The sequence below is a fragment of the Pyrus communis genome, chromosome 5 (genome assembly GCF_963583255.1).
Source record: "Pyrus communis chromosome 5, drPyrComm1.1, whole genome shotgun sequence".
Lineage (NCBI taxonomy): Eukaryota > Viridiplantae > Streptophyta > Magnoliopsida > Rosales > Rosaceae > Pyrus > Pyrus communis.
Window position 1 is genome coordinate 358,637 of NC_084807.1, and position 255,871 is coordinate 614,507.

General features: G+C 36.8%; 32 protein-coding genes, 2 long non-coding RNA genes and 2 pseudogenes across 52 annotated transcripts; 16 read left to right on the plus strand and 20 right to left on the minus strand.

Annotated features, from left to right (window-relative positions):
• Nucleotides 1-7,217: 7,217 nt before the first annotated feature.
• LOC137733487 (uncharacterized mitochondrial protein AtMg00810-like) lies at nucleotides 7,218-8,474 on the minus strand. Its single transcript, XM_068472636.1, has one exon. The coding sequence runs from the start codon at nucleotides 8,472-8,474 to the stop codon at nucleotides 7,218-7,220; it is 1,257 nt and encodes a 418-aa protein (XP_068328737.1).
• A 5,798-nt stretch (nucleotides 8,475-14,272) lies between these two features.
• LOC137733459 (uncharacterized) lies at nucleotides 14,273-14,921 on the minus strand. The gene has a single exon (XM_068472611.1). The coding sequence runs from the start codon at nucleotides 14,833-14,835 to the stop codon at nucleotides 14,635-14,637; it is 201 nt and encodes a 66-aa protein (XP_068328712.1). The 5' UTR covers nucleotides 14,836-14,921; the 3' UTR covers nucleotides 14,273-14,634.
• A 4,527-nt stretch (nucleotides 14,922-19,448) lies between these two features.
• LOC137733305 (thioredoxin-like protein Clot) lies at nucleotides 19,449-21,568 on the plus strand. The gene is made up of 2 exons (XM_068472467.1): nucleotides 19,449-19,727; nucleotides 21,182-21,568. Exons 1-2 carry the CDS (start codon nucleotides 19,583-19,585, stop codon nucleotides 21,433-21,435), a joined length of 399 nt encoding a protein of 132 aa, XP_068328568.1. The 5' UTR covers nucleotides 19,449-19,582; the 3' UTR covers nucleotides 21,436-21,568.
• Nucleotides 21,569-21,708: 140 nt separating this feature from the next.
• On the minus strand, nucleotides 21,709-23,507 carry LOC137733306 (uncharacterized). Its single transcript, XR_011068449.1, has 4 exons — nucleotides 23,480-23,507; nucleotides 22,579-22,688; nucleotides 22,325-22,487; nucleotides 21,709-22,196 (listed from the first exon to the last, which is right to left on the minus strand). It is a non-coding gene; the product is annotated as an uncharacterized lncRNA (long non-coding RNA).
• A 266-nt stretch (nucleotides 23,508-23,773) lies between these two features.
• LOC137733304 (uncharacterized) lies at nucleotides 23,774-35,768 on the plus strand. Of its 13 annotated transcripts, none has more exons than XR_011068444.1 (10): nucleotides 23,780-23,896; nucleotides 24,060-24,115; nucleotides 25,409-25,524; nucleotides 25,925-26,037; nucleotides 26,796-26,921; nucleotides 27,075-27,806; nucleotides 29,161-29,301; nucleotides 33,103-33,152; nucleotides 34,075-34,157; nucleotides 35,449-35,768. XR_011068444.1 is itself a non-coding variant. In XM_068472464.1 (9 exons), exons 6-9 carry the CDS (start codon nucleotides 27,647-27,649, stop codon nucleotides 34,137-34,139), a joined length of 417 nt encoding a protein of 138 aa, XP_068328565.1. In that variant the 5' UTR covers nucleotides 23,780-23,896; nucleotides 24,060-24,115; nucleotides 25,409-25,524; nucleotides 25,925-26,037; nucleotides 26,796-27,112; nucleotides 27,548-27,646; the 3' UTR covers nucleotides 34,140-35,768. The 13 variants fall into 13 exon arrangements, 7 of the variants coding, with proteins under 7 accessions (XP_068328561.1, XP_068328566.1, XP_068328563.1 ...); XR_011068445.1 differs by having other exon boundaries at nucleotides 35,458-35,768; XR_011068448.1 differs by having other exon boundaries at nucleotides 33,103-33,149; nucleotides 34,071-34,157; nucleotides 35,458-35,768.
• Nucleotides 35,769-35,770: 2 nt separating this feature from the next.
• On the minus strand, nucleotides 35,771-40,814 carry LOC137733488 (sister chromatid cohesion 1 protein 3-like; annotated as a pseudogene).
• Nucleotides 40,815-41,559: 745 nt separating this feature from the next.
• Nucleotides 41,560-44,770, minus strand: LOC137734597 (small ribosomal subunit protein cS22-like). The gene is made up of 4 exons (XM_068473833.1): nucleotides 44,363-44,770; nucleotides 43,028-43,129; nucleotides 42,562-42,861; nucleotides 41,560-41,832 (listed from the first exon to the last, which is right to left on the minus strand). Exons 1-4 carry the CDS (start codon nucleotides 44,675-44,677, stop codon nucleotides 41,794-41,796), a joined length of 756 nt encoding a protein of 251 aa, XP_068329934.1. The 5' UTR covers nucleotides 44,678-44,770; the 3' UTR covers nucleotides 41,560-41,793.
• A 500-nt stretch (nucleotides 44,771-45,270) lies between these two features.
• On the plus strand, nucleotides 45,271-47,511 carry LOC137733515 (large ribosomal subunit protein eL6z-like). Its single transcript, XM_068472661.1, has 4 exons — nucleotides 45,271-45,622; nucleotides 46,358-46,464; nucleotides 46,884-47,065; nucleotides 47,177-47,511. Exons 1-4 carry the CDS (start codon nucleotides 45,366-45,368, stop codon nucleotides 47,330-47,332), a joined length of 702 nt encoding a protein of 233 aa, XP_068328762.1. The 5' UTR covers nucleotides 45,271-45,365; the 3' UTR covers nucleotides 47,333-47,511.
• A 428-nt stretch (nucleotides 47,512-47,939) lies between these two features.
• LOC137735696 (FT-interacting protein 1-like) lies at nucleotides 47,940-51,152 on the minus strand. The gene has a single exon (XM_068475142.1). It carries the CDS (start codon nucleotides 51,150-51,152, stop codon nucleotides 48,066-48,068), a length of 3,087 nt encoding a protein of 1,028 aa, XP_068331243.1. The 3' UTR covers nucleotides 47,940-48,065.
• Nucleotides 51,153-52,993: 1,841 nt separating this feature from the next.
• Nucleotides 52,994-62,871, plus strand: LOC137733489 (chaperone protein dnaJ GFA2, mitochondrial-like; annotated as a pseudogene).
• A 1,496-nt stretch (nucleotides 62,872-64,367) lies between these two features.
• On the minus strand, nucleotides 64,368-77,883 carry LOC137733651 (clustered mitochondria protein-like). The gene is made up of 29 exons (XM_068472791.1): nucleotides 77,735-77,883; nucleotides 77,040-77,261; nucleotides 76,268-76,329; nucleotides 75,854-76,043; nucleotides 75,639-75,779; nucleotides 75,370-75,526; nucleotides 75,066-75,259; nucleotides 74,765-74,866; nucleotides 73,742-73,877; nucleotides 73,476-73,604; nucleotides 72,455-72,845; nucleotides 71,821-71,925; nucleotides 71,590-71,708; nucleotides 71,287-71,395; nucleotides 71,113-71,202; nucleotides 70,665-70,805; nucleotides 70,421-70,591; nucleotides 70,150-70,236; nucleotides 68,929-69,063; nucleotides 68,462-68,617; nucleotides 67,966-68,034; nucleotides 67,716-67,874; nucleotides 67,200-67,256; nucleotides 67,075-67,115; nucleotides 66,849-66,968; nucleotides 66,035-66,344; nucleotides 65,789-65,896; nucleotides 65,590-65,661; nucleotides 64,368-65,195 (listed from the first exon to the last, which is right to left on the minus strand). Exons 2-29 carry the CDS (start codon nucleotides 77,245-77,247, stop codon nucleotides 64,749-64,751), a joined length of 4,206 nt encoding a protein of 1,401 aa, XP_068328892.1. The 5' UTR covers nucleotides 77,248-77,261; nucleotides 77,735-77,883; the 3' UTR covers nucleotides 64,368-64,748.
• Nucleotides 77,884-80,450: 2,567 nt separating this feature from the next.
• On the plus strand, nucleotides 80,451-83,552 carry LOC137734974 (uncharacterized). Its single transcript, XM_068474321.1, has 7 exons — nucleotides 80,451-80,798; nucleotides 81,088-81,261; nucleotides 81,381-81,473; nucleotides 81,579-81,647; nucleotides 82,192-82,398; nucleotides 82,980-83,105; nucleotides 83,222-83,552. The coding sequence occupies exons 1-7, from the start codon at nucleotides 80,568-80,570 to the stop codon at nucleotides 83,369-83,371; spliced, it is 1,050 nt and encodes a 349-aa protein (XP_068330422.1). The 5' UTR covers nucleotides 80,451-80,567; the 3' UTR covers nucleotides 83,372-83,552.
• A 142-nt stretch (nucleotides 83,553-83,694) lies between these two features.
• Nucleotides 83,695-84,454, plus strand: LOC137734975 (protein LIM1). Its single transcript, XM_068474322.1, has one exon. It carries the CDS (start codon nucleotides 84,075-84,077, stop codon nucleotides 84,396-84,398), a length of 324 nt encoding a protein of 107 aa, XP_068330423.1. The 5' UTR covers nucleotides 83,695-84,074; the 3' UTR covers nucleotides 84,399-84,454.
• A 628-nt stretch (nucleotides 84,455-85,082) lies between these two features.
• LOC137735203 (UPF0235 protein At5g63440) lies at nucleotides 85,083-87,623 on the minus strand. Of its 2 annotated transcripts, none has more exons than XM_068474606.1 (7): nucleotides 87,405-87,623; nucleotides 87,042-87,156; nucleotides 86,720-86,873; nucleotides 86,307-86,403; nucleotides 85,939-86,027; nucleotides 85,772-85,840; nucleotides 85,083-85,333 (listed from the first exon to the last, which is right to left on the minus strand). In XM_068474606.1, the coding sequence occupies exons 1-7, from the start codon at nucleotides 87,517-87,519 to the stop codon at nucleotides 85,274-85,276; spliced, it is 699 nt and encodes a 232-aa protein (XP_068330707.1). In that variant the 5' UTR covers nucleotides 87,520-87,623; the 3' UTR covers nucleotides 85,083-85,273. The 2 variants fall into 2 exon arrangements, with proteins under 2 accessions (XP_068330707.1, XP_068330708.1); XM_068474607.1 differs by having other exon boundaries at nucleotides 87,042-87,148; nucleotides 87,405-87,526.
• A 55-nt stretch (nucleotides 87,624-87,678) lies between these two features.
• LOC137735205 (elongation factor 1-delta-like) lies at nucleotides 87,679-89,546 on the plus strand. Its single transcript, XM_068474608.1, has 6 exons — nucleotides 87,679-87,807; nucleotides 88,084-88,310; nucleotides 88,431-88,524; nucleotides 88,702-88,936; nucleotides 89,120-89,281; nucleotides 89,371-89,546. Coding segments are annotated over exons 2-6 (696 nt in total). The 5' UTR covers nucleotides 87,679-87,807; nucleotides 88,084-88,107; the 3' UTR covers nucleotides 89,373-89,546.
• A 4,491-nt stretch (nucleotides 89,547-94,037) lies between these two features.
• On the plus strand, nucleotides 94,038-97,390 carry LOC137735423 (cytochrome P450 705A12-like). Its single transcript, XM_068474844.1, has 2 exons — nucleotides 94,038-95,083; nucleotides 96,591-97,390. Exons 1-2 carry the CDS (start codon nucleotides 94,160-94,162, stop codon nucleotides 97,263-97,265), a joined length of 1,599 nt encoding a protein of 532 aa, XP_068330945.1. The 5' UTR covers nucleotides 94,038-94,159; the 3' UTR covers nucleotides 97,266-97,390.
• A 2,342-nt stretch (nucleotides 97,391-99,732) lies between these two features.
• On the minus strand, nucleotides 99,733-102,697 carry LOC137734615 (ras-related protein RABA4c-like). Its single transcript, XM_068473858.1, has 3 exons — nucleotides 102,131-102,697; nucleotides 100,190-100,684; nucleotides 99,733-100,095 (listed from the first exon to the last, which is right to left on the minus strand). The coding sequence occupies exons 1-2, from the start codon at nucleotides 102,355-102,357 to the stop codon at nucleotides 100,243-100,245; spliced, it is 669 nt and encodes a 222-aa protein (XP_068329959.1). The 5' UTR covers nucleotides 102,358-102,697; the 3' UTR covers nucleotides 99,733-100,095; nucleotides 100,190-100,242.
• Nucleotides 102,698-103,674: 977 nt separating this feature from the next.
• On the minus strand, nucleotides 103,675-106,673 carry LOC137734614 (transcription factor bHLH130-like). Of its 2 annotated transcripts, none has more exons than XM_068473856.1 (8): nucleotides 106,540-106,673; nucleotides 106,301-106,387; nucleotides 105,456-106,187; nucleotides 104,716-105,059; nucleotides 104,447-104,614; nucleotides 104,255-104,320; nucleotides 104,108-104,176; nucleotides 103,675-104,008 (listed from the first exon to the last, which is right to left on the minus strand). In XM_068473856.1, the coding sequence occupies exons 3-8, from the start codon at nucleotides 106,039-106,041 to the stop codon at nucleotides 103,958-103,960; spliced, it is 1,284 nt and encodes a 427-aa protein (XP_068329957.1). In that variant the 5' UTR covers nucleotides 106,042-106,187; nucleotides 106,301-106,387; nucleotides 106,540-106,673; the 3' UTR covers nucleotides 103,675-103,957. The 2 variants fall into 2 exon arrangements, with proteins under 2 accessions (XP_068329957.1, XP_068329958.1); XM_068473857.1 differs by having other exon boundaries at nucleotides 106,301-106,403; nucleotides 106,540-106,666.
• A 15,123-nt stretch (nucleotides 106,674-121,796) lies between these two features.
• On the minus strand, nucleotides 121,797-127,169 carry LOC137734909 (SURP and G-patch domain-containing protein 1-like protein). 3 transcript variants are annotated; one of them, XM_068474228.1, is made up of 9 exons: nucleotides 127,010-127,169; nucleotides 125,464-125,905; nucleotides 124,370-124,496; nucleotides 124,055-124,161; nucleotides 123,230-123,346; nucleotides 122,753-122,887; nucleotides 122,417-122,599; nucleotides 122,097-122,275; nucleotides 121,797-122,009 (listed from the first exon to the last, which is right to left on the minus strand). In XM_068474228.1, exons 2-9 carry the CDS (start codon nucleotides 125,861-125,863, stop codon nucleotides 121,983-121,985), a joined length of 1,275 nt encoding a protein of 424 aa, XP_068330329.1. In that variant the 5' UTR covers nucleotides 125,864-125,905; nucleotides 127,010-127,169; the 3' UTR covers nucleotides 121,797-121,982. The 3 variants fall into 3 exon arrangements, with proteins under 3 accessions (XP_068330329.1, XP_068330331.1, XP_068330330.1); XM_068474230.1 differs by having other exon boundaries at nucleotides 125,464-125,888; nucleotides 127,010-127,167; XM_068474229.1 differs by having other exon boundaries at nucleotides 125,464-125,921; nucleotides 127,010-127,160.
• A 726-nt stretch (nucleotides 127,170-127,895) lies between these two features.
• Nucleotides 127,896-131,527, plus strand: LOC137734912 (uncharacterized). Its single transcript, XM_068474232.1, has 7 exons — nucleotides 127,896-128,151; nucleotides 128,243-128,364; nucleotides 129,215-129,283; nucleotides 129,387-129,445; nucleotides 129,928-129,988; nucleotides 130,089-130,142; nucleotides 131,112-131,527. The coding sequence occupies exons 1-7, from the start codon at nucleotides 127,959-127,961 to the stop codon at nucleotides 131,388-131,390; spliced, it is 837 nt and encodes a 278-aa protein (XP_068330333.1). The 5' UTR covers nucleotides 127,896-127,958; the 3' UTR covers nucleotides 131,391-131,527.
• Nucleotides 131,528-137,791: 6,264 nt separating this feature from the next.
• On the plus strand, nucleotides 137,792-139,131 carry LOC137734911 (DNA damage-repair/toleration protein DRT100-like). The gene has a single exon (XM_068474231.1). The coding sequence runs from the start codon at nucleotides 137,918-137,920 to the stop codon at nucleotides 139,022-139,024; it is 1,107 nt and encodes a 368-aa protein (XP_068330332.1). The 5' UTR covers nucleotides 137,792-137,917; the 3' UTR covers nucleotides 139,025-139,131.
• A 3,932-nt stretch (nucleotides 139,132-143,063) lies between these two features.
• LOC137734908 (protein gamma response 1-like) lies at nucleotides 143,064-146,044 on the minus strand. The gene is made up of 4 exons (XM_068474227.1): nucleotides 145,895-146,044; nucleotides 145,719-145,814; nucleotides 144,338-145,462; nucleotides 143,064-143,894 (listed from the first exon to the last, which is right to left on the minus strand). Exons 3-4 carry the CDS (start codon nucleotides 145,458-145,460, stop codon nucleotides 143,173-143,175), a joined length of 1,845 nt encoding a protein of 614 aa, XP_068330328.1. The 5' UTR covers nucleotides 145,461-145,462; nucleotides 145,719-145,814; nucleotides 145,895-146,044; the 3' UTR covers nucleotides 143,064-143,172.
• Nucleotides 146,045-147,247: 1,203 nt separating this feature from the next.
• On the minus strand, nucleotides 147,248-148,711 carry LOC137735032 (large ribosomal subunit protein eL31z-like). Its single transcript, XM_068474391.1, has 2 exons — nucleotides 148,546-148,711; nucleotides 147,248-147,663 (listed from the first exon to the last, which is right to left on the minus strand). Exons 1-2 carry the CDS (start codon nucleotides 148,632-148,634, stop codon nucleotides 147,381-147,383), a joined length of 372 nt encoding a protein of 123 aa, XP_068330492.1. The 5' UTR covers nucleotides 148,635-148,711; the 3' UTR covers nucleotides 147,248-147,380.
• Nucleotides 148,712-151,292: 2,581 nt separating this feature from the next.
• LOC137733490 (uncharacterized mitochondrial protein AtMg00310-like) lies at nucleotides 151,293-152,088 on the minus strand. Its single transcript, XM_068472638.1, has 2 exons — nucleotides 151,806-152,088; nucleotides 151,293-151,705 (listed from the first exon to the last, which is right to left on the minus strand). The coding sequence occupies exons 1-2, from the start codon at nucleotides 152,086-152,088 to the stop codon at nucleotides 151,293-151,295; spliced, it is 696 nt and encodes a 231-aa protein (XP_068328739.1).
• A 327-nt stretch (nucleotides 152,089-152,415) lies between these two features.
• On the plus strand, nucleotides 152,416-155,758 carry LOC137733711 (sm-like protein LSM7). The gene is made up of 6 exons (XM_068472869.1): nucleotides 152,416-152,535; nucleotides 152,793-152,858; nucleotides 152,946-153,027; nucleotides 153,460-153,531; nucleotides 153,654-153,706; nucleotides 155,483-155,758. Exons 2-6 carry the CDS (start codon nucleotides 152,856-152,858, stop codon nucleotides 155,570-155,572), a joined length of 300 nt encoding a protein of 99 aa, XP_068328970.1. The 5' UTR covers nucleotides 152,416-152,535; nucleotides 152,793-152,855; the 3' UTR covers nucleotides 155,573-155,758.
• A 2,214-nt stretch (nucleotides 155,759-157,972) lies between these two features.
• On the minus strand, nucleotides 157,973-158,840 carry LOC137733710 (zinc finger A20 and AN1 domain-containing stress-associated protein 5-like). Its single transcript, XM_068472868.1, has one exon. It carries the CDS (start codon nucleotides 158,686-158,688, stop codon nucleotides 158,191-158,193), a length of 498 nt encoding a protein of 165 aa, XP_068328969.1. The 5' UTR covers nucleotides 158,689-158,840; the 3' UTR covers nucleotides 157,973-158,190.
• A 16,000-nt stretch (nucleotides 158,841-174,840) lies between these two features.
• LOC137735586 (UDP-glucose flavonoid 3-O-glucosyltransferase 7-like) lies at nucleotides 174,841-176,791 on the plus strand. Its single transcript, XM_068475018.1, has one exon. The coding sequence runs from the start codon at nucleotides 174,927-174,929 to the stop codon at nucleotides 176,352-176,354; it is 1,428 nt and encodes a 475-aa protein (XP_068331119.1). The 5' UTR covers nucleotides 174,841-174,926; the 3' UTR covers nucleotides 176,355-176,791.
• Nucleotides 176,792-182,759: 5,968 nt separating this feature from the next.
• On the plus strand, nucleotides 182,760-184,415 carry LOC137733261 (UDP-glucose flavonoid 3-O-glucosyltransferase 7-like). Its single transcript, XM_068472409.1, has one exon. It carries the CDS (start codon nucleotides 182,843-182,845, stop codon nucleotides 184,274-184,276), a length of 1,434 nt encoding a protein of 477 aa, XP_068328510.1. The 5' UTR covers nucleotides 182,760-182,842; the 3' UTR covers nucleotides 184,277-184,415.
• Nucleotides 184,416-185,768: 1,353 nt separating this feature from the next.
• Nucleotides 185,769-187,424, plus strand: LOC137733262 (UDP-glucose flavonoid 3-O-glucosyltransferase 7-like). The gene has a single exon (XM_068472410.1). It carries the CDS (start codon nucleotides 185,860-185,862, stop codon nucleotides 187,285-187,287), a length of 1,428 nt encoding a protein of 475 aa, XP_068328511.1. The 5' UTR covers nucleotides 185,769-185,859; the 3' UTR covers nucleotides 187,288-187,424.
• Nucleotides 187,425-188,146: 722 nt separating this feature from the next.
• On the minus strand, nucleotides 188,147-192,175 carry LOC137733263 (zinc finger A20 and AN1 domain-containing stress-associated protein 8-like). The gene is made up of 2 exons (XM_068472411.1): nucleotides 192,033-192,175; nucleotides 188,147-188,955 (listed from the first exon to the last, which is right to left on the minus strand). The coding sequence occupies exon 2, from the start codon at nucleotides 188,939-188,941 to the stop codon at nucleotides 188,426-188,428; it is 516 nt and encodes a 171-aa protein (XP_068328512.1). The 5' UTR covers nucleotides 188,942-188,955; nucleotides 192,033-192,175; the 3' UTR covers nucleotides 188,147-188,425.
• A 1,774-nt stretch (nucleotides 192,176-193,949) lies between these two features.
• LOC137733854 (protein gar2-like) lies at nucleotides 193,950-199,878 on the plus strand. Its single transcript, XM_068473049.1, has 9 exons — nucleotides 193,950-194,458; nucleotides 195,998-196,098; nucleotides 196,196-196,559; nucleotides 197,207-198,079; nucleotides 198,192-198,237; nucleotides 198,414-198,478; nucleotides 198,568-198,674; nucleotides 198,793-198,880; nucleotides 199,158-199,878. Exons 1-9 carry the CDS (start codon nucleotides 194,324-194,326, stop codon nucleotides 199,455-199,457), a joined length of 2,079 nt encoding a protein of 692 aa, XP_068329150.1. The 5' UTR covers nucleotides 193,950-194,323; the 3' UTR covers nucleotides 199,458-199,878.
• A 695-nt stretch (nucleotides 199,879-200,573) lies between these two features.
• On the minus strand, nucleotides 200,574-201,648 carry LOC137733855 (uncharacterized). Its single transcript, XM_068473051.1, has one exon. The coding sequence runs from the start codon at nucleotides 201,579-201,581 to the stop codon at nucleotides 200,658-200,660; it is 924 nt and encodes a 307-aa protein (XP_068329152.1). The 5' UTR covers nucleotides 201,582-201,648; the 3' UTR covers nucleotides 200,574-200,657.
• A 1,556-nt stretch (nucleotides 201,649-203,204) lies between these two features.
• LOC137733270 (arabinogalactan protein 23-like) lies at nucleotides 203,205-203,656 on the minus strand. Its single transcript, XM_068472414.1, has one exon. It carries the CDS (start codon nucleotides 203,593-203,595, stop codon nucleotides 203,395-203,397), a length of 201 nt encoding a protein of 66 aa, XP_068328515.1. The 5' UTR covers nucleotides 203,596-203,656; the 3' UTR covers nucleotides 203,205-203,394.
• Nucleotides 203,657-219,795: 16,139 nt separating this feature from the next.
• LOC137733169 (anthocyanin 5-aromatic acyltransferase-like) lies at nucleotides 219,796-221,405 on the plus strand. Its single transcript, XM_068472329.1, has one exon. It carries the CDS (start codon nucleotides 219,856-219,858, stop codon nucleotides 221,290-221,292), a length of 1,437 nt encoding a protein of 478 aa, XP_068328430.1. The 5' UTR covers nucleotides 219,796-219,855; the 3' UTR covers nucleotides 221,293-221,405.
• Nucleotides 221,406-236,419: 15,014 nt separating this feature from the next.
• Nucleotides 236,420-238,329, minus strand: LOC137733226 (uncharacterized). 3 transcript variants are annotated; one of them, XR_011068429.1, is made up of 6 exons: nucleotides 238,176-238,329; nucleotides 237,420-237,914; nucleotides 237,143-237,279; nucleotides 236,825-236,906; nucleotides 236,619-236,686; nucleotides 236,420-236,531 (listed from the first exon to the last, which is right to left on the minus strand). It is a non-coding gene; the product is annotated as an uncharacterized lncRNA (long non-coding RNA). The 3 variants fall into 3 exon arrangements; XR_011068428.1 differs by having other exon boundaries at nucleotides 236,790-236,906; XR_011068427.1 differs by having other exon boundaries at nucleotides 236,619-236,906.
• Nucleotides 238,330-238,550: 221 nt separating this feature from the next.
• On the minus strand, nucleotides 238,551-242,033 carry LOC137735540 (putative disease resistance protein RGA4). Its single transcript, XM_068474967.1, has 2 exons — nucleotides 238,827-242,033; nucleotides 238,551-238,634 (listed from the first exon to the last, which is right to left on the minus strand). Exon 1 carries the CDS (start codon nucleotides 241,996-241,998, stop codon nucleotides 238,828-238,830), a length of 3,171 nt encoding a protein of 1,056 aa, XP_068331068.1. The 5' UTR covers nucleotides 241,999-242,033; the 3' UTR covers nucleotides 238,551-238,634; nucleotide 238,827.
• Nucleotides 242,034-255,871: the final 13,838 nt, after the last annotated feature.

Consider the following 255,871-nt stretch of genomic DNA (forward strand, 5'->3'; position numbering starts at 1 on the left):
TTATATGCTTGGAAAGCTATGGATGTCTATTTCTGGACATTTCACGGATTGCTAATATCATTTTTCTGGAAGAAGTTATGGCCGTTTTAACACTAAAAGGTTCCTAAGAGGCTGAGCAGTTTGTAACTGACAAGAAAACATTGAAAGCAATAAATCCAATCAAACTAGCAGCCAAAACTGATGCAGCCAAGAACAAGCCAGCTGACACCTATTCAAATATCAGAGGAAATGGAATTAAAGATGAGGATTAAGAGGGAGTAATTGGCATAAAGGCTACCCAATGAGTTACAATTGGTTTACCATTTCCTCTCACTTATTGTCATCATTAAATGGCTATTAGTGGGTGAGTTAAGGAGAAGAAAATGATGCAGCAAGAATTGGTTTAAAAGTAGCGATGGGGAAGGAAGGAAAGAGGAAGCCTCAGTCGATTTCTTTCGGTTCTATTTTCTCAAACTCATGTCTATCTTTTTTTTAAAAACTTAAGGATTGTGTAACTAAATTTTTAGTAGTTAGGGGCTGTTTTGAAGCCCCGAATATGATTGCAAGTTTGTTATGACATTTCGTTTGAATTACTTTTATGAATGGATGAAAATTGGTTCACTACTTGTCTCATTGATGAATTCTTTATGTGTTTTCTACAGATGCATACTTAGTAAGCATATCTAGGATTCTAATGCTATGAATATGTGTGTGCCTGCTGAATGAGGACCTACATATGTTCTAGAGTAGTACTTGTTAATTGCAATTAACATGTGAACCAATTTCTAGGATAAGTAAGACAAAGTTAGTACTTACGATGCCTTGTGATGACTCAAACTCTTTTCGTTCTTAATGATTTCTACTTGTTAAATCTATGAACACGCCATTCTAGATTGCATGTTAGGGACTAAGTTAAGTTGAAAACGTCATTCTCTTAACATACTACATAAGAAAGAGTAATAGGTTGAGTTCTAATATTGAGCCAACTTGAGCATCTTCATCCAGAAATAAAAGGAATTTGAATGAAACATAACATATTTGCATGATTATTTGGTGGTGGATAGCACTTCCCCTAACTCGTTTTTCTTAATTTGTGAATTATTTAAAATCTGTTTCTGGTATGTTTTTGTTCAATTTAATTTAAATAGCAAATAAACTCCAAAAATCCCAAAAATTTGTGTGAGTGTAGCTCTGTGTGTCTAGTGTCTTCATATAAAATTTCATAGACTTTACATAAGTGTAAGTCGGTCTAATAATTATTTTACGGTGGCTGGTTAGTAGGGACAGCAGCCCAGTTTTTGTGACATTTTAAGTAATTAGATAAAACAATCTTTTGCGGAAAAGACCCTTATTTTCATATGCTACAATTGACAAATCTTAGTGTTAATAAGGAAAATCAATAGGACATTTGTATGCTACTTTGTGGTGTGCTTTTAATCCTATCACCTTTAATGCAATTGTGAATGAAATCAGTTTTGTCTCTAAGAGAAAAGAGAGAAAACCCTAGCCGAAAAACACCCTAGTGTGTCACCCATTCCATTGATCCAAGTGAGTGATCATGCTATCACATCGAATCTCTTACTCTATCATTTGTCGTTGGTGTATCACTGTGGATATTCCTAGAGGCTCAACACTTGGAGATCTTCTTGTGATCAATCATGAAGAAGAAGAACACAATCACAAGACGATCCTACAAGCGGTGCACATGTGGGTAAAGATTCATGTAAGTAATCCATTTGCCTTCTTTCTTTGTTACTTTATCAATTACAACTAGTTGGGATAACATATTTTTTGTTATTCATTGTTTTTCCGCTGCATATTTAATTATTCGAATTAAATTTATCCCAAATATATGCCTGAAAACCAACAGTTGGGACGTATTCTAGCCCTGTGAATACAAATTTCGAACAAGAGAAAGAGATATCCGGTCACACACATAAATTGTAATTCCAAATTCTCTTCCATTCATATCCGAGGAGTAGCATAATGTCGCTCATAGTCTAGATTTAAAAAAAAAAAATTCATTTATGTTGTTTAGGTAACATTTTTGTCTTTCAATTCTTTACTTTTTGTCTTTGTCTTTTAAATTCCATTTGGTTTCAAGGAACCTTTATTTCACACTCGTCTTTAATTTAATTTTTTTTTTCAAAACTAAATTAAATTTAATCTCGTTTATCTTCAATTTTATTTACGTTCTTGCTAGATCTTCACCATCACCATTTCACATCATTTAGTTGTTTATTAAAGCCTTGCCTTCAAGGTAGAGAAAAAAACTAGGTCGAGAAGAGGTTCCTTACTCAGTCGTTCAATCGTTTGATTAGAAGTCAAATTTAACATGCAAACACAATCACTTTCACATTCTTTCTACGTTGGTTAGTCTAGGTCACATGGTGACATGCTCACGCACAGATGTGGCAAATCAACCCATTAAGTTGTTAATGGGTACGGATTAAGACCCATTCAGTTTGATTTCACCTTACAACATAATCAGCACTACCAATTTTACTTCTATATTATGATGATATTAAATTAAATGGGTCTTAAGGGTACCGATTAACAATCAATGGATTGATTTATCACCTCTACTCATGCATCCAAACCCAAAAAGAGGGAAACAACCACACATTCTGTGGCGGTACATGATGCATATAACCAAAATCTAATCAGATGAACTCAATAATTGACAATGCATGGGCACATCACCTGTCACATCAAATAGTACACCAATATGGTAAAAATATGTGGTTTCATTAGCATTTTTTTATGAATAAGTTCATTAATCACTTGCCTACATTAAATGATACACTTAAATGATTCAAAAAAATGTGATCTCCCTAAAACTTTCCTCAGTTATATCTTATAAAAAGAAAAAAGTTTTTTTTTTTTGTTTTCTTCACTCGCAACAATGGAATCTGTCAAAATTTTATGTCACTAGTTAGGATGTGTGAAAGCGTCAATCAATACTTGCAAGAATGTGTAGAACGAGTAATAAATAACAATAGGCAAGAGATAAGAAAAACAAACTAAACAAGATCAGGATCACGAAGATTATAATGGTTAAAGTATACGTCTAGTTTAAAAGATTTATAATGGTTACAGTATTAGTCTAATTTAAAAACGATGAAGTAATCCACAATACACTTTTTGTAAAGAGGGCTCGAGCCACAATTAACGGAGTACAAGTTACATTTTCTACAAAAGATAGCTCGAGCAGTTGATGCACTTCCTTAAATAAGCACAGGATCAACTCAAATAGAAAACAGAAAAAACAAAGAAAATGGATATTAATTGTCAAAGCGTACTACGTATACACCGAACTAAGAAAAGCATAACTATATATTCATATTCCATCAGGCCATACATAACTTATTAACTTATTACTCATCGTCTAGTCCAGTGCTGGTATATATGGTATAACTTGGATCCTTTGATTCACATACCCTTGATGAGGTTTAGTAGTATTTCCATGTAGTAATTAGAAACATGCTTGCGAGACCAATATGTTGATGATTTTGACTTGCTTTTCTTGGATTCGCTTGAAGCAGGCAAGCTTGCGGTAGTCGGAGAGCGTCCTTTGTCATCGCAGACTTGTGACGATGTCATGAAGCAATAGAAAAAATCACCTTTGTTTCTTGGCTTGAGACTTCTTACATGCCTAGAATATATATATATATATATATATATATATATATATATATATTAACTGGGAAGGGCAAGGAATATTTCAAGACCGCAATGCATTCTATAGACTCCACAAAGTAATCTTTATGAAGAAAGTTCGTCACGCGGCTGCCTTGACTAGACAAGGGGCACGTTGAAATTTCATGCCAAGTAATTAACCTAGAAGCAAGCTGATCTAATGAAGAAGCAGCATATATATTTTTGAGGGTTTTTATTTTATTTGGAAGGGAGGCTGATGTAATGAACAGTTCCACGCGGTTCAAAGGTAATGAAGTGTTGAATCCGAATTTTGATTGATTCATCGGCATCATGACCAAAATATGTTGAAAATTCAAAGTCTATAATCCATGTAAAAATATGTATTTAATATCATTATTTGACGATCAAGATAGTGTTTATGTTAAATACATATAAATATTGTAGCCAAATCTATAACTTTCAATATATTGATACGAAAGAAATATGTTTCATCTCCTACCTTTTTTTTTGTACAATGATGTTATTATCAGTTTAATATATGATTTCCTACCAATATATCATCTTTTATGCTCATCCCTCATTCCAATCATTCCGTCAAGCTCTCTCTAAATTTCAATTTTTTTCTAAATTTTATTTTTACTCCTAGTGTGAAGGTCCTTGTTGCGATTTGCATGCGCACGTGTTTTTGGCTATCTTTATCAAATCATGATTCTTAATCAACATTATGTGGCTCTTATTCGCTATTATGAAATGTTGAATATGGAGACTGAATACTCCCCATATACTGGGCATGGAAGTTGTTAGTGTTATCTTTCATCTGTTGCCTTCTAAGCACTTTCATTAATTTGATTGGGAACCAAATTATAAACATGAAATCCAATAATTTAAATAGAAAAACAACAAAAGACGAAAAAATTAACTATCAATTTTTGGCTTCAAAGGACTTTGCTTTTTTAGATGGAGCAAAACAATTACAAGCGAGAGCGGTATGACTTATGGGGAAAATAAGAAACTATTACAGGAGCTCCCAATGACTTTGATTTGCTTTTTCTGGAATCCTTTGAAGAACTGGGCTCTTCAGCTGCCTCATCGGAGACCTGTGACGATGCCATGAAGCAGTTGAAAAAAAACTGAGAAAATAGCCATTTAATTTGCTAGTGATTTGTAAGGGTTCAGATATATGGATTGAGATGATTTAAAGCGGGTTGCTAACTTGGTGTGATATATGGTGTTGCATTATTGCCCAAAATTTATAGTGAGATGGAAATGGGAATTTGTCGATCGATTAACTTGGAGGCCACGGAAGATTCAAGATCTCACTATTATATATGCACAATTACTTAGTTTTATTTATATCAATATAACATACTCCAGGCAAACTAGTCTATATTATAATTAAAATAATAAGGTTGAAATTTCATGTCAATATATCATGATTCGTGAGCATGAAGTGTGCAGGTTACTTTAGCTTATTTTGCAAACCTTGACTAAATAATGAGACATCTGTTCTTTCTAAATTGATTAAGAGAGTTTATTAGAGAAGCAATGTGAAAATCCTAGACTAAGACCTAGCTAAATAGTCGCATTAATTATTCATATGACCCCCAAAAGTGATTATTTTCAGTGAACTTCTAAGAACCACAGTTTTTTGCTATCAAACTTGTAAGAAACCTGTGAATTTCCAAGAAGGCTCTCTATTTCAGTCACAGACGACATTTCACATTTTCATGGTTGTGGAGATTATGGGGACCATGCGCGCCATTCAAAATAAAAAAGACAATGCACTTCCAACAATCGACGACACAAAACGTTGAAGAATCAAATGCCATACCTTTCATCTGTTATAATATGTAAGTGCCAGCTGCAGATATGGTGACAGGAATATTAGGACAACAAAGTATTATTACCTTGGAGAGCAAGAAGAGAGGGACCACTTAATAAAGTCATATATATATATGTCATCATTTTGTATCTATTTTTAAATAGTGTGATTCCTAGCAGCCTCATGGTTTTCTTCTTAACCAGAGCAATTTTTATACTTAAAATTGGCCACTGACATTTTTGTTTTACTTAAGCTGTGATGTGTGAATATATTTTTTATGAATATAATTTAGAAATTGGACATATCAACTATATGTTGTCCATTCTTAGGTGCAATGATTCATCATTAACTTGTATTTTCGATATCTATAAAAAAATTTCCTTAACCAGAATGTAACAACTACAACAAAATAGTTGTTTAGCGAAGAATAAATAGTTGCCTTAAAATCTCCATAGTATGTCAATAACCTAAACCCAAGTGGCAAATATTCAGAAATATGTGTTACGAAGGGACACCTTAAATGTAAAAGCACCTTTTGTAGATGAAAATTAAACCTGAAAACCCTAATTCTGTTTGGTTGGTGAGAAAGTTCAGTTGAGAGAGTTATAAAAAAACTCTGATTTTTTATTAATGAATCATGATTACAATGAATTGTAGATATAACAAAGAGAAACAATCTTCTCATTTAACAAACATGTGTGTGTGTGTGTGTATAAACTAATTATTATAATTTTGTACGTTTTCACTTGCCAAAAGAAAGATTGTTCATACAGAATGAGAAATACTATTGATCTTGAATTTATCCCGCCATGAACCAAAACTTTTAAGTTACTTTGACCACAAGATCACAAGCGAGACAAATACGAATTTTGGGGGAAGTAAGAGACTAGTATGGGAGCTCCCGATGATGATGATTTTGATTTGCTTTTCTTGGATTCCGTTGAATAAGGCACTTTTATACTTGCAGTTGCAGAGCCTACTGCTTCATCGGAGACCTGCGACGATGGCATGAAGCAATTCAGGAAAGTTGAGAAAACTGTCATTGTGACTTTGCTTCGGATCTCTTGTAATTTCTTTTTTCGATCGATATACCTCTTGTATTTGTGTCTAGATTAATGAAGAGTTGTGGAAAAGAGCAAGGTGATACTGGCTCTGTATGTTTTCTTTAGGCTTCAATTAGCTGAGCAAACTGAGTGTATATATAGATAGTGAGATAGAAATGGGACAATATTATATCTGTTGATTAACTTGCAGGGCAAGGAAGATGTCAAGACCACATGCATTGTTTATTAATCTTTTTTATTGCTCTTTCCCCTTGGGTGAAATCACCACCCCACGCGGCTGCTTTGACCAGCCGTTAAACCAATTAACAAAAAGCACGTTGAAATTTCCTACCAATTGAGTTAACAATACACATAAAGCACCACGCATGGTATTTAAGGTTGTATTTTCTAAAATTTGACTAATCAATATATTACTTGAGAGGCACCTGTTGTTAAGATAGCTACAATAACAGTTTTTAAGAAGAGAGATAAAGGAGATGAGAGAAAGTTGTATCAGTAGAAATGTTTTTCTTCATTAGAAAACTATACGATTTACATTGTTCACTTATATAGAAGTTTTTTGTTCACTTATATAGAAGTTTTCAATGCCAAACTTGCAGAGCAAGTACTCCTCTTTAACTACCTCCTTATATTAACTAACTCCCTCTAACCAAAGCAACAGATTCTAACTAACCAACTATATGTATAACAACCTATTTAATCTTTTGACAAGTGGCTTTGTTTTGACCATTGATAACTTCCTCACTTGGATGACACTCTTGAACTTCATCCTTCTTACATCCCCCCTCAAGCTGATGCTCGAGAACACTAAGCATCAGATTGTTGCAATGTTGCTGAAATAATGGTGCAGACAAGCCCTTTGTTAGGATATCTGCTGATTGGTCTGTCGAAGACACATGTTGAACTTGAAGATCACCCCGAGTGACTCTCTCACAGACAAAATGATAGTCGATCTCAATGTGTTTGGATTTTGCATTGAACACATGATTTGTAAAGAGGGCAATAGTTGAGACATTGTCACAATATATCAGCGGAGAGGAATGTAAAGGTACATGCATATCACATAATAGTTGTCGAATCCAGGCAAGTTCTGCAGCCGTGATTGCCAACGCTCTATACTCAGCTTCTGTGGTTGATCGGGATACCGTGTGTTGCTTCTTTGATGCCCATGAGATAGGGTTAGATCCAAGAAATACAACAAATCCTGAAGTTAATCTTCGATCATTTGGATCTCCTGCCCAATCTGCATCACTATAAGATTGCAGATGCAATGGTCCTGGTTTAAAATGAATGCCATAAGTGGATGTCCCTTTGAGATAGCGAAGGATTCTCTTAACTGCAATAACATGAGAAATCATAGGATTGTGCATGAACTGACAAGCTTGATTGACTGAAAATGCTATGTTAGGTCTTGTAAAAGTAAGATACTGAAGAGCGCCAACAACACTTCTATATTGATCAGGACTGTGATACGGCTTCCCATCATCCTTGAGGAGTCTGTGATATGGGAGACATGGTGTAGCACACGGTTTAGAGTCCTGGAGGTCAACTTTATCAACTAACTCATTAATATACTTTGTTTGAGACACAAACAAGCCTTCTGAGGTGTAACTGATCTGTAATCCCAGGAAGTAGTGCAGGAGACCCAAATCCTTCATTTCGAATTCTGCAGTGAGAGCTGTGATCACTTGGTTAATCAATTGAGTGTTGCTACCTGTGAAAATGACATCATCAACATACAAAAACAATAACACCGTGCCCTTGGAAGATTGTTGAATAAACAGTGAGGGATTAGCCTGTGAAACTTGAAATCCCAAACTTGGTAAGAAGCTGGTGAACCTTTCATTCCAGGCTCGAGGAGCCTGTTTGAGACCATATAATGATTTGTGAAGTTTGCAAACATAGTTTGAAGGATGTGTGACACTCTTAAAACCCGGAGGCTGTGCCATATATACTTCCTCTTGAAGTATGCCATGTAAGAAGGCATTTTTGACATCTAGCTGCCTAAGAGACCACTTGAATTGAGCAGCTAAGGCAAAGATCAGCCTTATAGTTGTAGGTTTTACCACAGGATTGAAAGTCTCCAAATAATCAACACCCTCTTCTTGACTATACCCTTGTGCTACAAGTCATGCCTTGTACCTTGCCACAGACCCATCTGCATATTTTTTAATTTTGTAGATCCATTTACACCCAACTAAATTCTTATCAGGTGGTAATAAGACTAAAGACTAAGTCTGTTGAGAATGAAGAGCCGCTATTTCCTCTTGCATTGCAATCTGCCATTCAGAAACTTGGGAAGCAGTTTTGAATGTTTTGGGTTCAGAAGTAACCGTAGCTAACAAAGCTTTCTTTTTGAACACCCCATTCTTGGACCTTGTTTGCATGGGATGTACATTCATTGGTATGGACAGAACCACATTTAGTCTCTCAGGGTGGAAATCAGGATCCACAGGGATATGGTGCTGTGTACCGGAGCTAGGTGGAGGCAACTGATGTAGGGAAGATGCACATGGTATGTGTAATGCAGTTGTGTCATGTGCAGGTAAAGAATCAAACTTTCGAGCACTAGATGCACCTGTTTCCAAGGATTCTAAGGTTCGAGATGCAAAAAGAGATTCTGAGGCACTAGATGAATGCATAGGCAAGGACTCTGTGGTGGGAGATGATATGGAATGAAATGAGGGTGTTAATGCTTAATTTGTTAATGTGATGACTGGAGTTAACTGGGGTGGATGCATTGTAATATGTGATGATGCAGAAGATAATTTGGAAGTGTGTGACACTTGTGAATGTTGAGTATGGAAAACTAGCTTCATCAAATAAAACATGTCTGGACACTTGAATTTTACCAGTGGCAAAATCTAGACATAGGAACCCTCTGTATTGACTTGCATATCCCAAAAAGACACAAGTTGTTGTCTTAGGTTGAAGTTTAGAAGTATTATATGATTTTAGCAAAGGAAAACATGCACAACCAAAAACCTTGAGATGTTCAATCTCAAGAACAGTGTTATATAGCATTTGAAAAGGTGACTTCATGTTTAAAGAAGCACAAGACATCCTATTTATCAAGTAAGTAGCAGTAGCACAAGCATGAACCCAAAATTGGTTAAGTAGTTTGGTAGTTTGAAGAAGGGTTATTGTTGTTTCTACAATATGTCTGTGTTTTCTTTCTGCCAAACCATTATGTTCAGGTGTATATGGACATGATTTGTGATGTAAAATCCCGTGTTGTGCTAAAAATTGGTGAAACTTGGTACTTGTATACTCACCACCACCATCACTTTGAAAGATTTTAATTATAGCAGAAAACTGTGTACTCGAATAGGCATGAAAATGAACAAAAGTGGCAAATACTTCTGATTTATTTCTTAATGGAAAAATCCATGTGTAACGAGTACAATCATTTATGAAGGTTACATAATACTGAAATCCTTCATAGGATAGTAAAGGGGCAGGTCCCCATACATCACTGTGGATTTTTTCTAAAGGATGTACAGATTTGTTTACAAGAAATTGAAATGGTAATTTGGTGAACTTTCCCTCTAAACATGGTGTACATATGGATGAACATGTCTATAGTGATGTAGGTACTTGAGATTGATGTAGAATTGCAGAAGTAATTGCATTGGATGTGTGTCCTAGCCTTTTGTGCCATATGCTTGAGTGAACTGGTTTTGCAAGGAAACATGAATGAGATGTAGGTGGTGAAGCTTGCTTCTGTGAAATGGTGAATGGTATAGGATAGTAACCAGCTCTACACAGCCCCTTGAGTAGGATTTTCCCTGTGGATTTGTCCTGAACCCAAAAAGAAACATCATCATAAATGAATCTGCACCTATTGTCTTTGCATAGTTGATAAACGGATAACAGATGCTGAGAAAGCTTTGGAACATGTAATACATTCTTAAGAGTGAGGGAATGATGAGGAACAACCAATTTAGACGTGCTAATATTGGAAATATGCAAACCTGCACCACTTGCAGTGGTAATTGTATCAGTTCCTTGATATGAAGTGGAGAGGTCCAAATTTGCCAATTCAGATGTCATGTGTGATGTAGCACCAGTGTCTGCAAGCCAAAATTGTTCAGATGATGCTGAAGGTTGATGATTGGCATGCATAGCACTGAGATTAGTGGTTGGAGGTCTCCCTTGATACGCAAAATTACTTCTGTGGTAACATTGAAGGGCTGAGTGTCCATATTTCCAATAGATTTGACATTGAATAGGAGAGCTCGAGGCAGTGTTGGTATGTCTTTGAAAGCAATCTGCAACAACATGACCCTTTTTTGTTGCATATTTGACAAGTAGGAATCTCAGAAGGGTGATCTGGGCAGTGAAATTGATATGGCTTTGGAGTACCAAAAATGTCGGGATTACCGTTGGAAAATCTGGGACCTAAATTGTATTGAAATCTGCCTCTCCCTTTGCCCCTGAAATTGTTACCCTTACAATTGCTAAAGTTGTGGTAACTCCCATTGTTGTAAGATCTAGTATTATAATTGGAATTAGCCAAACTGGATCTTCCATTGTGCCTGAAAGATGGATCAGAGGAGGACCTTGGTTGAACTTGATCAAGAACAAGTGATTTCCCTTTGTCAGATTGAATTCCAGCAACCATGGCACTACCAAAGGACAATCCGGAAAAACTGTCAAAAGACTGATCAATGATAGCTTCTTCTGCCAGGAGTTAAGACCTGAAGTCTTTGAGAGATATCCCATTCTCCCTTCCTCTGATCACACATCAAAATGTGTTAAATTCTACAGGTAGTCATTTCAATGCAAAAATTATAATATCTTCATCATCAAAAATTACTCCAGCTGCAGCAAGATGATCTCTTGCATCCTTAATCTTTTGGAGATAAACAGAAATTGATTCTGACCCTTTCTTGATATTCTGAAGTTCTTTCTTCATCTGGAAGATAGTTGGTTTTGTCACAGCAGAGAATCGCTCAGTGAGATTCAACCACATCTCAGCAGAACTCTTGCACCCAATGACGCAGGAAATGGCAGTGGTTGATAATGTGGCAATGAGCAACTGCATCAGTGCACGATCGTGCATTTTCCATACCAAGTAGTCATCATTTTCAACCCTTTCAATGTCAGAATTATCGTTGAACCTTGGTGGGCACTTTCTTCAACTATCAAGAAATCCCATAATTCCATGACTTTCCAGAAGCAATCGGACCTGAAAGCTCCAAGTAAGATAGTTGGAATCATCAAGCTTTACCGTAACAGAAGTGGAGACGATGGAGAGAATACTGGTAATCGGCGACTAAACAATCTGTAACTGAGTTGCAGTGATCATTTTGCAGATTTCGTGAACAATTTTTGACTGAGACGTTTGATCGAACAGTTGGTGGGCAGACGAGAAGAAACCAACTTTCTGAGCGACTGGTATGTTTTCCGTCGCCAAAAATCACAGAGAGATGCAAACTAGAGGGTAAAGAAGAGAAAGAAATGCTTTAGAGGTTGAGCGGAAGCACCGGATCGGCCGGTGATGATACCATGTTAAGATAGCTACAACAACAATTTTTAAGAAGAGAGATAAAGGAGATGAGAGAAAGTTGTATCAGTAGAAATGTTTTTCTTCATTAGAAAACTATACGATTTACATTGTTCACTTATATAGAAGTTTTCAATGCCAAACTTGCAGAGCAAGTACTCCTCTTTAACTACCTCCTTATATCAACTAACTCTCTCTAACTAAAGCAACAGATTCTAACTAACCAACTATATGTATAACAACCTATTTAATCTTTTGACAAGTGGCTTTGTTTTGACCATTGATAACTTCCTCACTTGAATCACACTCTTGAACTTCATCCTTCTTACACCTGTCTCATATGATCTATTTTTATTAGACATTTATTTACAGAAGCAATGTGCAAATTGTCCACTAACACCTGCTAAAAAGGATTAGTAGGACCTAATTAATCATTAATTATCATTTTCTCCTGAGCATAATAAAGCTAGACTGAAGATCACCGTTGGTTCTCTCTCTCTCTCTCTCTCTCTCTCTCTCTTTGGGTCAATTGACCGTTTGGTTCTTTGAATTCATAGTTGAGTTGTTTTATGAACTTGGAAGAATTCGGTCAATTAAAAGAAAATTACATGTGAATTTCCGAAGTCACTCTCAGAGTCTGAGCTGATAAGTGATCTCATCTGGGTTCTGGAGAGGACCACACTGTTCAAACACAATGAGGTGCTTGAATCTAATTTCAATATATGTGACACGTGCAGACAGTCCTGGCCTTTTGATGATGCAATTGTAAATTTCTTAAGAAAGGTTTGCAGTTGCAGACCAATGCACTTAACAAATTGATAAAAAAACGAAGACTCGTTCAAACACCATTTTTAGCACGCACTTACTTCTCTTTATTCATGTTCATCAAATTGAACGAATTAAATAAAATTAATGGACAAAATTAAACAGGATTGTGTATGGAAAAAAAGAGTATATTTATCATTTTTCCTCTTTTTAATGGAACCGTTATTCTTCATTCTCTCATACTATCTGTACCTTTGAAGAAATAAAATTACACAAAAACATGAAATGCTTACCAAAAATCACGATGCTAATACTGAATACCACACTTGGGGTACGGTTCACCTCTAAAAGGCCAAGGTTTTACATACGTATCATCACGAACAACCAAGGGAAGGAAGGAAGTCATGTACAAATATGGGAGAATTGAGGTCAAATAAGATGCCTAACCAGATGGATATTGCTTGAATGGCGATGTACGTAACATCACTTGACCGTACGGAAAAATTCATTCGGTTTGAACTCAATTATATGAATCAAATAAATTGGCAGTTTATCATGAGTTATTTGTTCAATTTATTCAACACATATGAATAAATAAATTTAATGATTTTTTCTAGAGATTATTTTTAGATGATAATAAAAAGAATGAACAGTTCTTGTTATGACATTATATCGCAAAACAATGTCATGTCGTCATTGAAAGTAAATAAAAGTAATGTGCTCCACTTGCATTACATGCCCACTTTCTCAGGAATTATTGAGCTTGTATGTACAAAAAATTGTCACGTCGTTATTGAAAGTAAATAAAAGTAATGTGCTCTACTTGCATTACATGCCCACTTTATCAGGAATTATTGAGCTTGATATGTACAAAATAGAAAACCAATTGATGTTATGAGGAATAACTAAATTATTTATAAGCACATCAAGTTTTCTTCTTTCCTTGACGTGAGATTCATACTCTTAATATACCTCCTCACATGTGGTGAATTTTCAAGCATAGCACGTGAACAAGATAAATGGGGTGATGTGGAGCACGTGTAGCTGATTGGCTTCACACATTGGACAACCTACTTTGATACCATGAAGATAGTTGAGTTTCCACCATAAAACCAATGGCAATGAGAGTTGCTGAGAAAACTCTCTCAAAATGGGACCCTCTATTGACTCTTTATCACCTCACAATTTAAAATTCATTCATGTGCCAACATTATAAAAATTGTGCGGAAAACATGAGGTGATTGAGAGTCTATGGAGAGTCATACTTTTGAGAGATTCTCCTTAGCATTTCGCATTGACAATGTGGAGAGCTAGAAGCCCAATTTGCTATAAGCTCATGCAAAGTCCCTTTTTCCGATGCGAGCTTCATACTCCCAACAAAAACAATCCGTGAGGACCGTGAGGAAGAATTGAACTTGAAGTTCTCTTATTATTTCTTAAAGAAACTGAAAACACTAATTAACATAAACATCAAATCCATAATTACAAAAAGAAAGATATCTAAACATGAAATCATGAAACTACTCCCAGGTACAGGATTCGACATTTCAGCAAGCCAAAATACTCATTCCGATACTGCTTTTCCCATTTGTGTTTGAATGATCACAAATTCCTCCTTGACTTCAACGTTCCACACGCTGCCCAGCAAACTGGCACCAGGGCACTTCCCTTGAGTTAGTGATGCCGTCGCGAAGTGAACTCGATTGTTCAATTCAACATGATGATATGATCATGAAAGTAGGTATACCGTATATACGCATGAGGCCAAAATGTACACTTCTTCGATCAGATTCATTATTAGTTGAAGTTCTTGCAGTAAACAAAGAATTACAACTTTACAAGCAAGACAGATTCGAATTTTGGGGGAAGTAAGAAACGACTATGGGAGCTCCCGATAATGACGATTGTGATTTTCTTTTTTCAGAGTCCTTTGAAGAAGGCTCTTTTCCGCTACTGTTAGACCCTTTTGCATCATCAGAGACCTTCGACGGTGAAGAGGGAAAGAAGCAATTGAGAAAATCTGAAAACATGGCCATTCTTATACCACTGTGATCAGTTTAGACTTGGCTGAGTGAGGCTGCTTAGCAAAGTCGAAATGGATGGGAAATGAATAACAAAAAGTGAGAGAGATATGAGTTGTTTTTAGGTCGTTGATTTGCTAGTATGGTTGCTCAGTATTTATAGTCGGATGTAAATTTGACCGTTTGCTTTATTAAATTGCGCGGCAAGGATAATGTTGAAGTTCAAACGACTTTCTTCATTAACTTGAAAAGCAAGCAAAATTTTGAAGGTTCTGTCAACTTTGTTGTTACACGACTTACGAGGTTGAAGTTCAAACGACTTTCTTCATTAACTTGAAAAGCAAGCAAAATTTTGAAGGTTCTGTCAACTTTGTTGTTACACGACTTACGAGGTACTAGGAACGAGCGCGGCTGCTTTGACCAGGCAAATACTCCATATAGACTGAGCGTGTTGAAACGTGTCAAATCGATATAAAAAACTATACTTGTGCCATCATCCATAGACGTCCTATACACATGATTTTAAGTGGGAGAGAAATCAGCCATGTCCTAGAAGAGGGAGGATCTTGTGAGGGTTTTTTTGTGAGGATCTGAAAGATTAATCAATCGTATTTATTCATCGTACATCATACAGTTATAAATTATTTTAAAATTTTAATTTAAAATTGAATATAAATAGTACCTAACGAAAATTGGTCGCACGATGTCCGATGAACGAACTTGATTGATTGATCTCCTGATCCCCACAAAGAGAATCCGAAGAGAATCCTTGTCCCTAGAAGAGGATCATCTTCAAATCCATTTTGTGGGAATCCTAGGGATCCCCACATTCTAGCCGTTCATTGTACATCGTGCGGTCAGTTTTCGTTAGGTACTATTTATGTTTAATTTTAAATAAAAAAAAGTCAAATAATTTCTAACTGCATGATGCATGATGAATGACAAAGATGTAAGGATCCCTAAGATCCCCATAGAATGAATCTGGATAAGATCCAAATCCGTCCTATAATTGTAAATTCTTATTATTTAATTGACAATTTTCTCAACCAAAAGCCTAAATTAGCAGAGGATTGGAGTTGGTTTAATTGCACCTTCACCTATTTTGCATAGCGAAAGGCAACGGGAACTTGTTCAATTGATGTTAATTACTTAATTGTAGTAGCAATTTTTTTTTTCTCTTTTCTCACCCATAACGTGAGATTGACAAGACAATTACGGTTCACAAAAGATATGAAAAATAAATATTTTTTTTCTTTCTCCTCGCTAACGAAGTGAAATAGCCAAGGCAATTACTATCCATAGAAATATAAAAAATAAAATTTTGTATGAAGTTTTGGTATGGGGAGTGAATAAGAATATGGTTGGGATTTTTCTAAAAAGAAATTGAATTTTTCAGTTTGTTTTTAATTTATTTTTATTTTAAAAACAACGGTAATTGTTGGATATATAATCGGTGTGACAAATTGACGAGATGATATCATGTGGTACGAGGCCTGCCAACTGAGGCCAATTCTGACACGTGCAACACATACGCATGACCAAAAAAGAAAGGATTGTGATATCCACATATCGTATTTTACTTCTCACACACCTCTTGATAATTTCTGACCGTTGATATTCTTTAATTCATCCGATCCGACGGTCGAAAATAAAAAAAATGTGTGAGAAGTAAAATGGGATGTGTGAATATCACATTCCAAAAAAAAAATAATGTGGCTAATGTCATGATTACGTTACACTATCTTCGGGGTGAAGCTCGAGCAAGTTCAGTCTAGTCCATTACCTTGGGTTTGTGGGTTTCACCTTCTGCCAGGGCTCCCACTGATTCCGTCAATTTACAGTAGTAAAGTAATTTTATGGTTTTTTTTATTTTTTTTATTTTTTTTATTGATAATTCTTGAATCTTATAAACTAAAGCTGCATCTTAAAACGATATGCTACCTGAAAATTGTATCATGGGGCATAAAAAAACAAAATAATACACTACCAACTTTAGCTGCATCTTAAAAAGAAATAACGAAATTTGACTAGTGTAGTTCGACAATATATAGTAATAAAGTAAATAATTCACTATAAATAGGATCTTGTTACATGCACGCCGGTTTACACATTCTTCCACTCCTTTCCATAAGTTCTTAAAACAACAAATTCACTATTAACATCATTGTTTGAACAGTACACAATCGCATTTACACATTTTGAATTTTTGTGATAAAAAAAGTGTGCATATTCAAAAACAATTTATCAAAGGGTGATGCTAGAGAGACTATATGCTTATTCAGAAATAATTTATCAAAGAGTGATAATAGAAAAATCATCTACTAAAAAATATTTTGTAAACCACATGGTGTGAAGATTGATAGTTGGATTTCTTCTTTAAATCGTTAAAGAAAGAACACAACCATCAACCTCACATCATGTATCGTCTAAAAACATGGTCTCCATGTCGAAGATATTGCCTGGAATTCAATCTTGAGAAGAAACCTTTTAGGATAATGTCTAAATGTATAGTTATGTCTAATACAACAAATGAGCAAAGTAACTCATTAGGACTATCTCAATTAAATGATATACATACAAATAATGAATCCATGGATAATGGACTGATGGAAGAAGTAATCTAAAGAAGTTAGACTACAGATACCTTCTTTACATAACCATAATGTCCAAAAAGGTTCCTGATCATAGCATTGTGAGATGGACGCTAACAATCCGAATAAACTAGTACGTCCTATGTCTTTTCAATTTGAAGGATGACAACTCTCAAACTGTTTGTGTAGGGACACTAAGACAAGTATGTAAATACTCATTAAGGGAATGAGTTCACTGAACACAATCAAACAAAAGTACTTAAATAGAGGTCTACTCACATGTCAAGCAAGTAACTTTACTGGTTGGGATAGTGTAAGTAGTCCTTCCACATCTTGGACGTGTTCTATACATTGTTGGGGTCATTAATTTATTCTTAGAGACATGTGAATATTCAACAAGGAATCTCTAATCCTCAGTATAAGAGGATGAATACTCTACGATATGATTTGGGAATCTTCGGCAGAAGTATCGAGCATAAGGGAAGAAGGCATTCCTATACTTCTAAAATGAATCATATGAGTTAGTATCGAGCGTAATAAAGTAACCATACCCTGGCAATGTGGTTGAGAGTATTGAATTAGAGAAGAATTGAATCACATTGTAATTCCAACTGAATAGGTTTTCCGACCAATTCTTCATTAGCTTAGGGAGCCATGACATATGGCTAGATGTCACTCATGGTTTTTGGGTCCCTCTTGATGGTTAACTAAGTAATCATCAAATTAGTGAGAGAAAAGTTTTAATTTAATTAGTGATTGTGTAAGTGTTGATCAATTGGATTGATACCAATCACCTCATTGTCTCACTAATTAGAACTTAAAACGATTGTACACCGATACACTCATGTGGTAAGATAACTATAGGATGATATAATTAATTAATTAGAAAGTCTTAATTAATCAAGGAAGCGATGAAATTTTGCTTTTGGGCCTAAAAGTAGTTCGGGTTCTTTAATTTCGGGTCCATTAGGCCCAAAACCGTTAGGTTTTTAACATAAGAATAAGATGACTTAAAATGATAAAATCTCAACCCAAACATATCACTTGAGGGCCGGCTAGTGGGAGTGGAGTTGAAGGAGAAAAATCAATTTGACTGGCTCACTTCTCTTTCCCTTTAAAAGGGGTGTTAAGGAAAAGTTACCAAGGTTTTGAGTGTGGTGAGGAAAAGTTACCAACGTTTTGAGTGTGGTAACTTCACAACAAAAGAAAAGAAAAAAAACTCTCTCTTTGGTTATTCCTTCATCCATCTTCCCACACTAGTGGTGTAGATCTGTGGAGGCTATCTCCTTCGGTAGCTTGAAGATAATCAAAGGGATCCAAATCATTCAAGGTGGATGAAGCAAGGAGGGAGGCTAGGAGAAAGGACCTTGAAGAATGAGAGGTCTTGGAGGTTGTCTATCATTTGACTCAAGTCTAATCCAAAAGGTATGACATACAAATCTCTCTCTTTGTTATCAATATGACCCTTTGATGCATCAAGTGTGATTTTTGAAAGGTATTTGCATGACTATAGCTTTGATTTTATGCTTCCATTGCTTATGTATATAAATTTTGAATTGTACATGCATGCTAGTCATTAGAAATCTCACCTATATATCTAGTTTTCCCTTCACTCCCTAGCATCTCCCTTTATAAAAATTGCAACCCAAAAAGTAAGTGTAGTAAAAAGCAACCAAAAGTTTGAAATTCCCAACTTGAATTTAATTTCCATGGATATATTCTAGTCGAGTGTCTTCTAGCATCACTGAATTGTATAAAAATATATGAACGAAATGAGTAAAAATATTATGACCGATTATCTATTTGCTACAATTGATTGATTGACAAAACGATTTTAATTTTCAATATATATATATTTTTTATAAAGATGATCATAATAGATTGATTTATAATATATATGACTCCAATTATAAAACACGAAATCCTGTAAACAAATTATCAAGTAATTTGAAGAGGAACTCCGTAACTTAAAAAACAAGTGTTTTTCTTCGGACTAAACTATTGAGTGATGTATTTGTCCAATATACAGGGTAGGGGAGGTAGCGAGTGGAGTTTGCCACTCTCTCGACCTTGAGCTCTATATTTTCGTATAAAATAAAATTCAGAACACGAGCGTTATCGTCTTCTTCGTTCCCAAACTTTGCCCCTTTGGATTTAGGAAAAGTGGAAAGATGCCTCTCAAGCTATCCGACGCCACCATCTCCACCTTCGACAGTGCGTTTGAGAAATTCAAAGCAGAAGCTCCAAACAACAAAGCCAATTTCATCCTCTTCTTGGCTGACAAGGACCCTTCTACCTCTCTCAGCTGGTGCCCTGGTTTGTATTTCTTTCTTTCATTTACTTCAAAAACTAAGAATTTATTTTTATGTATATTATTCAAGAAAATTTCAGCAACCCATTACATAATTCTTGTGAAATTGTTCGATTCTGTTGCAAATTCTTTATCTTTGTTTTTGTTTTTTTGTATTTTTTTTCTGATCGAATAATAATGTATTGTTTTTACTGTAGTCTATTTGGTTTAGGAATACTTATCGGAACATTAAATTGAGGAAAGCTTTAAAATTTATTCAAGTTGTGTACTGCCCACATATTGGGAGTGGGTGCCCCACTTACTCGAGGGCTTAAGGCGTGCTCGATTTAACCTCAATAAGAGGTGATGATGAATCCCCCACCCACTTGACAGTCTTAAACTAATGCTCCATCATACAACTGATCTTTTTAATGCCGTGCTTAGTTACAAACTCACGCTTATAGGCTTGGCCGAAATTCAGCAAAACTTATTAACAGGCTGAGGAAACTTTATACATAATTTTGCATCACTAAGAAATTACATTTTGAAGAATTCCAATCCTACCAACACGGAAGGATAAGTTTCTTCATGACTAATTCATCTTCTACCTTCAACTTGGACAAGATTCGGAAGTTCACATCCATTTCTTACTTCAACATACATTGAATGTTTCCAATCCTAGGCACCGAACAAGGCTTGAGTGTAGGATGCATTGTAGCATAGGCTGCTCACTTTGTATGACACTAGAAAATCCAAATTCTACAAAATGCTTCTCTTGATTCAAAATCTTAAAATTCTTGCTAGAAAGTTTTTAAGTTGAAATTTTCCCTTTAGATATATTTTGTCTCACCACGGATTTGGAATGTATATTCGAAAAGAAAGAAGTTGCTATCATTCATTGAGGTCTTCTCTGTTAATTTTGGAGTGGCTTGTTTTGTGAGGATGGGCATCTGAGTGAAAATAGGCGCTCAGTACTTGAAAAGCGAAGGAAAAAAAAAAAAAAATGGTAGAAAGCAAGTTTTGTTTCTGTCTCATCATTCTAAATAGTTTGTGTATTGAAGGGGGTTCAATGTGAAAATGGATTCCTGGAGCAAGTGAGGGAAAGATGCTATTATCAAGAGAATGTCGTTTCTTAATAGAAAATTGTATGATGGGGCACCTTGACATGAAAATGCTCCTGGTGAGAGTTGCAAATCTTGAATCAGCAGAACCACAAAAATGAATCATGGTCCTGATCCTATTGAAACTCAAGGTGGTGATGCATCTTAAGACATTTCAAATCAGAAACATTGATTTGCTATGTCGTTGAGTAAACACAGTTTTTACCAGGAGCTCCTGTAAAGGAACTAGTTTCATGCTTCTCCTACTATGACTGCATTGAGAACTACTTGGCCGGAGTCCTCCAATTTATGGTTAATTTTTTGTTAACGTAAATGGAATGTGCAATTATACATGACACGAAGTCCCTTTTCTATGTCAGATTGTGTGAGAGCTGAACCTGTAATCTACAAAAAGCTAGAAGCTACACCAGATGATGTTGCACTTTTGAGAGCTTATGTCGGAGATAGGCCAACATGGAGGAATGCACATCACCCATGGAGAGTAGACTCAAGGTTTAAGCTGACCGGAGTTCCAACACTAATCCGCTGGGAAAATGATGCGATCAAGGGTCGGCTCGAAGACCATGAAGCCCATGTTGAAAACAAAATCAATGCGCTTCTTGCGGGAAATTAAGTTTGTATCATTTGAATATCTAAGATGGTTGAATTTCTTGGATGCTTTATGACTTGTTAGACTAATGGCCGTACTTGCGTTCTGCATACTATAATAATAGTAACAAGAAATAATGTCACGACTTAACGGCTAATTGTTTTTGTTTCCTCTCTGAACTTGTTACTTGCTAGTGACTGTAGTCTAGCTGAATGCAACTTGAGTTTCAAGTTGTAGTTACCGGCTAGTTACATTCTAAAAACGTACCTGTAAATTTAACAAACAGTAATTGTGAAGGATTCGATCGTTTTCACTTTGAATCACGTTGAGTGTTTGGAAGAAATAAGTTCATGGTAGGACTTGGGAGGCATCATGCCCACTGCCAATCGGTCGAATATTGCCAGAGTGTCACCATCAAGCAGTCGACAGGCCAACGACCCGTCGCCCATCTCCACCCCCGATCACCCATCATATCGGGAAAGTCGATGTTCAGGGTTTGGTTGATAACAAGCGGGCCTGAAGCTAACCGTATGAAACCGATGAAAGCATGAACCATTTGAAAATAAGGATTGTATTAGCAATTTATACATAGTTTACTTAAAGCTCAAGCTATGAGCGGAGCAATTTAATTTACACCACAACCTCCTCTACTATTTATACACATGTGGATGGACTGTACTAACACTTCTCTGCTTCTCTGTGAGGTCAAAAATTATTAACAACATTGCAACGTTTATACAAACTCAACACTGCCTTTCCTTCCTTGTTCTTTCACCTGGCAATGCCTGCAACTCAAAGAAAATAAAGAACCGCATGGTTAGTGCAAGCGAGGGCAGACACACACAAGTAAAAACTGAACTGGAAAGACAAAAAGAAAGATGACCAATGAGAATATGAACTACTCTCTACTCACACTGTTTTACTCAGCTTCTGAAAAACAGTTCAATCCCGTGTTTCCAAATTTTCTCCAGAGCATTTTTCAATGCTAATTTACTTCAAGACAGTGTAGCCACCTTTGTAGGGAAAACACCGTGATTAGACAAAACTTGCCAATCATGCCGAGTCTTACAGAGTTGCTAAAATTCAGAAAGTCCAAGCACTAAAAACATATCAAAGTGCGTATGACACCACAGAGAATATTGCAAAGATAAGTTTGCACTAAATTACCTCATATGCTCTTAAATTTGAGCCTTTGATAGGGTTCGGGTCAATGTCAAATTAATGTCACCATAAGGTACTTCTTGTTTTACATCAACAAGACCGTAAGTCTTCAAAACCTGAAATTGACAATGAACAATCACATTAGTAGTTACATACCAAAAAATGCTCAATTCGTACTTCAACAGGCAGTATAAGTTTTCTTCACCCAAAAAAAAGGGCACCATATGTTTTGCTTGTTCAAGTAGTATGAAAGGAAACAAATGGCAAACCAATTTAACAAAGAAATCACTCAAGTCCAATACATTTGACTTGATGTCAAACTAGTGGTGCTAAGAGAGTGATTTTTCTGGCTTATTGTTTGTGGAATGACATTTGCTGGAACAAATATCAGGGTGAAATTAACAAAGAAAAAAATTCTTTTTTAGATCAAAGAAAAACAGATTTTGGATAATTAAACCGTTTTCCAAGAACTAGGTTATCATGAACATCAATTATCCCTAGCTGTGCATTGAAAACTATACAAACATTTTGCTCCCTTGGAAAGAGACTCTAAGAAAAGACTTGGACTACTTGGATCTAACAGAAGTCATGACACAAAACCGTGCGCAATGGCATTCTAGGATTCATATAGCCGACCCCACTTAGTTGTTGTTCCTACATCATCTAAGATAATACAAATAAGAGCGAAGGAACTTCCTAGCTCCGTGCAACTAGCTGATTAGGCTTCCTCTAAAAACAAGAAAACCCGCTCTATAACTACCCAAGAATCCTGTTTTCTTACATATCTATGATGTATATATAAGATCCATGCTACATCAAATACTTGGCGAACTTCAAAATTTACTATCAATAAAAGCACACGCATCCAAAACAAGGCAGCCAAACAGAAATGGGTCAAAAGAATTACCAGTGTTTCATAGAACATTCGAGCACATTCTATATATACTAAAAGCCGGTGGATTGGCACTGTTCATTAACAGTGCCCATCCGGTTTTAACCCTCATTTTATTCATGGTTTTTGTACTTTGGTGGGATTGTGCAGTAAATGGTCTATTTTGCCCCCTCTTTCATTTTTGTTTGCAGCTGTTGCTCCCGTTTGAAAGGTGCTTTTTGGGTTTTTGGTTGAGCTTTGGCCACGTTGCGTTTTATAGGAAAGATGCCAGAAGCATCTTCTACTTTTTCTTTTCCTCTTCGTTTTTCTCTCAGTCGTTCTGTTTCTCTTTAGTTTTCCCGTCTGTCTTTTGATTTCGGTTCCGATCGGATCTTCTCGAAGGTGTTTGGCGTTTTTTCCCCTGTTTTGCACAAACGAATTGCTCCCGTTCAGGTATGTTGATTCATGTGTTGGTTTATTTTTTGTTTGGTTAGGAAGAAAATTTTATGATTGATTGTTGTGAATATGGGCTATTCGGCTTTTTAGCCCAGCGTTTTCTTTGTTTTTTCGTGCTCTACGTCTGGTTGTTATCTCTGATTTTGCATTTCGGTTGCAGGAAACATTTTTCTTCAAGTTTTAGGGTTTTATTCTTCCTAGCTTTTTCTGGGTCAGGTATATAATTTATCTCTTTGGTGTTATTTTTTTTTTGTTTGTGCTTTGATTTTTCCCTCAAACTTAAAAAAAAAAAAAAGAAAAAAAAAAGAGGAATACTGATGATTAATTTTTGGGTTTTGCTTTGTATGTTTCGGTTTTGTACTGTGAGTGAGGAATTTTTTATTTTGGTGTTTTAATTAAGGGCTAAACATTTCCAGCTATACAAATGGATGATCATGATTAATTTTTGGGTTTAATTTAGCTGTTGATTATTGTGGATGAGTTGCGAAACTTCTTTTCGATTATGTGATATGTGCCTGTTATGTTTTTTTTTAATTATTTTTGCGTTTTAACTAAAATTGAAAGATTGCCGACGAATGGATATGGCTACGGTTATATAATTTATCTTTAACCTTTTTTTCATTTTTTTTGTGTTTTAATTAAAATTTAAAAATTGTTGAGGAAGGATATGGCTGCGGTTTAAGGTTTAGACTAATTAATTTTATTGTTGTTCAGGTTTTTTTTGGGGAAATTTTTGGGTTTGGTTGTTCTAATTATCTGTGGTTTGATTTTTGTCCGGAATTTAAAAGAAGAAAAATGGCCATGATTAACTTTTGGGTTTTCTTTGTCTGTTCTGCATTTTAAAGTTTGAATTATGGATTTTTTTTGTATGTCAATCTTTAAATGATCACTGTATGGATTTTTTTTGTGTTTCGGCATATGCCCTTATTGGAATTTTGTGATTTGAGAATTGTAGAAGTTAGTAGCAATTCAAAACCCGTTAAATGGCATGAGAATTAGAGTGATTTGAAATCGGCGAGCAAGTATATACTAAAGCTCAGCGGATTGGCACTGTTCGTTAACAGTGCCAATCCGGTTTTGCTCCTGATCTAACGCACAGTTTTCAGCCCTTTAAAAGATGCTACATGAATTGGCGATTTTGCCCCTTGGTAGAGTGAGTCTACATATGGGAAGGTGTTCGAACCCTCTCTCATTTTCTTCCGTTGCTTTTGGCTTTCGCCTGCTCTCTGTTTCTCTGCTTTTTTCCATGTTCGATCTTCGTGTTTCCTTGCTTCTCTGTTCATGTTGATCGTCTGCCGTCTGAAGAGGTGGGTTTTCTGGCTGATTGCGGTGTTTTAGGTGGTTTGTCTATTTTATTCTTTTTCTTTTTTCTTTGATTAGGAAGAAAATTTGTAGATCGATTGGTTGGTTGGTGTAATATTGAAGTTTTTTCGTATTGCATTGACTGTTTCGTTGATTTTTTACTGTATTCAATGCCGTTGTCTAATGTGAATCGGTTTTTTCTTGCAGGAAATATTGGTGTTTGAAGAAATTAAGGCTTAGCAAAGTGTGACTACCTATGCTTGAATTAATGTTGAAGTTTTGAGCTCAATTAGATTAACGTGCATAGAACATCCATAGAAGTGGTAAAAGTTCTTCCCTCAATCAGCTTAATAGTAGTTAACATGTATGCTTACTTTTCAATTATTAAGAAACTGTACCTTCCAGTTGTATGAATCTCTAATGCATCAACATCATTTCTTCTGAGAAGTTCAGAGGTTGCATAAGCATCTCTTATGTACGAGCACACTCTGCTATTATGAATTGGAGTGGTTCTTATTGTCTTTAAGTGATTCTTATCACAACAATTAGGGAAGAAATCCCTTTCTTTTAAATTGGATTATCCCAACCTGCATAAAATTGAGAGTCATGTTGATAAAATCTTTATCTTTATTATGCTGTTATTAAAAGTAGCCTTGAAATATTTTAAATTCGTTTTATATTTATTTGAGAAGTAATTATTTCTTTGTTTGCAATCATCTGCAGATTAATTTTGGTTGAAAAAAAAAAAAAATCTTTGCTGCATCTCAGTTCCTATTCTAATTTTAACTGCCAAGTTAGCTTTCAGCTGTCAAGTTTACAGACAATTGATTGTGTTTGTAAGTGCTTTTCACTTTGTTAATATTGTGTTCAAGATTATATTTCTTCCTTTTGTTTGACAATTGTCTGATTGTAGTTAATACTGTGGCTCTAAATTGTATATCAAATCATTCTTTTCAAATATTTCTTTACTTAAGTTATAATGTTGAGCTACTTTATGTTATAATTTTATAACTAGATAGTACATTATCATAAAAATAGAATGTTTTGTTTTTTTTTATCAATGTTATCTATGCAGTATAGTCTTTTTGTTTTTTTTTTTCCTTTACTCTGTATATTACCTTTTTATCTGAGAAGTTACTTTTAATTTTAGCTTATACATTTTAAACCCATCGGTTCCACGTTGTGTTAATCATGATTCTTGGAACCATAGATAGTTTTTATTTTTGTAGTTAACTGTGTTATCGTTTTTAGTAAAACTGTGAATATCATAGATAAATTATATGTAAAATGCTTTTTTATAGTCATATACTGTGTTATTAAAAAAGTTAGATGTTTGCAACAAACAATTTTCTATTGTGATAACAATTTTTGTTTTAGTTAACATATACATTTCTTTGAACATGTGTATTTGTTAATTCTGTGTCACCCATTGTTTAAAAAAGTTTTAGGGCTCCTATTTTCTCACGATATATTTGATAATCTAGCCATCAATTTATATAATTCATGTATTAGTAAAAATCAATTGGCTTTTTTTATTTTTTGTAATTTGTGTTTCATTGAGAATAAACATTGTTAATACTGTTGATCTTTGCAGTTTCCACTCAGCGTGGATAAGACAAGTAAGAAGTGATACTCCCATTGAAAACTTATCTGCAAAATAAATTTTGCTCTGTGGTTACATGGTGCATTAGTGCATAGTTTCACAACTGAACTATAAGAAGTAAGAATGTAGTTATCTTATTACTTTGTTAATTTTTAAATTTTTTTAAGTTCTATTTATTATTTGTTTTATATTTTGTGTCTTGCCATTTGTTGCTGAACTAAATTCTATTGTCCATTGTAATAATTGTTTGTTGTTTGCCTTTTTGAACAGATTGGCTAACGTATTTTCTAAAATTTCAATTGTTAAAGGTGAGCAATTTTAAATTTTAAATTATTTAGTTTTAAACTTTACTTTTTTTAATCTTCTTTTTTTTTTTATAACTTTTTTTTTCCAGTCGCATTTTAAAATTTGGGTGATCTATTCTTTTTAATCATTATAGTATATATTTGTTTAATCTTCACATTATGTGTTTGTTGATACTTCTTCTTTTCATTTTTTTGTCTTTTTTTCAGCGTAGTTTGCACTAATTTGTTTTCAAATTTGTATTACAATTTGATTCCATCATGTCAAAAAGACTTGCAAATGCTTTAACAATTAATGATACAGAACACGAGAAAGAGTTTGTCAATAATCAATCCTATGCTTTATCTGACTATGACAGACAATTTAAAAGAGTGTGTAGAATAAGTTGTATACAAAACCATGTCGATGTTTTCTTATCTAAGAGTAGTCCAATTATTCAGGAAAACTCAGCCATTGACTACCAAGATGGTACTAGCACATCTTCTGTTCAACAAGATGTTGAAAACATAAGTTCTTCCAATATCAATGAATCACATTGCATGACTGTTGTTGAAAAAAATGTTCTCTTAAGAGATAAAAAGGGAAAAAAGGTTGTCAATGTATTAGACCAATCTACAAAAAATACTCAACAAACCCTTGATGATCAGAATAATAATCTTATGAACAAGGGTCAAGCATTTTTTCAAAAGAATAGAAAAGGTTAGTTCTTAATTTATGCATCTATTAATTTGATATATCATGAATTTCAATTTTCTAATTGCCTAAATAATATTACGCTCATTTTGTTTTGTTTTTGTATCTTTTTTTGTAGGAGTTGTTAAAGAATATGTGGACTTAGGAGATAAAAGTTATAAGTGTGTTCATTGTGGTGCTTATTTTTGGCTAAAAGAGTCTCTTAAACCGAAGTGTAAAAACGATCTACCTGTTTTCACTCTTTGTTGCCAACAAGGAAAAATTAAGTTTCCAAATCCAAAACCAGCACCACCATTTTTAGATTATTTGCTTGATCCAACTAAAGGGCAAAAAAATTTATCATTTCGACAAAATATTAGAACTTATAACTCAATGTTTGCATTCACTTCAATGGGAGCCAAAGTTGATAACTCAATTAACAATGGATCAAGCCCTTATATTTTCAAAATCAGTGGTCAAGTTTGTCATTTAATGGGATCTCTTTTGCCTGTTGATAATGAGTCTCCAAAATTTGCTCAACTGTATGTCTATGATACACATAATGAGGTGGAAAATCGACTTAAAGTTTTTAATTCCAATGGAAACAATCAAAGCCTAGATCCAACAATTGTAGAAGGGTTAATCAAAATGTTTGATGCATCAAATGAATTGGTTAAACTTTTTCGAATGGCAAGAGATAAATTTGAAAACGATGCTCTTTCTTCATTAAAAATGACTTTGCTAGGCAGGCAATTAAATGATAGCAAACAATATGAGCAACCTACAACTGATGAAATAGGTGGTTTGATAGTTGGAGATATAGGATTGTATGATTCTAATCGAGATATTATTATAGAGTCTAAAAGTCACGAATTAAAACGTGTAACAAAGTTGAATCCTAAATTTATGTCTCTGCAATATCCAATTCTTTTTCCATATGGTGAAGATGGTTATAGACCAGATTTAAAATGGAATGAAAATTATAAAGGTAAAAAAACTAAAAGACAAAGAATACCAATGAGAGCTTTCATTGCTTATCAAATTCAAGAACGAGAACCACCATTAAGTACATTGTTAAGAGGAGGAAGACTTTTTCAACAATATTTGGTCGATTCTTTTGCAACACTTGAAGAAGATAGATTAGATTATATTAGACAAAATCAAAAAAATTTGAGAAGTGAAGTTTATAAAGGAATATATGATGCATTCTCAAAAGGTGATACTGATTCAAATAATTTGGGACAAAAAATTGTATTACCTGCTTCATATACTGGAAGTCCTAGATATGTGATAAATAATTATCAAGATGCTATGGCTATTTGTAGAGAATACGGACATCCTGATTTGTTTATAACATTTACATGTAATGTTAAATGGCCAGAAATCACAAGAGAGTTTGAGAATAAGCCAGGATTCAAACCTGAAGATAGACCTGATATAATTTCTAGAATCTTCAAAATGAAGCTTGATCATATGATTGATTTCATCAAGTCCGGGAAGCCTTTTGGAGAAATTCAAGCAAGTAAGTTACTAAAACTCATTCTAGCACTTATTTCAAGCTTTTTAGTTTTCTTATTTATTATAAAATTTACTTTTATTCTTTTCTTTGTTTTCATTTTTTCCTCATGAACAAATGTTTGCACAGTTGAGTTTCAAAAAAGAGGTTTACCTCATTCTCATATGTTAATATGGCTGAAACCAAATGTGAAATGTTTTTGCGCATCAGATATAGACTCAATTATTTCTGCTGAATTACCTGATAAAAATTTGCATCCACAACTTTATGAAACTGTTAATCAGTTTATGATTCATGGTCCATGTGGTTGTATTAATCCAAAATCACCTTGCATGCGAGAAAATAAATGTTCTAAAAACTTTCCTAAGCCATATAAAAGCGAAACAATTTTTGACACAAATGGTTTTGCTGTTTATAAACGTCGTGAAGATGAAGAAAAATTTGTGATTAAAAACGGCATAAAAGTTGATAATAGATTTGTTGTTCCTTACAATGCAGAGTTATTACTAAAATATAATGCACATATAAATGTTGAATCCTGTTGTCAATCAATGCTTATAAAATATTTATTCAAATATGTAAATAAAGGTTCAGATAGAGCACGTTTAGTTTTTCAAGAAAATTTGAATGATGAGATTTTAGCATACCTCAATTGTAGATATATATCACCTTATGAGGCTGTTTGGAGACTATTTCAATATTTCATACATCATAGAGAGCCTTCTGTAGAGCGATTACCAGTTCATTTACCATTAGAACAAAATGTTGTTTTTACAGCTGATCAATCACTACAGTCAATCATTAATCAAAAAGCTTTTGAAAACACAATGTTAACAAGCTGGTTTGAATTGAACAAAAATTTTCCTAACGCACGTGAACTAACTTATGCACAAATTCCCACAAAATTTTTGTATGATGTAAAGAAAAAAACTTGGAAGCCAAGAAAATATAAAGCATCAATTGGCAGAATAGCATATGTACATCCTGCATGAATTATATTATTTGAGAATGCTTTTGAATTTAAAAAAAGGCGCCATTAGTTTTGAGGATTTAAAAACAATTAATGGTGTTGTACATTCTTCCTACCATTCTGCATGCAAATCATTAGGACTATTAGGTGATGATAAAGAATGGATTGAGGCTTTATCAAGTGCTGCACATATTGCATCATCTGCTCAATTGAGACAATTGTTTGTCACAATAATTTTATTTTGTGATGTAGCAAATCCTCAAAATCTTTTTGATAGTCATTGGCAAAACATGTATGATGACATTTTATATAAATTGCGAAAAACTTTTGCAATTCCAGATATGATTGTGCCAGAACATGAATTAAAAAATTCAGTGCTATTTGAATTAGAATTACTTTTTAATAATGCATCTACTTCTTTGAAAAAATATCATCTTCCCATGCCTAATGCAGAAAAAATGTTAGAAATTCAAAATAGGCTTTTGAGAGAAGAATTAAATTATGATTGTGAAGAACTTTATAAGAAACATGCACTTTTGAAATCACAGCTTAACCAAGGTCAAAAACATGTTTATGATTGTGTTTTAAATGCTGTGAATGCAAAAAAAGGAGGTCTATTCTTTGTTTATTGTCATGGAGGCACTGGAAAAACATTTTTATGGGATACAATTACAAGTAAGCTTAGATCAGACGGTAAAATTGTTCTAGCTGTTGCATCATCAGGAATAGCATCATTATTATTACCAGGTGGTAGAACAGCCCATTCTAGATTTAAAATCCCTTTGATTATTACTGATTCTTCAATTTGTTCAATAAAGAAAAAAACTCATCTTGCAGGATTAATTGAAAAAACAGATTTAATTATATGGGATGAAGCACCTATGAATCATAAATATTGTTTTGAAGCATTGGATAAATCATTTTCGGATATTTTGTCAAATTCACAAGCTTTCGATAAAAATGTTCCATTTGGTGGAAAAACTCTTTTATTGGGTGGTGATTTTCGACAAATATTGCATGTTATTCCTCAAGGAACTAAAGAGTATATAATAAATGCTTCATTGAATAGTTCTTATTTATGGCCATATTTTAAAATTTTTCATTTGAAAGAAAATATGAGATTGTCAAAAAATGGATTGAGTATTGAAGAAAAAAATAAAATTAGTTCTTTTGCAAATTGGATTCTACAAATTGGTGATGGACAAATTAATGATGCAAACAATGTGAATAATTCAATTGATAGGGATTCATCTTTGATTCAAATACCACAAGATTTGATAATTGATTGTTCTACAAATGCTATCCATTCAATTTTTTTTGCAACATACCCGAGTTTTGAAACTTTTTTTGACAATTTTGCTTATTTAAGGGAAAGAGCTATTATAACACCTCGAAATACAACTGTTACAGATGTGAATAATTATATAATTAATTTATTACCTGGACAACAACAAACATTTTTGAGTTATGATTCTTTATGTTCTTCAAATGCAAATGTTGAAAATCTTGAAATAATGTACCCCACAGAATTTTTAAACAAGCTTGAATTCAATGGTTTACCTGCACATAATTTGGTATTAAAAATAGGAATGCCTATTATGCTACTACGAAACTTAAATCAGTCTTCAGGTTTGTGTAATGGAACTAGATTAGTTGTTACTCAATTATTTGATAGAATTATTGAAGCTAAAATTCTTACTGGTACTAATATTGGTCATAAAGTTTTTATACCAAGAATCACTCTTACAGCTACAGAAAATAAGTGGCCTTTCATCTTCAAAAGACGTCAATTTCCAATTAGAGCATGTTATGCAATGACAATCAATAAAAGTCAAGGACAATCTCTTAAACAAGTTGGTTTATATCTTCCAGAACCTGTTTTTACACATGGCCAATTATATGTAGCATTATCAAGAGTGACATCAAGAGAAGGTTTAAAAATTTTAATAGAAAATGTAGAGAGTAGTGTTAAAAACTGTACTTTGAATATTGTTTTTAAAGATGTGTTACAAAATTTACAAGAAAATTAACCCAGTTCAGAGACTCTGCATCTCTCACTTTCTCATCTCACAAATCACTTCTCTCTCTTCCATCCCTCCCAATGTCTTCGTCTCTCGGCTTTCTTGCTCAATCTCTGTCGACTGAAATTTCGAGGTGATTTTCCAACCCTAAATTAATATATTCCATACCTTGATTTCATCTTCATTTATTGGGAATTGATCTACATATGTGTAGTATAGATAAATTTTTTCTTTAACTAATGTTATAGAATCCATGTCCTATTTAGAAATACTGAGATGGAAAAGGTTAAGGAAAAATTGCGAGGTAGAAATTCCATTATGAGTTCTCCGGCCGATTTGAGGTGAGTAGTACAAACTTTTATGTTAAATTGATTTGTTTTGGTTTTTCGGGATGCTTAATTTCATCTGCAAACAAGGTTGACCATCCAAAAGTTTCAGTTTTGTACCCATTATTCAATACTAGCTCAATAATCATAATGTTTCCTCTGACTTTGTTTATAAATTCTGGTATATAATCATATTTTAGAGTTAGAGTTTTCTATTGGGGAAACTTTAGGAACCGATTGTCCTACATCGAAAAAATAGCAGCAGCTGATCCTATTTAAAATGAATCTAATTGAAGACATTAAGGATTGGGCACCTTCTACAAACTACAGTAGTATTACTCTTGATGAGGTCTATTTCATTTCCTCTATGCTGTCTCAATCTTCATAACTCACGTTTATGTGCATTTTTTGTCTGGTTCTTATTTAAAATGTATCTAATTGAATATTTATAACCAAAAGAATTAATTTTTCTAATTGCCCAACTTTACAGGTTTTGCATCATTGGAACATCAGGCCTATGTCATTGCTTTACCTAAGGTAGTTGAAATGTACTTACAATATCTTAGCTTTTAGTTTTTTTCGTCTTTGGCTGCTTAGAGATTATGTGTCATGAGCCTGGCCTTTAATAGTTTAGGAAAAATTTTGCATCTCTTTGAAAGCTACGAATTCAACTTTTGGGTTCCTTCAACTCAGAATTTATAGATGTAACATTTCAAGGCTCATGTTGGTATGAAATTGTAATTCCTCATCCGTCATTACATTCTTTTGACAGGGATTTCAGTTCATAAAACAATAAACTACATAAATTTGTAAAAGTCTACTTTTTTAGATGGTAAAATCTTAGATTGCCAATTGAGGATATAATTGCAATTTGAATTCAATCTGCTTTCCGTGCACATGTGATATGTATGTGTGCACTAAAATCTCCAAAATATAAAATTCCAATTTCATTCTCTCCCTTAACAACGTTATTACTGAAGAAATTAAAGAATATTTTCAGTTCAGAGTATGAGTGCTATATGTGTTTGTTTCATTCCTAAAAATTATGGGACATAATTATGCAAAACTTAATTGATGATCGTATGAAAGCTATAAAACATCTCTCTGTACAATTCTTTAAATCTGGTTCAGTTTTGTCTTAGGTATCCATACAATCATTATTTGTGAGATAATTAGTTCCATGGTTCAATTATGTTTTTTCCATGAGAATATTTCCATGTTGTAATAGAAGAATTGTCTAAAGTTCCTTAAACCTTTCATCTTTTATGTTTACCATAAAACAGATAACAATGCATGATAATGAATTACAAATTGTTTTTTATTTCTTACATTCAAATTTGGTTTTTATACTTTCTTCCTACGTATGACACCATTTTTCCATCGATGTCAACTAATTATTATATATTATAATTAATTGCCATAAAACTTTTTTTTTAACACTTTATTTTACAATTTTAGGAAGGAAAAAAAAAATTGCTAATTCAGCAACGAGCTTACAGTGCTGACAAATACATTTTCAAACAATGAAGAGGCAAACATTCAAAGGTATGTAAAATTAATTAATACTTTATTAATTTTGTTTTGTTAATGCCTTACGTTTAATTACAATTTTTACTAAGCTTTCTCTTCAGAGGAATTAGCTATTACTAATATATATACAAACCATCTTCTTTTCACATGATCTAAATACATGACAAATTACTTGCTTGCATATTGAAAGGCTAAATTGAACATCCAAAAGTATAAAAGTAGACATTTTCACTAGAGATATACCATGTCCACATATTTTAATCTAATATGTTCTTTCACAGATTTACAAAATATGGACAGGATTTATCTTTAATGGAAGGATGTCTGTTTATACTTCCAAATGTTAGCCTTAAACCTTTTGCTAGACAAACAAATAATTAACCATGTATTCACAATAAGTTAGAAGAAGAAAGTATCTATATAAATTGGTAATAGTTAATTCATCTGAAGAGAAAAGACGGAAATGATGATTCTTACTCCATATAATTAAACCTAAGTTTACCAATTTACGTAAATCTGATCCGTCTTTGATCGCCAACATTTAACTTTGTTTTAAAAATTATAATATTGCCAAATAAACTACTATTTAATCATAGCATGATTTGCAATACTTTTCTAAGTCTTATATAACACTATCACTAAATATATTTTATTGCAAAAGACATCAATTTTCATTTTTGTTGTACTAAATTGCAACAAACTTATATTTTCTGAAACATTATTCAAATTCTCATCCCAGGTATGCATCCAATTTCACTTACTCTTTATTTGTATAAATTAAAAAAATTACCAAATGCAATGGATAGTCGGGGGGCTAAGAATTCACAGTGTTAGTCTTTTTTTTTTCATCTAAGGTTGTCTTTCAATTTTTATTTTAGATTTTTCCTAATTTGGATAAAACCCTAATGATTTCGTTTTGCTGTCAGTATATACATGCTTATTTAGAATCAAATGACACAACTTTATATTTACAATTATATTTTGTTTCTAATAGCTTATATAAGTTTTTCTTCGTTTTCCTATAACATCGTATCGTAACATGGTCTAATCATATTCAATATAATTGAACAAACTGTTATCGACCGGTTAATGCCAATTTAAACACTTCTAATAAGTTACAGCTACATTTATTATCTCGAATTTCAACATCAAATGTAAATTTTTTTACTTCAAATATTTCGTTAATTATTAATAATCGTTTTGACGTGTTATATACTCACACTCATAAAAGCAGTTATCCTCTTATACATAATTCTTCACCACAAATTTATATCACTATTAAAACACTTCTAACCTTAATTTATAGTTACTGCAGTATGTTCTATGTGCACATCATTTTCTTCTTCAGTTTCTGCTGTTTTTTGTTCTCTGAGTTGTACATGTTACCGGTGTTCACAACTAAAATCAATTACACAGACTTGACTACAGGTATGCCGCAACTTACATCACTTTCTGCCAACACTCTACTTCTTTTTCTTATTATATTTTCTGTGTTTAAATAGCATGAACATACTAAAAACCTGTTAATTACAAACTATCCATTACAAGTTTGCATTGACTGTTTTCTTCTTTTATGTCCAATAGTTTTAAGACCCGCAGCAACGCGCGGGCACTATTACTAGTAGCTTTCTAGTTTTTCCTTCTAAAATTTTGTCCAAGCTGAGATCTCCAGTGACGTCGTCTGAGGTTGAGGTGATAGAAGATTCCCTCTTTAAAAATTGAGCCACAGCCCTGTAACCAAACGGGGAGAATAGTAAGAAAAATAGAGATAATGAGCCACCAAGTACAGAAATACCATGACTAACTAAACCCTTTGTAAATAAAACAAAGAAAGAAACAATTGAAAGAGAAGTACCTGGTTCTAACAGACAATGAATCAACTCCTTGTGTTCCTTGAGATCCTGGTACTCCTTGTGTCACTTGAGATCCTGGAACAAGCATAGATATGTCATCAAAACAGTGTATACAAAAGTAAATGAATATGAAGAATGTTTACTCAAATCACAGATCAAATAAGATTTCTGAGTTTACCAGCTGGTGAATTGCCATCTGCTTCCAGAAAAAAAAGACCCTACAATGAACAATTCAAGGGTTAGGAGTTAGGATTATTATAAAAACAAGAATATGATTACATACTTGAGACTCCAAATAAAAGGCTATGGGGAGAACAATGGGGACGCCCCCATCCCATGCCAAAATATAAAGTACATATTGTCTTCAAGTAAAAATATGGCCCTTGAAAATGAAGTGCGTGGTAATTAAAATAAATACTAGTCTTGCCCTTATTTGTAGTGCAGTTTTCTGTTGGTCAATATGCATTCGTGTTTTGTATTTCAAACTTTTTTATAAGAAACAGAAGCTTTTAATATTTATTAAAGTATTTGTATCTCGTTTTACCTTTGTTTCTAGCCTGGCAACATGTACCATGCTTTTACATCAATTTGTTTTACCTTAGCTTGACAATTAATTAAGAAATGTGGCTTACACATTGATCTTTTTGTAGCAAAAATCACATAAAGCTTATGCAAACCTAATCAGGATGTTTGGTTGATGATTTTCGCATGCATTTCAATATTCCGAGAAAATAACTAATATTTGAGAGATGCTAAATTGCTAATTGACCTTTTTATTTTCTGTTTTAATTATATGAGTGGAATACTTGTCTTGTAGATATAATAGTTGACTATAATTTTTGTAAAGTTTATTACTCAAGGCCTAAGTGAAAAACTTATAGAGCTCAGTCTAATGAGCTGTGCGCAATAAAGTGAGCTGTTTGTACAGGCCTTAGGTTCTCTATAAAGTTTCCTGAGCCTTAAGGCTTCCAACAAATGGGCACTAAACAGTAAAATAAAAAGCAAAAATGATATCAAAGCCAAATACAATTTACACAGAACACATACAAGACCAAATACTAAATAACTTACTGCTTCTGCAGAATCATTTAACTCAGGATTATTTGATAGACCTAGCCACTCCTCGAACATTGTCTTAGGTGTTTCATTTACAGACTCGTGAAATCTAGTCGATGCTGTCTGATCCGGTGTCAGCAGTATTTGAGTTCCCGTGCTTGTTTCCAATGGAGGAACTGAAGCTGACATTAAGTTTGGAGACGGAGCAGGAATAAAGTCACTTTGAGTGGCAGGAGATTGTGCACCCTCATACTCTGGTAAGTTGTTTCCACCATCAAGTTCTTCAACATGCTGAAAACGTTCAATTTGTGGTGGAGATTGTGCACCCTCATACTCTGGTAAGTTATTTCCACCATCATGTTCTTCAACATGATGAAAACGTTCAATTGTTGGGGGAGATGGTGCGCCATAAAACTCTGTGGAAGCTTCAGTGACAGGAAAAGATGGTGGAACACCGCGCTCTGGGGAGAATTCAGTTGTAGGAGGAGGTGTTGTTGGAGGAGGAGATGTTGTAGATCCAGAGACTGGAAGAACTCCCTCAAACAAATGGGACTGTTTGGATATGTAGTCTCTGTCGAAAATGTTATGCAGAGCCGAACACAATCCTACAGGCAGACACCAAGATCCTCATAAATGAACTCATTTAAATGGAAAACAAGCAGTGAGAGAAAATACATAAGGGAAAACAAGCACTGAGAGAAAATACATAAGGGAAAAGATCCCCTCACCAGTTAATGAAGGCTGGATTCCTTTCTTAAACTGTTATTCAACTTCCAAACAGCCAAAGTAGAGCAAGGAATATTCCTCCTTTTACGATTTAAATCACTAACATCTTGAAGTGTCTTATTCATAAACCTACAAAATGCACAACCGTACCTCAGTAATCAATACCATAAAAAACAATGACCCTACAGTAATTATATGTGCCACCATACTCATTGGATAACACAAGGGTCTCATTAAAATACTGCTTTCTCTTCCTTGCTCTTGCTCTTGGCTGCTCAAGATGTGGTGTTGATTGCATTTCTGCAACAGGAGAGAGAAACATTCAAGGGAAAAACAAGGTTGGGTCTTATTAATGCGTACATATTAACATATATGTTAAGAACGTTATAGACAATGAAACTCTACTCACGAAAGGAAACATCTTTGTCATTCATGTCAGTCAAAGAACCAACAGATCGTGGTCCTGAAATTGGCAGAGGCGATGGAGATGGTCCACCAGAAGGTGTATTTTCCTCTGTAATTGGAGAAAGTGTATCTTTCTCATTCATTTGTGGGTTAATGGATTTTTCTTGTTCAGTAATATCATTCCCGTTATTAAGAGAAACTGTAGGAACAATTTCCGGAGGAACAGCATCTCGCATAATTTCCATTGGTTGAACATGTTGAGGGGAACTGTCATCTAGAAGAGGAGCATCATCTTGCATAACTTCTGTTGGTTGAACATACTGAGGGGAACTGTCTTCGGGAAGAACATCTTGCATAACTCCCGTTTCTCTATAGTTACTTGGAACAGAATCTTGGAAGACAAAATCATTTGGAACATCTACTTCTGGAGCTTCTTTATTTGGAGGGGTGAAGCAATCACTTGGAACACCGTCGCCTGGAGTTGTAGAGTGGATGCTGTAACCATGGGAACATAACCAATAAATTTACGGCTTTGTCAAACAAATATTTGAACCATACATAAAAATTCAAATGCACTAGGAATCATACTCCTCATCCATGGGGGCAACATCTGAACCAAAAACTTCGTTCTGGATATCCTAAAATATAACACATGTTTCATTCAGTAACAATACAATTCCAGTACCTTACCATTCAAACATAAATGCAAAGAAGAGCAGAAACAATAAACTCTATATTTGGAAAAGAAAAGATGTCCAACCTCGTCAAAAATTATAGTGACATAACGGTCTGTTGCAATAGGAATTTGATCTGTGACACAATGTTCAAATATTTTAAGACTTTCATAGAATGAACATAATAAAGACAAATGATGAAGATGAGAATTCCAAACAGCAATTCACTTCTACAACCTCGTAGTGTAATGTCTTCCTGACTTGCCTGATGATTATCATAAGCCCTAAGTAAACAAGGTCATTTGGATCATACGTTCCTTTAGAAGCAGAACATAAAGATCAATGAAAAGGGGTTAACGAGAATATTACCCCTCACCGGACATGCCTCCATCCAAATCCAAAGCATCAAGATCAAATGTTTCAGGCAAAGTGATGGACTGAACCGGAGCTTGCCTTGCATTCTCAGGGAAATCCAAGTCTATGGAAGCAAAGGTCTTTCTTAGGATAGTCAAAACAACATTACAGTCCTGGTAAAGATAGTCGACCTGCTTCGAGTATATCCTAACAACACCAAATAGAAGGTGTCCTGACATTCTCAGTGCAATAGGAACGTCCGGAAACATGATACGATCTGATAAACACATACAAACATTGTAAAGCCAATTGCTTTTTTCACATTCAAGTTTTTATGAGAAATTGTACATAAATATATCCTCAAATTCAAACATATGACCAAATAAAATTGTGCAACTCAGCCGACAATAAACACAAAGCATTAACCCTAAACAAATTTTATCAAAATTAAATAAAAAGAACAAAACTTTGTCGAAAGAAGGCAATGATTTGACAACAAAGTTTCGAAATTTAACATAAATTTGATGGGAAAGCAGCATTCTACATTGCATGGACACGGACACGGACACGAGGATACGACACGATACGACACGGAGATACGTCAAATTTCTAAAAATCAAGACACGATACGGCATGGATACGGCAATTTATATAATAAATATATATTTAAAACATATATTTTAAATAACAATGAAAAAATTAATTACTCAAAATTTAATTTATAGTGTTCAAACTCTCAAAAAATAAAGGATGGTAGTGGTGTAAATTCAGTGGGCTATGTAGCTTTGGGCTTTAGTCTCATTTAAACCCTTTAAAGAAATAAAAATAAAAGAAATTGTGGTGTCATTTTTTACTACAGAAAACAGCATGTCGACCTAGCAGTCATCTTCTTCGTGAAGCCTCCTCCACCAGATCGGGTCGTCTTCGTGCGACGCCTTCCTCCGTCAAATTGCGTCATCTTCTTCACGAGGCGTCCTTCCACCAGATTGCGTCATCTCCGTCATGAGGTTTTCTTCCACGAAATTGTGTCAAAGGCCATGGTGCAGATATCTGTATCTAGACAGTCGGATACCCGTATCCATCTGTCAAATGTCGTATCTATTGATCCAGATACGTATCCAACGCGTATCCGACCGTATCAGAGGCGTATCGTGTTCATTTGTGTATCCGACACGCGATACGCGGGCGATGTGCCGTGTCTGTGCATCGTAGGCAGCATTGGATTTATAGTTTGAGACACCCAGAATAAGAGAAACCCCAAATTTAACGCAATCAAACGAAATGGAAGGGGATTGTACGGACCAACAGTGGAGGGGATGTCGGTGGAGGTGTAGTGGGACTTCTTTAGCCGGCTCTGGAGGTGGGCGGCGCACCAGACGGTTCCCAATGGTCCCTTCCAAGCCAAGAACGTCTGCGAATAAAACATCGTTCCGCCTTCGTCCTCTGAGTTGTTCTTCTACACTACTTCAATGCCGAAACTGATAATATATATACGTATACATACAGTGATTTGATTGTGTTTGTGTGTGTATACATATCAATTCTTAGAGAGAGGGAGAGAGAGCGGAGCAGACGGGGGGTTTAGGGTCATTGGCAGATTGAAGGCGAAGATGGGGCGCGGGAAACGAAAGGTGGCGCCTATTTAGAGAGGTAATAGCCCTTGAGGTTTACAAGAATTACGACTCTTGCCATTCACTTAAAAGCCATTGAGGTTTAGAATTACGACTCTTGCCATTCACTTGATGCTGTTAATTTGGGAGCGGGGTAGTCGTGACCACTCCTTTTCACCTTCTGTACATCCTTCTTAATTTGGACCCTTACTTTGTTTAATTCAAATATTTTAAAAAATACATAAATCATTTCATTTTTAATTAAATTCTAATAAGAAATCAAAACCAAATAAAAAAAAAAACATAACGCTATCAACACACCTCAATTATGCTATAAATCTAAAATTTAAATTTGACATCCTCCAAGGTCATTCCATGCCTTTAAGTATAGTTCGGCTTGTTGTTTTGTTGGAAACTTATTAATCACCCGATTGTAAAAATGTTGAAAAAAACATCTAGATCAGTCTTTTCGTATTTTACACGATATAGTTGATGCATAAACGGATGTGCTAACAACCATTCCACATTAAATGTCACAAATTCTTGATACATTCAATTTTACAAAGCATTCCATGTGCTACTAAGCAACATGGGTCAAAAGAAAAGCCATTCATTCGATTTTAATAATCACTGTTAAACTAGTTAAATCCAACCAAATCCAAAACGACGCTTGAACAAGATTACTTTAACTCCACGGATGCTCAAATGTAGTTCAAGTTCGAGGCAGTTTCAACCAAGCTACGCTGGAACAAAATCGGACGCCCTAATTATGCCATATCATACATTTTGATAACTTTCAATCCAGTCAGCTTATACCAGGAATGATAGAATACCTCAAGGTCATGACAATGTCATTAACATCAAAACCAAACGAAACTACAAAAATGACTTCGATTTTTGTTTCCCACATAAGTGGCCTATCCTAATTTCTGATACAATAGATACATGTGCAAACCCTCATCTGCCTGCTCTACTATGCCTTGTTTACACGAATTCTTTGCCCTTCGAACAACTGCAATGAACAATAAGTAATACAATAAATGATCTAATGTGATGAAAAAGGGGTAGCAACTGATCCGATTTGCTATGAAAATCAAACAGTTTCAATTATTTGCAATAAAGGAAGAATCGTTTCCAAGAAATTCATGAGGAAAGCATAATCCATCAAGATAAAAGAACAATATATTATCAGTACCAACTCAAACATTTATCGACAACGTACTTTATTATTGTTAGTAGTACTAACACATGACAATCAGCAGGATTAGAAACACAAAGAAGCATACAGCTTGGAGGATGAGATGGGATGTTCTGATTAGTGATAGATAATACAAGATTTGCAGAAAATTACGCAGACAAAAAAGGCAACTAGGGACAAAATACCACGCAGATTAAATAACAAAATTGGCCATTCTAGCTCATGGTTGGAGATTAAAAAGTTCACTGAACAATGGAATTAAGTCAGATTGATGGAGGTGATTCTAGATGCATAAGTATTAGGTATATGTAGTACAGCCATGATTTGCAATAACATTTTCGATAATGATTTATGTTGCCTGTCATATGTTATATTATCAAAAAGTGTACGAAAACTGCCCTAAGAACGTATAAGAATATGAACCATTGGCTAAAGTGTATCAACGATTCAACAGAACATCCATAAATATGTGTAAGTGAATATATGTATGCATGTTATAATTAGATTCCACTCTAAAACATGGTACAACAGCTAGAAACTTACAGTATTGTTGAAAGATGAGATTGCAGCTTCTACATCCTCCTCCGAGGAGAAAGAAACAAACCCAAATCCACTAGATTTTGAGGTCCCTGGAACCCGGGAAACCTTTGCACTAAGAACTTTTCCCTTGTCAGAGAAAAGGGTTTTGAGTGTATCCGTAGTTACTTCCTTTGCAAGATTTCCAACATAAACTTTGTGGGGGCTGTCAATGAATTGAGACTCTTCTGCCTGAACAAGTGATGAGTCCGCTTGTAGCAGGGGTTTTTCGGTTATGTTTACTTTGACTTCACGTCCTCCAATCTCCTGTATAACAAGAAGATGGAGTTAATTGATTTCCAACAATTAATAAAATCTTCCAGAAACTGAAAAAAGTGCCAATAGAGTGCAGAGGAAGAAAACATTTCAGTAGATGATTTTTTTTTAACAGTGTTTTTATCAATATAAACTTATGAACCTTGGTAACACTTACAGTTCCATTCAGTTTCTCAACCACAGCATTTGCATCTTCAACAGTCTTCATCGTAGCAAATGCAAACCGGCGACTTCTTCCAGAGTACTTATCATACATCACCTACGCCCAAAAGGAAGGAATGATAGTCATCTCTTTTCTTTCTTATAGTAAAGTGAACCCAAACAAAAAAGCATTTTGTATATTGAAGGAAATAAATCCCCACACATATCTCCATGCTCTTGCTAAGCCATACATATCTCCCAACTTGGATTTTGCAAAAGTAAACTTTTCTCATTAAAACCTTGCATTTATAAGCAGTAAACATGCTTCATCCAATATTTTCTGCTAAAAGATTGTTCTGTTACTTGCAAATCCTCACTTACCTCAAGTACACTATTCAACCATACTGGAGCATGAAAAATACTAAATTGGTTGACTATTGCTGACAAAGATGATAATAATCATAATACCACGTCAGGAAAACACCTCGAGCAACATTAATATGGTGTTTGGCATGCTGCTTAACAAAATAAACAAGATACCCAATACAGAAAAGGCTTATAAGATATTGTTACAAAGGATTTCTTTGTTGTCTTGCATTGATCTGAGTACATGTAAAATATTTGTTATTAGGAGGAATGGTCATGAACAGATGATTCAAGCAGACATTCGAGGTGAAATTAACAAAGGGTAGTTTGTTTGAGGTCAAAATGTTCAATATTAGGATTGGATCATTCAACATTTTGTGCTTTTAAGGAGAGGTCGAGGAGAGAAATTTTAGCTAGTGGTATTGACCTAAATTGGTTTCATAATATTCACATAAATTGAAGAAAACTTGGTTTTACAACATTCACTTAAATTTCTCTTGGTGACAGCGAGCCTTGGCGGAATAGAAAGGTTGCTCCTTTGTGACCGAAAAGTCACAGGTTCAAGTCGTGGAAGGAACCTCTTCTCAAAGTAAGGGTAAAGCTGCATTCCCCGACCATCGAAAAGTGGGGGAGCCTTGTTGGCTAAAGGTCACCTAAATTTCTCTTGGTTTTATAATATTCACCTAAGTTGAAGAAAAGAATTGTTTGATTGTTTCTATCTGAAAATTCTAGCACATGAAATGACCATTGACCTATGCTGAAATATGAAATGAGGCAAAACCAAATTTCATAAAATATAACTGAAGATTTGTGAGAAGCAAAATCAGATTCATAAACTGAAATTCCCTTTGCACCAATTAAATTATCCTAACCAACTACCAATCACTCTTGAGCTCTCAAATCTTCAACGGCCCAACAATTAAAGCAGTACAATGTATGAAAAAACAAGAGGGAGGCAAAAGAAATATGTAAATTTTCCAAATACCTCAGCCTTCTCGACAGCACCATGTTCCTCAACAATTTTGGTAAGCTCAGCATTATCCACAGTCCTGGGAATGTTACCAATGTAGACTCTCCTGGCCGCCTTCGAAACTGGGTCTGCCGCGACTTCCTCGGCAACAGCGAAGAGCCTCTGTGAGTGTCTGGGGGTCAGAGTCAGATAGGAGGAGGTGAGTTTGTGATAGCCCTGAAATTGGGTCGGTTTGAGGATTTGGAGGGGCAGTTTTGGTGAGGTTTTGATGGGATTTGTGGATTGGTGAAGGAGATTGGGTGGTGAGAATATGGATGAGATTGTAGCCATTTTTGGTTCAGGAATGCGGGTTAATGGGGTTTTAGGGAGGAGAGTGGGAGTGATAGGGTGGGAAAGGACTGGGGAGGAAGGCTTTCAATTTCTTTCATTATCTCATTATCTAGCTGAGATTTTGGTCTTGGTGTCTCTCACCCGCGGGTGAGATAACATATTATTGGACCTCTTTCTCATTTTTCATTTTGAACAATTTTTTCTTTTTCTTATTATAAACAAATACGAATTTAGGGGTAAAACATAACTTTAGGTTAAAAAAATGGGACAAAAAAAAGTTAAGTGTAATAAACTGTGAATTTCACGACGCTCTCAAATGAGAATCAATAAATAGAAAATATAACAGTTTAACTAACGAAAGTATTAAAACAACAGAAAAATTAAACTTTAAATATGAAAGTAATATAAAAAAAAATAGTAAGATGGAATTTTGTCGATGACAATAAAGTGGAAATTACCCTAATAAAATTAGGAAAGTAGATTGAACAAAATGGTTATTTTACGAAAATTGCAGTTTAAAGTGGATGGTGGCGAGTGGTCAATTTAGAGGTTAGGTCAAGGGTTTTAAGGGTTCGGCCCATATATATACCCCAACTTTCTTCCCCAGTGTGTTTTGTGGCCGCGCCTTTCGTAGACGGCGAGCAACTGATACAGAGAGAGAGCGTATCTTCACCACCGAGTGTTAGCGATGGCGCCTAAGCAGAGGACTCCAAAGGTCACCAGAAACCCAGATCTCATCAGAGGGATTGGGAAATACTCGAGGTCCAAGATGTACCACAAGCGAGGCCTTTGGGCTATCAAGGCCAAGAACGGCGGCACTTTTCCCTGCCACGACAAGAAGCCCGCCGCCGACGCCCCCGCTGTCAAGCCTCCCAAGTTTTACCCCGCCGACGACGTCAAGAAGCCTCTTGTCAACAAGCGCAAGCCCAAGCCCACAAAGCTCAGGTCTATCCCTGTTTCTCAATCTCTGTATCTATAGATACTGTGTATGTGTGTGTTTCTTTTTGGCTGTTGATTGATGAGAAAATATGTTGAATTGTTGTCTTAATGCGTGTGGATTCTGAGAAAATGTGTGCTCCTGTGTGATTATTGTGTGAATTCTGCGACTTTTTAACGTAGGTTTTTGAATGACTACCTTCTTATCGTATATGTAGTTTTAGGTTGTAGAATTTTATTTTTTTGCCCCAAAAATACCGTAAAATTCTCAAAATTGAGAAATAGGTGGGATTTTGTATGCACAGTTGGGCCATTTGGGTGGGTACACATGGGTATTATTGCTCTGCATTTAGATTGGCACCTGAACTGTGGAAAGTGTTGAGGTGTGATGTATGAATGTGCGAATGTGCGTGCATTCGTTTTAACGTCTTTTTAGTCGGTTTCCATTTATGATTTTTAACACCCATTTCAATCATGAGGATATAAATTTTGGGAGCTTCGAAAGAGAAGATATATAGAGTAGAATTACAACATGGAGAGTAGAAATTTTATCACATCTTCTTTTCGGGACCTAACACACAAAAATTGCGAGATGGAAATGTTTTTCTTTTTCTTTTGTAGTGTGTACTTTAAATTGGAATCGGTTTGTATAGGGCTCAGATAAGTTTTCTGTTGTAGTAACCTTTCTGTGCTTCTCTCGATCTTTAATAATATTTAGGTTTAATCTTTCTTTATATTGTGTAGGGCCAGCATTACACCTGGTACTGTGTTGATTCTTCTTGCCGGGAGGTTCAAGGGGAAGAGGGTTGTGTTTCTGAAGCAGCTTTCTTCTGGCTTGCTTTTGGTCACTGGTAAGTTCTCTTGTTCTTCGTAAATGTCGTCTGTTTCAGTTCGTTATTATCAATTTGGTTTGGTTGATTTATTAGTTCTTAATCCTTTGTCAATTGCGCCGCTGTTTGATATCATTTTTTTAGATGGTAACTTGGTTTAATCCATATTAGTACAAAATACAAATATATATTATAAAGGAAAAATGCTCATGAACATTTAGTTGTTGTAATTTGATGAAGCAGTGGCAAATGCACATGGAAACAGGTCATTGTTTACATTGTGTGGTTAAAGTGATTAATTTTTGTTAGTGTGTTTGAACGTAAGTTCAGGAGACCACTTGGCTTTGCATGTTGGTGATTGAGACTGGTAGTTTCTATTCCTTCTGTGCCTTGTATCACTGTATTGGAGTGTTTCTTACTGTTCTTTCTTGTCATTTCAGGACCATTCAAGATTAACGGAGTTCCTCTAAGACGTGTGAACCAATCTTACGTTATTGGAACTTCAACTAAGATTGACATCTCTGGGGTTAATGTTGATAAGTTTGATGACAAGTATTTTGCAAAGGAAGTCCAGGCGAAAAAGAAGAAGGGAGAAGGCGAATTCTTTGAAGCAGAGAAGGAGGTTGGTTTTCTATCCTTTATTGTATTGAGTGTATACTGTGGATGGTCATTCATTCGGCTGTCTTTTTTTGTTGTTGTCTTCTAACCTTTGATTTCTTTCTTCAAATTGTAGGATAAAAATGTACTGCCCCAGGAGAAAAAAGAAGACCAGAAGGCTGTTGATACACCCTTAATTAACTCCATAGAGAAAATTTCAGATTTGAAGACTTATTTGGCCGCGAGGTTTTCTCTCAAGCAAGGCATGAAGCCTCATGAGCTTGTTTTCTAGAGACGAAGCCGAAAAGTGTTAGATTTTGCTTTCCTATGCTACAAACATTCCATTTTTGTTTGAACTCGATCCTAGTAGTTGTACTCTTTTAAGTTTTATTTGTAATTGACATCTGATCAGATGTTTCATGCGTTGTGCGAAGTTTCTTTTTCCTTTAAATTGAATGAGGCTTGAACCTACGATCTCTACTCTCACATCCATGTCATGCGACATGAGCTAACGGTGGGCTCAAGGCGCATTGTGAAAGTTGGAATTGGATCCTGTCCGAGGCATTGCCCTGGGATCCTCTTAACCCCTCCTCTTAACCGGACGACACGGGCCGTTGGATTTTGATCCAACGCTACAAACAGGGGTTTCTTTAAAAGTTATAATAATTGTAGCTGTTGGATCAAAATTAAATGGTCCGTGTTGTCCGGTCAAGAGGATCCAATTCCGTGAAAGTTTATGCAATGTTTTCTTTCAGCTACGTGAAAAGGGTAGCGGTTCTCACACACCCCGCTCCACTCCTTGAGCGCCAAGGGCTAAGTAAATACGAGCGTGCAAGGAGAAAAGCAGTATTCGAACATCAATCTGTAAAAACACTTCTGTATATTTATATAGTGGACAGTATAGTAACCCAGTAGCCAACACAGAAAACAGCAGCACCAGCATAAAACTGGGCATTTATTCAAGCTCAAGGTTTAATGAAGGTAAGCTAGTTACAGTTTACATTAGGACTTGTCACAAAGTAGTTTCAGAGTAAGCTGTCGGTCCGAGCGGGAAGTCTCTTGAAGAAATTGCTGGGTGCAGAAGGCAGCTTGCTCCGGAATCTGGGGTGTCTCAAGTAATACAACCCTGTAACCAAAGAAACCACCCTGAATGGAGTCACGTAAAGCACCACAGCTGCACAAAGACAGAACAGTACGAAAATGCTAGTTGCTCTTGGGTCTCTCCAGCTGAGTAGCGACTGAAATCTCTCCCCTTGCGTTGCTATGTCACCGACAACTGTCTGTATCCTTCCTGCTACGCTTCTGATCCGGTCGTACCTCATTCGAACTATATCGTGGGGTCTAGAGCTTGGAAATGTGTCAAACTCTTCATCAAGCTCGTCTGGGTGAACTGTCTCTGCCCATGAAAGTTTGGTATCCATATGAGGAGGATCTCTAGGCCTGAACCTGTAGTTCCACATTCCGATGAGGAACATGTAGACAAAAAGAGTTGGAAGTATCAACTCTGGATACCAGACCAGTATCAGAAAGAGAATGTGAACAAGAACAGTGGTCATGGAGTTCTTCCAGTTGCATACATCAGTAAACCACCGGTTCATGGAAAATATACCAGAAAGCAATGACATAATTCGAAAGAAGTTGGCCTTGCTTCTCCTCATGCTCCACATGTGGGAATCAACATCTAGCATGTACTCCACCACTTCTTTTCTCAGAGGCGGTTCAGCTCTGCCAAGTCTCACTGCTACGATGTTCATTGCTTGGTATCGTAGATTATCGACTTGGTTCACTGTGAAAGGATGTAAGTAATGCATTTTTGGCAGCAGGGGTTGCCTGTAAACATATATCATGTTAGCTATGGAGAGGGTGGTAAATCGAACAGCTAGTTGAAGCTCGCCCATTTTCTTTACTCCATTAGGCTGCAGAACTAGGAGAGGATACGAATGCGTATACATCCGATGAGCTTCAAGTGTTGATAGTCGAATACGCACCTTCCCAATTCGCGAATCTCTTGCTCCGTTACCTGCAGTTGATGTTTGCTTCTCACCTCCACCTAGGTGGCAGTTGTCAAAAACTCCCAATGTGATCACTGTGCAGGGATCATACACTTCCCATGTGTATTGCTCATTCCATTTAGGACTCAATGTGTCGAGAATTGTTCTGGTGCGAACCCATTTCTGGCCGTACTTAGCCACACAATAAGGATCTGTGCTCCCTCGGCCGTTCTTCATCTTCATTGGAAGAAGGCCTTGTGCACTAAGAATACCAACTTCCAAAATCCCAACAGGCTGCTTCCATAGCTGCCTCGCCGTTGGCCTCTGATCGCTTATGTACATTGTTGACTCATCTAGCACGTGATATCCGCCTTCAAGACAAACTCTCAGGTGTATCCTGCTCGAAAACTTGAGCTCATTCCTCCTGTCAGGCTCCAACACACCAAATCCATACTTCTCGAGATTGAACCAGCGCGAATGAACTGGCCTGTGGTCAAGCCGCTTCTCAAACACGTCAATTGGCATGCTTATCTTCCCCAACACCTCGTCTTTCGAAGGGTGGACTCTATCTTCAACTGTAACAACCAGCTGCTCCTCAAAAGGCTCAGCTGCAACAAAGACTAAATCTTCATTCCACAGTGGATTCGCAGTCCGACTTGGGCATATCTTGGTTCTGAGCACTTGGTTTCCAACCTGAGCTTTGACAAAGACTTCTGGGAGGCGGCTTCTGTCATTAGGCAGCACATCCTGAGCTTCAATCACATTCACCCTCAGGTACCAAAGTTTTGGTGATACATATACCTTGGATCGAATATTAAACACACCCTCACCATAGACACCTGCAGCATCCGAATGCCATGCATCCGGAAAGGCTTCATCAGCCTGTGTTCCCATCCAGACTGCGAGCATGATCTCACCTCTAACCATCCCTTCCCCGCGGCGGTGCTCCAGCCTGTACCACTGAGGAGCAAGCGGGCTGTCAGGTGGAACTCTGGTCGGAACCTCATTCAAGTCAAAAACCACCCTTCCAAGATAATCATCTCTTCCAATCATCTCTTTATCTTTCACAAAAACTTCCACCACCGATGACTGGATTCGGTCTTTTGAGAAAGCAAACACCTGGTTCCACTCTGGGTTCATTTTCCTCTCGAAATGCTTTGTTCTTCCCTTGTAGTTCCCCAGCTTTACTTCCACGTAAGGATCACAGCTTCCGGTAATGGAGCTGGGAGGGAGGTCTTTGGCTTTAACAACTCGAACATACAGATAAAACATCTGCTCAACAAGGTCATAAGTGCTTGTAAATCTTTCACCACCACTCATCCATCCTCTTCCTCCATAGGCTCCACCATTTGGCCACCTTTCGCCAAGCTGCGGGCTGGTGTCCTTCAATTCATAGTCGCCTTGCTGGTTATGAATATGATGAGCTTCTGAGTGAGCTGGCTGCATGGTTAGTGGGAAACCTTGAGGTTGTGTTGCTACCGATATGCCTGGTTGAACTTGATGCTTGTGCATGTGGTGGGATGTTTCAGTTAATCTTACTTCAGCTGGTTTTTGTTTGAACTCTTTTTCTTTCGGAATAGCAGCCAATACTTTCCTATTGGATTGTGTGTTCTCTGTATTTGGAGAAGCAGAGGGACTAGAAGTTGGGTTTTCTGGTGGCTGGGGTTGAGACTTGGAAGGAGAGGCTTCTAGAGGTTGTGGTGGAGAATATGGAGGAGCTTTCGGTTCAGATTCTAGAGAAATATAGACTTTTAGGCCAATCTCTCCCTTGACAGCTGAGAAAAACCACTTGTTTTCAAGAGGGAATCTTTGGTAAGCTTCCTCACTTTTCTGGACAATGTTTGAGCAAGGAATTCTCACTCTTCCAAGGAAGTTTCGGCCAGGAATAGGCAATCTCCTCTCGTTGAACACAGAGACTTCAATGGTTTGATGATGGAAGTTTCTGGTTTGGTCAATATCAAAGAAAAGTTTCTGGTTCCAAATGGGATTGAGATTTTTCGGAATAGTTTTGGTTCGGCTAAGCTTGTTCACAAAATCGACTTCTACAAATGGACTAGCAGATCCTTCGCCGTCTTTGGGCATAAGACCATGAGCATCTACCACTTCTACTACCAGCTTCATTGTCTTTTTGCTTACTTGGCTGCTGTGAGAATCTAGAGGAAGTGACGCCCCACAAGCAATCTGAAACAAACAAAGCGGTGCTTATGTTTATTTGGTGACATAAAGAATGTTTTGACGAAGAAGCTGCCTCTCAGTTTTGTTAAAAATTTGAAAGAAGGTTGAAAAACGGAGGGAAGCTTCAAACTTTTATAAAGTGGGAAAGTGAACCTCTGTCATTCCAATATTTTCTCAAAATTATGATCTATTTGATTAATTTGATCCCAAATAATCTGTTTCATTTTTTTATACAAGCGATGTTCTACTTTAAACTAATCTAAACTGTGTGTGGAGGGGGATTCAAACTCGGGTTCATAGGGAAGAGCATATCCGCTCTAACCAATACGGCTATGTCCACATCTTGCCTTTTTATCTTTTGAGGAAAGGAATCCCCCATGAACATGATGAAGTTCATTAAAGCAAACTTTTGTTTTTATATGCAAAACAAATAAGATGTTCTGGAGGCCTCTGTAACAAACTCAAACGGCATATAAGGAATCAAATCCCAGAGATGCTTTTCTTCGTATGGCAACAAGTACATTGCTCAGGGGTATAACCGTCATTTCAGGTACAAATTTGTTTACTTGAATCTGTACTGTGTTTAATGGGAGACACCATGCTTCATTATTTTATATTTTTCGTATCAGAAGAGATGGTTCTAATCTAAGCTACACTGAGAGAAGGTGATACAGTGCAACCATGAGATTAATACGAAGGCTCTAACCACCGAGACAATCGAGCACATGCAAGAGACAATGAGACATGCCTTTCTTGGGTAGGCAGCAACCTGGATGTGTTGTGAATTGTAAAGTAAAGAAAAGTTGGGAAAAGAGAGGGACTTAGCTCATGAAAGGCATAGTTTCTGATTGGAAGCTGCAGGGAGAGGGAGGGGGCTTGTGACCAAAGATGCTTTTCTTTCTTTCTTTCTTTCTTTGTGCTTTTCTTTCTACTCTTTTCTTACCTTTTAACCTTATTTATTACTCTTTTCTAATACAATGTTGAAATTCTTGGACGCCATGTTCAAGCCAGCTCAATTCCGATCCGATTCTCGTTGAAGTAACGTGTCCGGTGGCGGCATTGCTGCACTTTCAAAATAGTTGCAAAGAAGGATCTCCTGGGATCCCAATATTCCGTTCCGTATATCAAAACAGACTTTAATTGCCACACTAGGAAAATGAGAAAACTAGCATACACAAGATGTGAATAATAATGTCTTTTTATTCAGCGCGAAGGAATCTGCAACCGTTAGCTTGTCACTGGAAAACATGATGAAACTCAAAATGCTCCAGTTGTAAAACAAGTCTAATGTTTTCATTCTGCTCCAGAAACCAAACTTGGAATACTCATTTCGAAACCTATGATTCATTTTTCTTCGAGTCCAGCCGGTATCCTTAGCCTTTTGCCTTTGGCATTTTGCTTCTTCTTTCTTCTTAATTTCCTCAAATTTTCTGTAATATTTTGAGATAATAACCAGTAGGCTCACCCCGAATCGCTAAATCAGCTACCCCAAACCCTCCGTGACACAAGGCTGCTGCTTTTGTAATGCCATTGGTGCCCCTTTTGTTATTGCAATGCTGTGACTTCTTCTCTCAGTGGGACAAGTGACAACTTTCTTGGCTTGGCTCGCAAGTCTCTTCTCTTTTCAACACTTCTATAATATGAGAACTCTATGCTATATTATTCTTATGGGCTATTAGTACGGAACTTAAATTGAGGAGGAATTAGAACCAGATTCTCGTGGAAGTTGTTAACTAAATTGTCTTGAATCAGAGTCATTTTTTAATATTTCTTGTCAAAATTATAAAATGTTCTGGTGTATAGCACGCGCCGGACAGTGGAGAGTCCGTTTTATTTTATTTGGTCAAGAAATCTGAAATATTATAGGCTCTAAAATTTAATTAATAATCAATGTTTGAATTGGTGCTTCCAGGTGTACTGGTGGGTGTTTGGAGGTCGGTATACGACATTCAGGACTGGGATTTGGCACAATTCCAGTGTTTTAGTCGGAAATTATACTAATACTAATAACGGTATGTCAAACACCAACCCACTTTCCCTTTTTTCGGGTTTTCGAGTTTGGGAGAAATGGGTTCCCCTTTAGGACTGCTGAATTTTCGTCTAGATTTAGTTTGTTATGTTTCTTTTAATATGTTCAAATGGGATTCGATTCTATTGAATGAGCATTAAGTTTCTCCCGGACTCTTTTTTGTTGCCTTTTCTTTCCCCCTCCCCCTCCCTTTTTTGGCAGTGTGTAAAAAGAGTTGGTTGCTGGGAACTCTCAATACCAGTTGGTTGGCATCCCGATCGATTAATGGAACTAGTATCAGACACACGAATATGCGTTCATTTTGGTTATTTGTGAAAGATATTATTTCTGAATCTCAACTCAATGAATGAGTGAGTCAATTATCATTGATATATATAGGATTATAAAGCAATCGTGTAGAAGGATACAAAGACATAATTACAATCAAGTTTACAAAAGAACTAGAAAACCCTAACCCTAAAGAACTAGGAAACCCTCGTAGATAAGGCTGCCGCTCCCGTGTCCTTGGTGAAGTCAGATTCCTGGTGGGAAGTGGATCGAAGATCCTTGGTGGACACGGATACTGGTTTATCACTCCCCCGCAATCTGACAGGGAGGGGACGAACTGGAAGTTTGGACAGCAGGAAAGAAAACCAAGCTGCAGACAGGCCTTTGGTAAGAAGATCAGCCAACTGGTCGACAGAGGAGACGTAACCAACAATGAGCTCATTGCGAGTGACTTTTTCATGAACATAATGATAGTCGACCTCAACATGCTGCATGCGTTGTTGATAGACTGGATTAGAAGCGACTGAAAGAGCACTAATATTGTCGCACCAAATACGTGGAGGAACCAGGGGAAGATGAAGCTCACGAAACAAAGAGCGATACCAAGAGAGAGCAGCGGCTGTGTAGGCAAGCTAACAATATTCAACTTCAGTACTGGAGCGCGAGACACCACGTTGTTTCTTGGAGCTCCAGGAGATGAGATTGTTGCCAAGGAAGATGCAATAACCACTAGTAGACCGGCGATCATCAGGATCACCAGCATAATCTGCATCAGCATAGGCAGTGAGGTGAAGAGAACTAGGGCGGTAAACAATGCCATGATTTGGAGTAGCTTTAAGATAACGAAGTATGCGTTTGACCACAACCCAATGGACCGTAGTAGGCTTATGCATAAACTGGCAAACCTGGTTAACAGCAAATGCAATATCAGGACGAGTGAAAAAAAGGTACTGTAAGGCCCCCACAACACTACGAAACTCGGTGATGTCAGACAATGGTTCGTCATCCGTCAGGCTGAGGCGGTGGCCACTAATAGATGGGGTCGAAATAGGCTTGCACTCCAGCATGGTGGTACATTTGAAAATGTTAGTGATGTACTTGGTTTGTGTAAGAAGGAGGCCGGTGGTAGTGCGATGTACTTCCATCCCTAAGAAATAATGGAGAGGGCTAAGATCCTTCATGGAAAATAGAGTGCTAAGCTGATGAATCAAACGGGCGATATAAGCCGAGCTATTTCCAGTAATAAGAATGTCATCCACATATATTAGCAAGTAAATAATAACGGAGCCATCAAAAAAAGTAAATAAGGAAGAATCGGCATGAGATGAGACAAAACCTAAATTTTCCAAGTGTTGAGAAAAATTGGAACCATGCACGGGGAGCTTGTTCAAGACCATATAAGGACCGCTACAATTTGCAGACATGGGAGGGACGTTGAGGATCAACGAATCCGGAGGCCTGGTGCATGTAGACCTCTTCTGTCAAAGAACCATGGAGAAAGGCATTTTGAACATCGAGTTGACGAAGAGGCCAGTTGTAGTGAATAGCAATGGAGAGAATTAATCGAATAGTCGCATGATTGACAATGGGACTGAAAGTCTCTTCGTAGTCCAAACCTTCTTGTTGATGAAACCCATTAGCCACTAATCGTGCTTTATAGCGTTCAATGGAACCATCAAATCGCCGCTTGATTTTGTAGACCCATTTGTTGGGAAGAATGTTCATAGTGTGGTGAAACGGAACTAAAGTCTAAGTGCCATTTTGTTGTAATGCAGTGAATTCATCGGCCATTGCTTTACGCCACTCGGGATGTTTATTTGCCTGACTATAACAGGTAGGCTCAACCAAGTCATTAGCAAAAGTAGTAACATAAGCATATTTGGGGTTAGGTTTGGGAACACCAAGTTGGCTTCGAGTGATCATGGAATGGGACAAATTACTTACCTCGGGAGTAGATGAAACTAGTGGTGTGGGTGTAGTTGGTGGTCGGGTTGCAATAGGGGCCGGATTAGTTAAGGGTGAAGGGTGGGACTGGGTGGGACGTGGGGTTCGGCGGGTATAGACTTGAAGAGGGCGCGGGGCAGGAGGCTATGCAGTAGTAATGGCTGGTGGGGACAGGGAATGGGGCTGCATGATGGCAGGGATGGCAGAGATTGGAGTAGTAGGAGGTGGGGATGGGCCAATGGGGATGACGGGATCCACAAACGAGGAAAGGGACGTTGGTGAAGTAACAATGGACTCTTTATAGGGAAAACTGTTCTCATCAAAGACAACATGGAGAGAAAGAAAGACACGTCCCGTAGAGGGATCCAAACAGTGATAACCATGATGATTTAAAGACTATCCCAAAAAAACACAACATTTTGAACGAAGTTGTAATTTATTAGTATTATACGGACGCAATAAAGGAAAATAGGCACAACCAAAAACTTTGAAAAAGGAATATTGACGAGGTTTATGAAACAATTTTTCAAATGGAGAAACATGTTGTAAAAGGCGAGTAGGCAAACGATTAATGATGTAATTAGCGGTGTGAAAAGATTCAGCCCAATAAGAGGTGGATAAACCGGATTGAGCTAAGAGAGTTAGACCCGTTTCAACTAAATGTCGATGTTTTCGTTCAGCCAAGCCTTTTTGTTCAGGATGGTGGGGGCATGTAAGACGATGGAAAACGCCATGTTCATTCAACAAATTCCGAAAACGATGATTAACAAATTCACCGCCACCATCGGATTGAAAAGCCTTAATTGTAACACCAAACATATTTTCAACCAAATTTTTAAAAGTAACAAAGGTGGAGAAAACATCAAATTTTAAACGGAGAGGGTAAAACCAAGTATAACGAGAGAAATCATCCACAAAAACCACATAATACTTAAAGCCAAAGACCGATAAAGTAGGTGAAGACCAGACATCAGAATGAATCAATTCTAAAGGAGAAGAAGATACAAATGGAGATAAAGAAAATGGTAATTTATGACTTTTACCTAAGGGATAAAATTGACAAAACTTACTAGAAAATGAGCCTTTAAGGGGCAACTTATTTGCAGAAACTAACTGTTGCAAAATAGAAAAAGAAGGATGACCTAACCTAGAATGCCACAAAGCATCCGTTACACGTTCACCTAAAAAAGCAAAAACACCATGGGGTTGAGGAAAAGAACGAAAGGGGTAAAGTCCATTGTTACTTGGGCCTTGTTAAAGGATCCTCCCCGTCCGTGAATCCTCCACACGATAAAAACGAGGATGTAAGATAAAGAAACAATCATTATCACTCATAAAACGATTTAAAAAAATAATGTTAGTGGAGACGTGAGGACAAAAAAGAGTGTTAGGTAAACAGAAGGAAGTAGTTTTAGTACGAAGAAATGAATCACCAATTTTGAAGATTTGCAAACCTGGACCACCATGCACACCATGAATTTGATCAGTTCCATGATACTCACGAGGATTGTGAAGTTGTCCCACATCATTGGTTATGTGAGAATTGGCGCCAGAGTCGAAAAGCCATTGTTACACAGGCGGGGCAGGAGAAGCAGTGGGCGATGCACGGGACAAAGGGGCAGCCGCATAAGCCTGAAGACGAGACGAATGAACCCTTCCTTCATATGACATGTTGAGATGATTGAAACAATCAATAGCGGAGTGACCATAACATTGACAAATCTGACACTGAAGACGGCCAGGCGAGGAGAAGGCTGGTGCATGAAAAGAACCACTAGAAGTAGGAGCAGGGCCGAGGATGTTGTTGGAAGAAGAAGGTGGGCCACGGGAAGAGGCTGCTAGTGAGGAAGAAGCATTAGTGTAGGGACGGGAAAAGCCATTGCCACGAGCGTAGCCACCACCGCGGCCACCAAACGAACCACCACGACCGCGAGATGCACCATGGCCACCATGCACAGCAGCAAACGCAGAAGTGCCAACATCGGAGGGAAGAGAGAAAGCCTGGTGACGTTGTTCTGCACTGAGGAGTAAAGCTTCCAGAGCAGTGTAGGTGATTGGAGTATCACGAGCTTGGGCGGAAGCAACGGTGGTCTCATATTAAGGACCAACCTTGCTCATAATTATGGCAACCAAATCTGACTCAGAAACTGGGGCTCCTGAGAGGGCAAGATTATCGGCAAGAACATTAACCTTGTCAAGATAGTTAGCAATAGAAAGATCACCACGGGAGGTATTCATTAATTCAATCCGCATCTAAATAATACGGTTCTGTGAGGTAGAGGCATAGCGTTCTTGAAGAGACAACCAAGCAGAGGCCGAATCAATCTTGTTGACAATAGTAGCAAGAACCTTGGGAGTAAGAGAACTAGTAATCCAGGAGAGAATCATCTGATCAGTTTGTATCCATTCACTATACAATGGATTGACCTTGTCTGTAAATTTGCCGTTGTCATCAAGAAGGAAAGACAAGCATTGACTGTCACCGGTAACAAAGGAGAGGAGGTTGCGGCTGCGCAGCAAGGGGAGGAACTGAGCACGCTAGAGGGGATAGTTGTTGCGGTCTAGTTTGATGGTGAGAAAGTTTGTAACAAAGGGAGCAGCAACAGTAAAAGAGGAGGAAGAGGACGCCATGACTGTAAAGAACCGGAAAAAAAAAAAGAAAAATTAAATTGTGAACCTTTGTCGTGAGACGTTGGCTCTTGATACCATGAAAGATATTATTTCTAAATCTCAACTCAGTGAATGAGTGAGTCAATTATCATTGATATATATAGGATTACAAAGCAATCGTGTAGAAGGATACAAAGACATAGTTACAATCAGGTTTACAAAAGAACTAGAAAACCCTAACCCTAAAGAACTAGGAAACCCTCGCAGATAAGGCTGCCGCTCCCGTGTCCTTTGTGAAGATAGATTCCTGGTGGGAAGTGGATCAAAGATCCTTGGTGGACACGGATACTGGTTTATCAATTTGTTCATGAGTTTGTAAATATGTTCTTGCTTATGCGATTCTGCGCATTTCAATTGTTCAGCATCATTTACTCATTTTGAAAGCTTGTCTGATTCTGATATGCCGTAAAACTCAGTGTTGTGTGCTTTTTTAGTTGAAAACCCACATTGTATGAGAAAACTTTTGTACCAATGTTATGTGAAAAAAATAAAAAAAACACTTGAGCTTAAAGACTTCATTACTTAGTTAATTTCTTGCAATATGGCATTATTTGTTCATTTTGACACTGCGTAGAAAAGGGAGTGTGCTGAATTTATATAACGGGGCTTGTACTCTTTTATGCATCAGCATCTATGTCCGCCGTAGATTACTATGAGACACTTGGTGTGAGCAAGAATGCGAGTACCTCGGAAATAAAGAAGGGTTGTGATATCCACACACCTCATTTCACTTCTCACACACCTTTTAATTTTCGACCGTCAGATCGGATGAAATGAAGAAGATCAACGGACAGAAATTATTAAGAGGTGTATAAGAAGTAAAATGGGGTGTGTGGATAGCACACCCCATAAAGAAAGCTTATTATGGGGTAGGTTTTTGCTTCACTTTAGGCCTACTATACGTATATATTCACTCAATTCTTGTAGAATTGATAAATGCCAACTTCACTGCACACACCGGACGTACATTTGAGATGTTGGAATATAATTAATTTATATTTTACTGCACACACTGTTAACAAACTATAGTTGTTTTCCAGAAATCTTAGAAAACTTATATCATCATACTACTGCTGTAGGAAGAATAAGAGGCTTACATGTTCATGATAACGCATAATGTTAATGTGTGTTTAGTTACATATTTAGAAGTTTAGTCATTTTTCAAGTTGTTCTCGCTATGTAGTGCAGTTTGAATGCATATTTGATTTCAAATTGTTTCTGTTCTGAATCGCAATTTTCTTTGATCCTTCATCTCCCTTAATTATTTTGCAGCTAGTAAAGAAGCTCCATCTCCAGACACAAATAAAGATGATCCTGAAACAGAATAGAAGTTTCAGGAAGTTCAAGGGGCCTATGAGGTTTAAGTTTATCTTCAGAATTTATTTACTAATTACTATTAATTTATGAATAGACTTTTAATTATTTTTGTAGGTTTTGAAAGATGAGGAAAAGCATCGAAGATATGATGACGTGTTACTTCTATTCCTTATGTTTACTCCCTCTATATTTAAAAAAATAAAAAATAAATTCCTGCTGAGTCTGAGTATTCCCTTATGAAATGCTTCTGGTTGAGTAGTTAATGCTTTGTTAGTTTTACTTGACAATGAACTGGATAGGGATAACACTTGTTTACATTCTTAAAAAATCCTTAAAATTCATTCCTGGGTACTATCAAACGATAGTAATCACACATAAATTCCAGAATTTTTTCTCCTCTACCCCCTGTAGATGCAACAAGCACAGAAGACTTCTTTTCAACTATTAACAAACCTAGAATACCTATTACAGGTTAGGAAATCGAAAATGGTTATAGTTCCAGATGTTCCACTTTGAGAAGAAACTAAGATGAACTGGTGGACTTTTATTGTTGCCAATGTCAAGGCAGTTACATACTATAATAGTCCATGTTTTGCTAGGAAACCTATCAACTTCATGACCATTTTAATTAATTGAATCTCGTTGTACTGTACTTCTGTTGTGTGGCCCCTTTCATAGTTATATTATGTGGATGTGTTCCTTATATTGCTAGCTTTTGTTTATCACTATGTCACTAAGCACTCTTACCTCTTTCAGACTGGCGATGAGAATGCAGACAATGGTTTTCCCAAAAATCCACTCGAAGATATATTTGATAAAAATGTAATGACTCTTACCTCTTTAATATGTTATGATGATAGAAGACATATTATATGTTCTACAATGCTTCCTCTACATTTCCAAATTGCTGACTTTTGCATTTTTTTTTTTTTGGGGGGGGGGGGGGGGGGGGGGGGATGCTTTGGGTTTGGAATTGTATGTTATTGGTGGTGCACTGTTTCCAATGGAGATTAGATCTTCAACATCTTCCGTCAGATTGGTGGTCAAGATATCAAGGTTTCATACCACTTCGTATTTATTGTTGATATATATTTGTGCTTTAGAATGTTGTTCATGACATGGGTTTCTGTTCTTATAAGTACGCAGGTTACTCTAGAACTATCCTTCATGGAAACCGTTCAGGGATGTGCTAAAACTGTGTCATTTCAAGCTGCAGTGGCTTGTGAAGCCCGCGTTATGCCTGATTTGTTCACTTCTAAATGTCTTTGTTTCTTTAGGAAGCTGTCTATTGTTGAAATTTTGTATTATGTAGTTACCTTTTGCCCATAAGTATCACAAGGAAACATTTCAGCTAACTTATTGTTCTTTGGATCGTTGCAGGTGGAAGTGGGGTTCCCCCTGGCACCAGACCTGAATCATGTAAGCGCTGTAAAGGGTTTGGAATGGTCAGTTTCTTGAAGAATGTAAACCTAATTTGTTTTTGTTCTTTAATCATAAAGGATATCGCATCATCTGCTCTTGTTAACTCTTGGTTTGCTGCATACCCAGACTTTCATGCAAACTGGCCCGTTTATGATGCAGACGACTTGTTCTCGGTGGGGGGGGGTTCATTTTTCAATATTTAGTCTTTGTTTGCTGCTTACTGTCCCAACTTTTTTACTTCATAATTGTTTTGTCGGTTTTGGGGGCCGGCTATTATTAGATATATGCTTATATTTTGTTTTTTCAAGAGAGAATTGCTTAGATTTGAAAGTACAAAAGATGAGATGATTATAACGCTTTGGGAAAGTAAATGTGTTGGGGGTGTGTGTGTGCGCGCTTGTTTTGTCTCTATTTCTTATGAAGCACCTATTTTGTCAGTTAAAATATGTCTCAAATATGGTTGAAATATTAACAGATCATGTGTCAGTTAAAATATGTCTCAATGGTGGCATCAGTGTACACTGCTTTCTCATCCGCAGGTCCGTGCTGGCACCCAACCTGGTCAGAAGGCAGTCTTGAAGAAGAAAGGTAAGGAAGTCATAAATCTTTATAATTCAATTTCTTGCACTGATGATAAGAATTTTGAGTTCCCCTCTTTAAACAATTGTTATGGTCATATTATATGCATGTTTTATACCTCTTTTACTTATTATTTGGTCATGATTTTATATTAAATTGGTGAATTTGATGTGTTTTGCATGAGTTTTGTAGAAATAATGGTCGGAGATAAGTGTAGATTTTTAAAAAGAATTATAAGAAAAGTATGAAGGAATAACGAAGTGGACTGCTGCTATGTGAGAGTGGTGCTGGAATTTGGGCTTTATCAAATTAAATCCAATTTGGGCTTCATCAAATTAAATCCAATTTGGGCTTCATAAAAAGTGGCGGTTGGACTTTTCTAACAAGGACAAGGATTCTAATTCCTTATTAGGAGGCAGACTAGTGGAAAATATAAAAGGAGAATTGAGAGCCGGATCGGGGTGTGCCGCAAGGAGAGAATTTAGGTTAATTCAATCTCAATTGTAAATTTAGGTTAATTCAATCCTTGTTTGAACGACACTCTACTTATCACTATATTACTTGGACGATATTGTACACTTGCAAATTATCAACAACAACAATCCCAGTTAACTTTATAAAGAAACAAGTTGGATTAGGAATTGGTTTGTAAAAGTTAAGCTTCTGCTTCAAAGATTTGTCAACCTCTTCTTTTACTAAAAGCAGAGGAAAATGAGCAGAAAGAGAAATTTGATGCTACGTACTCATTATCTCTTTCCCGTAGTTACGCTCCATTTGTGAAGTAGAAATAATGGGATTTTCCAAGGATTGGTGTTTCTTATACTCGAGGATTGGTGTTTCTTATACTCGGGTTAAAATTTAAATCTTTACGCATAGCTGCATCTCCAATACCTTTGATGTTGAGCCTCTCCTGAATCTGATGATAACCGACATTTAACTACAAAAGTTTTCTTTGTATCTCCTGGATATGTGTTCTAGTTTTATCCTTCATCTTTGATATTTTGGCTTGTGTAAATCCATGTTTGTTTTGCTTTTCAATTTAGTAATATCGATTGAAACTTTAATTTATAATCTCCACTCCATGTGATGGAACAAATTCATTTCTCAGTTGACTTACTGGTAATGTATAACAGGGATCAGGACGAGGAACTCTTATTCGTTGGGTGATCAATATGTGCATTTCAATGTCAGCATTCCAACGTAAGTATTCCTGGTTCCAAACAACTTTTGTTAGTAGTCCGTTTTATATAACGTTCTAATGTTAACCTCTGTTTGACCATAATTAGCTATCGAGACACTGTTTTGTATATATAACTCGGAACTTGAGACTTGTAACTGTGCAGGAATCTGACTCAAAGGCAACGCAAATTAATTGAAGAGTTTGGCAAAGAAGAAGAGGGGGAATACGGTAAATGTGCAGCTGCGGGAGCATCTTGACGAGATCGGCATGGAGAGGGTTTCGTTGTTTAGATATAGCTGTAAGGACAAGGAACTTTCAAAAAAATTATTTCCGACCTAGAGAAATTTCAAATAGTAACTTTGAGCCGATCAACGGATAACAAATTACTTGCCTATAGGCTTAGGAGGAACTTTTCCGAACCTCACATTAAATTATATGAGGATAGGAGGAATCTTTTTCTTTTGTCTATTACTTGCACAAGATAAAAAGGAATCTTCTTTACATCACAATCAGCTCTTACTTTACAATCAGCCCATACTTGACAATCAAATTATTCTAGATAAGATTCCTTACTTTCCAATACGTCAAATACTATTATACGATTCCTCATGTCTACTTGTCACGTCTTGTCTTATCACATTCCACCACGCTTCCGCATGCTTCAATCCCATCCATCATTAGGGCCAAAATTATTGTGGAGTGGGTTTTGAATTCTTACTGTTGGGAAGGATCAACAATGGAGACATCTAAAACACCCTAATCAAAATTATTTTGGAGTAGGTGACACCAAGTTGTTGTTTGGTGGGTGAGACATAAAGTGTTGTTCATGTATCCAAAATTGTAAAAGATGAAGTTGGTGAGGCCTATGCAGAATTGGTCATGTTGATCTGTTGAGTGAATCTTTCACCGCCACTAAATTACTTAATCTAAACCAGCAAGTTTTCTCAGATTTCGACACGTGTTGAGTATTTCATTTGGGATAGTCATATGGCGGTTGCAGAGATAACAAACGCCTTCCTTCACCTGTTGGTGCTAGAATACTCCAACTCCAATCAGCCAAAATGGAGTGAAAACAAGGTCATCATTCTCGTGAAATGTTCTACGAATGATCCACTTTTAAAGACAAATTTAGTGTTTTATAAGCGCGGCGACAAGCCTAGTAAATGGTTTAGAATTTTTTTTCGTTAGACAAATATTCTTCTCGTTTCCTCAATTTTTTTGCTCATCAAGTGTAAATGGTTATCGATACTACCTATCAAGTTAGTTGTGTAGTTGACACAAGTCGTATATATGGTCGGTGTTGGTGGTGGTGGTTGTAGTGACGTTTAACAGTGGCAACGGTTATGGCTGTTGCTCGTGGTAAGGTGGTGCGGTGGAGGCCGAATGTGGTGGTAAGGGCGGTGGCAACAATGGGCATGTGGCCACGGCAGTAGTGCGGCCATGTTAGCTTCTTCACCAAATTTGAGCTCCCTTGGGATCGAACGTTACACTTAATGACAAACATTAGACGAACTTATGAACTCCAATTTTCATGTTCTCTTTCTCATACGAATCTAAATTTTTCAATTTATAAATCCAAACAAGATGATACACGTCAAATTAAACATTTTAAACATTCATAAGCCTCAGAGTCCGAAAGCAATTTTCACAAGCATATGACGAACAAACAATTTGCAGTCGACCTTTGTCAAATTCAATTTATTCCATTTTTAAAGCACAGAAATAACCGAGGGAAGGCTGATTAATTCTTCAATTAGGAAAATAATCATGGCAGTTTTACATATAATACCTTGAAATGATACATTTATGTCGCAACTCCGTTCAAATAATACTTTAAACTTGACTAAATATAAAATAACGGAAAGTAAAAAATGTCAACTGAAATTTTCCATCCGTCAGTGTTAGGGAAAATTACAGTGAACCTACTCGCTCCAGTAGTTGCTCTTTTTTTTGCCTGAATAAATCTGCAAGCCCGCGGTTATTATTCCAAAAAATTACAGGGAAAATCCACAACTTCCATGCACTAGTTTCTAATCCTCAAAACCGATAGAAAATATTGTTACCTCAAAAGACCAAAACCTCACAACGAAAACCAACCTTGGTGTCGGTCAACAAAACTCTGATGCACAATATTTCAAGATGCGGCTTTGGTTTTCGATTTCTGTTTCTTGCCGTCCCGTGTTGCTAAACCTTTGCCCAGTCCAACTGGAGGCTGACCTTCCTGCTCCGTTGTTGATTGCTCCAGTTTCACATCAGTTGAGCCATTTGCAGGATGACCATTGGCTTCCTTCACTCCATCAGTTTCTCCATTTTCCACTGCAACTGGTGGGGTTGCACCTGAATTGATGATATCAAGTAACTGAGGAAGTGGAGGCACAGCTTGGATGGGAACACCGTGTGGGCGTATCAAGAGGCCCTTTGCTGCTGCCTTCTTCCTGACTTCAGCTGCTGCACGAGCAGCCCTCTCATCAACTCCCCTACCTCGTGGAAGGGTTTCACCAATTATTGCAGCATTAAGAGATTTGTTGGCGGAAGGGTTAGAGCTCCCAGACCCACCGGCTATGGCAGCAGATTGGAATGCCTGCATCAAGTCAGGATGGGCCAGACATGCAAAGTCAATTATTAATTGGAAATCAAGATTCTCGGTGTAAACTATACCCCAAACACAAATCAGCGTGGTTTGACAGTTTAAGATCACTGTCATGGAAACATTACACATTTCCCTCCATCTCACAGTTTTCTCTTATTCTTTTCTGACAACACATTCGAAATATTTTATGTGCAGAAGCATTAGGAGACAAACTAGTTTTTTGGGCCATCTTTCACGGGAAATTAAAAATATGAAAATATGTAGAGCAGAAATAGGAGAAATGAAACGATGAGACCATGACTGCATATCTAAAAAACAAACCACCAATTATCCTTCAATTGAACAAAATTCCAAATTTTTAAGCAAAAAGAAGCATCCAAACTACCTTCAAGATGTCAATTGCCTTTTGAGCCGAAGCAGCATTCAAAGCTTGACCTTTTTGCTTTTGTGCATTCATCTATTGGAAAGAAAAAAAAATACCAAATATAGGAATCAGAAACAAATACTTCTAGTATATACATTATGCAATCACCCATCAATATCTATTCACTGTTGTGAGTTACTAAAGGATGCCATCCATTTACCTGTAGCTCGCGCATCTTAAATGTCTTCATCCAGTTTTGAGAGTCACGTGTTCTAGAATCCTCCTCGCCCAATTGTTTGACTAGTATGTCATAAGTTTTCTTCTCATGCTGCCACACCAAATGTTATATAATATGTTAATTGCACTCTAAAGTTGCCCAATGTATGGAATGAAATTGTTCTTTATCAAGTGAATATTACATTAGAAGGAAAACCACAAAAAGTCACTATATTCTTCCACAACATACCTGGTGAGAGAGCTTGAAGGCACCCATACAATTAAATGCAATAGCAAGTGCGTGATAGCATACAGCAGTCTGGATGTGCTCCTCCCCTAGAAGCCTTTCATTTTTTTTCAGAGCCTCTTGCAAATATCGAAGAGCAGTGTCCATCTTCCCAAGATCCTGGTACATCATAGCGACATTAATGAAAGTTGCAGCAACATCAGGGTGATCTGGGCCCGATGACAAACTTAGCAGAAGCAATGCCCTTGACATGTGCCGTAGTGCAAGTTCTGTCTGGTTAAGTCCATGGTAGAAAAGAGCCATATTTCCATAGCTGCAGTAGCAAAGTTGCAAACACAAGGAGACCATCAGATTCAGGAAAAGAGAAGAGTGAGAAATAGAGAGAATAATGTCATCCACGATAGGCTTGTCTGAACGCTGATTCTACTATACAGGTTAAGAAAACATAAAAACACAAATAAACAAATTCATATTTGAGGAGAAAACAAACTTCTCATGCAAGATAAAAGAATTTTTAAATTGATTATGACACTACATCAAACATATAGGATGGGTACTTTCAGACCTCACTGTAAATCAAGATATCAAAACACAACCAATCTCATCAAGTTCCAATATTAACACATCTTAAGAAAAATGTGGAGCGACAATCTTTATAGTAATCCTCAAAATAGCAACCGATTACGAATTTCAATAATTAACAGCTTGAGTTTATATACTGTCAGAAAATAAAAAGTAACAAGGAAAATTATATTCAAAATATCTATGCAACCACCATCTTAGCAACAGAAACAAGTATAAACACCAAATGCAATACCTGTGAGCAGTGTCAGGGTGGTCTAGGCCAAGGCAGCGTTCATTTATAATTAGTTCCTTATGCTGTTGCATTATGGCTCCAGCCATGTCTCCCGCATGATACAGAACCATGGCAAGATACCTGAAACTCAGCGCAGCAAACGCTTAGCTCAGATGTTATCAGCATCATGAATATCCAATTAGAAATATAAAAAATCTGCTGAACAGTATAAAGAGGTTATGCATACCGACAGCAGTTAGCAACCTCCCTATGCATTGGACCAGTAACCTGAAATCGCAAAAGGATATAATAGTGCTAGACATTGACCCACCAAGGAAAGTTTGAGAAAACAACCCAAATAATATTACTTACCTGCTGAAGTATTGAAAATGCCTCGGTAAATAATGTGTACGCTTCACTTAACATTCCCTAGAAGGAAAACAAAAACATACGGTAAATAATTAAACCACATTAGTATTGGAACATGAGGTTGACAACAATTAACTGATGGTAGATCTTTATAGATTCTTCTGGTGAATAATTCCAAATTAATAAAAATCCTACCAACATAAAGTTGAAAAGCATATATTTCAGAAAATTGCAGGATGAAATATATTTCTTTTCATGGTAAATGCAGCATCTTTATATTTTAATATAAGGACCATATGCCATTTTAGATTCATGGTCGACATCCCAGAACTAGAACATGCACAAATATAAGCCCTGAAATTCTTCATTATATTCTAATATAACTTTTTAAGTCGGTCTTGGTCATCTTTGAGAATTAGCTCTAACTTCAAGGTTCCCACAGAAAATTATATTCTGGTCGAGACGTTTCCTTCACATCCGGAATCTGATGCTATAGTGACACCGCAATAAAGTGCATACCTCGGCCAGTTGGATCTTTCCTGTTTCCACAAGATCCTTAGCTTCTGAACAGACAGGAACTGAATGTTTCACTACAGGTTGAAGATTTAAGATATCTGACATTTGGAAAGGTGCTGCAGAATTAAGATCATATCTGCGAGCTGCAATTGTAATGCCCACCTGCAAAATGAAATCAAAGTCGAGTTGTTGACCATTTAGAAGTTCAATTGATATTGAAACAAAGATAATGTATAACGGAATCTAGAGTTACCTTTTGGCAAAGATTACGTATAACAGAATCTTTCTTTACACGCATCCTAGCATCCTCCGGCAGCTCAAACTATCAACAATGGGAAACTAGGTAAAAAAAAATATAACGATACACACCGCTCAAAGGTATCATATGAGGATCAAATAACAAACATGAAGATCCACCATCCATAAGTCCATTAATTTCTATAGCTCAGGAAATGGCAAAACGCCATGAAACAACAGGGAAAAATGTTCCATACCACAAATGATATGTTACTGGAAATAAAATCACCAGCAAGATCCCCTTGAAGTGTACATATTTTTCAAAAAAATGTAAACTGTCGAAGAGGAGGGTGCAGAAGCAGATAAACTCAAGCAACTGGGCAACCAAAGGAAAATTCAAGAAAATGCAAATTCCTTATGCCAAAAATTTCATTTTTAGGAACATCCATCAAAAGGCTATGAAAGAAAATCTAATTTCTCCAGGAGAAACCAATATTATTGATAATTAATACCTGATATTTGAGTTTTGCAAATTCTTGAATGTCGGACCATAGAGTTTCTGAGCTAGCAAGCATAAATGAGGATCGACTCTTTCTAGCAGATACTCCATCCTTCAATTTTCCTTGTCCCTTGGACGATTTTCTTGGAGATTGCTGTCCTGTTTGTTCCTGAAGATAAAAAGGAACTTGAAGTCACAAATCCTGCTCAACATTTGTCAATTAGTAGATGAAATTTTCTCTGGTTTACTTGGTGCAACTTTGTGATTCTCCAAAAGTACAAATTAATATTCAAAATGCATATAGTTTCAATTTCCAATTGCAAAAGAGTTCTCAGATGAGCATTAAATGATGACAGAGATAAAAATTTAGCTGAGAACAGCCATGAAGTTGTACAAAGAAGCTATAACTTGTAACTAAGAAAAAATTTTGACACAAATTTTTTTTCAATAAGTTGGTACTGTTAATTCTACAAGACTTACCTTTTTGGGCGTTCTAGACTGCATATTATTAGCAGCAACTTTTGAGCCAACGGCTTGACAGCTTCCAAAGAAACAGTTGAAGAAATGGGTGATTGCGGGCCCAATATCATGATCATTCGTTTCTCTCAAGGCATCCTGCCGAACAGGAAATGAAAACTATGAACCACTTTCAACCAAACATCGATGACCTCATTGTTTTTAACTTTTTACAATTACTGGACAATAATTATGAAAGTCAAAAGGATGGAACTAAAATGATATTTAACACCTATGATATATATAACCCATCCAAGTCAACTGTTTCCCAATCATGTCCTTGGACCAAAATAATAGCGTCAAAGTACAAATTGGCACATTACATAACAAGCAACAAGGTCTTGCACAAATTGATATTTTTCAGTGGATGTCCCTGAATATAGGAGCTCAATTCAATCATGAAAAGCTGCAGTTCAAATTGAAGTAAAATAAATGTACAAACTGCTTTGCAGGAAAGCATATCTGACGCATAAAAATTCCAAAACTGTAACAGCTAAATGGATGCTGTTTTAATCATCAGACAGGAAACTTGCAAGGATATTTCTTTGCCAAATCTGTCTATGTATATATTAAGCAACAAATCAAAATGCACAAACTATCCGTTTATAACTTCAGCATAAGTCCAAATAAGATATATCACACTACTGAAGTTCCTTATGGGACAAGGTCTCCACCATTAAAGTATCTAAGTCACATGCATTATGATTTGCATTCTCAACTGCAACCCAAATCAAATTGCTTAGTGTATAACTAAAACAAAGGTTTTATGGCAGTGTCATGCTGTAAGATGCCACATTTCCAGGTCCTCAACAGGATCATTTTCACTTACAAAATAGTAAGGAATATCATAACATGAAAACAAGCAGACATTTACAGCTTAAGCATTGGTCCCAAAAAAAATATATCACATTACGGGAGTACCCGAGAGGTCAAGTTCCCCACTCCTATAGTATCTAAGTCACGTAGGCATCATTGGTCTGCACTCGAAATTAAAATCTGACATCATAGGAGTTGTGTCCCTCCTAGAGAACTGAATCAAATAAGTTAGTTTATGACTAGATTTTACGGCAATAACACACTGTAATGTGCCACATTTCCCGGTACCAACAGGACAACATCTCAGTTTTTATAAAATAAAAAGAATGAGATAATATGAGATCAAGCAGACAAGGAAATGCCTCTCACCTTGAGAATGTGCTTAGCAGATCTAACCACTATCTCATTGGAGCAAAGATCCCAAAGATGAGGTAAATGTCTGGTCCCCTCAGCCACCTGTTAAAATAAGCCAAAAGGTGTCAAACACACTATCCCAATCACATAACGATAGATTCAGTCATCCTTGCACATTACATTTTATGCAAAACCTTCAAAGGAAAAGAAAAAGTATGATTTTCACAGTTTCTATCCACCAATACTTACAATAGTTAGAAGTATTAATTAAAACAATAATGCTTACTTTTCCAATATAGCGAACATTAATTCCATGAGCATGGAGTGCTTCAGTTAGCGTCTGCCCGTCCATGGGTGATACTTCAAGCGTGCAGAGGTCTTGTATAAATTTTGGAAGCACAACATCTGTAAGATACAAACTGGCTTTCCTCACATTTCCTTCATCTTCTGCTATCTCCTGGAAAAAGGAAAACAAATAAATGGATACATGTTCAAACTCCCTGAAAAAAATTACAAAATCAAAAACATACCTCCTCATTTCCAGCCAACTTAAACTCGGTGAAGACATTAGGGTTAAAAAGAATTTCTTCACATGGATCAGAGCTTTCAGTGGATGGAGGAGGAGATGCAATTTCTTGTGCGTCTGTGGCATTCCCTTCTTCCGTTATGGCCTGTGAAGAGCAATCCAAAGAGCCACATCACCAAAATTACTTGAAGGCTCATTGGGAAAATGGATAAAAAAAATTGTATACCGTCTGTGCCAAACAGATGAAAAGTGTACCTTTAACACTATTAACATACTATAGGAATTATTACCAGCTCCAAAACAAAAAATTAAAAACCACCTCTCCCATCAAATAGAAACCAATTAGACATAAAAAGTCAACATTAGTAACATACTGAAAATGCAGAAACAAGTAACAAAAATTGCAATGTTCATAAACTTTATAAACTGCAGTTGAAGTAGCTAAATTTTACCTGCTTAGCATCAGTGATGACTGAAGAATCAGTGGTGACAAGACCTTCTCCATCTTTAGACTTAGATTTTGGTTTCTCTGCAGCTTGGGCCTTCTCCCAATACACAAAAGGCTCATATTAGAAATTTATGAAACAAATTCAAATATAGTACTAATATAAGGTATTATATCTTACCTGGCAATAGGCAGTAATTAATTCCAGCCTCAAGATACAAAATCTGGACCCAGGTCCAGTGCAGTTTGAATCACGAGGAGTCACTCTCATCAAGTCGAGGAGATAATGCCTGAAGTAGGGAACACAGTTAAAACGTGTGTACTGAATACTGAGTTAGATATATACGAATGTAAATCCTTGATTAAATAATTAAATATTCAACTTATAGAAAGAGATTTTTTGGAGGAAACTATCAACACAGGGTTATGAGAAGTCAACTATCACATATAAGAATCCAAGCTTATGAGGGAAAAAGAAATTTACCTGTCATCACTACCAACAATACCCTTGCATTCCACCGGTGCAGCCAATCTGAAAACATTTCCAGATCCATCAAGGACTGTGTGCTCTTTAAGATGAAGGCGCTTAGCAGCTTCCAGCACCTAAACATAAGAAAATCTTAGAAATTGCACAATAAAGTCTTGTTTTAAAAAGAAAGAAAGCAGTTTTAACATTTGGCAGCAGAATATAATATGCGAAGCTTCAAATCCTCACCTTGGAATGGAACTCTTCATTCCAGCATATTTTCTTGCCATTATCAACAGAACCATATAGAAGAGAGTCTGATTTATCCCCTTGAAGAATGCCCGGTAAAACACTCTGGTGCCAATGATTTAGAGATAGAACAAGGAGAGAGCAATCAGATAGCAAAAAAAATGTTCCTTAATAAAAAACAAAAACAAAAAGTACAATAATATCTAAAGCAAGCATGCCAGCTTATAAGAAAATGAACAAAAAAACAATTGATGATTTTTGTTGTGAATGAAAGCATCAATCAAGTTCAGTAATTAGAAAGGCAACTTCAACTATAACTACTTTTTCAATGGTCGTGGCTTTCAAAAAGCCTAAAGATGGATTTTAGTAGTAAGAACAATCTCATGATATATAATAAAACTAAAATTAATAAGAAATGGAACAGACACATTCATATGCACATGTGGGGGGGGAGGGTTTTGTAGCCAGAGTACGAAAGAGAAGTTCAGGCTCTAATAGAAAATTTTCTTCCAAAAAACATGACAGTTGTAACTTTGTCGTTATAGCACAAGAAAACCTATAGCCTTAAGAATACCAATTTCTGTAGGAGTAAAAAAGTTACTATGCATAGAAGGAACATCAGATTCAAGCACACCTGAGCTACTACTCTATGCCCCCTGTAATCGATTATGGCCATAGCAAGATTATAAAGTCCAGAGACATCAGCTTCCTGGTACGCCTTGGTGCCTTTCAAATCATTATTTGCAGAAGCATAAGTAGCCTGCTCGGTTTCACCCAATTGCGTCTCGGCAGAAACATCAGGGGAGGATTCTGTGGCATCATCGATTGTACTTGATCCTTTGCATTTTTCTCTATTGGGAATTGCACTCTCTCCATGCAACAAATTGTCAGTAGCCTTCTCAGAAGAACTGTGTACAGAACCAGTGCCCCCTATCTTTGGACTTGAATCTGACGCACGTTTCTTAGACATCTGCTCAAGGTCCGCATCAACCGCAAAACTGAAGAATATATTATTGTGAACATACCTAGAGCCAAAGAGACCAAAATCTTATATCAATTCAATGAATCTATTATCAAAATACACATGCACTCGTCATGAAAATCGAAGTTCCAACCATATGCTTAAGAAATATATTTCATGGAAAGTACATGAGTACCAAAATTTATCAAAACAAGCATGTCTAATATATAAAGATTACTTAAAGCAGAGCCTCAAAGTTCAAATTCAACGCAGAATCCCTCAAATGGAAATGATGTGCTGATACATCATATTTACTAATTAGAGTTACAGTAAAAGTGAATAATGTTACATGTATGCATATGCACAAACCAAATAAGTATAAAATATTGACAATAGCAGCAGAATTAGGGTACAGTGGGATCTAATTAACCTACACAGCTAAAAAAAATTATTTCAATAGAAGGCAATTTAGGTAGCTAGCATACTGAGGAGCTGTGACATTGTTTTTACAGAGTTATAACAACAACAACAAAGCCTTATCCCACTAAGTGTGGTGTCGGCTATATGAATCTTAGAACGCCACTGCGCTCGGTTTTGTGTCATATACTCCGTAGACATAACGTCCTAACTGAAAGTCTTCAGGGATAACATGTATTAAAAAAAACAAAGGTAATCCATTTCAGGTCAGACTAACATGTGGAAGCACTCTGGATCAGTTGGGTTTATAGGAGGTATGCATCTACTAATAACTCCAATAGCACCACTAATAGCTGCATCAACAAAGTCTGAAGTCACTTTGTATAGAGCCCTATCCCGCAAAATTCTGCAAAATATGGACTTTGTGAGAGATAAAGACACAATACAAAACACAAAACTTTGAGTGACAAATTAATTATCAGAAAATTATGAAGGTCATACATAACTAAATTAGAACCCCCTTTTATCAACGGAAATCATTACCTTTCCTGAGGAGTTGTATGTGGAAATTCCCTACAAGATTGCAACTCCTCATTCCAATCCCTTTGCATGCCAATTAGCTCACTGCCGTATGAAAGAGTAAGGGCATCCTCTGCTCTAGCTGCATCACGCTTGTGATCTGACAATAGAAGATCCCTTAAAATGAATTTATATGTAAAGATAAAACACACCATCAAGGAAACTCAGAAAACCAACTTCTTTCTGCCTGTAATGGTGTTATAAATAACAAATATAAACGCGACGAATCTTAGAAAACAACAACTCCCTAAAATTATAAGTTTCAATAGTCCAAATATTGAAACAAGAATATTAAACACAAAAACTGAATGATTTACATGTATTATGGTTAAACATTCCTACTTAATGATTATTATGAAATTCCTTGTCATTTGTGGATTATTCGTAGCCACAAAAGACATGGAAAAAAAAAGAAAGAAAAATACAGGTCAAGCTAAAGGATCCAGTCAAAGAAAACATACAGGTTAAGCTAAACTTTACAAGCATTTAAGACTAAACAATAAACAGTTGTAACATCATAACAAGGTATCATTGAATGGATGAGATTGATTCCTTCAAAATCCACAAATTGAACAAACAAGATTATGACTGAGAATTTGTTAAACTCTAAACTCAAGGCAAAGTCAGATATACTGCCAGCTTAAAAACAACAAGAAACAATTATCATGCTCAAGTATCATAACAAGGCAGGCTTCACATCCATTATACACTAAACCAACACTAAGAGTTAAACTTAAAATCATTATAATTTATTTCCCCTTATATTTAAGGGAAGAAATAATATTCAGTAATCAGATTGAACATGAAATTTGCATGAAAGTAATCTTTATCAGTAGCAGAAATGCCTGAAGAGGCAACCAGCCAATTGGCCAGACTACTAAACATGCTAAATATGAGATAAGAGTTTGCCCAAGCAAAGCAACACTTTCTACAACCAGAAGATCCTCCCTTTGAAATAAAATTCAAGTGCAATTAAGTTCAACTAACCTGGAACTGGATATAACCCTAGCCATGAATTTGGTGGCAACAAAGACTGAACATTTTCAAAAGGATGTGCAGATGCCCTCCGCTCCAAAATTTCACGAAAAGCTTCAAATGGGAAACAATAGAAGATAATTAATAAAACCTCTGTACGGTTCAAAATTTGAGAAGAAACAATAAACAATTTCATGAAAAAGCTTCAAATGGGAAACAATAGAAGATAATTAACAAACCTCTGTACGCTTCAAAATTTTAAAGGAAACAATAAACTAATACAGGTAAATAAGGTATAAACCATTTATAGTACCTTTTTTGAACTTAGAGCTAACATTTTGCAAAAGTCCAACAAGTGTGGTTGCTTCCCAATTACTTTTACTTGGCTTAGGGTCAAGAGTGTTCCCCGTGCTCGAATTGACATAGAACATTTTTGTAGTCCCAGTAATACAGTGTTTATTGCCCTCCAATGTTACTATATCCAAATAAATCAAATCCCCAACAAGCCTGGCAACAAAAAGGCCAAACAGTACATAGTTAAGACATTTTACAGGGGGAAAATACATTATTTTTATGTTTTCAGATGCAAGTAAGAGATTAGAGATGTCATGGTTCACCTTCTATAGCTTGGCGGAGGATTGAAGGATGAAAACACAATACTCTCCACACATTTTATCTCTTGTGAGGGTGAAGATAGCAAATTGCTCAATGAACCAGCAACATCCTCCATAAAACCCAAACCATCAAGCCCTGGGACCTCAGTTTTCACAGTATCTAGATCACAGAGAATTACAGGAGTGCCTAGTTAAAGCACTTCAAAATGTCGATAAAAGGTAAGATAAATGAGAAGATTATGGATTCATGTTAAATGAACTATATCTCAAACCTCCAGGGCTCGCCACTTTGTTTTGTGCTGTCTCATACTGTAATGCAAGTGACGTCGATAGTGATGCATGAAGTGTAGAAAGGGAAAGCAATTCTCTTGTACGATGAACATGAGCCCTTATAGATCTATCATCATATAAAGCTGCCAAAAAGATATTTAAATTAGATACCTTTTTTAAGAATTTATAAGCCCAAAGCAACAGAGATTTAGTATACCAGGAACCATCTCCAAGGAGCAACCACCAACGGTAATATCAGCAACTTCGGAAATTTCATTAAAGTCTTCCAAATGATGAGTGGAGCCATCCTTTGTGTGTAGCAATAAGTCATAACATGTGAAGAAACATGTCTCTGGCGCATCAAGCAGAAATTGTCTTATATCCATAACAGAGTCTCCTGGGTTCAACTGGAAATTATAATGGATATGGTCAAACAAAATGTGACAGTGGAAGGACGCAAATATCTAACTAGAAGACATAGACATCTCAATTTCTGTAGTTAAACTATTAGATGTGTCAACTAACATATGAAAACAGGTGCTCAAATTGCATTAGCTTTTGATTTTGCAGCCAATTAAATAATTAGTGATATTAATAGGCTAATAGTAATATATGATCAAAACTAACTCACTTGTAGCTCAAGCTTCTCGGCACTTTGTGTCTTGATAGAAACTGGATACAGATGAAGGTCACCTGCACTCTCACAGACAAGGATTATCAGAATGTGATAGACAGCTGTTCTATAACCAAATGAGAAAACTAAAGTGCTGCTAATATAAAAGACATATATACAAACTGCTATTGAAGGAAAATAAGCTGGACAGACAAGCTTTATGAGCATTCAATCATGACCTACTACTGTGAAGAAATACAGCCATTATTTGCACAAAACTAAGGGAATCCAGCTAAAGTGATGCATTGGAATTGCCTCTAAAGAAGTGTCAAACATGAACATACATCCAGATATCTTTTGTTGAACAAAAAAAAAAAGCTCAACACATATAAGGTTTATCATCAAAAATTTCAGACATCGCTAAAATCCTGTGTCAGAGAAAAGTTCTTTTCTATGACACCAATGCAACAACAAAATGAGACATTTGTCATTTACCTAGAAATGTAACTATTTTTCTACCTTATCTAAATTATCTAGGCAACCATGATTAGAGTATACAAGTACCTGCAGATGTATGCACACACGTGAGTTTATGTAAATGTCTACATGTTTATGTATGTTGGCATCTACATTGCTTCTCATTGCCTTCATGTGGTAAAATTTTTGTTCCATTGAAAAGGAAATAGGACATTTTAAAGATTTGAGAAAATGTTGAATATGGGAATGGCATATCAACTAGAAGTCTTTCCCAGAAATAAATATTTGAAAGCCCATAATACTAAAAATTCACCTTGCTTAGGTTGGCCGGCTGAATTTTCGGTTTCAGACTCCTTTACCTCCAGACTGGCATTAGTTAATTCCTCCACAGCTGGAACACCATTGTCTTCAGCTTTAACGGGCACTGAAGCGCTTGAGTTATCTTTCACAGGAGCATCAGATGGGACCACAGGATTGTTCGCCCCTCTACGGTTCTTCCCTTTATTCGACTTTCCAGCCATTGTCACCCCCTATCCTGCAGATATTGTCAAAATACCCAAGTCATAAGCACCGTATTTTCATAAGCAATAGCAAGAAAGTACTCCGGCTGTTTTGCCTTTATATTGCTTTTATACATTTCTCATATAAATACCCAATTCGAAAACATGGAAAGCCTCCATCTTTCCTACTAATTAAAAAAATGCATACGGACTCGAACAAAGATAAAGGGGAATAAATAATTAATGTGCATAAACAATTGATCCTTTTGGCTGCCAAGAAATTGATAGAAAATGAAAACAAACAAAAATTCAACCTTCCAGTTTCTTCATTTTGCAAACAATTTAAAGAAAGGTAACATATAACTTTCAATCAACTGAACCAACAACAACTGTTCATTCATTCTCTATGAATCAAACTTTCATTCCCATGCGTCTATTTTCTCGGGAATCAAACGGAAGATTAAGAGAAAGCAAACGGATAGAATAAGAGTGAGTACAAATATATTACCTGCAACTGTGTAACGATTATATAAATATATATCTCTGTGCGGAGAGATGGTAGACGTCGGCAGCAGGGCTTTAGGAGGGGTAGAGAGCGAGGCTGGAGAGTGAGAGGCGGCGAAGTCTCTCTTTATGCGAGAGAGTATGGAGATGATTCTTAATAACTTGGCGATCCATTGGGTTGGGCTTTTCGTATTTATTTCGATTTTTATGGCTGTAAAACTAATTTTTATAACTATCTTTACTTTTTAACAAATTTACATGGATGCTTTCTCACTTTCTTTCCCATTTTTGTATACAATTCCACCTAACTATTAACAAAAAAAGACAAACATGGATTGGATAAAATATAAAAAAGTTGGTAAACCTGGCTTTCCACGACTAGCCTCTCTCTACCCGTTCTATACGAAAGAGAAGCATTTTCTTATTACATTAAAATTGTGAAATCTTGTCCCTACATTTCACTCTCATATTTTCAAGAATTTATTGTTATTTTCGTTAAAATTTTGTATTTTTGGTTAGCTAGTTAAAGTTTGATTTTCCGTAGTTAGAAAATAAAAATTTGTAGACCTATTGCGGCCACAATTATAAATTTTTTATAGAGCTCGATTCTACAAGTACGTAAGCGAAAACCGCTCGTAAGATGAAGTTATAACGAATGAGTTATTAACAAGCAAAGGTAAGGGCAAAATAGTAATCTTCACTTATATATATATATATATATATATATATATATATCACGCTCATAGATGTTGGACCCAACTCTCATTTCTTGGAAAACTGAACCCGTATACACTAACTCTAATTGGCGATGAGACCCGATTTTCTACATATTCTAGACTACGACAAAGGTATAACATCTTGTCCTTGTGATGAGATGTACGTTTTGGTATAATTTGACCTTGTTTTGGAATTCGCAGAAATCCAACAAAGGCCTTTGCCGTTGGTCGCCATGTACAGCAGCACGTGAGGGCGGCATTGGGCAGTGACCTAGTGTAGCGTCTCAAAGCTAATTTCGATGCTCTAAATTCAATTTCAATATCTGTTTGTCGAGATTCGAATCAGTGAACGTGTTGTATCAATAGTAAACTAAGTAATATTTGTACGCTTTGATAGGTGTTGGAAGAGATATAATTTTTTTCTATTAGCGTGCTTTCGGGATTGTAATTGTTTTGGAACTTTATTAGAATTATTCCATAGAACTAGTAGATAACGAAATTCCTTGTGATGTGCTTATGTGTGATTAGATACTTGCTTTCTATTTGTAATTGATAATGTGTGTGACGAATATGTAGATTAAGCTTGGTTGATGTATGATGTGCATTGATGAGATTGCATCATGTAGCAATGTGATACATGAAGGTCCTGCTTAGTAAATCAACGGTGGAGGACTATAAGCATTTTAGGGATATCATGCTTGGTAAATATGTGACGAGTGTCACTGCCAACTTAATGTTACAATGAGTGGTTGTGGACCTTGTGGTTGATAAATCCGCGATGAGCAACAACCTCCTAAATAGGATTGCATTGAATTGGTCTAGAATTCTACTTTTACATGGTCCCTTTGAGTTGGTCAGGAACTTTATGTTCTATGGATTCCATTGAGTTGGTCGAGAATCATACTTTTTATATGGTTCTGTTGAATTGGTCCAAAACCATGCATCATATAGATTCCATTGAGTTGGTATGAAATCCTACTTCTTATAACTTTGAGTTGGTCTGTAACTCCACCCTTTGGATTCCATTAAGTGGTTTTGGAATCCCACTTCCGACCTAGTTCCACTAAGTGGTTTTAGAACCTTCTAATCAGTTTGGTGGTTCTGGAATTGAGTTGTTTTAGGACTTTATGTTTTCCTCCCAGATGGTTCCATGAAAGATTCTGGAACCTATAAAATGTAGAATTGAGCTTAACTAAACCACCCTAGGTCATATGTATATAGAAAGACGAGTTGTGATGTGTTAACGTTAAAAAACTCGTGATAATGAATAATTATATAGGTTTTTAATGTTTAAGTAATGATTAAGTGATGTTTTAGCCATTTAGTACTATAATTTAGTGGTATTTCCCTTCACTTGTAAGTAAAAGGTCTTAGGTTTGATTCTCGCTAAATGCGAATTTGAACCACATTATTGCTAACCCATTGTAAATCTAAGCCCACTCATTCTCCTTAGTGTAGTTAATATCATGTGTTAAAAAAAAAAGGTAATGATTATAAGGGTAATTTTATCTTTTTAAGAATGATATGTAAGTGAAATAAAATCTTCGGGGGCTGCGCAATTTTTTAAACCTAAAGAGGTTTTGTGAAAACTAGACAAATCTTAAGGAATGTTAGTGTAACCTTGTGATGCAGAGGTGTCCAAAGAAGTATGGTGTTTGGTGAATCCGATCCTCGTCAAATCTTCTTTGTAAGGATCCTAAAGATTCGTGAATTATGTTCATTTATCGTATATCGTGCGGCTATTTGGTGGCCACATTTTGGAAGTAAAGCATAATTAAGACGTTCAAATTACACGGGACATGTTTGGACTATATGGTTTATAAATCTCGAACCAGCCCAATCATTCTATTGGGCTTGGGGACCGAAGGAATTATGCTAACGAATCCACTTGAGTTACCAAATTCCACGTGTCAGGATAGTACAGAACACGGAAAGGAAAGCGAATCAAACAACATTATGACACGCACTCAAACGTTTGACGCTTTTAAAATGCGAACATTAGAAAGCACCAAAAACAGAAACAAAAATAAATAGAAAAATCTCCCGCCATCCCCATAAACATTTATAAACCCTCGAAAAATCAAGAATCTGGTATCAAATTTTTTGATTTGGGGTCAAGAAATGGATCTGACAGTGGTAGATCTGAGCGCGTACTTGGAATCGGAAGAGGGCGGAGTGGAGGAGTTGTGCGGGGAGGTGAGTCGGAGTCTGAGAGAAACGGGAGCTTTGTTGGTCAAGGATCCCAGATGTACGGCGGAGGACAACGATCGCTTCCTTGATATGATGGAGAGGTACTTTGACAGTCCGCCGGAGTTCAAGCGACTCCAGGAGAGGCCCCAATTGCATTACCAGGTGGGTTCTGCACTGTTTGTTTCCCGAGAAAATGTTGCCCGGAAATGGAAAAAAGAATGAAAATTTTGATTTTTGAAACCCAGTCCGGTGATTACCGATTGGGGGTTCATCTGGGTACCCTTTTGATTTTGATTTTATCCATTTTTTTATCACTTGTATTTCAATTTGTATGCTTTTGCTGTGACTCTGAAAGTGTGTAAATATAAGTGATTTGTGGTGTGAAGTGAAATTGTCAAATTGGGTTTTGTTGCTCAAACTTGGAACTTGAAACGGGGGTAACACATTACAGGTTGGTGTGACACCGGAAGGCGTGGAAGTCCCGAGAAGCCTTGTTGATGAAGAAATGCAGGAGAAATTGAAAGAAATGCCCAAAGAGTTCCAGCCATCCATCCCCAAAGGGGCAGATCGCAAATGGCGATACATGTGGAGGGTGGGTCCTCGACCCTCGAAAACCCGCTTTCAGGTCTCATTCTTTCTTTGCTTTTTTAAGTTTCACTTTGCAGTTTGCACAAACATTGTTTAAAAGTCTATGCTTATTGTTCTACTTGCCATGATCAAGATGATGTTATTCTTGTTTTCTAGGAACTTAATGCAGAGCCAGTCGTACCCGAGGGGTTTCCTGAATGGAAAGATACCATGGATTCATGGGGCTACAAGATGATTTCCGCAATAGAGGTGAGCCACTGATCTGTGTTGTCAGATTGTTCAAGCTGCTTGCTTGTTGTGCACATTATCCAATATTATAAAATATTCATCACGTAAATGTTTCTTTCTTTCCAGGCTGTTGCTGAAATGGCTGCCATTGGATTTGGCTTGCCAAAGGATGCATTCACTTCTCTTATGAAGCAGGTGAGCAATAATTGCCAATTGAAACTTACATTCATGTCTATATGCCTGTCTGACTTTAGTGGTTGGGCAGTGGATATTGAAATCAAATGAAAAAGGTATGATTACTGGTGGGCTAGTCTGACAGTAATCACCAGTATCCTTCATTTCCATGCCGTGCCAGCTTCTATATCCATCGCTTTTTCTATCTTTAGCCACAGTACCCACATCTTTGTTCCCAAATTCAAGTTGCATTCTATTGAATGGCTTTTGCATTGCTCCATAATGCCACTAGGATTTTATTTCATAACACTTTTTAGTTTTATTTTGTTTTTTTCTTTTTGTAAAGACGAGTTTGGACTGGTTATATTCTTCAATCACTGTATGACTTTATCAAATACTTTGCATTGTGATTCGGTATAGAACTATAGCATGCTGCAATTTCAAAAATCACCAACTTTTGAATTGATTCATAAACTAGATTCTCGTCCTTTCCACTTGCCATTTTCCTGGCTTTATGCGCTTTGTGCTGCACTTTATGTTGAGTGCTCTTTCTTTTTGAACCCAGGGGCCACACCTTCTAGCTCCAACAGGAAGTGACCTTCGGCGTTACGGCCAAGAGGGTACTGTGTTTGCAGGATATCACTATGACCTGAACTTTCTAACTATTCATGGCAGAAGTAGATTTCCTGGTCTGAACATTTGGTTAAAAAATGGGCAAAAAGTTGAAGTCAAGGTTCCTGTAGGATGTCTTCTCATTCAGACCGGGAAGCAGGTAATTCTATTTATAACTATTGTGCTTGGTACTTATTGAATAATTTACAAGTTAGTTGACCACCTGAATATGGTGTCTGTCATTAGAAAGCAATTTGGATTACCGTTGCATCAATTAAATTAGACACATTTTATATTTTCTTCAGTGCCTAACTTTTGAAAAGACAAAAATTTTAACTTTAATTTAACTACAGGAACAATATCGTGTGTAATATATTTCTGGTTGTACTTAAAAATGACAAGGGAAGGGGTGTTGCGTTTTCATCCATGTAGCCTCTGTTATATCATCATTTTTGTAGATTTTTAATAGTACAAATCAGAATAAAATAAGATTATGCACGTCTTATGGTTAAAAGATAAAATGGAACGTATTCTAAACGTTAAATAGGTTTGCTAATTGTACCCAAAAAGCTAAATGTGTTCAAACTTAATTGTAACAAAGAAAAAGTTAGGTGTGTCAATTTTTTGTTCGAGTTCTCGCTTTGATTTGAATTGCTGTTTTAGGTTGGTTGCCTTTGGCATGTGTTGTGTTTTAAATATTTATGCTAGTTCTATTCCATTCACACAATTTGTTATGTGCAGATAGAATGGTTGACTGCAGGTGATTGCATAGCTGGAATGCATGAAGTTATCGTAACAAACAGGACGATTGATGCAATCAAACTTGCAACAGAGCAAAGTCGCTTACTATGGAGAGTATCTTCAACAGTGAGTGAAGCCAGTCACATTGTTGTCATTGTTATCGTTATGTTCTTTTCGGTTTTATATAACTAAAAATATTTTAATGCATTGTATGCTTATTTGTGACATTTCTTGCCATGTAGTTGTTTGCACACGTAGCATCTGATGCTGTGTTGAAGCCCTTAGGTCACTTTGCAGAATCCCCACTTGCGAGTAAATACCCGCCCATTTATGCAGGAGAGTTTGTTGAACAAGAGCTTGCAGTAATCAATCTCAAAGGCAACAAAGAATAAGTTTGGTAACTTGTTACATGTGAAGATCATAACGTATTATGTCAACGATCAGAATGGCATTATGAAGAGGCGTTTGGGGATGATATGAATTGCAATAAAGAAGGTTGGGATGATAGAAACTGCGGCCAATTGTATCGTGTCATTATTTATCGTTGTATCATTTACTGACATTCCTTTGTTCCTCGAGCAATTTGAGTTTTACCATTTCATTGCATTCTTGAACATCTAGTTTTGGTTTCTTACTCGTCTTGAACTGTTTTGATTAGCAACAAAAGTTGAAAAAATATGCTTCAAATCTGCAGCCATTTCCTCTGAAAATGAACTGAAATCATTACGAAGCATGCGTTTGAAAGGTGCTGGAGGTTTTCTGAGTGATTTTCGTAGTCGATAGGATGAAGAAACTGTTTAGAGAAAATCTGGAAAATTATAAATAAAGTTATAGGAAATGCAAAGGGTCATGAAATTTGAGTTCAACAACTACAACAACCAGCACACAATGTGTATTTCTTGACTAGCTTTTGTATACAGCTGAGCAGCAGAGCTGGAGAATACTGGCATCATAGGTGTGACCTTTGAGTAGGATGGACATGCATGATGGCATGAGAGCCTCATCATCCCCTATAAATCCGAATTCGAGACACCTTCTCCCTAACATTAACGAAACATAATTCACAATTAATCGAAGTTCCAACTTTCAGTTAAGATGAGGTTTACTAGCAGGAAAAATATCGCTCTTCCAATTTTGATGTTTGCGTTCGTGATGGCGGGTTTGGTGGATCAAGGGCAGGGAAGTACTTGTGCAAGCACCTTCTTCTCGGCACTAGTTCAGCTAATACCATGCAGAGCAGCAGTTGTTCCTTTCAGCCCCATCCCCCCGAGTGAGACATGCTGCGGTGCCCTCAAAGCTCTTGGCCAGCCTTGCCTCTGTGTGCTCGTCAATGGCCCTCCAATCTCTGGCGTTGATCGCAGTATGGCCATGCAGCTCCCGGAGAAGTGCAGCGCCAACTTTGAACCATGTACCTTCTAGCTCCTCGGGCACACTTTTTCGATCCGGTACTAATTAGTGAAATCGCCAGACGATGAGGCAACTATTTTCATATTGCAGCCGTTGTTTATTTCTGAAAATTTAGGATCGATCAGTCTGTTTTTCTTGACGCAGGTGACATTATGATTTAGAAGCTGAAGCTTGGAGCTGAGGAGCATATTTTCTAGCTTGAATAAATGTGTTATATTTTCATATGCTGCTGTTAACAATAAGACGCTGTGTGCTGAGATATATAAGCACTGAATCGTGTCGGTTTTAGCTTTAATCTAGGATTTGTGTTCGTTGTAATTTGATTTCCGATGTTATAGATTGCTATTCCGTTTTAATAATCAAGTATTATTTATCTTTACTACATTCCTAATCACTTGTAATGTTTGGCTTTGGTGACAAAACAATGAAGAGACAACATGCATCATTCTGGTAAGCAAGAAAGGAGATTGCTCACAGTAACAACTTACACCATCCATATGCCTAATCCTACTTGTCTTAAACAAAAGTTTACACTAATCTTGTTTGAATCTCGGGCAGCGTTTGCGCGATTGACTGCCACAAGGAATCACATTTCGTGACCCTTCCCTACTTGGGCAAAAATTGACACTAATCTTATTTATCACATTGCTGACATCTTTCATAGAGGTGAGAGTAGAGAGAGTGGATTCTAACGGATATAGAAAACGGTGCATATATTCAACCAAGTCATTAAAAGATACAGGGATTATACAATTGAAATTTCAAATTGCACCACAACAATCTCAACTAACACAAGAAAAATTTGTACTGCAGATGTCCAGGGTAAATTGTAAACATACACGTCGACTGATGGCATTCATTAGAGCTGACATTTGAACTGTAAAGACTCAAGGTTGCACAGCCTCCAGAAGTTTCTCATATACTTGCCTAGCAGACAAATCCTCCACCTGAAACAATCACCAAATGTTAAGGAAGAAACCCTAGCAAGATCAGTTAAATTAGTTTAAGCAGTTTCAGAGTTACATTGGCATATGTCACATATCCTTGAACAACTATATGGGGTTCTCTGCATACGTCGCTTCTAAATTCATGCTGCTGTTACTTGTGATTGCTATTATTTGTAAACAGTACCATTACTTTGATAAGCTATCCTATCCTAAGTTTGAAAGAGTAGACGTATCATGTATTTGTGCATCAAGAAACAAATCAGTGAATTGGGTCTGACATCAAAGTTAATGCATACAACGTTGGAAAACTTCTTTTGACAAAAACGATATTGCTCTCACAGGGACAATTGAAACAGATTATGATCAACAACACCCAAGAACCCACCCAACGAGCGAATGAGAGACTGAGAGAGAGATAGTAAAACTTGTTTAACTCACCACAAGGAGTTTTGATTTGTTATTCCACCCTCTCTGAAGAGTCATCTGGCTTAGTCTCAGACCCAACACCTGTGCAAAAAGCAATTGTGTTAAGGCTTAAATTGACACTTGTTCCAAAAGATTGGAATCCTATAAGTTTAACAGACAACAATGAAGCAGAATTATACTTTGGCCATGAATTCCAAGAGCTCATTGTTTGCTTCTCCCCGAGCAGCAGGTGCAGCTACAGTGACTCTAACATCGTCAGCATTCACTCCTGGCATAAGAGCAAAAAGTGTTTAAACAATCAGCAATCTAAATTTCCAGGAAACAACTTTCTTTTGGCAAGTATTATTACATATTAAAACTGCCAGCTACAAGTGTTGTAATGAGATGCATAGAAACATCAAAAAGGACTAGTACTTGCCATACAAGAAATCCAAAAAGTCAATTCATGTAATGCAGGAAATTTTGACTTATGATTGCAATTTGACCTACCAAGCAAGCATCGCATGCTGAATAAGATGACAGGAAAACATTCAATAATTTCTCTTACTTGTGATTGCTGACCGTTGTGCACGATCTTCCACTTCTATAGCAACTTGAACAAGTCCCCCTTCTAGGTTTGATATACAGGGCGGCACAGGAGCATCCTACACACACCAATTAGGAAATATGGACCAATTAGGAAATATGGACAGAGTGAATATATGTGGACGTTCTTAAAAAAAACTTCCATTGACAACATTGCAATAGGGACTTGCTATGCTTTCAGTAACAAATTCCTTAATTTCTGAGCCAAAATGTACATTCGCAACCCAAAAGATGAAGGACAAGGAAGATCAATGAGACATAAACAGCTATTTCCCTTTATTTATAGAAAATATTCCTTTTCCAAAATCCTGGTACCACACAAGACAATTATATTCACAAGATGATGGAAAATGCCTTTGTAAATTTCCTATATACCTGTGGGTTGGTTTCAGCAGCAACTGTGCTTAGAGAACCATCAACAACATAAATGAAAGAAGCACCTTCCAAGTCTTCTTCCGAGCGGTAGAAAACAAAGAGCCCACAACCCACACAGTTCATTCGAAACTGCTTCTCCAATTTCCCTTCCCCTCTGAATAATTATATCAACCAAGATTTCAAGGCATCAGCGATGTTGCACAATCATTACAATCGTACTCGAAAAACTAATCATTAGAAAAGTACAGGAAAACGAGGGCCGGTGTCAAACACACACAGTGAAAACACCGAATTTATATTTGGACTAAAGAAAATTAAGCACCTTTTCAATAAAACTTTTCCAGCCTCAGCAATGTTGAGCCTTGCAAGGTGTTTGCTCTTGTCCAACACATAAGCCTTGTCCGTCTTCCTTTTCGGCATTTTCTGCAACTGGGTATCTTAAACAACATATATTTCACTATAATCGCAAAATTGCAGCCCCCAAAACATTATTCAAGAACCTCTTTCCAAAACCAACGATTATACCCAATACAAAAATACCAATTCAAATCAGCGTTACCCAATTTTTAACTTTCAAGCTTATAAATTTATAATCATACAAGTACAAACAACACAAATATATACCTCTATATCTATATGTATGTATAGAGAGAGAGAGAGAGAGAGAGAGAGAGTGAGAGAGAACCAGTTATGAGGAGGTGGGATCCACAGTGCTTGCAGTAATAAACGAAGAGGTCAGAGTCGGGTCCATCCGGAGCTGCGTCCTCGCTCGAGTACGTGTGTGTTGTTCTCTTCGGCATTCCTGTCTTCTCTCTCCTCTCCTTCTTCTTACCGCTCCCTCTGCTGGAAATTGGGAATTGCTCGAGCTCGACGACGGTGGGTGACGCTATAAGCGCGCAAAGTCCAAAACGACAGCGTTTCACGCGTCATGTTGTTTGTTTCGCACCGATTTTTATTTAAACTTGTTGGGCCGTACCCTGGCCCAATTAGACGATTCCGTCCAATTGCCTATAAAACCGATAGAAACCCTAATAAACTCCACCTCTTATTCTCTCTCGCTCTCACTCCGCAGCTGTCTCGCTCCTCAGGTATGCTCAGATCCATGGCTAAAGATCCGTACTTTTTATCTTATCATAGTGTTTTTCGCTATATCGCTCATGAATCTGTCTATTTATTGAAGTTTGTTTTTCTCCGATTTTTTTTTGTTTAAATTTTGAGTTAATATGGATGCAATTGGTTGCTTTCGATTCATAATTTTTTTTTCTTCCGAAAAAGGGTTTTAATTTTCTAGTAATTGAATATTTGGCACTGATTGGTAATCATCTAGGGATGAAAGACTTAATTTTTTCTGATATGGGTTGCAGGAAAAACCACCGGAAGACCTAGCAATGGCAGTCACATTCTTTGACGTGAACTCAGCTGCCGGCCTGAAGAAACTTGATGACTACTTACTTTCTCGCAGTTACATCACTGGCTATCAGGCTTCCAAAGATGATATCACTGTGCATGCAGCTCTTTCCAAGGCCCCGTCTTCGGAATTTGTGAATGTGTCTAGGTGGTACAACCACATTGCTGCTCTTCTTAGGATTTCGTAAGTTCGTAAAACTTTTGATGGGTTTGTTATCTGTTTTTATTAGTTCTAATGGATTTCTTTGAAACGTGTATGTTTGCGTGAACACTTTGACTTATTTGATTATATTCTTTGTTGTAGTGGTGTTTGCGGAGAAGGATCTGGTGTCACTATTGAGGGATCTGCTCCCGTAACCGGGGAAGCAGTTGCTACCCCTCCTGTTGCTGACACTAAGGCAAGTATTTTTCTTCCCTACTTACCAAGTGGTTTTTTGGATGTCTTCATTTTATTTTTCCTTATCACTGTTTTAGGATAATTGAACTTTTCGAGGTTGGACTGTGTTGCTTTATCAGCTTGAAGAACTTGGATAAGATTGTTGTACTAATGTTTTAGAATATGATATGATTTTCAGGCCTCAGCTGCTGAGGATGACGATGACGATGTTGATCTCTTTGGTGAAGAGACCGAAGAGGAGAAGAAGGCTGCTGAAGAGCGTGCGGCTTCCATCAAGGCATCTACAAAGAAGAAAGAGTCTGGCAAGTCATCAGTTCTGTTGGATGTGAAGCCATGGGATGATGAAACTGACATGAAAAAGCTTGAGGAGGCTGTAAGAAGTGTCCACATGGAAGGCTTGCTTTGGGGAGCATGTAAGTTCTTCCTTCATCTAAGGATTATTTGTTGCTAAAGGGGACAGATTTACTTAAAACAATGTTAGCAACAATTTTGCCGTTGATGTGCACATATTAAGTTATTATTGTGCAAGCTAATGTTTAATTGTACAAATTTTAGTCCCTGATGCGAATTCGGTTATTATTTTCTTAATTGTGCAGCCAAACTCGTCGCTGTTGGGTACGGGATTAAGAAGTTGCAAATAATGATGACAATTGTTGATGACCTGGTCTCTGTTGACACTCTCATTGAGGAGCAACTTACTGTTGAACCAATTAACGAGTATGTCCAGAGTTGCGACATCGTAGCCTTCAACAAGATATGTAAGTATATTTGTAGGTTTGTGCATTGTGCTGGAGTATAAATGCATCTTTACGGTATTAATTTACCCTTACCCTTGTTTTTGTTGCAGGATTGGAGCTTGCAGACGTGTATTTTGTTTCTGGCGGCATGATTTGAGACATTATATTTGGTTTTAATGTATTAGCATTCCCTTGATGAATAGTTTCCGAAGCTGTTTGCTTGTTTGGTATGGTTTCAGTTACTGTTGAAAACATAATTTCAGTTTTGTTATGGTGGTTTTTGGTAGCTTGTTTCTGCTTGACTTTGATGTTGATCCTTTTAGTTCTCACAAGAATTCAGTGCTTGTCGATCCGTTTGATCTTTCTCAAAGAATTTAGTAGATCCTTCTCAAAGAACTTAGTAGAAGTCTTTTAATATGAATAAATGGATTGCGTTTGTTTCCATTTGTTTTTCTTTGTATCAGAATATTCTTTTTGTGGAGTGCTACGCTCATTTTTACTTCTCCACACCCTTGCGCTAGCACCCGCACATCAAATGTCAGCAACCAAGTATCCATGTTTCTCAATGACAACAAAACAGCTCCTTAGTCAAGCTTTACTCATGCTTTCTTCTAAAGGTACCTAAGGTCAAAGCGGGGCTACCGAGCACATTAGCTTTCTTTGTGTTGTTGTCAAAACCAGTTACCTTGATTTTTTAAGTCGCTAGAGTGGGAAAGGGATCCTCTCCGGATCCCTTCCTCATAATTCACTAAATCAAAGAATTCGTGCTATTGAAATTTGATCAAACAGCTGAAGTTATTTTAACTTTTAAAAAGTGAGCCCATGTTTGCAACCGTTTGATCAAATTTCAATAATATGGATTTCTTGATTTGGTGGATTAGGAGGAAGGGATCCAGAGAGGATTTTCTGTTGGAGTGCAGATAAAGAAAAAATTATTTGGAAGGTCACACGGGAAAGTTAACAAATATTTCTTAGACATTAAAAATGAAATCACAGTCCTATCCATTCATAATTTATAAAACAAATAACAATATAATTTACAATTGTCCACTATGCATTTTCATACTTTGAAAATGCTGCATTATAACTTCATTATTAATAGAAAAAAAAAAAAACCATTTCTTCTAATATTAATTATCATACTATCACTCAACCATTGATATCCGATTCAATTATGTGAAGGAATTTTCATAATATAGCGTTTGATAGAATCAAAGCCAATATAATTAATAAATACACGTGATTTATATATTATATTTCTACCCGTCTCCACTATTTTTATTTTTGCAAGACTAGCAATTCAAATAGAAAACCTCAAGGAAGAAAGAACAATGACCACAATCTATTTCCTCCAAAATCAAACGGTCAGAATCTGATCAAATCTTCAAACGGGCAATAGAAAAGTAAGATTTCCATGTTATTTGTTGGTAATCGATTGCGGCTATACAATTGGTTTTGGTTATGTGTTTGTTTGGATTTGTTTATGGACTGTTCGGGGGAAATGAAGTAAAAGGATAAATCTTAATGGTAAACTTAACTTTGCGCTGGTGAGAGTGAAGAACTTGCATTTGAATGAAGTGGGGAGTAGAATTATGCACAGCTGAGACTGAAGTGACGCTTCGGTGCTGAAGATTGCGTCAATAGTAATCGGCACAATGGGTTGTAAGTTAGATGATTGCTGGTGACATGTGGCTTGGGATTATAGGTGCCAAATCTTCCATACCTGTTAGGCCACCTTAACCAGACTAAATAGAAGATAACTTGGTGTCAATGGGTAATAGCCCCCTTCAGCTCTACATAAATGGTTATTCTTGTCCATCAATGTGAATTTGTAGAATCCTAAACTCTGTTTATGTGTTGTTCTTGTGATACGAAGGCTAGCTATCACAGTTGCCAATCTTACGGCGTTACACTGTTCCCTTAAAACAATAGTTTTATACTCAAAACAAATGATATGCTTGGTTGTGTTATTGTAAATCTCATATTACCACTGCTTTAGGTTTATGTGAAAGCCTGGAGGATGCTTCACTGCATGGGCATGCTCTTCTCATTTCAGAATATACCAATGCCAGAACAAAGTTTTTGAGGGTGTTGAGATTTCTAGTGAAAACTAGGGTCACTTTTCTTTTTTATGGTATTTTAGTGTGATGCTGTATTTGAATCCTTGTTTCTGTTTCAAAGTGGATAGGCGTTCTTATATGCAGCTGCCAACTTTCTTCGTTTTGTGTGTGTGTGTGTGTTTGTGTAATGTTTACCCAACTACTTCGATCATATAGTTTTCATCCATTGTTAGTCACTTACTGTGCTATTTATTATTTATTTGGGGGTTGTTATAAATTGGCAGTTTATATTAAGTAGGAACAAGTCTTAAAAAACAGTGAAACTAGGGTGTTTAAAGAGGTGAAATCTATTAGAAGACTTGGGCTTAGTTATTAGTTAATACCCTTTTTTTGTCTTAGTTAGTACGTTTTTATTTGGTAACTTTAGCTAATTACTCACTCTTCAACTAATTTTAGTTACGTCTTGAAATCCTATGTAAACACATTGTATGATTGACAAATGTATTGAGAAATAAAGAGTAAGTGAAATTGAGGCGATCATTGTATGGTCTGAAACAATCTGGACGAATGTGGTATAATCGTCTCAGTGAGTATTTGATCAAAGAAGGGTATATCAACAATGTTATTTGCCCTTGTGTGTTCATTAAGAAATCCAATTATGGATTCGCTATAGTAGCAGTGTATGTTGATGATATGAATCTAGTTGGAACTCCTGAAGAGCTCAATAAAACTGCTGAATATCTGAAAAACGAATTTGAAATGAAAGACCTTGGAAAAACAAAATATTATCTCGGCCTGCAGATCGAGCATTGTGCTAGTGGAATTTTGGTCCATCAATCAGCTTACATTGAAAAAATTCTGAAGCGATTTGGTATGGACAAGGCTTATCCACTAAGCACGCCAATGATTGTTCGTTCTTTGGACATTAAGAAAGATCCATTTCGTCCAAAAGAAGATGATGAACTGGTCCTTGGTCCAGAAGTACCATATTTGAGTGCAATAGGTGTTTTGTTGTATTTAGCACAATGTACTAGACCACATATAGTTTTTTTAGTTAACTTGTTAGCAAGGTATAGCTCTGGTCCAACAATTCGCCATTGGAAGGGTATCAAAGATGTATTGCGATACCTTCGTGGGACAACAGACATGAGTCTCTTCTACTCAAAGAACTCCACAAATGATCAGGTCCTTGATGGATATGCAGATGCTGGTTTCCTCTCTGATCCGCATAAAGCCCGCTCACAAACTGGATATGTGTTTAAGAATGGAGATACATCAATCTCATGACACTGAACCAAGCAAACATTAGTTGCTACATCTTCAAATCATTCAGAAATACTTTCTTTACATGAAGCAAGTCGTGAATGTTCTTGGTTAAGATCAATGATCCATCATATTCGGAATTCATGCGGTCTAGCTTCGAAGACAAACAACCCAACTGTCATCCATGAAGATAATGCAGCCTGTGTTGCCCAAATGAAGGAAGGATTCATCAAGGGCGATAAGACTAAGCACATATCTCCAAAGTTTTTCAGTGCTCATGAGCTTCAGAAGGCTAAAGTTATTGAAGTCAGACAAATTCGTTCAAATGAAAATCTGGTAGACTTGTTCACCAAATCTCTACCAAAATGCACATTTCAGAAGTTAGTGCAAGGCATCAGATTACGTCGACTTACCAAACAGCTAAATTTGGAGAATGCGGAATCAGGGGGAGAAACATATTAGGGGGAGTATCCATGATACATACTTGTTGTACTCTTTTTCCTTCGATTAGGATTTTTCCCACTGGGTTTTTCCTATCAAGGTTTTAACGAGGCAACATAAGCATATTTGACACTATATCAACGATCCAGGAAAAGTTGTACTCTTTTTCCTTCGCTATGGTTTTTTCCCACTGGGTTTTTCCAAGTAAGGTTTTAACGAGGCAACTCATGTTGATATGTGGGCATCCAAGGGGGAGTGTTGAAAAGTCTGATGGCAATGAATGCCCACACAGTATGTTAGCAAAAGTCTTCAGCATGGGCAGAAGTTTTCAATGCCCATGCAAAGTAAAAGTTGAATACATAGAGATTGTATAGTCAGACGAAGTGTCGTAAATTTCAAAATGCATTAACTACATCAGTTTGGATGTGCTCTATAAATAAAGCACTCCGCATGTTTTCATGTAACAGAAAATAAAAGAAGAAGAAAACGAGAGAGAAATATCAGTAACATTATCTATTCCTCTGCCTTTTATTTGTTATCCTCTTGTGCTATAGTTTTAGTGTGACATTTTACATCTACCTTGTACCTACAATTAAAAAGGTTATTCCTCTAACTTTGACCTATTTATAACACTTTTCTTTTATTGAGGAGAAACCTTTTTTACCTTCCATTTTCATACAAAAAAACTTCCAATTGAATGAATGAGGATCCTCTCCGGATCCTCTTTGTGAGGATCTTGAGGATCCTCAAATTGTATATGTTCATCGTATATCGTATGATAAGAAATATTTTAAATACTTTTATTTAAAATCAAACATGAACATATTATGACGAAAACTAACCGTACGATGTATGATAAACAGATACGATTTGAAGATCCCTGAAATCCTCATAAAGAGAATCCGAAAAGCATCCTCATTCTAATTGAACAGACATAAACATCTATTCGCAGTTACTATCTGACTCCAAGTTGCCGCCAACATTTACTAAAACACATACTAATCAGTGTGGAAATGTGTGTGATTCATTAACTTTTTGTGGTTGCGCAAACATGACTGGTCACAAACAGCACAAACGAATGTAAATAATTACAAGCAGATCAGATCAGACTTTTGGGATCTTGAGTTCAGCAGCTATGGCAACAACAAACGATGCCCAATACTATCTTCTCTACTTCCTTATATGCTATCTCTCGACCCTCTTACTTAGATCCTTGTTCAACAAGTATTCCCCCAAGTCAGCCACTCAAGTTCGTCCTCCATCTAGCCCACCGGCCCTCCCATTAATCGGCCACCTCCACCATCTAACCACGGCTCACCAGGCCATCTCCTTCCAAAACCTCTCCAACAAATATGGCCCTCTCCTCCACCTCCGCCTCGGCGCCTCTCGAATGCTCCTCGTCTCCTCCGCCTCCGTGGCCACCGACGTCTTCAAAACCCAAGACCTCTCCTTTGCGGATCGCCCGGCATTTGCTTTCGCGGACGAACTTCCCTACGGAAACTCGGGTTTCTTCGGCGCTGTATACGGTGACTATTGGAAATTCATGAAGAAGCTCTGCATGACGGAACTGTTCGCACCGCGGCAGCTCGAACGCTCGCGCAATACTAGACAAGTAGAAATTGGTAAGCTTTGTCAGAAGTTGATCGAGAGTGCTAGAAAGAAAGAGGTGGTTGATTTGGGAAGCGAGCTCATGAAGCTTACAAACAACTCCACTTGCAAGATGGTGATGAGTGCTAGTTGCTCGGAGAATGGCGACGAGGCTGCGAGGATAAGGAAGATGATGATGAGGACGCTACGGCTGGCGACCAAGGTTTCTTATGGGGATGTGCTGGGGCCGTTGAAAAGGCTAGGGTTTTGGCTCTATGGGAAGCAGCTTGCTGACGTGTCGTGGGAGTTTGATGAGCTTTTTGAGAAGATGTTGAAGGAGCATGAAAAGAAAGGGGAGAGAGAGGGCTGGGAGAGAGAGGATTTGGATTTGATTGACTTGTTGTTGAAGGTGTATCAAGATGACAAGGCTGAGCTCAAAATTACCCGAACTCAAATTAAAGCTTTCTTGCTTGTAAGTTCCCCTATCTGACTCTCTCTCTCTCTCTCTCTCTCATTTTTGGTTCATGCTTAGATATATATTTTTAGTTGCAGTTTTGGCCCTTGAACTAGCTTATTCTTACTGATTATCCTCACCACCTTCACCACTGAGCTAACGCTGAATTTAGTGACTTTGTTTATCTGAACAGGAAGTTATTATAAATCCATTTCTTATCGTACTTTTACATTTTATTAAACTTTTAGATTGGTAATAATCTGGAAAAGAATCCCTGTTGAAGTTTGTATGAGGGTCAGAAATTGAAAACTTGCCCGAAAGTTACTCAACCTGCAGTATGTCAAAGTGAACTGAACAAACTTAAAATCTGAGGAACAAAAGGGGCTCCAATAGATCAGGTCAAAATCCGTCTGCGCTGTGAAGTCGTAAGGGGCAGGCAAATTTGACTACCATAAAGCAAGCTTGCTTTTCGTATTTTTTAAGGATAATGTTAGGGAGATTAAATTATAGACAAAATTTTATGAACTAAATAACATGGAAGTTGATAGTTGAATTATTTCTGAAGTGTTGATAAATGTGCTCATTCCTATTGAATGACACATAATTTAGTTTTTAAAATAGATTTATGAAGTATCTATCTTATGAGAAATTTGTCATCAAAATATCAAATCACTAATATAAAAGTTTTGTCCTCAATTTGTTTTGTGAAATGTGGAAACATGTGGAACTAATGTAGTCTTTTGTTTCAAAGTTGTGGAGGCCTTAATAATTTGTCTTACTTTTTCAACAAGCTATATTTCCTTAGTCAAGAAAATGAAGCAACTCATTCTACACAGACTTGTTTCTAACCTCCTCACTCATTGGAGATGGAAACTTGGTGGTTTAGACTCTGAAAATGTGGTTTCCCTATTGGATTTATTGCCCTATGGAGTTACTTATCAAACTAGCTAGCAAGTTTGAAACACAATTTTCATTCTTTCAGTCGTCCATTCACTAAAATATATAAGAAAGAAGGAATAAAAACACAATTTCCCTTTTTGGATTTAGTGCTTGATATCAGAAGAAAGTATATTGAAAGATGAGGGATGAAAAAGGGTATGAGAGAGTAGGGAAGAAATAAGAAAGAAGGAATCAAAACAAATTACAACAGTGAAAACGACGTAAAATAGTTTTTTGGTTTTTTTAGTTTTCATTTTTCTGTGCATTTCCTTGTATATTTTTTCTACACTTCTCACACCATCCTTCATCCAATCTTCTTTCTTCCTATGTTCTCCATTGTTATTCCTCTATATTAATATTACCAACACAAAAAATGAAAACCAAAACCAAAAACGAAATTGTTACCAAAAAATTCTGTAACTTGTAGTAAAAAACATTAACAAATCATGGATGCATGTAATTAAACTGAACAAGAGCTACGTAACGGCTGTCATACTCATACCCATTATTAGCCGGAAATGGAGCAAGTTATGACACACACACAGTATGTCTTACTGATTCAAATTATGTGCTTGTGGTATACTAGGACCTATTTATTGGGGGCACACTTTCATCAACAGAGACCATGCAATGGACGATGGCCGAGCTCATCAACCATCCTCAGGTATTCAACAAGGTCAGACAAGAGATAAAATCGGTAGTAGGCAACGCCAGATTGGTCGAGGAAACCGACATTACGAATCTCCCATACTTACAAGCCGTTGTGAAGGAAGCATTGAGAATGTACCCTCCATCTCCGGTGGTGATACGAAAATGCCGCCAAGACTGTAAAATCAAGGGCTTTGACATACCCCAAGGAGTTACGGTGGCAAACAATGTGTATGCAATTATGCGAGATCCGAAGATTTGGGACAGCCCTGATGAATTTCGTCCGGAGAGGTTCTTGGCTTCCTCTAGTGAAGTACATGATAGTGTGGAATATGATGACCAAAGTCATCAACACAAGGAACAGAACTTCAATTATGTTCCGTTTGGCGGTGGCAGAAGGCGTTGCCCTGGCTCTGCGGTGGCGCTTCTGTTGGTGAACACCGCAGTTGCAACCATGGTTCAATGCTTTGATTGGAAGGTTGGGGGAAACGAAAATGGTGATGCAGCCAACAAGGTTAATATGGAGATAGGACCCGGCATAAGTTTACCAATGGCACACACACTTGAACTACTTCCTATCATTCACTTCAACCCATTTGCTTCTTCTATGTAGTTTTTTTACTATGACAGCTCAAAAGTGGCATACAATTGTGTCATGTGGTTATTTGCTTAAATAACAATGAACTCTGAAGGCTCTGTACTTTTGTTTATTTGAATATCTAATCCTCCAATAAATTAATAAGGTTTTTGTCAATATAAAGGTCTCATGCTCATCATGACATTACAATTCGGTTAAAGACATAAGCTGAGTTCGTAATCAATTTATTCCTTCATCCCTAATATTTATTTAGCCGTACAAACTAATATATGTTGGTGTGATTAATTATTTTATTGGATTAAGCAAAGGTGCTTACATCCGCTCTATTATATAAACAATTAGCTAAGTAAACCATGAAATCCATCTATCTGCCCCGCCAATTCAGTTGACAAGAGAAGCCACAGGTAAGCCGTTTCATAAGAGTCCTTTACTAACTCCAATTGCCTACTAGAGAGTTGATGATGTACATCGAAAAGAACACCATCAATATTCGGGAACGTCTAAAAACAAAGTTGCAAGATAAAAAAACATTAAATATGCTTGTGTACATTATACACATATAATAACAACCCTACCAAAATTGCATTTGAAATAATACTTTAGTGGAAAGAAACTTATTAGGTTTAACAGTCTACTTACCACAAACGAAAGTCGAAATCTTATTGCGGAAGTGCCTAGCCCCTAAATCTCATCTATTCGATCTTATCTAAAATACAAGGGTAAACAAAAAGTGGGTGAGATTTTATTGTATTTTATTTGGGAAGTAAATAAATGGAAGTGGGTTTTTCTGCTTAGGGTAATATTAGAAAGACTAAATTTGTGGACTAAATTTTGTAAACTAAATGATATGAAAGTTTATAATTGAATTATTACTTAAATGTTGATTAATGTGCTTATTTATTTTTTATGACACATACATCACTTAGAAAGGAAGCATGAATTTGTTTGTTAAAAAGGTGGTGGTATTGTTGTTGGCATGTCTTATGGTACTAAGTACTGTGTGTGGAGTACAGATCCTCTCCGGATCTAAAAAAAATTGAGGCTCAGTTTTTTTAGATTTGGAGAGGATCTACACTCATGTGTGTGATGCACAATGTGTCTACCCCAGGACGTACGTCAATATCAACAATTTACTGCAGACGGATCTTACTCTCCATTGTAAATCTAAGGACGATGATCTTGGTGCTCAAGTACTGCTTCCTCATGGGTCGTTTGGATTCAATTTTCGACCAAATGTTGGGTGTTCAACATTATATTTCTGCAAATTTGAGTGGCGCGGCGGATCTCATTGGTTTGATATATACATAGAAGACAGAGATGCAAATGAGTGTAGGCACTGCAATTGGTTGATCATAGAAAAAGGTGCATTTAGGTTAGTTGAAGGCAAAGCTAGGCTAATAGATGAGTGCTATGAGTGGAACAAGTCGGCTCCCAAGTTCATCATTTAACAAATTATTTCTGTATTTAATAAGAGCTTCTTTTGGTTAGGAGAGCCATAAATAAAGTCATTATTACCATTTCAAACCTTATATCTCTTATTTTTCTAGAAATATTGATTAATGCTGAGCATTGCTAATCATTTTATTTATTTTTTATTTTTGTTAGAGAGTTAGGAATTCAATTTATGCATAAAGTAGGGGCTTAAGCCTCAAATTTATATTTCCATCACAAAATAATACTTACATGTATTTAATACAATTATTATCTAAGCGCTAGATGTAATTCATGTGTATATATGTTATTTAATACAATCATCACCTGATTATTGAGATGGTGATGGTATTAAATACATGTAAGTATTGTAATCAAATCTCAAAATAATATTTAACTTTGAAACACTTAACTCGTTTGCTCTTCAACCAAGCATTCATCAAAATTTGTAGATTTCACGTATATTATGTTGAGTAACGAAATGATCTCTTATCCGAAACAGGAGGAACCCTACTAGTGAAAAGAAAAACTGCAACGTAATGATCCTGTGGTGCTCATTCCGTAAATTTTTTCAATGATCTAAAACGGATATCTTAATGCATCATTCATATATCATCTTTACAAAAAACTGGACAAATCCAAAACCATTAAGACATCTAATTGGAGTGAAGAAAATGGACTAATATGATTTTTCAAAGAAACACTAAAATGATTGTCAGTTAATCAAACGGATGTATAGTTTTCGGATTTGGGTGATTTATGGTAAAGATGATTTAAAAAAAAGACCTAAAAGATAGGCGACTGGATCGTTGAAATACATTATGGAGTGAACTTTACAAGACATCCCACAACTGAAGCTAATTCCTCAAATAAGCTAATGAAAGAAAGAATTCATTCATTCTACAAAGCAGTCATATATTTTCTAGGTTTGTGGAATATCTTGATTCATAAATAACATTTGATAAAGAAGCATATCTTTGAGTATGTTTATATGATCAACTATCACTCAGTCTAATGCATCTCTCTTTCTAATATTGTAAGAGATCTCAAGTTCAAATCCATCCTCTCATGATATAGAAAAAGCTCCGTTCGTAAAAAATAAAACTCAATAAAGTAGTGAAATACAACATTGTTCCACAACCAAACTCGAGCTCATTTTCTCATACGCCACATTGCTCTCGGCTAGTTTCATGTGTGTAGGTGAGTATCCTTCAGTTTTCCAGACACGAAATGCTGGCAAAAATCAGAAGTAAAAAAAAAGTGAACATACTACAGGCAAGTACAAGTGTCAATTGTATCATATCACTGTGTGCTTTGAGTCTGAGAATTCTGTGCCAGTCCATCGGCCAACCGCTTTTTACAAGAGGGTAAACCAAATCACCCACTCTACCACAAGCTGTATTACATTCATCTCCTGAAACGGTGGAAATATGTAACCATTTCAATCAATGACAAACATGAAAGAAGAAATGTAAATCTAACTAAAGAAAGAGGGTTAAAATTATTACTGGAAGTATAAACAGCAGAAATCCAAGTTGCAGGAGGTTAAAAGGCTACAATTTTATGAAGACCAGCAACAGCTACTCGCTTGAGGCTCGGGCTCTTGTCCAGGAACAACAAGTTTTGTTCCCTTGAGAAGTGAGGAACTCCCAGACTCTGCTTCCTCATTTGGAATGAGGGACTTCTTGCCGAGGATTCGATAAATTTCTGTTAGGACAGTAACGAATGCAGATTCAACATTAGTGGCCTCGAGTGCCGATGCCTCCATAAAGAAGAGGTTCTCCCTTTGGGCAAACTCTTTCGCATCCTCAGAAGGTACAGCTCGCAGTGTCCCCAGGTCGGACTTGTTGCCAACAAGCATCACAACAATATTGTTGTCAGCATGCGCCCTCAATTCCTCTAACCACTTGGTTACATGATCAAATGATTGAGGCTTGGTTATGTCATAGACCAGCATTGCCCCCACCGAACCTCTGTAGTATGCACTTGTCACCGCCCTGTATCTGAGACCATCACCAGAAGTGTGAAGAGACATACAAACACAAGAAGATGGACTTTGTGGCAAAAAAACAGAAAAAAGAATAAAAGGAGTTTTCAATTTTATACAATAGACACAAATGTCAGTGGTAACTAATTGAAATACATACATACATACATATATATATATACATATATAGGTTCTACATGCACATGCAGGCGCACAATTCTAAGATGGTAAAATTTACCGATATTTAAGTATCATTTTGCTGTATTAATATCTATATCCCAAAGTAAATTAATGTCCTTAAGTTCATAATCATCTCCTTCTTTCTATTATCTCTATTTGTAAAATATTAGAATCTCAAGACTCAGACTAGTTCTGGACGGGTTTCAATAAAGTAATAACTAATACCCAGCTTTACCTGAGCACAATTACTTATTATCCTAATTATTCTAACAGAATTTATTCTGATATTAATATTCATCTCGCAGACACCGTTACCTTGATGACTGGTTTTGCTCAAGTAATAATCCAAGCATGAGCAGAATATATTCTATATGCTAGTCATTTGAAGAAGCGTTGTCTTCGTAGCCTAATATGCTGTTTCAAAACGACTGGCTTCTCCTTTCCTGTCACTATCTATAAAAAAAAAAAATATATATATATATACAGAAGAGGCAGTCATCCACTCTAACCTTGTGGCATCATCCATCTCATCCTCTTCCTTTACCTCAACTTCAATCTAAACCTTCATCTCATCCTAAAATCATCATTCAACAATGTTACATATCCTCTGCTTTGATCCAACCGAAATTTCACAACCATCCCTTCAATATCATGGGTTGTGGTTCACCTTATAGACCAGTATCCGCTAATCAAGATCTATGTACACTAATTAATTGAAATCAACCTGTATTACAGTATATAATCAGAACATGTATAGTATAACGCAGATGATTTATGTTAAAGACCAGGATAATCTAATCTGGTCATGATTTCTCTTCAATGCCTTGTTTGGTATCTAGGATTGAATTGGAATGGATATCCTACTATATTCAAGGTTTATTGAAGGTAGAGGTGGATGGTTTTTCCTTCATGAGTAATCCATCTTCTACCTGCACGTTGGACGCCATTTTTTCATTTCTTCCTCCAACATACCTTGAATATAGTGAGTTGTCGATTCCAGTCCAACCATGGTGACCAAACGAGGCCTAAAAGCATTTCTCTTTTGGGCTAAATACTTCTACCAAAGTAAGGATTGCCTTCTAAATTCAGCAAAATCATGATCATCACCATCCACAACTCAAACAAAAACACAAAATCCAAATTTAACCAAACCAAACATCACAAATTGAAAATAACAACAAACCCACATCATAAATTAACAACAACAAAAACCCACATCAAAGAAACACAAAAACTCAATCACCAACGCACCAAATCTATAAAAATAGGAAAAAGCGATTACCTTTCTTGGCCAGCAGTGTCCCAAATCTGGGCTTTGATGGTTTTGTGGTCGATCACGAGGGTCTTAGTCTGGAACTCAACGCCAATGGTAGCCTTGGACTCCAAGCTGAACTCGTTCCGAGCAAAGCGAGCCAAGAGCTGAGACTTGCCGACCGCCGAGTCTCCGATCAGCACCACCTTGAACACGTAGTCGATCTTCTGATTGAAATTACTCACCAAATTCGACATCGTAATTCTCTCTGTTCGTCTAAGATGCAAATCTTAACAAAAACCCACCTCGAATTTTCATACGAGAACTCAGAATATGTGTCTTTGTAGGGAGGAAGACCGATCGATCAGTGAGGGAAGATGATCGAATCGGCAATATGTGGTGTGGATGGTGAAAACTCGCAGAGCTGAGCTAGCAAAGAGTTTTGGTTTTGGAATTTAATTTTTTGTTTTCTGTTTAAGCGTAAATGAAGTAATTAGAAAATTGTAATTAGAGATGGAAGGAAGAGAAATGAAAGAAAAATGTGCAGTTGGAGTTGGAGGGGGAGACAGAGACGCGGACCAACGGCTTTGTTCGCGGATTTTTCCCAAAGGAAAACTTTGATTTTTCCTTGTTGCAATTAATTACAGTTTTCTAGGTATACACTTTTTTTTTTTTTTTTTAATTAACGAGACCATATTTTAAATTACTATAATTTTCGATGAAGAGAATTTTAATTCGGAGTGTAAGAGAAAGACGCATCGATCTTACTAATTAGCTTAACGAATGTCTAATTTCACAAATGAATTAAAAATTAGGTTAGGAACACTTTACACCCCTCTAGTTTAGAGTCATTAACAATTTAGTTTTAATCTTCTTTTTGTGGTTAAACAAAGGGGCTCAAATCCTGAAAAAAAAATAAAATTACAAAATAATGTCACGAGATAGAGAGATTCTAAAAATATCAGACAATAATAATTGCTTATAAGAAGTTGGAGCTTTGCTCAAAATAAACCGAAGCCAAAGGATGAGGTAGGCTTATATTGGCTAACTCATCGGCAACAAAATTCATCTCACGATAGATATGCAGAATATTAAATTTTTAATCACAGTCGCACGCCAAGTAAGAATTTTCTAAAATGAAAGCCTCGGTTTTGCATTCATGTAACCAAATTGAGTAGCATGTAAAAGAAAATAGCAATTAACTTGGTAGTTTGGCAATTGAAAAAAGTCAATAGTAAATATGGGAAGGCGTTTCTTTTTTAAAATTGATCCAAAAAATCTCTTTCTTTTACACCAAAAAATTTGAAAATCTAAAGCATCAAACCCCCTCAACAATGTTGGGTGCTGGTCATTGATTTTGCTTCTGGAAATGAAACTTCACAAGCCATAAAATGTTGCCTTGTTGCAGCTGGTGGTCTTATTGCTGCTTTTGTTTCCAGGTTAGGTAGTAGAATTAAACTGTAGCGATGCTAGTAACAGAAATTAACTATAACCAAATCGCGCTATTTTCCTTTTTTTTTTTTCGTTTTTTTTTTTTTTAGTTTACGTTGGAAGGATCGAACCATAACACACCGTAATCTTAATTCACTTCTGGACTCTCACTCATCCTTTGGACAAGTGCTTTGAGCTAAGTTTTTATTGTGCTTTTGTTACATCATGAAGAACTTGACAACAGAAGCCTAAAAGCTAACATGAAACAGGTTAAAATTCCACACCCAGAATACATCCTACCATTCTACTACTGTCTCTCAAGTGAAATAGACCAGAAAACAAAAAAGAAATCGCTTTCCCTTTCCTCTCCGATCTTCAACTGCTACCTTTACATGAACAAACCGCGCACATGAATTTGCATCGATTCTATTTTTGTTTGCTCGAACAACTGCACTTCGCCTTCGTATCTTTGAGGGTCTGCATTCAAAGTTAGGTAACACTTTAGAGGGAAGAAATAGTTGGTCGAAATTCGTGTAGATTATTCCAAGATTTATTTTTCATTTGCTGCAACTTTACCTTAACCTGTTTCTGAAGGTCTTTTATGAACTCAACCGCCAAGTCCAACATTTCTGCCGTGTTTATTTGCTGCCAAGAATACAACATATAAGACTCGATCAATTTCAAGCATTCAAGACAACGACTACAATGGTGAGTAGCAAATACCTTGTCCATGTCCGGGAAAAGATCCTGCAATTTCTTCATTCTTTCACTAATCCGCATCCTTCTCATCTGAAATTCATAGTATTCGCAATCATGGAGTTGATATAATCTGGAAAATATAACATGTAGCAATGCTACTGAATCCATGTGAAGTGTAAACCAGCTATAAGACTAATGAAATAAAAGAAGATTTACCCTCTCTGCGATGCTTCGTGGGTGAGTGGCGAAGCCTCTTTTGGCACGAATTTTACAAGGAATAGAATCTTCAAATTGCAAATACTTCTCCATAGCAGGCATCTCAAATTGTTTAGGCAAGCTCAAATGTTGAGTCAAACCGTGATTGTGGTTTCCCAAATCATTGTTCTGATCATAGAAAAACAAACATTACTAATATGATAAGCAAGCAGATGGCCAAGTCAAAATTGAAGAACAAATGTAGTTTACAGAAAAAGTGCAAAGCCTACCTGTGATTTGAATGCAATCGAAGTAGAAAACTTGTTCCCGTCATTGTCCCTGGCTCTTTTGAGGTCATTAAATGAAGAATTCTCCCATGAATCATTTGGAAAGCTAGAGTGGTAATGTGAATTGCTACCATTAGCATCTCCTAAACCATGATTCGGTTGCGGTTGGCTACCTTCTCCCGAGTTCCCATTCTCATTTTCAGCAATCCGAGGCATACGATGTGAGTATGAAGATGGCCTAGATGAGAAATTCAGTTGATTACCCAACCTAGAAGTTGATGGACTGGCTTCTCCACTTACACCATTGCCTGCGCGATATCCCGTCGAGTCTTTCATCACATTGAAGCCTGTTTTTCAATCAAACAAATACAAATTACTAGAGGAACCAGAACAAAATTTCAAAACAATCATTGAAATGTCATCAAATCCATAACCAACCTCTTAATTATTTACTAAATTTTTCTTTATCTAAAGTAGCAAGTGACAATAACCCTCCAAATTCAAACTTTTCTAATCATTTGCAACTTAACATTAATCCATTCAGTTAACCGTAAATCGAATTCTCGGGCAAGTTTATGCAAAGAATCGGCAACCAAAACCAACATAAATCATAACTTTCTGAATTAAACCGCTTTACAAATCAGTCAGCATTTTAACAAAGATATCTATATATTTACATAGCATATATAGAACATGCGACCAAGAGAGCAGCCAAGAAATAGGTAACAAAAATATTAGTATACCATTGTCAACGGTCAAGTTAGGGAAGAATCCAGCCGGAGAGCTACTTTGTCTAACAAGATTAGACCGATTTCCAACCCCAATTTTCGATTGCATCATTGAATTCTCCATTACGGTAGAGTTGACTGCAGCAAAGGAGCTGCTATCTAAACCATGAACTTGTTGAGCTTGAGGAGCTTGGTACATCATATGAGTAGAATTCGGGTAACCATTATTGTGATTAGAAACAGAGTCCCCTGCCTCTTCCTTCACATTCACCGGCCTCTCTTCGATTTCAAATTGATGATGCTGCACGCCATTGTCATGGTGATCTGGTTCATTACATGAAGAAATGAATCTGGCTAGCACCGTTTCGACTTCAGGGCTCGACGGTTGAAGATACCGCAAATCCTCAACTCCTCCGCCGCCGCCATTGTTATCCATATGCTCCATCAGAAATGAGCTTGGAGCTGACCGATACCGCGTTAAGCTGGAGCTCTGCTGTTGCTGGAAAATATTCGAATCCATGAACTCCGCAGTGTGGTTCTTCCTCAGCTCTCCCTCTGAGGCCTTAAAATTAGGATTGTATTTGTATAAAAGACTGCTCATATCTGATTCTTTTGTGTTAATCTTAATTTCTTGAAAATTCAAATGTTTTGCAACACTTGGATTGCTTCAAGATTCACCAAACTTGGCTTTTTCAGATAAAACCCAGATAAGATCTACTTCTGATTTGATCTAAACCGAAGATAAATCTGCAAAAAACCAAGAAAAATAACCAAAATAAATCCAAAAACATAAATAAATAAAACCCTTTTGGCATGTTGGTTTGATCTTACTCGAAAGATTGAAAATTTAGATTACAAACCTCAGATTACTTGAACTTCTGTAGCTGGAAATGAACTCTCTGAACTTTCTACTTCCAGCAATTGAGAATCTTTATGTTTTTTTGTTCCTGCAATAATATTCCTCTTTAAGAAACAACATGAATTGGGAAACAATAACAAATAAAAAACAAACACAAAAGAGGAAAATTTGAGTTCATTTATTTATTTTCTTTTTTTGGATAAAGAGGTTGTAGGATTTGAGTTTGAACAATTCAAGTACCTATGATGTTTGTTTTCTGAATCTGAGCCAGCAACCAAACAGTCTCCTCCAGAAAACACAGATGAGATGAGAAGCTTTAGAGATGGATTAACAACAAAACTACCAAGCATCTTGTAATAATGTCTCCTCCTATCTCATCTCCGACTACATCCTTTGCATCGACATATATGTACTGAAGATGTTCCATAACTACCCCTTGTTTCTAATTTTATTATCCTAATGCCACGGGGGCACGATGGCATCCATTACACGTCAGCACTTGAGTTGACCGATCTACCCTGTGTCCTCAAGCATCAAATACTGGGCCTTGATGGTTTAGGGTTTCCATTTCCAAGGGAAGCTTTTTGGAGTATGTTACAATTTTTGGGTTATTAATTTCTTTATCTATCTATTATATACAAAGTCAGAGTTGTGATGAACAGTGCAGCCCAGCGGAGATCAGATTTTTATAGCTAAATTACCAATTTACCCTTGCATAATTTGAAATATGATTTTGAGCGCGTGAGCGTGTGCATGAAGGCTAGTGTGTTATAATCTTGATGGATTACTACTCGCAAAATTTATATTTTAGAGTATAATATTACCAAATGAAATATGTATAGTAAAATAGGTAAACTAATAATACTAGATGGTGGTGATACCGTTATAAAAAAAAAATTGCTTGAGAAAAGAATTAGTTGGGACGGTTAGACCAGCTCGCTTATCAGGCACCACCGTATATTAGTGTGGTGCAACTTGGATTGGAGATTCTAATGTCAACCTGAAAATTTTGTTCCAAATTCAAGAATTCCCAATCGGAACATTTCTAAAAAAATGGGAGAAAAATTGGAGTGTATCTAGAGAACCTAAATTTCTGATCTAATTTAATTTGAAGTTTGCCAAACTTATTCTGGTCCCAAATTTTGAATAGGTATAATTTTTCACTAGTTATAAGTATCCCGTGATCAATTTTTTATATTTTTATTGTTTCCATTGTTAGTTTTTCATCTATGTTTTATATTCTTATAAAAATACTTATGCACTAACAATTAAATAGAAGTATACATGTTTAGTTATTCATACATTTTAAATTCTAATCGACGGTTCTAGTAACAAATAGCATTCTTATGACGAATCGTTCATTTGTTTTTTGCACATGAATAACTAAAATATCTTAAAATTGAATAATTTTTACATACACGAACTTAGATGATATTAAAGAGAATAAATGGTTTCGATTATGATGTTTGAATAGTAAAGTTCATTAATCGTAAATAGGGGGACAAGTAACTCTTCCCTATGAGGGGACATAAGCGTTAACCATATTTTATGTTGTTTAATCCTTTGGAAGTTTAAGTTTTATCTTTTGGGAGCATTTTTGCTCACTATCATAAATATGGTGTATGCTCACCATACACCTAATTATTTGTCATGTGTCATTTCGCTTAACTCTTGTTAATTTTTTTTTTCTCAATTATTCTATTTTCTGATGTTAGCAATGTATAGTAGTCAAATAGGACCATTTTATTCTCGAGACCTTTTACTTTTTTTTCAATGTTGGAGTTAGAATTAATTCCAGTTTATCTACTTCTATCCATTTGGGGTTGGGGGGGGGGGGGGAGAGAACATGAGATAATTCAAGTTGATTATGTTTCGCCTTTCCTCATAGAAAGACGAAAATCAACGCCACTATTCCTAAACAACTTAGAGTCAAGTCTTCTTTTCACACTATTATAGATACGAAAATAATGGAAATAGGATTGACTGTGGATTCGAGCCGTAGTATATGGTTTCAGAAAACCGTACGATTTTCCCAATCAAAATAAAGTAGGTTTTACATGAAGAAGATTTGGCTTAGCATGTTCTATTCTGTATGGGTAGGGGAAGAGCCCGGCTCGGTATTCTTAAAAAAAATATAGAGAAATCAGAACCAAGTCTGAAAAAATAACATTTATTGTTAAAGTTAACCAAAGTTAAGTAAAAGGACATGTGACAAATGATTAGATATATGGTAAGCATACAACAAAGTTTAAGATATATGAGTAGATATAGAACAGTTTTCTTTAATTTTGAAAACAATGTTATCCATAAAACTTTGGATCCAACATTAATTAGTATAGGGTGCTTTGCTTATGGACCAAGCGACTCTTCTCGAGTCTAAAACTCTAAGGCTAAAAGTCTAAAACCAAAACCGTACCGTGGGCCACTGTAAACGTATAATCTAAGGAACTTTAACGAAAAATTCTCGGTACTGTTCATTTTAACGAAATATCATATTTTTACACTTAAAAGTCAATCCTGATACTATTCACTTTACCCTTTATTTTGTCCTTATCGTTAAAATTCAAAATTTTCAAGCCATTTTCATTCATTTTTCTTATAATCGACCAGACTCACCCCTTCTGCTCTTTGGTATATAGAAAGAGACACTAATAGGTGCATGCATATTCATCTCTTCTCTTTGGTCAGGAGTCAGGACTGCTCATTCAAATGATTTCATTGTTCTTTTAATTGAGATTAATTAGCTCACTAATCCATCTACTTATGTTTTATCCTGCTTGTCAAAATATTAATGATAACGATTACTATGTTTTTTTTTTTTTTTGGAAAACGATAACGATTACTTTGTTTATTTAATTCCATTGATGCACTTTTAGGTGCCAAAAGGTGGTTACTGTGCCCACGGATTGATTAAGTAAAGTGAGCTTCAAATGGGAATCCGAATGACATATAATGCTATTAGGAAAATATTCCCATTTGTGGTCCATTGAAGTAAAAGTTAGGCTGAAATGATCATTCGATATATCCGCATTTACTCTTCATTTCTGTTGAAGAAAATTCTATATTTAAATCTTATGAACGTTAATTTTTTTAATGAAAACAATGATCGTTTAGTCAATCATGTCAGTAGAGTAGATTTTGATTGAAATTTCACTAAACTATGAACTAGTATTCCCCAATCATTCTTAATCGTTATAGTTTGTAATGTTGTAGAAATTTTTTTATCAACCCAAAAGCCTTAGCATATTTTAGGGAAGCCCCAAAAACTTGAAATTTTTGTTTTCATGACTGTATTATCCTAGTTACTCAATTTTGTCTCACTCCTTAGATTTTGCTTTTGTTTAATGTTTATTATGACATTTATAACATAATGTATTTTATGATGTTGTTGTTCTCAATTTCATATTTGCTATAAGAAAATAACTACTAAAACTAGACAAAGTTTAGTTACAATATTTTTGTTATAGTAGATAATGATGCTATTATAGAAAGACGAAAATCAACGCCACTATTCCTAAACAACTTAGAGTCAAGTCTTCTTTTCACACTATTATAGATATGAAAATAATGGAAATAGGATTGACTGTGGATTCGAGCCGTAGTATATGGTTTCAGAAAACCGTACGATTTTCCCAATCAAAATAAAGTAGGTTTTACATGAAGAAGATTTGGCTTAGCATGTTCTATTCTGTATGGGTAGGGGAAGAGTCTGGCTCGGTATTCTTAAAAAAAATATAGAGAAATCAGAACCAAGTCTGAAAAAATAACATTTATTGTTAAAGTTAACCAAATTTAAGTAAAAGGACATGTGACAAATGATTAGATATATGGTAAGCATACAACAAAATTTAAGATATATGAGTAGATATAGAACAGTTTTCTTTAATTTTGAAAACAATGTTATCCATAAAACTTTGGATCCAACATTAATTAGTATAGGGTGCTTTGCTTATGGACCAAGCGACTCTTCTCGAGTCTAAAACTGTAAGGCTAAAAGTCTAAAACCAAAACCGTACCGTGGGCCACTGTAAACGTATAATCTAAGGAATTTTAATGAAAAACTCTCAGTACTGTTCATTTTAACGAAAGATCATATTTTTACACTTAAAAGTCAATCCTGATACTATTCACTTTACCCTTTATTTTGTCCTTATCGTTAAAATTCAAAATTTTCAAGCCATTTTCATTCATTTTTCTTATAATCTACCAAACTCACCCCTTCTGTTCTTTGGTATATAGAAAGAGACACTAATAGGTGCATGCATATTCATCTCTTCTCTTTGGTCAGGAGTCAGGACTGCTCATTCAAATGATTTCATTGTTCTTTTAATTGAGATTAATTAGCTCACTAATCCATCTACTTATGTTTTATCCTGCTTGTCAAAATATTAATGATAACGATTACTATGTTTTTTTTTTTTTTTGGAAAACGATAACGATTACTTTGTTTATTTAATTCCATTGATGCACTTTTATGTGCCAAAAGGTGGCTACTGTGCCCACGGATTGATTAAGTAAAGTGAGCTTCAAATGGGAATCCGAATGACATATAATGCTATTAGGAAAATATTCCCATTTGTGGTCCATTGAAGTAAAAGTTAGGCTGAAATGATCATTCGATATATCGGCATTTACTCTTCATTTTTGTTGAAGAAAATTCTATATTTAAATCTTATGAACGTTAATTTTTTTAATGAAAACAATGATCGTTTAGTCAATCATGTCAGTGGAGTAGATTTCGATTGAAATTTCACTAAACTATGAACTAGTATTCCCCAATCATTCTTAATCGTTATAGTTTGTAATGTTGTAGAAATTTTTTTATCAACCCAAAAGCCTTAGCATATTTTAGGGAAGCCCCAAAAACTTGAAATTTTTGTTTTCATGACTGTATTATCCTAGTTACTCAATTTTGTCTCACTCCTTAGATTTTGCTTTTGTTTAATGTTTTTTATGACATTTATAACATAATGTATTTTATGATGTTGTTGTTCTCAATTTCATATTTGCTATAAGAAAATAACTACTAAAACTAGACAAAGTTTAGTTACAATATTTTTGTTATAGTAGATAATGATGCTAAATATTTTTCTTACGTAGATAGTGGTGTCAAATGATTCGATTCTTTTTTGTTATACGTAGATAAGAATGCATAAGTTAAGAATTTTAATTAATTCTTATAGGTTAATGGATGGCAACATAGACAAAGAAATAGAAAGTACTTTTAAAAAGTTGGGTCAATCTTTGTATTAATTACAAATCAAATTTACAAGTGAAATCTCAATTTTCTTTTTTAATCCGTATTGTAGCCGCATTAATTTGAACTTGAAAAGAAAAGGGGTCCATGAAGTTACCCCTTTTATACGTACACACATACTTGGTCAGGACTAAGACATTCAAACAAATACAGCTGAGAACCGATAACTTGTTACCTTTCTTTCACGCAGCATTAATGGAACTGTGTAATCTAATTTATTCGTCAACCTATTCAAATTTTCGGTTCCAAAGGTCTTTGTTGAATATAAATTGGAAGGCCGACTGCCTAGCACTGATCAGTGACATTGTGGTTGACATTATTTTTTGGCCTAATTTTTTTTCATGATCCATGTGGTGACACGCTATTTTGGAAGTGACCCTCGTGGTGAAAAAGCTTTTGATTAAACTCTCATGGTGGGTCTTGTTAGCAATTGAGGTCTAAATCCAAATTTACGTTAGTCTTTCGTTAAATAAACTCATGTGACTATCACATGAAGGGTCAAATTCGTCATTTCAATCCAAATTACATCTTATTCAATGGACATATAGTATAATTTAGGGTTTAACTGAAATTAGATTTTATAGAAGAAAAAAATGAAGAAGCTTGAACGCGAAGACTAAAACTAAACCTGTAAAACCACGTCAATGGCTAGGAAAAGAGGTGAAGGTGAAGTCGCGCCTAATTTATTAGGTATGATTTAATTTTGTGTGGAAATCCTAATACTTCTAATATACCATTGTTTTTTTTTTTTTTTAATGCCAACACGTCTTTGATCATGAGTTAGAGTCTTAGTCTTACTTGAATTTTCATTCTTGTATCAATTGGTACCTATTTGAATGCATATGCCTTTTAGTTTTGTCTTTAATTGGTAATGTGATTTTATGCAGGTCCTAGTCAGCGAGTGCACAACCTTTCAAAAAAAATTTTTTAATCTTCTTTGAATTTTAATTCTTTAACTTTCTTATGCTCTTGAAGTTCATATGTGGAGGGCAGACCTGAAGATTGAATTTTCTGCAATGCCTTTCATCCATTGTCTTAACTCTACAATGCCCTTCATCTGTTTGAATGCATATGTATTGCATTTCACCCATTGTCTTTAACTCTTTAAGTTATTATTGTGCATATATGATTTTTCTACATTATATAGGTTGAGATACATATGCTATCAAATTGGGGTGATGGTTAGTGACAGTGGAGGAGGTCCACTAGTAGCTATGGCGGTGGTTGGGAGCCTGAGATAAGATACGGGAACTGCTAGGTTTTTTTTGTTTTTTTGTTTTTTAATATTTTATTTGTAATTTTATTTTAATTCAATCATGTTTTTGTATTTTTATTTTCTAAAATAAGTAAATTTAATTTTGACAGATCCACATGTGATAGTCACATGATTTTATTTAATGGAAGACTAACGAAACTTTGAATTTGAACCTGAATTGCTAACACGGCTCACCACGAGAGTTTAATTAATAGTTTTTTCACCACAAGAGTCACATTAAAAGTGGTGTGTCACCACAGGGACTACAAAAAAAAATTGGCCTTATTTTTTTTTTTTATTAAAAGTAATAATATTAATGTTCAAAAATAATTAAAATAATATCAATATACGGAGAAAATTTGGAAGTTTCTTCTAAGCAAAGTCATCATTTGGACTTATCCAATCATTTGGACTTATCCATATAAGCAACTCCAATTTTCTTTTAAATAATTTGAATTTGAAAATAAATCAAAGATATATATGTACTAAATAGCATATTTACGATAAATTGTTGATTTGTTTACACATTTAAATGAAAAAATAAATTTTTATTCGAATAATTTTTCGTGAAAATGAATCAAATGATGTTCAAATGAATGATTAAACAATCTAATGGTTCCAATTGCAAATTTTAGTGATGATTGTGGTATACGAGGAGTCTTTCTCCTTCCTTCTTTGGGTTTTGTAAAATTTTCAAATGATGTCGCTGTCCACATCAGATGCCACCTAATGTGGTATAGAAATATAGTATGAATAGCATTACTCATTTATTTATGTCTAAAACTTTATCTTTTCCAACTCTCAGTATCTTGACTAAAAAAAAGGACAATCAAACCGATTTATTTAGACTAATGCTATTCATATCATGTTTTTGTACCACATTTTCGTACCATCTTAGGTGGCATTTGATGTGGACAACAACATCATTTGAATTAATCAGATTTTTAAATTTAGTTCATTATTTAATAAACTAATAATTAAGAAAAACTAGTTAATTAAATGATGATTGTGGTATACGAGGAGTCTTTCTCCTTCCTTCTTTGGGTTTTGTAAATTTTTCAAATGATGTCGCTGTCCACATCAGATGCCATCTAATGTGGTATAGAAATATGGTATGAATAGCATTACTCATTTATTTATGTCTAAAACTTTATCTTTTCCAACTCTCAGTATCTTGACTAAAAAAAAAAAAAAAAAAAATCCTTTCATTAATTATTCTTGTAAACATAAGGACAATTTAAAAATGATCCAATTTTAATTCTTCTTGTTATTTATACGAGCAATATCACAAGAGGAGAGAATAAAACAAAAGAGCTAGTATGTCTTGAAAACCCCTACAATGCAAGTTAACTTATTTTAAGTACGAAATGGAGTCAACTATTTATGATGAACTTGCTACAAGATTACTAGAATTTGGTAGTTAAGGGATATGCTACTAATCAACACCGATATGTACTAAACTTAATGATAGGGAATTTACCACACATGTAAACGGATTAAAAAAAATCCTATAATACTTGCAAGAATGACAAGGATATTGTAGTATAAATGGTTCTTGCAAGGTCGTTATCCACATGGATTATTAAATAATTCAAATAATTCAAAGCAAACCAAATTCCAATTAATTATTATAAAACAGAAAGTTGAGATGATTGATTTTTATGACCTAATTTAATAAAACGAATTTAATTAATAAAAATAAAACAATCTGCAATATTAAATCTGAAAGAAAAGGAAACAATTTTTAAAATATAAATTTATAAAAGCACTAGGATTCCACCATCACTTAGCAATCCTATACATTTTTACCAATTACTTATGATCTACACATGTCACTTTGAAGGTTAGGTTTTCCTACTATATATCCTACTTGAAACCTCCAACATAGAACGTATATCTAACATGCAATCCGTCCGGACGTTCGGATCAAATATGAACATGAGATACTCATTAAGTTTTATGAAAACCCTTTGAAAAACTATGCAACCCTTAAGTCGTGGTGTTCATCTTAAGTGAAATTACAATTATTAACCACAAGAAACCAGTGTCAATTTTAGGGAACCTTCCAACCAAAATTACATCAAATTACTTTTCTAAAGATCCTAACGGTGATAAGGCATTAAGACAATTAGATAGTTTTAATCACGGTGATTAATAATTCAAAGTGTGGATGCAATAATCATAAGCATTTAAATAAAAATCACATATTCATGCTAAGGCTCAAGGTTTCATCCTAGCAAAAGGAATTAATTACGCTATTCATAATTAAAATCATAGAAAATATTATTAAGAGAATGAAAATACCTTAAAGTAGAAAATCTCCAAGAACCCTAGCAATTACTCTCTGTTTCCAAACTTGCATAAAAGAAAGCGTCACCCAAAAACTAAGAACGGCAAAAGCCTTAAAATCCCCTCTAGCTATCGCACAAACCCTAGTCTTTTTCTCCCATTAGGAAACCAAATAATAAAATAAAATAACTTAGAAAATAGAGTCCTAATTAAGCTAGGAAAATCTGTACAGAAACTGTCCAGCCACGTTTTAGCCTCAAATCTTCTCCAAATCCGACCCAAGATAGCTTGTTTTAAAGATCAGGATGTTCCAAACACATCTCCAGAAGGCCACGAGACCATCCGAGGTCATATTGGGCTCCAAAAACACAATTCAAGCCTAAAACGTTACTATTTCAGCGCCGCACATTGTTCCTTTATTATATCTCCAGAAAATCATCGCTTGGTAGAAAAATCTGATATTTTGATATGATCAAACTAACTGACTCATGAACGTCCTTCAACTAGAATTACTCCAAAATTCATCAATTTGACCATGTTTTGCTCTAAAGGAAGTCAAAAGTCCTATTTTGAAAATATAATTCAAAGTATCAAAATTCTTCCTAAATAATAACCAAAATATACTAAAAATAGGGTTAAATATATAATATAAAATATACTCTTCACTTAACCATCTACGTAGCCAAATAGTTGTAAGAGTTTACAAAGAGTAAAACCATTTAATATATGCTAAATTGCTTTTCCAATGCTGCACTTTAAAATTTTTAACATGTTAGTTTGGACGGTTATTTTTGTCATATCTAGTTCGTTGAGGAGGAGAAGTCGAAGTGGACGAGATGGATGTATTCTGATTTGGTGTTCTAAAGACTTAAAGATGCGGGGAGGATGTTTTAGTGGATGAACCTTGCTCCTGTATGGCTGTATGGCATCTGCTACTCTTGGTCTCTTTATGGCACTGATAACTAATGTTCGTAACAGATCCTTCGGTGTTCAACTTCTAGTGAGTGGGTTTTCCTTTCGAATCATTATTTTGCTCATTGATTTCATGTAATCTAGTGCCCTATTGTCTCCTGTTCTGGTGTGGCTGGAACCCTTCTCCTAAGGGTTGTTTGTATCAATCTAAGCCTTGTCTTTTGACCCCTATTTTGAGAAGAAACAATAGCGGTTTATGACCCTTGTTTATTAATGAAATTTCATGTAATTTTTGGGTTAAAAAATGTACGTGGCCCTTCAAATTTCCAAAGAAGTTAGCATTTTCTTTCTTAAAAATTAAGGAAGATGTGTATTTTAGTATTATTTATTAATCTGGACATACTTTCTTGATTTGTATTATACAAATGAGTTTACATTGTGTAAGAAGAATAGGACAGGGAGGAAAACGGTGTTGGTCAAAGAAGTTTTCAATTCCCAGCTGTATAAACCCTAATCCCGACAAGGGAGATAATCCTGGCCATTCGATTAACGAAAGATATTGACTCGTGGTTGCTGAAAACTTTCTGTAATCCACAATTAGTTAGTTAATTAATCGATTTCACATGGCCGATGGCTGTTTGGTTGGTTGACGATGTTAACGAAAGCAATGTCTCGTACTTGGGAACCATATATTTTCACTTAAACAAATGATCACGTTTTGCTCGTGATTTCTGGTCAATTTTTTGTTCAACCGACCCCATCACTCCATCCATTTGTTTTTTTGCCGAAAATCACTCCAATCCAATGACTTATGTAAAAAGTCCACCCTCTCCGGGTATTAGGAGAAAGTCATAACTGTGTAAAACAATGACTTATGTAAAACATTTCTTTTTTTCTTTTAAAACCAAATTAATTATGCATATTCAAATTTGAAGTGGGTATGCCCCTCTGTCTGTTCAGTTGTGACTTACATATTTTAATCTCACAATATCATAATAAAAATTAATCGTTTTCTTAATTCTCATGATTATATCTACAAAAATTACTAAAAACAACTTATAACATGATTTTTCTAGAGCACCCATACATGTAAATATAGACATTATCAACAAAGATTAAAAGCTGAGACTCGTTCGATTGTCATTTATTTTTTCAGTTTTCATTTGTTTGTGTTGTTGATAAATAAGAAGTATATGGTGAGCAAAAAATGAATAAAGAGATGCGGATGAAGGGTGATGGGAAGGAGGAGGAAGAAACAAAAGAAGAACGAATGAAAGAAAAATTCGAAAGTGAAAATGACATTGGTTTCACCAATTTTGAAGTTGTCTTTACGTTGGCTTGCAAATTACTTTCCCTTTCAAATAATCATCGATCTCTCTCAGCTGTGATTGATGCCTACCCGAGAATTGTTCCCTGAAGAAAGGGAAGGGTTCGATAAACCCTAGACATAATATATAGGAGTAGGAGATGCTTGACTCAAGGGTTTGTCATGCGTCACGAAAGCATCGATCCAATTTTAAAAAGCTTATGATTAAAAGCTCAAGTAGAAAGAGAACCGACAAAGAACAAGCATAAAGCATTTGTCCCAAAAGTTATATATTCTAACCTACGTAATTAAGATCAATGGAGGATGAGTTGTCTGTTTACCTGTCCTTTCATTCTCATTAATATCTTGATCTGTGCCGATCGTGTTCTTCCTTTTAGTTATGTGATAAACAAAATTAGTGGAACAAATATAACTGAAATAACAAAATCAAGTGGTAACTTGCAGATTTCTTTTCTAGGAGGTGCACTAACTTTTTCTTTATTTTCCCTTCTGAAAAAAAAAAAAAAAAAAAAAAAAAGATAAGAAGAGTGCACTAACTTAGTCATTGAGCATTAGTGAGGTGTTTTGTAGCCACTTATGGAAAGTGAGAACATAATCAACCTGAAGATTATCGCACCCTCTTCAAAACTAATTTAGAAATCAGCCTCCCACCAATGGCACCTATGATTCTTTCTCAACAATAACCACCAATTTTGTGGTATTTTGTTATCCACTATTTGTAATGAACTTATATGAAACAAGTTCATCGTTATTGTGGTGTCTTATACATTTGTAAATTTCTCTCTACATATGATTACATTATTAAACTAAGACTCCACCTGATAGTAACTTGTAACTTGTAACTTGTTTCATGCAAGTTGATCTCTGGCCTCTGTGTGCACATTCTGCAAGCTCAATTATTGAAATTCCTTGCATCAGTTGATGATGATAGGTTAGCTGTTTTTTCATATTACACCCATTATTTTATTTGGCACTTGAAATCTCTCTCACTCTCTCTCCCTATTTCTTTCTCAATCAAATAATATCATACAAATCCCTTCGTCTTACAGCCACAGACATTGCTCACGAATAAACTAAAATTATACAAGGCTAGTTATTCAGCTAAAAAAAGAAGTGCGCATGCGCATATATATAGTACAGAAGATATATTTCATATTCTTATGTTGGTGGTGATAAGCACTTTTTGCTCCTTTGCCTTGAGTTGAGCGATCGATAAGCACATTTTTAGGCCACTAAAATGGATACGTGATCCTGTCACCAAGATAAGAATATGAACGATATCAGGTATATTATGCACTTCTTTTTCTAGCTGATGGAAATGTGACCCTGAATATAAAAATAAAAGGGTACATTACCTGCCCCAAAGTTCAAGAAAATTATGGTCACTTATCTTTCGATCTTATTCTACAAATTTAATACTTCCAGTTGACTTTTGCAATATTAGTTTGGGTCTAATCCATCTACATAATACAAAACTGCGGTCCAGCCAAATAAAAACCTGCCATCTAGATTATCCAGTTAGATGTGAAATAGTCTAATATTACTACGCAGCCACTCGACCTAAACATCAACCTCCTCCCCTCAATCCCTAAATTCATGCTAGTGTTTACTTCTAGCTCTAACATTATAAATCAAAGGGGATGTCATTGGAATACCATTAGAGATGAAGTTTCCTCATCAGTTGATCTTCATGAACATACCCATTTTCGCCAGTCCCCAAGTAAGAGTGCCAAAGGATGGCAAAGTAGGAGAGTGTAACATGCTAACCAAATCAAACCAAAACTTTCATATATAATACCTCTGGTTAAGTTTCCAAAAAAAAAAACCTCTGGTCAGGTCCAAAGCACACTAACAAGAAGAGTCTAAATATACTAATATAATCATGAATCATAAAAACTGAAAGTTAAAAGAGGTAATTCAATGCCCGTTGTCCAAATTTCAAGTAGTGTAAACAAAGAGAGAAATTATCCAAAGTCAGGAGCATTAAGATCATATAACAATTCATATATTTAACGCACGAAATACTAAGCTTATCTGTAAAATTAGTCTGGCTCATCATCATCAAAATAGTAAAGTTGCTTAGGTGATCAAAAGTCAACGAACTTAGAGTGATAAGCATAAATTTCAGAATCAAACCTAATAACTAATGATAAAATTGGATGTATATTTAATTATCTCCTTAATCCCATGGTAGGTGGTCATTTAACATTTGTTGTTGTACTTTCTTCTCCATCATTTGGATTAAAATCCAATGGTGGATAACCCCAATTTTTTTAATCCCTGAGATCTTAAGATATTGTATTGTAATTAACTTTCGAACCATGATTGCACTAGACTATAGTCTAAAGGAGCTAACTTGTTCCGGTCTTGACATGTTACTAGTTTATATATCAACTAGTTGTTGAGTTAGTGATATTTCTCTTCTCAATGTCAAAACTCAAAGAGATTTCAAATTGAACTCCTTTGTAATCCCTTAATAAATGTTTTAAAAAAGACCAACGTACGGTTGGCCTGAAATGTCCTCATAGGTATTAGATGTCTTAGACTTAGTTGACCAAAATTGGTATTCAATATTGGTTAAGTGGAGAAAGGAGAAGATCGAGAAAGAATTTTTCTCAACGCACGAGCTGACCTGAAAAATAAAACGCCAACGGTGGGGAAGAAGTGTACGTACCTGGTTCTGGTTGTCACGAAAGTCAACCTCTTTACCCATAAAAAAAAGTCAACCTTTTTCCTTTATGGGAAGGTCATAGCTGCTTGGATGTTGAGACACTACTTGCTCAACATGTTACAAATAGAAAAAAGAAAGAATGGTCTGTGAGATTGTTGAGATTTGCATTAAAAATCATCGATTTGAAAAAATTGAGAATTTTGCCCCCCAACCCAACTCAAGTTTTATTTAATAACCCTTTCGATTTTAGTTTTAGTTCTTTTTCTTCTCCTTTCAATATAATATCTTCTTATCATAACAGGGTGGCCAGTGATTGGTAATAAATTACATGCTCGTATTCCCCACATCACGTCCTGAGTTCGATTCCTAGTGCTGATGAATCGTACGATGGTGGCCAGGAGGAGGCTGAAATGCCCTTGTGAGTCTTTTCGGTCTCCAGAATGATGGATTGTGTGACGAAACCACAAGTTGGCCCCCTTTTTAAAAAAAGATATATATATATATATATATATATATATAAAATAACTCTTGGGTCTTAATTCTAAAAAAATAAAAACTAAATTCAAAATCAAGCCAATTTCAAAATATTTTTGGATTCAAATTTCATTCCAAGTTTCACATAAAATGAAAACCATAAACTACAAACAATTACCAAACAAGTTTCAAATAGTTTCGTGATTCTATTTTAAAATTGAAAATAGTCACCAAATAAAAAACTAAACATTGAAAACTAAAAATTGAAAATTAAAATTTGAAGATTGAAATAGTTAGAAACTTGTCCGCATTGTCCCACTTTTAGGATCTCTCATTCTTGCCTACACATGATCCCCATATCCCACACTGGTTTTAGTTTCAGTTTCAGTTTCAGGTATACTAAATAAAAGTCCAGTAAGAGTGAGATAGTTTAGCATAATGTATAAACTAATTAGGTTTATTAAGTCACACAACAGGCCTAATATGATTTAATGATCTTTTTACTACATAGATTTTGAAATTTAAACTCGTTCAACTAGAATTAGTGGTGTCGATGCTCATCAAGTGGTAACTATATCTCTACTCAATGTAATTTGGATCCTAACAATAATTATGATTTGGAAGTTGCCGGAATATATGAAATTGTATAAATACTTAGGGCTCATTTGGAAGTTCTTCTTGCAGTTGCAGGAAGCACTTCAAGTGTTTTTGGAACCCAAATATTTTCACTAATAGCGGTTTCAGTCATATTAAAAACAATTCCAAACAAGACCCCAAACTAGACCTTAATAGGCAAAAACTTGAACGGTGATCAATCTTGTTACTTTTTACGTTTTTTTTATTGCCTCCATCAACAAACGTCGATTAAAGTCTATTAGATTTATAACAAAGATCCATTGAGTTGCTTTCAGCAGTCTATTGTTAAAAAATCCCCTGTATACTCAATTCCGAAAATAAACGATCAGACGACTCAATTACACAATCGTGTCTTGGATAAGCACGTCCGGACGTCCCTCAGTTTCACGTTCGTGTCTTAGATGAGGACGTCCCAACACAATGAGGACGTCCAGACGTGTTGGGACGTCCATAATGATATCCGGAGGTTTTCCCAAATTTCGATGGACTGTTTATTAGAGGGAATCTAAACTGTACATACTATGGATTCAGGTAACTTTCCTATGGAGATATTGTATAATTTCAAAGTATTCGGGGCTTTCGAAAGAACCCCGATCGAGCATATGGTGAAAAGCCACTAGGCACTACAGGGACATGACCTTTACTGCTCAATAAATACATTCGATTCGACCAACAATTAAAGAAAACAAATTGTTTTTTTTTTTATTAATTCACAAAACAGACTTGAGATACAAATTTGTTCTGTCCAAAATATCCTATCCAAATCTTCTGTTACTCCATAAAGTTATTCATTCAACTTCCAATGAACTTATGACTACCAACCTCACAAATATTACGTCCAAGGGCAGTTGTAACCAATCTCTCAGTAGTACGCCTTCCGCGGATTGTTCTGCAAACCAAAAAGTTCAGACAATGTATCAAAACCCTAATGTCAAACATGGCTTACACAAAAGGAGAACGGAAAATTCGGTAATACCAGAGGATTGGGTCTGTATCGGTAACCAAGCATCATCCGCTTCTTATACTGTTCGTATATATCATCTTCAGGAGTCACCTCTCCAGGTTGTTGAGCACCAACCCCCAGGTTGTCCTTCTTCACATTACCTGCCATTATTGGATCCGAAATTCCTCTTCTGGAGCTCCCTAGACCCTCACCTGAAATTCACTTACACCATGAGGTTTCTACCTTTGAATAACACATGCGCACAGTACAAAGGACTGATCGCTGAAAATCCGGCAACAAATTCAAACAACATTCTATTTTCTGAATATCATAATAAGAGAGAAAAGGTCTACCTTCTTTCCAACCCATTTTCGACAAGAGTTTATGGCCCACATTATCAGCCTGGATTTTTGCCCTATCTGCAGCTTCTTTGGCAGCTTTTTGTGCAGCTGCGTCGTTACAAGCAGACATAAACTTCTCCAGCTCTTCTTGTGGAATGTAATCGCCCATGTGATGACCTTTCTTAAGAGAAGGTGCTGTGAAGGGACAAAAAAAAAAAGTATTTATTGTGAGGAAAAGCAAATATTTTGACCATGTACGTGCATCTATCCTAACCAAAATTAGAGCTAAAATAGGGAAAGTTTCAATAACTATAGAAACTTCTGGTTCCATCAGTAGCAAAAATGAACCTTGAAGAGAAGCAGGAGGGGGCATTTCATCTTTTGATTGTTTAGGTTGTCTCTTTCTCTCTTCCTGAGCAGCCTTATTCGCGTAGTACTCCATCATGGCAATAGGATCTGCACCTGTTGGTGCAGAGAGCTCACCTATAATTGAAAATACAAGTAGTAAATTTCCGACCAACCAGTAAGGCCAATCAAATGTCTCCAAAACATTTAGTTAAACTAATACCACAGCACAAATAGACAAGCTGAGACATACAGATGTTTCAAGATAGGAATTTGTGCATAAAAACGAAAATCCAGCAGAAATTTTGATTCTAGGAAGTAAACCACAAGCACACTATGCACCCCTATTACAAAGCAATTTTATCTCGTTTGTCATCTCCAGATAACAAAATTTCAATTAAATTCATAACTTGAAGCATAGGCATATACGAAACTGAAGGGGAAAAAGACTCGAAAGCATCAAAAGATGTTATCATTTACCTGTCCTTCCCTCAGTGGCATCATATAAAGCAGAGGCGGGAGTTTGATAATTCAGATGCTTCACAGTAGACCTTTGGGAACTACTAGTGGATTTGGAAGCTGATATGCTAGTACCTCCTACACACATTAACACCACAGAATCTGAGTCTCAAACGAACTAATGTTTCAGCAGAAGTGCCAATAAGTGATGCATCTTCAAAGATCACATTCCAGGTTTCATATTATGAATCACAAAAAGGATATTGAATCTTAATATTGAGAGAATACTAGGAGTCCTAGGCACACAAGGACCTCGAATATATTAAATCCAACCAATCTGACAGTGTTGTATTTCTAAAAGCCAAGTAGTGTTCCATCAAAGCAGAAAAGATTTCAAGAAGCGACCAAATTAAAACATATGTTGTATTACTAGGGTATGAAAGGCAATGAACAAAAATCAACACAACATTATCATTAGTGGAAAAGTTAATCAGACAAGGTTATCAGACAATCGAGGCAGGAACAGTCAACATTGCGCATAAAAAGTTTCCCCCCTACCAATGTCAGCACAATTATTTGGGTGAATTTTGATTGATCAACCGAAAGTAAAATCCTAATTTTTTTTGCGACAAGTGCACACACTTTCACCCCCAAATACTAATAGCATAGACAGATGGTGCAGTCAGATACACACCCACAAATCCAGATACTACACTCATTGTGAAGCCTCCACCAAGCTTGATGCATGCATACAGTTCAAATAAGCATAGTTTTGGAAAAAAATTTGTTTTTAATTTTATTTTAAAACAGAAGGCAAAAAAAGGGAACTGGAAATCTAATACCCACCATTACGAGATGTTTGTGAATCCCTGGTCTGTTGGAGGGCCCTCTCTTCAATAACAAGCTGATACTCATAATATTTGTAATCAGAACAGCTCTCGTCAAATAAAAATCTGCAAACAAAATAAACCCCCAATGCATATAGCATATGAACTACCATAAATGGAAGGAGCCAAACCAGGAAAAAAAAATGATACCCAAAACCTACATCTTTAGTGAACCTTACCCCACATCAGTCTCCGATTGCGTTTCATAAATGCCAACAGACAGATTGTACATAACAGACAAAACAATTAGGTGGAAACTTCATAGGGTACTTACTTGAAAGGGGTATCTCCTAGATTTTTTTGACGTGTAATATGCTCAAATTGCCTTCCATGTTTAGCCACAAAACTTGCTAGTTTGTCAGCAACTATCTTCACTGTTGAATCAGTTGGGGAAGGTGGGGCTGCATATCACTTATAAAACTGATTAATACCGAGAGCATGAACAAGGGAATGCAAATTACTCTTGTAGCAGGGGTGCCACATATTCCAATTCTTTCATTGAACATCTCTTTCCACCAATGTTGATAGGAACTTAAGGAATTAGCTGCATTAATGAGACAAGAAATATTCAAGAATGTTTTGTCCTTTTCATCCACACCACTCAAGAGTAGAGAACACAATTATTGAGATGATTTTCTCAATAACAGGGTATTCACCGGAGGCACAATTTCAATTTACTTAAATTGTTTTTACCGGCCACTTCTATCTCTCTCACTTTCAGTCAAGTTTTAATTGATTATTATAGAAGAATCAGAAAGTACCAACACCTCCCATTCTCAACTAGTGGACTAAAAAGAGTGGTAAATGGCACCACACGCTACATAGAAAGAAAAAAGAGTCCACAGGCTCTGTGGATGATAGAAATCCATCACACCTAGTAAAAGGCTAGACTCCAACTCGCCTTACAGGTGAAAAAAAAACCCACAAAAGAAAATTTCATATTGGCGAAGTGATATAACTTCAACAAAAGACGAGAATGAGGGGCAGGATCTTTTTTTTAAAACAAAATAAGGAAGAAAACTAATGAGGAAAGAGGAAGTGGGGAATAAGACAACTGTTCACAATGGGGTGAAAAGGCAGAAAAATAGTTTGAATGATAAAAGTGAAGTTAAGAATTCAACAGTTAAAACATCAAGAGTGGATGAAGAAATCAATTCTTGCCATAGATTCTGTACAAAAGAAAATATGAAAAAAATTACATAGTTAATAAATACATGCATAAAATTACTGGACAATAAAATAGTATTGCAGCAAAATTAAAAAAATAATTGATGCTCCAAATTTTGTTATTAAAAAATTAACTGAAAATGGAAATACCTTAAATTGCAATTAAGAAAGTTAAAGGATATGCATATATGCAGTAATTACCAACATCCACTTGTCTGTATGATTCCTCTACGGGATCCGGCTGACCCAACTTTTGCCGTTTAGTTGGTGCAGCAGCTGCAACATTTGCAGCATCTGCTTCATCTTCATCCTCATCTGCACCTAACTTAACAGGTGGTGCAACAATCTTTGATTTCTGTTTCAAGCTGAAAGCAAGTTTGCTACCTGAAGCAGCGGCCACCTTGCGTGCATCATTAGCCTTCAGTTCAGCACTGGTTTTACCAGTGGTGGTAGGAGTCAAAGTCCCTGAAACAACTTTACTTGGTCTAGACTCGTCTGCTGCGGAACCCTTATCTTTATCCTTCTCTTGTTGAAGTTGTCTGAACCTTTCCATGAACGAACCATCATTAACAAAGAGGCTAGGAGTCACTCCTTTGTCCATTGGAAAAGAGCCAAGTTTGCTTAGGCTGTTTACAGGAATTCACTGTTTGACAAGTAAGCTTTCAATGCATTTAGCAATTAAAGTGATTCTCTTATTTGATCTTTGCAAATTTTTTTTTAATTTACAGTTAATGTATGTCTTTCAAACTATCACTGAAAGGTTAACACAAAAAGAAATCCCACATTTTCGCAAAATGCTGTGAATGGGGCTTGGTTTCAGAAACAACCGCAAAATGTGCAAATCCACACAGCTTTATGAGTGGGAAGTTCAAAACCAGTGCAATGGGTGTCCCAAGTGAAACAACCACACTGGATATACCGGTAGTGCCCAGTGTATGCATTTGGAAAACGAGGCCAGCTCCCAGCCATTATCACCAAACAAACACCGAACACTTAGGACTCCAATGACAATATACAAAACCATTTTCAAACTGCTTTTATTAGATTACTTCAAACTTAAAGCTTGTGACTTTTGAGGTGATGTTTTTTCAATACCTTAAGAAAACATATATCACAAAAGTTAAACAAACTGAGACCGATGATACTTGATCTAAAAACCATTTAAGCGATTGAATGGATGGTACAATAAGCTGTTTCAAGTGAATTTTAGGCTTTTAGCTAACAATCTTCATGACCAGAAGCCACCAAAAATATTCCCTCTTACAAACCATTATAACATATTCCCAGGCTTCAAAACCACGGTCTAAATACCATTACCCTATTTAGCGGCATCATCCAAAACTTCCAGGTTCATTTTAGTTTCGCCGGTCCACTTTAGCAATTATTTTAAATCTAAAAGAAGAATCACTAATCTCAACAAAGCATCCAAATTAATCATCATAACATTGTCAGAACAAATTCAGCTCGATAATCCACAAAGTCTCAATCTTTTTATGCGTTTTGTATACATACTAATCCAAACACACTGATCTAATCAAATACAAACCCTAAAACGCAAAATCAAATTGATAAAATTAAAATCATTTTACCACACAAAAAAAATTTAAACTTCCGAACCCAATTCAACCGAAAACATCATACGACCACAAAACACCACCACGAATCAACCGGCGTAAGCCAAAACACAAGAATCCCAAAACGAGAGACGAAATAACATTAAAATTTGAGCAACCAACTGGAAACTAACCAGAACAAAATCGATTCAATCTCAGATCGTTGATCTTCCTCCGATTGGTCGATTGGAGATGCTTTTGCTGAATTAGGGATAGGAATCGGAGATCCTCTCTCTCGTGTGTTTAGAGGACCACGACAAAGCGAGACCGCCTGGACTTTGCAATAAGTAGGCTTGGTTTCGTTATATGTATGTATTATTTTCCTCTTTATTTGTGTACCTAAACTCTCCTCTTTATTTTCCAACAAAAAACAATGAATTCTTTTTTATTTTGGTGAATTTATTTCCTTTTTTCTTTTTTTAAGTAATTAGCACCAAAAAAAAAATGTTATATGAGTTTATTCACTTTTTCAGTTTGCCACATTAATTATAATTTTAAACGTTTTGTTATATTAATTTATTAAAATCAGTAATTTGTCATTTAAAATTTTGAATACATTACATTTTTTTATTAAATATAATTATACAAAACATATATGTTTACATGAATTATTGTGATTATTAAATAATTATTATAGTAACTATAAGGATTGTAATCAGTCATGTAACGTTCATGTTATCCAATATCCACGTTTGTGCTTTTATTTTTAATAATGTTTTAAAAACAAATAATGTTTGACTACTTAAAGATAAGTAGGAATTTCTATTCAAAACTTTTTATATTCGAATCACAAATTTTTATAATTACAATAAGAAACGTTCATATTATGAATTGCTATGTGAAAATTATTTTTAATTTTTTTTATAAACAAATTTTATAGATAAGTTTATAATATAAACTTTTTTTGATAATAAACCCAAAATTTTATAAATAAATAATGAAAAAAATTTGAGTACGAACCCGTACGCATCATTTTTAAGTAAAGTATTGGTCTTTAAAACTGCGTGCGTCGACTCACTGTCGAGCAAAGCAAAGAAAGGGGGAAATGCCATAGCTGCTGATAAGCAACAATCAGGCAATCCAATGGACACAACGACGACAACAACAGCAAGCGGCTTGAAAACCCTAATACCTTTCTCCCCCTTCTCTCCTTTATCTCCTTTCCGCATGCGCTCCTCAAAAGTTCCTCTCTTTCGTTCTCTCTGCTCGGGCCATCTCCACCGCAGCTCCCGCCTCTCTCTGTCCTCCGCTCGTTTCTCTCCCCTCTGCTCTCTCTGTCTGTACTCTCTCTCTCTCTTTATATAGGTTTGTATATGTATGTATGTGTTGTATTGTAATGGGTAGTAACTGTATTTGTTGTGGTGCAGCTGCAGCTGATGGGATTGGGAGCAGAGGAGAGTGCTTTCTGGCAAATGGGGTAGGGGAGGCAGTGAAGGAAGAACAAGTTTCACAAAGGAAGATTCTTCAAGTGGTTTTAGTCTCTCCTCAGGTACTACAAACTTCCAGCTTTTTAATTTTTTGGTGGCTAACTGAATTTTCACAATTACTTATGAACCGGGAAATTTATAGTTTGATTGATACTTGCCATTCTGTTTAGCTTATTGCCCTTAAATTATGTCAAAATTCATAAGATCTAATGTATATCTGTCTATCTATGTCTCAATGTGCGATAATTGTATCGATTTTTGTTCTGCTTTGATTTTGGCATTTTTCATTTAACTGGGATGAATCGATGTTTTAAGTGATTTGTGCACAAGTTGTTTTCTAAATGAAACCAATACGGACATTGATAAATTGGGTATTAGCCATATTACAATTCATCGCGGTGTGCAAGTCGCATGCATGATATTAATTCAATCTTGGGTGGTTTAGGTCGCTTTGTCAAGGAAATGTGAGGATTAACTCATTGTTGTTGGATGATATTGTTTTCTGATTATAAGCTCAAAATTCTTAAATTTGTCCAGCATCTCTCTTCCTGAGTCTGTTGTTGTGGATTTCCAATCACTTGTGCCCATTAAGCAGAAATGGTTATTTACATAACCATGAATATCGGTAGGATTAGATGAAGAATTTTGCTGTCCTTAAAAAATTAACCTTGTTTTTCTTAGTAAATACATGAAAAAGAATTCAATGGTATATACTGAAATAGTAATTGTGCAAGGCACTATCACATTTTACCTTTTCTTTTTATATTATATTCTTTTAATTTTAAGTATACACCAACTTTTGGGTGCTGAAGAATTCAGTGACTCAAGTATAATTTGTGTATCGCTTCATTTTAGGTCACGAACTTCTCAATTTCTGGAGGCTGGTTCTGAGATTTCTATTGTCCTTGGCAGATTCCTGGAAATACAGGTTGCATTGCCAGAACATGTGCAGCATCAGCTGTTGGGCTTCATCTTGTTGGGGTAGGTTATATCTCTTCGTGTCAATTTTTCTATTATTCTTTACAGGCGAGATGGAAGGATCTGTCCTCTACTGGACACTTAACATGCTTTTGTTCTTTGTTAGCCACTAGGATTCAAGATTGATGATGCAAAATTAAAGCGTGCTGGATTGGACTATTGGCCGTATCCTAACAATCGCTAGTAAATGTTAAATATGTTGTTTCTTGTCAAAAAACAATGTTAAATATATTCTTTCTTCTGTATGTTAATTTAGTAATTACTGAAAAATGACTTTCAGTCATGATTTAATTTGTTAAGTAGCTATATTGGGACATCTACTTTGAACATCAAGATGGAGGGGTTTATCAGTAGTGCAAAATTGCATGTGATTTCTTGTACTTAAACATTTGATTGTTTATTCCAGCTCTGTTTTTAATTTTCTTCCAAACTACAGTTCAAAGCCATGATATGCTCGTTGTACATGCATGTATTTGTTTCTTGACACTGCTGAAGTGAGCGTTCAGTTATGTAAATGGTACATACCAATTCCCCCACCAGCTTTACACAGTTTATGTTTTTCTTGTTTTATAATCAGTGTTATTTTTTATTATTTTATCTTCAAATGAAAGTTCTTCATGTTTTCAACAATTAACTTCCAATTTTAGATATGTGGTGGTTAAAGTTCACAGCTCATGGGCAGAATTTCAAGACTATTTCAGGCAACAGGTTTGTCCCGCTTCAAATTTCAAAGAATGGATTTTGAATGTCTTTCCCATACTTTCCATTTGACTGTTTTCTTCCTCTCCCTATTCCTTTATATCTACAGGAGGGGGAAAAGCGGTTGCTTGCATTTACAAAGAGAGGAACAAAATTTCATTCAGTAAGTTTCTGTCGTTTCAGTCTCACTGTGCGTCAGGATTTTATCCTGCTAAATTTCCCTAACAATCATACCTGCAGTGATAACCTTTATCTGCACCTTGTGTTTTCATAGTTTGTTTTGTACCTGTCATGTGTAGTAGTCACGTGTATTGACTTTTCTTTTCTCCTAAGTTTCCCTTTAAGAGGGAGAGTTTAATCATTCTTCATTTTGGTTCCTTGGTAAACATCAATTTTCGAACAAAACCTGACTTGAACAATGCAAATGTTTCTTTAATTTGTAACAGCCCGTGGATCTAATATGCTATAAATTCTCACAGTCATAGCATTTCATAGACCCAATTTGCATGTTTTTCCCTTATACTTAATTATATTTGTTCGTTATTGCGTTAAATTTGGGAAGAAGAGTGACATTGTTAATTTAAGATTCACCATACTTGAGAGCAGTTTGCTGGTCAATGATGATACTTGGTCACTCACGTAGAAATAGATACAGAGTTTCAAGATACTTGGTAGTCATTCATGGCGATGTATAGAAATCCCATTAACTATCATGAAATCATACGAACTGATAGGCTGCTAATTTTTGGCAATAGCGTGCTGTCAAATCAACTGCTATATTATGCTTCTCTCATATTAAACAAGTGTAAACAATGTACTCGCATTCTCCAGATAATCCTCCATTGTGCTAGGAATTTATGTATTTCATGAAGGCTTTGTTGCCTCTTTTGCTTTTTTACTTTCTCTTAAGGGAGCGCTAAACGTGCTCCTCCAAGTACACGTCTACTTTAGTGCAGAGGTGTATTTGCACTTCCACTCTAGAGCACAGAAGAGTACTGGAGAGTGCTATTTGCACTGTCGCTCCTTGTCGGGAAGCTGAAATTTTTATTAACACTTGCGTTTTGTTGACATGCATTGTTGCCTGGCCAATGAAGTAAGTGTTCTAAGTTGACTAACTAGTTCAATTTTTCAGGACTTTTCTTATAGAAGGGGTGATTTTCTCATATTTGGCTCCGAAACATCCGGCCTACCACCTGAAGCACTCGAAGACTGCAAAAGTGAAACGATAGGCGGTGGGACAATTAGGATTCCAATGGTTGAAACTTATGTAAGATGTCTGAATCTCTCTGTAAGTGTTGGCATTGCTCTGTATGAAGCTGCCAGACAGCTAAATTACGAGCAGCTTGATTTTCCAAATGAGAACTGTATTGATAGTGAAAAATCATTTGTCACCGAGGATATTTTTGCTTAAGGTATTGTATTAGAACTCATTGTTTTGCTGCCAATTCGAACTTGAGAGAACGAAAAAAGAGCATTACTATATCTGAATTCTGCAGGATATGGTACTTGATGAAGTTTTAGCAGACACAAAAACCACTTCGAAACCGTCTTTCCATCATTTGATCCATCCCTCTAATCGCATTGGACGTCCCAAATGGACCGCATAATTCGGATTTATGACCTACCACTTCTTCACCTTATCTGTGCATACAGTTTGCAGGTTGTAGATATGAACTTATTAACGTATAATCGTACATAAATCGGCTTGTACAAACTTGCTCTTGGTCCAGTTCTGCTGCTCTTCCATGAATTGAGTGGTAAGTTCTATTGGATGCAATGCATTTTGTGCTTTGAACTACTTAGGGTTGGTTTGACATTGCTGAAATTATTTTAAAAGCAACTTTTTATAAAAGTAAGGGCTAAAATTGTGTTTGGTAGATGAAAAAAAGTGTTTTTGTCAAAATCATGAGTCCAAGACAGCAAAAAGCAGAAACAGCTCTACCCCTACTTCTGTAAATAGAGTTTTTTTTTTTTTTCTATAGCACAACAACCCCAAACTAGCCCTTAGTATGTTCTCTCATAGGACTATTGACGGGACGGCTGTGAATTTTAAGGCTAACTTAGTTAGAAATGACTACAAATACATTAGATAGAGAGATCTGAAGTGACACGGATGCAATACATTTCGAAGAATTTTAAATTGTTAATTAGAAATAAATCATTTGATAATCATTTTTTTAGTTTATGTCTGACTAATTGAACTTATATACCTTCATACTTACAAATTCCCTCATTTAAGAATCAAGTTATTAGTGATAAAAAAAATTAAAATATATATATTAAACATATGTTAAAAAAATAATAAAAAATAAAAAATAAAAAATAAAAGAGAAAAAGAAAGAAAGTTGAAGGGGTTGACCACTGTTCACGTGAGGACTTTGAACTATGTTGTAATGGAGACGACACAACTCCATGTGACGCATGACCCATCAGAATACCAAACCAACCAAGCTTTAAAGTTTTCACTTTCTCCTTGAACGTTGAGAAAAATAAATCAAATATTTCTTTGCCGGCACTAAATGTGCTGTTTCTTCAAACTTTGATATCCTACTGTTACTCTAAAAATTATTTAGATTACACGGCGCGCGGCCCAAATAGCTAATGAGTTAACTACATCATTCGATTGAATGCAGGACGTGTTAACTCGTCGACCAAGCTCAGTCCGTGAGTAAATGAATGTGGTGATGATGGTGTCGAATATTTCTGTTATTGAGCAATTGTGGTCAAGGAAGGAACTCATCTCAATCTTTAAATTTTAGAACTTGAAGACAAGGCTGTTATTCACTACGAAGTTCAGATTTCATACAAACACTTGTAATTTTCTTGAATCATAGCATGCAATTGCATCATTTATCCCATTTAATTAAAATATTTGGCATCCTGCCAGGGATATCCGGTGGTGATAATTATCCCATCTCTGCACATGCTATTTGAACTCCTTGTTGTCCACGACTTTCAATTGGATCCATACATTTGTTTTGCTTCCAGATTATGGATATAATTTGCGTTCCATTTATTCTAACAGTCTAAAACTTTACTCATTCAACAACTTCGCTTGTATTGACCGATGATGTAAAATTAGATGCAAACACCTACATTCCATGATTCAAGAAATTTACATTTATATTTCGACTTAAAAATAATGAGCATGATTGGAGATGTTGGTTTCATTCATTAACAAGGAAACTAAGTCTTGGTTAATTAGTGAACCAGCATGAATGGTTTTCAAATAAATAAAACGAGCAGGAAAAGAGGAGCAAATAAATGAAGGCTGAAATAATGAACCTCCATATATCGATCAAAATTTAGTAGAGTAGAGCAGCAGCAGCAGTGGGGACAAAGACAAAGTTGCAAGCTGCAAGGACCCATCTTTGTTAAAAGTTTCGGTGCCGAAAGGGTGGATATTGGATAAGACACATACACTGGAGACTCCATGAACTGGAATATCTATTTTACAAAATGATAAACACAAGCATTTAACAAATTGTTAGGCCTATATAGCTAGTAATGGTGAGTGAAAACCGGAAAACTGTGGAACCGAACTGAATCGAACTGAGCAAAAAAAAAAAAACCCAAAAAAACCGTTATGCGTACCAAATAAGTCGATGTACATATGTATTGGTAGTGGACTGAAAGAAAACAAAACATAAGCTAATAATGGAAGAATAAGTCTTCAATAATGAATGATAATTATAAGCTAAGATAATAATCATGATTGTCTTGAATAATGATATAGATTCAATAATAATAGAGAATATTATTAGTCTACATGCATGATGTGATCAACTAAGGACTAATTTTGTGGAAAATCTTCCAAATTATAAATCGTTAGATGTTAGATTAACGTTGTTATAATTGTAGTGTGTAACTAAAAACGTGGTCTATATATATATATATATATATATATATATATATATAGGATAATAAATAAATGACTAAATTATTTTAAATTAAATAATCTTCAAAGATGATCTTAAAAAATAGACATTTTAGATCGGCACACAAAATTGCAAAATTAAAAAATTAAAAAAAGAAATATAGAAATAAAAAGTCCAAACCAGAGATTTGTAGCATTTATTTATAAAAAAAACTAATGAAAATAGCTTGAAAATTTTGAGTTTTAATGATAAGGACAAAATAAAAGGTGAAGTGAATAGTACCAGGATTGACTCTTTAATGTAAAAATGTGATTTTTCGTTAAAGTGAACAGTACCGTCAACTTTTCGTTAAAACTTTTTTTATTTATTTTAATTGAAACTTTGTAACGGACTAATCTCAATTGATCATTGCATCATTTGAAAAGCAAATGGGGATGTAATAATTGACAAAGTAATTAAAGCCATTATGGTTTTTGTAGAAAAATTATCTTTCGGTGTCAGAAATAATTAGGGTGATAACTTAATGACCGATATTATTATATGATTAGAGTGTACACTATAATTACTTGGTGAAGACGTTTAATTGGTTCAATGATGATTATATATAATAAGGTAGGGACACTAATTAGATTAGGGAGGGAAAAAGCCCTTCAATCATTGGATTTGAAATCTAATTGAAACATTGGTATCGTGGTGGGGACATAAAACATTGGTATCGTGGTGGGGACATATATGTGTGGATTGGATTATCATGCTTTGCTTTGCTTCGCTAGTTAATCGAAACTTGTGATTTCATTTCATGGCACGTTTAAGTAAGAGAAATCAGATTAAAAATACGGATTTGAATTTCAATTACAGAATATTCTGGTATTTTCTAATTATTGAGGAATTTAAAATTTGGTGGGGATCCACACAAATTTTGGAATCTAACTCCAAAAATTGGAGGAATTGGATGCTCTACAATTTGATGAGAATTGAATTTCAGGTTATTAGGAGAATTAGAATGGATTTTTCCTTCCCATTATACCATTTGTTTCTAAAATTCGAGAATTACCCTTCACATTAACCTACACCACATTTTGCCCTTCACAAAGTTAAAATAAAATAAAATATAGTTTTACCAAAAAAAATTAATAAATAAAAAAGAATTAGCATGTAAAATAATTAAGGTAATTTAGTAAAAAAAATTACTATCTAGTCATATATCAATGGCATGTTTTTGTTTTGAACTTAATCAATAACATATTTTTATTAATTAGACATAGGTCAATGATGAGTGCCACATGTGCTTTAAGTCACTATATGTAGTTAAAATTTGACTCTTTTATCCTTCTCTCTTTCTCTCTATGAATGCAACATGGCCTCCTCGACCTCAACAAAGTCCACCAATACCCCAGTACTAATAATGTCACATCTCGGCCCAGGTCCCCACCACATCCCGAGCTCGACTTTACCGTAGCACGATATTGTCCGCTTTGTGCCCCGACCACGCCCTCACGGTTTTGTTTCTGGGAACTCACGAGCAATTGCCCAGTGGTCACCCATCCTGAGATTGCTCCAACCCAATCTCGCTTAATTTCGGAGTTCCCATGAACTCCGAAGCCAGTGAGCTCCCAAAAAGTCTCGTGCTAGGTAGAGATGGGAATATACATATACGGCTTACAGGATCCACTCCCCTGGACGATGTGGGATGTTACAAATATCGAGACCCTAGGTTACAAACTCAAACTTAGACTTCTACCTCCATATTTTCTGGCGAGGCTTCGTGATTTTCCAACTAGGTAAGGGTTGGGAACTCATGAACTTCTTCCTTTTTATGGTTCTGATCTTATACCAGACCAGAGTTTGAATCTGAAAATCCATTTGATTTGGTGAAGGTTAAACGAAAGTCAACTCAAAGAAATTTTCCCCTGTTTCTGAAGAAGGACCGGCGAGGTTCCAGGTATTTTCCAGCCAACTCAGGTCATGGCTCAGCCTCAATTAGGTATATTTCTATTCCTTGCCTCTTGAGCTTTATTTTGGCTTTTGAATCTTTGAATTTGGTTGAGAAATGAACCCGTTATGGCTATATGAAGTTTTCTGGCCACCTTCATTTTCCTGCATTTCGGTCTTCTTCTTCGTTGGTTTTCGATATGAATTCACAAAACAAGAAACAGACATTGCGTGGCAATGTTTGAATCCAAAAACCTATCTGAATCTCAATGCACAATCATAGAACAGGAAACAAACAATACAACGGAGTGTCTGAATCCACAAACCTATTTGAATCTCAATGCATAATCACAGAACAGGAAACAGACACTGCAACGAAGTGTCTGAATCCAAAGAAACGAAAACAGACACTGCAACTTGAATCCACAAACATATTTGAATCCAAATGCACAATCACATAACAAGAAACAGACACTGCAACGAAGTGTCTGAATCCACAAACCTATTTGAATCTGAATGCACAATCACAAAACAGGAAATGGAGGTTGAAGGTGGTGGGAGGCGGGGAGGTTGAAGTCTAAAGGTGGTGCGAGGCGGGAGGCACGTTTTACAATGAAGGAGATGGAAAGGTTTGGTGTTTTATATAGTAATGGCATCATTTGTAATTTTAATTTGATTGAGGTGTTTTAATGTATTTTAAAGTCTCGTTGACCTATTTATAATTCCAATAAATTTGATTGACATATTGTTAATATCATAACTTTTAATTGATTTTATACAAATCACCCAATAAATTATTATAATATGGACATTTTAGTAATCACATTGATTTTCATTGTGATTTCATTGCGATTCATGTGAATTAGTAAACAGTTATATGATTGAATATTATTCTTATTCCGATTCCTGAAAATTTTAATAGACAGTTTCGACAGGAATCTGATTCTGATCCTACCCCATTCAACTCCTCATCAATTCAACCTCTCCAAAATTTGATTATAGTTACATAGACGAGCCATTAAAGATATCTTGATATTAATTAGGAGGAACTCAGAAAATGTGGAAAAGGACTCTAAATCTTCCTATGGTGGATTACTAGCCTATTTATTTGAGGGAATCACATGGCCACATTGGTGAGTATTGAGATTGGGTTTGAGGTTCTATCTCAAAAACAAAACAAAACAAAACTTACAATGTAATGTGGTCCGTATTGATTCAGTTTTTTATGGAAAAATGATTTACGAACGTCGTTTTTAACTTTATGCACACTTTTTTTTTATTTCTTTTTTTTTTTTAACCAATGACTGTGTTATATAGTGAATTAAATTGTTAAATGTTAGAAGATAAGGAAATCCAACATCTACCATAATACATAAATATTATTACTTTCAGCTACTGGATAATGTATTCAACAAAAAGAAGAATCAATGGCAAAAGGGGACGTGCCAAAGGTGAAAAGACGGAAATCACGCCCTCAATATTACCATGGCCGTTCAGACCTTTAGTTTTAGCGCAAAGTTTTCACAACCAAACCAATTTGCTTTGGTAAATGAGTATTACTATATTACATGGGATTCATTCACCGGGGAACCAGTCCAAAAAATAAAAAAAAATTAGAAAAAAAACCCTAAAATTAAGTTGTATTGGTGGAGAAAATTTTTATTATAATCAGAACACACGAATGGTACACCACGTGTTTTTATATAAGTGGTGGAAAATTTTATTTTTTAAGTTATTAATTTTTTAACATTTATATCTCACTATTTATATAATGACACATTATGTATCACATGTCATATTGAAAAATCTCTCTTATTGTCCATGCATGCATTGTTAATCAACATTTGCATGTGCAAATCCATATTCAATTAAATCCTTAAACCTGCAAGCACATGCACAGTGAACCTCTGTTGCCCTCACATCCTTGCTGCTCCTGCATATATATTATACATCTCACTCCATCAACTTCCAAACCCCCATCTCCCCTTCTCTCCCTCCCTCCCTCTCTCTCTCTCTCTCTCTCTCTCTCTCTCTCTCTCTCATGCAATAGCACTTACAGTCACAGACATCCATCCACTCTTATCAAGTGAACAGCTAGAGAGAACCTCTCTCTCTCTCTATCTCTACCATGAAGATGATGAGGTTGCTCTTAATCTCAGTGGCAACATTCTGTGCCATTGTCTCAACTGTGAGCTCTTCTTGTTCCCCGTCAGACCTAGCAGCACTTCAATCCATCAGAACCGGACTCACCGATACCTCATTGGGCATCTTCAACTCTTGGGTCGGAACCGATTGCTGCGTAAACTGGTACGGAGTCAGCTGCGATCCCACAACCAGCCGAGTCGTCGACATTAATCTCCGAGGCGAGTCGGAGGACCCCATACTCACGAAATCCGGTCAGTCCGGGTTCATGTCAGGATCGATCTCGCCCCAAATTTGCAGACTCGACCACCTCACCACCCTCGTTCTCGCCGACTGGAAGGGAGTCACCGGCAAGATACCCCAATGCCTCACCACCCTCTCCAAACTCCGAATTCTCGACCTCGTCGGAAACAAGATTTCGGGAGAGATTCCGGCCGATATTGGCAACCTCAAGATGCTCACAGTCCTCAACCTCGCGGATAACCAGATCTCCGGTAAGATTCCGGCGAGTCTCGTTGGCCTCTCCGGGCTAATGCACATGGACCTCAACAACAACCAAATCACGGGGGAGATACCGGCCGATTTCGGAAAACTAAAGATGCTGAGCCGGGCTCTGCTGAACCGAAACCAGCTCACCGGGTCGATCCCCGATTCCATTGGCAACATGAACCGGTTGGCCGACCTGGACCTGTCCAGGAACCAAATGTCGGGTTATGTACCGGACTGCCTTGGGAAAATGCAGGTTCTTTCGACGTTGAATTTGGACAGAAACTCGTTTTCGGGTCAATTGCCAGCGTCCCTTTTGAGCAATCGGGGTATGGGGATCTTAAATTTGAGCCGAAATGGGTTCGAAGGTAACATACCGGACGTTTTCCACGGAAATTCGTACTTTATGGCACTGGATTTATCGTACAACAATTTAAAGGGGCCGATACCCGGTTCATTGTCGGCGGCGAAATATATCGGGCACTTGGATCTCAGCCACAACCACCTGTGCGGGGCGATTCCTGTGGGGAACCCGTTCGATCACCAGGAAGCGTCGTCGTTTACCAACAATGATTGCCTCTGCGGGAACCCGCTGAGTACTTGTTGATCGTGTGGATTCTGCCGGTATGGGTTGTATAAGTTATCGTACCGGTTTCGTTTCACTCCGAAGTTCCGGGCATATGCGCTTTTTTATATAATTTCTGTGTATTGTAACATTTATTACGTGGTTTAGTTTTTTTTTTTTTTTTTAAATTTTATTTTATAAAAAAAAAAGTATTAAGTTCTATATAATTTGGTTGAAAGGACAAAGAAAAAGGCAGAAATGTATATGCATGCACGTGAAATAGAGCATCACGTACAATATCTTTTTCATAAGATTGAGAGAGAGAGATTCGTAATGTATTATTTATGTACTGTGCACTATTTGCATGGGAAATGGTATTATCTACTTGGTAATCTCAAATGCTTAAAAATTGCCTCTTATTAAAGTTAGGAAATTATTGCATGAGGTCTACCCAATATTAGATGTAGAGGAACATAATCGATCAATATAAACATGAGTTGTCATGTAATAAAATCGGTTGTTTAAAATACGTAATGTGCACAATGACTAATTTAGAATGCAAACAATAGTCCTCACAATTTACATGTGATTGCTTAAAAAATTATACCGTTATATTTTCGATTGTAAATATGTAAACATGTTTGAACGCAATTTTGACAACATATCATTTTGGAAATGATCGAATTGATAGGTATAACTTCAATGCTACTTATCATTCAATATTACAGTTGTTTAGAGGTTAATTTTGATTTTTACAACTATTTACATCTTTTATTATTATTATTATTATTATTATTTTAACCTTTTATTTCTTGTACCATTCAATGCTGAGACGCAGTATTGAGGTAAGAATTTAGAGTAAGTTGGTTTGCAACCGAAAATGAAACTTAAGGATATGCTTTAACTTTGGAGCCAGTGTTTGTTTTAGCTTTTGGCAAAAGACAAACCCAAGGCATGTGAAGGGCATCATAAGTTTCCCACAACACAGACACTGAGATTTGAAGTCGGTGGGAAAAGATTGCGAGCAACTTATATCTCTATGATGAGTAAAGATCCTCTCCGGATCTAAAAAAAAAGAATCCAATGATCAAATGATTCGGGCTGTTGAAATTTGATCCAACGATTACAAACAGAAGATCCTTTTAAAAATTATAATAATTGTAATCGTTAGATCAAAATCCAACGGCGTAGATCATTTGACATTTAAGCTCTGTTTTTTTAGACTCAGAGAGGCTCTGTACTCCTCTATGATGAATGCATGGAATAATCGAGGGGCATTAGGATGACGCTTTGATACGACTCAGAAAGTTAGGATGCTACAATTCTCAAAGCTCAAAAGTTTTCCATCTTTTCTTCTTTTGATGTGTCAAAAAAAGAGTATATAAAAAGTAGCAACAGTCTTTGCTACATTATACAACAGAAAGCAAGGCATTTAAATAAAAAGTAACTAACAATGTTACACTAATTCGCTTGTACACACTGTTCACGCACTCTGAATTCTTTATATACATGCATTAATGATAAGAAATTAGCCCTGCAATTAGATAAAGTAACAAAAATGCTAGTCACTCGCTTATACACGGACCATTGATGCACTGTGAGCTCTTTGCATGCATGCATTAATGACATAAATCAATCTTGCAGAGTAATTAAAATATTACAATCACTCGTTTATGCACGAACAATTGATGCACTGTGACTTTGCTTATGGGTAAACAGTCAAAAATCAACCTCGTAAAATAACTTTTTGCTGTTCTGTACTAAATATCCAAACAAAAAATTCAACATGTGTGAGGATGGTAGTTCCGAAGCATTAAGTTGCCACCATTTAGGTCAAGGATCTCACACGGCAAATAAATACACGCACATATGCATGTCCAGACTACTTGCTCTTCCTCTTAACTATTTGCGGCCCACTTTCCTGTTGAATTTACTCACTAAAATAGTGACAGACTGACAGTACCCCAAGATTTCACAGTGCAGACAGACACAGTTAACTCCCAGAGCACGGCGGCAAAGACGAGAATGGTTTTACTAAGATGCGCGGGTTGACGCCAAATACACCCACCCCATACCCCACTGGGGGACAAGAGTCACAAGGCCAGTCTGGATTCACAGAGGCCAAAATTGGATAGCTGAAAGGAATTTGGGTCCCAAGAATTCAATAGAGAGCAGCACAGACAGTCTGTAAAACCAATCAAGCTTTGTTTAATACGGATACGGGGACGTCTTCCTCATCCCATGCTTCTTCATAAATGTACAACAGACTTAGGGATGGGTAACGACGGGCGGCTAATCGTGGTTATTTACCCATAATCATTTATGTTCATACCCGCATAACCGTTTACCTGTTGGATAATTACATAAACAGTTATACTCATAACTATAACCGTTTATAAACGGTTAACCATACTCATAACTGTATACTCATTTAACCATAATCGTTTACCTATTTAATTATAAACGTTCCATATCCACATTACTTAGATTACACAACACTAAACATACCATCCCCAAATGCACTTATACTAGAACAAGGCTATTTACCCATTTATCCATGTTTGAACCCGTTTATCCTTTATTTACCATTTATCCATTTTTCACCTATCTACATGCCTTTTTTTTAACAACTTAAAAATTACAAAAGAAAATTTTGTCATAATTTTCATTTTCTGACAATTAAACACCTTTATAAATACATTTTAGCATACATCAAGACTTGCTCCGATTAAGTTCATAACACTTATTTTCATACATCAAGACTTGCTCCGATTAGTACTTCGTATCTAAAACATTATTTTCAAGTAATTACAAAGTTTAAAAATCAGATATATATTATAGGATCGTATGCGTATTTATGTATGTATACATACTCTTCTGCATTACCATTATCGCCAATAAGATCCGATCCAATGCACAACCACATCATGTAATATACAGTGAGTACCTAAACCAGCAACTAAGGAGACGAATGCGAGTGCTACAAGTTAGACTACTAAAAGTAGAAAGGACAATGGAACTGACTCATTTGTGTTCTTTCCTGCATTTGATTTGGTGTCCTTCTATGCGTAAACAGAAGCAAATTTTAACAAAGTACTAAATATTACCATCGTAGGTGAAAACGATACATCAGAGATTAACATGGTTTGGCATAAAAGCTTACTACCACAGACAAAGCACGGCAAGGAGAGAGAGATGAGCTGGGTGTTTGAAGCTCTGAGTCTGGCGAAGAGACTGAAAATTTAGGGTTTTTATTTATTTTTTAAATTTTACATATATTAAATTAAATGGGTGAATGAATACCCGTTATAACCGCGGGTAATACCCATAATTGATGGACACCCGTTATAACCGCAAGTAATACCCATAACCGCCCATTTAAATTTCATGGATAAACGGTTATACCCATAACCGTTTGTTCGTCTAAACGGTTACCCATAACCGTAACCGTGAACTTTAAATGAGCGGGTAACTGTGGTTATCCAAACCCATGGATATTTTTACCATCCTTAGCGAACTATAGACTTAACACGAAACCTAATTTACTCTCCGACCCTCTCTCGACACTTAGTCATGCATGCAATTTGACTCTAGTTTTTCTTAAATTATTTATACTACGGGTGAGTCCTAACAACCCGTTCTGAACTTGACAAAATGTCTACTACAGCAAAGAAGAGAAACTGGTGTTGCAGCAAACGCGCTCAGGGTTCTAATTGTGGAGGACTCATTTAACCTAATTATACGCATGATTATGCATTTTCAAAGCTATATCAAAAGGCACACACTAAACAGCAAGCAATGCTAATGACAGCCTCATAAGTAATACATGAGGTAAATATAAGCATGTTCAAAGGCAACCGAGAATTGCTTGACAAGTAAGTAGATCAAGACGTTTAGTACGTAAAGATATCAAATAAGCTTTTCAAAACCAAGGAAATTCCATAGTGTTCTGTTCTCAACCTAAAATACTTAGCAGATGATTTTACATTTCCAAATTCAGAAATTAAAATTTAAATACTGTGCCCTGTAATAAAGGATATTACAAGAGGATGTCAAATTATGAAACTACTGTTTGTAAGGTTGACAAATTTCTAGGAAAAGAGTTTTTTGGACCTTTTTTATATGAAATTAAATATGACTACAAATCAATGATCTACGAAAAGAAAAAATGAACCAAAATTTTCTCAATATCACATTTCAGATTCAAATCCAATATTCCAAAACCCTTCTGGAGTAAGAGGGGGAGCATACCTATACCGATGACGAGAAACACCTTCATGGTGCTCACAGCGAAAATTTTGCTTATTATTATCGGTGTCCTTACCACCGCCTTCATTGGGAAGGACAGCGTCATAGAACTTTTTGCACTGCTTGCATTCAACTCCTTTCAAATTTTCCCGCTCAGCTTTCTTTCTTACAGGTTCTACAAACTTGAAACCATTTTTACCGGCCACTGGAGCTGGCATCTGCTGCTTCTGTGGCCTAACTACAGCGTTAACATCCTGTGTTTCATCATCTGAGCTATCTAGATTCATGTCATTTGGAGCTGGAACTGGAACTGGACGATCAGGAACTTGTTCCTTTGTGGCTTTATTCAAGTTTCCTCTGATGTACTCAAGTGGGGTATCAAGAAAATCATCGTGTGGGTCGGGCCCATCTTGGCCTTGACGCCTCCTAGTATCCACCCAGCTGGAAGCAGGCCGTTTTCTCCCAGCTACTGGGGCAGATTTTGAGGTGGGAGGGCATTTTTGTGCAATGGGGAAGAAGGAAGTAGAAGAGATAGGACTAGCTGCTTGAATTGGCTTGCCTCCTTTCACATCCTCCTCCAAGTTATTGTTACAACTGATTTCATTCCTGACTTTTTTTGTGCATAAAGTTGACGCAGAAGCATTCTGATTTTTCTCGACAAGATCTACAATTTGCAATAGATGAATCAATCAAACAAGGGTGCCAGGAAATGAAATCCCAATGGAAAACCGAACCACAAGCTAAAGCTACGTGCATGTGTGCTATTCCCCTATTACTATAAACTTAGGAATCGAAAATGTTTTTAAAAGTAAAAGATACCACACGGACTTCAATTAGTAACATACAAGATCAGCCATCCCAATATCATCTAGTAAAGCTATAATTGGAAGAACCATAAATTCCAGTAATACATATTTCTTACAACAACTTCAATTGAAAGGTAACAGACGAAAATCAGTGGACCCAAAATTATCCTGTAAAACAACATTTGGCAGATCATCATAAGTTTGTAGTTTGTACTAACACACATTTTCCCTTGGAGTATTTATATTTCATTTTCAAAAGACTAATAAAGATGGAAAGAACAAAACAGAAAGAGCATCATACCATGTGAAGTTGATGGATTTTGATCGTATCTCAACAAATCACTTCTATCTTCCAACTTATTCTGGGGTAGCATATTCTCCCTTGTAAGACCAAGCTTTGTGCGGAGATACTTGTGCTGAGATTTCAGGTTTTTGTAAGCACCAATAAGATCTGTGTACTTCTTCCTCTCAGCCTGTAAACCCGAGGTCATTGATTCAATCTGTTGATGTAACTTTTCACATGAATCCCGTCTTTTGGCCACTTCGCCAGCCATGCCTAGTTCATCAACTTTTTCCTCTAAACTAGTTACTTTGGCTAGAAACTGTTTTTTCTCCCTCAGATAACCCTCCACTTCATTGTTCTTTGTAAGGAGCTCCTTTTGGAGTTGACTAACATTTTCTTCCAAAATTTCCAATTTGGCCCTGAGAAGTTTTTTCTCTTCTTCTTGATCATTCAAAAGCTTTTCTTTATTCATGATCTCAGAAGACTGATGCTCAACTTTTTGAAATAAATTCTCTTCAAGCTCATTTCGTTTGGCTACTTGGTTAATCTTTTCCCCGAGCTCCTCTTGGAGTTCATCAACTCTATTTTCAAGATCACTTAATTTAGCAAGAAGCATGTTTCTACTTTCTTCACTCTCTTTCAGTTGTTTTTCCTTATCCATAATGACAGCGTCTTTGGATTGAATCACTCCGAGCAACTTACTCTCCAATTCCATTCCCTTATCTACTTCCGTAGACTTCTGCTTAAGCATTCGCTCAAGCTCATTACCTTTGAACTGCACACCTTTCAGTTCGGCGAGTAGTTGGTTCACCTTCTCTTCCTGTTCCTTGGATGGATTTCCCTTGTCAAGCTTGAGTAAGCGGTTCTCTTCAAGGGTTTGTTGCTTTTCAACTCTAAGTGTTTCAATTCGACATAAGAGATCATTTTCTTTCTCTTTCCATTGGTTTTCGAATTTCTGGAAGCTTTTAGACTTAGATTGGAAATATGTGTAAAGCTGGTTGCAGAAAACGTATTCAATCTGAGAAATCCTGTCTTTGGCTTCCTGAATCGTGGCAACGAGTAAAGTACTAAGCCCAGAGACATAGTCCACACCATCCAATTCACTGTCAATGGGGTCACAACCTACTTTGAGAGAGTCCATCTCTGAATTTTTTACATAACAAACAAAAACCAAAAATAAGCAAAACAAGCAGCCATAGCTAAAATCGAAAAATATAAAATCTCTTATTGCAAGTGACAAACAATCTCCAAAAAGCAGAAAGCACAATGCCTAATATCCACACTAATCAAGCAAAGAAAATTCAATTAATTTCACATAAAGCTCGAAAAACTGCGAGGAACTAACATAGCTCGAGATTCAAATGAATAAATATATACAATCAGCAGTTTGAAACATTACGGTTCTGTTTGGTCGCAGTGAGTGTGGATCTTGGCCCTTCCAAATGCCGAATTCAAAATTAAGAACTCACAATTCCACTTCCCCTCTCTGAAATCCCTAATTTGCAACAAAAATGAATTATAAAAATCGCAAAAGTAAAAGAGTGAGAGAGAGAGAGAGAAAGAGAGAGAAATTACCTCAGTGGAAGTTAGCTCTATCCGTAGGAGAGTACGATGCAGAAGATTAACGGCATCCTGATGATCGTTCGCGAGCTCTCTCTCTCTGTGTCTGCCAGTGAATGTTGGTGAGTGGCTGTGCAACTTCTGGGGTTTGAGCGGGCATGTTTGGCCGCGAGTTTTGTTATTATTTTTGGGCAGGAGGACTGGCAGGACGTTGTTGTTTTAAAAGAAACTTCGCGGGCACAATTTCTCGGCGCTGCAGAGTAAAACAGTGAAAAAAAAGAGTTATGTCGTAAAGAAAGTGTTTTTTTTCCCCTTTTTTTTTTTGTTTTTTTTTGAGAGTTTTAATAAAAAATCTGCAGTACTGTTCATTTTAACGAAAAATCATATTTTTACACTAAAAAATAAATCTTGGTACTATTCACTTTACCCTTTATTTTGTCTTTATCGTTAAAACTCAAAGTTTTCAAACCATTTTCATTAGTTTTCTTTTTTCTTTTTCTTTTAGAGGATTAAAAAATATTGCGTGATTATTGAGTCGATCGGAAAATAAACAGTAAAGATTGAATTAAAAAAAATTGAACGTTGAAAATTAAATATAAGAATCGAACGGTGAAGATTGTAGAGAGTAATGCTTAGGGATCAAAAATTTTAAAACTAAATGATGTAATTGTAGATGATTGGATTATTAATTAAGTGTCAATTAACGTGCTTGTTTCTTATTGGTAACATATCATTTGGTTTAAAATTTTAGTCTCCCTAGCACTACCCTTCTTTAAAATGTCAAAATTTGCTACTTAATATTACAGTCTAGTGATATTTCTCTTTACTTGTAAGTGAAATGTATTAGGTTCAATTCTCGCTAAAGGTAAATTTGAACCACATTTCTTATGGCTAGCCCAGTAAGGCTTAGCCCACTACCTCACCTCTTAGTATAGATAATATCATTTTCTAAAAAAAAAAAAAAACAAAAATTTGCCAGACTACTTGGTAAGCTAGATCCAATTAAAAGAACATTACAATGAAAGCTTGCCACGTTTAAACAATACATATTAAAAGTAATTTTAAAAACTAGAGTGGACTAGAAATGATTCACCAAGAATTCGAATTTGGGTGTAGAGAGTGGAGAGCAGAGCTCTAGTCAACTTGGGTAAACTTTAGATATGCACTCAAAAAAAATCATGGCTTTACCATAACTTGATCAGCTAACCCTCGTTAGCCAAAAGGAATTTGAATCGTAAGTTGGACAGCTTGGAAGAGTCTTTTGGGTCACCTTCAAGGTGTACCTTTTGAATCTCCCCGGTAAATTCTAGAATGTTTCCCGGGGCATATCCCGTGACAAGAGATATACTAAAGGCGACAAAACACTAATTAAACCATTCAAAAACTCTGATTTAGAAGTTCCAAGGACAGAAAAAACCAGGCCACACATCCTCAATTAAACAAAAGTACAACCGAAATTGGGATCACCTAACTAGAACAAAAACGGGGGTTTAAACGGAGTTCAGCTTTCTTCTTCATCGATCACCTTGGTGCCCAAACCACTAAATCCCTCTGGAGGGACCTCCGTGACAGCGACTAGCGAGTAAAACTCTTCCTTGGCATCTTCATCATCATTTCTCATCCGTGCAATGCGGATGCGTACCCTTCTTGGCACACTCCGAATGCCACGGCTCCATATGTGCTTGTTGAGCTTAACATCCACTCTGACATCGGGGGTTCCCATAGCCTTCTGAGCAAACTTCCTGATTTCCTTTATCGCATTTGGTGCCTTCTTCTTAAATGTGCTGTATGGGAATTAAGACAACGGATAATTAACAGTGTGATAAGCAAATAGCCCACCTAATGCCGAACTTTGCGAAAACATATAAAGAAATACTGCTGCAGAAATGGAGCCTGCAACGCAATTCGGAGAACCATATATTTTTATTCAATGAAGCTTTCTGAAAATAGTAACCGTTCAGTCTTCTAAATCACTAAACGGTCAGGCTTCTCACCAGTGCATCATAACTTAATACTCCACTACACCTCGTGTCCAATTGGGCAACGTCGAAAATCAAGAATGTAATCAATATTTAACAAGCAAGGCACATTTTGCCCACAAAACCCTTCAATTTAAGCCGCCAATAACTCTAACAATGAGAGGCTAGGAGGACATAAAAGAATGTTGGCAAATCAACAATTCACTTTCTACTAAGAACAAACCATCAACAATGTTCTTGTGGAGAGATTTTTCAGTGTGCCCGGCCACGGGCACATATGCCATAAGTCATGAAAACTTGAAAAAAAAACCTTCCCTCCACTTATATGGCATACCGCCCTGTGTTCCGGGCACAATGAAAATCTCGCATTCTTGACAAGCAACTAATCAATACCCTAGTAAACATAAAACTGTCATTGCAAAGGAATTCTCCAATGATTCAGGAAATGAAAGAAGCTATATATGATCAAGCTGCTAAAAACCCTAATTATCTCACTCCAAAGCTTAGATTTTGATCCATGACCCAATAAATTAAAAAATGCAATCAATAAAACAATTAATTCATCACTTTTAGCTCAAACACCCCACAAAATAAAACCATTAAAAAACAAAGATCAAAATCAATTTAACCTCCTTAAACTAAGATCTAAACCAAGAACAAAACACCAGTAAAATTCTGAGGGCTTACCATCCATGCAAGCGTTTGTGGAGGTTGATAGTGTACTCTCTGGTGACGACCTCCTCCTTTCTTCCCTTGCCGCGGCCCTTCTCCGCCATTGTTAAAGCTCTGAGCTCACCTCCTCCTCCCTGCTGCAATGAACTCGCTCTCCGTCGGCTGCTCAATGAGCCCTAGGGCTTTAGCGATAGGGCGATCATGTACTGATGGACATTTCATTAAATGCCCTTATGTTTTCCACTAAACTACACCACTGTCCTGACTATTATGAAAAATATGCAAGGTTAATTTTGTCTTTCTGGTTGCTTTCAATTCTTTAATTGGGTTTGTTTTGGAAAAACTGGGCCAGACCCAACTAAACACCGCAGCCCATATTTAGGATAACAACTTAAAATGAAGGGAATGTTAATGTGACGATATTTTTTTAGAAAATTTTAACGAAAAGCTTTTGTACTATTTATTTTAACGAAAAATTATATTTTACACTAAAAAGTCAATCCTAGTACTATTTACTTTACCCTTTATTTTGTCTTTGTCGTTAAAACTCAAAATTTTCAAGCCCTTTTCATTAGTTTTCTTTGTTCTTAAACCAATTTTGAGAATGTTATACGAAAAATTAAACATGTGAGCGGTTGTTTTGTTGGTCTAAATACCACAATATAATTCTGGGTTTGAATAAATTTTTTGGTAGTAATAAATCCTCATATTGTAACATGAGAAGACAACATATTTGTTCTGAGTTCAATACTAAATTATGCAGTCTTCCAACTCCTAACCTTTTTTAGTACCCTTTCTATTTTTATTTTTTCTTTTTTGGCAATTGTGTGATTTAGCTAAATTATTTAGAAAATAATATTTAAAAGAGGTCTTAGTCAATTTATAGACTTTTCTTATGAATTTTAATTTTAGTCAATTACAGTTAAACTTTATAAATAGTTACTTTCTTTCTTTATGTTAGAGTTCAAGTTTTTTTTTAAATGACTCATGTGTAGTCCACGTGATAAATATTTTACGGAATTTTTTTATTGCAAATGTAAAGTGATAAAATAGGATTCTTTTTTGTAGGGATTCGTAGGATAAATCAATTGTGTTTGTTTATCATATATTGTGCAGTTATAAATTATTTTAAATAAAATATAAATAGTATCTAACGAAAATTAACCGCACAATGTATGATAAACGAACATGATTAATTGATCACCGAATCCTTCCGGAGAGATCCTTGTCCTAAAGTAATTTTTTCTTTTTCTTTTTTTTGGAAACGGGAATCCATAAAACTAGGGTAAAAAAGCCAAAGAGAAATACAGAGATCCTACAACAAGGCAAACAGTTGAGAACTAGCAAAAGCAGAAAGTAGTGTGAGTGGTCCAAGGAGCAATGACGTTGCATCCAATGCTAAAAAATGTCACCACTCACACTACCGGGGTGTTTATGGAGGACATGGGAGTCCATCATTACAAAGAACATGAACTAAGGAAGATGGAGGTCGATCGACCCACATAACATCACACATCTCCCTACATTGTCTCAACGTAATGAAGTTCGCTGTACGATTGGCCAATCTTAGAACCCAAGACCAGCGACAAGTTTGGAAATTATCCCCCGGTCTTTTACATTTCATAAGAATGGGGAAGGTTTCCCAGCTGCCAAGAGTTGAAGTATTCTTGAGGCTGGCAATGGATTCCATCGAATCAGATTCGATGATAACCGAGTTCCATCCTCGGGAGATACCCAATTTGCATTCATGGATCCGCCACCGCTACATTAAATGCTTTGATGAAGTATCGACAAGCTACCATAAAGTTTCCTTCCATATCCCGCACAACCACACCTGCAAAGCCATCCTGCAAACTTGGTCTCCAACTGGCATCAACATTGATTTTGATAAACTTAGGACAAGGCGGAGACCAATGGACCTCAACAACACTAGGGGAACTGAGCCGAGAGATGCAACGCAGTGGGCAAGCAGCTTCATTGAAAGTTCCAGCCATGTTGGCAATTGAGATGACTACTTGTCTTGGGTTAACCAGAACATGATTAAACAACGCATTGCAACGAGCTTTCCAAATTTGCCAATATAGGAGAGCCTCGTTGTAACCTCTGACTTAGAACTCTCATTTATCCTAGAAATGTCAATTAGCCATTCTGCCCAGGTAGTGATTAGAGCACGGTTAATTTTTAAATTAAGAGCACCCCCAAACCAAAACTAATTCAACCCACGTGCACAGAAGGAATAAGTGATCCACCGACTCCTCATGTAAAGAACACAATGGGCAAATAGGGGATTTCGCTGATCTCCTCTTGAATAACTTCGCCAGGGTTGCAATGGCGAAGTGAAAGGTTTTCCACATGAAGCATCGAACCTTTGGTGTTGGCTATATGGTCCATATAGTCTTCTAGAGAGAGCTAGGAATAGATGTAAAGGATGATGGACCCGAGCTTCTATGAGATGGTCTCCTCGAGGCCGCCCAATGCTATCTTGACTTGACAGAAAAAATTCCCCTATTTTCAAAAGGCCACACCAATATGTCACTGAGCTCTGGATCGCTGATCGGAGTTTTTAACATTGCATCATAATCCTCAGCTAACACAAACAGTTGTAAAAATTCGATGTTCCATCCACCCGTCTCCAGACTTAATAAAGAATTCACCCTTGTATTTCAGCTTACCTGTACCTTTCCCATCGGCGATGGTCGGCCCAACGGAGTAGAAGGAATCCATCTATCGATCCAAACCCGCACATCTTTTCCATTCATAATCTACCAATGTGCTCCTCCAAGTAATATGTCTCTACCGGCTAATAGGCTAGACCAAGCCAACAACGCTCTGCCACCTTTTTCTGCATCCAGGAACGAACAATTGGGGAAGTATCGTGCTTTAAGCACCTCTGCCCACTTGGAATTCGGTTCAGAAATTAATCTCCAGCATTGCTTTGCCAGTAGAGCGTCATTAAAGTCCACAAAATTTATGAACCCAAGCCCACCATTGGCTTTAGAAAGGCACAGTTTCTCTTTGGAGACCCAATGGATCCTATGTTCTCCCTCTTTTTGTCCCCACCAAAAGTCAGCTATAATAACATCAAGCTCCTTGCAGAAAGTTATGGGGAATTTGAAAAGGTTCATAGGATATTCCGGAATAGCTTGTGCCACCGCCTTGATCAAAACCTCTTTCCCTGCAGTTGATAGAGTAGACTTCTTCCAGCCTTGCAATTTCCCCAAAAGGCGCCCTTTCACATAAGCCAAGGCACATTTTTTTTAGCAGCCCCAAATTGCCGGGACACCCAGGTACACCCCATGGGTCATCAACCTTGTCCATTCCCAAAATACATGTTAACTCATTCGCCAAACATGCAGGAACATTACGGCCGAATAACACATTTGGCTTATGTAAGTTAACTTGTTGGCCCGATGCAGAGCAATACTCATCAATTAAGCGGACTAGATTTCGGCAACTATCCTTCTCCGCCTTCAGAAAAATGAGAGTATCATCCGCAAAAAATAAATGAGAAATGGCCGGACCGTTGCGGTTCAATTGTATCCCTTCAATTCCTTTCATCTCACTTGCATGCTGCATAAGTAGAGAAAAAACCTCACTCACCACCATAAATAAGTACGGGGTTAGAGGATCTCCCTACGAAGACCTCTGGAATGAGCAAATTTATCGCCAGGCTGACCATTAAGCAGAATTGCAAAGTTCACCGATGATATACATCCCATTATGAGATTCCTCCAATTACTATTGAACCCCAATCTTACCATCACCGTCGTTAAGAAATCTCACTTCACGCGGTCGTATGATTTATGCATATCCAATTTTATTAATGATGGAAAATACAAAAGATAGATCGGTAAAACCTCCTTTTGTATATATAAAAATTAAATTAAATAAAAAATAAAAACTCAAAACCCTGAACTACTCTAATAGCTCCTGCTAAGCTGCCAAAGCGTCTCATCTTCTTCACTGTCTCATATCTCTCTAATTTTCCAAATCACAGAGATAAAGGTACTGACTTTCACCCTCGTATGCGTCACTTCTGCAGTATTTCTCTTTAGATCTTATAATTTTTTATGTTAATTTTTTCTGGTAATTTGTCTTACACAATTTCTTAAAGTAGTCCTCGATCTCTTTTGGGGTTTTCAGAAACCCTAGGTTTTGATTAAATGTTTATACATTTTTATACTCAACTTTCACTTGATGGACTCCCATTTGGTTCATCCAATTGTCTAACTTTTTGTTTTTTTTTCCCCAAAAATTTCTAGCATTTTAGGGCTTTTGAGTGGAGAGCTTCATCGGCGAATTGAACCGAACGGAGCTGAAGAAAAATGGTAATTTTGAAACCCGCGAAGATTTATAAAAATTAAAAAAAGCTGAAAATTTTGATTATATTTTGAAATTGTGTTTTTTTGTTCCAGTCAGGGAGGAAAGAAACAGTTTTGGACCTGGCCAAGTTTGTGGACAAAGGTGTCCAAGTCAAGCTCACCGGCGGCAGACAAGGTTATTATACTTTGCCGAATTTTTCAAATGAATTCTAGTTGGTTAATTTTAGATTCTGGATTATCTGCACATTGCTGTTGGTTATTGGTTATTTGATTAGCCGTAGCGATAGGGTTAGTTAGGTGTTTTTCTTGCAGGGTGTCATACTTCAAGCAATTTTTGGTTCTATCTAACACGAAGTAGGAGGTTTCAAGATCCAAATCAAACAACCTCGAAGATTTAGAATGTAGAAATCCACACCCATTGTATGTTGTACAGTAAATCTGTTATGATATGATCCAGGATATGTGGTGACACTGAAGAGAAACTAATGTTACCAGGATTTATGTCGCGCTCGTTAGGAAAATATTAATGGGAGTTTTTTTTTTTTAACCTTTCTTATGACCTATTTTATACGCACAATTTGACTTTCTGTTGTGAATTTGGTTACAGTGACAGGGACTCTGAAAGGATATGACCAGTTGTTAAACCTTGTCCTAGATGAAGCAGTGGAGTTTCTAAGAGGTAAATGTTTCACAGCATTCCAGAAACCGTTTACGATGTGTGTGTTTAAACTTCACGATTTTGGAACTTTCCTACAGCAGTGAATGCTTAGTTGACTTGAGAATCTTTCCCTTGCTTTGCAGATTCTGATGATCCATTGAAGACCACTGATCAGACCAGGCGCCTTGGCCTCATAGTATGTATTCTTCTAGTATATCTTTGTCGTAGGATCTTTAAAAATACAGCGCAGGAACTTCATGTATACATTGAGATTTTGGCTGCTGGTTTAGCAGTATTCAACCATGCCTAAAGTTGTTAGGATTTATGGTATGCCTGGTTGTTATACTTTCTGATTATCTGATCACAGCAGTGAGAATATATTAGTAAGAGGAGATATGAAAATCTAAGGGGAAAATTAGTTTTTTTTTAGAAGAAAAGGTGGAAAATTAGTAAAGAAAGAATAATCACCAGACCCAAGAGAAGCTTAGCATATTAAGAAAATGGCTTGGATCTCCTTGCTTTATTAGTCAACTATATTTGACTAGAATTGGGGGAATACCCCCCAAGCTGATCCAACTATAGGGAAAAGCTCTGAGATTAGGAAAACAAGTCCGCGTGTATGATCAGTAGGGTACTGCTCCGAAGAATAGGAAAACAAGTGCGCCTGTACAATCAAAACAAGTGTGCAAAGTACCCTTCATATAAATAAGGCACAGAAACTTCCAAGTTCAATTGGGTTGGAATCTTGCTTAAAAACTGTGTTAATTCTTGAATATAGTTTGCCTTTTGGGTACTTTTCTTATCTCTATAGCATATCATGGAATTTTGAGGCATCTAAGGCGAAACCTGAGCTTATTTTTTAGTGTTAAGTTTTCTGTTGGGCATGGGACCAACATGCTAACTTTTCTAAGCATAAAAGATCATGGTTAGATGAACTTAATCTTCTGGCATGGTTCTTGCATTTTATCAATGGAGAACTCATCTGCAAAATCATCACTAAGTTGCACTTTGAAGTCTTTCAAATGTCGTTAAAGTTCTGCTCAGTCAATTCTAGGGCTGCTTATCCTTTAAATTCCTCTCAGACGATGCATACATGACTACCCATCGCTTGCTCATAATTTGAAACTTCTCAAAGGTGAAAAATTCATTTGATCCTTTGGGGGGTTCGTGACTTATCTTAAGAGTATGCAAACTTGTATACTTCTTGTTTACTCTTCGGACCAATACTTGTTGGCTTTATTTAATGCATCATGTCATCGTACAACTATGGTTTTTATAACATAATGTGACATGAATCTGTGGGCACTTTGACACACATAACTTCAGCTTCAATATTGTCTCTTGATGTAATTGAGTTGTCTGACTGGTACCTCAGTTCCTTTCCCCATCTAGTGGCCAACTTCAAATTTCAACCTATTTTTGAGACAATAGTCCAACTAGTACCGTCCTTGAGAATAAAAGTGCCAATTTTGCCACGACAGAGACTGCTAGTCCATTAAACTTACTCAAATACTTGTCTATGGTCCTTCCTTCTTTTGGTATGGTGAGTGGAATTTCTGTTACAAATCCATCATTTAATCAGCTGCTAAAAGCTGCTTTGCATATTCTGTTTTCTCCTTGTTGAGCAAATTGCTCAAACTTTCTTCTGCCATTGAAGGGGCCGTATTTTTCGGTTTAAGCTTCACAAGCTTCCACTCAAAGTGAGTCTCGGAACTAATTTTCCAATCCATATAAATCCTCCATGTGCATTTTTCCACTAAATCAGAAACTCAGTTCCTGCTTTAGCTATTTGGCAAAGTGCTTGTGCCCGGTGAACTATCCAAAGCTTTTAGCTATTTGGCAAAGTAAGATAGCTTTTGGGAATTCATTAGCGCTTGTGTGTGTTTCCTTCTTTTGGATTTAGTATCATATTATTGGTTATTTGCTCAGGTACCGTACAACAAGTTTTGAGTGTGCAATATTGTGGTGTCAGGTTTGTAGGGGAACCGCTGTAATGCTTGTGTCGCCGACAGATGGTACAGATGAGATCGCCAACCCTTTTAGCCAGCCAGATGGTGCCTAAAACTGAGACGTTGCCGTGCCGGTGCCGCCCCTCTTCTCACGACAGTGCTGATAAGAAACCGTGATGAGGTGGTACCATGCACATTTTAGGGTGGTTATGGCCTTGGCCTTTAAATTACATAGCACATTTGATTAGTGACTAATGTAAAACATTAACATCTTTAACTCCGTTTTATCTTTAGATATCTATTAAGAAATTTGTTATGGGAATTATTGTATGTTTCTGCAAAATCGAACTCGAGTAAATGTTGCCACCACCACCATCACAACCATAATTGCCGCCACCAATATCACAACCATCATTGCAATCGTGAGTAAATGTTGCCGCCACCACCATCACAACCATAATTGCCACATTGTATCCACAACAACCACAGCCATCACCATCATCATGGCCGCCACTGCCACCAACACCACCATAACCACAATCCCACCACTGCCATCACAACTATAACCACAACCCCGACCTCTAACACCTCCGCTACCGCTGCCCTTACCAAACTAGCTCTAAGTGTTAGTTGCCTCTCCATCTCTAATATCACTAAACAGTTCAATATCCTAATGGATAAGGTGTTTGAGTTCTATCCATTCATTTCGGGCTCGAAACTCCTCCTCCTTCTAAATTATGTATTAGTTTCAAGCTCTCCCTTCGCACTAACAATAATAAAATGAAAAATAAATAAAAAATAAAGCATCAATACTCGCTTTGAAAAAAAAAAAAAGAAAAAAAAAAGGGGTTTTGGGTCATAACCGTTAATTATTAACAGAATATTTTTGGGATTATTTAGTTTAAATCATTGTCAAGTTTTCCCCTTCATATTATAAAACAAGAGGCTACTTATTGCTACTGACAGACCAGAATTTCAGACTTTATCTTACCCAACAAGAAACAGAAGAAGCTCCAACGACACAAAGACAAGAGTTTTACTTTTTTTTTTCTTCTTATTTCTGAAGGATTTGGGGGATTATTGTCAAATTTAGCTCTTAATGATGGATTATTTGATGGGGAACAGGCTTTCGTGTAGTACCCGCCAAGTCCAACCATGCATGTTGAGGTTGGTGCTTACAATTTGACCTTATATCTCTATTTACTAAATTACATTTTCAACATTTTCCTTGTCATATTTCACATTTGTCATATTTTCCCATTATCTTTCTGCAAACGTGCAAAAGAGTCATAGTAGTTTAAAACAATAAAAAAAATATATATATATATATATATATAAATTAAATAAATAAAAGAAAAAATAGTGCAATGATTCCTGAACTTCGACCTACTAGAAGTTTCAGTCACTAAACTAAATAAGTGTGAGTATTTGTTCCTAAATTTGTTATAATGTGAAGCATCGGTCTTTTTGCCGCTCCAAGTAACCATAGCAAACCTGCCTCTTCAAGACAATCATTTAGCTTTAGCAGTTTCACTTTACATTTCCATTTTCCACTAAGAAGCTAAGAACTATGCTTCCAAGTCCAGGTTCCAACCAACCCAAACCCCACAAAACGATGAAGACAAAACTCAACAACTTCCCGAGTCGTCCGATGTCAGATACATGCATCTATGCATGCATACCCATTCACAGAATCACATTAACAAAAAAAATACATGGACCTTTCTCACAACTTTTCATGTCACTCAAAGGTCACGAAACAGGTGGTCCCCACACCCACCATGGGCCCCACCACACAACTCAATTGATATGCATCCACGCCACGCGCACTCATCCACGTCATTTATTCTATTCTACGCGCCCACCAACGCTCAACCTCAGCCGTTGATCTTGTCGTCCTCGAGATCCCCTCCACACATCACTTTGAGCTTGTTTTCTGCATAAAACACTTCGAATGCTTTTAAAAATTAAAAATATTTTTTTTAAAAATAATTTCAGTTATTTTAAAATCAGATTCAAACAAATTCTTTATATTAAAAACAGCTAGCAATTATCGCACGCAAATGTTCCTTTCACCTCACGTCCAACGCTTTACAGCTTTTACAGTCAAAACCGCGCACACGTCAGCTTCGCGTAGGCCCTCTCGCCAACATGCCAATGCGATATATTGAAGTCTATTGAAATAATCGCGATAAAATTAATAATTCTAAAACCTCATCTCGTGTCAATTCCCCGGACCCCACTGCTTCCCACCATCGGCAACTGAATTTCCAGTTGCGAATATTAAATGACGAAAAACACCCTGTCCCTTCCTGGATTGTACATTCAACTGCCACTCAAATTTGCAGGGAGAAGAAAATATATTAAAATTACAAAAAAGCTGAACATTCAACAATCACATCGAATATCGTAAATCATCACAATAATTTTTATCATTTCCAATCCACGACAATAAAAAAAAATATATATATATAAGAACACAAAAATATAATTAAAGTTTTAAAAAAAAAAAAAAAATTCAGAGAGAATTTGATCAACGAAGCGATCAATCTCCATCTCTAAATTCCCTTTTGCTCTTCGTCTAAACGAACGCTGATGATCTCCGGGAGAGAGGCGCCATGAGAACCGATCGAGCCACAAATACCTATTCAAATTTTCTCGAGAAAATTCCGAAATTTTTTCAGTCGTTTCCGTTTCTACAAATTCAATCGATGTATAATTATCAAACAAGTCAGACCCGGACGATCTTCGCGGCCTTGACCACGGGGTTTTCTCTCGCGATGGCCTCGCGACCGGCGGCCTTGTAGTCGTAGCTGCACACATGGCGGTCGGAGTACCGGTGCTCGGAGCAGAAGAGATCGCCGCACCGGCACCGGAATCCGGTCAACCCGACCTTTCTCCGGCATCCGGAGCACCGATTGACCACGCGCCTATTCGGCGATTCGTCCGATCTCGCGATCTCCAACGCCGTCGTCTTCCGGAAGGTCTCGGCCGGGGCCTCGAAGCTGAAGGATGAGGTAGATCTCGGACTTTTCTCTGCAGAGAACTTCAAAATCGCCGCGGACGAAGACGACGATGAGGTGGTGGCGGCGGCCGATGCGGCGTTGAAGCACTTCTGGCACATGTTGTTGGTGGAGGGATTACCGGTGACGCCGCAGTTGTTGACGCAGTGCGTTAGAGTTTCGGGGACCTTGAACTCCGTCTCTTCCTTCTCGGCTCTCTGTGCCATTTTTTTCACTCAAATTCTGATCGATCGATCGATCTCTCTCCTCCTCTCTTTTTTTCCTTCTGTTTTTTTTTGGAGATATAGATGGATGGAAAGAAAGAAAAATAGAGGGTGTGGTTTTTCTAGAGAGAGAGGAAGAAAAAGTTGTGGTTTTTAGAGAGAGAGAGGAGAGGTTTGGACGGGCGATGGGAGCAGAGAAATGGGGAGGGGGATATTATGAAGAACTATGGGCCTCAGAGAGACGCGTACAGAACAATTTTGCCATTCAGTTTTACCGAAATGCCCTTCGTGCTTTTCTTTGATTATTACCTTTTGGTTTTTTACCAAAATAGTCCCTGAGATTTGTCTAACTTCTCACTTTGGTATCTGAGATTTGAAATCACTATTAGAGGTTCCTGAGATTGTCCACCATTAATCATTTTGATCATTCGGGTGAAAAATTATGTTAAATAAGGATCAAAAAGAAAAAATTACCCTCAATAATATAAACAATAGCTAAAATAATTTAACAAAAATTGAGGGCATTTTTATCATTTTATCTTTATTTTATGGAGATTTTTCATAGAATGACCAAAATAATTAATTGTGGACAAACTCATGGACCAATTATATCGATTTCAAATATCAGGGACCAAAATGAGGAGTTATGCAAATCTTAGAGTGGCAAAAAAGCCTTACCATTTTGCTTAAACAAATTAAAGTGAAAAAAGGAATAATTGATTTTTTTTTTATTTTTTAATTTTTTAATATATAAGATACTATCAATAATAAAGTGCGGAAAATGCGCTAAATTTCACAAAAGACTTGTCTTACTAATTGAGTAGTGATATCTATACACTTTTTTTAATATCTCATACCCTTATTATTTTTTGTCTATTAATTTTGTTTAATTCATTTGATTCAACAGTATAAAATTAATAAAGGTGTGTGAGAGGTGAAGTTGGGTGTGTCAATATCTTAATAACATCATCCTAATAATTTTGTTGGAACTCGCTTTTGACAAAAATCGAGTTAAGACCTATTACTTTAAGTGAAAATTTCTAAAAAGATTCAAAAATAAAACTATTCGTAGACTCTCATACCTAGTGTTTGTTTGGCATTGGATTAGTTGTTCTACCAACAAGATCCTCTCCGGATCATTTTGGTGAGGATATGAGAATTTATGAATCGTGTCAATTCATCATACATCGTACAGTCAGTTTTTGTTAGTACTGTTTGTGTTTAATTTTAAATAAAAATATTTAAAATAATTTCAGATCGCACAATATACGATAAACGAACACGATTGACGGATTATCTTAACCCTCACACAGAGAATCCGGATTCATTGTTCTAGATTTGGTTCTGACGTGGTAATCGTCATTATTAAGAAAAGGTCAATCCTGACAAAGCTTATTTTAAGGTTCGGTGGGACCGCCGTTTTACCCACATGCAGCATATTAGCAACATGCCGCCGTCCAATTGCTTCTATTGGTTGCGGATTTTAATTTCTTTAGTGTTACGAGTTTTATCTAAGCGTTACAAAAATATATTATATCTTTATGTATAAAATTAATTAATAATTTTATGAACCACTCGATAGTACAAATATTAAGGAAGAAAAATTAAAAATTTAGATTCATCCCCGCATGCAAAAAACTTCTTGTCATGTTGATGATATAAACCCGCATCTTATACAAGAATTGATTCCTAATTACGAACAAATATAGTGATTCTCATGATTTGCCATAAAAGCCATTATATAAAAAGAATGCTTCAAAAGCATGTTCTTGCTTCCTTTTACCTTTAAATTGTCCTCCATTTGGACAAAAGCTGCCTCTCATGGTCTGGGATGCCTTGCCAATTCAGGGCCACTGACCTCTTTACTGTACAAAATTTCATAAAAGTAAAGTAGCTCGTGTCCCTTTCTCTTCACTCTTTAAAATAGTTATTCTCACAAAAAACTGTCACGAAAATAAGCTCCAAGTGAAAGGTACATGTTGTCATACTCTTTACCACCTCCAGGCAATGAGGGAGCCTAGAGGCAAGCATGTACAACTTCTAGCTTCCGCAAGGGACATCATTTGATTTCGAATGGTAGAAAATAAGATTATACTATTTCCTGATGAATAAGGCGTCAATGTGGCCAAAAAAACTCAAAATGAACGCAAAAATTAGAAATAATTTTTCAGCACAAATCTTAACATATAAAATATTAACTTCATTGTTTCTTTATAACATGTAAACTAACAAAATTATGTAGCAAGGTGACCGTCATGGACGGAGGCAGCATATGCCCATTGGGGGCAGCATATGGCCATTGGGAGCAACTGCCCTCACTCAACTTCTTTTGTGATTAAAAATTGCTCCAACTAAAAATATAAATTACTTCTCACGTTCTATACTTTTCTTACCCTCTCATTCTTTTTAATCATGTAACTTTTTTCATTAGTTAATGGTTGATAATTTTAACGTTCTAAACACCAATTATCTAAAATCATGTAATTAAATAGTAAGTTAATAACATTGTATCGAATTTTTTATTTAATTTTATCATTTAAAATTGCCCGATTAAAAAGTGTTTTTGGCTCCATCTGAGGTGACCATCACACAAAAATTTCTCAAGAATTACGAATAGTATATCGATTTGGTTGGTGTGAGGTATATTTTCTGTCATCCACCCGCAAGAAAGAAGCAAATAATATATTGTTTTTGTTGGTGCATGTTGTTATGTTGCATGGGTAAAAGAGGACCCAAATTTATATTATTTAAAAAAATTAAAATGAAAGGGACCCTAGAAGAATGCAAGTGGAAGGGTAAAATGGGAAATGGGGAAATATAGAAAGCTCCAGTGGCCAATTTCCCGCGTCCAGCTCCAATTATGGCCAAGCCGCCCTATCTGACCCGTTTCGTTTTCTCTTAAACAAAGAAGTCGCTCTCGGTCATCGTCCGGCGTACACGTGTGTGTCCCACGTGTCGCGACTCCACTCGTATACGTGTACCAGTATGAGGCCAAACTAATACGCAACGGTGCTTGTTAAATCTTTGTCGGTTTCACCAACCTTCTAATGTTGTGTTAAGATTTTAGCTGATATTTTGCTATATCAATTTCGAAACAATATCGGTTAAAAAATGATAGGAGAATAAAGATCCAATTTGATAACATTAAGCATTTTTTGATGGTGAGTTTTTCGTTTTCGATCCCAAGTTCGTAGTTCAAGTCACGTTCACGATTTGTGGTCTTCAACTCGAGTCTCGAAGTCTCCCCTTAGTTCCAACTCCAACCACACTGTTGTATCGGATTCGCGGGTGAGTGTGGCAAGGTGGATTTAGTGGTTAATACATTGTTCACGCACCAGCATATAACAATCTCGTAATAAGAATAGAATATACTTCTTTTAAAGAATGTGTTAATATTGTGATTAATTTATGTATTCACGTATTATTGTTATAAAAAAATTGCTCTTATATATACACTATCATTCTGTGTGCTTTTTGAGACCTAGAGATCGCAATAAAGCATAGATAAATTCCTTCAAGAATGCATAAAATACATATTAGAAAATTCAAAAAATTAACTTATTTTTTCAATGTTTCGAAATGTTGAAATATGAGCCCATGGCAATACCATCTTATTTCATTCCCCCTTGATTTACACTGTGCCTATGTTTGGTATGCGGGAAATGAAGTTTGGGAATGAAAATTACTTTCTTTCCCATTTTTGATAAATTTGCCGTGACAAAAATTATGTAATTAATATTGTGGGAAAAATTATGTAATTAATGTTGCTGGCTATTAAGACATGTTTACTTAAGAGAAATGAATCAACAAAAAATGTGTGTCATTTTTTTTTTCTTTTATTTATGAAATAATACTATCTACACTTATGGGGTAGGGCAGTGGGCTAAGCCTTACAATGCTATAATAATGTGGTTTAAATTCCTTTTTTTTAGGGTCAATATCAACAATGCATTTCATCCAACGATAAATCTAATCCAAAACAAAAAGCTATGACACAATCAAACCTAAATGAACAAAGTGTTGAATTGAATCGTAACAGTCTCTACTGGGGTTTATTACTCATTTTTGTACTTGTTGTTTTATTTTCCAATTATTTCTTTAATTATAACAAAAAAGAATAGATAGTAGGAATTCTCTTATCCCATTTGGAAAGATATCATCTCATAATTATTTATGGCTGTTTATGTCTCTAGCATGACCACTTGATAAAATGTGGAGGAAAGTAGGACAAACGGCCAATACTACTAGAAGGATTCCTCTTTTCAATCACGTTTTCGTTCACTTGGAATCTGGGCTCTTGTACTTCATTTTTATTTACTTCATTTTTTTTCCCTTTCTTTTTTTATTCCCTTCTATCATTCCTTAAGTCTCATAGGTTGGATCATGTAGAATCTGACTCATTTTATCATTGAGCGTAAGGTACGAAATAAATCATAAACATCTTGTTCTTTCTTCAAAAATGTATGATCTCTAATGAACTTTTAAGTAGCATTCGAATCCAGATAAATCGATGACCATCTGTCAGAGAAAAAGAATGAATGAATCTTGTAGGATTCCCAAGAAATTCTTCAATTTCTTCCAGAAGCACATGCATATTAATCTGCTTCTCACGTTCCGTGAATAGTCGGAATATTGAGGAATATCTGGTGAGAATCGAACATAAGACCTCTCACTTGTAAGTGAAGAGAAATACTATTAAACCGTAATGAACTAAGTAACATTCTTATTCATGTTTTTAAACGATCAAAGAAAAACAAACGTGGACGAGTCCTATTGCATTTGAGTATGACATACTTGCAAAACGACAATATGATATAATCAAAAAAGACAAGTTTAGCTCATACACATTCATTCTCATCTCGATGCGTAGTAGACATGCCTAAACTGATTATTATTTCGTGGAAAGTTCACATCCCCGAATGGGATAAGCTCTTTAATATTTGTATTTCATTTTTAAGCAAAGTTTCCACGTTACAAATATGGTCCTTAAGCCAATTTATATTTTTATTTTTGAAAAGGAGATTCCAGGGGAAATACAAAAGTCACTTTCTCGGCCACGGTTTAGAAATAGCGTAGCTGTTTCTCAACTTTATCGATCAGCACCAATGAATAAACTAATCCTAATGCTGCTGTTAGCGTTAATGTTAATCAATCGAAGAAGTGTGGGCTAATCTGATCCCACCACCTGACCTGACTGGGTCCAACGGATAGTGACCACTACTTGGCATTAGAAGGTCAAACACGGTGACATCGACGGCTGTGATTGGATGCCACGCGGTTCAAACGTGGCGGACGTACCCTGTTGGATGCCAAGTGGGGAAAAACGGCTCGGTCGGTCACGATAAATTTTTTATTATAACGGGAACACAGATGATACATTATGTGGTTTTATGTAAGTGGTAGAAAATTTTATTTTTAAGTTATTAAATTTTTACCACACATATCTCTTTACTTATATAATGACATCTAATGTACTACCTTATGTGCCGATCACATTGAAAAATCTTTTGTGGATCACGTATGAGATTATGAGATGACCCAGTTGCCCCACTACTTCCTGCCTCAGCTGCGGCACTTCCCCTTGATTCGGATGGGCGTGTGAGGCCAACCTTCGTGATAACGTTAAGGTTAAATCATATTATTGCTAGGTGATTGTGAGTATAAGCTCATTCCTCCTTCTTAATGCAGAAAATATCGTTTGTTAAGAAAAAAAAATTCATCCTATATTATTCCTCTTCCATATGATCCCAAATTGTATCAATAATCTATGAATAAATTACATTTTCCACTCTCAAAATTTCGTCAAATTTCAAAGGCATACAACGTTTTCAATTTCTTCTTTTATATATCGATGTGGACATCTTGGGCCCCACAATATTTGTGCCACTTAGATAAAAAAATTAAAAAAAAAAAATTATAGGAGAACTATCAATTTAGTAAAATAAAATTACGAATACTAACTGAGAACATCAAATTAAAACATGATTATTCATATCAATTTAGTAATTTTTCATGTAGGAGAACTATCCAGAGGAGTACTGCGGGCGAGCTAGGGAGGGTGGCTACAATCATGCAACATACTAGTGAGTGGGTTTTTTGTTTTATGATTATATATATAGAGAGTTTCCTTGAATAACTGTTTTATATTTAGTAGATGTGACATGTCATGTTTAGCTTTACAAGTATTCATTCGTGCCAGACCCTAACAATTTTTTGACGATCTGATCGCTCTACCGAGTGGGACGGTCGCCCCAGAAGCACTACCCTAATAGTGGAAGAACGGTGATTTGCAAGAGAAGACCTAGTTTGAAGCGTGCAAGTCCGAGCAGCCAGTAGCACTTATCAACAACAAAATTCTACAAGGATTCTCACTAGTCGGTCTATGGAGAATAACACCCGAGGAGGAGGGACAAATCCTTAAAGGAAGTTCTAGAGAATTTTTGTGGCGACCATAAGAGCAACTCCACCCCTATCCACTTTGCGCCAGCACCCAGCCCATTTATCCACTTAATTGAATAGTAATAGACCCAATGAACAGTAATAGGCCAAAGCATCTCCACCCCAAAAAAAATGTGCTGGCACCTAGTCTAAAAATGCGCTGGCACAAACGATCTCCACCCCTACAAAATCCGCTGGCACCCAGTCCATTTAAAATATTAAATAATTTTTTTATAAAATAATAAAAAAAATAGTTTTAATTTCGGATAGGATTTTTAACCAATCTCGTCACGCCACATGTCATTATCCGAACGTACTATTTTTTTAATAGATTTCCGCTAAGATTTTCAACCAATCCCGACAACCCACGTGTCACTTCCTGTTTACAATAATTTAGGCAAGATTTCGATAAGATTTTTAACCAATCTCGTCACGCCACGTGCCATTACCGAACGTACTATTTTTTGAATAGATTTCCGCTAAGATTTTCAACCAATCACGTAGTGCCACGTGGCATTGTCCAGAACCTCATCTTCTTCTTTTTTGTCCATATAAACCCTACATCCCTACATCCATCCTCACACTAAACTCAATCCTTTTTTTTAGCTCAGAATTCTTCTTTATCGTTTTCAAATCTTGAGTTCTTACAATGTCTTCTTCAAGGAGAGCGTATAAACAGTTGCAAGAGCAGCAGAAAAGGTTGTTGGCACAACAGGAAGAATTGGTCAATCTTGACCAAGGTGGAGGTGGAGATGAGGCCTTCGCAATGGAGGAGGATGAGGATGATCACCATAGAAGGCGGAGGGTCTCACATTCCCGCCGTATCATGGAAGCTATGGGTCAGATAGCCAAACCCGGACGTGCGGCAAACATCGATAGAAGAAGGGAAAGACGAGGTAAAGATCTCTTGGACGATTATTTTATTCCCAACAGCGTTTACCCTGATCATGTTTTTAGACGTCGTTTTAGAATGCAACGAAGTTTGTTCGCTAAAATCATGAGTGATGTTTGCAACCATGATCCATATTTTGTGCAAAAAGATGATGCTTTTCATGTTCTAGGTCTTCTTCCTGAGCAAAAAATTACGGCTGCCTTGCGAATGCTTGCATATGGAGCATCTGCAGATCAAGTGGATGACATCGCAAGGATGGGAAAAACAACAGTTTTGGAGTCCCTGATGCGGTTTTGCTCTGCAATTGAAGCCCTCTACACCAATGAGTACCTTCGGCAACCCATGACAAGGGACATGCGAAGGCTTCTGAGGAAGGGTGAGATGCGAGGCTTCCCTGGCATGATTGGAAGCATCGACTGCATGCACTGGACATGGAAAAACTGTCCAAGTGCATGGCAAGGAGCTTATGGCGACAGAAAAGGAGCCAAAAGCATCATTCTGGAATCGGTGGCTTCTTTTGATACATGGATTTGGCATGCTTTTTTTGGTGTTCCAGGAGCTCAGAATGACCTAAACGTCCTTGCCCAATCTCCAGTGTTTGACGAACTGCTACAAGGGCGTGGGCCGAGATGCACATATTGAAGGAAAATTTATGTCCTAGCTAAGAACATGTAAAGAACATTTGAATACATAGGCAAACTATTAACAAATTAAAGTAGGCATGCATCCAAAAACAATTCATAAAACCCATGACTTTCAAAGCCTAGTATATGGTGAACCATAACTCTTTAACAACATTAAAGAGAAGAAAGGATTTAGAGAATCATTACCCTTGTAGCTCATCCTTGATTACACAAGGGATTCACCCAAGTGGAGGGCCTTCAAGTCACCTCCTTTGCTTCCTTGAGGATTTGAGGATATGTTCTCCAAAACACCAAAAGCTTGATGTCTCCAAGTCTCTACACCAAAGATTAATTGTGAAGATAAAAATGGATGACTTAGGGGAGAGGAAATTGCTAGATATCCCTCCCTAAGTGGCCGGCCTCCCTTGTTGAAATAGAGAGAATAATTTCACCCAATTTCATCAAGAAAAACTCCTAAATGAAATAAAGTTATAATTTTGAATTTATACTTCATTTCTTGTGAGTGGCAAACTTGTAATTAACACAAGTTTGGTATCCCTCACTATTCATGGCCGGCCTCTCTAAGTGTTTGGGCTAATTGCCCATTTTGTTTTAGTTGTCATACAACTTTTATACTTCATTTCTTGTGAGTGGCAAACTTGTAATTAACACAAGTTTGGTATCCCTCACTATTCATGGCCGGCCTCTCTAAGTGTTTGGGCTAATTGCCCATTTTGTTTTAGTTGTCATACAACTTAAACATAATGGGCCTTGTGGACCAAAACACTTTTGGGCCCCTAAACCCAAAACCAACTTAGAAGTCCAATACGAATGTTTCGTATAATTAATTAACTAATTAATTAACTTTGACCATACTTCAATTAACCATTTAATTGCTTATCCATTTCATTTAATTACTTCACTTTCATCCTTACTCGGTGTACGATCCATTAGGTTCCAATTAGCGAGGCAGTGGGTGATGTTACTCTTAACTATCGATTGTGAATTGAAACCATATTTCAATTCTCCCTTAAGATTAGTGTTTGCTAATCTTTAGGGCTTCCACAAACCATGAGTGACACCTAGCAGCATGTCATGGTTACCCAAGCTAAGTAGAAGTGGTTGGAGAACCTATCCAGTTACAACTACAATGCAATACGGTCCTTCTCTAATACAATACTCTTAATCACATTGTTGAAGTGATAGTTTGTTTCATATCTACTATCCAATGTGATACTTCCCTGTATGATTCGCTTAAATAAGATTTGGAACAAACTTCCTAAGTCATATTCATATGCTTTGGCCAAAGACTCTCGAATCATATCTTAGAGTATTCTCCTTCCACCATGGAAGGTTAGAGATCCCTTGTTGTGCATTCATATGCCTACATGACTAGATATCTTGACCCCAACCATGCCGTGGACACTCCAAAGGAATGCCATTTGACACGATCAAAGATCAAGGACCTAACCATTAGACATCTATGATGCCTCAGGTCAAAGGACTACTTTGCATATTGTAACCATCGAGTTCTTACATGACATGTATGTTTGAACTCTCTTTTGATCATAGTTCAGTGTACTCGATTACTCTTTCGAGCACCTATGTGTTTGTCTTAGTGTCCAACACTAAATGACTTGAGACTTGTCATATCCATACTTGAGTCGACATAACACATACTAACCTTAGCGGATTGTCAATGCCCAATTGGCAACCCTATGGCTAGGAACGTTTTAGGAATGAACATAAGAGAAAGGTCTCGAAAATCTAACTTATTTAGATCACTTATCTCTTAGATCAAATACATTCCTTGGATTCCCTTATTGCTTAAACACAAGATACAATAAATAGTGATTAACAATAAGCTTTGCCCTCCATTAAACATATAAAAGTTTAATACATTAAGTATTCCAAAAAGCTATTACATCAAATGAGTGGCTTTGTGGGCATACTTCCAACACATATTGGGTTAATGGTAATAAGTACGAGGGACCATACTACCTTGCAGATGGTATTTACCCAAGGTGGTCAACATTTGTCAAAACAGTGCCACACCCGCAGAGTGAAAAAGAGAAACACTTTGCAAAGTGTCAAGAAGGGTGTAGGAAGGATGTCGAGCGTTGTTTTGGTATCTTGCAAGCTCGTTGGGCCATTGTCAGGGCTGCAGCTAGAATGTTTGATGTCGAGGCTCTTCGATCCATCATGATGACGTGTATTATTCTCCACAACATGATTGTTGAAGACGAGTATGATTATGATGCCGTCGATGAATACGAGCCGGATCCGATGAACAACTCAAGAACACAAATCTACTATGCTCATGACCGGACCGAAGATCCCGTGCAACACGAGCCGTTGGAACGGGATGGACGTTACAATGAATTGATCGTTCAACGATACACTTCATTGCAAGAGCCATACTGGCACATAGCCCGCCAGAATGACTTGATTGACCATCAGTGGAGATTGCACGAAGGCGAAGATAATTAAAATAAGGCTTGTGGTTGAAGAATAAAGTGTATTGTTTTTTAAGTAATCTTATTTAGTGTGTTTGCTTTTTTTTTTAAGTTTAAATGGTGAGGTTATGTAATTTTATTTGGTGTTTTAAGTTTAAATGGTGAGGTTATGTAATTTTAAGTTTAAATGGTGTTTTATGTAATTTTATTTGGTGTTTTAAGTTTACATAAGAAATTAAATAAAGTTCTAAAAATAAATAAGAAATTACATAAGAAATTAAATAAAGTTCTAAAAGTAAATAAGAAATTACATAAGAAATTAAATAAAGTTCTAAAAATAAATAAGAAATTACATAAGAAATTAAATAAAGTTCTAAAAGTAAATAAGAAATTACATAAGAAATTATATAAAGTTCTAAAAATAAATAAGAAATTAAATAAAGTTCTAAAAGTAAATAAGAAATTACATAAGAAATTAAATAAAGTTCTAAAAATAAATAAGAAATTACATAAGAAATTAAATAAAGTCTGTGGAGTTAGGATATGTGGTGCTAGGATCTTGGTTGCTAGGATTTCTGTAGCTGGAACCCCCTTGACTTGTTTCGGCATCTCTTGCACGCCTCCTTCGCACGACATCTCTTTTTTCTGAAGTCCAAAAATATTTTGAATTCGGAGACAGTCCTACTAGAGACTTGTTCATAGTGTCACGATCTGTTTGAGCCATCCTTTCTTCTCTAAGCATCTCATTCTCTCGATGAAGTGCTTCTCTAATCATCTCGTTCTCTCGATTAACTATTTCTCTTTGTCTCTCAGCCGCCGCATCACGAGCCTCAGTAGCTGCAATAATTGTTGCCAGGGCAGCATCTTTTTCCTCATCTCTAGTCTTTTCCCATGCCATGTTCAGTTCACCTTGACGAGTAAGTTCCTCCATATATTTAGTGTAGTCATTTTTGGAAGAACTACCTTTTTTCTTTGATGCCTTTTTACCTTGAGGCCTGAGGGACTGACGAGTCGGTTGGGTCTCTGGCACTTGTTCAGGCATCCCTTCCGTGTCTTCAAATGTGTTGGCTTCTTGTTCGGCTGTGTCTGCTTCTGGCGAACTGTGTAGACCCATACCGTGCATGACAACTTCTGGACCGGTTGCCACAATTTTGTATCTAGGGCAATCTTTGACAATTTGCCAACATTCTCATTTGTTGAATGATTTGTTATGGTTCTTTGCATTGTAGAATGCTTGTGCTTGTAGTGTCTATAAAAATTACATAAAAATTACATAAGAATTGTGGAATGCATAAAAATTATATAAAAATTACATAAAAATTACATAAGTATTGTGGAATGCATATTACATAAAAATTACATAAGAAATTAAATAAATTAAAATATTGATGTGGGTGGAATGCATATAAATAAATAAAAATATTGTTACCTCATCCGCTAAACTTGTCCCACTACGCAAATTACCAGAAGCATGAGAGATGGCGTTTTTCCAACAAGTAAAGGATGCGTTGAGTTTTTTCCAACGACCTTGAAGACCTTGACAAGATCTGACATCTTTTCCATGCACATCTTTTCCATGTACATCGTTGAACGATTTCGTAATTTTACTCCACATTTCTCGCTTATCCATCTCATTACCCGTAATCGGGTCATGAGTAGTGCGAACCCAACATTCACACAACGTAACATCTTCACTGAGCTTCCACGAAGTCATTTTTTAATTAATTTTTAATAAATTTTAATGTTGTAATTAATCTGGACCGTTGGATTTGAAAAATAATAAAATCCAACAGACAACACGCCACCACGTGGCCAACGGTCAAATATCTGACCGTTGGGCCTTTTTTTTTTTTTTTTTTATTTAATTTTTGGTGAAAAAAACGTGGACCGTTGATCTGTGATCGTACGGTCCAATTTAAAAGTGAAATTTAAATTTTTTTTACCATTGGAAATCCAACGGCCTACAAAAACTAGCCGTTGGAAATCCAACGGCTATGAGGAGGGCCACGTAGCCCTTTGACAGACTCAGCCCATTTGCCCTGCACTGCGGGCCCCACTGCTGCAGACGCTGTCGGCTACTCGCTGGTTCCACCGCGTGTGTTGCACGCGCCAGCACACGGACCAGCCTCTGGGTCTGTCCATTTTAGGCTGGCCTCTTGACTGGCACGGGCTGGGTGCCAGCCTATTTTCCGAGCTGGAGCTGATGGACACAGTGCCGGGCCATTTTCTTCACTTGGTGCCGGGCCATTGAAGAAGGGCTGGACTTGCTCTAATGTGATACTAAGTGCTCGGAATAAGGGCTGTCAAACTAGACAAGCAAGCAAGTAAAAGTCCAATGATGATGGGAAAGACCATATGCGATACTTACCAAGGCCGCATGAATCAGTTATTAAATTCACTTACTATATGTCGAGGGAGGTAATGTTTTTTGAAAGAGGAACAAATTACGTTTGTGGGACCCACGCTTGTGCAGCCTCTTGGCACACACGCTTTTCTCTTATTTTTATGGAAATTTTATAAGTAAATTATACAGAACTACCTCAACTATTGGGTCATTAACAGTTTCATACCTCGTCTTTTAAAAGTTTCAATGTCATACCTCATCTACAAATTTGTTACAATTTCATACCTTCCGTCAGTTGTCTGTCAATTCCTCCGTTAAAATGCTAACGTGGCAAGTGAAGAGACCCATTTTCTATTAAAAAATTAATTAAATATTAAAAAAATATTATTAAAAAAAAAAAAAAAACAACTTAGCCATCTTCTTCCCCGTCCTACCCCCAACCCAAAAACCTAGCTCACCCAAAACCAGAACCCCCCCCCACCCCCACCAGATCCCCAAAACCAAAAACAAATCCCAAATTCCCCCAATTTTCAAAATTAAGAAACCCACAAATTCCCCCAATTTTCAAATTCAAATCCCTTTTCTCCTAGAAGAATAAATCCAGTCCTTCCTCCACCGCTTCCGCAGCACCCTACCTAGCCTTCACCCCCAAGCACTTGCGATCCCCCTCCTTCCACTTGCACGCCCAGATCGCCAAGCTCGACCAGGCCATCATGAGCAACCTGGGGCAGCCGGCCTCAGCCTTCGGCTCCGGTTCCTTTGGACCGCGTCGTTGGCGTTCGGCGCTCTTCGCCTTTGGCTCACTTTCACGATGCTCTCCCTTTCTCCCTTTGCCGCACGATTTGGGATTTTTTTTTGGGGAAGAAAATGTGTGAGATTATGTGAGAGAGAGAGAGAGAGAGAGAGATAGAGAGGGTTGCAGGGGAGGTGGGGGTGGGGTTTTGGGTTTGGAATGAAGGTTTTAGGGGGCATGGGGGGATGGGTTGAAGGGGAAGATGGCAAGGGGATTTTTCGGGGAGGGGGGGCGAGGTGGGGAAGGGGATCTGGTATGGGTATGGTTTTTTTTTCGTTTTTATTCTTTAATATTTAATTATTTTTTTTAATAGAAAATGGGTCTCGTCACTTGCCACGTCAGCATTTTAACGGAGGAATTGACAGAAAACTGACGGAAGGTATGAAATTGTAACAAATTCGTAGATGAAGTATGACATTGAAACTTTTTAAAGATGAGGTATGAAACTGTTAATGACCCAATAGTTGAGGTAGTTCTGTGTTTTGTTTGTGTTGATCAAATTTTATCGGTTCTAGGAGGGACGCTATGTGTATTAAAGCAGACTAAATGGACGAAATTGTTCTTAGATCATCTTCAATTCTTAAGATAAAGCTTAAAATATAAGCTTTAAAACTCCCATAAACCATACCCAACCATTGAGCTGAAATAAGCCATAGGGAGAAAATATATCTTGGGCTAAATTCCCCTCTAAAATTAAGTATGGCTTAAATAATTATGGACCCATCAAGCTATCATATTTCAAACTTTTTTTTTGTTTTTTACTTATAATTCAATGACTGTGATCAAATGAGATCAAATATAACAGGAAAAGAAAAAAGATTTGATGACCCAAAATTAAATCTAACATCTAAAGTAATTTAAAAAAATTATTTTGATAAAATTTCACTTAAAACTTTATAAATACCTATGTATTTGTATGATTTTTAATTACTTATCGAAATTTAAATATTTTTATATTAAAACGTTCATAAAAAAATTAAGATAATCCACAACTATTTTATTTTCAAAATAGTTACCTAAAAAAAAAATTAGGTTAAAATTATTATTTAAAAATCTCGGGCTAAAATTTTAAGCCATAACCATTGGAGTAGAAAAACAGTTTCTGGATTATGACTTAAAATTTTATGACTTAAATTTTTAAGCTTTATTCTCAAGAATTGAAGATAGCCTTAGGATTTTCATTGATACTTTGTTAGGCCCTTGTGGGCTAAAGCATTAAATGTGCCAAGGAGGAATATTACCTTGTCACGCACAACATAGGTGACACCCCTGCCGAGCCGACGTGCTCTCTGCACCTCATGTGATGGATTCACCCAAAACATGAAAATGGTTTGGTGGGCTCAGCAGGCTCATCAAAGCCTAATTGTTCTCAACAAGTCCAGATGGACTAGCGGATTTAGCCCAACAAGGCTCAACATGTAAAGATCCAACAAAACTCCCCATGTTATCGAAGAGTATTTCGTACACGAGTTGGTAATTCTTATATGATTCGTTAACACGATACGTAAACGACACAAAAATAATAGGTTTTCGATCAACACGATAACTAATTGGATCATTATCGGGTTACACGATAAAAATTCGTTAATAATGGATCCTTAACAATTTTACACAAAAATGACACACGAATAACACGTTTCAACACGTTAAGAAAAAAATTATTTTGATGGTCTTAATTTTTTAAACTACTAAAAATACTTGTTATAAAATGCAATAAACGTAATGACACAGGCACTATAAATTGACTGTTTCAATTCGATTTCTTTCTAGAAAAACAATAAACGTAATGACACAGGCACATCCTTCCATTAGTCCACCCATGAAAAATGAAATAGACATTTATGTGACTATCTTAAATAGCATGTTTGAAAAAAAAAAGGTTCATTGCAATGTTTATGTTTTCTATAATGTACTATCAAGAAAATTTATTTACAAGACCATATCAACATATTATAATAAATAGTTCTAAACAGTTTGAGTTCATTATTGAATTTGAAATTTTAAACCCCGCTCAAGTTTTGCACGTACAAAAAACAAGTTAAGCTTAAACAATATGGTGCTATTCGGTTTGAGTCGACTCATTTACAATTCTATCCATTCATCTTTATAAATATAGCACTAAGGCTTGTTTTTTTTCTTTTCTTTATTATTAGTCAATTTTCATGTTTAAGAATTCAATCACCAGAGATACAAACCTTAAGACTTAGTTTGGTATTGTTATGCTTTGAAAAAAAACTGCTTCTGCTATGTTTTGATAATAAGCTCATTTTGGTTGCTTTACGTTTTTTTTTTTTTTTTTTTTCATCCAAAACTGTGAAAATAAGCTGTTTTTAAGTATTTACCAAACACCTTTTTGAGCTTAGCTTTTTTTTTTATACCCATTTTTTATAAAAGCAGCTCAGTACCAAACCAGTACTTAATCACTGAATACCTTGGTATAGAATTTAAACTCTAATGCGACCAAAATGATGTACGTATGCAATGACATAACGAACACCATATGGTTCAAAACTTCAAAAGCCATTTTAGTCTTGCAACTTGCCAGCCCAGAACATGAATTTTTTTAAAAAATAAACAAATCCTTAAATCCCAAGTCTCAATGTAATATATTGAATCTTTCAACTCCTTGTTTAGTATCAACTCTCTTCATCACCATCCATTGTTGGAGCTGCTTTGTGCATTCTGTCAAGTCCCCATGGAAACTAAATCCCACGAGCAGCTTCACATTTTCTTCTTCCCATATATGATTCAAGGCCACTTCATACCCCTTATAAACATGGCCAAACTATTTGCTTCTCGTGGTGTAAAATCCACCCTAATAACCACCCCTCTCAATGCCCCTCTCTTTTCCAAAGAAATCCAAAGCAGCAAGAAGTTGGGATTCGACGTTGAAATTCTTGTCATCAAGTTCCCAACTGAGGAAGTAGGGTTGCCTCAAGGATGTGAAAATGGTAACCTAGCTACCACCAGTGAGATGAACGAAAAGTTCATCAAAGCCACCTTCCTTCTTCAACCACAAATTGAGCAGATTTTAGACGAACACCGCCCTCATTGCCTTGTTGCAGACGTTTTCTTTCCTTGGGCAACAGATGTTGCTGCCAAGTTTGGTATTCCCAGGATCATATTTCATGGCATCGGTTTTTTCGCTTTGTGTGCTTCTCTTAGTGTGGCCTTGTACGAGCCTCACGCGAAGCTGTCTTCTGATTCAGAAGTTTTTACTATTCCTAATTTTCCAGTTGAGATCAAGCTGACAAGAAGCCAAATGCCGACTTTTCCCAAGCAAAGTTCTGAATTCACCAAGTTGTTTAAAGAGGCGATGGAGAGCGAGGAAAAGAGCTATGGGTTCATTGTCAACAGCTTTTATGAACTTGAACCGGCTTTTGCAGACCATTACAGGACAGTGTTTGGGAGGAAGGCATGGCATATAGGCCCGGTTTCCTCAGTCAGTAAGGCAGCAGATGACGAAGCCTCCCTTGATCGGCACGAGTGCTTGAATTGGCTTAATTCTAAGAAACCCAATTCAGTTGTTTACATATGTTTCGGAAGTACAACCAATTTCATTGACTCTCAGCTCCTAGAAATTGCAGCGGGGCTTGAGGCTTCTGGGCAGGAGTTCATTTGGGTTGTGAAGAGAGAAAAGAATGATAAAGAAGAGTGGCTCCCCGAAGGGTTTGAGAAGAGAATGGAAGGTAAAGGAGTGATTATAAGAGGTTGGGCTCCGCAAGTGCCGATTCTTGAGCACGAAGCAATCGGAGCCTTCGTGACTCATTGTGGGTGGAACTCTATCCTTGAAGGAGTGTCTGCTGGGGTGCCAATGATCACATGGCCCGTGTCGGCTGACCAGTTTTACAATGAGAAGTTGGTGACTGAGGTACTGAAAACTGGGGTTGTTGTTGGTGTTAAACAATGGGGTACAGTTCTAGATGTGAAGAAGGAAGCCAGTGTGAAGAGGGAAGCCATAGAAAAGGCTGTAAATCAAGTGATGGTGAGTGAAGAAGCAGATGGAATGAGAGGCAGAGCCAGGGCACTTAGAGAGATGGCAACGAGGGCTGTTGAAGAAGGTGGTTCATCTTTCTCAGATTTAACTTCTCTAATTCAGGAATTGGGGTCCCCTGGAGCATGAACTACTTTCAGCCAACATACCATCACTTCTTGTGTTTGTACGTGTTTATTTTTTTGGCATCTATGCGGAAAACTTTGAATTAATAGCAAATGAAAGAAAAAGAGTACATATTTTTTTCATACAAGCGAAATTGGGACAGGGAAATCGAATTCAAAGAATATTATCATAGATTCATAACATGGTGGATTAATTCCATAAATCAAAATATGTTTTCTCCTAAAAAATCAAAGCAAAAAATGATCCAAATGAATAATTTCTTCAAGACACAAAGTAAATACATATTTTTATAAGCTCCACCAGCCCTTCCCCTCCCAAAGTAGGGTGGAAGAAATTTTAAAAAAAATTCATTGATGTAAAAAGATTTAGAGTACAAAATTTCAAAGATCAATTTTGTCAAATTTGACGGATTAAATTATTGTATCCCATGGCATTGTAAGGTTAAGCCCATTATCTTTCCTTAGTGTAGATAATATCATTGGTTCAAAAAATAAAATAAAATAATTCTATCCCATGGAAAATAGCAATCTAAGTACATTTTTTTTAAACTCAATGCACTTGTCTACCAAGTTACAAGTTCTGATATATACCAACTCTATCATCCAGTTTCTTTAGTTAATTTGTTGAAGGTTGTATACTAAACTGTCTGGAATTGGGTTAAGAGTGATGTTGATTTCATACAAATTGTTTACAAATTCAATCAAGAATTGGAATAGAAACCAGTTGATTACTAAACTATCCTTGGTCTAAATAAATTATTTTATGTGATAATTAAGAAAATTGTTGTAGCATGAATTTACCGAGGGAAAAGAGAGGGAAAAGTGATTGTAGTATTAGATTGTCGTGACCCGGTTGAGAGAAAAGTGATTTACACCTTGTTTGGAGTATCGACCTTGTCAGGGGATTCCAACAGGGCAAGGAAGGCCGATGTCTGGATGTCATGTTAGGCGGTGTCCCATTCCTACCCTGTTGGGACTACGGACCGACCAGTGAAGAGAAGATTATTGGGATAGCCTATTGTGTTCAACGAAGAAGATGGGTTTGGAGTCTTGCAACCCCGTGATGACTCCCTGGTCACAATCAACCAAAGGATGCTAGGGATGAAGTTTCCGACTCTGACAGGGGTAGGAACTATCATAGGTGATCAAACATCGGCGAGAGTATGTTATGCCTCACTAGTAAAGGTAAAGACCAAAGTGGCGACCGAGCATTTTGTGAGAAAGCTCGGAGGATCACCTGCACCAGGCCCCAGTAGTTGTTGAACGATCCGACTGCTTTACCGAACCGGACGTTCTACCCCGAAGTACTACCCTGGCAATGGAAGCGCGGTGATTTGCAAGGGAAGACACAGTTTGAAGCATGCAAGTTCGAGCAGTTAGGAATACTTATCAACAATAAAACTTTACTCTTGTAAAGATTCTCACTAGCCTGTATGAAGAATAACATAAAGGAAGTTCCAGACAACTTTTGTGGCGGCCATGATGTGATACCAAGTGCTCGGAATAGGAAAGGGATCCTCTCTAGATCAATTCCTCATAATCCATCAAATTAGGGGATCCAAACCATTAAAAATTGATCTAACGACACTGCTTTCCATTATTCCACCCATAAAATATGATAAAAAATGAAGGGTAAATATCAGTTTACTACCCTCATGTTTCGTGGTTTTCAACATTTAGTACATCAAGTTTTTTTCATCCCAGAGTCATACCTAAAGTGTAAAATTTGGGACAGCCTCATACATCCGTTATTCAAACTGTTAAGTCTTCCGTTAACTAATGACGTGATGCCCACATGGACAATGACTGGGCGCCACGTGGATATTAAAAAAAAAAAGAAAAGAGGTTGTTCCTCAACCCCGACCATCCTTCCCTTCTCGGCCTCTACCCATATGTGCAAATCCAACCCTCTCCCTCCCTCAACCCCCGACCCACTCAATTTAAAAATAAAAAAAAAGTTTATGGGCACCTACCTCAACCCCTGACCCTCTCCCTCCATTATCTCCTCCGCACACCCCTCCACGGCTCCACCCCGTTCGTCTTCCCCACACCCCACACCCCTCCACGACCCCACCTCATTCATCTTCCCTTCGTCGCGTACTCGATTAGCCTTCAATCTGTCAATGTGAAGCTTCCTTAGCAGCATGCAGTGTTCGGCGACGAAGACTAATCCCATATTGGTCCACTCGGGGATCTTGACCAAGTGTAGAATCTCCAGATCCAAGCAATTGGAGATGGCTGCCAGTCCTACATCACTGACCTGAAGCTTTTCCAGGTGGATCTCAACCATGGAGGTCACTTGCTTGTTCATTTCGACGACGCAGTCATCGGAGACCTTCTCAAGCAGGCGGAAGAATAAGACCTCGTGGGGGCAGAGGTCGGGCGATGTCTCATCTGCGCAACTGTCCTCGATAAGAACTGTTGTAGACGTAAACGCCGCCAGTACGAGCCGTTGCCTTAGGTTTTGGCTTCCGGTTAACTTCTTGTAGCTTGCTTTCCCGATTATTGCTTCTCTCTGTTCTGTTAGTTTCTCTGCTCTCGGTGGCGGGGACGAGGGGTTTGCAAATTGCTTTTGTAGGGCAGGTATCAAATAGGGGACGAAGGCGGATTGGACGCCCTAGAGTCGCAGAGAGAGGGATAAGGTGGGTCGGGGAGGTGAAGAGGGAAGAATGGATCAGAGAAAGGGTGGCTCGGGTGGGCAAGGGTGGGGTTATGGTTTTTTTTTAAAATACTTTTATTTAATTAATTATTTTTAATATTTTTTTTGAATTTTTAATTTCCACGTCGACTCTTAATGACACGTGGCGTCTAGTCATTGTCCACATGAGCGCCACGTCATCAGTTAACAGGAGGCTTAACAGCCAAACTAACGGATGTATGAGACTGTCTCAAAATTAACACTTTAGGTATGACTCTGGGACGAAAAAAAACTTCATGTACTAAATGTTGAAAACCACGAAATTTGAGGGTAGTAAACTGATATTTACCCAAGAATGAAATATACATTCATGTGACTATTTGAAAGTGGCATGTTCAGAAAAAGTTTATTACAATGTTTATGTTTTCTATATTCTATTATTAAAATGTACTAATCAAGAAAATTTTATTTAAAAGAAAGGAAATGGATCATCTTTAGATCATTTCCACCAAATCCTCCCCATCAACTAATCTGAACCCTTGAAATTTAATCCAACAGCTACTAACAGGAATCAACTTTAAAAGTTATAATAATTTTAGCCGTTTGATCAAATTTCAGGAGGTCGGATTGTTTGATGTGAATGATTTGGTGGAAAGGATCCGAAGAGAATCCCTTACCTAAAAGAAAGACCATATCAACATATTATAATAAATGGAGGCAGATTCTCTGCCTTCCCACTTTCCGTACCTTCCTATTTTGTATGGTCACGGTTAAGTCACGTCAATATTTTATATTTTTTTTTTATAAAGATAATAAGACAAAAATGAATAGTAATATAAAGTGTTGACGTGTCTTAACTGTGACCACACAAACAGGAGGGCATGGGAAGTGAGAGGGCAGAGAATTTGCCTCCATAATAAATAGTTCGAAACAATTTGAATTAATTATTGAATTTAAACTTTTTTTTTAACTCGCTTGAGCTTGGCACGTACAAGAGGCAAGTTAAACGTAAACATAGTGGTGCTATTTAGTTTGAGTCGACTCATTTACAATTTTATATCTATTTGACTTTATCAAATATAGGATTAAGGCTTATTTTATTTTATTTATTGTTAGTTGATTTTCATGTTGTATTGTTTAATAATTCAATCACCAGAGATACAAACCTTTAAAGCCTCGTTTGACACACCGTATAAAGTATCAGATAATATTAATAATACAGAGTACGATGTTTGGTGGTAGTTTGTATTAAATAACTATCGGATAAAACAATTCGGTCTCACCAATTTAATACAGCCTATACCCTCTTAGTTATCCTCTCGTTGGTATAATTAGTCGGGTGTCCACTCTTCTCCAACCCTCTCTTCTCTAGCGCATTGTGAACTCCTTATCAACCACAACCAAGGTATTGGCGCTCTTTCTCCCTCCCTTCATCCCAACCGCCAGCAGAGGCTACGGTGACAGAGGAGCCTAAGAAGGAAGAACAGCCAGCCGAAACCCAGGACTCTATAAGAGATTTCATAACGATTTCTTCATTTTCTCCAATTTTTTGCTTCTGGGTTTTCAATTATGGTGAAATCTGCACAAACAAGTTTCAAAACCACCTCTTCTGAGAATTATTATCAATTTCTTTTCCCTTTTATTCATTTTCTAATATGCAAAGGTCTTTGGGTTGGCCCTTCTCTCTCCTCAAATCTTCACGTTCATCTCTCTCTTCATCCAAAGCTTTCATCTTCATGTCAATGCCACATCCCACCATTAAAAAATTCAAAACTTAAAATCTTTTCCATTTTTTCAGTTTCAACTTTCTCAAATCTCGTATTCGGATCCGCGGTTCGCGGACTTCCATCTGGTCCCCGACCATTGGGGCTCCAATGTCCGGTGGTGGCTGGAGGCGTTCGCAGCTGAGTACCCGCTGCTGGAGGAGCTCCAGCTGAAGAGGATAACGGTCACTGATGAGATTCTGGAGGTGTTTGTTTTGGTGGGTTCAAAGCTCTTCCGCTTGTTAGCTGTGATGGGTTCAGCACTGACATAAAAATAAGGGTGCTTTAGATTTTGGCCCTTACAATTCATTATTTCTAGATAAAAACTCATCTATCTTTAAAGATCCAGTTTAAGCCCAAATTTAAAATTTGCAAACATATAGGAACACTATTGACATATTAATACAATTTATTTACACTCATGCCACTCATACTTTATGGTCCCTTTTCCAAATTCCTAAATTTATGCCAAATTAAAAGTAGTAGAAAAAGTGAAATAAAATGAAAAAAGTGTTTGCATTAACCGTATCTATGTCAAACTAGAAAAGTAGTTTTTTTTTTTTTCCGTGATATATTTTGTAGCAATTTTATCCATATTAATTGGTAGGTAAATTAGTTTGTTCCAATTATTTAAAAAAAAAAAAATACTACACCTATATTATATATTTTGAATCAAATAACATTCCTCTAACTTGTAGGTAAATTATTTTCTATGTATTGTTATATATGTTAGACATGTTTTGTTGTTGTATAAATATGAGTGGAACATAATATTGTTGATTTTATACATCAAACTGCATTTCTTTTGTTATAGGTAAATTATTTTCCATGTACAAGTACTTATGTTAGGCAAGTTTTGTTGTTGGTACATACAATATTTTGTATCATTGTGAAGAAAGATGTTACATTACACCCATGGTATTATCGGAAATTAATTTGTTGTTAGGTAATGAACATTTTGCATCATTGGAAATGAACATTTCAAAGAGTAGGTAGGTAAATTAATTTGTTCTAATTATATAAAAAAAAAATTACACTATACCTAGCTATACTTAATTTTTCCAATTATTAAAAAAATTTATACTACACCCAACCAAATAACATTTCTCTAACTTGTAGGTAATTTATTTTTCATGTATTGTTAGACATGTTAGGCACGTTTTGTTGTTGTATAAACATGGGTGTAACATAGTATTTTTAATACTATACATCGAACTACATTTCTTCTTAATATACATCGAATTACACCCATGGTATAATTGTTCGTAGGTAAATTAATGTGCATGTAGATAATGAAATACAATGTTCTAATATATTAATAAAAAAAGGATAAATTCAAAAGTATTCAAGAGTAGGGTGAAAAAACTGAATCGAATAGTTTTATGAAAATTCAATACCTTTCTAAAAAATTAATATGCAATAAATTTTTAACATTAATGTCTTTTTTTCTTCTTGTTGCAAAAGCATTTACTATTTCCTTACAATTAATTGTCTACATCAAGTATGTAATAGGGGTATTTTAGGCATGTGAAAAATGTAAAATGTGTGAATTAATATGAAGTTAATGAATTTGCTTACGTGGATCCTAGTCATTGGGTTTTCTTTGAGTAAAAAAGTTATGTAGGGTTTTATATAAAGAAAATTGAGTTTGAAGGGCTAAAGTCATATTTTCACTAAAAATGGTGAAATAATAACAGGACGATTTATCAGGTACAATACAAAAGTCAGTATTAAATAATCATTCTTTAATCCGATATTACACCAAATGCTTGATTAATTTAGTTAGTATTATCTGATTACTATTTATCATATCCAACTGAAATAATCAGTACAGTTTGAGCTGACAAACGAAGTCTAATAGATCTTAATCACCGAATATCTTGGTCAAAATGATCTACGTAAGCAATGACATAACAAAGCCATTTTAGTCTTTGCCACTTGGCAGAAGATGATTTTAAAAAAAGAAAAATCCCTTGTCTCAAAGTAATATATTGAATCTTTCAGCTCACTGGTTGGTATCAACTATCTTCATCAATCATCACCATCCATTATTGGAGGTTGGAGCTGCTTTGTGCATTCTGTCAAGTCCTCATGGAAACTAAATCCCATAAGCAGCTTCACATTTTCTTCTTCCCATATATGGTTCAAGGCCACTTCATACCCCTTATAAACATTGCCAGACTATTTGCTTCTCGTGGTGTAAAATCCACCCTAATAGCCACCCCTCTCAATGCACCTCTCTTTTCCAAGGCAATCCAAAGCAGCAAGAAATTGGGCATTGATGTTGACATTCTTGTCATCAAGTTCCCAACTGAGGAAGTAGGGTTGCCTCAAGGATGTGAAAATGCTAACTTAGTTACCACCTTGGAGATGAACGAAAAGTTCATCAAAGCCACCTTACTTCTTCAACCACAAATTGAGCAGATTTTAGACAAACACCGCCCTCATTGCCTTGTTGCAGACACGTTCTTTCCCTGGGCAACGGATGTTGCTGCCAAGTTTGGTATTCCCAGGATCATATTTCATGGCATGGGTTTTTTCGCCTTGTGTGCTTCTCGTAGTGTGGCGTTGTATGAGCCTCACGCGAAGCTGTCATCTGATTCAGAAGTTTTTACTATTCCTAATTTTCCAGTTGAGATCAAGCTGACAAGAAGCCAAATGCCGAATGTTCCCAAGCAAAGTGCTGAAATCACCAAGTTGATTAAGGAGGCGAGGGAGAGCGGGGAAAAGAGCTATGGGTCCATTGTTAACAGCTTTTATGAACTTGAACCGGCTTTTGCAGACCATTACAGGACAGTGTTTGGGAGGAAGGCATGGCATATAGGCCCGGTTTCGGCAGCCAATAAGGCAGCAGATGACGAAGCCTCCCTTGATCAGCACGAGTGCTTGAATTGGCTTAGTTCTAAGAAACCCAATTCAGTTGTTTACATATGTTTCGGAAGTATGACCAATTTCATCGACTCTCAGCTCCTAGAAATTGCAGCGGGGCTTGAGGCTTCTGGGCAGGAGTTCATTTGGGTTGTGAAGAGAGAAAAGAATGATAAAGAAGAGTGGCTCCCCGAAGGGTTTGAGGAGAGAATGGAAGGTAAAGGACTAATTATAAGAGGTTGGGCTCCGCAAGTGCCGATCCTTGAGCACCAAGCAATCGGAGCCTTTGTGACTCACTGCGGGTGGAACTCTATCCTTGAAGGAGCGTCTGCTGGGGTGCCAATGATCACATGGCCCGTGTCGGCTGACCAGTTTTACAATGAGAAGTTGGTGACTGAGGTACTGAAAACCGGGGTTGCTGTTGGTGCTAAACAATGGGGTACGGGTACATTTCTGGATGTGAAGAAGGAAGCCAGTGTGAAGAGGGAAGCCATAGAAAAGGCTGTAAATCAAGTAATGGCGAGTGAAGAAGCAGAGGGAATGAGAGGCAGAGCCAGGGTGCTTAGAGAAATGGCAATGAGGGCTGTTGAAGAAGGTGGTTCGTCTTTCTCAGATTTAACTTCTCTAATTCAGGAAATGGGGTCCCTTGTAGCCTGAACTTCCTTCGACGGACTAAATTGTTGTATCCCATGGAAAATAGGAATCTAAATACATATTTTTAAGCTAAGTAGACTTGTCTCCCAAGTCACAACTACTGATATATACGAACTCTATCAACCAGTTTCTTCAGTCAATCTTTTGCAGTGCTATTATTTCTCATCTCCGTTATTCTCCATCTTCTAAGCAAATTACAAATCTCTTACTACTTGAAATGGACATAAAACCAACCAACCTCACATTTTTTTCTTCCCTTGTATGTCACATGGCCATATGATACCAACCATAGATATGGGCAAACTATTTGCTTCAAGAGGCATCAAAACAACCATAATTTCCACTCCTCTTAACTAATCCCCTTCTCCAAAACCAATGATGGCACATTTATTAATCCACAATCAAAATGAGGAGAATTCAATTGAGGAGAAGTTGGATTCAGAAAGAATTAAAATCAGAAGGTTTTTACTAAATTGAAGTTGTAACTCAATTTTAGTTTAAACGCAATTACCCTTGCACATCAAGGTCCCAAATTATAAGTTAAAAATGCTTCTATTCTGCAAGGAATTTGTAGCTTAATTTTAGTTAAACCGCATTCACCCTTGCACCTTGAGGTGCCAAGTTCGATGCCAATTCCCCCTCGCCCAATAGCAGATGGGTAAAACCCACGGAGCATTAACGTTCATTACTTGAGCATGATACATTTGCACCTTCCTATATCTGATAAATTAATTCCCCATGCAGCAAAATAAACAAGGCCCAAAACACCATCCATAGCAAAGCCAAGTAAACGCATAACGGCTGGCTGACGTCAGCATGACGTCACATAACTCAACACATTGCTCAACACGCTTTGGGTCGGCCTAAAAGCTGGCTTGGGTTGGGTGCCAGTTTAATTGGATCGGCTAGAGGGGTTTTAAGGGGTGCCAGCCTATTTTTCCCACAGTGAACTAGCCTATGTGCTTGGGCTGGAATTGCTCTTAAAGCGGCAAGTTTGGAAAAAGATTATTACAATGTTTATGTTTTCTATATTCTATTATTAAAATGTACTATCAAGAAAATTTTATTTAAAAGAAAGATAATATCAACATATTATAATAAATAGTTCGAAACAGTTTGAGTTCTTTATTGCATTTGAACTTTTTTTGAACTCGCTCGAGCTTGGCACATATAAGAAGCAAATTAAACTTAAACATAGTGGTACTATTCGGTTTGAGTCGACTCATTTACAATTCTATATCCATTCGACTTTATCAAATATAGGACTAAGGCTTGTTTTATTTATTTATTGTTAGTCGATTTTCATGCCCGTCGTTTAAGAATTCAATCACCAGAGATACAAACCTTTAGTAGATCTTATCACCAACTATCTTGGTATAGAATTCAAAATTTAGGGTGGACAAAATGATCTACGTATGCAATGACATAACAAAGCGATTTTAGTCTTTGCCACTTGGCAGAACATGAATATTTTAAAAAGAAACAAATCGTTAAATCCCAAGTCTCAAAAGTATCAACTCTCTTCTTCAAGCATCACCATCCATTATTGGAGGTTGGAGCTCCTTTGTGCATTCTGTCAAGTCCCCATGGAAACTAAACCCCATAAGCAGCTTCACATTTTCTTCTTCCCATACATGATTCAAGGCCACTTCATACCCCTTATAAACATGGCCAAACTATTTGCTTCTCGTGGTGTAAAATCCACCCTAATAACCACCCCTCTCAATGCTCCTCTCTTTTCCAAGGCAATCCAAAGCAGCAAGAAATTGGGATTTGATGTTGACATTCTTGTCATCAAGTTCCCAACTGAGGAAGTGGGGTTGCCTCAAGGATGTGAAAATGCAAACTTAGCTACCACCAGGGAGATGAACGAGAAGTTCATCAAAGCCACCTTCCTTCTTCAACCACAAATTGAGCAGCTTTTAGACGAACACCGCCCTCATTGCCTTGTTGCAGACAATTTCTTACCTTGGGCAACAGATGTTGCTGCCAAGTTTGGTATTCCAAGGATCATATTTCAAGGCCTCGGTTTTTTCGCTTTGTGTGCTTTTCATAGTGTGGCGTTGTATGAGCCTCACGCGAAGATGTCATCTGATTCAGAAGTTTTTACTATTCCTAATTTTCCAATTGAGATCAAGCTGACAAGAAGCCAAATCCCGAATTTTCCCAAGCAAAGTGCTGAATTCACCAAGTTGTTTAAAGAGGCGATGGAGAGCGAGGAAAAGAGCTATGGGTTCATTGTTAACAGCTTTTATGAACTTGAACGGGCTTTTGCAGACCATTACAGGACAGTGTATGGGAGGAAGGCATGGCATATAGGCCCGGTTTCATCAGTAAATAAGGCAGCAGATGACGAAGCCTCCCTTGATCGGCACGAGTGCTTGAATTGGCTTAGTTCTAAGAAACCCAATTCAGTTGTTTACATATGTTTCGGAAGTATGACCAATTTCATTGACTCTCAGCTCCAAGAAATTGCAGCGGGGCTTGAGGCTTCTGGGCAGGAATTCATTTGGGTTGTGAAGAGAGAAAAGAATGATAAAGAAGAGTGGCTCCCCGAAGGGTTTGAGGAGAGAATGGAAGGTAAAGGACTAATTATAAGAGGTTGGGCTCCGCAAGTGCCGATTCTTGAGCACCAAGCAATCGGAGCCTTTGTGACTCACTGCGGGTGGAACTCTATCCTTGAAGGAGCGTCTGCTGGGGTGCCAATGATCACATGGCCCGTGTCGGCTGAGCAGTTTTACAATGAGAAGTTGGTGACCGTGGTACTGAAAACTGGGGTTGCTGTTGGTGCTAAACAATGGGGTACATTTCTGGATGTGATGACGGAAGCCAGTGTGAAGAGGGAAGCCATAGAAAAGGCTGTAAATCAAGTAATGGTGAGTGAAGAGGCAGGGGGAATGAGAGGCAGAGCCAGGGTACTTAGAGAGATGGCAAAGAGGGCTGTTGAAGAAGGTGGTTCGTCTTTCACAGATTTAACTTCTCTAATTCAGGAATTGGGGTCCCTTGGAGCATGAACTACCTTCGACGGATTAAATTGTTGTATCCCATGGAAAATAGAAATCTAAATACATATTTTTGAGCTCAGTAGACTTGTCTCCCAAGTCACAACTGCTGATATATGCCAACTCTATCAACCAGTTTCTTCAGTCAATTTTTTGCAGTGCTATTATTTCTTGTCTCCGTTATTCTCCATCATCTATGAAAATTACAAATCTCTTACTACTTGAAATGGACAATAAAACCAACCAACCTCACATTTTTTTCTTCTCTTGTATGTCACACGGCCATATGATTCCAACCAGATACTGGCAAACTATTTGCTTCAAGAGGCATCAAAACAAACACAATTTCCACGCCTCATAACTTATCCCCTTCTCCAAAACCAGTGATGGCTCGTTTATTAATCCAAAATCAAAATGAGGAGAATTCAATTGAGGAGAAGTTGGATTGAGAAAGAATTAGAATCAGATTCCTATAAAGGTTTTTACTAAATTGTCTAGAATCGGGATGAGAATGGTGTTGAATCGGAATAGAAACCAATTGATTACCTTGGTGTAAACAAATTATTTTATGTGGTAAATAAATTGATTATCATATGTATTCAGACTTGCACAAAGGTTTGCTTGAATTGATGATGATAATATTAATACTTCATTATAGAGCATAAAACTCTGAAGTTGGTCCCAACTTACAAGTTAAAAATGCTTCTATTCCGCAAGGAATTTGTAGCTCAGTTTTAGTTAAAACGCATTCACCCTTGCACTTGAGGTGCCAACTTCAATGCCGATTCCCCCTCCCCCAATAACAGATGGGTAAAACCCGCGAAGCATTAACGTGCATTACGTGAGCATGCTACATTTGCACCTTCCTATGTCTGATAAATTAAATCCCCAAGCAGCAGAATAAACAAGTTCCAAAACACCATCCATAGCAAAGCCAAGTAAGGGCATCACGGCCGTCACGAACGGCTGGGATTATTACACACAATCGTTCCTGGCATTTGAAAATGCCCACAACAGCTTCCAACCATCTATCACACGAGACCTAACACAACACAGATCAACTTAAACAGAAGCAGAAGCCACATGGGTAGAAATGAGAGCATGTGTGCAATAGATAAAAGGATTAAACCCTCGCTAGTCCAAGATTCTATCAGATTTTATCCAGCTTTTCTGCCTTGACAACCGGGTTGGCTTTGGCTATTGCATCCTGAGCAGCAGTCCGGTAATCATAGGGGCAGTTGTGTTTATCAGAGTACCGATGAACTGCACAAAAGAGATCTCCACAACGGCAACTGAACCCCGTTAGACCAACACGTTTCCTGCAAGTGCCGCACCTCGTAGGAGTCTCTTTCACCTTCTCCTCACTCTTAATGTTCAACGATGTCGAGGAAGCCTGTGTTGAGATAAGCATCACATCTGCAGAACCAGCTTGTACATCTACAGCAGCAGTAGCAACAGGCCCCTTGCCACTTTCAGTGGGACTGCCATTCACCACACTACCAATGGATGCCGCAACGACTTTAGCTTGTTCTTGCTTCAACACCAAGTCCTTGTGGCACTTGGAACACAAATTCATGGTTGCTGGACTTCCAAAGAATCCGCAGTTGTTGGCACAAAGCTTGGGAGCTTCAGGAGGAGCTTGGCATCCTGTCTCGTTGTGCTCCATTTTCTTACAATTTCCTGCATTGTAATTCGCTAAGTCCTTCAAAATTATACAATCACACAGCTCTAGGTAGACATCTCCCCCTACCAGACATCTACAATACTACACAGCCAAGCAATTAGAACAACATAAACAAGCTGACTCCACCATCAACTCGTTAAATTAAAATCAACATAGCGGTTTGAATCTTTAGCACAAGAAAGATGGATTGTTAGATTGCCAATCAGAAGGACCATATTAACGGGAAATGACTCTTTGACCAATACTTTAACCAAGGCACTGCCACCTTAACATGATCCTAAGATCTCAACTCAGCATGTGAGGATGGCTCTGAATGAATACTCACATTTAGTTATTCACGCTTGTTTCCTCGGTTTAAAGAATAATAAAAATAATTAGATAGGGAATATAACTAATTAAGGTTTCACTTGGAAACAGAAGCACATAAGTTTAGTTTTGATTCTTTTGATTTCACAGTTGGCTTCAAGGCCTTTTACTTCTAAAGGGATACTTTCCTGGCATAAAAAAAACGAGGGAGAAACAAGAAAACTATAGCAGCACTATGATGACCAAAAAAAAACCAAGAAAAATGAGTTACACGGAACCATAGCAGCAATTCCCAATATTTAATACACATACAAAGGAAAGTGAGGACGATCCCATATAAGTGTGCATACACACTTCTGGTGCCGTCCCGAATGACAGTGAAACCACACTGATGATAGACAATTAATTGTTTTATGAGACAATCTGTTCTATAAAGGGGAAGCAAAAAGTAGAGAACACCATTACTACAGCTATCAGTACAAGTATAAAAATAAACATGACCTGAAATCTACACCATTCACGTGAAGCCAAGACCCGCAGAATATATTTCACCATTTTAGTTCATTTCATGAACAAAACCCACCCCTTCTTCATTTCACGCTTGACAACGACTAACCTCACAACCACCATCACCAACATCCAATAAACAACCTCGGATGACACAACAAAATGTCTTATGTTCCAGCTACTGGTCATTTTCTCCTTTGCTTTCTTTTTGCCTTATTTTTTTTCCCACTCCTGTTATGCTGCCTTCATCTAACATTTGCAATCATTTTATAGTTCATAACCTTCTAGCTTACTGCAGTTGGGACTTTCATTTAGTCACAGTGCACAGAAGTACGGTACATGCATGACAATAAGTTGGATACCGTTGAGATAAGTATTGAAGCTCTAATTACAATTCTAGTTCTGAAGCCTAAACATCAAATAAAAATATAATTGTGAATGTGAATGTGCAATCAACTAAACATATAAATTAAATGATAGGGAGAAGAAAAAAAGGTCACTTTTTCTTTCAAGTGTACAATCAGTTCAACTGAAAAACAGCAAAGCGCATGATTTGTGAATGTGCCTTGACAAAGCTAAATGTCTATTTCATCTGTCATGACAGCAAACCTTAATATTAGAGAATGCAACACAACAAAAGTATTAATCTTAAACCCTAGGTTCGCAGAGTATTAGCTTCCTCTTATTTTGTTTTCCTAGTAAATTAAACCAGGCACCAAGCAAGTATTGAGCCCATCCGTACTTATTTACCCTTCACCTTGTACTCAGGGAGGGAGACACTACTTCTAGAGGGAGATAGATAGAGACGGAGACAAAGACGGGGGAATGAAAGATGATAAATCTTGGAAGGCATAGGATTTAGGTAAAAGAAAATAAGTTCACTTCCTTATACGGCAAAAAGCTTTTATAATCATTAAACAGGGATAACCCCATAAAAATGAAGGAATGAAGTTCACACTCTAGTCATTTTGTTTGAGGATTGTCATTACTGTAAACAATATCAGACATTAGCTTTTTCCAAGTCCTTATGCTTATTCAGCCTCATTAGGTTATGTCTGTTTATGGGCATTCAATACAACATGCATTGGCTAAAACCTCCATGTAAAGTAGACAATCAGTATAATAACAATATGCACACTTCAGCTGCATTTCTCTTGTAATAAAAATAAAACACCGTAAAATAAACATCAACTGCATATGTTTAGCTCAACATTGGGGGAGACAATAGTGATTGCAGTCTACTGTAGTGACCTACCGAAGGCCCCAATCAACAGCGCTACTTGACGCTAACATTTGGACACCTAAGCCTTACTTAAGCCGCGAAGATCTTCCCATAAAAAATCGACACTCTCAGTCATTGAGAGTTAAAAACTACCTAGTGAAGGGGGAATTCAACAACCGAAGAAGATACTAGGGTCTTCGTATAAACTCTATGAACCTACTGATTTTCAAAGAAACTTATAACCATAATTGAAACAAATACCCCTCTTCTCAAACGCTAAAGAGCTTGATAATAATGAGCCAATCTGAATCCAAATCATACAATAACTCCAAAGCATTCAACCAATTAGCATACCAGACAGACCATAACTCTTACTAGTGTGAGTGAAGAAATGCTCCACATCGGAACCTCACTTCCCCTATTGCCAACTGGCCACTCCAAAGTTTGAAATCACAAATGTGCAACGTAGCGTGCTATCTCCCACTATTGCCCATTGGTTTTTGGGTGGAACCTCGACTTTTCTCAACTAGGCCTTTACATGCTTGTTCCTACCTCTCAGTCTCTCCTCTGTTTAAATTTTTAAAGAAAAATAAAAACACTAAACGGATATTTACGAAGAATTCAAATTCTTGGTGGTGGAATAACTCATGGCTTTCTTTTGGAGATTTACATTAACACATAAATCATACTAATCATGCTACCAGTAAACCAACTCTTCAAGCTAATCAAAACCATTTGCTAATGACAAAACACACAAGTAATTAAACCAACTCATCAAGCTTCAAACGCCGAATACTATTCATTAAAATCAGAACAAGAACCTTAATTACTATTCTAAACATCCTTAAACCTAGAATTAAGGTCTATTTTCCCATCAGAACCGAAAACCCACCATCAAAATATTATTTTTCATTTGAAAATTCACATCTTTCATCACATACATAAGCTGCTTAGCTCCGCTCCCCTTCAATAATCAAATAATCAAAATTTAGATAATCAAAACACCATATGTGATGAGAGAGAGAGAGAGAGACGAACCCTAAGGCGAACAGGAGCGAGAAAGAGGTGTCAGAGGAGGAGAAGTCGAAGCCGAATGTATCAGCTGCGACTTTATATGGCGATGAGAGAGCGTGGAGGCGACCCATATGAGGATCAAGTGTTTTCCAGGTGTCGCGAGTCAACCCACGTTTATAGCTTTGATTGGTGGAGGGGAAAACAGTCAGAAAATTGGATTTTATTCCAATTACAAGTATCCGACCGTTCGAACTCTCGAATTCACGGACTATACGTAGACTCGGCTGCAGAATATCCTTTGAGTCCTGGAGCCGAACCGTGGAAGTAAGTTACGTGCTCGGTCTTGTTTTGTTTTTCATTTGTTTTATTTTTTTTCCCTCGATGTTTCGTGCACCGCGCGGTAATTTGTCAGTTCGCAAATATGATTTTTACCATCCCGCTCGAGCTTTCCCATTCACCAAGGAACAATTTTCGTACAGTACTTGCCTTGCTTAACTTGAAGGGAAAGGAATTCTTTCCGAATTCTTGAAATTTGATTGGCTAAAGTTATTATAACTTTTAAGATGAGTTCCTAATTGCAACTGTTGAATTAAATTTCAATGACTTATATTATTTGATGAGAATGATTGGGTGGAAGGGATCCGGATAGGATTCCTTTCCAACTTGAAGAATAGGTCTTGGATGAGTAACGCTAAGAAGACCACATATTGTAGATCACATTTAAATTATTATTCTAAAGATGTAGGGTCCATAATATAATTTGGTCTTACTTCTATTAAAAAGACGACTTAGATCTAATTTTCAAAATGTGGTATTCCTAGCATTTTACAGTCTAAGAGTATTTTGATCCAAAAGAAAGGTATTAGAGTTCTTCAACCCTATTTGGTATCCCATAGTTGGTTTTACTGTTAATTCTCTCACTTTCTTTCTATCAAAATAAATACAGATGGGTTAAATTATGAGTGTCGGTTAGCGAGTACTTAGGTCCGATCGTGTGCCTCCACATGGTCTATGACCAACCAGGGTTCAAGATGTTTGATATAGGTCCAACTGTTAACGCTTAAAATTTGCATGTTAACAAACTAGAACAATTAGCTCTTGATGGGGTCAGGTTTAAAGATATGAAATAATGGACTCAAGATTTAGGTGGTTCATCCATCAAAATTGGGCTACATTCACTATGGTACTAAGAATGTATTGATCAAATGATTACAAGATGCGCTCGCCTATAATCTAAATTATTTTCCCTATCAATCGTTTGACCCCCATATAAAAGGCACTTACCCCCTTATATAAGTCCTTAGTGAGCCCAAAAAGTCTTGAGCTCAACTACTTTAATACTATGGTATTAAATGAGCTACCTACGTAGACTGGCGTGCATGATATGTCGCGATTGCAACTTTGATGGGGCAAGAGTTGATTGAGTTTTACTCATGGAAGGGCATGTTGGAAGGGAGTAGAACGATGGCCACAATGCGCCCATAATATAGCAATAAAATCACTTTACTTTTAACATATTGTTATATTTACCATTGAAAAGACCAGAGAGCCTGTAACACATCATTGAACTAAAACGCTTCTCTCAACAGTGTTGACAAAATGAGGTCAAGTGAAATATAATAAAGAAGGGTAGCGGTATTCATATCCTTATTTTTATATTTCACACACCTTTGTTAATTTTTTTTTTATTAATCTTCTTAAATTTATCCGATCCGACTGTCTAAAATTGATACATGTATGTGATGGATAAAAATTAGTGTGTGAATAATATCATCTATAAAAAAAATTAGTCCATAGAAAAAAGTGAGATAAAATAAAGCGTAAATAATAAGATGAGATTCTATATAAAGCACCAAGAGCTACCAAAATATAAGCCAAAAAGAAATAATAAAAAAAAGAGCGACGATATCAAATACGAATTATCCCAAACAGAAAGAAAGTACAGCGTTCCAGTCTCAGTAGAAAAGTGTTAATTTGCGAGATATTACTTCTCACAGTTGACGTTTCGCTTTCGTACCAAAACCCTCTCGCTCTCTTTCTCTTTTACATCAAAGATTTCATTTTTTTCTCCCCGTTAATTCTCTCTCGGGAAACTTTTCCACGAAACCCTACTGCCCAAGTGCCTAGGAAATCGTTTTCCGTCACTTTCCCGGGAAAATCCCCTACAATTACCCCTGGTTCCGGCGGGGGAGGGGGTTTGATCGGCTCTGGGGATATTTATAAACCCGAGCTAGGGTTTTGCGATTGGTACAGGTTTCCGAAGCATTGGGGCGGTAGGGTTTGTTTGTGAGGGCCGAAATTAGGGTTTCGTGGCGATGGGGAGCGTGGATCGAGTCGATGATAGGACATTTAGGGTTAATCTGACGGGCGATTCAGTCATCAAGTTGAGAGAGAGTGTGAGAGAAAAGCTTAAGGAGTTCATGGGGGATTACACCGACGACACTCTTGTGGTACGGACTCTCTCGTTCGGCTACTAGTAATCTTTTGCGCATTGTTCTGAAATTTATGCTGATTATTGGCCAGTTTTCAATGCTTTGATTGGGGGAATTTGTTCCGTTTGATTTTCTGTTATAATTGGCTATTGTTTTCGTGGTTTTTAGGTTATATCTGGCGTACAGATTTGGATTTGGTTTCGACTTCATGGTCAAAAAACTCTATTGGATATCCTGGATTTTGATTTATTTTGATGGTACCATGAATTGGTATTAGTGAACTGTAGTTAGGCTAGTTCGTGCATGATTTTGCCATTTGGTTTAAGGTAGGCATTGTAGGTTGGACATGGAGATACTAATACATAAGCATTACCGAACTTTCAAAATTCGTTTCCATTTAAATCATTGCCTAGATTTTGGAGCTCTCTATTAGAGAATGGTTGCACTTCTGTTGCTTCAGGTTGGGTACCTTTTATGAAAGAAAAAAAGTTCGGATACCTTACTAAGGGTTTTTAATGAATTTATGCCCATTGTTCAAAGTGTGAGTTATTAGGTCCAGGAAGTGTGCCAACGTTTATGACCATTGCTTGGGGTTATTTTTTCATGGAATTTTTTAAGGTGATTGTTTGTGTGGGTTTCTAGAAAAGCTTTCATGATAGTTTCCCAAGAGGGAGGGACAATATACCAATGTGAAGGGTCCTCTTATAAGAATGCTGATGTCCTCTCCCAATCTCTCAAATGCTGATTTTCTCCTTAATGATTGAGGAAATATAATGTGATGTTAGTAATACACGGCAGATTGGAATGCTTTTCTGGTGGACTACTGGCGATTGCTAAACTCATAAAAGGAAAAAGAAAGGAGGGTGGGGGGAGGGGGTTAAATAGGGGCCTTTGTTATGTACCTCCTGATAAATTTATGTGTGCAACGAGCTTTAAACATGGATTTGAAGGGTTATTGAGCTATTTCTTACTAGTAGGCAAAGCATCAAGTTTGGGCCTGAAAAGACATGACTATTTAATGTGTCCAATAGAAAATTTGAAATACAGTGTTACCGATTTTTTCTGTACTTCTTGAATGGGACACTTTGAGATGGCTTTACGATCTTCTTACCTTCTTTTACCAATCGTGACCTTATTTCTGACCTTAGAGAGGCAATACGACCATGAAATTAAACAAAAGAAATTAAAATATCTGAAAACAAAAGAAATTAAAATATCTGAAGTAGCCTACCAATATCATTCTTTTTTTACAGGACGTGAGAATTGCATACAAGTACATGTGTCCATCTGTTTTTGGATTAGATTGTACTTGATGCTTGCTATCCATAACCTTGGAATTTTTTCTGTGCCCTTTACATACCTGTCAGTAGAGTTTCATATGCATTAGATGAAAGCTGAAACATATTTGAGGACGTTTCTTGTCCTTCCTCATCATATTTGTTTGTGTTCAGTTCTCTACTTGAGTTCACCCCCTCGTTTATTTTCTTTATGTAAATCTATCCACTGACAAAAGTTACGGCACTAGAACTTTCGCTGAATTTTCTAATTTCCTTGCAGGAATATGTTATTGTCCTTTTAAGGAATGGCAGGGGCAAAGAAGAAGCAAAGAATGAGTTGAACGTGTTTTTGGGGGATGACAGTGATTCTTTTGTTTCTTGGTAATTCTTCTTTTTCTCTCATTTATGAGGAATGCTATTCCACATATAATGGTTGTTTAGTTTGGTCATGTATGTATTGTGAAATTTTCCTCACTAGGTTATGGGATCATCTGGCTTCAAATTCGGATTTGCATCTACAATCACAAGATTCTGAGATTGAGGATGTGAGTAAAAGAAAAACGACATCAGGTGACTTAATTGGAAAAAGTGATTCTTATCATTTGAGTTCTGAGCCAGAAAGAGAGAAGTCTAATAATAAGGTAACTAGAAGCCGTCACAATAGGGAATGGAAAGGATTAGCAAGGGATGAAGGCGAACCCCCTCCTTTTCGAAGCTCTGAGATTGGAGATATTCATGTAGAAGATAAAAGTCATAGCAAAGTCAGTCGTGCAAAGTCTCCTTCACGTCAATCTGCAGCTCAAAGGAAAAGGATTCGGTCCGATGAGCGACATAATACAGAGGTTTGAATTTGTGATTTTTTTTTCTTTTATGATAAGCAGGGGGTAGTTAATTTGACACTAGTAATTTGATCGTGGATCTTGCAGCTGTCTTGGGGTCATATTGATTCATGTGATAATTATCTGTTCTTCAGTTGTATGGAAAAGTCGAATTTTTTTCTCTGTGTTAAATAGTTATAAATAACCTCATATTCTGAAAATTTGAAAGATTTGAAATCAGGAGTTTTCCCTTTTTTACCAATATATTCTGAAAATTTGAAAGATTTGTTTAATTACTTCTCTCTTGTTTATTTCAATCACTCACGGCCTTGCGCGGGTGTCAATAAATGTTGAACATACTAATAGTTGTTAATGTGCATACTGTAGCTCTTGTCACTCTTTGCAAACCTCATTTGCTTCTCTCCCTCTTCTTTTCCTCCCTCCGAAAGCACACACTCACTCAGAAAAAACACCAATCCTTCCCCGCGCCCCCCCCCCCCCCCCTTTCTTCCTCCTAAAAAAATTAAAAATAAAAATAAAGCAAGATGGTTTTGTAGGCTGGACTAAGTATTCAATTTAAGAAGAAGCATTTGAAGACATTTTTGGTATGGTATGTTGCACTTTGATAACAGTTATCCAACTTTCTCATTCAATCATCAACTTATTGACAGAGGGAGCCAGTTTCTCAAGTGAAAGTTGATGCCCCTCGACGGCTACTCCAGTTTGCCATGCGTGATGCACTGACAACCTCAAGGCAATCCAATTCAGCAACGCAGCCCACATTGAAGCGTCTTCGTTCTGTGGTATCTACACCCACTGTTGACTCATCATTGGTTGATCGTCCTCGACGGATTCAGTCTGTGGCCAGGGTGCCAAATCCCATGTCAACTGTGATGAAAGCTGTTGCAGAAGCTGCTGAGGATGTAACAAGAGTCAAACCTTCAGGAAGTGTGTTTGACCGACTTGGTCGTGGTATGGAGTTTTCTGAGACCAGTGTGCCTCTTGCATCATTTAGAGATGCTGCTACCGGGGATGTTGAATTTGAAGACGACGTCCAACTTCTTGAGCAAACACAATCGTCGTATCCGGCTAGAAGTGAATATAGTGGACAGTATGAAGGGAATGCTATGCTAGAAAGTGAAACTGGTTTGGCTTCCGATTTTATATCGGACAAGGAAGGGTTTGATGATGTTAATGTTATGGGTCGTAGTGTTACTGATGTTTCTCAAACTGGGACATTCGGTGGAAGCAAGGGTGAAAATTCACTGACGTCGCGGTACAATGTGGCGAAGAATGTTGATGATGTTATGCGGCTATCCAGGAATACAGATCATGGCCAACCTATTGCAGCTGCGAATTCTTCGCATAAGATTATGAACATATCTGTGAAAGTCAATACGTGGAAACCACCCCATTGTCAGGAGCCAAGAGAAGTTGCTGATGATGATTGGAAATCCTTACAGGATAGTGTGGCAGGGGTTTCCAAATCTGGTTTGCATGTGATGAATGAGAATGGCAATCCTGTCGGAGCAAGTAATGGAAATGTAAGATGCACACACACACCACCGCCCCTCAATCATCACTTATACTTGAAATTTACTTGATATTTCGTTGCACTTAGAGACTGTTTTTTAATACATCTTTTTATGGTAACAGGCAATACCTGCTGCAGATTCTCAGAAGATGCTTTCCTCTTCTAGTGGTGAGTTTGGAAACTTGTTTTCACGTTGTTACTATTTTCCCCTATTTAGAGATGAGGGAAGTCAAGCCCTTACTTTTAACTCAAATAATTGATTCTTTCTGGCATTGGATCTTCTTGATTCGAGTAGTATGCAAATATGAATTTTTATTAATTTTTTTTTGTGGAATATCGTGCAGGTCTATATGCCAGTGGGGGGCGCCCTTTGGAGGATGCAGATTCTCGAACAATCTTTGTTAACAATGTAATAGCTCCCTTCTTGTTCAAAATTTAATGTTTTGTCTTGGTTTTCGGCACTTTCAGTTTTAGTTATATCTTGTTATGGATGCACAGGTCCATTTTGCTGCTACAAAAGATAGTCTTTCTCGACATTTCAACAAGTTTGGGGAAGTGCTAAAAGTAGTGATAGTCACTGATTCAGCAACTGGGCAACCTAAAGGGTAAGATGTCTCGTCATAATTCTTCTTCCCTTCTCAGCTACTAGCCTAGCCATTCCTTTGATACAAGGAGAATACATATTCCTTACTTAGTCTTTGCTAAATGACTTTACTTGAGCAGGTCGGCTTATGTAGAGTTCACACGGAAGGAAGCGGCAGACAATGCATTATCTCTGGATGGAACCTCATTCATGTCACGGATCCTTAAGGTATATATCATTGTAGTAACGAGAACTCATAACTCGCTAGTGATGACTTTTTGCTATTGTTAGGTCTTTGGAGAACAGACCTTATTTAGCTTGCTTCTTAGCATATAATTTTCAAGGCAAAATCTTTGCCGCTAGGATATGTATTTTGGGATTTGATTCATAATCAACCATTACACGATATAAAAAGGATCATGGAATCCATACATTTTTCATTTGTATTTTTTGGTGTTTTAAATGTAGGAACCGAATGTTTACCACTGTTATCATCCTATCGCAGGTTGAAAAGAGGGGAGCTGCACATCAAGAAGCTGCTCCTGGCATGATGTGGCCAAGGGTTGCCCGGGGCTCTCCATTTGCCACTGCCAGGTTTGGTAGGTCCCCTTTCCCGAGAGGCATGTCTGGTGCGTATAGGCCTCGTCCCCTAATCAAACCTGGTGCCAGGAGCTTGCAGTGGAAGCGTGATACTCAGGCCACTCCAGGTGAGACGGGTTCTCCAGTCACTGCTAGTGCTGTTCCTTCCCCAACAGCTCGCAGTTTAACCTATGTTCGAACAGAACCTAAGCCAGAGGGGAACTAGTCCCGAAAGCGATGTTACCTTCTGCGATATGCCCGACTTGAAATGCTCAAGGTCCTCGAAATTCCAATAAATTGGATTAAATTCTTTTTGTATATGGTCGAGAACATTTTTACATGGAGGCGGAAGAAGTGAAGGCGAGGGCTTCCCCACTCGCAAATTTTGGGTTGGAGATTAAAGGGAGTTATTATGGCATGGGATCAAGCGATGGAAAATATTTTTGGACATAAGAGGAGTATTCAGCTTTGGTGTTTGTGTTTTCCGACGGAGATAATACTGTTTAGGATCCAATTTGTGTATAGGGCGGACAGATTTATGCTTTCTTTTTCTAAGGATATTAACTTTATTATTAATCTGTTTTTAATATTTATATTTTTGATAAAAAAAAAAAAGAAAAATATAAAAGGGGAGAAAGAGTGATTAGTATGTGCTCCATTGTTCCTGATTTTTGCTTATTTACTTTTTTTTTTTTTTTTTTTCTGAATTTTTGGTTTGAAGGATTCAATATTCGACTTAATTATACATTCTTACCCTGGTAAGTAAATTCGCATGCAATATGCATATTATATATATATATATATATTTAATATTGCCCAAAATGTTTTGAAGTATATTTTCTAGCAGAGTGCCCAAATAATTAACGTAGGTATTTTTTTATGAACTATACTCCGTTCTGTAATTTACCAACTATATTTCCGAATGATGAAGGTGCTCTCTCTTTTTTCTTTCAAGTATCTATCTATTATCTTACATCAATTATTGTATGTGGTAACCATATTTACATGAATATATATGACTGTAAGGTGGTGATTATATTAAATGCACGTAAATATATGGAGAGTAACTTCGCCAGTCACCAAATAATGTACCCATCCAAATAACTCCATGCATCCTAAGGCACAGCTTTTTTAGGCATATCCTCTCTAACATTGTCAAATGAAGTGTTCTTTTGCTACACTGTCCGACAATATAAGATACTTATTTTATCAGACCGTGAATTTAGAACAATAAACGCAACCATCATTTCATTACTTGAATGTGATCCAAATTCAGAGTCTACTAAACCATAGAATTGCTACATGTAACAAGAACTTCCAACATTGCAAAAGGTTCAACTGATAACTTAGTAAGATGGAAGTATGGAACTTCCAAAATTCATGAAAAACAATACTTAAAACAGAGTTAATCTTAATCACTCATCCTTCATCTTGTGAGGGCAGCAAACAAGACTCCAACGGACAAACCGGCAATGCACAAGAACGAAACGCCGCGAACCCGAACGAAGAACACATTCAAATTCTTAGCAATCTGAAGAGTGAGAGTCAGAATCTGCAGCCTGCCTTGCTCCTCCATCTTCTTAAAGAAGTAGATTGGCTTCAAACACTGCCTCAACATGAACGCCAATGTAAACGGCAACCCGAAAGCCAGAATGCTCTGAACTGAAACTTCCGGCAGTGGGGTCGATTTGGTAATGTACGAAATCCAAGCTCCGACGCCGAGTTGGGCCAAACCCAGAAGAGCCAATGCCCTGCTCAGACTATACATGTTTTTCGCCATCGATTCCAGAACTTCTCTGGTCTCATTGGCCAATGTCGAAAGGTCTCGCTCCACCGTCGGTCCTTCGATTTCTTGGTGCTTGAAATGAGGGTTTTGACTAGGGTATTCACTAGGGTTTTGGGGTTTTTCAGATTCTGAATCCGATGGCGATGAACTAGAGGAGGTTGAAAAAAATCTGGGCTTTTGATCTGATAACCCATTAAACCTAGGGTTGTACAAATTGGTACTGAAACTTGGACACGATTGCGTAAAAGCAAGACCAAGATTTGTTTTTTTGAATTCAGGGTTTTGAGTAATGGAATTTGAATTGGGTACCCAAATGAGATTAGGGTTTATGGGTTTTGGATTTGATGATTTTATGTAGCGTTCGATAGTGATGGTGGGGTTTGATGAAGATTTGAAAGGATTTGGGGAGAAAGTGGAATTGGAGGAGTGAGTGAAGCAGTTAGGGGTTTCAGGGTTTTGGAGCTTTTGGGCGGTGAGGTAGGTGGAGGAAGCAGACAGTGATGAGTGAGGATGAGAGAGTCTTGAAAGCTTGGAGCTGAATCTGCGTGTGATCATGGCCGCCATTTTTGTTGAACCAAGAATTTAGAGAGAGAGAGAGAGAGAGAGAGAAGGAAGGGTAACTTAATGAGGAGAGGAGAACAATTTATCTTTCTAGGCGCGCGTTTACCTCTCCTGCGCATGTCTAGGTGCGGGCTTCGGGCATGAGCCGAATGTAGAGGCCTGGCCCAAAATAATTTCAAGCAGACCATGGCGGGTTGTGCATGACCCAGACCATGCCTCCCCGCCAAACCTAATCGACAATTTGGACTAGACTTAGACATGCGGAGCTATATGAAGTGGACCAGTGGTTGTCCCGGACAAGATGAGGGACTGTTGAGGCGAGAATCGTTGTTGAGGGACAGACATCCTCTCCGAATCCCTTCCAGAAAGTCTACTCGCCCACACCATTAAAATTTGATTCAACATTTAAAGTTGTTATAACTTTTAAAGAGGTCCCCTATTTGTAACTGTTGAATCAAGAGCCCGAATGAGTGGATTTGGTAGACTTGTTGGAAGGGATCCGGAAATGATCACTTTCCGTTGTTGAGCAACGGTGGAGAAATTTTTTAGTGTACCCATTTTAGCACATTAAGTGTTATAATACAACAAGTTGAACCTTTTTTTTTTTTTTTTTTTTTTTTTCCCTTTTTTGTAGTTTCAACTAATTTACTCCAATTTATGGACCAAATTTATAGTCAAATGATGTGGCACTAATCAATTTGACTTTAATTTACCTCGAAATTGGATGTATATAGTATCACCCTACAATAATATGTAATATGCTAATACAAAATATCTGTTTTTAATATAGTGATATATATTTACATTGAAAAGAAATTTAGGTTAAACTATCACATGTGCATAAGTATCAAACTTAAAACTTCGTACTTGTAAATAATAAAAAAACCGAACCGTACGACTGAGCGGTGGAACTTTCATATAATAGTACAAAAATGGCTCAAATCATATTCCATGATGAAAAGGACAACAGGAAAATGGCTCGAATTAATGGACAAATGTTATAAACATATGGTAACAATAACATACCCTTGACTTCTCAACAAAATGCAGCAATAGATCAACGCGACAATATATACTTGGTATTATAGTTACTTTCCTTTTTTAATTATCTTAATTTCAGGATGTTTTCCTACATTTATAATTCATACAAAAAGCTCGAAACTGAAGCATTTGGACGTTACTTGAAAATTTCTTTATCATGTAAAGTTAAGTAGAAATTTCATATCATATTCCAATTGAAAACTTCCACTCTTGTCACCTCTCAAGACTTGAAATTATAAATACAATACTATAACTTTTCTTCTAATCAAGTATTGTTTCAAAGGAAAACTAATGAAAATGATTTGAAAACTTTGAGTTTTAACGATAAGAACAAAATCAAGGGTAAAATGAATAGTACCAAAATTGACTTTTTAATGTAAAAATATGATTTTTCGTTAAAATGAACAGTACCGAGAGCTTTTCGTTAAAATTCCCTTGTTTCAATGACTACCACTTTGAAAATGAAGCTTTCTTGCTTTTTTCTAAATCACTTTAATAATAACGGGAGAAATCATGAGACATGATTTCTCTATCTACAATAACACTTTGCACACTGCAACATTTTCACTAGTCTGAGACCATGCATCAAAACTAAATAATAGAAGCTCTCTTTATTGCGTTATTATAAAATACATGTTTCACATAAACTTGAAAGAAATGAGAACCAAGAGAGACCCTCTATTTAGGAACAAAAAAATAAACCTCACCACTCTTCCTTTGAATTACTCAGTTGATCTCCTCTCGCTTATTTCTCATTCCTTCTTTCTTGATTACGTTACTGCATGTAGTAAGCAATGAATGACACAATGGAGGCACCAACCACGGACCCCAAGACGGGGAGGCTGGCAGAGGCATCATTTGGGGCTCCTCCTGAAGGTGCCTCGGCAGGGGCGTGGGCGTGGCCTTCATAAGCCATCACAGCACTGACAGAGGCGGCGGCGAAGAGGACAGCGCAAGCAATCTTCTTCATTTCCATGGTGGCCTTGCGGTGCCTTTTAGGCTATGATGAGCAAAAACGTCTTGGAATACTTGAGAGTTGAGGCTGAGGATGGTGGGATTAAGGAGGAATTTTTGTCATATTTATATAGGAGACGGTTGATGATTGTCCTTTGGAATATTACAAAGAACGGGTATTGTGTTTGTTTTAGAAGTTGACAATTTAACGTGATAGAAGGGTTTACAGCAGATGTGAGTTGCGTGCACATCCGCAGCGCGTTTGGTGGCAGAATTGGTAATGTATCCAACACGGTAGAGAAAAACAATGCCATGGAAATTATTGGTGACAATGCGATCTTTATGAAAGAAATCTAAATTTGTTATCCAACTTGGCCTTTAGGAATTAGAAGTATAAAAGGTTTTAAAAGAGTTTACAAATCTAGATATATTCAATTGAGATTTTAAATGAATACATGGAAGTCCATAAGTAGTCAATTAACATTTTTTTCTTTTAAACAAACAATATTGTCTACATTAGGAAGGGAGAGTGGGCTTAGCCTCATAATAAGCTAACAATAAGGTGGTTCAACTTCGTCTTTGGTGAGAATCGAACTCAAGACCTCTCACTTACAAGTGAAGAAAAATAGTACTAGACTGTAATACTAAGTAACTATTCAATCAACAATTTAGAAGAGTATAAAAATCCAAGAATTCAAATGGTATTCATTTCAAATTTAGAGTAGTCTACAAGATTCCACATATATTCAGTTAGGATTTAACTTTAAAGTAGAGAATTGTTATTAGCACTCCAAAAATCTCATTCTACACTCCTCACAAATGTATTTTTCTTTCCAAATGGATAAAGTTTGGAGTGTAGAATGAGATTTTTGGAGTGCCAATAACAATTCCCTTAAAGTATTTTAAAAGATGAAGGATTTAAATGGCTTTGAAGAGATTTTGTAGTGCTTTTTAGGCTTTAGAAAATCAGGCCTTCCCCCTAAGATTTTTAATAAATTCACCTGAAATTCACATGGTGGAACTCCATTAAACTCCATGAATTTATAATTCTTTTAAAATCTTTCAAAATCTCTTAAGACATCTCACTTACAAGCGAAGAGGAATGTCAATAGGCATTAGCATTAAGTGGCATAAATATTACAACTTAGAGTAAAATGTTGGGGATTGATGAGTTGTGCTAAAAGAAATTAATGAAAATGGACATGAATGCTGAGTTTGTGCTAAAGAAATTGGTTTCTCATAGGTTATTTTACAAATGTGAAGGACGGTTCGAACGTGAGACTTCTTCCAATAATCCAAAAAATAGCACCATTTTTTCTTATGGGTGTTTGAACACCCCACACACACACACACACACACACAAAGGAAGAAGACAAAAAATGTGAAATTTTTCATTATACTTAAATTACCCTTCTCTGGCCCATTAGGATTTCAAAAAAAAAAAAAAAAAAAAAAGACACAATAAAAATCCACATAGTGAGACTTTTGTGTTGATTATGTTAAATACATGTAAGTATTGTAGGCAAGTTCGACTGATGGTTCTAGAATTGTTGGTGGATTGGAATTTATTATTTTGGTCAAATGATTAATTAATTTATCATTAAAGGTTTATTTGTTAAACAATAAAATATTGTAGTTGTTTTTAAAAAAGTAGCTAATAGCGTTGGAGATGCTTATGCTAAATTGGTTAGCTATAAGAGCAACTTCAGCGTTGGAGCCTTCCTCCCAGGTTATGCACTATTCAATCCACCTAATGAACAGTAACTGCCCTTAATGAATAGTAATAGCCCTGTCTATAGCATTTGCATCTCCACCGTTACACTTCAATAGCCCTGACAATAGGCAATAAAATATTAGTATTTTATTTATTTATAAAATAATACAAAATAATTTTAATTGTAATATCGGATAAGATTTTTAATCGTTCTCGTTGTGCTACGTGTCATTATCCGAAGTATTATTAAATAATACAAAATAATTTTATTTGTAATTTCGGATAAGATTTTTAATCGTTGTCGTTGCGCCACTTGTTATAAAATCCGAAAAGACAATTATTAGGGATGGATTTCTGATAAAATTTTTAATCGTACTAGTTATGACACGTGTCATTATCCGAAAATACAATTATTGATGATGGATTTCTGATAAGATTATTAACCAATCACGTCGTGCCACGTGTCATAATCTGTTCACAATCTTTGAGGATAGATTTGACGGCATGCCACGTGTCATAATCTGTTCACAATCTTTGAGGATATATTTTCATCAGATTTGTAACGAATGACGGCATGCTAGTGGCGTTATGTACAACCTAATCATTTCTGAATCCTCCATATAATCCACCATCCATCCTCACAAATCTCACACCAATTTTCTCAAGATCTCTATCATTATTCATAGTTTCTGCTTCATTCTTCACAAAAATATGTATCATTATTCATAGTTTCTGTTTCTTTCTTACAATGTCTTCTTCTTCCTCAAGGATGATGTGGGAACTCGATCCGGAAAAGGAAGAATTGTTTAACCAATCAGAAGCAATGTTCAATCACCAGGGGGCAAAAAATGATAGGGAAGAGGATGAGGAGCGTAGAAGGAGAGATGACGAAGTAAGAATGGGTAGAGTCTCACATTCCCGTTGAGTCGTCCAAGCTATGGCTCAGATCTGCAGGCCTTGTCGTTCCGGAAACCTTGATAGAAGCAGGCAACGACGAGGTATGGAACTCTTGGATGATTATTTTGTTCCTAATAGTGCATTCCCTGATACGTACTTTAGACGTCGTTTTAGAATGGAATGACATTTGTTCAACAAAATTATGATTGTTGTTTGCAACCATGATTCTTACTTTGTGCAAAATAAAGATGCTTTTGGTGCTATGGGTCTACTGCCTGAGCAAAAAATTACTGCTGCCTTGCGGATGCTTGCATATGGAGCATCTGCAGACCAAGTGGATGAGATAACGAGGATGGGGAAATCAACCATTCTTGAGTCCCTGATGAGGCTTTGCGGAGCAATCGAATCTATCTACACCGCTGAGTATCTCTGCAAACCTACAAACATGGACTTGGAACGGCAGTTGAAGAAGGCCGAGATGCGTGGTTTTCCTGGGATGATTGGAAGCATTGATTGGAAACATGGACTTGCACGAGACATGATTGGGTGTAAAGTGTAGATGGGTGCTATTCATGTGCACTTCTGGACCGACTGGCACAACTCTAAATTTAGGACAATCTTTGACAATATTCCAACATTCCCACTGGTTGAATGATTTATTTTTGCTTTTGGTTTTGGCAGCGTACCAAGCTTGTGCTTGAAGTTCCTACACAATGCGGGAGAAGAAATAATTATAATGAAAATAAGTAACAAATAAATAATACAAACAATAAATAATAAATTATGTAGGTAACAAATAAATAATACAAACAATAAATAATAAATTATGTAGGTAACAAATAAATAATACAAACAAATAATTATAATGTAAATTTGGGTATCAAATAAATAATATATTGTTACCTGATCCGAGTAATTTTCCCCACTTCGAATATTACTACTAACTTGTGCCAAGGCGTCTCTCCACGTACTAAACGATTGGCTAAGTAATTTCCAACGACTGGACATCGATTCTTTGGTTCTTTTCCCACCAATTTTCTCAAGATAATTGGTATGAATAAGACTCCACATTTCTCGCAACTGCATCTCATTACCCGTAAGTGAACTATGAGTAACTTTAACCCAGCTAGTACACAACGCAACATCTTCAATAAGCGACCAATTCGTACCTGCACCAGTGATCATTTTGTTGAAAAAAAATGGATTCAAACTTTGAGACAAAGAAAGGAATGTGATTGAAAGTAGTTGAGAAAATATGAAATTGTTGTGTAAGGTAGATGATAATGAGAATGTATTTATAGAAAACTAAAAACAATTTTTTTAAAAAAAATTTCAGATTTTTTTTTGAATTTTTTACAATTTTTTTTAAATTTTTATTCAATTAATTAATCTCTGCCGTTGGATATAAAAAAATTTGAATTCCAACACTCCAGATTGTGCCACGTGTCACAATGGTAACTTTTCTTAATTTTAAAACTATTTTTTCTTTTATTTATTTATTTATAAAGCATATTAATATCCACCGTTGATCTCAGATCGAACGGTGGATATTAAATAAGACTTTTTTATTTTTTTTGACCGTTGAGATCGAACGGTCCGTGGGAAGCCACGTGGCTTCCCAACGGTAACTAAAAATGTTTTTTTTTTTTTTTTTTCTGATTTTGTGTCGGCGACGCGCCCCCACGCATGAGTGGGGTGCACGCGCCTGACACAAAAAATTAAATAATGCTTGACGCCAGGCTGACGTCACATGGCCTCAGGCTCTCGAGCTGGCAATTCTCCACGGGCCCGGAGCTCGGGCCTCCACCTTCACTCGAGCTTGCCCATGCTGGAGCTGGTCCACGGGGCCTCGGGCCTCTGTTCTGTCCCCTGTCCCCCGAGCATTTGCCCACGCTAGGCTTGCTTTAATAGTTTTTGGGCATTCAGCTAGATAAAACGTCAAAAATTTAGTTAGTAGTGTTGGAAATGCTCTTAGTGGCAAGATTCATGCTTTTGCCTTCCAATGATCTCTTTTGCAATGTTGAAGAGAACTCCTTCTGCCATTAATTGACATTAATAAAAGTCTCAACATTCAAACAAACTCAAAAGTTCAAAATCTAGTCATTTGCAAACTAAATGGCCATAGAACTAAACCACTTGGTTTTGGTTCAGTTTCAAATGGTTTTGGTCTTCATTTGTGCCTCACTTAGTCATTTGTAAACTAAATGACATTAATACAACCCAAATGAAAAAAATTCATGCCGATCACCATACTAAAATTCAACTTGAAATCAAAATGCCTTATGACTTTACTTTAGTATAACCCAATTGAAAAGGTTAAGTTTACCATACTAAAATTAAAGTTCAAACAAAGTTCTATGTCAAAATGCTTTATGGCATTAGTACAACTCGAAAAATAAACTGTTTATATAGTTCAACAAAAAAAAAATTTGGTGTTTCAAGTAGCAACTTTGAAAATTTGAATCGTTCAACCCTTTCCTGCTCGTTCTCCTTTTGGACACTTACTATTTGAAGATTTAAGCCTTCGAGCTTGTGAACGGGCTTGAGAAAGCATTTGAACTTAAGAATACAATACCTGGGAAGACCTTGGACCTTGTGAAAGTGAAACTAATGGATGAGAAGCCATTGAACCTTGTGAACTAGAAACTTGAGATTGCCTTGGAGCTTCTTGTTATGGTTGTGAATTAAGCGTAAGGGAGGCGGTGCTTGAATTTGAATTGGCTAACTCTACACAATACACAAACATAAAAAATATAGATTACATTAGTTGTTATAAATTTTAAAAAGCCTTAATATATATATTTTTTTTATTATGCGGCTCGATTTGGTTTCGGTTCGGTTTTAGATATTAGGAATTGTAACCAAACCATTTTTTAGCTTGCGGTTCGGTTTGGTTTCAAACCAAAACCATTTCAAAACTGCATAAACCAAACCGTTTGGTGCGGTTCGGTCCATATTTTGGTTTTGATATTCGGTTTCAAGTGCCAATCCCTAGTCTACAAGGGCATCATTTGAAATTTTTCTCGGAGCCTTAAAAAACTTAGGTCCAGCGTTGGCAAAAGATCTTGTGAAAACTCACTAACTACATTTTTTTTATGAAAGTTGTGAGGTACTCATGGTTTATATCAATTTGGGAAACTACAAAAACCATTATAAAGCCTATATAATCTCGTGGTATCTTCACCGCACCATGAAATTTTTAAAAGGGATTAACGAAAAGTCCGTGGTACTGTTCACTTTAATGAAAAACCACATTTTACACTAAAAATTCAATCCTGGTACTATTCACTTTACCCTTTATTTTGTCCTTATCATTAAAACTCAAAGTTTTCAAACCCTTTTCATTAGTTTTTTTTTTTTTTAAAATTCATGCACGACCTAATCTCGCCCAATAAATGATTTGTTTTGATTTATTTTCTTAATTTAGCTCAAATCGAACCAAACTTCATCGTTTGAACCAGTGCATTGTATCCACCAGTAGCATAAAAAATGAGAGATTTTCAATGTGCCGAAAACACGGTCCAGTACTCCACTCATTAATAATTTGAGGAAAGTTTTTTTTTTTTTTTTCAAATGTCCATCTTATTGTATAATGATATATGTTGTTTCACCTCCATATTTTGGGCACACTAAAATTATCTTTCCAAAGATAGACCTTTTGTAGGTGCAAAATAATTTCCTGTCTCCTGTACTTGTACAAAACTTGGTCAAACATACTGCAGTCCATCACAAAATATCTGATAAAACCAAAACAAAAACAAAAACAAAAAGGGTCACATTCTAGGGGTGGGTTCAAAAATCGAAACAAAAAAAAACCGAACCAAAATTGAAAAAAATCAAACTGAAAAAAAACCAAACAGAATATGGAACACCGAACCAAAATTAATTGGTTCAGTTTCAATTTTTGTTTTTCTAAAACCGAAACGAACTGAATTAAATATATTTATTTTTTTAGGGAAATGTTATTGGTACTCCAAAAATTTCATTTTACACTCCTCATAAGTGTATTTTTCTTTCTTAATATAGAAAATTTGGAATGTAGAATGAGATTTATGTTCATCACTACTAAACTAAACCCTTTTCATTTCTCTCTTTCTTCTCTCTGGCATAAGGCATTGTGTCGTTCCTCTCTCCACTTACACATCATTTTCTTTTCTTCTCTTGCCGTTTCTTCTTCTTCTTTCTTTTTTTTGTCAGACTTCTTCCTTCCTTTTTAGGGGTTGTATTTAATTAAGATTTTGAGCGATTTTAATTCTTTTAATGAATCTAAGTGTATTCAATTAAAAATTTAAGTGATTTTCTGAAATTTAATGTGTACTCAATCAGGATTTTAAGATAGTTTATTAAAATGTTTAAAAATTCAGGTGTATTCAATTAGAATTTTAAAAAAATTTATTAGGGTGTATTCAATTAGAATTTTATTAGGGTGTATCCACGATCTGAACCTGCTTCCGCACCATTTGTGGGCCGGCCGGGAGCCTCTCAGTCCCAATCGCGGCCGAACAACCCTTTTCTTTCATCTTCTCGTTTCTTTCAGTTTTTTTTTTTATTTTTTTATTTTTTTTATTTTTTATAATTTTATTTCAAAATTTAAATTTTTATTTAAAAATACCAGAAGGTTGATGTGGTGCTGTTGTGATAGGATTTAGTTGTGTTCTTGAATTCATTTCAGTTTTTAATCGTATGTATATACATTTCAATTCCTAGCTGCAGTTGGCTCTATTAATATTGTCAGGGATGGATTTAACTTTTGTTTTGATTTTATTTAAATTTCTGTTCTAGAAATGGAATTGTAGACATCGAAATTTCAGTAAAACAAATGTTCACCAATGCATTAAAGTTTTGACGTGTCAAGGCATACATGGCATACGCCACGTGTTGTACAAATTGTACACATGGCGTGTGACTCAACAAAATAGGAAGAAATACCCTTGAAGGATTAAACAAGTTTTTCTTCTCATTTTGGGCAATGACAAGACAAGTACATTTCAATCCATTGAGGATCAAAACAAGTTTTTCTTCTCATGTTGGGCAATGACAAGGTAAGCACACTTCAATCCATTACGGATCAAAGAAAGTTTTTCTCATTTGGGCAATGACAAAGCATACACATTTCAAGTTTAAAATGGTATTAAGTGGGAAATTAGGCCATAAGTTACACCACTTCAATTTCAATATTGCATTAAGTGGGAAATTAGGCCATAAGTTACACCACTTCAATTTCAATATTGCATTAAGTGGGAAATTAGGCCATAAGTTACACCACTTCAATTTCAATATTGCATTAAGTGGGAAAATTAGGCAATGGTGCTTGGAAAGAAAAAAAATATTTTGTGGTGGTGATTCATTCTCAAAGCCTATAAATAGGCTTCTCCATCAAGGTATCAAGCATCAACCAATTCACAAATACATTTCTCTACTCCCAAATTGGAAGAGAATTCCCCAAATCCTTGAAGCTTTGAAACTCCAAAGCTTCCAACCATCCAAATTCCCAAGAAAAGCCAACACACACCAAAACCAATTCACAAATACATTTCTCTACACACCAAAACCTTGAAGCCTTAAAGTTCTAAAGCTCTCAAGAAAATCCCGAAGGATCAAGAAAGCACTCTTCGTTTCTTCGTCAAATCCTCCTTCAAGATCAAGCCCCAACGGCCCTTGAAGAACTCCCACCAACTCAAGATCAAGCCCCGACGGCCCCTTGAAGAAAGTGTTCATCATTCATCATCCGTTCATCCTAAGATCAAGCCCCAACGGCCCTTTGGATCAACAACCTCAACAAATCCACATATCCAATCGTTCTTCAAGATTAAGCCCAAAAGCCCTTGAAGATCCGCTCATCCATCAACCTTCAAGATCAAGCCCAAAAACCCCTTGAAGAAATCCACACAACCATTATTCAAGATCAAGCCCCGACGGCCCTTGAAGAAAGTGTTCATCGTTCATCCTAAGATCAAGCCCCAACGGCCCCTTGGATCAACAGCACAAACAAATCCACACATCCAATCGTTCTTCAAGACTAAGCCCAAAAGCCCTTGAAGATCTGCTCATCCATCAACCTTCAAGATCAAGCCCAAAAGCCCTTGAAGAAATCCACACATCCAATCGTTCTTCAAGATTAAGCCCAAAAGCCCTTGAAGATCCGCTCATCCATCAACCTTCAAGATCAAGCCCAAAAGCCCTTGAAGAAATCCACACAACCATTATTCAAGATCAAGCCCCGACGGCCCTTGAAGAAAGTGTTCATCCGTTCATCAACTGTTCATCCTTAGATCAAGCCCCGACGGCCCTTTGAATCAACAACTCATCCACAAACCTACACCCTACGAAGATAGAATCAGAGGACCAAATTTGAGAGATCGTAACCCCAAAATCATAAACACAAAAATATTATTTTGTACACGTTATTCTGGTTTCTTGTTTCAAGGAATCTTTCGTGTTCACAAATTTGGCACGCCCGGTGGGACAATCTCTACCTCTCATCTCTGTCTCCGTTCAAGATATTCAAGCACAGTCCATGGCTTCAAACAAAGAACAAGTCGTGACTATCGGCACTACCTCCATTGAAAAACAGCTGGTTCAGATGAAGGAAACAGTTGCAAGGCTGATAAAGACTGCAGAGGAGAAAAACTTGCAAACCGCCGGACTCATCAACCGTCTAGAGGCACAGCATGGCGTCAAAGTGAAACCAAGCTCTCTTCCAACTAAGAAGACCGAAGAAGGCTTTGACCCAAATGCCTACGAACTCATGTCAAAGGCTAGGCATGACTTTGCTTCTTCTTCAAATCTTGGAAAGAAGGTTTCAAACACCGTCAACGACAAAGATCGTGACCTCACCGAGACTCAAAAGAAGTTGAAGGAGCATGATTACGGAGTTGACAACAACAAAGCTGGACTTGGCTTCACACCAAATGCACTCGTGAAGATTTCAAGCAAAGCGAAAAACGCTAGCGCTCAACACATCAGCGTGAGCATTGAACAAAATCAAGAGGAGCCTAAACCTCCTATTCGAGTGTCAGTCTTCGATAGGCTGAATCATTCAAAACCCAGAATTTCGGCACTTGATCGTATTGGTGGGCAAGACCGAACTTCCGTCTTCAAGAGGCTTAACGTGCCAACATCCCAAAGCTCTGTTTTTGAAAGGTTGTTAAAGCCTAAGAAACAAAGCAACACAGCTATCTCTCCTCTACGACGATCAGCTTCGGAAAGATTTGAAGATAATGAGAAGCCTTTTGGAAAGAGGAAGACAACACCAAAGGAAGAAAAGCTCGATGGGTTAGCAGAAAAAGGCGACGTTCGAAGCTTGATTCCTTCAAGGATGAAGCGCCAAGCAATCCTAGAGGTCGACACAAAAGGACCACTGAAGGTAAAGAGGCGCATCATCGTCCACACTGGCAAATCTTCATGCCAACAAACCCAAGAGAACGGCACTGAAGATGAAATCCCTAAGAAAGATGTCATTTCTGGCTCTTTCGACTCAAAGTCTTCACCTCGACTGTTGGGGGCATGTTCCAAGTCAAGTGAAATTGAAGGATGGACTCATGTCACTCCGAAGAAACTGCACGAGAAACATATGTCTTCTCCACAAGTGCACCAATCAGAAAGGAGGGAAAGCAGCTTTCGCCAACCTCCAAAGCAATGTGAAAATGTTGAAGATAAGAAAATTTCAACACAAAGATCGTTTATGCGGGATCTTTTCTTCCTCGAAGACTTATTCAAATTCTCGATCAAGGCTCCTTGCTATGAAGATTGTGAGGAATGCCTTTCGAAGATCGCTTCGAATAAATTGGAGAAGCAGCAACCATCTTGTCCACAAGTTTATCAGTCGAAAATGGGGCAAAACAGCTCTTATCAACCTCCAGAACAATGTGAAAGTGTTGGAGACAATGAAATTTCGACACAAAGATCGTCCATCCCCATCACAATGTGCGACCTCTTCCCAGAAGACTTCTTCAATTACTCGGTCAAGGCTCCTTCCTATGAAGATTGCGAGGAACGCCTCTCCCAGATCACTTGACAAATCAACAACAACAACCAACGCTCCTCGTTCGCACGAGCCTAAAAGGCGACAACCAACGCTCCTGGTCCGCATGAGCATAAAAGGCAACAACCAAAGCTCCTCGTTCGCACGAGCCTAAAAGGCAACAACCAAAAGCTCCTTGTCTGCACGAGTTGAAACTGCAAACGACACCACAAGCTCCTCGTTCGCACGAGCCTAAAAGGTGACACCAAACGCTCCTTGCCTGCACGAGCTGAAACTGCAAACGGCACCAAACGCTCCTGGCCCGCAAGAGCATAAACTGTGTACGGCAAAATCATCAAAAAAAAAAAAAAATCATCACTCATTTGAACTACGTCATGACTTGATCCCTCCTCAACCAAGGGTACGTAGGCAACTTGAAACTTCAAAACTTCAAGTACAGTCACATCATCAAAAAAAAAAAAAAAAAAAAAAAAAAAGAAAAGGAAATAACACATCTTGGTGATGTATATGTTTTATCTGTATTTAGCACAATACACTAAATAAGTAAAGCATGTTCATTGATCTCCGAGAAATTACAAAATCATCAAAAAAAAAAAAAAAAAAAAAAAAAGAGATGGAGCTTTCATAAAGGTTGTTCACGTGAAGCCCCACTACTTGGGAAAACTACAGAAGCGGGAGGCATCAAAGAAGAGGCCTCAATACTTGGTTGAACGCTAGATGAGCCAGGAAAAAGGTGCCTCTGGAAGAAAGCAGCAAGCCTTTGACGGTCACTTTGACGGTCACTTTGAATTCGACCACTGGATTCTTGCAGCTCATCAAGCTTCCTCTTCATGCCCGTCGAATAGTTATTTGCAAGCACATGCAAACTTCTATTCTCGTGCTTAAGCTGTTTGATCTCTTGCTTAAGAGTTTCCACCTCCGCCATCAATGATTCCACTTGGCGGGATCGAGCAAGTAGGCGTTGGCCCATGTTGGACACAGAGCCTGCGCACTGAACACTGAGAGTTAGGGACTCTTGAACGGCCAACTCATCGGACCGTTCTGAAAGCAGCCTGCTATCTTTTGGAGTGAGGAAGTTCCTAGCTACTATCGTAGCTGTTGTTGCGTCCTTCATCACAGAATCTTCACCTATCAAAGGGCCATTAGAAGATAAGAAAGAAGGGCACCATACATTTACCTGACGCGGCGCACTTGGATCACTGCTGAGACTCAAATCTAAGCAAATGTTAGACGGGTTAGCCATTGTCAAAAGGTTAAAAGAGAAAGGTGGATGGAGTAAAATCAGAAAGGGCCGAAGACGATTTTCACAAACGGGCGATCTTCAAAGTGTGCATGTTGGAGGTGATCGATACCTCTATAAAAAGCCAAGGCGACACGACCACCGATTCAAAAAATCGGATTTTCCTGCGTGAAGTTCGGCGACGCTTTCGCGGCTTTTCAGATAACGCGTTCAACTTTGTCAAAAGATCTCTGACAAAGTTGAAAACACGTGAAGGTTATCATCCTAACTACGCGCCTTTGCCAACAAGCGTGGTGACAGAGCCGCACCCGTGACTACTTTTTTGAAGAGGCGCTCGCTCAGAAATCGAAGAGACGCTTGTTAAAAAATCGAAGAGACGTTTGTCGACAAGGGTAAAAGAACATAACCACCACTTGCTATTGGGAAATCCCTATATATGTCGACCTTCATCTTTTATGGCAAGGCAGACCTGAAAAAAAAAAAAATGCCCAACTCTTCCTCACCTCTGAGGGCGCACTCCCAGCAAAGCCTTTCGAAATACTCAATTTTTTCTTCTTCCCCAAAGAAGATACCAGATGCCTGGAGTACAGATGACCCAGGAGGAAACGGTAGATTGAAGTATGTGGAGACAAGCACAACAAATACATGTGCTGATCCATTCGCCGCTTCTTCAAAAGCAAAGGTATCTCATATCATCAAGGTCGAAAGCAAAGGTATCTCATATCATGCTTTTTCCTTGTCTTTTCCTTTGTCCTTGTTCTTACTCGCATGGCAAAGTGAAAGAAGCAATCAGCCGGCACTTGGAGTCAGTCTTCCGATCTGGAACCGACTGCCTGGAATCTATTCCCTGGTTGCTTACCTAGCGTTGCTCTCGAGTAGTCATCTTCAACGGTTGATACACTTCCAGAGAAGGGACCACTTCTGCAAAGGGGAGCAAGTAAGGCAAGTGAAAATGATACATTAAAGCATGTGGAGACAAGCAACAACTGCATATGCTGAGCTATCCTCTAACCCTCTTCAATACGAATTGGAGAGATTGAACAAAGAAACAGAAAAAAAGAGTAAAGCTCAGACCTTCGGGGGAGACCAAAAGAATCCTGCTGCCCAGTTCAAGAGTAGCACAAAGGAAAATCAACGATTGGAGGAAACCAGAAAATCTTCCAGTCGAACTCAAGATCAAGCCTCGATGGCCCTTGAAGAAATTTCCAGCCCAGTTCAAGACTAAGCCTGTGGAAAATCAACGATTGGAGGAAACCAGAAAATCTTCCAGTCGAACTCAAGATCAAGCCTCAATGGCCCTTGAAGAAATTTCCAGCCTAATTCAAGATCAAGCCTCGACGGCCCTTGGGTTGACATCTACATTAAGGGACTTCAAAACGCATCTTCTACACGTGACAAGCACATGTCTACGACGCGCCTTGAAGTGGGGGCATTTGTAGACATCGAAATTTCAGTAAAACAAATGTTCACCAATGCATTAAAGTTTTGACGTGTCAAGGCATACATGGCATACGCCACGTGTTGTACAAATTGTACACATGGCGTGTGACTCAACAAAATAGGAAGAAATACCCTTGAAGGATTAAACAAGTTTTTCTTCTCATTTTGGGCAATGACAAGACAAGTACATTTCAATCCATTGAGGATCAAAACAAGTTTTTCTTCTCATGTTGGGCAATGACAAGGTAAGCACACTTCAATCCATTACGGATCAAAGAAAGTTTTTCTCATTTGGGCAATGACAAAGCATACACATTTCAAGTTTAAAATGGTATTAAGTGGGAAATTAGGCCATAAGTTACACCACTTCAATTTCAATATTGCATTAAGTGGGAAATTAGGCCATAAGTTACACCACTTCAATTTCAATATTGCATTAAGTGGGAAAATTAGGCAATGGTGCTTGGAAAGAAAAAAAATATTTTGTGGTGGTGATTCATTCTCAAAGCCTATAAATAGGCTTCTCCATCAAGGTATCAAGCATCAACCAATTCACAAATACATTTCTCTACTCCCAAATTGGAAGAGAATTCCCCAAATCCTTGAAGCTTTGAAACTCCAAAGCTTCCAACCATCCAAATTCCCAAGAAAAGCCAACACACACCAAAACCAATTCACAAATACATTTCTCTACACACCAAAACCTTGAAGCCTTAAAGTTCTAAAGCTCTCAAAAAAATCCCGAAGGATCAAGAAAGCACTCTTCGTTTCTTCGTCAAATCCTCCTTCAAGATCAAGCCCCAACGGCCCTTGAAGAACTCCCACCAACTCAAGATCAAGCCCCGACGGCCCCTTGAAGAAAGTGTTCATCATTCATCATCCGTTCATCCTAAGATCAAGCCCCAACGGCCCTTTGGATCAACAACCTCAACAAATCCACATATCCAATCGTTCTTCAAGATTAAGCCCAAAAGCCCTTGAAGATCCGCTCATCCATCAACCTTCAAGATCAAGCCCAAAAACCCCTTGAAGAAATCCACACAACCATTATTCAAGATCAAGCCCCGACGGCCCTTGAAGAAAGTGTTCATCGTTCATCCTAAGATCAAGCCCCAACGGCCCCTTGGATCAACAGCACAAACAAATCCACACATCCAATCGTTCTTCAAGACTAAGCCCAAAAGCCCTTGAAGATCTGCTCATCCATCAACCTTCAAGATCAAGCCCAAAAGCCCTTGAAGAAATCCACACATCCAATCGTTCTTCAAGATTAAGCCCAAAAGCCCTTGAAGATCCGCTCATCCATCAACCTTCAAGATCAAGCCCAAAAGCCCTTGAAGAAATCCACACAACCATTATTCAAGATCAAGCCCCGACGGCCCTTGAAGAAAGTGTTCATCCGTTCATCAACTGTTCATCCTTAGATCAAGCCCCGACGGCCCTTTGAATCAACAACTCATCCACAAACCTACACCCTACGAAGATAGAATCAGAGGACCAAATTTGAGAGATCGTAACCCCAAAATCATAAACACAAAAATATTATTTTGTACACGTTATTCTGGTTTCTTGTTTCAAGGAATCTTTCGTGTTCACAGGAATCTGGATAAATAAATTTTCAGTAAAAAAATCGAAACCAAATCGGAAAAATTGAAACTGAATTGAAACCGAACCGAATAAAATTAAAAAAAATAAACCAAATCAAACAGTAATTTCAGTTTGATTTTCAATTTTACCAAACCGAATAGAACTGAATCCACCCCTACCACATTCACTTTGAAAATTTCCGTCTTCAAAACCAAATATAATGAGATCCAGACGTAGTGACTAGTTGCAAAGGTTTTGAGAAATAAAAGAGGGTCTAAATATACCATGTTTTTCATGCAACAAATATTCTATGCAATCACGTGTTCCTCGGGTCCATAAATTCATAAATCTATTTTATTTTACAGACTAAAAATGGACAGATGATTCACTTTTTAACGCACAACAAATATTTATTGGATTGATGTCATTAAAATAGTATATTAGTTGCAAAAAAGCTTTTTTTTTTTTTTTTTTCTCTTTTTTCCAAATAATTAGAGAATTTATAAAAAAAGTGAGCTTCACGCGTTCTTTTTAACTTTTGATACCTTTTATTATTATTATTATTAGAATTGAATAAATAAAATTACTAGTAAGGATAATACTAGATAGATATTATTTATGCTAGGGAGATTAAATTTTTAAAACCAAATATGATACATTATTATTATTTTTTATTATCAAATTGAATAAATAAAACTACTAGTAAGGATAATGTTAGGTAGACCATCCTTATGCTAAGGAGATCAAAATTTTAAACCAAATATGTAAACCAAAAGATGTAGTTGTTGATTTGTTGAATTATTATTTAAGTATTGCGGATTTATTTTCTATTAGTGACACATCATATGTTTTATAAATTTAATTTAAAATTTTGATCTTCTAACATTATCCAATAAAATAATAAAAGACTAAAAAAGTGTGTATCATTTCCCCTTATTAAACTTCCCGCTAACCGCTAAATACTTTTTAAAACAATTTTGAAAATATAACAGTTGATTGTGAGAAAAACAATATTATTCATACCATATTTTTGTACCATATTTTTATATCATCTTAGGTGTTATTTAATGTAAATAGCCATATCATTTGAATTAATCATATTTTTAAATTTAGTTCATTATTTAATAAACTAATGATTAAGAAAAACTAGTTAATTAAATGATGATTGTAGTATAATAGAAGTCTTTCTCCTTTCTTTTCTTGGGTTTTGCAAATTTTTCAAATGATATGATTGTCCACATCAGATGCCACCTAAGGTGGTATATAAATGTGATATAAAAATATGGTATGAATAACATTAAGCTGACCACGCACTCTCTATATCAAATGCAATTATGCAACATCTTTCATTCGTCACAATAACAGTTTAGCTTTCTGCTCACCACTCCTGTGTTATCTTCCTCTCCTCTTTTTCTCATCCATGGCAAGACTCTCCAAACCCAAACTTCTTGAGAAATGCCAAGTATCTCCCCCACCAAACTCATCAGCTGCTCCAAAACCCTCTCTCCCTCTAACCTTCCTTGACATACCATGGCTCTTCTTCTCTCCGAGCCTACCTCTTTTCTTCTATGACTTCCCATTTCCCACTTCCCATTTCACTTCCACCGCCCTCCCAAACATCAAGCACTCTCTCTCCCTCGCTCTCCAACAATTTTACCCTTTCGCCGGAACCCTACTGGCCCGGCCTCATCCCGAAAAGCCCGAGCTCCTCTACACGCAAGGCGACTCGGTGTCATTGACTGTCGCTGAGTCGGACGGCGACTTTGAGTATCTCTCGAGCAATTCCCAAAGAGATGCGGTAGAGTTTCACACACTTGTGCCCGAGCTAGCGTCGACAGGTAGTATACCACATCGTAGTAACGAGGCACGAGCAGCAAATATTTCTTTGTTAAGTGTTCAAATTACAGTGTTCCCAAATTGTGGGATTTGCATTGGGCTTGCGTACCACCAAGTTGTCGGTGATGAGAGGACCTTTAACAATTTCATCAAGGCTTGGGCCTCCTTTTCCCGTCTCGGAGACTCGTCAAACATAGCCGTACAATCAGCGCCCTACTATGATCGTACGGCTATTGTTGATGCACTTGGTCTCGAGGGTATCTTCTTGAAGGAGTGGTGGAAGCGAATTTCTTCACAAGGAGTGGTTCTAGGTGCTAATAAGAATGCCATTGTTAACGGGCAACCGAAAAACATGATTCGGGCAACATTTTTGATTGACTTGGCCCAAATGGAGAGCATCAAGAATTGGATTATTGAGCTATGCAACAAGGGAAATGAGTCGCATCCGGTACATTTAACACCATATGTCCTAACGTGTGCATTTATATGGGTTTGTTTGCTTAAAACCCAAGAAAATGATAACAACTACAGTACGTATTGCGATGAAGATCCAAATTATTTTGGGTTTATTGCGGGCGGGATAACTCGTTTGGGTCATCCAGTACCAGCTACGTATGTCGGTAATTGTGTTGGATTTGGCCGGTCAGTGGCGTCAAGGAAAGCGCTAGTAGGGGCAAATGGAGTTGTTGTTGCGGCAAAGGCAATCGGAAATACTATTAAGAAGTTAGACAAGGCCATTTTGGGAGGGGCAGAGAAGTGGATTTCGGAGTGGGAGGAGATGTTCGGGTCGGAGCTCCACGTCGTGGTTCTCGGGTCGCCGAAGGTGGATCTGTATGAGACAGATTTTGGATGGGGCAGGCCTAGAAAGATAGAGGAGATTGGAATTGATGGTGTGACAGGCATTTCACTCAGTGAGAGTAGAGACATGTCGGGTGGCATTGAGGTTGGCTTGGTCCTACCAAAGCCTCGAATGGATGCTTTCACAACTTTAATCATCGAGGGACTCAACGCCATTTCATGACTAGTGATTATTTTTGTTGTTGGTTTCATTTATTTTTTGTCATGAATTGTTCTATTGGTTAAGTGAATATTTGTAATATTCACAAATTGTTATAAATAATATGCGGATGATCCACATGATTAGTGTCCTTTGCCTATAAAATGAATGAGGAGGAGGAAAGCACTTACACAAAATCGGAAGAAGGAACCAGGAAGGAAGGAAGAGAGAAAAGAAGGAAAGAAAAGAGAGAGAAGGAAGAGGGAAAGAATAGAGAGAAAATAGTGAGAGTTATATTTGTATGCTTATTATTCCAGATTATAAATGAAAGCACCACTACCGCTCCTAGGACGTACTCTAGTCATACTAATTATAGAGGAACCTCGTAAATATTGTGTCTTGTTTAATTTATTTCACTGCACACATATCGCCTGTTTTACAACACGTTATCAGCACGAGAAGCTCTTGCCTAAATGGAAAACACTAAACAAAATCCAGACCTGAAATAATGGCTCAAGATGACATCGTTCTTAGGGGAAAATGATCCTCTCCGAATCCTCTTTTTTGAGGATCCAGGGGATCTATCAATTACTGTTGTTCATCGTACATCGTGCGGTCATAAATCATTTTAAATTTAAAATTGAATATAAATAGTATGAAAACTAACTGTACAATATACGATGAACGGTCGTAATTGATGGAGCCCTGGATCCCCACAAAGAGGATCTAGAGAGGATCCTTTTCCGTTCTTAGGTATGTTCATTTTTTTCATTTATTTTTCGTCTCTCCCACCACGATAGAAGCGCCCCATCGAATTCCAATAAAATTGAAATTTACAATAACCTGTAGTTGTCACGAGATAAGAAAATTTGTACTTGACAACTGGTTTCCAAAGATCCAGAAGAATCTCATCAAACTTGGAAACCCAGATCGCATCGTTCTCGACGGATCTCGAAGACTCCCATAAATATTCAGTTATTTGAGATGGTGATGGCAGTAGTATTTGTTGTTTTATTGGCCACAACAAAAGGAGTTGAAAGCCACAATGCTCGGAGGGAGAACGCATGAGGAGAATACTTCAAGCACTGCGGCATAAGTTGCAGAGCCAAACGTGCTTCTCTGACGGATTATGGAGGAGTAGGCGATCCTTTACCTACTTAACTAAGGAAAAATTGTGAATTTTTGCACGGATCAACTATTGATGTTGTCAGAGTCTAAGGTCCTGCCTCTGGAGCTCAAGTGAGAGAGAGCTGCTGAGCTTGAAAAAGAAAGAAAAAAAAAATACACAGCTTTTAGAATGGTGCGTTGGTAGTGGCACCAAGTGAAAAGAAGAAAAAAATAAAATAAAAAAAAAGGTTTTGGAATGATGCATGGGCACCATGTGAAAAGAAAAAAAAAGAAAAAAAAATATTGTTATAAATAGGTCAAAATTAGAGGAATAACCTTTTTAAGGGGTAGGTGCAAGGTAGATGTAAAATGCCACACTAAAACTATAGCACAAGAGGATAACAAATAAAAGACAGAGAAATAGTTGATGTTACTGATATTTTTCTCTCGTTCTCTTCTTCTTATCTTTTTCTATAACTTGAAAACATACGGAGTGCTCTATTTATAGAGCAACTCCAAACTGATGCATTAACTGCATATTGAAACTTACGACACCTTCTGTTGACAATACAATTTCTATATATTTACATATTCAACTTTTGCTTTGCATGAACATTGAAAACTTCTGCCCATGCTGAAGACTTTTGCTAATATACTGTGTGGGCATTCATTACCCACCAGACTTTTCAACACTTCCCCTTGGATGCCCACATATCAACATGAGTTGCCTCGTTAAAACCTTGCTTGGAAAAACCCAGTGGGAAAAAACCATAGTGAAGGAAAAAGAGTACAACTTTTCCTGGATCGTTGATATAGTGTCAAGTATGCTTATGTTGCCTCGTTAAAACCTTGATAGGAAAAACCCAGTGGGAAAAATCCTAATCTAAGGAAAAAGAGTACAACAAGCATGTATCATGGATACTCCCCCTGATATGTATCTCCCCCTGATTCCGCATTATCCAAATTTAGCTGTTTGGTAAGTCGACGTAATCCGATGCCTTGCACTAACTTCTGAAATGTGCACTTTGGTAGAGATTTGGTGAACAAGTCTGCCAGATTTTCATTTGAACGGATTTGTCTGACTTTAATAACTTTAGCCTTCTGAAGCTCATGAGCACTGAAAAACTTTGGAGAAATGTGTTTAGTCTTATCGCCCTTGATGAATCATTCTTTCATTTGGGCAACACATGCTGCATTATCTTTATGGATGACAGTTAGGTTGTCTGTCTTCGAAGCTAGACTGCATGAATTCCGAATATGATGGATCATTGATCTTAACCAAGAACATTCACGACTTGCTTCATGTAAAGCAAGTATTTCTGAATGATTTGAAGATGTAGCAACTAATGTTTGCTTGGTTGAATGCCATGAGATTGCTGTATCTCCATTCTTAAACACATATCCAGTTTGTGAGCGGGCTTTATGCGGATCAGAGAGGAAGCCAGCATCTGCATATCCAACAAGGACCTGGTCATCTGTGGAGTTCTTTGAGTAGAAGAGACTCATGTTTGTTGTCCCACGAAGGTATCGCAATACATCTTTTATACCCTTCCAATGGCGAATTGTTGGAGCAGAGCTATACCTTGCTAACAAGTTAACTGAAAATGCTATATCTGGTCTAGTACATTGTGCTAAATACAACAAAGCACCTACTACACTCAGATATGGTACTTCTGGACCAAGGACCAGTTCATCATCTTCTTTTGGACGAAATGGATCTTTCTTAATGTCCAAAGAACGAACGACCATTGGCGTGCTTAGTGGATAAGTCTTGTCCATACCAAATCGCTTCAGAATTTTTTCAATGTAAGCTGATTGGTGGACCAAAATTCTACTAGCACAATGCTCGATCTGCAGGCCGAGACAATATTTTGTTTTCCCAAGGTCTTTCATTTCAAATTCGCTTTTCAGATATTCAGCAGTTTTATTGAGCTTTTCAGGAGTTCCAACTAGATTCATATCATCAACATATACTGCCATTATAGCGAATCCAGAATTGGATTTCTTAATGAACACACAAGGGCAAATAACATTGTTGATATACCCTTCTTTGATCAAATACTCAATGAGACGATTATACCACATTCGTCCAGATTGTTTTAGACCATACGATGATCGCCTTAATTTGATCGAGAGCATACCTCGTGGGTTGTTACTTTTTTTCAGGCAACTTAAGTCCTTCTAGGACTTTCATATAGATGTCAGTATCTAATTCTCCATATAAATACGCAGTGATGACATCCATAAGTCGCATGTCAAGTCTTTCTGAAACTACTAAACTTATTAAGTAACGGAACGTAATTGCGTCCATTACAGGAGAGTATGTCTCCTCATAATCAATTCCAGGTCTTTGAGAAAAACCTTGTGCAACGAGTCGTGCTTTGTATCTTGTGATCTTGTTTTTCTCATTGCGTTTCCTTGTGAATACCCATTTGTAACCCACGGGGTTAACACTAGGCGGGTTTTGGACTACTGGTCCAAAAACATTCTGCCTTTCCAAGGAATTTAATTCTGCTTGGATTGTATCTTTCCACTTAGGCCAATCCTGTCTCTGTTTGCATTCATCAACAGAGCGGGGCTCAATGTCATCACTTAAGATGATTTCAATGGCTACTGCGAATGCAAACATATCATCGATGATTATTTCATTCTGATCCCACAATTCATTTGTACATGCATAATTTATAGAGATTTCTTTGCTTTCATGTACTTCTGTCTCTTCAGGGACATATGTCTCATCAAGGACATTTTCTTTTTCTGGAAGTCTAGAATCATGAATTATGGATGTATCATTCATTTTCTCTTCCTGAATGATTTCATTTGGATTCAGTTGTGCCCTCGACTTTCTCTTTCGAGGGGCTGAATATTTTGAACCTTGGGGTCTACCACGCTTCAGGCGTGCACCAGATGAATAATTCGCTACCACTTTATTTTGTCCAACAGGGACATCAATTCTTGCAGGTGCATTTGCTGCTAGTATATGTGATTTTGTCACTTTTATAGCATCATTAAATGCATCTGGCATTTGATTGGCAATGCTTTGAAGATGAACGATCATTCTCACTTCATTTTCACATTGAATGCTGCGATGATCAAAATGAGACTAGGTGGGAACAACCCATGTCAGCTATTTCCGTTCTTCTGGAACTGTCTTTTCTCCCCCTAACGACGAGAAAATTGTCTCATCAAAGTGACAATCAGCAAAACGAGCTGTAAACATATCACTTGTCAAGGGTTCCAAATATCTAATGATAGATGGTGAATCAAAACCCACATAAATTCTCAGTCTACGCTGAGGTCTCATTTTAGTGCGTTGCGGTGGTGCAATGGGCACATAAACAGCACAACCAAAAACTCGTAAATGGGAAATGTTTGGCTGATGTCCAAACACGAGTTGTACTGAAGAGTATTGATGGTTGGCTATAGGTCTCAATCGAACCAATGATGCAGCATGTAAGATGACATGTCCCCATGCATAAACTGGCAATTTGGTTTTCATAAGCAGAGTGCGAGCTATTAACTGGAGTCGCTTGATTAATGCTTCTGCTAAACCATTTTGAGTATGGACATGAGGAATAGGGTGTTCAACATCAATGCACAATGTCATGCAATAATCATCAAAGGTTTGAGACATAAATTCACCAGCATTATCAAGTCGGATTGACTTAATAGGATAATCTGGGAACTGTGCTCGTAACTTAATTATCTGAGCAAGGAGTCTCGCAAATGCTACATTCCGAGTAGACAATAGACAAACATGTGACCATCGGGTAGATGCATCAACCAAAGCCATAAAATATCGAAATGGTCCACATGATGGTTAAATAGGCCCACAAATATCCCCTTGAATTCTTTGCAGAAATGATGAGGATTCAGTATCAACCTTTAGTTGTGATTGTCTAATTACCAACTTCCCTTGAGAACAAGCTTTGCAAGGGTTATCATTTGAGGCAGCAATATGTCTGCTTACTAATGAATGTCCATTAGAGTTGGTAATGATCCTACGTATCATGGTAGATCCTGGATGACCCAGACGGTCATGCCAAAGCATGTAAACTTTTGAATCAATGAACTTCTGGTTCATGACAGTATTTGATTCAATTGTCCTTATGTATGTATAATACAATCCACTCGACATACCACGCAACTTCTCAAATATACGCTTCTGGGTATCATTGGAGGTAATGCATAGATACTCCACATTTTCTGCACTTTTTGTTTCAATGTGGTATCCATTTAAACGTACGTCTTTGAAACTTAACAAATTTCAAGTAGATCGAGTAGCATACAATGCATTCTGTATGGACAATATTGTTCCATTTGGTAACATAATATGGGCTTCCCCTGAACCTTGAATTACATCTGAAGGTCCTGATATTGTTGTTACCCTTACTCTTGTAAGTATTAAGTTTGAGAAATATTTTCGATCACGAAGTATTGTATGTATGGTTGCACTGTCTGCAAGACAAATATCTCCGCCATTTCTCATGTTCTGAGAATCACCACAGTTTTTATTCATGCTCTCTGAATAAGAGAATCAGAGTTAAAAACAAGTTATAACAAGAAATTTACATGCTACTTTTATTGAATCTGAAATACTACAAGTTCAGCATAATAAAAGTACATCAATGATTTAATCGGACCGGTATACTTCATTTCCCCTTTCCACAATAAAGTCTGGAACATCTAGATGAGTTGTGTTCAACTGCCCTGATAAGTCAAACACTGGATCAGGTATATCCATTGGTTTAGCCTGGTCGAGAAAATTGGTCTCGACACCCTTCTTCTTGAGGGAGGCTTAATACAAATCCACTAGATGTTTTGGGGTACGACAAGGAGGCTTAATACCACACCTATGACAGCCTCCTTCAGAGTTTCTAGGAACATTGTTCATATAAGCTTTGCCTTTGTGGCGATTCACATTTTTGAAGCTCGTGCCTGAATTATGTCTCGGAACCTGGTTGTGAAACTGAACTCCATGGTTCTTGCCTTTCCTATTTCATCGACCTCCCTTGTGGCCACGTCCTCGTTTATTATTATCACCACCAGAGGATGTGGCGTTCATTTCGAGGGAAGCATCATTCATTTCTGGGAATGGTGCAGATCCAGTAGGTCGGGAATGATGATTTTTCATCAGGAACTCATTGTTCTGTTCAGCTACTAAGAGCACAGATATCAGCTGGTTGTACTCAGTGTAGCCTCGCGCTCTATACTGCTGCTGCAGGAGCACGTTGGAGGCATGAAATGTACTGAGAGTCTTTTCCAGCATATGTTCCTCAGTAATAATGTCCCCACAGAGCTTCATAATGCAGAATTGTATTCTGTCACTGACTTGATGTCTTGGATTCTCAGATGATTCCACTCATAGCGGGCCCTTGGAAGAATCACCGTTGTCTGGTGATTGTATCTGTTTCTCAAGGCATTCCAGAGAGCTAACAGATCTTCAACCGTTAAGTACTCGCTCTTTAGCGCCTCATCAAGATGGCGGCGAATGAAAATCATGGCCTTTACCCGATCTTGAGAGGATGAGCTACTCCCTTTCCTGATGGTATCTCTAAGATTCCCTACTTCCAGATGGATCTTGGTATCCAGTACCCAGATCAGGTAATTCTTCCCGGTAATATCCAGGGCAGCAAATTCAAGCTTCGTCAAGTTTGCCATTTTCTTTTCTGAAAGAAAATGAGATGTGTAAGAACTTGCAATAATATGTATTCCTGGAGGAATATGATGTTATAACTTCTGGTTCTTATAAATTTTTCATTTTGATATTCAGGCCAAAATGATAAGCACTCGAAACTTCTGGCTCGAGATTTTCAGGGTGAATGAGGAGGGCGATTGTACCGCATCATTCTCATTGAAATAATGTAATATAGAATGGGCGATTATTCCACACCACTCAAGTAACAGGAAAATTAAATATGCAGAGTAGTGTGGGTGATTATACCGCACCACCTAAAATTGGAATGAAATTAAACAACAGGTAAATTAATATATGCAGGGTAGGGTGTGCGATTATACCGCTCCACCTAAAATTTGCAATAAAATTAAATATGCAGTCCAAGATAGGCGATAATACCGCACTGTCTTGGATCGCAGTAAGAATAAATTTGCAGTTCAAGATGGGCGATTGTACCGCACCATCTTGGGTTGCAGTAAAATTAACATAAATAAATACTGGGTTAGTAATCAATCTCTACACCAAACAAGTAATCAAAGATGTATGTAACCGTTAGATTGAGAATTAAGAGCAGGCATGGAGCAAACAGTTCGTCGCGAGGGTATACCGCGCAGTTGAGGCAGAGGAAGAAGATGAACAGTAAAGAGATGAGAGAATAATTATATTTAGAGACTCGTGCTGATAACGTGTTATAAATAGGTCAAAATTAGAGGAATAACATTTTTAATGGTAGGTGCAAGGTAGATGTAAAATGTCACACTAAAACTATAGCACAAGAGGATAACAAATAAAAGGCAGAGAAATAGATGATGTTACTGATATTTTTCTCTCGTTCTCTTCTTCTTATCTTTTTCTGTAACTTGAAAACATACGGAGTGCTCTATTTATAGAGCAACTCCAAACTGATGCATTAACTGCATATTGAAACTTACGACACTTTCTGTTGACAATACAATTTCTATGTATTTACATATTCAATTTTTGTTTTGCATGGGCATTGAAAACTTCTGTCCATGCTGAAGACTTTTGCTAATATATTGTGTGGGCATTCATTACCCACTAGACTTTTCAACAAATACACACACACATATACATATATATATATATATATATATATATAGGTGATGACTTTTAAAACGGGAAGTAATGATGGCACCATGTATATATACAGTGGATTTACTTATTTGCCCACGCGTCGATCATCGTCGACTGCTCCGCTTCCCCAACGTCTCGAATTTTCCTTCCGTTTCCACTTCTTTCTCTCACAAAGCTGGGCTTTTCATTTGCTTCCGGTAGTCCTCCATTTGCTACACGAACTCCAGTTCTCTCTCCCTATTTTGCACGAACCAGAACATATGCTGTCTATATGTTCCGATTCGAAGAAATTCCTCAAGCGTTGTTCATGTTGTTCTCCTCACAACAAAACTAAAATTCCTTGAATTCGCCTCATCCAAGTCCAATTCCACTCTGCCATACCCAGGAAAGCTTGCCTCCATTCTGATTTGAAGAAATTTTAAACCCAGAAAGCTTGGGTTTCCTGGTGAGTTCTCGGACATATTTGTTTCGGTTTCGTTTTTCGGTTCTCTTTTTTTTTTTTTGTTCAAATTTTTGGGTTCTCTTTCAAACCAAGTACGACTTCTTTCACTTTCTGTTTGTTTCCGGGAAAATGTAAGGCTCGAAAGTGTGTAGAGTTGTAGAAATAAAAAAAAAGTCTCAATCTTTATGTTGTCCTGTACCCAAAGAAATTGAATTTTTGATTTTGTGTTTCGGCATACCCTTACTGGAATTTTGTGACTTGGAAATTATAGAAGTTAGTACCCAGATAAAATTTCAGATTGAGGTTTTGAACATTGTTCTAGGTTATGGATTAGAACAAAAAGTTACCTTCTAAAAGAGACGTAAAGTTACGTAGTTTTCAGTTTATAAATTGGCTTTTAAACATTGTTCTGGGTTATGGGTTGTTACCAAAGATTTACCTTCAAGAAAAATTACATTTGATTTACAAGAGGAGATCTTTGAAAATGAGGTCTCAGCTAGCCATAATTCATCGTTATCTTAGAAGAATGGACGCGCTGACATATTTCTTAAACAATAATGCATGACTTTTAAGCGGACAATTTCACTTTTTATTTTCGTGTGAAATCAACTTGCCTCACATATATGGTTCTATTGTTAACATATATATTTTCTTCCATTGGTTCTCAACAATGCTTTTATGTTGACTAGGGAAAATCTATTTGACAATGGGAATCATCTGAATCAGTTCTTGGATGATGATCCAACAATATCTCATTCATGGATTGGATAGTTATTAAGAATATGATGGGATAACCGAGTTGAGTTCATGAATTAAACTAGGTCGGGTTAATTACACTTTTGCAGATATCTTTTTGGCTTAATGTCAATTACTTGACGTTTATCATAGGCTTTATGTCCACAAAAAACTTTTTGTTTTTTATATTGTTGCTTTAGCAGTTCCCGTTGTCTACTCTATTCATGTATAAATTGTATCTATAATTTCAAAATACATGTTATTCATGATAATGTATGATATTTATAAAATACTTTATGTTAGAGTCTAATTCTTTTTCCCTTCCCATCAATGGAGTCCCGGCAAAAGTACTTGCAGACTTGCAGCAGATGCAAACTCTGTACATAACTAAAACTGTTTACTATCAGGTCTTTCTTGGTTAGTGATTCTGGCATAGCTGATTAATGTGAATATCAATTATGTGTTTTGTGCTTCTGGGTTTGTGCTTAGAGCATTGTATTTTCTATATGTAAATTTTCTCCTTCGGTTCTATATGCATGTAGTTTCTCCCTTTTTCGTCTCAAGTATTTGGTTGGTTTTATTTAATAATTTTTTCGAATATAGAGAATCTTTGCCCCAGTATATTATTCTTGGATTTCCTGATGATTTCAAAATGAAATGTTTGCCAACAGTGTCACATGGTATCATGGATTGCTCAAAAAAGTCTCAAAGACGTGGAGAGATTTGTGACGTAGCTCCGACTATGCGAACGATGAAGCTAGAAAACAATGGGTGCAGAAATTGTTGTTTGTTCTTGCTAAGGTTTGTAATCCGATGACTAATAAATATGTTCCCATATTCGGCACTTCAAATATGTCTAGAAATAATGTTATTTTTACATAGGTTGGGTTTTCCATTTTTCACTTCTTGCTATGTTATTTCTTTTTGAGCAAACTATTTCAATCACCCTTCAATTCTTGAGTTGTGCAAATTGTATATTAGAGGGAATCCCTTGATATATATTAGTTAGTTCATACTAAAATTCATGCAAAATGTTTTTGTTATGTTGAAGTAAAAACCTTTTTAAGGTTGTAATTGGTTTTTCACGTGTGTAAATAATGTGTATCATGTATATACATCATAACTTTCTACATGTTTTATACGGTTTAAAAACCCGCAGCAACGCGCGGGTACTAACAGCTAGTTGTGACTCTATATGTATTTTGTATTATTTTCGGTAATTTTGTTATTTTTGTGAATGGTTAGAATTACTGTATTATTTTGTTATTTTTTCACTAGTTCTATTTATTTTAAAACAATTTATTTACAATGGTTAGAATTACCGCCCACTACTTTAAGTTTTGATTTATTTATGTGAATGATACTGAATTAAAGCCCTTGTCACAAGCTTTAGTTACTTAAAAAGCAATTTATTTACTATGGTTGGAATTACTACCTATTTCTTTAATTTATTTATTGTACTTATTTTTGTTATGATGAGTATATACAAGACCTGAAGTTCCTGAATCAGACCAGAACCTGCAGTTTCTTGATCCTCATCATATAAAATGATTGGACTCGAAGTTCCGTCATGTAAAAAAAAAGATCGGACCTGAATTTCCTTGATCATTATTATACAAAAAGATCGGGCATGAAGTCCCTTGATTCTCAAGAGCAGGACGTGAAGTTCCTTGATGAGTATCGTAAGAGTGCCATAACTTAATTGTAATAAAGGCCATAAGAGTCTCAGTCCATAGACTATTAATTAAAGACTAGAAGTTCACTAATTGATGTAAATAATGATATAATGTAACGACCCGTTCCAAAAAATTACAGTTTTTATAATTTTAAAATGTGAAATTTTGAAAATGCCCTTCAAGGCAAATGCATTGACTGTTGTTGATCGTCTTGTCAAGTCACGTAAGATTCATTTTCTTGGTGTATTCTCGTAGTACTTGTTGGTACAAACGCGTGGGCGCAAACATAACACAATTTAGAGTTATAATGAATGAGTTATTAACGAATGAAGTGGATGACAAAATGGTCATTTGATCATTTTCTGGAATGCTCCAGATTGTTGGAGCAAAATCTGGGAAGCTATGTGTGGCTGTGATGGAAAGGAAAAGAGGTAAAAGGGAGGAACCGGACCAATTAGGAAAGGGAGAAAAGGAGAGAACCAATGGGAGAGGAGAAAAAGGAAGGGAAATGAGAGAGTTGAGGGGGTAGCCGATCGGACCCTCGACCCGTTTCCATGTTGCGACCCGATCTCCAACGCGGTGTTTCGCGGCTTTTCCAACGCCTTTCACTGCGTTTTCCTAGATTTTCATGGCCAACCATCACCTGTAAACATCACCACGACATCCTTGCTATGAATTCCACCCCAAACTTGACGAGATTTGGTTTCATTTCGTGGAGAATAGCACCAGTGGGTGTGACGGGTCTCATGGTGGCGATCCACCATTCTTGAAGCAAACTTAGCCAACCACCACCACCAATAGACTCTTCTCAACCTCAGGAACAAAGCCCATGCATTAGTTGAGGCGTCAGAGCTTGTTTAGAGTCGAATCAGAAACCACCCATTTCTAGGGTTCCGACAGGTTTTAGTGAAATGGGGGCTTTTCCTGGCCAAATTGGCCTTAGTCATAGGTATGAAAGTTGGTCCATTCATTGAGATCTTCATTCTTGTAAAAATTGAGAATTTTTGGAGTTGTTGGATTTTCCGATGAGTTAAGGCGGCCAACCGCCACGCGAGGCGGAGCATACGGCGATGCGTGGAGGAAAAACCCAAGGTTCCTCGACGTGTTGAATCTGAATCCGGCATCCGTTTTCCAAAATTATAATGTTTTAGTATAGTTTTACTAAAATGTCCCTAATTGTGTTTAGGCACGTTAGCGGGAAGCGACGTCATCCTCACTAGTTCGAGCGGTTTTCGGGCAATGGAAAAACTAGTGAGTGGACCCCTTCTTAACTATATATTTTTATAAACTAATAACCTAGCATGCATTTCATATTACATGCATTGAATATGCTTTATATTATGTTTTCTGAATTTTTATAATTATGATTTATTGATTTCTATGGTTTTGCATATATTAATTTCTATGGCTTTCGTATATAATTTATATTACGGATTTACAAATATGTTGGATTTATGGATATGGATTTATTATGGTTATGAAGATGGTTCGAGGTTTGATACGAGTTTTGAGATATGTTTTTAGTACTTACCTAATGGGTTATCATACGACACATCCGCACACCACGAGTATTGTCTACGGCCATTGGACACATATGATGGAGGAGTGAGATATGATATATTATATACCCCCAACTTCACCACCAAAAACGGTGTCAGATAGCTTCACTAGCCACGGCTAGTATCGGTGTAGATGTATGCTATTTTATACAGCTTCACCTTCGGGTGATGGACTTGTTATTCAGCTTCACCTTTGGGTGATGGACATGTACTGGCATTCGGGCGACTATGATACCCCTAGTTGAGTACTTCACTGATGAGATTTACGGATTTGCCTTCGGGCGACGTTTCCAGCATTTTTAGCATGGTTTTGCTTGTACTGTTTTTATAAATGTTTACATGGCATGCTAGGGTTTTTAGAAAATCTGTTATCTAGTATTATATATGTTTTCAAAATAGGGAGTTATTATGTTCATAAAGAAAATGGTTTTCCTATTATTAGTATTATTATAAACTTTGGTCCACTCAACTTTTCTGGTTTTGCGCCCCCTCAGGAGTCAAGATCGAGGCATATGACCCCGGCGTCAGGACACTTCTGCATATGTATTCTCGAGTCTTCTTAGTAAAGTTATCATTCCTTTGTTCGTATATTTTCCTAGTAATTCTTCCATATTATTCTTAATAGTTGTATGCTCTGAACACGTTCCTGCTATGATATTTTACATTTTAATTGCATATCTTTTACTTATATGCATGTTTAAAATGGCATCGGCACCCTCGGGTGTCGGCCAGCACGTGCCTCCCCTGATATTTGGGGTTATCGAGGTTGGGGCGTGTCAGTTTGGTATCAGAGCATTCTTAGGGTCTTCTCCTACTCTAGTAGTGTGTTGGCCAACATTTGCCTACCCTGATATTTGGGTTATCACGGTTGGGGCGTGTCAGCTTACCCTGCATTGCTCTCGAGTAGTCATCTTTAACTGTTGATATGTCTCAGATTTCTTCAACAAGTACCTTAGAACAGTTGATATGATGTTGGCTCTTTACACTGAAGATGCCAAGCATGGATGAGTCACTGAGAATCGATGTTTTGAAGGATCATTCAAAGGCAAATGTTGCGCACAACTTCTGCTATGCAAGAGACTGAAGCACAATGATCAACGATAAGCCCACAAAAGTCAAGGTATTGCATTGACACGCATAAGAGAATTTGAAATTAGGGGCAAATACTTATCAGGGGGAGCATCCAAAACTAATCAATATTTTAACAAGGCAACTGATATTTACATATGGCCATCCAAGGGGAGGTGTTATAAATAATATGTGGATGGCCCACATAAATAGTGTCGTTTGCCTATAAAATGAATGAGAATGAGGGGAGCACTGACACACACACAAAATCGGAAGGAAGAAACAGGAAGGAAGAGAGAAAAGAAAGAAGGAAAAGAGAGAGAAAGAAGAGGGAGAAAATAGTTAGAATTATCTTTGTACTCTTATTATTCCATATTATAAATAAAAGCACCACTGTTGCCCCTAGGACGTACTCCAGTTACACTGACTGTAGAGGAACCTTGTAAATATTGTGTCTTATTTCATTTATTCTATTGCACACATACTGCCTATTTTACAACACAAATATCTAGTTGTGAATTATTTGTCCCCAATACTACAACGTAATAATATGCCGTCTTATATATTAGCGGGAGGGTTTATGTTTGACTTATGTATAAGACGGGTTCAATGTCAAATTATTAATTATTATATCATCTTGTGGTTTAGTCCAATTTTTCTAACTTCTTTCACTCAATGAGAGTAGAGACAATTGCATTGTGGTAAGAACTTGGGCCAACCAACGGCACTGAAAGTTGAAAATTTGGAAAAAGAAAAACCACGTGTCAAAATTCTCACCTCTCAAACCAAATTATGAGATGAGATCCAATACAAATTTTTGTGTATGCAGTCTGTAAACCGAGCCTGTAAACTGAGAGATTCTAACCATTCAAGAGAGAGAATGAGACCCGAAATATTTAAATTTTTAGGTTTTTATGAAGTGGGTCATTGAAATATATGAATTGTAGATTAAAATTGAGTGATCTAAATCTCTTAATCCACGAACATCAAATACAAAGATCACTAGGGATCTCAATTCCCAAATTATAGTCGTTGCTTGGTTCCCTTTCCTGTTCTTTTTCGCTACTATTGTGTTCCCCCGGCACAACGTGGGATTTGGTTAATTTATATTATTGGTGTGGCTACATTTTAATTCTACTAAAACTGGAAACAAAAGCAGCAATAAGAACCCAAAGAAGGCCAAACTACAAGGTCGTCCTGAGTTTTTTGGCGCCGAGACAAACACTCAAAATATGTTTTTTTTTAATACACCAACATATATTAAAAAGATATATTTAAAGAGGGCTGGAACCCAGTCGAAGCTGGGGGGCTAGGCCCTCACGCCCATTTTATATTACTTGAAGAAAAAAATATACAACGGGAGGGACATAGTACCTAAACCCCGACGATCAAAAGCACAATAATATAAGCAGTCAACATGGCCATCACATATTGAATCCAAAAGGTTGGCGCCACGTTCACTGCAAATAATGTACAGAATATAACAAGATTACTACTAATAAATCTAATAACATTGAGTAAAAAGAATCATCTGAAGAAGATAAGGAATGCCTTGAAGAAGATAAGGAATGCCTGATCAACAAATATGCTGGCCATTCTAAGATTTAGGAGTGATATGCTCCAAGTACGATACTGGACAGAAAAGAACGGCAGCTGCAACCAGTTCTCCTATCTCCGGTTGGGTGAGAGCAGCTAAAAGACATGATTGTTCCCTAATAACAAGAATAAATTGAGTAAACACCAGAAGTAGCAGCAGGGGAAGAAAATGTGAAGTAGATGAAGAGTTGCAAGACCTGTGAATGTCCAACAACAAAGACTTTGGAGCTTGTTGTCGATTATATGTAGCGCGTCATTTCTGATGCATCAAATAAGGCCAATTCCTACCAACTCCAATCCCAAAAATCCTACAAGAAAGCATAAACCTTATTCTCTTATGATAAAGATGTGTGTCCATTACTCCAACGTGTTCCACACACATTCCCAACCCATACATCAAAACCTTCATCTGCAAGGACGAATCCCAGCGATTATTCTAGAGAATTTAAGATCCATGCATCACCTGGTTAAGATAAAAATAAAAAAGCCAGTAACCAAGTTCAATTGAGTTTGAAGCACATTAGAGCCTAATTTAAAATGTATCCCATGGATGTTCATCACTTTACCCAATAAGTTTCACGAAAGGAAATTTCAACAGAACCTGAAAACTTCAGATAAGGAAGCACCAAATAGCGAGCTAAACATTCAAATTTTGAAATAATCAACTTGGCCGGACCAATATGCTGAAAAAAATTGGAAGGAGTTAGAAAAGTAAGGCTTTTCACTAAGAGAGATTATATTCATACCCCAAATCACTTCTCCCACATCTTTTTAATTTTTTAATATTTTCTACATACTACTAACACTTGATAGAAAAATATTAAAAAATTAAAAAAATGTGAAAAAAGTAATTTGAAATGTGTGAATATAATCGTCCTTTCATTGATCAAGTGTCCAGAAAATCAAATATTTTACTCACGGATCAGTAACACTCCCCACCAAAGCGATCTCATTAGTCCTTCACGTCTCAAACCAAACAGAAATTGCACTGACAAACACGACTTCTATTAGTCCTTCACATCTCAAACTCGTTAAGTACCCATCTTTCGTCCGAATCTGAAAAACAAGAAGTGAATTTAACAATCTGGGAATATCAAAGTTACTCACTTAATAATCACCAATTTAACAATTAAACACATAAATGGGCAATTTTAGCGAAATATTAGTAATCACTCTGTGCTCGGAGTAAAGTGTACCCAGAAGGCTCAATGGGCTACGCACAGAGGGACTGCAGCGGTGAACGATGGCAACCGATTATGTAAAATTCAGCCGTGTTTTGGGCAATTTCTGCAGCGATTTTGGAGGTCTAGAGGGCGATAAGGAAAGTTGCGAAGGAAGGGCACCGATCTGGAAGAAAGGCTCTGGTCGCCACTGTCGCGATTCGCGAAGGAAGAAGGCGAAGTGTTTTTGTTGTTGTTACTAATCTCTATATCTGCTACTAAAAAAATTATGGTGCCCCATAACAATTTGGGACCTGGACAGGTGCACTGTTTACAACGGACCAAGGCCTGATTATTTGCCTCGTCGACGTCGAAAATTTTAAGAATAGATGATGGAATCACTGGGATGTGATCACGGGCTGAAGATTTTAACATGTCCTCTCATGCTTCCATGCAGCGCTGACACATATGATCAACTGTTGAAGCTCAACGACGAACATTGTGTATAAAATAAGCGACCATCCCACTACACTGCACGTTCAAAACCCAATTTAGAGCTCTTTCTAGTGAGATATTAATGCAAGAAACAAGGTACAAAACAAGCACAGTAAATAACAATGCAAGCAAACCAACAAAAGAAAATATGATGTGTTGAGTGAGAAAATCCACATTCAATACAATAAACCAGAGAAAAACAAAATAACTTGTATAACTGAAACGTGCAGATCAATCTGAATATCGTTCATCAATATCAGACATCTTGATAATATATTTATTGTTAATGAATCTCACATTGATGAAAGAAACAACCTTGCATGAGCTTATGAGTAAGTTGAGCTACTCTTCATATTGTCAATTTGTTGCATGGTAGAACTCCAACTTTCTTCATTTATCACATCCAGAGAAATGAGTTACCTGTATAGGCAAAAGCTATATGGTTATTGGAATAGGATTCTCTCCCCTCTTTTTTCCCCTCCCCTCCCCTCCCCTCCTATTTGAACCTTCCTTCATCTCATCTGTTTCTTTTTTGAATCAGTTCTGCATATCCATGAAAGTAAATTAAGAAGCAAAACCTAACCATAAAAATTTGAAGCCATATTATGTAGTTTGAAAATTTAAAATGAAAAAGTAAATTAAGAAGCAAAACCTAAACCCACCAAAATAATAATTGAATTGAATGAAGAACGTACAAATTGTCATCTTGCTGGTTGCTTGGTAGAGGCAGGAACTAAACTGTCACGGTAGTAGTACCTGAAGTAGACCAGTAGGGATAGTTCGATGGGTATTCAGAAAAGAGTGGAAAAAAAAAGTGATGCAAAAGTAAAGAGAAGTTTTGAAGATCGCTCTCAAGGCAGTTTACCTGCCATGACAGTAATTTCTCTGCCATAATCTTCACAACACTGAATTAGCCAAATGTAAATTGAAACAAGTTAGAAAACGCACCTTAATAAATATCAATGTCTGGGATGTGAGCAATCTTGTGCCAGTCCTCACCTGTTTCTTTCTTGCATCTGAACCATAACATGAGGCACTCCCAAATTTTCAATGTACTTAAATAGGGAAGTCGACGAATCCCTTCTGGCAGTGATGCCAAATTAGGGCAATATCCAATTTGAAGCTTCTGAAGTGAAGTGAGATTGCTTATTTCTTCCGGTATTGATGCCAAATATGGGCAATTTTCAATTGAAAGCAATCGGAGTGATGTGAGGTTGCCCATCCCTTCCGACGTTATACATTCTAAATCCTCAATTCCATAAAGTGACATATAAGTTAATTTGGAGAGAGGAGGGGAAGAAGAAGAGGCAGAAACATCAACACCAACATCATGTGTAATATCAGACGCTCCTCTAACAAACAAGGAAGGAAGAACCTTCGAGCTGGTCCTATAGAGATCTATTCTATCCACATTTGGATACAGAGGCATGGAATTTATCATAGGACAATGCCTGATCGTCAATCCAGAAAGACAAGGAAACGAAGGGAGCGGGAATGACAGATTTTGCTTTGATGAAGAAGCAGCACTGTTATGAGAGTGCTCCCTCCACCATCCCTTCAGAGCAGGGCAATATTCTACCCAGAGCTTCTCCAGGGAGGGAAAGAATGACACTCTCATCATCTCATCACTCATACTATTACCTCTCTCATTGTCTGATACGTACTCCAACTGTATCAACCGTGAAAGCTGAAGAAACTTAAGGGAAGGCAAATGATCCAAGGGTGGAAGATGTTGGCATCTGTAACAGTTAGCCAATGTGAGATTAACAATATTTATGAGAGAAGACAACCAACTCGCAAACCTCACACCACCATAAAACCGCACGGACAACTTGTTTAGATTTGGATGGGGTTGCAATACTTCCAATGACATGCTAATATCCTTCTCATCAACTGCGTTTACATCTTCTCCACGTTTCCAGAATAAACCCAACGAACAGAGATGTTGTTTCTCCTTCAGAGTTGCACCACCATTTGATTCTGACATCACATCTTTCTTGTGCCTCAAATTTCTAATGTATAGCACTCCCCTTAATTCATTAAGCCTCGCCAGTTCACCAAGGCCAGCATTGTCTCCCAACATGGAATTGTCTGTACTCAAAGCAAATCTACCCAATGTACGAAGACCAGTCAATTCACCTAATCCACGGGGAATTCGAGTCAATTTATTACAGCCTATCAAGTTGAAATGCCTTAAGTTGATCATCTTCCCAATGCCACTGGGTAGTTCCACAAGATGCTTACAACCAGAGAGATCTAGTGTTTCCAAAATTTGAAGTTCAACTATCCAATCTGGGAGTCTCTTGATGGGATTATGACTAAGATCAAGATATCTCAAATGTTTCATTTTTCTAAGACAACTAGGTAATGTTGTCATTCGTATTACATTGAGACTCAATATACGCAATGACTTAAAATTTGAGACAATTGTAGAACAAAATGAATTACATAATGACTCCTCAACAGCAGTCGAAAATTCTTGGCGAGGAAAAAGAAAAGTTCTTTTCTTATTTGCTTTTAGCAAGGATGTTGGCAATTTCCAATTCGACAAATCAACATGAAAATTGAAAGACAGATGGCGAAGCTTTTCAGAAAAAATCTTTTGATTCGGATCAACTATGGCACTTCTGGACCCCGACACTAAGATTGCAAGTTCATTCATGAGATCATGCATCTTACAACTTTTTATTATACCAGACGCATCTTTTTCTTCATCTTGAAAAAAGGATCTCCGCAACAATTCCATGAAATATTCATATGCAACGTCCTCCAAACACTCGTTTTCGTTGGATGGCGTAATTAACCCTTGCGCCACCCAAAGTTGAATCAATCTCGGCACATAGATCTCATAATCAAGTGGAAACAAGTTACAGTAAGCAAAACAATGCTTCAAATGTGATGGGAGCACATCATAACTTAGTTTAAGTGTTGGTAAAATATCATTTTCTTCTTGACTTATTTTTGAAAGTTTCTTATCTTTGAAATTCAACCATTCTGATTCGTGATGCTTGGTGCACAATATCCCACATACTGTCCTTATAGCGAGTGGAACTCCTTGACATTTTCTTGCAACTTCCTTCCCAATTGCCTTAATTGTTGAATTCTCTGGCTCTTTTCCATCTTTAAAAGCCATTTCCTTAAATAAAGACCAACTTTGCTCTTCATTCAAACCCCGTAAGGTGTATGGTTTAGTTGTGTCTGATATCTTCGCAACGGTTTCACTACGAGTAGTTATTAGTATTCTACTATTTTTTCCACCACCCATTAACAAGTACTTAAAACTGAGCCATTTTTCTCGATTCTCATTCCACATATCATCCAACACAAGTAGGTATTTCTTTCCATCCACTTTTTCTCTAAGATCATTTTGCAGCTGATCCATATCAAGCTTGTCAGCTTTTAGGATTTTCTTAGCCAGTATATCCAAATCAAATACATTTGAGACACACGTCCATATTTTCAACTCAAAATGATTTTGAATCACCTCATCATTGAATATGAGTTGGGCAAGTGCTGTTTTCCCCAATCCTCCAAATCCAACTATGGAAATGGTTGACACGTTCTCAGTTGAGATGGGATCCAGCAAAAGTTGGATAATTGCCTTTTTATCTTCATCTCTCCCTATAATATTTTCCTTCCGGACAAATGAGTGGGTGACCCTCTCTCTAATTATAAATCGTGTATCTTGACGATTTACTTCTAAGTGAAAGGTTCTACGAGATGCAATCTCACAAAACCTCTTATTGATATCTTTTATCTTATGACTCATCTTTAGTCCCAAAGCAAGTTGATTTGAGCTAGAGAATAAGAGGCGTACCTTCTTTGAAACCTCAGTATTGCCACGCATCATTTGTCTCCGCTGAGCTTCAATATCAAACTCATCCAGCACGTCATCGGCTTCATAAACTGCATCTTCTACGCTTTCGAGCCACAGTTTGACTTCATTGATGGCTTGCTTTTGCTCAGCGTCAAGAAGAACAGCTTGGAATCCGGCAACTGTTTCGTGGAGCTTGTGGAGCTCATCTTGGACACCCCAAATCAATCCAATCTCTTGGAAAGCAAGGGAGCCTAGCCTCTCAATGATCCCTCCCACAACGTTGTAGAGAATTCGTTCCGCCATTACTTGGATTCAGGAAAAGTAAAAGCACTAGTGAATTAAAGTAGAAGCTTGTAAAGGACAATATAGTATTGCGTGAAAGATGACTCGTCCCTGCTCGTCTTTATATGCCCCTCTCACCCAACCACTCGTTCTTCCACGTATAAAAAAAAGACTTGTCACAATGTCACAAATGGCGGCTTGGTGGGACTAGCCTTGGTCCTTAACGTTATGTTGTATTTTTATTTGTGTCATGGGTTCTTCCACGTATAAAAACAATAAAAACAAAGACTTGCCACGATGTCACAAATGGCGGCTCGATCCTTGACGTTATGTTGTATTTTTATTTGTGTCATGGGTTCTTCCACGTATAAAAACAATAAAAACAAAGACTTGTCACTATGTCACAAATGACGGTTTGGTCCTTAACGTTATGTTGTATTTTTATTTGTGTCATAGGTTCTTCCATGTATAAAAACAAAGACTTGTCACATTGTCATTAATGGCGGCTCGGTCCTTAACGTTATGCTGTATTTTAAAAACTCAATAGAAAACTGTGTCCGTATGCAGGAGTAAAAATTCAACTATAGAACATGTTCTAAAAATATATAACTCCCAAAATATAAACGCATAGAAATCCAAACTAATACTATTTACACAAAGATAATGAAGGCTGTATAGATAATGTAGTGAATATTTTTTTACAGGCCAATGTCTACATTTATACATTTTATACAAAAAAAACATTGGCAAACACTTTGTTATTGACATACGGAAAAGGTTAATCTGATATTTCCCCTTGGCAATCATCCTAATTCTCGATTCACATCAGTAGTTGCAGATAAAAGATTTGAAAACACTAGATTGTCCTTGTACACAAAAACTTGGGGAACTGATCTTACAATGTCCTATTCACATGCAAAAGATATGGAGAAGCATTGTTCTGGTTCAAACAACAGATGATAACATTGTACGTTTGTAATCGATCTCATTCCAGCAATAAGATTAGAAAATGCTTTTGTAATCGGAAGAAACTTGCTGCTAATAGTAAGAAAAACTTTCAGACTAATTTTCTAAAAGCTTGTGCTTCCTCTGAATGTTTTTTAGACTACTAGCAGCAAGTTTCTTCTGATAACAAAAATATTTTCTTTTCTTATTGCTGGAATGTGATTGATTACAAACGTACATAGACATCTCTTTTATAGAGATTTTACACAACAACATAAAACATAAGTGTTCAAAAGTCTTTACTTTCACACACATTTAGACTTTTTTTTACACATCTTTAGACTTTTTCACACACATACTTTTATACTTTTGTTCACACCTTTAGACTTTTATATATACCTTTAGATCATCTCCAACCCTTGAGCTAAAACCTAAAATTTTTAGCTCATAAACAACTTTTCTGCTCCAACCCTTCAGGCCTAAAATTTAACCCCAGATTATTAAAGAATGAATTTAGGCTATTTTTTTCTTTCTTAAAGTAACTTTTTTAAAAGAAAAAATTATGTAGACTATCATAATTTAATTTTATGAACATATTAACCTAAAAATATTTAGATTCTAACAAATATTGAAAAATCACAAACCGACACCATGAAACTCGTTAAACACTACGAAAAAATATGAAACACATAAAAGATATTTTTTTAATTACTTTAGCTGTTAGATTTAAATTTGGACCGTTATTTTTTTTATTATTATTATTTTTCCTTTGAATTTCTTCAAATTAGATCTTAACCATTGGATTCAATGAATTTATAAATATAAAACTAAATAAAATACACATATATGGTGGGACAACTCTACTAATCTTGGACTAAATCCTAGGTTATATCTGGCTTTTTTTTTAAGTTTTAGCTTTTAACCCACACATTTAACATGAGTTGGGTTAGATTTGGTGGGAAATAAAACCTAAAAAATAGCATTTAGCCAAAAATTGAGTTTGGTCTTAGACGCAAACTAAGGGGCACTTGCTTTTGTAGTTTTTCGCTATTTTTATAATTTATGGTTCATGATCTGTGACTGATGCACTCAATTTTTTTTAGGGAAAATTGCTCATCAAGGTGAGCAACTTTGTTACGTGTCCGAGATTGCATGCATTTTAAGGGCAATGCAACCAACGATGCCTGCATAATTAAAGTAATCCCGGAGAAGAAAATACCTAGGATGCCTGCATCATTAAAGTAATCCCAAAGAAGAAAATTAAAGTAGCTTTATTATGTGCTATTAATTCAAAATAATTGTAGGTGTCAAAAGTTAATGATGTAGTGGGAGCTGGTGATTTTGTTTTTATGTAGACAAAACTTAACAAAAAAAAAAAACTTAATTAAGACTTGAGGGCTAAAACATTGTTCAAGTTTCAGTTTTATCACTTCCTGGAACCAAATAGTGTAGATGCACTGTGAAAGTATGTTGGTTTATTTGTTAATTATTGAGAGGTTCAGGATAACCCACCAAGGTAAAACACGTTTGGATAATTTATTAATTATTTGAGGGGCTCAGGGTAACCCACCAACGTAGAAAATGAAGCAAAGGTGTTGATTGTAACATCCCACATCGTCCAGGGGAGTGATCCTTAAATGTATATTCCAATCCCTACCTAGCACGAGGCATTTTGGGAGCTCACTGGCTTCGGGTTCCGTAGGAACTCCGAAGTTAAGCGAGAAAGGGACTAGAGCAATCCCATGATGGGTGACCCACTGGGAAGTTGCTCGTGAGTTCCCAAAAACAAAACCGTGAGGGAATGGTAAGCCCAAAGCGGACAATATCGTGCTACGGTGGTGGAGCAAGTTCCCAAAAACAAAACCGTGAGGGAATGGTAAGCCCAAAGCGGACAATATCGTGCTACGGTGGTGGAGCGGGCCCGGGATGTGGTCCGTCCCGGGCCGGGATGTGACATTGATCACGTTGGAGTAGCTAGCTGTCATTTTGTATTTTTTTGGGTTAAACCAACTTTAATAGTGGGCTAAAAGCCAAATTACCCCTCAAAATTTTCACCAAAACCCAATCCAACCCAAGGGAAAAATTTGGGCTAAATGTCAAATGTTAAACCAAGGCCAAATTCTGCCCAAAATTTAGCCCAGAAATCAGAGTGGACTCCACTCAATATTTATCGGAATTAAATTTTTTTTTTTAAATTAAAATGTTTATAAAATTAATTTACGGTAGTCTACATATTTATATTTTTTTTTTAAATTTAATTTAACAAAAAAAAAACCTAAATTCATTCTTTAATAATCTCGGGTTAAAATTTTAGGTTAGAACGGTTGAAGTAGAAAAACTGTTTCTGAACTAAAAGCTAAATTTTTCGGGCTAAAATATTTAGCTTTTAGCCCATCCATTGAAGATTGGGATGTCTAGGATTTGGACAAAAGTTGGCTTTATGTCTTGTTATAAATCTCTTTCGGACTACTTAGCCTTTTTAACCACTGGTCTTTTTCCTTGCTTTGTTTATGGCCTTTTCATGGGGCGAGACTGCTTTTTAGCCTCCTTTGTTGTACATCCCATGGTAATTCAACTTAAATTGTAAAGAGAGAGGATTTATAAAAAGAAAAAAGAAAGAAACCAAACCTTGAACCATGACATATAACAAATCAATAATGTTATTCTTACCATAATTTTATACCACATTTCTTTACCATCTTAAGTAGCAGATGAGTTGGACAGCCACATCATCTAAATTAATTAGCATTTAATCAAAATGTTAATCAATAATTAATAAAAAGATTGTTGATTAAATGATGATTGTGGTATACGAGGAGTCTCCATCTTCCACCTAAGATTATTTAAGTGTTTTAACTAATAAAAAAATTGAAATTAAATGATGTAGCTTATTCAACTTATCTACCATCTAAGATGGTAAAAAAATATAGTATAAAATTATGGTAAGAATATCATTACTCATAACAAATAGATTAACCCATACCCATGCACAAAAAGTCAATAAATTCAGTAAATACTGAAGGCAAAGAGTAAATTCAAACAATTGAGAAACATACATGAAGTAACACATGGAGAAAAAGTAAAAAAAAAAAAAATTGAGTAAAAACGAAGGAAAAAATAAATGCAAACAATTGAAAAAATATATATATACAACGGCTAGAAGCATAGAGAGAAGAGGTAAAAATCCCAAACTTATTTGATTATCCTGAAAACCCACCAGATTCTTCTCACAGTCCAAAATCCAAATAACCACTTAAAATCCATAAAATTACAATGAAATCAATACCAGAATGCACCAAACAACAGTAAAAAAAAAAAAAAATGCAGTAAAGGCAGGGATGAATTCAACAGCCCAAATAAGCAAAAAGATTCATACCTCAATTGAATTTTGAACTTGATTCTCGCTTAAAAATCTTAATCTACAAAACCAAATTAGTAGTATTAATAATAAAGAAACACGATAATGTTGCAAACAACATTGAAAAATAAAATCTAGTAAAGGTAAAGATCAATTCAACAATCCAAATAAGCGGAAGCATTCATATGAACTGAATTTATAGGTTGATTTTGTCCCTTAAAAATTCTGATCTACAAAACCAAATCAATCTTATTAACACCGATAATTTAAGATTTGATATGAAAAATAAATCTATAATACATGCCTTAATATACATTATAAGCTCAATTAATACAAAGAAGGAAACAGTACCACACCAAACAATTACATCGACGCCATGCCTCATGACTTGACAAAATAAAATTTTTCAAAACAGATTGAAAGCAAGTAAAATTAAACTTTAAAGGTTGCACACAAAACCCTCAAAAATCACTATTTCCTCCAAATGAAAAGATTGTTGGTATTCACAAGAGTTTACTAACTCAATACCAAAATATGTGGGTGATAAGTTTACAAACTCTATCACACCTCTCACTTTCACTCTCAATAAAATTGGACAAAGAAATAGAGAAAGGAGGGAAGCAACAAGCTTTGAAAAACACTTGGACTTTGATATATGAAAAGAGAGTTTACAAACTCAATAGCTTACAAGCTGAAAATGAGAATGGGAAATGGGATTTGGATGATATGCTCTAAGGCTTAGCAAGATGGCCTATTTATACAAAAACTGAAAAAATAAACAATCCAACAATACATATAATGAATGATGGTGTTCCACATCTTTACACCCTTTCAAACACATGCAGCAACTTTGATAGTTGGCATACACATGCATTGCATCATGGCAGGTTGTAATACCTTCCTTTCGGCTAACACATGGAGGAACACTGATGTCTTCCTGCTAGCACATCACATGGCAGCACACTTGCTGTCTTTCATCACCATTTGGCTGAATAATGAAGGAGCAATGATGATTATATTTTGCTGGAAACAATCTGTAAAGAGAGGTTAGCATCACATGGACAGATCACATGACTTTTAATTTGAATTTCCAACATGCCCCCTCAAATTAAAACGCCTTCATGCCTAGCATTTCACGTAACAGCCGGAATGATTCAACTGGTAATGGCTTAGTGAAGATGTCTGCCACTTGTTCCTTCGTGTGACAATAGACAAGCTCAATTGTCTTTTGCTTCACATGGTCCCTTAGAAAATGGAACCTGGTATCAATGTGCTTGCTCCTTCCATGTTGAACAGGATTCTTTGCAAGCTTGATTGCTGAGATGTTATCCACATGAATCACAGTCGATTCCACTTGTGGATGACACACTGACTTCAACAGATTTTTTAACCAAATTGCCTCACATACGGTTGAGGCTACAACAACGTACTCGGCTTCACATGATGACAAAGCAACAATTGATTGCTTCTTTGAAGTCCATGAGAAAGCTGTTGATCCTAGAAAAAACACATAGCCAGTTGTGCTTTTCCTTTCATCTTGGTCACCTCCCCAATCACTATCTGAATAACCAAATAATTTTGCATCTTCACCAAAATTATAAAATAGACCATAGTTTAGAGTACCTCTTATGTACCTCAAAATTCTCTTGGCGGCCAGCCAATGAGACTCCCTTGGTGTTTCCATGTATCGACTCACGAGTCCAACACCATAAACTATATCAGGTCTTGTGATTGTAAGGTACCTCAGGCTTCCAACCAAGCTTTTGTACACGGTTGAGTTTACAAACTCACCTTCTCCTTCCTTTGACAGCTTCAATCCAGTTGCAACTGGAGTGTTGACAATATTGCACTTGTCCATATTGAATTTCTCCAATATATCTCTCATGTACTTTTGTTGAGAGATGTAGATACCGTCACTTTCTTGCTTCACCTCTATGCCAAGAAAGTATGACATTAATCCATTGTCAGTCATCTCGAATGCACTGAACATGGATTGCTTGAACTCATAGAACATTGCTTCATTGTTTCCTGTAAACAACAAGTCATCTACATAGAGACAAATAATTAAGAACTCCCCTTTTTCACCGTTCTTCATGTAAACTGAATGCTTGTATGGACATTTCTGAAATCCATTTTGGTGAAGGTAGTTGTCAATCCTTGAGTTCCAAGCTCGTGGTGCTTGCTTGAGGCCATACAAAGCTTTCTTCAAACGATACACCTTATCTTCTTTTCCTTGTACTTGGAAGCCTTCTGGTTGTTCCACGTACACTTCTTCCTCAAGAACTCCATTAAGGAAGGCTGACTTGACATCTAATTGATAAATTTTCCATTTATGCTGAGCGGCAAGAGAGATTAGTAATCTTACCGTGTCAAGTCTTGCAACTGGAGCATAGACTTCATCATAGTCCACTCCATACTTCTGTTTGTAGCCCTTTGCTACAAGCCTTGATTTGTATCGATCCACACTTCCATCTGCAATGCGTTTGATCTTGTAAACCCACTTGACACCAATAGCCTTCTGATTTGGTGGGAGCTTTGTTAACTCCCAAGTGTCATTCTTCTCGATGGCATGGATCTCTTCTTCCATGGCTTTCTTCCACAACTTCATTGAATGAGAGAGGCTCATGGTCTGCATAGAAGCAGAAAAAATTGGTTTCTTCTTCTTCTTGTCCATAAATCTCTGTGAGACTCCTTAACCTCACTGGAGTTGAGGAGCTGCTTTCCTCACTAGATGTAGGACCACTCCTTGCAATTATGTGCACTGGAGTTGTTGTGATTGTTTGAGCAGGCTGTTGCTCAATAGGTGGTACAACTTCTGGTTCTTCAAAATCAGTGGAGACGATCTTCTCTTTACTGACTTCTTTGTTGTTCCACTTCCATGTCTCTTCCTCACTGAAGATGACATCTCTACTAACCACTAGTTTGCCAGTTAGTGGGTTGTAGAGCTTGTATGCCTTGGACTCTTCACTATAGCCCACAAACACACACTTCTCACCTCTATCATCAAGTTTCCTCCTCTTGGCTTCTGGAACTTGAGCATATGCAACACACCCAAAAATTCTTAGGTGTGTAACATTCGGCTTGTATCCACTCCAAGCCTCTTGTGGTGTCATCCTCTTGACACTCTTTGTTGGACATCGATTCAACAAATAAATCGAACAAGCTACAGCTTATACCCATAACTCTTTTGGCAAATTCTTCTCCTTAAGCATGGACCTTGTCATGTCAAGGATGGTTCGATTCTTTCTTTCGGCTATCCCATTTTGCTGTGGGGTATAGGCAGCAGTAAGTTGATGCCTAATTCCTTGCTCCTTGCAGTATGCTTGGAAAGCATTGGAGGTGTACTCTCCACCTCTATCTGATCTCACAGCCACAAGCTTGTGGTTACTTTCAGCCTCTGTGAGTGCCTTGAACTCCTTGAAAATTTTTAGGGCAGCTGACTTCTCCTTGAGAAAATAGACCCAAGTCTTTCTACTGAAATCATCAATGAAAGTAATAAAATACCTATTACCTCCATAAGACATGGGATCCAATGGACCACATATATCTGTGTGCACCAACTGCAGTGGTGCCTTTGCTCTCCATGTATCACCAACAGGGAATGATAATCGTGCTTGCTTGCCAAGCACACAACCTTCACATACTTGGCGTGTGGCTTCAATTTGGGGTAGACCACGAACCATTCCTCCACTTGACAGCAACTTTAGGCCATTGAAATGAAGATGGCCAAATCGAAGATGCCATTTCCATGACTCATCTTCCATTACACCGATGTTGCAGCTTCCAATCTTTATGTTCAAGTTCAACAGAAACATCCGGTTCTTTGACATTCGAACACGTGCAATAAGCTTTCTCCTTGCATTCCTGAGAGTGAGAAGCATGTTCTCCATATGTATAATGTACCCTTTCTGGAGCAGTTGACCAATGCTCAGAATGTTGCTCTTCATACCTGGTATGTAGTAGGTATCGGAGATGTATTCTTCTCTACCATCCTTCTGGATGATCTTGATCTTCCCTTTGCCTTCAACTGGCAACTTTGAGGAGTCACCAAGACTTACAGATCCATAGGCCCCATATTTGAGTTCGGCAAAAAACTCCTTCTTTCCACACATGTGATTGCTTGCACCAGAGTCCAAATACCAAACATCTTGTTGGCTACTGGAATCATGGTGTGCTAGCAAGACTGTAAGTTCTTCATCAGTATTTCCACTTGATTCTGCCATGTTGACATGCTCACCATTTTTATGTGAACATTCATTGGCATAATGTCCATATTGCTTACAGTTGTGACACTAGATATGCGCCTTTCCTCGAGTAGATCTCCACTCCTGAGACTGACCTTGATTTTGTCCATAGCCTCGACCTCTTCCTCGAGCTCGTCCTCGGCTACGATTGGATGAACTCCCACGACGTGAGTTCCACTGCCCACGACCTCCATTTGGTTTGTCAATATTCAACTTTGACTCCAAAGCTTGCTCTAGTGTTGTGGGGCTTGCATTCTTCTGAATGCGTTGCTCGTGAACTAGGAGGGATCCTAGCAATTCCTCTGTGCTCATTGTCTCCAAATCCTTTGATTCCTCAATGGCAGTCACCACATGCTCAAACTTAGATGTGAGTGACCGGAGTATCTTCTCCACAACTCGTACTTCATCGAGTCTCTCGCCATTTCTCCTCATCTGATTTACTATCGCAATGAGCCTTGTGTGATAGTCGGAGATGCTCTCTCTTTCATTCATGTGAGCAGTTTCAAAATCTGCTCGAAGTGACTGTAACCTCACTTTCTTGACTCGATCTACTCCTTTGTAGATTGTACTGAGTGTATCCCATACTTGCTTGCTCGTTGTTGCTTCTGCAACCTTCTCGAACGTTGAATCTTCCAAACCCTGGTATAGAAGATACAGCGCATTTTGGTCATTCTTTCGTAAGTCCTTGAAAATGTTCCTTTGATCCGCAGTATATACGGCTTCTTGCTCGGCAATGGGTACAACATACCCACTACTGACAACTTCCCATAGCTCCTGTGATCCAAACAATGCTTTGAATTGGATGCACCATCTTTCATAATTTTCTTTCTTCAATGTGGGAACTTGGAGTTGCACTAAGTTGGACGCCATAACTGCTGCACCTGCCAGAATGGTATTCTGGCTCTGATACCAATTGTTGGTATTCACAAGAGTTTACTAACTCAATACCAAAATATGTGGGTGATAAGTTTACAAACTCTATCACACCTCTCACTTTCACTCTCAATAAAATTGGACAAAGAAATAGAGAAAGGAGGGAAGCAACAAGCTTTGAAAAACACTTGGACTTTGATATATGAAAAGAGAGTTTACAAACTCAATAGCTTACAAGCTGAAAATGAGAATGGGAAATGGGATTTGGATGATATGCTCTAAGGCTTAACAAGATGGCCTATTTATACAAAAACTGAAAAAATAAACAATCCAACAATACATATAATGAATGATGGTGTTCCACATCTTTACACCCTTTCAAACACATGCAGCAACTTTGATAGTTGGCATACACATGCATTGCATCATGGCAGGTTGTAATACCTTCCTTTCGGCTAACACATGGAGGAACACTGTTGTCTTCCTGCTAGCACATCACATGGCAGCACACTTGCTGTCTTTCATCACCATTTGGCTGAATAATGAAGGAGCAATGATGATTATATTTTGCTGGAAACAACCTGTAAAGAGAGGTTAGCATCACATGGACAGATCACATGACTTTTAATTTGAATTTCCAACAAAGACAACCAAATTATCTAGTTATAACTAGGATCAAAACACAGAAACAAAACCCTCTAAATAAATAAAAAAATGCTATCTTTTTCACCTCTAACTCCAACCAATGTCGCCGCTGCCATCTTTCTCTCTCTAACGATTATAAAACACACCTCAACTAAATAAGATCAGTTCCGCAGTGATCTGAAGGCAGGTTGCGACGAAAGGGGTGGAAATCAGCCAAAATTTTGGCCAGAACCCGGAAATGCCAGACGGAAAAAAGCACAAACAGTGTGGATAGATGTAGAACGACCTAGAAGCAGATACTTTACAGCAACAATTAACTTGTCCAGCGATTTTAAACGCAAGAAATTTACACAGATAATTTGGATGGAAAATATGAGAAGGATGTGGAGATGGAAAATGCAGAGAACACAGGGTTTGAGAGGGACCAAAACAGGCAGAAAAGGCCACGAAAATAAAGAGAGAAACAAATCAAATTGAAAACGACACCAAAGAAACAGTAAAACAGATGATCAGTAAAACAGATGATTGACCTTATCCATATCCACCTATGATGTATGACTTATACGAGGAAAGTGACGTTCGCTTGTGGATTTGGATCTCTTCGAATCCCCTCTCTGCGGATCCGAAGATCAAGACACAAGGACTGTTCATCAAAGATCGTGAGATCATAATTAAATGTTTTTTTACTCAAAATGAGATTGTTTTACCTTTAAAAATATAAAAAACATTTAATTGTGATCATACGATCTTTGATAAACGAGTGTCTTGATCCCCGATTCCCCAGGAGGGGATCTGGAAAGGATCCAAATCCTCATCTGGAAGTTTTGCTGATCGACGACGATGAAAATTATTATATTCTTTTTAATGCCAATCATTCATATATTTATTCATGATCTTCGAAGCCATTGGTTGAAAATTTTACTGACAGTGACAGAAAGGCTAAATGAAAAAAAGGAAGACTTTTCCTTTGCTCTAGAAACAGTTTCCCGTGCTCAAGAAACAGATCCTCATCAGAAGAGTGAGAGAGGGATTTGGTATTTTGCCAAATATATCAGAATTAGTAGTAGAAAATAAAATAAAATAAGAAGGGGAAAGGGATCTTGGGAAGGAGAAAGAAGATGTGGGCCTGAAGTAGCGGCGGCACTTGGTCACGTCCAGGTATGTAAACCAATCTGTTCGTCATGGTTTTGAAAATTTTCAGCCATTGTATCCTTTTTTCCAGGAACTAATATAAAAGATTAAAACACAAAAATCATAGGCTAAAAGCGTCCAAGAAATTCAACGTAGAGAAAAAAATCCGAAAGGAATTGCAAAAGCCTTATTTGAGAAGCAAATCCAGATCTCAATGAATGCATCAATTTATACTAGCAAAAGTTCATCATGTGTTGTCATCCAGTTGGCCAAGGTATGCCATCCATTGCATAGAGGAGGAAAGAATTATTCCGAATATACTATTATGTAAATAATATATTGGGATTATCTTGTAGTGTCGTCCATCATTGGATGGGATTCTGATTCATTGCTTAGTTGAGTTAGTCTTCAATTAGAAAAGTTTAAAGATAAGTTTTAGTGATGAATTCTATCTTTAATGCCTTTGAATTTCTCTTTGTCATGGGCATAAGTGCTTGATGAGGTTATGGTCAGCAACTTAAGTTTTCAAGAGTGTTGAATTGTGCGTGGATTAAATGTGGGTTTCACCAATTAATGAAGGCATTCTCGTAATTCTCTAGTAGAAGTTCACATGTCAGCTCCAGAATATTTACACAATACTGATCCTTGCCCTTTTCAATTTTATTTATTTTCTACATTTTTTTTGTTAAATTTTTTTCCCCTTACCATAACACCAAACTATCATCTACATGTTCTATAAATTGTATTTTCAGTCTTATCATCCACGTTTAAACACTTGAAAACAATATAAATCTAAAGAAATGTGAATCTTACAGTGGTTACTCAAGTAAAGTAAAGTAGGAAAAAAATTCAAAGAAAAAACGAATAAATAAATTAGAATAGAATACGATCGGTATATTAGTACCGAATATCACTGAATTAGGTCGCTGTATTAGTAGCGACTATTAAGAAAATTTTCGCTATTATCATACCGATCCTCTCTTTTCAAAACTTTTTTTATTTTCTATTTTTTTATTTTTAAGAAAATTTTCTTTTATTTCCCTTACAGTAACAACAATTTCTTCAAAATAATTTTTCTGTGCAAAATGTATTATAGTTCGATAAAAACTTGAAATCAACGATATAAAACCTAGTACGAAGATATTTGAATTTATAAAGTAACATATAAAAAAAACCCAAAGAAAAAATACAAAAAGTAAATAAATAAATTGGAATAGGAAAAGATTAGTACCACGCTATCGATCCTCATCCAGTCGTGCAGCTAGCGTCATAGTGTTATTCTCCTTGAATATTCAGTAAGTTCATACCGATCCTTCCCTTTTCATTTTATTTATTTATTATTTATTTGGTTTTTTTGTTTTTATTTTTATTTTTTTTATTTTGCTCTGCTTTTATTTCTCTTAGCATGACACTAAATTTGTGACATCCCACATCGCTCAGGGGAGTGATCCTTATTTGTATATTCTCATCCTTACCTAGCGCAAGACCTTTTGGGAGCTCACTGGCTACGGGTTCCATTGGAACTCCGAAGTCAAGTGTGAAGGAGGCCAGAGCATCCCATGATGGGTGACCCACTGGGAAGTTGCTCGTGAGTTCCCAAAAACAAAACCATGAGGGAATGATAAGCCCAAAACGGACAATATCGTGTTACGGTGGTGGAGCGGGTCCGGGAAGTGATTCTGTCCTGGGCCGGGATGTGACAAAATTATTGTCTTCATGTTCTACCAAAAGTATTTTTCGATACAAAATATAATTATAATTCATGTTTAAACACTCCAATTCAAAGATAATAAAACCTAAGGGGTATGTTAATTGAGATTTTTAGGGATTTTAATGGATTATAAATCCATATATTTTGATAGAGTTTAATTGGCTTCTAGAGATTCTATGTAAAATTTTGAGTGAACTCGCTCAAATTCTCAAGGGAGAGATGTGAGATTTGAGAATGCTTAAAACATACTACGAAATCAATCAAATTCCCTTGAATTCATGACTTTTTAAAACCCTTTAAAATCTAATTGAATACACTTGGAATGTTATAAGCACCTTTAAAATTCTGATTGAATACGCTTGAATTTGTAAAAAGAAATAAAATATCTCCAAATCTCAATTGAATACACCCTGAATCTAAAAATATTTAAAATCGAACAGTGGTTACTCAATAAAGTAACGCAGGAAAAACAAAGGAAAAAATTAAAAATTAAAAAAATAATCATAATAATAATATGAGACGATTGGTAAAACGCTACCAATTCTAGCATGGACGTTTTTTTGTTCGGGTTCCATTTAGCAGCCGGAACAGTAACAACACTTTTTTTTTAACAAACAATATTATCTACACTAAAAGGAAGGGGGTAGGCTTAACCTCACAATGGGCTAGCAATAATGTGGTTCAAATTTGTCATTGGTGAGAATCGCTCGAACGTAAGACTTCTCACTTACAAGTGAAGAAGAATATTATTAGACTGTAGTACTAAATGGTAGAACAGTAACAAACACTTACGTAGAAAGAAATTTAGAGTCCCTAACCAACCTCAATCAGGCCAATTAGCTTCCATATGTTCATTTGAACATCCGGATATTAATGTTGATTAGTTTATTGTGCGATTATACAACCTAACCGTCGGTCTATTTAAACTTTGATCTTGCTTAGCAAGGAATCCGTAAATTCATATTAATTCTCGAAAATGTGCGACGC

What these genes read in the sequence shown, in the direction of transcription:
- LOC137733261 (XM_068472409.1), top strand. Translation starts at nt 182,843, where the DNA reads ATGGAAACTAAATCCCATAAGCAGCTTCACATTTTCTTCTTCCCATAT.
- LOC137733490 (XM_068472638.1), bottom strand. Translation starts at nt 152,088, where the DNA reads ATGAAAGGAATTGAAGGGATACAATTGAACCGCAACGGTCCGGCCATT. An exon ending in GGGTGTACCTGGGTGTCCCG is followed by an intron (nt 151,706 to 151,805) that starts GCAATTTGGGGC and finishes TATCAACTGCAG; the next exon opens with GGAAAGAGGTTTTGATCAAG.
- LOC137733855 (XM_068473051.1), bottom strand. Translation starts at nt 201,581, where the DNA reads ATGGCGGCCATGATCACACGCAGATTCAGCTCCAAGCTTTCAAGACTC.
- LOC137734909 (XM_068474228.1), bottom strand. Translation starts at nt 125,863, where the DNA reads ATGGACAAAGGAGTGACTCCTAGCCTCTTTGTTAATGATGGTTCGTTC. An exon ending in TTCACAAACATCTCGTAATG is followed by an intron (nt 123,347 to 124,054) that starts GTGGGTATTAGA and finishes TAATGTGTGTAG; the next exon opens with GAGGTACTAGCATATCAGCT. An exon ending in CCCTCCTGCTTCTCTTCAAG is followed by an intron (nt 122,600 to 122,752) that starts GTTCATTTTTGC and finishes GTCCCTTCACAG; the next exon opens with CACCTTCTCTTAAGAAAGGT.
- LOC137733710 (XM_068472868.1), bottom strand. Translation starts at nt 158,688, where the DNA reads ATGGCACAGAGAGCCGAGAAGGAAGAGACGGAGTTCAAGGTCCCCGAA.
- LOC137734615 (XM_068473858.1), bottom strand. Translation starts at nt 102,357, where the DNA reads ATGTCGAATTTGGTGAGTAATTTCAATCAGAAGATCGACTACGTGTTC. An exon ending in GACACTGCTGGCCAAGAAAG is followed by an intron (nt 100,685 to 102,130) that starts GTAATCGCTTTT and finishes TGATGGTCTCAG; the next exon opens with ATACAGGGCGGTGACAAGTG.
- LOC137735423 (XM_068474844.1), top strand. Translation starts at nt 94,160, where the DNA reads ATGGCAACAACAAACGATGCCCAATACTATCTTCTCTACTTCCTTATA. An exon ending in AAATTAAAGCTTTCTTGCTT is followed by an intron (nt 95,084 to 96,590) that starts GTAAGTTCCCCT and finishes GTGGTATACTAG; the next exon opens with GACCTATTTATTGGGGGCAC.
- LOC137733305 (XM_068472467.1), top strand. Translation starts at nt 19,583, where the DNA reads ATGCCTCTCAAGCTATCCGACGCCACCATCTCCACCTTCGACAGTGCG. An exon ending in CTCTCTCAGCTGGTGCCCTG is followed by an intron (nt 19,728 to 21,181) that starts GTTTGTATTTCT and finishes TTTCTATGTCAG; the next exon opens with ATTGTGTGAGAGCTGAACCT.
- LOC137733270 (XM_068472414.1), bottom strand. Translation starts at nt 203,595, where the DNA reads ATGGAAATGAAGAAGATTGCTTGCGCTGTCCTCTTCGCCGCCGCCTCT.
- LOC137733651 (XM_068472791.1), bottom strand. Translation starts at nt 77,247, where the DNA reads ATGGCTGGAAAGTCGAATAAAGGGAAGAACCGTAGAGGGGCGAACAAT. An exon ending in CTGCTAAGCACATTCTCAAG is followed by an intron (nt 69,064 to 70,149) that starts GTGAGAGGCATT and finishes CCTGTTCGGCAG; the next exon opens with GATGCCTTGAGAGAAACGAA. An exon ending in GAGGTTGCTAACTGCTGTCG is followed by an intron (nt 66,969 to 67,074) that starts GTATGCATAACC and finishes GCTGAGTTTCAG; the next exon opens with GTATCTTGCCATGGTTCTGT.
- LOC137734912 (XM_068474232.1), top strand. Translation starts at nt 127,959, where the DNA reads ATGGACACAACGACGACAACAACAGCAAGCGGCTTGAAAACCCTAATA. An exon ending in TTGGGCTTCATCTTGTTGGG is followed by an intron (nt 129,284 to 129,386) that starts GTAGGTTATATC and finishes GTTCTTTGTTAG; the next exon opens with CCACTAGGATTCAAGATTGA. An exon ending in AAGACTATTTCAGGCAACAG is followed by an intron (nt 129,989 to 130,088) that starts GTTTGTCCCGCT and finishes TTATATCTACAG; the next exon opens with GAGGGGGAAAAGCGGTTGCT.
- LOC137733169 (XM_068472329.1), top strand. Translation starts at nt 219,856, where the DNA reads ATGGCAAGACTCTCCAAACCCAAACTTCTTGAGAAATGCCAAGTATCT.
- LOC137733711 (XM_068472869.1), top strand. An exon ending in AGCAGTGGAGTTTCTAAGAG is followed by an intron (nt 153,532 to 153,653) that starts GTAAATGTTTCA and finishes CTTGCTTTGCAG; the next exon opens with ATTCTGATGATCCATTGAAG. An exon ending in CCAGGCGCCTTGGCCTCATA is followed by an intron (nt 153,707 to 155,482) that starts GTATGTATTCTT and finishes TTGTGGTGTCAG; the next exon opens with GTTTGTAGGGGAACCGCTGT.
- LOC137733459 (XM_068472611.1), bottom strand. Translation starts at nt 14,835, where the DNA reads ATGGCCATGTTTTCAGATTTTCTCAATTGCTTCTTTCCCTCTTCACCG.
- LOC137735696 (XM_068475142.1), bottom strand. Translation starts at nt 51,152, where the DNA reads ATGAAGCTGGTAGTAGAAGTGGTAGATGCTCATGGTCTTATGCCCAAA.
- LOC137734908 (XM_068474227.1), bottom strand. Translation starts at nt 145,460, where the DNA reads ATGGACTCTCTCAAAGTAGGTTGTGACCCCATTGACAGTGAATTGGAT. An exon ending in AAATCCATCAACTTCACATG is followed by an intron (nt 143,895 to 144,337) that starts GTATGATGCTCT and finishes TGCAAATTGTAG; the next exon opens with ATCTTGTCGAGAAAAATCAG.
- LOC137733262 (XM_068472410.1), top strand. Translation starts at nt 185,860, where the DNA reads ATGGAAACTAAACCCCATAAGCAGCTTCACATTTTCTTCTTCCCATAC.
- LOC137735203 (XM_068474606.1), bottom strand. Translation starts at nt 87,519, where the DNA reads ATGCCGAAGAGAACAACACACACGTACTCGAGCGAGGACGCAGCTCCG. An exon ending in GGAAAAGTTTTATTGAAAAG is followed by an intron (nt 86,874 to 87,041) that starts GTGCTTAATTTT and finishes ATAATTATTCAG; the next exon opens with AGGGGAAGGGAAATTGGAGA. An exon ending in ACAAATCAAAACTCCTTGTG is followed by an intron (nt 85,334 to 85,771) that starts GTGAGTTAAACA and finishes TGATTGTTTCAG; the next exon opens with GTGGAGGATTTGTCTGCTAG.
- LOC137735205 (XM_068474608.1), top strand. Translation starts at nt 88,108, where the DNA reads ATGGCAGTCACATTCTTTGACGTGAACTCAGCTGCCGGCCTGAAGAAA. An exon ending in GCTGCTCTTCTTAGGATTTC is followed by an intron (nt 88,311 to 88,430) that starts GTAAGTTCGTAA and finishes TCTTTGTTGTAG; the next exon opens with TGGTGTTTGCGGAGAAGGAT. An exon ending in CTCCTGTTGCTGACACTAAG is followed by an intron (nt 88,525 to 88,701) that starts GCAAGTATTTTT and finishes TATGATTTTCAG; the next exon opens with GCCTCAGCTGCTGAGGATGA.
- LOC137735032 (XM_068474391.1), bottom strand. Translation starts at nt 148,634, where the DNA reads ATGGCGGAGAAGGGCCGCGGCAAGGGAAGAAAGGAGGAGGTCGTCACC. An exon ending in CACAAACGCTTGCATGGATG is followed by an intron (nt 147,664 to 148,545) that starts GTAAGCCCTCAG and finishes ATTCCCATACAG; the next exon opens with CACATTTAAGAAGAAGGCAC.
- LOC137734974 (XM_068474321.1), top strand. Translation starts at nt 80,568, where the DNA reads ATGGATCTGACAGTGGTAGATCTGAGCGCGTACTTGGAATCGGAAGAG. An exon ending in TCACTTCTCTTATGAAGCAG is followed by an intron (nt 81,648 to 82,191) that starts GTGAGCAATAAT and finishes TTTTGAACCCAG; the next exon opens with GGGCCACACCTTCTAGCTCC. An exon ending in TCATTCAGACCGGGAAGCAG is followed by an intron (nt 82,399 to 82,979) that starts GTAATTCTATTT and finishes TGTTATGTGCAG; the next exon opens with ATAGAATGGTTGACTGCAGG.
- LOC137734597 (XM_068473833.1), bottom strand. Translation starts at nt 44,677, where the DNA reads ATGGCTACAATCTCATCCATATTCTCACCACCCAATCTCCTTCACCAA. An exon ending in GTGCTGTCGAGAAGGCTGAG is followed by an intron (nt 43,130 to 44,362) that starts GTATTTGGAAAA and finishes TTTTGGGCGTAG; the next exon opens with GTGATGTATGATAAGTACTC. An exon ending in TTGAGAAACTGAATGGAACT is followed by an intron (nt 42,862 to 43,027) that starts GTAAGTGTTACC and finishes CTTGTTATACAG; the next exon opens with GAGATTGGAGGACGTGAAGT.
- LOC137734911 (XM_068474231.1), top strand. Translation starts at nt 137,918, where the DNA reads ATGAAGATGATGAGGTTGCTCTTAATCTCAGTGGCAACATTCTGTGCC.
- LOC137733515 (XM_068472661.1), top strand. Translation starts at nt 45,366, where the DNA reads ATGGCGCCTAAGCAGAGGACTCCAAAGGTCACCAGAAACCCAGATCTC. An exon ending in CCCAAGCCCACAAAGCTCAG is followed by an intron (nt 45,623 to 46,357) that starts GTCTATCCCTGT and finishes TATATTGTGTAG; the next exon opens with GGCCAGCATTACACCTGGTA. An exon ending in TCTTTGAAGCAGAGAAGGAG is followed by an intron (nt 47,066 to 47,176) that starts GTTGGTTTTCTA and finishes TTCAAATTGTAG; the next exon opens with GATAAAAATGTACTGCCCCA.
- LOC137733304 (XM_068472460.1), top strand. Translation starts at nt 27,368, where the DNA reads ATGTCAAAAAGACTTGCAAATGCTTTAACAATTAATGATACAGAACAC. An exon ending in TTTTCAAAAGAATAGAAAAG is followed by an intron (nt 27,807 to 29,160) that starts GTTAGTTCTTAA and finishes TTAAATGGCCAG; the next exon opens with AAATCACAAGAGAGTTTGAG. An exon ending in TTTTGGAGAAATTCAAGCAA is followed by an intron (nt 29,302 to 33,102) that starts GTAAGTTACTAA and finishes CCAACTTTACAG; the next exon opens with GTTTTGCATCATTGGAACAT.
- LOC137733263 (XM_068472411.1), bottom strand. Translation starts at nt 188,941, where the DNA reads ATGGAGCACAACGAGACAGGATGCCAAGCTCCTCCTGAAGCTCCCAAG.
- LOC137734975 (XM_068474322.1), top strand. Translation starts at nt 84,075, where the DNA reads ATGAGGTTTACTAGCAGGAAAAATATCGCTCTTCCAATTTTGATGTTT.
- LOC137733854 (XM_068473049.1), top strand. Translation starts at nt 194,324, where the DNA reads ATGGGGAGCGTGGATCGAGTCGATGATAGGACATTTAGGGTTAATCTG. An exon ending in AGTGATTCTTTTGTTTCTTG is followed by an intron (nt 196,099 to 196,195) that starts GTAATTCTTCTT and finishes TTTCCTCACTAG; the next exon opens with GTTATGGGATCATCTGGCTT. An exon ending in TCGGAGCAAGTAATGGAAAT is followed by an intron (nt 198,080 to 198,191) that starts GTAAGATGCACA and finishes TTATGGTAACAG; the next exon opens with GCAATACCTGCTGCAGATTC.
- LOC137735586 (XM_068475018.1), top strand. Translation starts at nt 174,927, where the DNA reads ATGGAAACTAAATCCCACGAGCAGCTTCACATTTTCTTCTTCCCATAT.
- LOC137735540 (XM_068474967.1), bottom strand. Translation starts at nt 241,998, where the DNA reads ATGGCGGAACGAATTCTCTACAACGTTGTGGGAGGGATCATTGAGAGG.
- LOC137734614 (XM_068473856.1), bottom strand. Translation starts at nt 106,041, where the DNA reads ATGAGCAGTCTTTTATACAAATACAATCCTAATTTTAAGGCCTCAGAG. An exon ending in TAACTTGACCGTTGACAATG is followed by an intron (nt 105,060 to 105,455) that starts GTATACTAATAT and finishes ATTGAAAAACAG; the next exon opens with GCTTCAATGTGATGAAAGAC. An exon ending in CGATTGCATTCAAATCACAG is followed by an intron (nt 104,615 to 104,715) that starts GTAGGCTTTGCA and finishes TTCTATGATCAG; the next exon opens with AACAATGATTTGGGAAACCA.
- LOC137733487 (XM_068472636.1), bottom strand. Translation starts at nt 8,474, where the DNA reads ATGGCACAGCCTCCGGGTTTTAAGAGTGTCACACATCCTTCAAACTAT.